The sequence below is a fragment of the Taudactylus pleione genome, unplaced genomic scaffold, assembly GCF_031769625.1.
Source record: "Taudactylus pleione unplaced genomic scaffold, aTauple2 ptg000015l, whole genome shotgun sequence".
NCBI lineage: Eukaryota > Metazoa > Chordata > Amphibia > Anura > Myobatrachidae > Taudactylus > Taudactylus pleione.
This window is the reverse complement of record NW_028284417.1, coordinates 22214433-22502790: the sequence shown is the minus strand read 5'-3', so window position 1 is coordinate 22502790 and position 288358 is coordinate 22214433. Positions and strand designations below refer to the sequence as shown.

At 43.6% G+C, this 288358-nt stretch overlaps 3 protein-coding genes and 1 non-coding gene across 5 annotated transcripts; 2 read left to right on the top strand and 2 right to left on the bottom strand.

The window, feature by feature from the left end:
• The first annotated feature begins 9729 nt into the window (after positions 1 to 9729).
• On the top strand, positions 9730 to 54725 carry SLC35A1 (solute carrier family 35 member A1). The gene is made up of 8 exons (XM_088471938.1): positions 9730 to 9822; positions 21591 to 21768; positions 37953 to 38112; positions 38397 to 38549; positions 47260 to 47326; positions 48477 to 48653; positions 50773 to 50907; positions 53935 to 54725. The coding sequence occupies exons 1-8, from the start codon at positions 9810 to 9812 to the stop codon at positions 54066 to 54068; spliced, it is 1017 nt and encodes a 338-aa protein (XP_088328064.1). The 5' UTR covers positions 9730 to 9809; the 3' UTR covers positions 54069 to 54725.
• Positions 54726 to 73538: 18813 nt separating this feature from the next.
• Positions 73539 to 160281, bottom strand: RARS2 (arginyl-tRNA synthetase 2, mitochondrial). Its single transcript, XM_088471930.1, has 20 exons — positions 159741 to 160281; positions 157147 to 157220; positions 154566 to 154662; positions 152329 to 152412; positions 152148 to 152245; positions 145372 to 145427; positions 144102 to 144185; positions 136287 to 136363; positions 122531 to 122689; positions 116776 to 116882; positions 99096 to 99191; positions 98655 to 98715; positions 98027 to 98103; positions 92788 to 92912; positions 88073 to 88140; positions 77812 to 77921; positions 76731 to 76826; positions 74945 to 75019; positions 73941 to 74004; positions 73539 to 73672 (listed from the first exon to the last, which is right to left on the bottom strand). Exons 1-20 carry the CDS (start codon positions 159774 to 159776, stop codon positions 73586 to 73588), a joined length of 1731 nt encoding a protein of 576 aa, XP_088328056.1. The 5' UTR covers positions 159777 to 160281; the 3' UTR covers positions 73539 to 73585.
• On the bottom strand, positions 111432 to 111536 carry LOC148542164 (U6 spliceosomal RNA). Its single transcript, XR_015878428.1, has one exon. It is a non-coding gene; the product is annotated as a U6 spliceosomal RNA (small nuclear RNA).
• On the top strand, positions 159728 to 271340 carry ORC3 (origin recognition complex subunit 3). Of its 2 annotated transcripts, none has more exons than XM_088471907.1 (21): positions 159728 to 160020; positions 162195 to 162229; positions 164449 to 164503; positions 171019 to 171116; positions 178671 to 178815; positions 193123 to 193227; positions 195205 to 195353; positions 196775 to 196905; positions 213356 to 213515; positions 219453 to 219566; positions 227245 to 227378; positions 229177 to 229240; positions 232439 to 232555; positions 235518 to 235597; positions 237612 to 237745; positions 250666 to 250751; positions 255652 to 255749; positions 262004 to 262145; positions 262306 to 262413; positions 262936 to 263009; positions 270954 to 271340. In XM_088471907.1, the coding sequence occupies exons 2-21, from the start codon at positions 162206 to 162208 to the stop codon at positions 271057 to 271059; spliced, it is 2124 nt and encodes a 707-aa protein (XP_088328033.1). In that variant the 5' UTR covers positions 159728 to 160020; positions 162195 to 162205; the 3' UTR covers positions 271060 to 271340. The 2 variants fall into 2 exon arrangements, with proteins under 2 accessions (XP_088328033.1, XP_088328042.1); XM_088471916.1 differs by lacking the exon at positions 270954 to 271340 and adding an exon at positions 264723 to 265010.
• The last annotated feature ends 17018 nt before the right edge of the window (positions 271341 to 288358 follow it).

Here is a 288358-nt window from a genome sequence, read left to right as displayed (position 1 = left end):
TGTTGTTAATAGGGGCTGTGTCCACTACTTCAAAGTCCATAGGGGCTGGCTGGACTGTGTTGTGCAGTCAGTTGTCCATAGGGGCTGTGTCCACTCCAAAGTCCTGTGCAGTGTCCCAGTCCTAAAGGGGTGCTGTAGTGTTGTCCAGGGGGTGCTCTGTCCATCAGGGGTGCTCCCCCCAAGTGCTAAAAAAATAATATTTTTTTTGTGTTTGTGAATTGTGTGCGCAGTAGCCGCACGTGCATCAACAAAGTAGTGCCAAGCGTGCGCCTGTGTCATAAGTAAAGGGCCGGCTGGCTTGACCGTTAAAGGGTGCTGTAACCCCCAAAGTACACTCCAGTCCAAACCAAAAAAAATTATATTTTCTGTGTTTGTGAATTGTGTGCGCAGTAGCCGCACGTGCATCAACAAAGTAGTGCCAAGCGTGCGCCTGTGTCATAAGTAAAGGGCCGGCTGGCTTGACCGTTAAAGGGTGCTGTAACCCCCAAAGTACACTCCAGTCCAAACCCCCAAAAAAATTATTTTCTGTGTTTGTGAATTGTGTGCGCAGTAGCCGCACGTGCATCAACAAAGTAGTGCCAAGCGTGTGCCTGTGTCATAAGTAAAGGGCTGGCTGGCTTGACTGTTAAAGGGTGCTGTAACCCCCAAAGTACACTCCAGTCCAAACCAAAAAAAAATTATTTTCTGTGTTTGTGAATTGTGTGCGCAGTAGCCGCACGTGCATCAACAAAGTAGTGCCAAGCGTGCGCCTGTGTCATAAGTAAAGGGCCGGCTGGCTTGACCATTAAAGGGTGCTGTAACCCCCAAAGTACACTCCAGTCCAAACCAAAAAAAAATTAATTTCTGTGTTTGTGAATTGTGTGCGCAGTAGCCGCACGTGCATCAACAAAGTAGTGCCAAGCGTGCGCCTGTGTCATAAGTAAAGGGCCGGCTGGCTTGACCGTTAAAGGGTGCTGTAACCCCCAAAGTACACTCCAGTCCAAACCAAAAAAAAAATTATTTCTGTGTTTGTGAATTGTGTGCGCAGTAGCCGCACGTGCATCAACAAAGTAGTGCCAAGCGTGCGCCTGTGTCATAAGTAAAGGGCCGGCTGGCTTGACCGTTAAAGGGTGCTGTAACCCCCAAAGTACACTCCAGTCCAAACCAAAAAAAAAATTATTTTCTGTGTTTGTGAATTGTGTGCGCAGTAGCCGCACGTGCATCAACAAAGTAGTGCCAAGCGTGCGCCTGTGTCATAAGTAAAGGGCCGGCTGGCTTGACCGTTAAAGGGTGCTGTAACCCCCAAAGTACACTCCAGTCCAAACCAAAAAAAAAATTATTTTCTGTGTTTGTGAATTGTGTGCGCAGTAGCCGCACGTGCATCAACAAAGGAGCAGCGCCAAGCGTGCGCCTGTGTCCCATAAGTAAAGAGCCGGCTGGCTCATTTCTTAAAGGCTGGTGTAACCCACAAAGTGCACTACTCTCCAGCAAAAATAAAAAAATATTTTCTGTGTTTAGCCGCACGTATATATCAAATCGATATAACATAAATGGAGGACCAAACTTTCTCCGATAAAAATAAAATAGAGAAAGATCAAGAACCACTTCCTCCTAGTGCTGAAGCTGCTGCCACTAGTCATGACATAGACGATAACATGCCATCAACGTCGTCTGCCAAGGCCGATGCCCAATGTCATAATAGAGGGCACATACAATCCCAAAGTTCAGGAAAATGACCTTGAAAAAAACATTTAAATCAGCTGAAGAGAAACGTAAACTTGCCAATATGCCATTTACGACACGGAGTGGCAAGGAACGGCTAAGGTCGATCCCTAGTATGTTCATGACTAGTGGTTCAGCTTCACATGACGATGGAAGCCCTCCTCCCACTAAAAAAATCAAAAGATTTAAGCTGGCAAAAGCACAGCGAAGAACTGTGCTTTCTAAGAAGATATCACAAATCCCCAAGGAGAGTCCAAGTGTGGTGGTGGTTGCGATGCCTGACCTTCTCAGCACTGGACGGGAAGAGGTGGCTCTTTCCACCATTTGCACGCCCCCTGCAAGTGCTGAAAGGAGCACCCACAGTCCACTTGCTGATATGCCAATTGAAGATGTCACTGTTGAAGTACAACAGGATGAGGATACTGGTGTAGCTGGCGCTGAGGAGGAAGTTGGCGAGGAGGATTCTGATGGTGATGTGGTTTGTTTAAATCAGGCTCCGGGGGAGACAGTTGTTGTCCGTGGGATGAAAAAGCCCATCACGGTCATGCCTGGGCAGAAGACCAAACATTCCACCTCTTTGGTCTGGCAATATTTCTATCCAAATCCGGACAACAACTGTCTTGCCATATGTACCTTATGTAAAGGTGGAATAAGTAGGGGTAGGGACGTTAACCACCTAGGAACATCCTCCCTTATACGGCACCTGCAGCGCGTTCATAATAAGTTACTGTCAAGTTCAGAAACTTTGGCTAAGACCGTAAGCAGTCCAGGGACACCTAAATCCCATTGTCCTGTTGTATCCAAGCGCCTGCAAACCACACCGTCAACTCCCTCCTCGTCAATTTCCTCCTTAGTCAGGATCGGAAGTAGTCCTGCAGGCCATGTCACTGGCATGACTGACTCTCCTATCCCGGATTCCTCCGGAGGATCCTGCATTGCTACGCCTCCTGCTGCCGCTGCTGGGAGTCGTTCATCATCCCAGAGAGGAAGTAGGAACACCACTACTTTTACTAAACAATTGACCCTCCAACAGTCCTTAGCGAGGAGGATGAAGTACGACAGCAGTCATCCTGAAGCAAAACGTATAACTGAGGCCTTGACTGCTATGTTGGTGTTAGACGTGCGTCCGGTATCCGCCATTAGTGCAGTGGGATTTAGACAATTGATGGAGGTAGTGTGTCCCCGGTTCCAAATCCCGTCTAGATTCCACTTCACTAGGCAGGCGATACCGAGACTGTACAGAAACGTCAGAAAAAGTGTCCTCAGTGTCCTGAAAAATGCCGTTGTACCCAATGTCCACTTAACCACGGACATGTGGACAAGTGGAACAGGGCAGACTAAGGACTATATGACTGTGACAGCCCACTGGGTAGATGTATCACCTTACGCAGCAACAGCAGCAGCGTCACCAGTCGCAGCATCTCAGAAACGCCAGCTCGTTCCAAGGCAGGCTACGCTGTGTATCACCGGTTTCAGTAAGAGGCACACCGCCGACAACCTCTTAGAGAAACTGAGGGAAATCATCGCCCAGTGGCTTACCCCACTTAGACTCTCCTGGGGATTTGTGATATCTGACAACGCCACCAATATTGTGCGGGCATTACATCTGGGCAAATTCCAGCACGTCCCATGTTTTGCTCACACAATAAACTTGGTGGTGCAGAATTTTCTGAAAAGCGACAGGGGCGTGCAGGAGACGCTTTGGGTGGCCCGAAAAATTTCAGGCCACTTTCGCCATTCAGCGACTGCGTGCCAAAGACTGGAGCACCAGCAAACACTCTTGAACCTGCCCCGCCATCACCTGAAGCAAGAGGTTGTGACGCGGTGGAACTCAACCCTCTATATGCTTCAGAGGATGGAGGAGCAGCAAAAGGCCATTCAAGCCTATACATCCACCTATGACATAGGAGGGGGTATGCACCTGACTCAAGCGCAGTGGAGAATGATTTCCGTGTTGTGCAAGGTTCTCCAGCCCTTCGAACTTGCCACACGTGAAGTCAGTTCAGACACTGCCAGCTTGAGTCAGGTCATTCCCCTCATCAGGCTTTTGCAGAAGCAGCTGGAGAAAGTGAAGGAGGAGCTAAGACGGAGCGATTCCGCTCGGCATGTGGGACTTGTGGATGAAGCCCTTCATTCGCTTTGCCAGGATTCCAGGGTGGTCAATCTGTTGAAATCAGACCACTACATTTTGGCCACCGTGCTCGATCCTAGGTTTAAAGCCTATGTGGAGTCTCTCTTTCCGGCCGACACAAGCCTGCAGAGGTGCAAAGACCTGCTGGTGAACACACTGTCAGCTGAAGCGGAACGTGACACGTCAACGGCTCCTTCTTCATTTTCTCCCGCAACTGGGGATGCCAGGAAAAAACTTAGGTATCCTAAGCAACCCGCTGGCGGTGATGCAGGGCAGGCAGGACCAAGTTTGGACATCTGGTCCGGACTGAAGGACCTGGCAACAATTTCTGACATGTCTACTGTCACTGCATATGATACTGTCACCATTGACAGAATGGTGGAGGATTACATCGGTGACAGCATCCAAGTAGGCATGTCAGACAGTCCATACCTGTACTGGCAGGAAAAAGAGGCAATTTGGAGGCCCCTGTACAAACTGGCTCTATTTTACCTGAGTTGCCCCCCCTCCAGTGTGTACTCTGAAAGAGTGTTTAGTGCAGCCGGGAACCTTGTCAGCGAAAGGCGTAGGAGGTTGCTTCCACAGAATGTGGAGAAGATGATGTTCATCAAGATGAATTATCAGCTCTTCCAGGGAGACCAGCCTCCAGAACGTACAGAGGGACCTGTGGTGGTGGATTCAAGTGGGGACGAGTTAATACTCTGTGAGGATGAGGATGTACACACTGAAGAGGGTGAGGAATCGGTGGATGAGGATGACATCTTGCCTCCGTAGAGCCAGTTTGTGCAGGGACACATTAATTGCCAGCTTGTATTGTGGGGGCCCAAACGAACCAATCATTTCAGCCACAGTTGTGTGGCAGACCCTGGCGCTGAAATTATTGGTTTGTTAAAGTGTGCATGTCCTGTTTATACAACATAAGGGTGGGTGGGAGGGCCCAAGGACAATTCCATCTTGCACCTCTTTTTTTTCTTTGCATTATGTACAGTTTGGGGCCTAGTTTTTCAAACTGCCATCCTGTCTGCCACTGCAGTGTCACGCCTAGATGGGTCACGTGTTTGTGCCGCCCACTCGTGTTGCTTAGCATAGTCATCCAGCTACCTCGGTGCAACCTTTTGGACATAAAAACACTATTGTGAGGTGTTCAGAATAGACTGGAAATGAGTGGAAATTAAGGTTATTGAGGTTAATAATAGCATAGGAGCAGAAAAACGTACAAATTCTGTGATTTTAGCTGTTTTTATGCTTTTTTTCAAAAAAATACAGATCCAAAACACAAAACCCAGAACCCAAAACACGGAAGGGTGGTTTTGGCAAAACCAATCCAGATCCAAAACACGAAGAAAGATCCAGATCCAAAACACGAAAAGTGGCCGGTGCACACCCCTAACTTTGACACATATACATCTACCTCCTGGAGAGTATTCTTGATTTGGCCAACTGTTGTGAAGGGGTTTTTCTTCACCAGGGAAATAATTATTTTGTCATCCACCACAGTTGTTTTCCGTGGTCTTCCAGGTCTTTTGGTGTTGCTGAGCTCTCCGGTGCGTTCTTTCTTTTTAAGAATGTTCCAAACAGTTGATTTGGCCACACCTAATGTTTTTGCTATCTCTCTGATGGGTTTGTTTTGATTTTTCAGCCTAATGATGGCTTGCTTCACTGATAGTGACAGCTCTTTGGATCTCATATTGAGAGTCGACAGCAACTGATTCCAAATGCAAATGTCACATCTAGAATCAACTCCAGACCTTTTACCTGCTTAATTGATAATGAAATAACGAGGGAATAGCCCACACCTGTCCATGAAATAGCTTTTGAGTTGATAGTCCCATTACTTTTGGCCCCTTAAAAAGTGGGAGGCACATATTGAAACTGTTGTAATTCCTACACCGTTTACCCGATTTGGATGTAATTACCCTGAAATGAAATCTGAAAGTCTGCAGTTAAAGCACATCTTGTTTGTTTCATTTCAAAGCCATTGTGGTGGTGAATAGAGGCCAAAATCTGGAAATTCTGTCAATGTCCCAATATTTATGGACCTGACTGTATATTGTTCTTTGACATCATGGTCCCTGTTGGACACACGGAGCATGACAAAAACATGAACCTGTTCCTCAAGGTCCCAGATGTTGTGGCAGCAGCTGCTACCCCCAAGAAGACTGTGGAGATCACCAAAGAATCTATATAATAATTCTCTAAGACAGAGGGCCTGATTCAGAGCCAGACGCTCTGACAGAGCGCTTGCTCTGAATCAGGGCCGGCCTTCTTGTTTTTTAGAGCGGCCTCCTGGCCGCTCGCATAGCTGTGGGTGACCACCCACAGCTATAGCGAGCGGCCAGGAAGATGGTCGCGATGGTCAAGACCATCGGGCTTGCGACGAGACCCTTGTGGTAGGGTCTCGTTGCCGCAAGCCCCAGAGAGATTTCGGCTCAAACAGAGCCGAAATCTCTCCCACTGACATCACTCGTGATGTCAGTGGGGCCACCCCCAAACGGAGGCGTTCTCATGGGAACGCCTCCGTCTGGGCAGCCACCTCCCCGGCCCACCCACAAAAGGGGGCGTGCTGTCACTCCCAGCACGCTCCCTTTGGTACAGCGCGCTCCCTTTGGTACGAAACCCGGAGCGACGGTTTGCCCGTCGCTAAACGGGTCTCGCGCATGACGGAGCCGGCTCCGTCGTGCGCATGCGCACTGGGCCACCATCAACCCGCTTGTGAGCACATAGCGCTCGCGAACGGGTCTGAATCAGGCCCAGAGTTTCCCCAACTCTGCCATTACAGTTCAGGTTTGTAGGATATTTGTGCTTGAGCACAGGTGACTTAATTAGTACCTAGTACAATTTGATTTCTGGACTCAAGCCTGGATATCCTTAAAAACTGGACTGTAATGGTGGAGTTTGGGAAACTGTGCTCTAGGGTATGTCCCGTCTCCTACATGCATGCACAGTGGCAGCCAGGACGCGTGACTCAGGAGTCAAATGGTTCCCACTGCTCAGGAGATGGGACAGACCTAGCAGGAGAGGAGGACCCGCCAGGCTGACGGAAATGAGGTATGGAGGTGGGACAGCAGCAGAGAGGGGGGAGGAGTGGGAAAGAGCAGCAGTCAGAGCGGCGGATAGAGGACAGACCAAAGTGTAAATTGTATCAGTGGCGCTTCCAGAGTATCCTAAAATGTGTACCTGTATGTATACTTATACACAACCCAAATGCACATTAGATCAGTATAAAAACACTATGAATTGCTGCTGTTCAAATATCAGGTAACTGCCTGATGTAATCCAACAGATACAAGTAAAACAATGGAACAGTGCAGTAGATAGACTCGTAATTAATAAAAAAATGAATAAGGTAAAATACAAAATAAGGAATAGATTGCTATACTGAGTGATGTGATACACTACTGTGCTGTTCCATTGCTTTACTTGTGTCTGATGGACCAAGGTGACCCAACATATACAAAGTTCCTTTACTACGGTAGTAGTAATAAAGTTATCGTGAAGTTCAGCCTTGTAAATTCGTCATCAATGCTATCATGCAATATACAATGTTGCATATGACGATCCCGGCCCCCTTCCCAAAAATAAAAAACTTTGCAGACTACTTGCCCCGGCCTATTCTGTTTTCCAAGACAAATTCATCCTATGCCATTTTCTGTCTACTTCTTTCTTCTGTATGTCTGGCAGTAAGAGACGAGGAACGGCAATAGTAAGGATGGTGAGGTTAATCTGCCGTTACCCAACCATCTTGTGCCAACCATTAACTGAGAGGAGACTATGTAATTTTCTGCAAATAAATCGTTCACAGCTTTATTTCAACATAACACCACTACAACTAATAGTAAGGAAAAGACAGTGGTGTGCAAGGCTCTCATGATGTTATTCCACTTGGAAGCTCTCATGATGTTATTCCACTTGGAGTGTGTGCGGCCCAACCTCGTAGGCATGCAACCTCGCCCCCTACCACCTTTCTCCACTGGTGGCGTGCCTGGCCCAACCTCGTAGGCACGCAACCTCGCCCCCTACCACCTTTCTCCACTGGTGGCGTGCCTGGCCCAACCTCGTAGGCACGAAACCACGCCCCCTACCTTTGGGACCAGCTACCATGCGCATAACACCCTTACTCGCTGCCCGTATATCCCATGCTGCATTTTGCTGGCACCAGGTGTGCGGCCTACTAATTGGTGAATATACGAGGCATTCTAACAATCCCCCACTTACTTGTGTACTGCTCTTTCCCCGCGTACATACTGTGACAACAAAATACAAATTCACATCTGCTTACGGGAAAAAAAAAATTTTCTTTTGGAACAATGGCCCTGATTCAGAGCCGGACGCTCTGACCAGAGCGCTTGCTCTGAATCAGGGCCCACCTCCATTAATATGGAGCGTCCTCCTGGACGCTCGTATAGCTGTGGGTCACCACCCACAGCATATACGAGCGTGCAAAATGATGGTCGCGATGGTCTTGACCATCGCAACTGTGAGTGAAACCCTGCGGTTGGGTTTCTCAACCGCAAGGCCAGGAGTGATTTTGGCTCTATCAGAGCCAAAATCACTCTCAATGACATCACTAGTGATGTCAGTGGGGCCGGCTTCAGACGGCAGGCGTTCCCTTGGGAATGCCTCCGTCTGGCAGGCACGCCCCCGGCACGCCCACCAAAGGGGGCGTGCTGTCAGTCACCATCGACAGCCTGCCCCCTTTGATGAGACACTCCGAGCGAAGGAAAGTCCTTCGCTCGTTGGGTCTCGCGCATGCGCACGACGGAGCTCCCTCCGTCGCGCGCATGCGCAGTGGGGAACATCGACCCACTTGCGAGCGTACTGCCGCTCGCGAGTGGGTCTGAATGACCCCCAATGCACACAAAACACTCTTGAACAAGAATATATTCCATGACATACATAAAACAGACCATCAAGCACCCGCCTGTAAGTCACTTGGCAGTGCCCTTTTTTTTTTTTCCCATGTACTGTATCTACCTCTATGAAACAATGTATGCACCCTTGACCCATACTCACTTAAACCCCCCCCTTCTCTCACTAGGATGTGTGTCCTGAAAGTGGGAGAGATGTAAAAGTGATCTCTCCCTTATAACTGCTCTTTTTAACTCCCTGTTGTCCCCCTTCCCTAAAGCCAGCCCCGCTGTCTACCACTGGCCAGCGGGGCTAGCAAGATGCTAAAAAAAGGGACAGGTCTGCTCGTCGGCACCTCACCCGTACCCCGTTATTTGCGACGTTGGTCCGGGGATCGCCTTGCACCCCTCCCACTTATCCAGCTGCAGCGGTCGTTTCCCAGTGCCTTTGTGCCTGGTAGTGGAAGAGGGTTTGGTGGGAGGGGTAGATCATACACAAGCATGGCAGCCAACTTTTGTAAATATTTGAGGGTACCCCTCCATGTGACTGAAACATTTCATGCATAGACATGGATAGTGACAGCATCAATATATTGGGGACGCGAGGCTCAATCACCCACAGAGCTGGCTATGGACACAGGGCAGAAGCCGGTGACAGGGCCTGGAGGACAAAAGGAGGATACTGAGTTAGACACAGGGAGGTGGGGTATTGGAGATTGCGCCAGAGACTAGAGTAGTGAATAGTCATATCAATGAGTAGACTATATGACATATATGATATGTGTATCTTCCACTAAGGTCTGTAAGTAGGCAACTACCTAGTATAGGCTGCTTCAAATGCAATGTCTAATAGCTGCATCACTATTATCAGACTATCGGGGAAGTTAGCTGTGGGTGTATCTCGCCTTCTCCTACTACAGTGTGTGTGTGCGGGTCTCTGTCGCCTCCTGATGCTGCTCTCCTAGTCCTAGAGATGTGGGCACTGTGGGCAGATCAGGAGAGAGGTGGGGAGCGGAGCGCGATGTTGTGACGTTAGATCCGGCAGTGTCAGTACGGTACAGCAGCAGCAGAGTGTTAGGTACACTGTACACAGCAACAGGGGGACTGAGAGCAGCTGACGTACAGGCACCATGGCAGCCCGAGGTGAGTGCACACATCACTGGGAACTAGAGACATGGGAGAACTTTGGCGGCATGGTTGTAATCTGCTCGCTTTAAATCAATACGCATTTAGGACAGAAACATATAGGAAATGCTTACTGTATTTAGAAACATGGCAATTACATGTATGGAACAGGAGAACTGAACAGATAAAGCAAGATATGTATGTGGTATGTTGGTGGCGGTGTAGATGTAACATGGGTGCACATAACAACATATTTACTGGCTGGGGAACAGACTGGATGCTACAATATAGTTAACTCGGTTGCATTATAAATTGAAAACCACTGTGTGATGATGAGCCAGATCTCCAGATGACTGCCTAACTGTTATATGTGCCTGCGGCATCTCACATACCTTACACCTACATGGTATGTATAGATCCTCTACAGTATTTGTACCTGGAAGTGACGTATGCCAGTTCCATACCTTAGACAGACTTACATGCTGGCTACTGGATGTATATGTGTCGTGTGTGTCAGGATCAAAGTATACTGACACAGGATGGATCCTCCTACATGACTCCTTCCTCCAGGCACACAATACTCTGCTCCTGAACATCCCACTTCTTTAGGCAGGTATTTGCAATAGCAGAAGAAGTGAGGAAATTGGAAGAAAAGCACTTTGTACTGATATGGAAGGGTTTCTATTATGGTGTGCACTACACCAGACACAAATGGTATGTAGTCATAATGTTGACACCATCAAAATGTTGTCAATTAATGATATATATATATTCAGTGGCATCTTTTGGGCGATATCCAATTAGCCCCAATATTTTATCGCCAGTTTTTTTTTCACCCTATCCTATTTATTTTGGGTGAAAAATAGCATAGTTCGCCCAAAAACATAAGTTCACAGACCTATGTGTTTTCGCCAAGCACTGGAGAAAAAACTGCACTTTTCAGGGATAATTTTTTCGGGTCACGTCAAAAAAATCCCAGATAAGTGCTGGCGTTGGGCCGGACTTTGGGGCTAATTGGATAGCCTGGGGGTTCTATTAGCACCTCGGACAATGTTCTAAGCTAATTAGTAATCGCCCTTAAAGTTCCTACCGGCTCATAGATTTGATCAAAGGGCTCCTGAATTCTATATATTATTATTATTATTATTATTATTATACATTATTTTTGTCATATTGTACATAACTTTTCATATTGTACATGATGTGGTCATTTATATATACACTGTTATAAATAATAGTTTTGATGTCATTACTCCAGTGCATTATAATAAAGGAGACATTAATACATAATTACATATATGAAAAGCTAACTTGATTTTTTTTTTGATACAATGGTGGTTGCTCAATCAAATTATTGACCCATCACAGGTGTATGTAACTTGAGTTCTTTCCATACAGCCACATGTTTTTATATGGTCACAGAACTCTCGCCTGGACTTTGAATATATAAACAATTTACAGTACAAAGTGCATTATCCCAAATATGTAGACCTAATTAATCCCACACTGTGTAATATATTTTTAACATTTTATATGGCCATGGAACAACTAGGCAACTTCTTTTAATCTTCTATTTCAGGGAAAATGTGGGGGCAATTCAATTAAATGCGATGTTGAATAGCGCCGGGAATAACCCCCCGGAGCTATTCGATTGTCCCCATCGCACCCGAGTCAGGAGATGCAGTTTATTACATCCAATCTCAGGAGGTTGCAAACAGAAATTCTCTAGTCGTGGGTTAACAGCACTGACAACTGAATAGCTTCCTGGAACTCATTCCACGCGCTATTCAACATTGCATTTATTTGAATTGCACCCATTCATTGAATAATACACGAGTAGTAGTTTTAATACAAATTAATGAGAGCATTATAGCTTTTTAAGTAGCATTGTATTAATTATGTTTACATATACTTAGTGTTTTTTTTGTAAGCTTATGTATATTTGTAGTTGTTACAGTGCTTTATATTGTTAGGTGATTCTATCTGGTTGGGTATGGGTTGCCGGCAGTCGGGATCCCGGCGGTCAGAATAACGACCCCGGGATCCCGACAGGGTTAACATACCGACACTTGTTGATCGGTATGCTAACCCGCCCTTTTTGGTGCCTAAACCTAACCTACCTCTCCCCGCACGCTAAACCTAACCTTCTCCCTAGTGCCTTACACCTAACCCCCGATACTTACTTTCGGGATTCTGGAGCCAGGATTCCGGCACCGGTATTTCGACCATCGGCATCCCGCACGCAGGGATGCTGACTGCAACTCGATTCTATCTTGTATCAGGATTGCGCATTGAAGATAGCCATTGTCAGTATGCAATACTTATGCCGTCTGTTTTTGAGCAGAGTGATATCTGATTCAGAAGTGCAACCGTGACTAAAACTTAGTTATTATGAAAATAAGCAGTAATTACTTAAAATGTAAATTATTTATTTGGAATGACAACCTATGGAATGTGTATCTGATGTCATTGACTCATGTGCAGATGCAAACTGCTGGTTATTGGCCTCCCTTATCTGTATGCAGTTCCTCTTTGAGGTTCAAACAGCCAGTGTGGTCCTGTGCTGCATGGGCCTGTAATGCTGCCCATCCACTATTAGATGCGGGGACGACGGCACGATTACGACATCAAAATCGCGCCGACATCCCCCTAGGGGTGAAGTGCATACACTGAACGTTCAAACATTTAACCAACTTGAACAACCTTGTTTCGTCTTTTCTGGTGTATGGGAGCAAATTGCTGATTGTGATTTGCTTCCACACATTACCGGATTTTCATTCCAACCAACTAGATGGATTGGTGGAGGAAAGTTGGTTTGGTGTATGGCCGCATGTTGAATACCCCTGCACCACAGTAAAAGGATATTGGGTGTCAATGTCTGGCAGTGCTAAAGGCTTCCTTCAGGGTCTGAAAGTCCTGAAGCACTCCAACGAGCCAGTTTTTTAGGTATTCCTCTTCTTAGAAAATGAAGCTATAGAAGCTTTGCAAACTCCAGAAATCTCTGAATTAATTTAACACATTGCATGAGACCATTCCAAAATGGCTTTGATATATCAACAATAGAATCGGTATGTAATGCCGGCTGTCGGGATGCCTACTATCAAAATACAGACAGTGGCATCCCGATGGTTGGTATCCCGACGGGTCGGGTAAGTATACTTCCCCTTCTCCCCCTAACCCTCCCTTCTTGTAATCTAACCCTCCCTGTTAGTGCTTGAACCTAACCGTCCCCTTTAGTACCTAACTATAATCCTCCCCTTAGGGGTGCTTACTCTAACGATAACCCCGCTATGCTACATAAACCTAACCCCTCCCTCCCCCGCAGCTAAGGGCGCCCCAGACTTACCTCGTTCGAGCTGGCGTCCTTCTGGATTCCAGCGTCTGGTTTAAGATAGGCGCCGGTATTGCCTATCTTAAGTCCCTTGTCGGGCTTCCTCCGTCGGGATTTAGACCAGCGGCATCTTGGCTGCCAGTCTCCTACCTACGTCCCATCAACAATATTCATGAACATGAAATAATCTTCTATAATGAGATAAAGCGTGTCTAGTGCAAGTCAAGAAGAGAGCTGGAGGTAGACCATGTCCCCTCCCTCACCTCACAGCTCTCACAGTACTGCTTGCAGGACACCGCCCACCTCCATCCTGCCAGAGGGAGAATGTCTGTCTGGAGGACAGCAATGCAGCTATACACACAGGATGACACTGTACCATAACAAAGAGGGGATCTTGGCCACCTGTCCCTGAGATTTTATTTCTACATCAGGGTCCATAGGATATCCACAGGATACCTTGGGGTATAGGCGATGGTGGCAGGCATCCAGGCACCACAGAGTTAAAAACTTCTCCATCCTCCCAGGATGCACTGGGGTCCCTCTCCTATACCCCGCCCCCGAGCCTCAGGCACTCAGTTTTTCAGTTTTCGTCGGTGCCTGGCCGAAGTCGGATGCACCGTACAGAGTGGGGGTCTGCAGGCACCTGAAGTTCTTCAATGCAGCTGTGGCTGCACATCTAACGAGCAGACAACATGGACAGTCTGTAGTGACGTCCATGTCGTCGCTCCTACACCCCGCTGGTACCAGAACGCCGGTACTGATCCGGGGATGCTGGTGGGTGACTGGGGTCACAGCTAGCGTTGGCCCCGGTTGCCCGGACTGTGGCCGGATTAACGGGGGTTCAGGTAAGCGGCAAGGTCCCGCGGTGGGTCCAGCCGAATAGCACAGTCCTTAGTCCCCAGGCAGGGGGCTCCCTGGGGTCTGGTTGCAGTGTGGAACCAGACTACTGATCTCTGCGCTTTCCGCTACCCCCTGGGACTGAGGACTGGACAGAAACAGTAAATGTCCAGCGTCCCAGGGGTTAAATGCATGCCAGGGGAGCGCGCTTTCCCTGCTAAGCAGCCTGCGCCTCCCCCGCTGCACACGGCCTCTCCACAAGGTGGTTAGACATCTGCATGCGCTCCGCCCCCGGACCAGCCCTCCCTCTGCTCCTCGGTGCTCGGTGGCCATTTTAATACATGTGGCAAACACTGCTGGAAGCTGTTAACGCGGGCATCGTGGTCTGGGTCCCCCTGCATACCTCTCCTCCGGTGCAAGGTCAGTGTATGCAGCGCTGTTTCCTACCAGGCTGAGGTCTGGTTAGTTGATGAAGCGCAGATACTGCAGGGTTTTCAATATTCTGCATTGTATGTGACTTTGGGCTAGCGCTGCTGTCTGTTACTTTCACTTTCACATACTGTCAGCTATTTTCCCTAACCCTGTTTTTCTTCTCTGCTAACAAGCCCTTGCGGTGCGGTGTTGCAAGGGGGATTTATACCTCACTATACAGTGAGCATGATTTCCCCATTCCGCCTAAGTGTACTGTATGCAAGGTACCATTGGCAGAGGGTGATGGTAACTCTGATGGATTATGTAAGGCGTGCCTGCGGTGGAACGGCCAATTTCTGTCACTACACCTGTGCAGGAGCTACCATGGGCTTGTTTTGCTGCGGCACTTACTATCCTGGTGGGCCAGTTAACGACAACCCCTGCGTGTCCCCAGATGCGGGTCTCACAGCAGTCTATGGTGTCGTCCCCTATGCAGGGGTTTCCTAAACAATTAATCGTACCTCAGAGTTTCCCGTTGCCGCCCCCTCAGGTCATCCATGAACCTGCGTGGTCTAATTCACTGTCTACCTCAGTATAACAGCTGTCAGAGGTGTTACAGGGCTAGTCATCTGTGCGGGCGCAGACGCGTCTGCTGCAACCTCATCAAGATCAGGATGCTGTGACGACAGATGATGGCTCATACGTGCGGTGCGCACGGCCTTGGTTATTGAGCATGGTGCTCCTCCTGTAGCTAAATCAAAATATGCCTTTTTCAAGGATATTAAAAGTGATACTACAGTGTTTCCCCTATCTGATCAGCTAGTGGATCATTTAGAGGAGGCGTGGAAAATACCGGGTAAGCGTTACCAGCCCCCTAGATGGTTTGCGGTGGCATACCCTTTTGCAGATAATTATTTTGCAAAATGTAATAACCCGCCACAAGTGGATTTACACGTCTAGTAAAGAGTGCTACGTTGCCCATGCCCTCTATGTCCTCCTTAAAGGATCCAACGGATCGCAGGGTAGAAATATTCCCTTGCAGGAGGCGTGTCCAGGCCGGCTTTGGCCGTGTGCTGGGTGGCAAGAGCTATGGAGCACTGGGCTGATACCTTTTAGGCATCCCTGGACCCAGACTCGTCACCTGAACAGGTGGAGTTGGTGGGTATTTTAAGGGACTCAGCTACCTACATTAATGAGGCAGCTTTAGATATGGGCCTCATGGCGACCAAGATCTCCTTGGCAGCAGTGGCGGCTCGTCGTATCCTGTGGCTGCGTTCTTGAAAGGCGGATGCTGATTCCAAAAAGGGCCTATAGAACGCAGAACAGACCCAGGGTACAGTCCTTTCCTAGGAGGACTGCCGCCATGAAACCTGCAAAGCCCAGGATGCAGGCCTGGAGTACCAGACGTCCCACTCCCAAGTCCGATGACAAACCTTCGGCCTGACGGGACGGGCCTCTCTTTGGGGGACCTCAAAGTGGGAGGCATACTTCTGAAATTCGCCCAAAACGCTGGTGTCTGACCACTTCAGACACATGTGTCGGAGAAGTGGTCTCTCAGGGGTACGCCCTCTCCTTCCGCAGGAGGCCTCCCCGCCGATTTTTCACCACGGCCTTCCGTCCAATCAGGACAAGGCCCAGGAACTCAAGAAGGTAATGCACTCGATGCTCCAGAATGGAGTTATAGTGCCAGTTCCTTTGTCTCAGAAGGGATTGGGCTATTACTCCAATCTTTTTCTTGTGCAGAAACCCAATGGGTCCTACTGGCCAATACTCAACCTCAAATCCCTCAACAAATTTCTGAGGTTTCCTTGGTTCAGGATGGAGACCCTGCGTTCCATTATTTTAGCAGTGGAACCTGGGGATTTCATGGTGTAGCTCTATATTTAGGATGCTTACCTGCATATCCCTATTGTCCCAGCAAACCAGTGCTTCCTCAGATTTGCAGTGGTCAAGGACCACTTCCAGTTTCAGGTTCTGCCCTTCGGTTTGGCTACAGCACCTCAGGTGTTCACCAAAGTTATGGCCGTTATGGCAGCTCACCTGCGGTTGCAGGGAGTCCGCCTGTTACCTTATCTGGACGATCTCCTGTTACTGGCGGAGTCGTCAGAGAAACTTCAGCGCCATCTGCAACTAACAGTCTCTGTATTGCAGTCTCGCGGCTGGCTGATAAATTGGAAGAAGTACTCCCTGGTACCATCTCAGAGGATGCTCCATCTAGGAGCTCTGTTGGATTCCCAACATCAGAGGACCTTGGTGACGGGAGAAAAGATCTCTGCGTTACAGGCAAAGGCCCGTCTTTGCCTGCAGAGTCGCCAGGTGTCTATTCACTCGGCAATTAGGTTACTGGGACCCATGGTATCCATGTTCGACATGGTGGAGGTTGCCCAGTTTTACTCAAGACCTCTGCAGAAGCTGATCCTCTCCAGATGGAATGGGTCGCCCTAAAGGATAAAGACACAGACTATGGTGCTTTCCCCCGAGGTGCGATTATCTCTGGCCTGGTGGCTACAGACGGTTCACCTGAACAAGGGGCGCCCCTTTTGGATCGCAGACTGGGCCCTTCTGACGACGAATGCCAGTCTCCGGGGTGGGGGAGCGGTGATGGGTCCACACTTCTTTCAGGGAAGGTGGACATCGGTAGAAGCTGCTCTTCCAATAAACATATTGGAACTGCGGGCAGTATTCAAGGCTCTCCAGCAAGCAAGACAGGTCTTGCACGGAAAACCTTTGCAGGTACAGTCGGACAACGCCACCACGGTGGCATACATAAACCGCCAAGGAGGGACTCGCAGTCAGGCGGCTCTGACAGAGGTGTCCCGCATTCTAGTATGGGCGGAAAAGCATCTCACCGCAATATCAGCAGTGTTCATACCAGGAGTTCTCCACTGGGAAGCAGACTTTCCCAGCAGTCAAGACGTGCATCCAGGAGATTGGTCTCTTCACCAGGAAGTGTGTCAGTTACTGGTGAACCAGTGAGGCCTTCCAGAGATAGATCTCCATGGCCTCACGACAGGACAACAAACTGCCGATGTTCGGGTCAAGAACAAGAGACGCAAAGGCTTGTCTAGTGGCTGCTCTGGCGGTCAAGTGGACCTTCCAGTATGCGTACCTCTTCCCTCTGTTCTCCCTTCTTCCTCGAGTGATACGCAAATTCATGCAAGAAGGCGGCATGCTACTGCTGATTGATCCAGCGTGGCCCAGGCGGTACTGGTACACGGATCTTCAGGGTCTCTCAGTGGACACTCCGCTGTTGTTGCCTCAACGTCAGGACCTGCTGTCTCAGGGTCCTTGCCTTCATCCGAACCTAAGTCGGCTGTCTTTGACGGCGGGGCTATTGAGACTGCCCTCTTGAGGTCCAGAAGTTTCTCCAGCTCTGTGGTCAACACCATGCTGAGAGCTTGGAAGCCTTCATCTGCCAACATCTACCATAGAGTGTGGCGGGCTTTCTTCTAGTGGTGTCGCACTAGAGGTTATGCTCCTCAGGTGTTCAGATTGTCCAGGGTTCTGGCCTTCCTACAGGTGGGTTTAGACCAGGGTCTTTGCCTAGCTTCCCTGAAGGTACAGGTGTCTGCACTTTCAGTGTGGTTTCATCGTAGGATTGTCCGAACCTTTATGCAAGGGGTGCTTCTTATTCAGCCTCCCTTTGTTCCACCTGTGGCACCATGGGATCTGGCTGTGCTCTTGAAGACTCTTCAAGGACCGCCATTTGAACCACTGGACTCAGTGGATTTGAAATGGCTACCCATTCAGACTGTATTCCTTCTGCCTATTGCTTCGGCCAGAAGGGTTTCAGAATTGGAAGCTCTCTCATGCAGACCTCCATTTCTAATTTTTCATAGACACGGGGCTGTGCTGCGCACTCGTCCTGGGTTTCTTCCAAAGGTGGTATCTAGTTTCCATATCAAGGAGGAAATTATTGTACCATAGTTTACTTCACTGGACCTTTCGGTTGGTGAGGCCACCTTGGCTGTGGTGCAGGCTTTGAAAATCTATGTGGACCGCACTTCTGTCTATAGGAAGTCAGACTCTTTGTTTGTCCTTTATGGCTTCCATCAAAGAGGTTGGCCTGCCACTAAACAAACATTGGCAGGTTGGATTCGACTGGCTATCTCTGAAGCTTTTGCTCACGAGGGCCTTCCTGTTCCATCTTCTGTTAAGGCTCATTCCACTAGGTCTGTGGGTCCTTCGTGGGCAGCTCGATGTGGCGCCTCAGCTGTTCAGCTTTGCAAGGCGGCCACGTGATCATCTGTCCATACTTTCGTACGGTATTATGCTTTTGATACCTACGCCTCTCAGGATGCTTCCTTCGGGCGATGGATTCTCCTCTCAGCACAGGAGCATCCCCACCCTTGAAGGATACTGCCTTGGGACATCCCCAAGGTATCCTGTGGATACCCTATGGACCCTGATGTAGAAAATAGGAGATATGGTAAGAACTTACCTTTGGTATCTCTATTTCTACGAAGTCCATAGGGTTCCACAGGACTCCCGCCCTGTCGCACTTGTACTGCAGATGGGCTGTGGTTCTGGTCACCGGTTTTTCCATCTCCCTGTGGTGAGAATGTGATTCTTGTGTGTTCCAGACTTTCTTCTCTCTCTCTTTATCCTCCTCCGGCCTATGGCTTGTGACGAAACTGAGTGCCTGAGGTTCGGGGGCGGGGTATAGGAGAGGGACCCCAGTGCATCCTGCGAGGATGGAGAAGTTTTTAACTCTGTGGTGCCTGGATGTCTGCCGCCATCGCCTATACCCCAAGGTATCCTGTGGAACCCTATGGACTTCGTAGAAATAGCGATAACAAAGGTAAGTTCTTACCATATCTCATATTTTCCTCCATATTACACTGATGTTATGCAATACAGATACTGTGCTTCTCTGTCTTGCACCTCGAACTGAGCTCATACAGTACAACAGGAAGTGCTGAGGCTGAGCAGTAATTCCTACGGTGCGCACACAACACAACAGGTATAATCTATTTATCTGTTTTCAGGCTGTATTTTTTTTATAATAGAGATGTACATACAGGGGGCATTTTATACCCACCTACAATCTTTTAATTCTTTATGTAGGCTTACATACAGGGGAAAGATCAGAGGAAGATGAGAGGAAAGGGGAAAGAACAGGGGGAGATAGGAGGAAAGAGGTGTGAACATTGGGGAGAAATGATGATGAACTTGGGGAGAGGAGGAACAGGGAGGTGAGAAGAAAGATGATGAACAGAAAAAAAAAATTGGGTAGATGGGAGGAATTTGGGGGACGGACTGGTGGAACATTGGAAGAGAAAGTAAAAAATAATCTCAGCATTATAGCAGTATATAGACTGTATTATAGATGGTAATAGTATTTTCACAAACATTCCTACATTAAGTTTGTGTCAGTCAAATATTGTGGAAGAACCACAAAATAATTAAGAATCGGACTGGTCTTATTGTTTCAAAGAAAACATCTATAAACTACGTTTCCATGGGTACTGTGGTCCAGTTAGGATTCAGAGTATTTTACCAAACATGATTGGTACATCTAGAGAAACTACCGGCTCCCAGAATCTGTATATTTGGTGGATGTGTCCAATCTCCAACTGCTTTTAACTGGTATTAATAATCTATTGTCTACGGTTACTGGCATAATGGTCTATCTAATTTTTCTATCCCACAAACTATATTGTATAGTATTCTGCTCTTATCAAATCACAGACTTCCCTAAACACTCATATAAATGAATCGGACTCTTTTGTTCGCGCTACTACAAATCATACAGTATTCTGGAAAAACAATTGTTTCCCTACCTTGGTAGTGATGATGTGCAAACTTATGTGGCAAACGAGCCAAATGGCATACATAACTAGGATCTTGTGTAACTCTTATGTGACCATAAAGATTGGGCTCCCTGCATTTCCTTCCAATAGCAGTCCTTACTTTGGAAGACTTCCTAGGAATCTTTCCAGTCACCTGTATTATTAGTTCATCCTTAGGAATTGCCCATTTGGGTTCTCCTCCTTCCCATCCTCCTCGACTCGCATGCCCCATCATTTCTGCCCTTTCACCCCCTCTCCCTTTTTATTTCTTCTCCCACTCTCCCTGGATCTATTACTCATCTCTTATATAGATTGTAAGATTGCGGACAGGGTCTTCTTACCTCGTCTGCCATTGCCCAGTCTTGTTTTTTATTTTTAATTACGATTGAAAAGCACAATGCAATATGGTGGCAGTATATAAATAAATGTTAATAACCCTTTTATAAAATAATAATAATTAAAACTTGTTGCTTATTTATTTGACATCATTTTTTAAAAATGTAGAATGGGCAATCTTGGGAATTATTCACCCAGGTCTGCAAATGACTTGGAAAGCAAGAAACTCTTATTAGTTTTAAGTGCCGCAGGCAAGAAAACAATATTACAAGGTTGGTTGTATAGCACCCCACCCCAAATGCCCCTTTCTGTTCAGGATGGAATGGGTGGAAACACTCCTACACAAAATAAGACAGGTTAGCGTTCCTGCTAGGCTGTTTCAGCGCCCCTCTAAAACAGCCTGCGGGTTCTGTCCTCCACCTACGGGCTACAGTGTCCCGCGGGTGGGGAAAACGGCAGAGCAGCGGTCACCGCGGTGCTTGGGGGCTGCCCGGCATGTCTGTAAGTGCTGGGCAAGCCCCCAAGAGTGATGAAAAGGGGACGCATTATAAAGACACGCCCCCTTTTCATTGGCCACACCCTTTTCGGGCGCTACAGGTGGACCCTTTTTTACACTGTGGGAATCTACATTGGCAGCCTCCCACTAACAACTAGACAACAGATCCACCATAGTCTTATAAATACAACTTGGTAGTACTACAAGATTGGCAGTACAAGACCCGCCTATCTCCTTAAACGATTAATTATGATTTGTCTGGCGTCCCCCTCCAGAGCTCATAAAACCATGTTAAATATCATGCAGCCAAATTTACCAGAAATTATTCTATATCCATATGTAGAGTTCTTCTAAGTGAAAGCAAATGTACGTGTGATAACTATTTTGTTTGTTTGATGTTTGTACACTTTTCTATGTCAGCCGTTTACACAATTATGCAATTCGTATATATTACCTGTATTCTTTAAAAGACTACAATGATATGTAACTGTTTATTATGTTGACCTGTAATGCCTTAATAAAAGAAAATTTATAAAAAGAAGTTATTTCTCATCATCCATTTTTTATTTTTTTTCCTCCCCAGAGAATGTCAGTTTACTTTTCAAGCTCTATTGTTTGCTGGTAATGACTTTGGTGGCTGCTGCATACACTGTAGCATTGCGATATACAAGGACGTTAAAAACGGATATGTACTTTTCTACAACAGCTGTTTGCGTGACTGAAATTATAAAGTTACTACTGAGTTTGCTTATCTTGGCAAAGTAAGTATCATGTTGGGAACAGTAAGTACCATGGTGAAATATATATATTTTATCCCCTGCCTTACAATTCACTAAATATGCTGGTATGCATGAATGCCACTGTCTAGTGTTCATTCTAGCACCCTGCACCTGTTAAAACCCATGTAGTTCCTCTTTCCTGCCTGGCGTGTCGCTCTCTGCTCTGGTGATTCTAGCATACAAACAGCTTAATCTCAGCAGTTTGTTGCATCAGCTGAGTGTGCTAGAAGCACCAGAGCAGAGAGCGACACCCCTGGCAAGATAGAGGAACTGCACGGGTTGTGACAGGTGCAGGGTGCTAGAATGAAGACTAACTGTCTGATGATGGACATTATTGTTGATGGCTTTTTGTGGCAGTGTCTTTCTATCTGTACGTAGTAAATGATAATGGCAAACATGCAGAACATCAGGACTTCATTGGGAAGTGGATTCAGGAATGTGTTAAAGTTGTGCTCTGGGATTCTAGTCAGCGCTGACTCCAGTACCCCGTAATGTCCCCTAATTATTACAAATTAGCTGGTGGATGACTTCTATTATATGTAGTTTGTGCTATTTCATTCCACAGATGCTTTATTAGAATGAGGTCTGCCACTGTATTAAGTTGAATTCACTGTTACTTATCGGGAATCCTTCCGGATCAAAGACATGCATGAAGCATTATATTACGGAATAAAGCCCATTTATATATGGGTACACTGTTGCCATGAAGGGATGTAAAAAAGGAAAAACTGCTTGAAGAGCTGTGTTTGTTCTTTATGGGCCTGTTGAATAATATCAGCTCAACAATCGTGGGATCTGCACTTAGCTAAACAATCGTGGGATCTGCACAAGCTAAAACCCAAATAAGAAACGCTGTCTGCAACAGGGTGGAGTCAGTATGTCTTTACAATATATACTAAAATAAAAAAGCATAATAATATGACATCATATTATTGATTGATGGCAACTATTTTGGAGTTTGTAAGTCTTGTAAATGCTGATGGATATGATAACAATCATGCATTGAGCAGTTCATGGCATTAATTGGCTGGACGCTATGTGACAGGAACATGATTAGAGACAAATCTTCCAAAGTGGATTTCGAGACCTAAATCCCTCCAAGAAAAACTGTCCGTTCCTGAATATAAATGTAGTTTTGTTACCATAAACGTGAGTTGCTCCTTAGTTCTTAGATCACTTGCTGGTGTTGGTAAAGCAGCGTTGTACTTCCCTGTGAGGGTGAATGACTGCCCGCTGTAAGTTGCCTGCCTGTTCACGTTGAGTCGGGGGCGCTGTATGTTCGGCCAGTAACACCCAGGGAGCTGCTGTGGATGAGGAGCATCTAAAGATATCATAAGTCACATGTATTGCTCCGGGCCAGTGGTAAGAGCTGATCAGTGGAATATGCCAGGTGTCGTGAAGGGATGTACCGGTTTTGTAGCAATTTTTGGTTTTGTTGATAGGAGACACTTTACATCTAATGTGGCTACAGAAGATACTCCGCACAATCAAACCACCACAATAAGACTGTTCCATATGTCCGTGGACTCAGCATTTTCTTATCTTAACACCAGCACAGGTGTGTGTGCCCCTCACAGGGTCACGTGTGTGTTCTACGTTGTGCCCAGTTCACATGTGCATGCCATTAAGTGCCCCTCCCACAGATTATGTTGTGTGCTACGCAGTGACCACTCCCAGTTTACTACATTGTGTGCCCCTACACCCCCTAGTTTACGTTGTGTGTTGAATGTCAGGTGATCAGGGTTAACTACTCACCAAGCTATAGTGGACTGGGAAAATTCATAGTAGCATCATTGCATTTTACATTATATAACTCTACAAGTGTGAATGAAACAATAAAAAAATCTTACTTATTTCTATTGCAGTGGTGAAACTTGAAGGGGAAGCTCATTGCAGTCAGGTCAAGTTCCCTGGGTGCCGAGTGTGTGTAGTAGCAGGAGTGTCAAAGGGGTTGGATTGCACATTAAGCACCCTAGGTGGCCCGCCAGTATTCTGTATTGGGGTGCTGCTAGAGTCAGTGCAGGCACGACTGCTACACAGACAGCAGCAAGTGAGGTCCCAGCAGCTCAGACTCGCTGAGCCAATCACATGAGATTCAGCTCAAGGGATCAGAGGAGCTTCTCTGACAGCATGGAGATCAGCAACTGCATGGGAACGATCTCATTAGAGGTGGTCTGCTGCAGATCCAACATAGCCCTACCAAAATCCCCATAAAATGTCAATATAGAGAGGTAAGGTGATAAAAGAGGACAGAGAAACCCCAGTGCTGAATATGGAACATTATTGTCACTCATATAAAGTGAACTGATGCCAGTAAAAAAAAAAATGTTCACTAGTCCTATAGCTCAAAAAAGATTTTATTTTTAAGACACAATATAAAATAAAAATATAGTCCTATGTGCTAGACGAAAGACTCCTATTTCATAGAATAAGGTTACATTCAACAGCTTTGTCATTCATTTTAGAATGGATAAATAATGATATGAACTGGAGACGTAATAAATTCTAAATTACATGTCATTTAAAAACCGATGAGACCACTTCAGTAAACCTAATAAAGACATTGTACCAGTGTGCCGATAATCCTCTTGACCACTGGCATCTCTATGCCACATTGCCTCTCTTACTCCCTCCTACTGAGATTTATCCCCAATATAGGGGCATATCCAATTAGGTACGAGTTTACCAAAAACCTCACACCTGCAGGGTTTTTCCACAAGTGTGAGATTTTTGGTGTTCAGTTGTGTATGGGTTTTGATTATCCAGAGCAGATCCAAATTTTCCTAAAATCCATATTTTAAGCAAAAATTAGCACCACTTGTTTTGGAACCCTTTGGATATGCCCTATAGATAGAGGTATGCAGCTGCTAATTGGGCACATTTTAAATGTGGCTAATTGTGTTATAGCCAATAATACCCCTTTCAGACATACTGAGATTCCCGGGATTTTGGCCTGCCTCGGCCAAAATTCCCGGGTCTCATGTCTGTGTGAAAGGTACCTACCCGGGAACACGTTCCCGGGTAGCCGCCCCTGCAATCGACCAGGGTATTTCCCGGGACTTAAGTCCCGGGAAGACTACCCTGCTCTAGTGTGAATGGTGCAACTCCCGGGCTGCACTAGGCAGTTTCTGATTGGCCCTGGCTCCGACTGAGCCACCGGGGAGGCGGCACCAGCGGCGGTAACAGCGCCCGCACCCCTTCCCATACTCAGCGCTGACGTACTAGTGGTGTCAGGCCGGGGTACAGAGATCATTGTCCTTCTTCCTGATACCTGGCGGTGTGGAGAGCACAGGTGCCGGTAAGTGGGCAGACGCGACTCGTTCAGTGACTTTCACGCGCAAAGCCAGCTCTCGTTGTCAGGGAGACGCGACCCCTGCCAGGCCAGTCACGTGTCGCCGCAGGGTCCTAGCACCGGCGCTGTTGTCAGCAGGGATTGAGAGTGACTAAACTCTGACAGCCCTCACGGGAGATCAGCAGCAACCTGAGAGACGTGATTTGCAGCACTTTGAAAACTGATGAGAAAAGAAGGCCACCTATCATTGTCCGTATGAGTCCCCAGGGCATGCTCCGCTGGGTCATTAACATTGATCATACACACATCTATCTATCATATTAGAAAATGGAGTCCTGGCATTATTTTATTGGTTAAACAATATACCTCAACAACATGGATAAGAGTGCTGCCAGTGTTAATAATATGCATGGTGCTGCACAGCCCTATAGAGTCCCAAAGTTCTTGCTGTGGATGGTACTTCTGCTTGTCACTTTCCCCACCTGTCACTTTCCCCACCTGTCCCTCTGTCACTTTCCCCACCTGTCCCTCTGCGCCTTACCGTCCACTTTAATAACTGTCTAAAACACTCAAAAACCCTGCTCTTGTCTGAAAGGGGTCTACCCGGGAATTTCCCGGGTAGACAGTGTAGTGTGAAAGGGGGGTCTAGACTAAATACCCGGGATTTTTCACAGGAGAAATTCCCGGGTCTGATCAGGAAATTTCACGGGTTGTATGTCTGAAAGGGGTATAATTGGAAAAACTCAGAACCACCTTCATTTTTTGTTCTGCACAATTCTATCTAGATCATGTACCATCTAGAATACATCACCAGCAAGTTGCAAGATCTCTAATACCCCTTTTACACTAGAGCTAAAACCCGGGTTATTGCAGGGTTAACCTGGGTAGCTCCTTGGTGTAAAAGGAGACAGTGTTGGATTCCTGGGTCGAGTGACCCGGCAATCCAACCCAGGTAACTTGCAGGGTTTAACACGGGAATCACCTGTGAAACCCTGCAGTGTAAAACCCTGCAAGTTACCTGGGTTGGATTGCCGGGTCACTCAAACCGGGAATACAACCCTGTCCCAGGGTTGCCTACCTTTAATATTCTCTTCCCGGGAGAAGCCCGGGTAAGAGAAGCAGCAGGGGGCCGACGGGGGCGGGGCTTGACGATTCGCGTCATTAAGCCCCGCCCCCTCGCTGTAAAATTGCTGCGATGGGGCGGAATTTACATAGGGGGTGGGGCCAAATGCTGTGATTCATGCCGAATCACAGCTTAAGCCCCGCCCCCTTTACGGAGACCCGCGATTGCCGCGGGTATTCTCCTAATTCTGCCCACTTCAGTAGGAAGTGGGCAGAATGCGGGAGAATTGCCTACCCTTCCGGGGGTGCGGGGGGTTACCCGAAAAATCGGCAGCCTCCCGCGAAAACCGGGAGGGTAGGCATGTATGCCCTGTCCCCTTTTACACCAAGGAGCTATCCGGGTTAACCCTGCAATAGGAGTACTACATTTCTTCAGGCAGATCTACAAGCCTCAGCCTGCTTCTTCAGGGAGTGCTGGAGAACCATATGTTGCCTAAAGCTGATCACGTGATCTCCAGCATCCAAGTCACCATTAGGCTATTGGATCATTATCAGGCATGGGGGACATTGTACATAGGAAAGGACTGCTACAGGTCAGTATGTGCAATCATCTGATTGCATTAGTAAGATGCATGTGTGGTCAAATTAAACTCTGATCCTCCTTGATTGACGACAGAATTAGTTCATGTGTATTTGCCCATGTTAAACCTGATATGTGCAGTGTTGTTGTCTTGTGAGCTCTGATAGGAGGAATTGTTGCTATGGAAAAATTGTAACTTCACTTTGAGTGCTATTCTAATCTCTCCACTCCATTGGACTACTTTATATTAGGGAAATATCTTTTGTGTTCCTGCTTTCCCAGTACTTCCCCTTTTTTCCACCCAAAACTTTAACAGTAATTTAAACTCTGGAATTCAATTTAACAGGATAAAGTAGTGGTCTTTAAAACTTTTACCCTTCATGTACATGTTTTTTTTTTGCTTCCACAAATTTTACGTAACATGGATGTTACTTTTTTGCTGCTCTTAAATTTATCACCTTTAAGTTCTGTGCTCATTTGTATAAACCATGTAAAGATCTGGGTGAACCAGGAGTTCCAGGTCATTTTCTGGATCATGCATTCTCCTTACAGAAAAATACAAGCAATGGAAATTCTTAATGTTTTATTATGTGTTGTACAAAATATCTTCTTCTCTATAGTACAGTAAGAGTTTTATATACTAGACAGGCAAATTAAATGGTGATCCTGTTACTTTATGTACAGTTGGATGTACCTTTTGGATTTCTTTTGATCTGCTTGGAAATTTAAAACCATGCAGCTCTCATGCAAGACGCAGCTCTCACTGTATGAATAGGATGTGGTACAGTTCTCCCTCCTTATACTGTTTGCTAAGTACACAGTAAAAAACTAGCATTACAGGAAGGATCACGTAATAAATAGATGAAATGTGTATAGGATAACTCACCCCACCTTGTGATATGTAAGGCAAATAGAAGTCACTGAGGAGTGACCATATACAAACTTAAAACTGCAGGACAAATGCTTTGTATACAGACTCTAGAATGTTGGAGTGACAATCAAAACCAATATTTTTGACTAGCGTGAGGAGCTTATTGCACTTTCAATTTTGACACTGAAACTTGGGCATCTTCACCTCAAAACCCAATACTGCCATCAGTTCTTTGTGAGTCCCAAACAAGGGGGTGCTCTGTAGTTCTGGCAACTGCGCAGCTAGCAGGATTGAGTGTGATCTGGGGTGCCAGTTATACTAGTAGGTGCGATGGTGGTCGCATGGAAGTATCCCCTCATTTACTTGTTTCCTCTGAATGTTCTAAAAAAGGTAAAAATTGAGGGAACCCAGGTAATCCTGATAGGCCCAGAAGGTCTTGGTACTCAGATCTGCAGAGTTTTTTTGTAGACGTTCCTCCGTGGTGTCTTCCTCAAACACCAGACCTATTGACTCAAGATTTTTCAACATATAGGGGTCTATTCACTAATCCTTGGAGAGAGAGAAAGTGGACGGAGATAAATGACACTGATTGGTTGGTACTTTATCTTCGTTCTGCTTTATCTCTCTCCAAGGCTTAGTGAATAGACGACCTAGGATTGTTTCAACTGACTCACTACATTGTGTTGCTCGTGAGTCTGGTTGCCATAGTAATCGCATTACACTGGATAATCTAGAGACTTATCAAACATTGGTAGCAGTATGGAGCCCCAAGCAAAATTTTTTAGATAATCACTAAACTGCGGGGTCTATTTACTAAGCCTTGGATGGAGATAAAGTACCAGCCATTCAGCTCCTAACTGCCATCTCACAGGCTGTGTTTGAAAAATGACAGTTAGGAGCTGGTTGACTGGTACTTTATCTTTGTCCACTTTATCGCCATCCAAGGCTTAGTAAATAGACCCCTGCCTCTTATAGCCTGCCACAGACTCAAACACATGGCATTAATGGTTTAAGTAGAATGTATTACTTTTATTACATTTTATTGTCATTATCACGACCTGTCATTACTAAATACCAAAACTTTAAGTTTTAGGGGTTTTTTTGCCTTGTAAGTTGTAATACATACTATGCAATATGTGTTCCTCTGCTTGTTTTTGTAGCTTGATTCTACTATAGTTGATATTATATAGCTGTGACTTATATATTCGATTACTGTATCAAAGCTCATTGTCTTTACATAATTGGAAATATTACAATCTCCAAAAGTACTGTTTTCTTGCCTGTATCAGTTTGGTGGCATTGCATGACTATGGGGTCTATTTACTAAAGCAGTGTTAGGAGACAGAGTGAAAAGTGATAAGGTGCCAGCCAATCATCTCCAAACTGCCATCTCACAGGCTGTGTTTGAAAAATGACAGTTGGGAGCTGATTGGCTGGCACCTTATCACTTTTTACTTATGTTGCTAGAAGAGATTTAATATAATTTTCTATGACTTATTGACATTGTAGATTTCAGAGAGACTTCCTTTGTGTGTCATTAAAGACAAACTTATACCCATTTCTAAAATGCTGCTTTCCATTCAAGAAGCCAAATCCGTTGGTCTGACGCCCTACCCTCCCTATGATAATGATCAGTTCTATTATTCCCACACCTTTGCGTAAAGAGCTCTGATTGAACTGGTGCCAATTAATAGGTGCTTTCAGTCACACACAAAAAAAAACAAAACACTTCCTGAATCGCACTCTTTCTGTGTACAGAAATTCTGACGACTGATCAAGCCCAAGAGATTGGGTACAGATTAGGGATGTGCAGGCTCGGATAGGTTCGAGTTTGCACGTGGAGTTCGGATTTTTCCCTCCAAAAAAACGGAACTCAGAACGAGGCAAAACGTCATCTTACATGGACGAACATCATCATTCCTGGACAAAAGTCCAGGAATGATGATGTTCGTCCATGTAAGATGACGTTTTGCCTCGTTCTGAGTTCCGTTTTTTTGGAGGGAAAAATCCGAACTCCACGTGCAAACTCGAACCTCCAGGAATGATGATGTTCGTCCATGTAAGATGACGTTTTGCCTCGTTCTGAGTTCCGTTTTTTTGGAGGGAAAAATCCGAACTCCACGTGCAAACTCTAACCTATCCGAGCCTGCACATCCCTAGTACAGATGTGTCCTCACTCGTCTTTGCTATAGTTGCGCCAAACAGCCCCCAGCCCTCTTGGCGCGCCTGGTCCCGTGAGACTACTAGCGTTGGGTGTCTTTTTTTTTTTGCCAAAAATACATCTGTCTCAATATGATGCAACTAGGACGCACCAGGAGACTGTGCTGCTTAATTTGATATGTGACACTTGTATATCTGTGTGTGAGTCTCTGAATCAGCATGTGAAGTGCTACGATACAGGACCTGATGGCATATAACACTGCATGACGTATTGAGGCTAGGTTTGAGAGAACACCTCTGTACCTCTCCAATGCAGGCAATACACTAATGCCTGGGTTCTGTTATATTTGAGGCTTGGGGAGTGAGAATGAGGATATTACAGCATAAGTTTAGTACTCAGTGTTAATATTTCTAAACATTACTTTCTTTACATAATATACATTTACTGTAGAATCCATTTCAATTTATATCCAGGTCTTTGTTCAGTTTTGCCAGCATAATGTTGATTTCTACATTGTGAATAAACAGTAAGTAATCTAGTTGACGAGTGCTATGGTTCACTTGCCACTACTGAAAGACGCCAGTAAGCTATGATTATAGCCCTGCAGGATTAGTTTAGTAAAGTTCATTTTATTTAGACTTATTTCTACATGGTATTCTGTCCTTCGCTTTTTTTCAGCCAATCCTCCTGTGTACATTACAGTACATTGGACAATGCCACATGTGAATCATTTATTAAAATTATATTATTGCATGCCACAAATTCCTTTTTTTGTGTGCTTCTTTTGATGTTTAATTTTATAAAATGTACAGTAGGTGACTAATTCCCATTTAAATCAATGTTACTTTGTGAAACCAGTGATACTTTTGGCCGGTAATTGTGGCCTGAAATACAAACTTTAGCTCTTTCAGGATTATCTAGATCTTTCTACTTCAGGGTCCATAGGGTATCCACAGGATACCTTGGGGTATAGGTGTGACGTCAGTCGCAGGGCACCAAAGAGTTAAGCTTTCAGCCTCCCAGGATGCACTAGGTCCCCCTCCTATACCCCGCCCCCGGGCCAAGGCACCTCAGTTTAGTTTGGTGCCCGGCCGGCGTCGGGTGCACCTGTCGGAGTGGGGGCTAGAAGAGCCCCTGAAGCTTTCTTCAGTGCAGCTGTGGCTGCACATCTGGATTTACAGCATGGACAGTCAGTCCTGACGTCCATGCTGTCTTCCCTACACCCCCGCCGGTACCAGAACGCCGGTACCGATCCGGGGATGCTGGTGAGCATCTGGGGTCACAGATAGCGGTGACCCCAGATGTTCCGGACCATGGCCGGATCCAAGGGGGACAAAGGTAAGCAGCGGGGTCCCGCGGTGGGTCCCCGCTGGTCACATGGTCCTAAGTCCCCAGGCAGGGGGCTCCCTGGGGACTGGCTGCAGCGTGGAGCCAGGTACTGAACCTGCGCTTTCCACTACCCCCTGGGACAGCGGACCGCAGCGGAGCGGTAGCGCTGCGGCGTCCCAGGGGTTAAATGCATGCCAGGGGAGCGCGCCTTCCCTGTCTCACAGCCGGCGCCTCCCCCGCTGCACACAGCCCTCTCTGCACTGTGCTGACTGGTCCTGTGTCAGCGCTCCTCCCCCAGGCCAGCTTCTCTCTGCTCCTCGGCGGCCATCTTCTCTGCAACGCATGGTGAACGCTGCTGGAAGTCTGGAAGGAAGCATCGTGGTCTGGGTCCCCCCGCATACCTCTCCTCCGCTGTGGCTCAGGTCTGTGTATGCAGCGCTGTGTCCTACCAGGCCCTGTGTCTGTGTAGTTGAGTGATCAGCGCTGTTAGTGCAGGAATTGTTATTTCTCTGCATTGTATGTGACTGTGCTAGCGCTGCCTGTAACTTTTCTTCTCTAAACTGTCAGCTTTATTACTGTCCCTGTTCTTCTGCTAAAGCCCTTGCGGTGCGGTGCTGCAGGGTGGTCTCTCGCCTATTTAATACTTAATTGGTGAGAGAGGTCACATACGTGGTGCCATCATGTCTGAAAGTGATTTTCCCCTCCGGCTACAGTGTACCACGTGCAAAGTACCGTTAGCGGAGGGGGAGGGTAGCGCGGAGGGCCTTTGCCGGCAGTGTTTGTCCATGGCGCGGCCTATTACGGTTACAGCACCGGTACAGGAGCCGCCCTGGGCTTGTTTTGCTCAGGCGTTAACAGCTTTAGTGGGCCAGTTAGCTCCGCAGCCCGCGTTTACTCCGATGGGTTTGTCCCAGCAGTCTGTGGTGTCGTCACCCATGCAGGGGTTCCCACGACAATTGGTGGTACCCCACAGTCTCCCTATTTCCCCGCTCCCGGGTTCTCAGGAGCCAGCGTGGGTTAACTCCCTGACGAGTTCTGTACAGCACTTGTCGGATGTGTTGCAAGGGGAGTCTGTGATGCGGCCTCATAAAAGGCCGGTGGCGTCTCTGTCCGCTCCTTATGAGGATGACGAAGGGACGTCTGATGATGGGGAGATTCTGGATCCTTACGATCAGGAACCTCTCCATACTAAGGACGCTGATGCTAAGTCCAAAGTATATATTCCTGGACTTATTCGGGCGGTCCGCACAGCCTTGGTGATTGAGGACGAAGTTCCCCCAGCGGCTAAATCTAAGTATGCCTTTTTCAAAGATGTGAAGGGCGATGCCACAGTCTTTCCTCTTTCGGGTCAGTTGGTGGACCATTTAGAGGAGGCGTGGAAACAACCTGGCAAAAGATACCAGCCGCAGAGACGCCTGGCGGTGGCTTATCCGTTCGCGGATAATTATTTTGCTAAGTGGGAATCCCCTCCACAGGTGGGTTCTCACGTGACCCGTCTTGTCCGTAGTGCCACATTGCCGATGCCATCCATGTCCTCCCTTAAGGATGCTACGGACCGCAAGGTAGAAATCTGCCTGAAGTCCGCTTACCCCTTGCAGGGGGGGCAGCACGGCCGGCTATGGCCATTTGCTGGGTTGCCAGAGCGATGGAGCGCTGGGCGGATTCATTAGAGGCTTCTTTTGAATCCGACTGTCCGGCCGAACAGGCGGAGTTGATTGGCAATCTCCGTGATTCGGCCACCTACATCAACGAGGCGGCTCTAGACATTAGTACTCTGGTGTCTAGAATTTCTTCAGCAGCGGTAGCTGCTCGTCGCACCTTGTGGCTGCGATCCTGGAAGGCGGACGCAGATTCCAAGAAAGGTCTGGAAGCGTTGCCGTTTACCGGAGAAGTTCTCTTCGGTCCGGATCTGGATAAGATTGTGGCCACGCTGGCGGCAGCCAAATCTGCTTGTCTCCCGTCGGCCGCTGCTCCTTCTGGTTCTGGACCATCTAGGGCCCAGGGCAGGCCCAAACCACAGTCGTTTCCTCGACAGGCTGGCCCTAAGAAATCGGTCAAGCCCCGGAAACAGGCATGGAGTACCAGACGTCCGGCCCCCAAGCCAGATGACAAGCCTGCAGCCTGACGGTCCGGGTCTCCCCTTGGGGGATCCCAGGGTGGGAGGCCGCCTGCTGCAGTTCTCCCGGTGTTGGTCGTTCACTACGACAGACACTTGGGTTCTGGAGGTGGTCTCCCACGGGTACGCCCTCTCCTTCCGGCACAGACCCCCGGCTCGATTCTTCACCACGGGTCTACCATCAGACCGGAACAAGGCTACGGAGCTGCGGAAGGTATTGCACACTATGCTCCAGGCTGGAGTTATAGTGCCTGTTCCATTCTCCCAGAGGGGCCAGGGTTTCTATTCAAATCTATTTTTGGTACAGAAACCCAATGGGTCATATCGTCCGATTCTCAACCTCAAAGCACTCAACAAGTCTTTGCGGGTCCCGAAGTTTCGGATGGAGACCCTACGGTCCATCATTCTAGCGCTGGAACCTGGGGACTACATGGTGTCATTGGACATACAGGACGCTATGGCGGTCATGGCGGCTTCTCTGCGGCTGCAAGGAGTCCGCATGTTGCCGTACTTGGACGACCTGTTATTGGTGGCAGGATCTCCAGAGCTCCTGTTACACCACTTGGACCTGACCATTGCACTGCTGCAACGGCACGGCTGGCTAATCAACTGTCAGAAGTCCACTCTAATCCCGTCTCGGAGGATTCTGCATCTTGGAGCCTTATTGGACTCGGGACAGCAAAGGATCTTCGTGACGGAGGACAAGATCTCTGCTTTACAGTCAAGGGTGCGCAGTTGTCTGCACAGCCGCCGGGTGTCCTTACACTCGGCAATGAGGTTACTGGGCTCCATGGTGTCGGTGTTCGACATGGTGGAATACGCCGAGTTTCACTCCAGGCCTCTGCAGCACCTGATCCTGTCCAAGTGGAACGGGCTGCCTCAGTCTCTGAAGTCCCAGACGATTGTGCTCACCCCGGAGGTTCGCCTGTCCCTTGCGTGGTGGTTACAGACGACCCACCTCAACAAGGGACGTCCGTTCTTGGTTCCAAATTGGGTCCTGTTGACAACGGACGCCAGTCTTCGGGGCTGGGGAGCAGTTTCGGGTCCACTCTTGTTCCAGGGCAGGTGGACACCGACAGAAGCGGAGCTTCCAATAAATATCTTGGAACTCCGTGCGGTCTTCAATGCTCTCCAGCAGGCACAGCGGTTTCTCCAGGGTCACCCGGTGCAGGTCCAGTCGGACAACGCTACCACCGTGGCCTACATAAACAGGCAAGGAGGAACTCGCAGTCGGGTGGCTCTCGTAGAGGTCTCTTGGATCCTGGTTTGGGCGGAGCGCAATCTTCCGGCCATTTCAGTGGTCTTCATCCCGGGAGTGCTAAATTGGGAGGCGGACTTTCTAAGTCGCCAGGACGTTCATCCGGGGGAATGGTCCCTGCACCCGGACGTTTTTCAACTACTGGTGGACAGGTGGGGTCTTCCAGAAATCGACCTCATGGCGTCCCGGCACAACAACAAGTTGCCGGTGTACGGGTCTCGCACAAGAGACGAAGGGGCGTCTCTAGTGGATGCTCTGTCCGTCCGGTGGACGTTCCGGTTCGCATACCTGTTCCCTCCGGTCTCCCTTCTTCCACGGGTAATCCGGAAATTCAAACAGGAAGGAGGGACGCTCCTGTTGATAGCTCCCGCGTGGCCCAGACGGCACTGGTTCTCAGACCTTCAGGGTCTGTCCGTGGACAGTCCTCTGCGGTTGCCGCTACGACCGGACCTTCTGTCTCAGGGTCCTTGCCTTCACCCGGACCTGACTCGGCTGTCTTTGACGGCGTGGCTGTTGAGACGGCCATGCTGAGGTCCCGGGGGTTTTCCAGCTCTGTGGTGCGTACCATGTTACGAGCTCGGAAACCGTCTTCCGCGAGGATATACCATCGCGTGTGGCATACGTTCTTCCAGTGGTGTCGACCGAGAGGTTATGCACCGCGGGAGTTTCGTCTGTCTCGGATTCTCGCCTTCCTGCAAGCGGGACTAGATCTTGGGCTTCGCCTTGCTTCTTTGAAGGTACAGGTTTCGGCCCTATCTGTCTGGTTTCACCGTAGGATTGCTACAATCCCGGATGTGCGCACCTTTATGCAAGGTGTTCTCCCTATTCCGCCGCCCTTTGTTCCACCTGTGGCGCCTTGGGATTTGGCTGTGGTCCTGAGGGCTCTCCAAGGACCGCCGTTTGAACCACTGGGCTCAGTGGATATTAAATGGCTAACAGCTAAGACTGTTTTCCTTCTGGCCATTGCTTCGGCCAGACGTGTTTCTGAGTTAGGGGCTCTTTCTTGTAGACCCCCTTTCTTGGTTTTTCATGGGAACAGGGCAGTGCTCCGCACTCGGCCCGAGTTTCTTCCCAAAGTTGTTTCCCAGTTTCATGTTAACGAGGAAATAGTTGTTCCGGCCTTTAACTCACCGGGTCTTTCCGTGGGTGAGGCCTCTTTGGATGTTGTGCGGGCCTTAAGGACTTATGTTGACCGCACTTCTTCGTTTAGGAAGTCGGACGCTTTGTTTGTCCTCTATGGCTTCCGTAAAAAGGGTTGGCCTGCTTCAAAGCAAACTTTGGCAGCCTGGATCCGTATGGCTATTTCTGAAGCTTATCTTCATGAAGGCCTACCGGTCCCTCCTTCTCTGAAGGCTCATTCCACTAGGTCTGTGGCTCCTTCGTGGGCAGCTCGACGTGGTGCCTCGGCAGTTCAGATCTGCAAGGCTGCTACGTGGTCTTCTGTCCATACCTTCGTGAGGTATTACAGGTTTGACACCTTCGCCTCTCAGGATGCTTCCTTCGGGCGGCGGATTCTCCTTTCTGCACAGGAGCGTCCCCACCCTTAAAGGATACTACTTTGGGACATCCCCAAGGTATCCTGTGGATACCCTATGGACCCTGAAGTAGAAAATATGAGATATGGTAAGAACTTACCCTTGTTATCTCTATTTCTACGAAGTCCATAGGGTTCCACAGGACTCCCGCCCTGTCGCACCTGTGCTGCAGATGGGCTTTGCTCTGGTCACCGGTTTTCCGTCTCCCTCTGGTGAGAATGTGATTCTTGTATGTGTCCAGATCTTTGTTCTCTCTCTTCCTTCTCCTCCTCCGGCCTATGGCTTGGTAACTAACTGAGGTGCCTTGGCCCGGGGGCGGGGTATAGGAGGGGGACCTAGTGCATCCTGGGAGGCTGAAAGCTTAACTCTTTGGTGCCCTGCGACTGACGTCACACCTATACCCCAAGGTATCCTGTGGAACCCTATGGACTTCGTAGAAATAGAGATAACAAGGGTAAGTTCTTACCATATCTCATATTTTTTCAGATTGATCAATATCCATGAAAATGCTGAAGTTCTCTAGGGACCAGAGCTATATAATATATATATATATATATATATATATATACACAATGGAGTGTCTTCTTGATGTCACTGGTTCATAGGGAATTGTACAGCCTGCATAATGGCTGCTTCCACTGTGTTGTTCAAAAACTTGTTATATAATGTTTCCTAGTTCTATAGTAGCTATTATCCTATACACTGTTTGAATCCTGGCGTTAATGTATACCTTAAGTTTTCAATAGGATAAGGAGTTTCCACTTTTGAAGTGTTTGAGCTTATTTCCATGTATATATTCTTTTTAATGCTTTTAAAAACAAATGTTAAAAATTTCCACTTAACTATTACAATATCATTGCATCTTTCGGGGCATTTAAAAGTGCTTCAGCGGGGTGGTTGGTCATTTTCTAGATTCTGTAAAGGTCAGGTCTGCAATGTAGAAATGCAAGTCAGAGCTCAGAGCTACCTTCTGGTACATTTACTGTTACCATGACTCTGGGGTACTCTATGAGGCTGAAAACACAATACAGTACATAAGTAGTGTGAATAAGTTGTCCATTTTATAAAAACAAAGTAACATACTGTAGGTCAAAATGTGATGTTCCCTCAAAATGTGTTACATTTTATAGAACACTTGCTTGCAAATTGGAGATTGTTACAACTGAAAGATAAGTGGTGTTATTGGTTTTACAATGTGGAGGGCTTTCAACACAATATCAAGCACTTCTTACCTACAGCATTGCTTCATGTACTGTATATATTTGTGTCTTTGTTGCTACACATTATACCAGGGATATCAGTGGTGAAGACTATGCAGTTTGCTGCTATTTAACCAATTTTTGACTGTGTGCAACATTAAAACAGCATTAATGGATGGTTAACCTAACACTGCCATTTCAAAGTTGGGGGAATCCATAGAAAGTGACAGGATCTCTTTCAAAGTAAATGCTATGTGCTGATTCCCAGGCCCGAATGCCATTATCAACATTACCTGTTAAATTGATTAGCTAAAAACTTGCGGCTGAGCGAATTAAGAAACAAGTTGACTTAATCTGGTTCTCAATGGGATTTTGTTCACGGCCCTTGAGCAGGTGAATGTAAGGGAAAATACCTATTTTAGGGTAAAATGGTGTTTCAGAACATCTGGAACAGCCCCCTTGTGATTAATAATGCACTTATAAGTTTTTAAATAGCATCATTTTGCCAATAATGACATGCCATTTTTAGGGTGATCTTATGCAAAGCATGAATAATGGGATAAATGATGTGGGACAGGTATATGGGAAGGTGTTTGTAAGCTTGCAGATAGGAGTTGCATAACAATTTTTTGAAAGTGACCTAAAATTACAAAAATCTATATCTGGGCATTTTTATGCACCCCAAATTCATCTAGATTCTTTCATTGTGACTTTGATATATATAATGTCTCTGAAATATGTTTTCTCTATTCTTGTTACATAGAGAAACTGGTAGTCCTAGTAGGTTGTTTAGCTCTTTGAAGGAGAATGTGATAGAAAGTCCAATGGAGATGCTTAAGCTGTCCGTGCCGTCCCTGGTGTATGCCTTGCAGAACAACATGGCTTTTGTGGCACTGAGTAATCTTGACGCAGCCGTTTATCAGGTAAGCTACAATGACTTTGTTAGGGAGACATGGACAGTAATGTCTCTTCTTCCCTCAGCCCAGCAGTTCTCTAAATATTCTCTATATGTAGTTTCTTATACTCTGCCATACCAGGTAACGTTATTTTGCTAAACCTCATATTTGAGTTTTTTGTTTTGGTTCTTCTTTAATCACAAGAAAAAAAAAAAAAAAAATATAATATATATATATAATTTTTTAAATGCTTTCAATAGTAAAACACTTTTGCAATTAACAATCCATTGCCTGTTTCCTCCTCTTTGTAGGTGACATACCAGCTAAAAATCCCATGTACTGCCTTATGTACTGTACTGATGCTAAACCGCTCACTCAGCAAACTTCAATGGTTCTCCGTCTTCATATTGTGTGGAGGGGTGACACTTGTGCAGTATAGCCCAGCCGAGACCACAAGAGTTCAGGTTAGTTCTTCAGTTGTTGTTTTTTGATGTTGGTGTTTTTTTACTGTAACTATTGAATACTTTTAATAGTTTGTTTCAAGCCTGTACCTCTTGCACTTTTTATTGAAAACATTACATTTTAAAAACGTTCCACAACTGTTTTTATTTCCAGACATTATCACCAATGTACTAAGCCTTGTGGAGAGAGATAAAGTAGATGGAGATTAAGTGCCAACCAATCAGCTTCTGTCATTTTTCAAACACAACCTGTAAAGTGGCAGTGAGGAGCTGATTGGTTGGTACTTTATCAGTCGTCAAGGCTTAGTACATAGACCCCAATGTTGTGGGGTGCTCATTTACACACGACTAATATGAGCTTGTTTGACAATGGCCCATGTAATTGATGAAGATAGTCTTCAATTGGAATTACACACTTCTAGTACTTGCTCTTCGTACTGCACACGATATATTGGGGCTTATATACAGTAATAAAATAGTGCAAGGTCATCATCTGCTGTAACCAATTGTTATTTTCTCTTCCCAAATAGATGATTGGTTTCTATGGGTCATATATTATCTTTGCTGTAGGGATGTCTGCCTTTTATTTAACTGACGATTAAAAATAAATAAAAGGACGCTCAAATTGTAGGGGTTTTTTTTGTTTATTTTAAATTTAATAAAGCTTTAAAAGTATTTTTAAGGACAATACAAATGAGACTATCTGCGCAAGACCTTTTGGGGTAAGCAGTTAAATGATCAGTAGCCGTTTAAGCAACCTGGGTCCCTTCCCAGTTAACAGGATAAGAGTTAGAAAAAGCTAAAGTCTAAACTATAGCCATGCTTATGGCGGTAAAACATTTTAAGATTAGAAGGAAGGAAGAGGGTTAAAACAAAGATAGTATAAGGAAGAAAAGTATAAAGAATGAGAGAATTCCCGCTCTGATTAAATGGCAAAAAAATATATGTATTTATTCTATAGCAAAGTATTCATAACATTGTTTCACAAATAACAATAAATACCAGGTACCTGGAGAAGTATAAACAACAATTTATAATAAGAAGCAGAATTGCAATCAGTTATAAAAATATATATTCACACAACACACAATGTGCATCTGCTTGTGATGCAAAGAATTAAGCCTAACCAGCTTAGATAATGTCCAGGGACCTGTAATCCTTTTAAAACAAAAAATAGCATATATAAAAACTTCTGTCTCCTGCTACAATGTTACCCATTAGCCAAATGGCTGAAGTATGTTCCATAAATAATAGGATCGGTTATTCCATTTAAACGTGATGTTGGTCCGTCTCCTGTAATACGGAGTGAGGTGGAAAGACCTTAACACTGACTGGTGTTACCTGGTCTTTTCTTTTTCTAGCGGAGGTCAGATTCCCCGTTTCTTCGTCGCCACCTGTGCTTTGGTGTGTAGCACCTCGGCGTCCTTATGCTGCACTCTCTGCGCCGCCTGTGCTCTGGTGTGTAGCACCTCGGCGTCCTTATGCTGCACTCTCTGCGCCGCCTGTGCTCTGGTGTGTAGCACCTCGGCGTCCTTATGCTGCACTCTCTGCGCCGCCTGTGCTCTGGTGTGTAGCACCTCGGCGTCCTTATGCTGCACTCTCTGCACCGCCTGTGCTCTGGTGTGTAGCACCTCGGCGTCCTTATGCTGCACTCTCTGCACCGCCTGTGCTCTGGTGTGTAGCACCTCGGCGTCCTTATGATGCACTCTCTGCGCCCCCTGTGCTCTGGTGTGTAGCACCTCGGCGTCCTTACGCTGCACTCTCTGCACCGCCTGTGCTCTGGTGTGTAGCACCTCGGCGTCCTTATGCTGCACTCTCTGCACCGCCTGTGCTCTGGTGTGTAGCACCTCGGCGCCCTTATGCTGCACTCTCTGCACCGCCTGTGCTCTGGTGTGTAGCACCTCGGCGTCCTTACGCTGCACTCTCTGCACCGCCTGTGCTCTGGTGTGTAGCACCTCGGCGTTCTTACGCTGCACTCTCTGCACCGCCTGTGCTCTGGTGTGTAGCACCTCGGCGTTCTTACGCTGCACTCTCTGCACCGCCTGTGCTCTGGTGTGTAGCACCTCGGCGTCCTTACGCTGCACTCTCTGCACCGCCTGTGCTCTGGTGTGTAGCACCTCGGCGTCCTTACGCTGCACTCTCTGCACCGCCTGTGCTCTGGTGTGTAGCACCTCGGCGTCCTTATGCTGCACTCTCTGCACCGCCTGTGCTCTGGTGTGTAGCACCTCGGCGTCCTTATGCTGCACTCTCTGCACCACCTGTGCTCTGGTGTGTAGCACCTCAGTGTCCTTACGCTGCACTCTCTGCACCTCCTGTGCTCTGGTGTGTAGCACCTCGGCGTCCTTATGCTGCACTCTCTGCACCGCCTGTGCTCTGGTGTGTAGCACCTCGGCGCCCTTATGCTGCACTCTCTGCACCACCTGTGCTCTGGTGTGTAGCACCTCAGTGTCCTTACGCTGCACCTCCTGTGCTCTGGTGTGTAGCACCTCTGCGTCCTTATGCTGCACTCTCTGCACCTCCTGTGCTCTGGTGTGTAGCACCTCAGCGTCCTTATGATGCACTCTCTGCACCTGGTGTCTCCGCACTGTCCCGACTGCTTAGATGTCCGTGGAGCAAATAGAGGCAGTTTCCGGTCTGGCTTGTGCAGCCAATTTAAGTGCAGGGGTTCTCTGCTTTCTCCTTAGTGAGCACACAGTGTCACAGTATCCAACTGGTTTCACCCAACTGGGCTTCGTCAGACACACAGACACATTATATACTATTTTTATAACTGATTGCAATTGTGCTTTTTATTATAAATTGTTGTTTATACTTCTCCAGGTACCTGGTATTTATTGTTGTTTGTGAAACAATGTTATGAATACTTTGCTATAGAATAAATATATATATTTTTTTAGCCATTTAATCAGAGCGGGAATTCTCTCATTCTTTATACTTTTCTTCCTTATACTATCTTTGTTTTAACTCTCTTCCTTCCTTCTAATCTTAAAATGTTTTAGCGCCATAAGCATGGCTATAGTTTAGACTTTAGCTTTTTCTAGCTCTAAAAGTATTTTTAAGATTATAGTAAAATATTTTATTTTAAAAATTATATTTATAGGTGGTGTTTTGCACCTCCCCAGGTCTATAGGCTCCCATTCTAAAATAAATTCCTGCCCCCCTCATTGGCACTAGACCCCTGGTGGTCATAGTAATCTTATTAAGATTGATTCCCCACACCCCCTAGACCCATTTTATAAAACAGCCCCCCCCCCCTGTAAAAAGCCTGTTTTTTTGCCCCCCCAATGACCAGTTTAATATTATAATATTATTTTATCTACCTCCCTCATCCCCACTTATCTCAGATCCCTCCCACCCCAGGGTGGTTACCCTCCCACAGGAAAAATGGTTGAGAATTGCTCTGGGACTCCTGCGGCACCCCCTCTAATGACTAATTAAGCAATTGGAAGTTTCCAATTCGCTTAATTAGTCAGTAATAACTCTCCTTCCGATGTGGTGTCTTCTTCATCCAGCATCGGGATCCGGTCTTTTGCAGCAGTGGTGTATGTATGTATGTATGTATGTATGTATGTGTGTATGTATGTATGTATGTATGTATGTATGTGTGTGTATGCATGTGTGTCAGCCCCTTCCCCAGTGCAAATATGGAGTGGAGAAAATCAGACCAGTGAGTATTATTTATTTTTTCTTCCCCTCTAAGCAGAAAACCCTGTGTGCGTTTTTATTTTTAATTGGATACAGCAGGTATTAAGAATTTTGCATATCCGCGGTAATCCAAAATTGTCTGCAAAGCTTTTTGCGGTGAAAACCCTGCGCCCAATTGAATACCTCCCTAAGGGACAAATGTGTCAAGCCTTGGAGAGAGACAAAGTGGGAAGAGATTAAGTACCAACCAATCGGCTCCTAACTGTCAGTTTCCAAATTAAGGGGTCTATGTACTAAGCCTTGGAGAGAGATGCAATGGAAAGAGATAAAGTACCAATCAGCTCATAACTTTCATTTTACAGACTGTTTGAAAAATGACTGTTAGTAGCTGAGTGGTTGGTACTTTATCTCTTGCCACTTTATCGCTCTCCAGGGCTAGATACATCTAGCCCTAAACCATTTTCTACTAAATAACTTGTTTGTGGAAGTAGCTGTAGCCAGGGGAGCCCGATAGTGGTTAATGAGTGATTAACAGTAACCTGCATTTCCATGTAATAGTATAAAAGAACAACTTCTCAGACATTCGGGGAGATTGGATGCTATGGGTGACTTTTCCATGCAGCTTCTGAGGCGGTGTTCAATTGTTTTCGCGGTCCGGATCTCCCGTCTAAAGTGACGGGAGATCGCGGGCCGCTATTCAATTATTTGGGCTTTTCACGCTGGTCGCGCCCAAAGTGGTCGGGTTTAGCTGCGTAAATTGGTTTCCCCCGACCAAAGTGCTGAGTGAGATCGTAAAAAGTGCCGTTTGGGCGCCCGAACAGGTCACTTTTTGCCCATTTTAGTTTGCACCCCCCTGGAGCGCTGGTAGCTGATCGCGCCCGACAGGAGCAACAATTGAATAGCTCCATCAGGCGTGAAGGGGGCTGGAAACAATTGAATTCCGCCCTGTCTTATTTAGCCTAGTCTATAAAATTACACACATATTTGGTTGCTAGGGGCAACTTCTCCACTTTATCTCTCTAAAGTTTGATACAGCGCCCATCAAGTGTTGTGATTTTTGCTTACCTATGGATAAATGAACGGGAGCGCCCTGTTGGGGCTACATTTAATCTTGTGTTGAGCATACATTGTTTATTAGAATAGCAGTCATTTTGATTTCCCATACAGCGTGAAGAGTACTTTACTATTGTCTTTGGAAGCTCTGTAATTTGCATATGGGCAGTACTGCTACATTGTAGCACTTCTTACACAGATTCAATCTCCTTCGCACACAGATGTATAAGTGTCGCACATGAAATTGATCAGGGCAGTCTAGCTAAGTAGTTTTGTCACTTCCAATTTTATGTATGTGAATAAGACACACATTTTGAGCAAAAAAGACACTCTGTGTGGCCGAGTCGCCTGTGACCTGGTGTGGAGAGACGGGCTATTTGCCATAACTTGAGCAACCGTGTATGAGGACACATCTGTACTTTGTTTTTCTCTATGTATGTGCTTAGTTTTAGTTTGCTAAGATTGAATTATTGAAACCTAAAAAGTCTATTATTCCCACTTTCATTCCATTGTAAATCCACACAAATCTCTTATGGAAGGGATTTAAGCATGCATAGGGATTATTAATCCTTATGCTATATGCTCTAACTGACACTTTGCCGGACCGTCCATGGTCCTAATCTGAGCATAGTAGTATGACGCACTCATTTGATGATAAACACAACCGTTTTTATTAATCGCTGTGGGATAATGATTGTCCCATTCATGTGGGTTTGTGTGATTAAGATCACTAACCAGAAATCTTACATGTGGAACCTGTCATTGCTCAGTTAGGGCCCGATTGTGAATTGGATGTAAAGTGGCTGGAATTGTGTGAAGCCTATTTACTACCTTTATAGTAATTCTTCACTGTACACGTGCCTCAGGATAGCACGGAACACAAGCTGCATGTCCCAACTGATGGATCTCTTGTAAATGCAACATTGACGCCCATTTTGCGCAAAGGAGAGATCCAGCCATGCTTACATTTGTCTATGCACATGTGTGGCTAACTTAAACTCTCTATTTGCAGCCGTGTACAGAGATCTGACTCCGAATCTGTACTTTATTACATAAATTGTCTATACAATATACAATGAGGATAAAGAATTTTACCCACATTCAATATGATTTGATTTTCAGCGCGTTTGAGCTGCTTAACAAGGCAATATACCCCTGAGTCAGCTGTAAATGTTAATGAACAGCTTAATTGAGGGTCAGGTCTAGTACAATACTATGTGGTTATATATTCTGCCTGTGAAGGGTGTGGTATCCCTTCCCTTGTGTCCATTGTCTATATGGCAGGAACCGGTTTATAGAACTTAAAGCCTTTCTTCATATGCATTCTGACAGTTACTTTCCACGTGGCAGCTAATTGACCTTGTACCAGTTCATTCTGTTTGTAACATAAATGTCTTATGTATTCAGCACACTCCCATTACAGTCAGACTGAGAAAATAAATATGCTCAGTACAGAAGTAAAGCTGAGGTCTGCATGGTGACGTGTCATTATTAGCCATTACACAGTATTCATCTTTAGAGGAGAACATAACTGGTGTAGTCAGACTAAGATCAGGTACTCTGGGATGGGTGGTTGCTCTGAAGACGCATCTTCTAATTATTTCCACAGTAGTCACTGAAATGATGAATCATGGCATTAATAGTAAGGGATATGAAAACATTTTAAAAATGTCAAGATCAGCAGTATTTTTTGCTGGATGTGAGAACAATTTGAGGTTTGTATTACACAATGCAGACCTGACTCCTAGACTGGGCTTAATGAAGCCAAAGTAATCACTTCACCTATTACTTGTATTTCCTCTCAAACGGGTGTGTTATGTCTACAGTCACAATGTAGACATAGCATGTTGCACTATTTTAGCCTGACCCGAAACCGAAATGTCGCATTTAAGTTCTATGACCCTGCACCAGTGAAGATTAACCCACTAATGTGTTTTTGGACTATATATGCAACCACAGGGAGGACATACAAACTCCATACAGTGTCCTAGTTGCATAGTACATATTTATGATTACCCTTCTAAACAAAATGCAAGCAATGACCGACTTAGGGCCTTATTCAATTAGTTTCGCACCCGCGATACTTTTCCGCCTGCCGCACTTTTCGCCTTCTCGTGTGATTTGTACACGAAAACTTTGTGTGCACGCTCCCGCTACTCGCCGTATTCAATTCCAAAGGACGTGAAAACGCGTCCCGGCGAAACTCAAACAGGCAAAAAGTGCTGTCAAAGATGGGGAAATCAGCCTGACACCCCCCAAAAGATGCACTAACATTGGGGATCAGTATAGTTGTCCCCGAATAGCCCTCCTGAAGCTATTTGGGTTACTTAAGTGCTTTCAATTGCCTCTATATAGTGTCTTTGAACAAGTGGTGAAGAATAGCATTAAGCAGTATTTTTTTTGTGAAAATAAGTAGTCCTGTCAAATTTGGGGTACTTGAAAATGGGTGCTAGCATGGTTTAAATTCGCTAAAGTGAAGTTTTAAGTGACATCAAAAATGCATCCCCAGCAAGCACCTGATGTGTGATTTGTAATACATTAAGTGGAAAGCCGACCATGGCTCCACTTTGTACCTCTCTCGTTTTTCTCCGCTACATTGTAAATGCGGAAGATCACATATACTATATGTAATGATTGCAGTGTAACCGTTTGATTGTCTTGGTGATCGGACGTGTGATCAATAGTGTAAAGCCGACTAGGACTTAATTTCCCTTTTCCCTCTGCTAGATTGTAATTCATGCCATGTGAAATAATAAAATTATAACTGGCTGTATAAATAAAGATTCTCTCCAGCAGCATAATATAGAGAGACGGATACAGGCAATTAATGTTGCAATATTCATCTTGCTACAAACTCCTTGTTACATGAGTAACAAATTATAACATAGGAGGATACATCTAAATAAAACAGCAGAGCACGACATTGCAGATACGTGCTGATAGTGAGGGATAGACCTTATTGGATTTATAACCATACGTAGTGGAATGTGTATTTGTTAAGAGCAGAGCTCGAGAGTCTTTATAGTATACACTATGAGTGGTCTCCTGATAATAAGAAATACATAAGGTCTTTGCAAAAGGGGAGATAAAAGTATAAACTGAGAGAGTCATTTATACTATAAGTTTATTATAGATAGACAGTGGTAGTTGGATAACATTTTAATTCACTTTATTTTCATTTATTGATAGCATTCACTAAGTATTGTCTATATTCTTTCTTTAAGAATTCTTCTACTATTTTAATTCATATTTTGCCGTATTGGTGTCCCTATTAAGCAAGTTTTAGTTTGATATAAATAAAGAAGAATTATTTAAAGAGCTACAGATTATCACACAATTTGTGAAATATATGAGTGATTAACGATGGACAGATATGTCTGCAGACCTATATGTCCATCGGCTGTACAGCACAGATAATGCGATATGTCTGTGACCGACGTGGTTCACAGACATATAGTCTGTGCACACTGGGCGACGGCCAGCAGATATATTGGCCGATCAATTGATCGGCCAGTGTGTACCCAGCATATGTCATGTCGTTGATATACCAAGAAATGCTGTGTATAACTTTTGTTTAACAAAAATATTATCAAAAATAAAGTATATTTAAGGTATATTTAATGTTTTAAAAGAAAAGTTATTTTAGTAAAATACTGCTTTCATTATACAGTAAATATTCTTCTTATGTTTCTGTTGGTTAGTCTGTGCTATTATCAGCAGTGACTCTTGCATCTGCTGTCTGAATAGTGTTCGGGTGCTATCTCTTCACCTATAGTTTCTGTATATACTGAAGCTTAGAACAATCAAATGCTAATTAATGTACTATACAACCAATCTCTCCATGGGTTACTATGGCAAGTGCTGAAATCTGCATTTGAACTTTTTATATTCAGATGCACTTACAGTAGACATATGATTGTTAATACTGACTGATATGACCTACTTAATGATTATTAATTGGAAATTACCATGCATTTCCAGCATCAGTGATTATGTACATTTTATCACTTCACAGATTGAACAAAATCATTTGGTGGGATTTGGTGCTGTGGCTGTGGCTGTGCTGTGCTCTGGATTTGCTGGTATATGCCATTTGAAATTTCTTTTGAATTGTGTTATAAGGTTCAATCTAAAAACAAAAGTAAAGTTATATATGGACTGATCAATTTTATAGTACAAGTAATTTGTTCCATAAACATTATTTTTCATTGTGTAATGGAGGGTGAACTTTTTTCTTTCATTTCATTGGCCTCCTGGCCGCTCGCATAGCTGTGGGTGACCCCAGAGAGCTTCTGGCTCTAATAGAGCCGGAAGCTCTCCCACTGACATCACTGGTGATGTCAGTGGGGCCGCCCACAAACAGCAGGCATTCGCATGGGAACGCCTCCGTTTGTGAAGCCACCTCCCCTGCCACGCCTACAAAACGGGGCGAACTGTCGATCAACAGCTGCCCCGTTTGTAGTGAGCCACGGAGCGAGACAATTTCTCTCTCGCTCCGGGGCATGCGCAAGCTGCGCGTGCGTACAGCACACCATCGACACGCTCGCGAGCAGGTCTGAATCAGACCCTCTGTTCCTTAAGACCTAAACTAATACCCCTTTTACACCAGAGCTAAAACCTGGGTTATTGCAGGGTTAACCCGGGTAGTTCCTTGGTGTAAAAGGGGAGAGGGTTGGATCGCTGGGTCAAGTGACCCGGTAATCCAACCCAGTTAACTTGCAGGGTTTAACACGGGAGTAACCCGTGAAACCCTGCATTGTGAATGGCGCACTCCAGGTCACGATGACCTGGACCGCGCCGCATGTCGGCCAATTTGTCCGGCTTCAGTGGCGCTTGGAGATGACGCCATCTCCAAGTGTCCACTTCAACGCCGGAAAAGCCGGGTCTATGCAGACCCGGTTCCGGTGTGAATGGCGCCGACTGGGGAGTATCCTGGGTCAGCGCCGGCTAAATTCCGGGTCTGATCCGGATTGGAACCCTGTCCATCTCTGGGTCAGACCTGGAATTTAGGTGTAAAAGTGGTATTAATCACTGTACCAGGTATCATGATGGCTGCTAAGTTTGTGGCACAGATTTATGTTGTGTGTTACTCACTAATAACATACATCCATTCATGTCTTTGAAAGTTCTCATTTTTGTGTGTGTATTTGCACTGTAATATAGAGCTGTCGGGATAATTGCTGCAGGCATTTCAGCATATGGTCTCTAACTATACCTCTTGACATTTTCCAGGTGTGTATTTTGAGAAGGTCTTGAAGAGCTCGGACACTTCCCTGTGGGTGAGGAACATCCAGATGTACATCTCTGGCATCATAGTGACATTAGCTGGGGTCTGTCTTTCTGATGGAGAAGGTGTTCTTGAAAAGGGATTTTTCTATGGCTACAATTACCTTGTCTGGTTTGTAATTTGTGAGTACTGTCTGATAAATTACCCTTATCTATGAAATACAAAGCTTTGTATTCCTTCATAGTCACAGAAATCTGTAATGAGTTCTAACCGTGTATACCGTCGCAGATCACCAGCATACAGCGTTCATGCCCAGGGAAAAGTGGAGACCTGTGTTGGAGTCAGGCCTGTATAATAAGCAGAAAAAAGGAAAGGAGGGTTGGGATTCACATCCTAATTTAAACACAATATGAGGTTCTACCTTGCTGAGATCTGTAGTTCTACAGCAGAAATAAAAGGAGGGAAAAGCAGATGCACACTCTAAGCACTAAGAACACATAGGGGTATTCAATATGGGTGCGATAACATAGTTTTTTGCATTAATATCGCACTTTTTACCGTTTTTGCGTTAATATCACTTGTTTTAGTTTTACACCGTATTCAATTTCAAAGACTTATCGCAGTTTTGAAAAGTCTTTGATAAAAAACGGTGATAACTTTTCACCATTGAATAGGTGTCGAAAAAAAGGGCAGAATTGGGGTTTAGGGGTGCAGGCTTAAAAAAAATAGCCTGCACCCCTGAGATTGACATTTAAAAAAGAACTGTGTCAAAAAAAAAAAAAATAGGGACACCCCAAAAAATTTATTTAAAAATTGGGGTGCAAAAAAAAAAATGGGAAAAAATTGTTAAACAATAGGCAAATAGGTTCAGGGCTATTCTGCAAGTATGCGGCAGGTGTATTCTAGAATAGAATTATAGCGGCAGGTGCACAAATGCAGAATCTTTAAAAAATTACTTTAGGGACACCAAAATATGATAGTACCCATTTTCATGTACCCCAAATTTGATGGGACCACTTAAAAAACGAAAAAAATAACCTAAGTGCTCTTCTGCATCACTTCTTCAATGTCGGGAAAAAAGCACCTGCTGCGGCTATTTAAATCCCCGACTTTCAATTAAAGGCTAAAACGGGGGTACCCATAGTGTTCCCCCATGTTTTTACAACTTTAGGGGGGGGTCTTACAATTATTTTAAGGAAAAATTTGTAACTTTACGCAAATCCAACTTCGGAGTTTCCCGTTCCTCCTTTTATTTCTGCTGTAGAACTACAGATCTCAGCAAGGTAGCACCTCATATTGTGTTTAGGATGTGCAGCCCAACCCCCTTTCCTTTTTTTCTGTGTATGTGTGTATTTAAGGTACACTTGTTGGTGCTAACACTAACAGGTGATTTTATGGGTCCTGTGCATTGCAGTACACACATATAATGGGCACTATTACAGGTAAGTCCTAGATACATTTATACAATGTGTCAGTATTAGGGATGTTAGGGGACCACCTGATGAGGTTCACCTTGATGCGGTAGGTGGGCATACATCTTTGGCCAAATATGTACTAAGAACCTCAATTTAAAACCATATTTATTGACAGTTTATTATATACTGTATTTTGTGATATTCAGTGTCCTTGGTGCTTAGAGTGTGCATCTGCTTTTTCCTCCTGTATAATAAGCAGTCAGTGATCAGTGTCCTTGGTGCTTAGAGTGTGCATCTGCTTTTTCCTCCTGTATAATAAGCAGTCAGTGATCAGTGTCCTTGGTGCTTAGAGTGTGCATCTGCTTTTTCCTCCTGTATAATAAGCAGTCAGTGATCAGTGTCCTTGGTGCTTAGTGTGCACCTGCTTTTTCCTCCTGTATAATAAGCAGTCAGTGATCACTGTCCTTGGTGCTTAGAGTGTGCATCTGCTTTTTCCTCCTGTATAATAAGCAGTCAGTGATCAGTGTCCTTGGTGCTTAGAGTGTGCATCTGCTTTTTCCTCCTGTATAATAAGCAGTCAGTGATCACTGTCCTTGGTGCTTAGAGTGTGCATCTGCTTTTTCCTCCTGTATAATAAGCAGTCAGTGACCAGTGGCCTGAAAATGTAGACTACATAAACTAAAAACAGTTTCCCCCACCCTTCAGTCAGGTGCGGTTTTGTGATGCTGCCATGGTTTGTGAGCAACATCTATATTATTGGATGACTTTGGCCATTATTTCTTTTTTCACCACTTCACATCATTGGACATTTGTTTTTGTCCAATAATGATCCACAAGTAAAAGAGCAGTATATTATTTATGCCTGATTTCTTTTTGTACCGCACAGTGCTGGCTAGTGTTGGCGGCCTCTACACATCAGTTGTAGTGAAATACACGGATAATATTATGAAAGGCTTCTCAGCAGCTGCAGCCATCGTCATCTCAACCATTGCATCAGTGGTGCTCTTTGGATTACAGATAAGTATGTAATATGACAACTCTGTTTACAATACTCATATCAAGTTTCTTCATTAAATTCCTGCTTTCAGTGTTTCGTTATGTGCTCGTTGTTTCCCCAATAGGATGGACAACTGACTTTATTTTTCATTTGGATTTGTGGCGATTGTATTTGGTTGGGGATGGGTACGGGATGCTGGTGCTCGGGATCTCAAACGGTTAGAATTCCAATGCCGGCATCCTGACAGAGTTAGAATACTGACACTTGTCGGTCAGTATTCCAACCCTCCCCCTCTCGCTTACGCTCCCTCTCCTAGTGCCTGACCCTAATCTCCCCCCCGCTACTTACCTTCAGGATTCCGGCGATCGGGATGCCGCGCCGGGATTCTGACAAGTGTCAGGATATTGACCGCATCCTATTTGGTTGTGGGAGTCAGGTCCTCATAGTTTTATATAATGTAGGGGGCGCCTAGATGCCAGATGCAGTTTTGCATTGCAGATGCGAGTCGGCAGTGACACAGACCAGAACTTCATCTCCTCCCTTACAGCTGCACAGTAGGACACGGAGATCCCTTCTCATTTAGATCAGCACAGGCACTAAAGTTGCAAATACAGAGATGTTTTCTCTCACTGAGTACACCGTGTCACCTACCTGTAATACTTAGGCTAGCAGACACTAGATAAACACAAAACAAGCTACACTTTTCACGGTGAGGAAGCTAAACAGGAAGACTAGGAAATACAGGGTACATTGTGCAAATAGGACATTGCTCATCTCCATGTTCGGCAGCTGGGGAGGGGTGTGCATGGAGGCTGCGGAAATATGCACCGGTGCCCCAGCCCGGGGACATGCTGCTGATAATGCTTATGGTAGCTGCAATACAAATATCTCATCCATGATCCTCCTGCCCTTCCCAGCACATCCCAGTGGCCGGGCCCCAACCAGCTGCAGGGCAATAGCAAGGAGGGTTGTGGTGAGATGCAGGGGACTGTGGTAAAAACCAGTGCCAGAAGCAAGAAGCAGGGGCCTGTGGTGAGATACTAGGGGACTGTGGTAAAAACCAGTGCCAGAAGCAAGAAGCAGGGCCTGTGGTGAGATACTAGGGGCTGTGGTGAAATATAGGATGTTGTTGTGAATGCAGGGGGTAGGAGTGAGCTTCAGGGGGCTTTGACAAGATTAAATTGCTCCCGTGCGAAGCCGTGGCAGGACACTACAGTTGTAATTGTGAAATTATTTAGTTTGATATGGTATATAGATGTGTCCACTTGTGCGGAAAATGTGTGCATTGCACCGCGCGCCTTGCTGCGCATGCAAGCGCCGCGCGCCTTGCTGCGCATGCAAGCGCCTTGCTGCGCATGCATGCGCCGCGCGCCTTGCTGCGCATGCATGCGCCGCGCGCCTTGCTGCGCATGCATGCGCCGCGCGCCTTGCTGCGCATGCATGCGCCGCGCGCCTTGCTGCGCATGCATGCGCCGCGCGCCTTGCTGCGCATGCATGCGCCACGCCTGTGTTCACAACATGCAATCCTATGGATCGCGGGTACGAACGCAGCACTTGTACCCCGTCACGGGCGCGCCATTCTTGTCGTGATTTGCCGCACAAGTGGCAAAGATACAAGAGGACACATGTAATTGGAAATTAAATGTACGGAGATGGAAAAGAGGAAATGCTAAGAAAAATCTATGGCATAATTAAAATAAATGGGAGGAGACTCTAGTTGAGGCCACTGGTAGTCAGAATTGGAGTTTAAATGCAGATTGTGAAATATCCACATGACGCCTGTATTCTGGCTAGAATTTAAATATTAGTGGTAACATTTATAGAGATCATCAGAACATTAATATGATATAATAGGTCTTGTATACATTTCTAGACACGTGGTAATCCTCTTCCCTTGGATCATTTGTAAACCCAAGGGTTGCTGAATGTACATATGGGGGCTTGTTTTAAGAGTAATAAAGCATATTTTAAGGGAAAACCTCTTTCATCATTATTTCTCAGTGGCCACAGTGTGAGCAGCATTCCGGTGAGGATGATATGAGTTTATTCTCTGTACAAACTTTAAACCAATCTTATAAACCATATGTAGAAAGTTTAATGATTATTCATCTCCAGGGTCGGACTGGCTACAGGGGGTACAGGGGAAATCCCTAGTGGGCCCCACTCCCTCCTTTAATGTCAGGTTCCAGATCATGCACTCAAATTATACATTGTTACTCTATTAGAGGGTCAGTTATCTGGTGGAGCAAGACCACTGATGAACATGGGTGCTTGATTACTGACATAGAAACTACACCAATATTTGCCATCCTGCCAATAAAAATTAGCTGTTGGGATAACAGATCTAGGGGGTCTATACACTAAACTAAGCTGTGGAGAGAGATAAAGTACCAACCAATCAGCTCCTAACTGCCATGTTATAGGCTGTTTGAAAAAATGACAGGAGCTGATTGGTTGGTACTTTATCTCTCCAAGGCTATATCTATTGTATATAATATGAGTGCAAGGTGGTGCGGAGGAATTCCAATAGATGCCAAAACACAGGATTGCTCCAACGTCTTACCATTGTCCTCAGGGATCTATGCCGGGAAAGGGGGAGTTTTAATGAAATAATTTGTTATACTGTCTGTCTATATTTTTAATACTTGGGTGGGCATGCCACAATTGGGGCATGTCTATAGTGAAGGAATGAGAGGCTCTTCTCACATCACTACAGAGAAGATGCACTTTTCCTTTACACTTCTGTTTCTTCCAAAAGGTTTTCTGTGTGTTTCAGGCTGAATATTCGGCAGCATGCAATATGAAATGTAATTGTGCTATTTAAGTGGATTGGTCTCTTTTGAATTAGGTGTTGCTTTTTCAGTTACAGATATAGCATGACATATTGGTGGTTAGTGCTAACAGCCTATTCCAGACATGTTTCATTATTATTATTATTTTTATCGTGGCATTACTATTAAGGATGTTGCTGCTACTTACTCTTAAAAATACCATTGTGTCCTACAACAAAGCCGAACTACATTAACACTGATGTTTTATTTATTTTTCTAGCATTAACATTTGCTGGTGGAGCACTGCTTGTCTGCATATCCATATACACATACGGTTTACCCAGAAAAGACACGACCAAGATTGAACTGAAGGAACCAAGCACCAATTCAAGTGAAAAACTAATAAATGTGTGATGGGCAGCATATAGATATATTCATGTCTTCTAATGCTTACATCCACAAAATCAAGTGACCACTGCAGTATTGGTATAACTCCGCTTAGGAAAGCACAGTTACAAATGACTACCAGATATACAGTACCATTTTACCTGGAGGTCACATCAGTGGCTCTTCAAACCTAATATTACAATGTACATAGAGAATTATGAAGTCCGCATATGTTCTTATGGATTTGTTGATATCTATCAACTTGCTGTTGGAATGAGCAGCATGAAAAAAACTACATCAGCAAAGAAATCGAGAACTGGTGCAAAAGTCATGACAGGGCCCATATGATGGAACTATTAGTCTACAAGGACTTTTATAGACGCTGCACAGGGGACTGTTGTAACTCCTGCCTAAAGACTCAACTTCCCTCTTCATACTGCTCTCATGTCCAGTGACACAGCAGTACCACACCAGTGATTTATTTTGAACTTTAGTTTTTTTTTTTTTTTTCTGAAACTGGTAAACCTGTTAGAAGATTTTTTTTTTTAATTAAAAAAAGATTTTAATAAACTATTTTTTTTTTTTTTTTATATATATATTTATTAATTCTTGTAGGAAAAATATCCATAATGGATATAATTTATTCAGCTCTGATTTTAATTAAACACCACTGTTTATTACTTTCTCAAATTGTATTCATACACTGATGTAAGATAAATAAAATACTATTCTGAGGGCATGTTCAGGGAAATTCTAATCACAAGAAGGTGTATAGGGAAAGGGGCAGTGTAGAGAATTTTTTTTTTTAATCACCCTTTGTATCAGGAATGTGAGTTGTTACAGACTAATACTAAAGCTGGCCACAGACATACTGATGTGCTCACGATCAGCCGATGTGTACGATTTCCCTTGAATCGCTCCTCGGCAGCTCTGCACACGATTTGGTGTCCAATCTTCATACGATCTCTCCTGCATCCAGACTTTCACAGTGCATCGCCTCCTAGATTGTCAGATCTGCCCTACTGCACGGCAGATCTGACGATGCGATGTGCGACCAGCGGGGATGCGCATCGTGATCGTGAGTGGGGACTTACGATTTACTCAGGATTTGGCCATATTTTACATGATCTGTCGTTCCAGTGTGTGGGAATCGGCCAGATTGGGTAAAATATCGCTATGTGTGTGGCCAGCATCAGACATGTACCTTTAGCAGTTTCTCTGTAGCTAGACATCCCCTTTTTTTTTTTTTATGTGATCTGCAAGTTATTGATGATAAACTATGGCTCATAATGCTCATATGCAGGCTCCACAGCATTCTTAAAATAGCTGCTGCTGCCGGGAAAATGTAAGACACCGCTAGACCACCAGGGACCATTTGTCGATAGTTCGAGTTGATAAATGATTCATGTAGACCAGTGGTCTCCAACCTTGATTGCGGTGGGAGCTACTTGAGGAAAATGAGACGTCTTGAAGAGCCACATTTTATTTTTGAAAGCCAAAATCTGGCTAATAACCCAAATTTTCATTGAAAAACAACACCTGTATTAATATAGTAATAAAGGTGTCTATTTACTAAGCTTTGGATGGAGATAAAGTGCCAGCCACTGTGACATGGCAGTTGGGAGCTGGTTGGCAGGGACTTTACCTCCATTCAAAGCTTAGTAAATAGGCTCCATATAAGATGGAATCTCGCATACCATTTTGATGTGCTCAGTTGTGATGTTTGTGGAGAGTGGTCAGTGGGGAGCAGGGTGCTGCTGGATTATTTGTCCATGCAGAACACAGTGGATTGCCAGGTCCCACACCACCTTTCAAAGTGCCCGATCTCTGTTGTGATGTTCGTGGTCAGCAGGGTGCTGCTGGATGTATTATGCAGGTGGGACAGTGGATAGCCTGGTCCCACACCCCCTTTTCAAAGTGCCCAATCTGTACCTGTTGGGAGCAGGGTGCTGCTCGATGTATTATGGCTGCAAGTGGGACAGTGGATGGCATGGTCCCACACAACAAGTGACCGGTCAGCGGTGAGCCCCGTCATGCACTGCCACCACACCGCGTATAACATCCTATGCGTGGCTTGCTTGCTGTGAGCTCAGTGCAGTCAGGCACGCCACTCGGATTGCGGCCACGAGCCACTGATAGCTTGCGAACGGCGGGTTGGCAACCACGGATGTAGACCAATCGTACACAACATGTTTAGAAACCCATTCGCAAATCCAGCTTCAGGGTGTACATTTTGCACCTGGCTAATCCATGTTGCAATGCAGGATGTACATAGTACGTAATTTTTTGCATACAAAGAAAATACTATTGCATTCTGAAACTCTGGTTTTAGAGCTCAACTAGAAAATGCTACCCTAACTCTAAATTTGTCCACACATTTATATTTGGATTAGATTTCTAGTAAGCTGATTGACCACGCCAGGCAAGTGGTTAATCTTCCTGCAGTCTGAGTTCAGGGAGCCAGGGTAGCTGTTGCCCCACACTTCTCACAGGCCACAGTCACCACTGCTCACTGAGTGACTGGTGATCCTAACAGGATAGACTACGAGCCTGGGGTGACTGCAACCCAGTCTTCACCTTCCAGTCAGCAGTGATAGGCTATTCTTAAGTATGCCCACCCCCTGCAGGGCCGTGAAGTCCTGCAAGAGGAGTAAGGAAGAATTTATTCTTTGGTCTATACAGTAAAAACAAATCTAAATGAAAACTTTATGGTGTTAACTATAGATATACATTTGAACCTAAAAATTTTTTTAGTTAAACAAAAAAAAAAGTTTACTATTTCCAAAAATATCCTCAAAATTGATTTTTAAACAAATTATGTAAAAAAAATGGCTATTTAGACCTAATTTCGTATAACTTGATTGATAAATCTGCAGATTGTTAAATAAAATGACACTGATTCAGGTTTGAATAGCTATTAAAAATATATTTCCAAAAATGTCCCTAATTCAGTGAATAAAGAGGTAAAAACATTCTAGAAAAGTATGTAATTGACTCCTCCTGTCCCTGGTATTTTTGAGAAACTTCAGAAACTGTTCCTTTTAAACAAACCGATAATATTGGGTTGCCACAGAACAAGGAAATAAGACAATAACAATTCTCTGAATTTCTAAAACAAATGGGACATGACCAAGCAAAACGTGAAAAGGAGGGTCGGCTCAAGCATAACCAATACAGGCAGTGCCAAGTGATTTTTCAGATTTTACAAAGGAGTAAACATTGGATGGATCTGAGATCTGCTTAGATAATCTGCTATGTCATTATTTCTGCCCTCATTGTCAGAATGTGAGCATGCAGCTGCTTTTTGCTCTGTGGCCATGTTAGCAGTTCCATATATGCCAACTTGCCCATGGAAGCCAGAGGGAGACTGTTTTCTTAATAGCAGCTATGCGAACTACTAGCATCTTGGAGATGTGGTACCTGATCAAAGGGTCGACAATAACCATGTTGACAGTCATAATGTTGAAATTAGAACGTCGATATGGTTTAAAGAATGGCACCATGTCGACATGAACTGTCGCCATGTGAAATATGTTTGGAGGGGTGGTTAGGGCTTAGGAGTAGGGAAAATACCGGAACGCTGCAACTAAGACCTTGCAGCTGGAATTTATCCTCTCCTGTTCGCCGGGATCCGGAGCATGATGATGCTGGGACAAGGTAAGACACCGCTAGGCCACCAGAGACTGTTTGTTGACAGTTCATCATGTCGACATATCATCCATGTAGATGGTGACTGTCAACATGAATGTTGACAGTTATTTTGACATTCATCATGTCGACATGGTCAGTCGAACAATCACACCCAACCCGGAGATGTAGGAAGGCAAAACTAAAGATAAGCATACTGTAGATTTATGGAAGTTTTGCTTAAGGGAGTAGAGAATGGAATTCAAACTTATAAGTTACAAGTGTTACCTCTGCATAATATGAAATTATGACACCCAAATCATATCTAGGGAAGCTTCGCACAATCCATTTTTCATAGTCGTGTATATGGTTCATTTTCTCCCGTACATCCTTTATGCACGGTATCCAAGGACTTTTTAGTACAGTACCTGTGGAATAATAAAGTTACTTGAAATAGCTTGATATTTTTCTATTGTTAGGATTTTTTTTTAATGAGAAGTCACTCTTTAATGATGTGGCCCTGGCTTAAAGCCCGAGGGGCGGTCCAAGTCCAGGACCTTCTCGACCGAACCCTGGAGGAAATAGATATTGTCCTCCGGAGGAAATAAAGACTGGTGTCAAAGATCACTCTCAGGAACAGCATGTGCGGACAGAGCACCAGATGGGATTTCTTGAAGTTCCTTCAAAACTTCATCTTTGCTGTTGGGATGACTCCGCAGCAAGAAAGCAGAGTCCGCCTGGACTAGGTCATCCAAGAAGGCCAAAATTGTAATTCCTTCCTTAACAGGGACGCTATCACTGTCATTAGTTTTGTAAAAACTTGCGGTGCTGTGGCAAAACCAAAGGAAGGAGCTTTGAACCTATCGTGTATTTGAATAGAAGGAGCGAATGATCTCCCCCCAGATAGGGTCATGGAGAAAGACACTCTGTCTATGAAGGACAACAATTTGTTGACCTCAAAGCTGCATATTGCCGATTTCCATCTAGAACCGAATGACCCAAAGGCTTGTGAGCTCGAGCAGAATTGCCTGAAACGTCCTGAACGGCTTTTGGACCAGGAAGAGATTGGAATAAAACTATCTGGTCCGATGATCCACAGGAACAATCACCTCTGAGAGAAGAAAAGCAATGAACTGATCTAAAGCTGCCCTGTGCACTTCCGTTTATTGATTCCTACCTACCTATACACTCTAAAATAATTGTCGCTGTTAGCTGTATGAGTTGCACAAGAAATAATTGCTTTCGGACTTTGATTGTGGTTCAAAAGCACAAAAAGTTATTATTCAATATAAAAACAGATAGTTACACGCTGTGATCTAAATACAATTAGCGCAAATAAATCATACAGACCCAAGGTACAGTCATTACATACGCACACGCTCTGGACCCAGATCCCGGCATCAAAGTAGAAACCTCCGTCAACAGCAAAGCAAGCAGACTGCGCATCTGGGTTCAGAGAGCCCACATATATACTCTTACATGGATAGGCAATACAATAGAACAAGTTTGGCATGATTCCATTGGTTCCTCTTCCTGGTTCTTCTGTTACAGTATAGTTCATAGGTCAGTTCATATGGACACAATCCAGCCTCCAACAGCCCTTTGTGTCCTTTTTCCCGCTGCACAATAAATCTAAGCTGGTTACATTACAGAGTACATTTTAATGTTTAACTCTCTATGGTCCATAAGGCCTGATTCAGAGCCGCTTGCTCTGACCAGAGCGCTCGCTCTGAATCAGGGCCCTCCTACCTAAAAATGGAGCGGCCCCCATGGCAGCTCGCATAGCTGTGGGTGACCATCCACAGCTTATGCGAGCGGCCAAAAAGATGGTCAAGACCATCGCGACCATCGGGCTTGTGACGAGACCCTGCGGTAGGGTCTCGCTGCCGCAAGCCCAGGAGTGCTTTTGGCTCTATCAGACACATGTTGCGATCTTCTCACCGATGATACCGGAAATCTGCAAAGATACCGTGGATCAGTACAACACCAAACACGGGGGGTCATTCAGACCCGCTCGCGAGCGGTAGGACGCTCGCAAGCGGGTCGATGTTCCCCACTGCGCATGCGCACGACGGAGGGAGCTCCGTCGTGCGCATGCGCGAGACCCGGCAAGCGACAGGCTCACCATCGCTCCGGGTCTCGCACCAAAGGGGGCGTGCTGTCGATGTTGATTGACAGCACGCCCCCTTTGGTTGGCGTGCCTGCCAGACGGAGGCGTTCCCATGGGAACGCCTACCGTCTCAAGCCGGTCCCACTGACATCACTAGTGATGTTAGTGGGAGTGATTTTGGCTCTGATAGAGCCAAAATCACTCCAGGGCTTGCGGCAGCGAGACCCTACCGCAGGGTCTCCGTCGCAAGCCCGATGGTCAACCATCATCATGGACGCTCGCTATAGCTGTGGGTGGTAACCCACAGCTATGCGAGCGTCCATGAGGACGCTCCAAGTTGAGGGAGGAGGGCCCTGATTCAGAGCGAGCGCTCTGGTCAGAGCGTTCAGCTCTGAATCAGGCCCACGGTCTGCTTACCATGTACTAAACCTTAGATATCAAATAACATTTATTTCACAACATTACTAATACTAAATAAACCTTGAATATTACACTTTAATGTTAGGGAACCTTTTATGTAAGTGTGCAGTGTGTAAGCGTTGTCCGACTACGTGTTTATGGAGTACACCATGGTATGTGTTTGGCAGGGTTGATCATTTTATATGTTTTAGTGACTGTATTTAAATGATGAGGTCTTTTAACATGTTTCTATTGCGTGGGAATCGCACAACGCTAAATAATAGCATCAGGCAATTTCACTTCCCACCTGCCATCAAAAAGTGCCCCCCCAGTGTAAAAAGTTCCCCAACAATACCAACCCACGCCCCCCTTGTGATAATAGGACCCCATGGCAGAGCCCCCACCCTCACACCCAGGAACAATGGGTCCCCAGTTTAGTCCCCCCTCCCTCCCCATGTGTTACTATATATGTGCGGGAAGTGGATGTAAGATTAGTGGAGTTAGTATGTGCGGGGAGCAGGTGCAATGTTAGTGGTGGTATACAGTCCGGTGCATAAATATTGGGACATTGACAGAATTTTTATATTTTGGCCTCTATTCACCACCACAATGGCTTTGCAATGAAACAAACAAAATGTGCTTTAACTGCAGACTTTCAGATTTCATTTGAGGGTAATTACATCCAAATCGGGTGAACGGTGTAGGAATTACAACGGTTTCTATATGTGCCTCCCACTTTTTAAGGGGCCAAAAGTAATGGGATTATCAACTCAAAAGATATGTCATGGACAGGTGTGGGCTTTTCCCTCGTTATTTCATTATCAATTAAGCAGGTAAAAGGTCTGGAGTTGATTCTAGGTGTGACATTTGCATTTGGAATCAGTCGTTGAAAATTCTGAAAATTCTGTCAATGTCCCAATATTTATGCACCTGACTATATTTTTATTTGAACATCCTGGCGCATGTGCCAGAGTCCTACTCCACATACGTCTAGAATTGTAATTTTTAATTTTTTATGGGGTAAAACTAATGGTGTAGGACTAGCCTGCTGAGCACTTGAGCGCCAATTATACCCCTTTTACACCAGAGCAAAAACCTGGGTTTTTGTTGGGTCTACCTGGCTCGCAGCTCAGTGTAAAAGGGTCCCTGAAAAATAACCTGGGTCAAGTGACCCTGCAATCCAACCCAGGTAGCTACCAGGGTTGGACCCAGGTAATGGTGCAGTGTAAATGGTGCAACCCGGGTTATCCGACCTTGGTCATGCCTAAAATGAGCTGATTGGTGGTTGTGGAGCATTCACCTCCCACTTTTTATGACCTCACAGGTTTAGCAGGGCAGACCTGAGTTCAGTGTGAACAGGGCTGACCTGGGAGTAACCCAGATCAAAGGTGCAGTGTAAATGGGTCTGACCAGGGTTGGAACCATGTCCAAAAACCCAGGTCGGACCTGGGTTTTTGGTGGAAAAGAGGTATTAGTGTATCCACAATTTTTCAATATCAGTGTAGCCTAATCATGTTACATACTGCAAAGAATCCTATTCAGATAAGCACATTTCACATCAGACACTACAAAAAGTTAATGTTATCTCCCGCATTGATTATTCTTACTGGTCTTCCCTTAAACAGACTTTCACCCCTACAATCTATTTTGAATGCAGCAACTAGGCTGATCATCTTCACAACATTCTTCTGCTACTCCACCCTGTCAGTCCCTTCATTGGTTCCTGTGTTTTACTGAATTCAATATAAAGTACTTCTGCATACATATATGGCTATTAAACTACACCAATAAAAATCTCTTGGCTTTTCTCAAAATATCTCCTAATTCGCCTACTCTGCTCTACTCAAGATCTGCGTCACTCATCCACACATTACCCGCTCCCATTCAGGGTTTAAAAAATATGTGAGGAAGACATTCACAATTTCAGTGTTAAATGATGTTATTTCCGATGACTCACTGTCAGATAAGTCAATGGTTTCAGTGACCTCCTAAAGAGACCAGGCCTATCATCATCTAGACCCACACTTATGTGTGTTCTGCCTCTCTTCGGCTTTTTCATAGCATATAAATATTCCTTTGCAGGGTTCAATGATGGACACTTTTGTCACACACTTTTTAGGAGGCCAAGCAGTGGCCTTTTTAAGATGAAGAACACAATCTACTGTACACATAATTCTCAGGCAAAGGCTGGTTACATGCTCCACAAACATAGTCATAAGACTTTCTGCTGTTTTTTTCCCCTTCAAACCATTCTATAGACTAATGGAAAGGAAGAATAACTGGCTAATGCAGAGGTTCCCAAACGCGGTCCTCAAGGCTCCCCAACAGTTCAGGTTTTAGAGATATTCATGGTTGAGAACAGATAATTTAATTAGTACCTCAGTCAATTTGATTTAACCACCTGTGCTCAACCATGGATATCTCTAAAACCTGAACGGTTGGGGAGCCTTGAGGATTGCGTTTGGGAACCTCTGGGCTAATTAATATTTTAGAAGAACCAATAAAAGGTAGGGGCTTGTCTAGAATGGCTGCTCTTAGGGGATAGGCATAGGCTCCATGGCAGTAGTATATTCCACAGTGTGATCCTAGAGGGTCCAGAGAACAGCAGAAAACGGGTTGGGTATGATATCCCGATGGTCACAATACCGAAAGCAGCACTGTGCTTCCTCCGTGAACAAGCCTGATCAGCGAAATGCGCGTCGGCAGGACGGGTGCCTGTGTCTGCGCAGCACGGGACACCCCAGCTACCAGTTTGTACCTATTTATATAGTGTTTTATTGACATGCATAGCATACCAGATACTTTCAAAGTAAGTACTATGCTGACTATGTGACATTACGCCCTTGTGATATATATATATATATATATACTTGACAATCACCTACCAGAACATTTGAATGTCAGCATTCTTTGCTGTTTATGCGAGTCTATGCCCTCTGGTTCATATGTCAATGCATAAGGATTATATTGTCAAAGTTAGATTAGACGCTTGTGGCTATATAAACAATCGCATACCAGACCATTTTAAATGTTAGCATTATGCTATTAAATGTAATAGATGGAAATCTGGTTTACATATTTGGAGTAAGACACAAGTAGACCTTTAAACAGACAATCACAATATTGATGTATACCTATGGATGTAAAGCCGTCTGTACCCACTTCTTCATAGTGTCATTACAAAATAGTAAAGGCATATGATAAAATTGTGTGTGTGATAATCTGTCTCCATTCATTGAAACCCTTATCTTTTTTATCTGCTGCTAATTAAGGATTACCGTTATTAGCACTGTTTAAGGTTATATAACGCATATGATGATAGAGTTGGTATATTTGTCCACCTTTTGGGTTCTCTTTTCACAGCTTGTACAGACAGCTGAGTGATACATGAGCTCGGTGTATTGAATCATTTGAATCCACGTGTATCACATGAATCATATGCCCTAATCATAAACTAATAGGCTACATGTACGCAATGTTACGGTTCCCGTTTGAATTGACAAACACTTGCATTAATTCCTTTTTGTCTGCTGTTATTTAGGTCTGTTTGAATCATATGCTTTTTGGTCTATTGGCATTACATGTTCATTGCTTAGATTTATGTTTATGTTTAGGTACCTTGTACAGTACGTTAAATGAGTAGGATTTGACATGTACTACTTTTGTTATATCTTTCCTATCTACTCTATTAACTGATGACTATCTCAATTAGATTAATTCTCTCGTTGAGGGTCTTACATACAGCATTGAAGTGAAAAATTGAGAAACGTTGCAGTTAAACTGATGTTTCTAGGGGAAAAAAATGCTCTCAAGTAATCTCTCACTCCTCATTGATGGCCTACGGCTACAGTAAGTGAGGAGTAGTAGAATTAAGAGTAACAGTGACTTTACCCTGACCATCCTGGTATTTCATCTGAGTAAGGATGCAATAGGTATAAACTGGTACAACTTTGAATTATGCTATTGAGGCTACACATGAGAATTAATGTTATTTAAATATTTTGCCTTATTAATAATTTGAACAAGGAGGCATTGATACTTCCTACCTGCCCAATTGTTTGACTCCTACTTTCCAGCAGGGACTATTAACATTACTATTAATATTATAGAAGTCCTAAACATTGAATTAACTCAGATTTGTACTAATATAGCCATTTGTAATAAAAGATACAATTTGGACATCAATCCTAATTGCCAAAGAAGAAGAGGTATATACACCTTGCATCTCTCCTTACATTTTAATTATATACATTTATTTTATTACTCGAGCTGGGATTAATAACTATGTAAGCGTTTATGACATACTTAGGCCAGGTATTTATGTTTTATGTTGTATGTCTGTCATTTGTCAAGTATACATTATGCTCTTTATTTACTTATAAGTTATAATAAAAGTTATATTTTATAAAAATTCAATATTTCAAGAGTGCTCACAAAACAGTTTCTTTTCTCTTCATTGTATTCTACTCTAGTGAGCACCGCCGCAGCCAGATACTAATTGATTACTGTAATAGTAATATTATGAGAAGGGAATAGCGGCCACGTTATAATAAACAATCAGTAACAATAACAATTGCCAGTGCGTCGATCACCCCATCCCCTTTTCCTATAGTTGATATACATCCCCAGAAAACAAAGGTCTCCATGCTGTTTTCAGGTCTCAAACCCAGCCTCTACACTCTGAGTCTGAAGTTGTATCATGCACATGCATACAGCCTAGGAAAGGCCAAAAAGCTAGTCCTTATGCTTGCTACATCAAAACAACTAATTTCCCCAGGGAGCCACGATTGCTCTTGCCTGCACTCCGGGAGGTACATCACAATGACCCTCTGGAAGCTCAGAGGAAAAAGGTAAGCCAGCAAGTGAGGAAAAGCCCCCACCCCCCAAAAATACAAACTACTACACACTTAGGGCCGTATTCAATTAGAAGCGAAAAGTCAGAATCTGCTGAAAAGTATCGCAGATGACGTCATTTCGCCAGGCGAAAACTTATCCCCGTATTCAATTCCAAAGACTTTTTGCACACGCGAAAATTAATGCAATGTAACTGGCGGAAAAGTTTCTCCTTTGAATAGCAAGTGGAAAAAAGTGCAGAATTGGGGTTCAATCTTCGGGAAACCACCCTGCCCCCTTAGGACAGTCCCCCAAAGATAAACGGTGTAAAAAAACAAACAAAAAAAACTATAGAACTCACTAAAACAGTACTTTCATTTTGGGGGCGAAAGTGCAAAGGGGGACAAACTTAAAAACTAGCGAAATAGACTTCTGGGTGGGGCCGAAAGTTTGGGGCAGGTATTTTTTTTATTGCAGGTGTTTGCGGCAGGTGGATTTTTCAAATAGTTTAAAACTTCACTTTAGGGGGGTGTGGCCTAACTGAGCACCAGAGCAGACGTGCCTTTCTCTGGCTCCGTCTGGCCGGCAACAAAAGCGGTATATTTCTTAGCCCGTCTGCTGCTGGTTCTCCCCAGGGGGCTCTTACACCCTAATGGCTCCCAGAGACCCTGCTGAGCCGATCAAGGATCCCTGGCAGACCGACCACCGCTGCGGTCTACTCCGGCGGTGAAGCCGCGGCCTCGATTTCGGCCCGGTCGCGACTCTGCCGGCGGTACCGTGGTCGTTAGCTACTGCTTCCCTCAGGTGGCCTCCCCATATGCCATTGGACCCCGTGCTGATATCCACCAGTGGCGGACACCTCCCCGTGCTAAATAAATAAAGTAAGTGCACACACTGCACATATATCCGGCCGCCATCTTGGACATCAGGATCCAGACATCCAGCTATATACTATAAAGGACTGTGGACCTGATTCAGAGCCGGACGCTCTGACAGAGCGCTCGCTCTGAATCAGGGCCGTCCCTTCTCCTTTTTGGAGCGGCCTCCTGGCCGCTCGCATAGCTGTGAGTTACCACCCACAGCTATAGCGAGCGGCCAAAATGATGGTCACGACGGTCAAGACAATCGCGACCATCGGGCTTGCCCTCCTCCCTCAACTTGGAGCGTCCTCATGGACGCTCGCATAGCTGTGGGTTACCACCCACAGCTATAGCGAGCGTCCATGATGATGGTTGACCATCGGGCTTTCGACGGAGACCCTGCGGTAGGGTCTTGCTGCCGCAAGCGCTGGAGTACTTTTGGCTCTATCAGAGCCAAAAGCACTCCCACTGACATCACTAGTGATGTCAGTGGGGCCGGCCCCAGACGGTAGGCGTTCCCATGGGAACGCCTCTGTCTGGGCAGCCACGCCCACCAAAGGGGGCGTGCTGTCAATCACCATCGACGGCACGCCCCCTTTAGTGCGAGACCCATAACGACGGCTTGGCCGTGCGCACTTGGGCACACGCGCACTTGGGCACCATCGACCCGCTTGTGAGCAGGTCAGAATCAGGCCCTATGTACACCTGTTGCTAAATATTACCTGCTGCCTACCCCCATGCATGCACAGCTTGTTATATTATACCAGAATCCTCACTACAGCTTAGATAATTTGCATCCAGCAATTTAATATATCTTGCTCTACTTTCACATTATTGGCAGATTTTAGCAGTTGTGAGAGATGCTGTGTGGATAGACAACTGACTCTATATTATATCCTTTATGGCTGGACAAATAACTTTTTTTCATATTCCCACTACTGTTACATGAGCTCTCCCTCTATTTCTCAGCTGCTATGGGAGCTATCACCAACTTATCTCGTCCCTTTCATAGGTTTGAGAGTGTAATGTAAACCATGGTTTATTAACCTATAGATGTGGCTTTTCCTCATTCATCTGTCTCACAGCAACACCAACTCCTTTCACCTCCGGCTACTACATTCTCTATGAAAAAAAACTCTAGTGAGTTACTCCATGACCCCTACCGGCTCTACTTCAGCGCAACGAGAGGACACTTCACACTATAATTCCTCAGAATCTAATTGCTCCACCTCCCGTTCTACCTCTCAAAGTAGATGTAAAACAACCGCAATCCCCAAAGCAAAAAAAATTAAACTGTCCGATATTGCTACAGTGCTCAGCCATCTCTTAGATGAAAAATTGGCTGGTCTAAAGGAGGCCATTGATTCCACCCTAAACCTGTTGAACCAGCATTCCAAACGCTTTGATGATGTGGAACAACTGGTCTCCTCCCTGGAAGATGACTTGCGTTCAGCCAATCAAGTCATTGAGGATCAACGCAAAGAACTATCTGGTTTTGCTGACAAACTTGATGACTTAGAAAATCGTAGTAGGAGAATTAACCTACGTGTGGTGGGCATTCCTGAGTCAGTAAGGGGTCACGTATTACTGGATCTTTCTACCTGGATACCAGAACAGTTGGCTATGGATCTGAAAGGTACACCTCTGGCTATTAAGAGGGCGCATAGAGTACGACCGGATCGACAAAAAGATTCTGACTGCCCTCGCCCTGTCATCATGAAAATGTTTAATTATGCTGATAAAACTACATTTCTCGACCACTACAGGAGAACCGCTAATCTAACTCATAATGGTGAACGTCTCCTCATCTTTCAAAATTTTTCCAGCCAAGTGCAGAGAATTTGCTCCTGTCTGCAAGCAGCTCTTTGAAAACAAGATCAAATTTCCACTATTATATCCAGCTCGATTGAGAATTGTTAAAGATGGAAAACCGCTTTTTTTTTGATGATCCTACAGCGGCCAGGAATTATATTTCACGCCAAGATACTTGACTATACCATAATAGTAATTATCTGCCTTTCATATTCTAATCTTTTTTTTGGAATGAGGTAGAAGCCACGAAATAATTGCTGAAGACGCTCCTCATGTTTACAGGATGGCTCTTTAGCAGTATGTTTTTGCCTACCATTGACTGATCTTTTAATTGTTTTTGCTTTTGTTATATACCCAGACCCCGAGACTCCATCTGCCAAAGGTTTCCCTACCCTCACTGGGATGAGGAGAGGCCCTACATTGTCATTTATCTTTCTACACTGCTTATTCCTTCTACTGGAATTGGATAGTCGACCACCTTCACCTCCCTCTTCTTCATCCACCTCAGGAAGAACTCAATTGGCCTCTTTTACTATTGTATCCTGGAATGTTGAGGGACTTAATCATCCAATAAAGCAAAAAAAAAGTTATCTTCACCTCTGTCCGCATATTGTTTTTCTCCAAGAAACTCACTGGACTGCCGATATTAGAAATACCCTTCGTGCCCCCTGGATCGGAGAATGTATATCTGCCCCATCCTCCAATAAAACTAAGGGGACTGACATTCTTTTTCATCGGAATCTGATATATACAATACGTAAGAACTTCCTGGATCCAGATGGACGGTTCATACTGCTTGATGAACTTCTTGATAATGTTGAATATACATTGCTTAATCTACAGTATATTCCCCAAATTTACCTAACCAGTCTTATTTTGCAGTGCTGTTCCAAAAACTTCTGGAGTGGGGAGGACATAACCTCATTGTGGGCGGAGTCTTCAACACGGTTGCGGGTCCATCCATGAACAGATCTGGAGTACTCGGAAACCTACTCCTCACTATGATAACATCTCTTCTTTCTGCACACATCTCAATCTACTAGATCCATGGCGACTTCATCACCCTTTACAAAAGATTATTCTTTTTATTCCCACCCTCACTCTACCCACTCTCATACTGATTTCCTGCGCTCTCAACATTTTTTTTCTACAATCACCCATACATCTATCAAAGATATAATTATATCTGATTATTTTTGTCTATTCAGCTAAACCAGCCTCAATATTACTCTAAATGTTGGCGTTTTCCAGCATACTTACGCCATTCCGATGATTTTAATTTACATCTTAAAAATACTTGGCTTAATTATATCAATGACAACCTAGGCCAAACTGATAATTCACCGATATTTTGGGGGGCCTCCAAAGCTGTCCTTAGAGGACATATTTTATCATATACTCACTCCAAACGTAAGTTATTCACAACTAAACTTCAGGAACTTAGTAGTACCCTCACAGCCACCTATCATACATTTAAAACACCTACTCACAAGACTACATACCTACAAGCAAAATAAGTATATGATACTTCCTCACAGAACAGGCCCAAAAGAACTATGATTATCAAAGGAATACATTCCATAGATGGGGGAATAAATCAAGAAAACTCCTTGCAATTATAATCGAAAGGTCCCCAGACCTGGGTTCATACCATAAATACATCTGATAAGATTATCTCTGACCCCACTGCTATCTGTGAAGAATTTATGCACTTCTATAAATCTTTATAAACTGCAGGCCCCGATAATCCAGATGAGGGTTCTAATTTTTTAGAGGAAGCTTGTCTTCCTACACTCTCCCTAAAGGAAAGAGAATTTCTTGATGAACCTATATCTGATGAGGAGGTTCTTAAAGTTATTAAATCCTTACCTAATGGTAAAAGCCCAGGCCCAGAAGGTTTTGGTGCCGAGTTTTACAAAATGTTTGGACCTGAATTAACACAGACTTTAAAACAAAACTCTATAAGCACATTAATACTTCTGGAGAGATCCCACTTCTATTTAATGAGGCTAAAATAATAGTGTTAGTTAAACCAGACAAGGATCCATCTCTAGTCGGGTCATACTGCCCAATCTCACTCCTTAACCAGGATTTCAAAATTGATAGCAAATAGAAACTTTTCTGCCTCGCATAATCTCGTCTGCTCAACTTGGTTTAGTTCGGAATAGACAGTCTGTACAGGAACTCCGTGCGGCTATTGCAGCCATTTCACATTCTCATCAACATAAAGGGAGATATAATATCCTTATTAATCTAGATGCAGAAAAGGCATTTGACAAGATCGCATGGCCCCAACTTTCTAGGATACTCCATTCCCAACAGTTTGGCCCTGTTTCCGTTCCCTTGTACACACTCTTTATACTACACCTATGGCACAGGTTATGGTTAATAATGTTACCTTTTACTTAGAACGAGGCACCAGACAAGGCTGCCCCCTTTCCCCCCTCCTTTTTAATTTGGCAGTCGAGCCTTTTTTATGATATCTGATGAATCTCCATGGATACCAGGGCATAGAGATAGGGAATAGGGAACTTCATGTTACAGCTTTTGCTGATGATATGCTCCTTCTCACATCACACCCTAGGAGCTCAGACCCCTTACTAATCACAACCATCCAGCGATTCTCTTCGTTTGCTGGATTTTCTATTAACTATGATAAATCTGAAGCCCTTGCTATGTTCGAATGAGTGAGATCAGGTTGGAATAATAGTTTTTCCCTTTCAATGGGCACATACCCATATTACATATTTGGGAATTGCATTACCTTCCCATCTTTATACATATAATATACGTCCCATTATTCCTAAAATTCGGTTGGAGCTCAGTCTTTGGCAGAACCTTCATCTTAATTTTTTGGGACGTTGCAATTTGGTAAAAATGGCCAGTTTCCCAAAACTTTTATATGTATTACAGATGACCCCCTCTTCTTCTCACACGACAGGATTTATCTCACCTTAATGGGCTTATTTCCAGATGTTTGTGGAACAATAAAAAACCTAGAATTAGTTTCCGTAAATTAACTCAGGAGCCGCAAAGAGGAGGGGTTAATTTACGTGATATTAAGCAATACAATCTGTCCTGTCTCCTCCGCTTTGCCATTGCCTGGATTCGAGAATGTAACATTTATACAGATGTTGCACTAGAATCACAACTATGCTCCCCTCTCTCGCTTTACTACGTCTTACATGCACGCCTCTCTACAATCAAGTGACTCCATTTAGATAATATATTATTAACTTCCACTCTCCAAGCTTGGAAATTGGTTAGGAAAACACAATCTTAATTACACAAATTCCTTGTTTCTTCCTTTGGTAGGAAATATGGAATTTCAAGATGGAACTGCATCCTTACCTTTTACAACTTGGCCCTTTTTGGGTACGTCCACTCTTAGACAATTACTGGGTTCCTCCACTACGCCACTTACTTTTCCTGAAGCTCTGGAAAAGTACAATCTTAGGCCTCAACATAGGTTTCCTTACTTTCAAGCTGTACATTACTTGAAATCCATTCTCCCACGGTTAAATCCACAAGACTTAGTAAACTTTTTTTTGATGCTCTTGTTCAATTTGGCTCATACTCAATCTCCACTATATATGCTCGAATGAGAATCGAACTTGATCCAGAAAGCGAGCTGCCAGGGATTAGCATATGGCTACTCAGTTACCATCCCTCTCTCCCACTGATATTCTCAATACTTTTTATTTGAACCTTAAACTCATTATAAAATATTACATAGAGCATACAGTATATATCACCTAAAAGACGACATCTGGTTTATCTGATGATGCCAATTGCCCCAAATGCTTAGCTCTGGAGTCAGATCTTAAACTTTTGGGACTGCCAATACATCCAACAATTCTGGAAAGACTTGACTCATTATGGTAATACCACTTTAGGTATATAATTCTGGTGCACAGCACCTTGGGCAATATTTGGCTATTTAGCTGACCAACCTGGTATCCCCCTGGCTGATAAAAAATGACTACTACTTCTAGCGGAAGTTGGCAGAAAAGCTATCCTTCTACAATGAATCCATGACTCTGTACCCACTTTAGCCATGGTCACTTCTAGACTCATCTTTTTATTTACCATGGGCTGGCTGGAAATAACTGTAAAATAATTTAGACGTTAGTGTCTCTTTATTCAATGTTGGAGCAAATATATTCAGACGCTCCCATTGTCTATTAAACTAGCTATCCGGAGTTGCTTCCAGTATACCTCCTAGTTCTCTTATTAGTATTGGCTGATCAAAACCCCATTACTCTTTAGCTCTTCTTTATACTATCTTTCTTGTATTTTGTATTTTTGTTTTCTACACATATCATTTGACTATCCTCTTCCCTACTATTTATCCTTTTATTTTTGGTTTGTCCCATGGATGGATTGGCGACTTGTGGGCCTCGGGTAAGCACCTGTTGTGCTGGTTATTTGTAATTTTGATTTGATGTTCAATTTCTTCCTTGATATATTGAATTTGTACTGTATATCCCAGCTAAGATAGTTATGTAACTTTCTCTGTTCACAAATATATTAATCTATATTGTTTTCACAAAAACAAAAAAAATATTTGGCTTTGCTATAGGGGTTATCTCCCTTCATTTATCCCTGTCACTAATTTGTCTTGCTTATACAATATTGACTATTATATATGTATACTTATTGTACTATACAAAGCATTAATAATATATTTTGGGGGAAAAAAAAACCCTCACTTTAGCAACTTAAGGATATACTAGCACACATTTTCCAGTACCCCAAATTTGATGGGAGTAATTAATTTCACATAAAACAACTGCTTTATGCTATTCTTCGCCGCTAATTGGCACCAATTGACACAACTTAAGTACCCCAAATACCTTCATTAGGGCTAATAGGGGGGCATCTATAGTGATCCCCAATGTTAGTGCATCATTTGGGGGGTGTCGGGCTGAGTTTCCCATTTTTGACAGGACTTTTTGCCTGTTTTAGTTTCGCCAGGTACCATTTTCGCGTCCTTTCTAATTGAATGCGGCAAATAGTGGGAACGCGCCTGTAACTTTTCCGCATACAAAACCAGCGATGTAGGCAAAAACCTCGCCATGCGAAAAAGTTTTGCTGGTGCGAAACTAATTGAATACAGCCCTTAGTTGTGATACAAGGAGGAACCACACTGTATACCTTCCGAAAGTGTTTATTTTACCTGTCCTTTCGCGACTGACTACGATGTTATTTGTTATGGCTGCTATGATATTTAGCCAGATACCCTTCTGTGGTCCTTTTCGTTGGTTTCTATATGGTCCTTTGATGTTCTGTGACTAATTCTTAATCTTCAGTTATATGATTATTACAGTGTACACTTGGCTGTTGTGAAAATGTGACTCTGATTTACTCCCCTACACACACTTATGCTTTTCTCCAGGCCTTTTACAATATTGACCAAGCTAAAATGTAAACGTTGCTAGCATTTAGTTCTTAAGCCGGGTACACAATGAGCATTGTGTACCGTTCCGATATGTTAGCCCGACAGGCCAATATATCGTACTGCGGGTACACATTAGAACGAGGTAATGAATGACGGCTGCATGCGATATCGACCGGTTGCACGTGCAGCACGGCCAACCAAACAATACCGATGGAGCGCACATATTGGCTGTACACACTGAGCGATGCGGCCATTATGTAGTTCAGATTCCGCAGGAAACTACATATCGTGTCTCAGTGTGTACCCAGTTTTAGACTGGAATCCAGAAATTAGATTAGTGCTGGTGCACACTGACCCAGAGTTGTTTCCTGTTGTAACACATATTGAACATGTTAGATTATTTGTTTTAGGTAGTATACCATGGGTAATTATTTGTAAGAAGGAGATGTCTCGTTAGATAAAGTTTTATTAAACATTTGATACATTCTATTGTGTATTCTAGTTACATTTTATCAACAGGTGTAATCCCGAGAAGTTTCATTCCATTGGCTAGAACTATCCGTATGCTGTTGAAAAAATGAAGTCGAGCCTGTAGAAACAACAAGTGTTATATTACTAATACTACAGTTTTTGAAGTCAAGACGGACTGAATCTCAAAAAAAATCTGAATGTAAACAATCATAAAGAAAAACTACCTTTCATGGCGTTTGTAATGCCCCATTTGATATATTCTGATGTAGACCGAACACGTGAATTGTTACTTATACTGAACACCAAACAGCATCATCTCCAATAAAATTCTGGTACAAGCAATAAATGTAAATATATATGAAAACTGATGGGAGATGTAGACTTACATGTGTGACCTCTGGAGTGCTTCCTTTAACATGGAGCGACTGATGTGCAACATTAGCTAAATGGCTGAAAAATAAGAAAAAGGCAATTATACTAAACAAACTATCCAAATAGTAATTTGAATAAAATGGAAAACTTATTGTATAAAATTCCTGCAAAACTGAAATCCTGCTGCAAGGGACAACCTCAGATGATATACATTGGAGTGTTATTCACAAAGTACTGTACAGTAGGTCAGGGAGGAAACTAACTTAGCGGCGTGGCTGAAATTGTGGCGTTATTGCATCACTGGTACGATTTACTCATTTCAAAAGTGCTTTTGGGGTGTGGGCTTTTCTAACCTGTACCATTAATAAATAACCCCCCTATATGTATATTTCAGAATACGGGTACTTCAATACTGGTTGTACATATATGAAGCCAAGAATAATACTGTTAAAAAAAGTAGATAAATTATAGGGTATGGTTATAAAATAGCCCTAGAATCAGAGCTGGATTAACAGGTCAGCTGAGATGCTCGCCCAGGGCTCCCAAACATAGCTACATCACCAGTGAGGGTGGCATATGTGCACTGGAATTTCTATGTGGCATATTGTGAAGTTGGGACACTACAGTGTGTTTAATACATTTGCAGTGCGGGAGCATTTACACTTTATACATTTTAAGAACATCGCCAGCATCTCTCATTGACAATTTTATTGGTAGGGGCCCCCACGAGTTAGTTGCCCTGGGGCCCCCATAAACCTTAATCCGACCAGGTCTAGAATATTCATGTGATTCAAGGTCCACACAAGTGTTTTATGGCTACTACTAACTAATGATACTATAATAAATATACATTTTAACAGGTCTTCAGCCAACCAAGAGCAGAAGTAAGCAATCAATGTATTGTACTCTCTGATAGTGGTGTACTGCCGATCATCTGAAGGAGGGATACAGGCAGAAATACACGTGTAATTAGTTTAATTAATGAGACGATTTAGTGTGGATTAGTGTCGATATTTACCCAAGGCCCAGAAGGTAAGCAACCAAATATCTTGGTTGAAATTCTTTTAATGACTTGAATATTACTTCATCATATCTGTAAAAAATTTAAACATAACATTTAGACAAGAATGCAAAATGGCATCACAGATGAGATATTTGTGTAAATACTCGGCACTACAAGCCATTAGAAGCCTAATTTATAAATGAAAACCAAAACCAGTTTTCCTCTGACTGCAAGATTGGTTTTTCTACTTTGCTAAGAGAAAGAAAATAAAGCTGCTAGAATGGCCCAGTCAATAACCTGACTTGAATCCAATTGAAAATCTATGGAAGGAACTAAAAATCAGAGGGCCTGATTCAGACCCACTTGCGAGCGCTGAGCGCTTGCAAGTGGGTCGATGTTGCCCAAGTGCGCATGACGGAGGCGGCTCCGTCGTGCACATGCGCGAGACCCGAATAATGACGGCCAAGCCGTCGTTATGGGTCTTGCACCAAAGGGGGCGTGCTGTCCATGGTGATTGACAGCACGCCCCCTTTGGTGAGCGTGCCTGGGGCGTGGCTGCCCAGACGGAGGCGTTCCCATGGGAACGCCTACCGTCTGGGGCCGGCCCCACTGACATCACTAGTGATGTCAGTGGGAGTGCTTTTGGCTCTGATAGAGACAAAAGCATTCCAGGGCTTGCGGCAACGAGACCCTACCGCAAGGGTCTCGTCGCAAGCCCGATGGTCGCGATGGTCTTGACCATCGCGACAATCATTTTGGCCGCTCGCTATAGCTGTGGGTGGTCACCGGCAGCTATGCGAGCGGCCAGGAGGCCGCTCCAAACACTAAGAGGGACGGCCCCGATTCAGAGCGAGCGCTCTGTCAGAGCGTCCGGCTCTGAATCAGGGCCAGAGTTCATAGAAGAGGCCCACAGAACCTTCAAGATTTGAAGACTATTTGTATGAAAGAATGGGCCAAAATCACGCACTAAGCAATGCATGCGACTAGTTTCTCAATACAAAGTATTAAATAAATTTTAGTAAGTGTGTTCTATACTTTTTCTCTGCGTCATTTCACATTATTACACATAACAATTTATGGACATCTATGGTTTGATTTCTTTGCATGTGTAGATTGCAAGGGTTGTTGCTGACATTTGATGAAAATTTCATTACTATATAATTTACTGAGAAAAATGTTGATGTGTTCAGTACTTATTTTACCCGTATTTACCCTGTATATATTATCTCACATATGCATGATTACAGAAATCCACAAAACATGACCTGTTGGTGGTACTTGAGGACTGAATTTGAGAACCACTGATATAGAGGATGTACAGTTCTCACTGAGTCAAAGAGAATAACATAGACCAGAGGTTCCCAAACCCCGCCATTACAGTTCACGTTTTAAGGGTATCCATGCTTCAGCATAGGTGACTTAATTAGTACCTCAGTCAACTTAATTTAACCATCTGGACTGAAGCAGGGATATCCTTTAAATCTGAATAGTAATGGCAGATTTTGGTTACTTCTGGAATAGACCAACCGGCCTGTTAGAATACTTCTGTTGCAAAGAACTCCGCTATATCTGAACAAATTACATTATTGCTTTCAAATGACAAAATGTACTTGTGACACTTTTGAAAATGGATTTAAAAAATAAATGTTATTTTCGTTTTTCACGACTAGTCTGATTAATTAGCTGTTATAAGCCACACCCCCTTTTCCACCAATTTGCATAAAGGTTCTCCACTGTGTGGCTGTCATGCATAAAGATCAGCTTATTGTTCTGCATTATACTGCAGATTGTAAGAAATTACCTGATAAGATGCTGCAAAGTGGAAATAACAGAAGGGTCCTGCAAACAGGCCACGTTGAACTCTTCTTGCTCTCTTGTATTCCACAAAGCAAGTAAGCTGTAAACAAATAACGTAAATCATGTATTAATTCCCAGATGTGCTGCTGTATCCATACTTAGCAGTTTTCCACAATAAGAAGTGCTAGTAATGCCTGGCTTCAGCATATGTTAGTTTTCACTCACTTTAACATACATGTGGAAGGAGGAAAATAGCAAATCAACCCTACAAAAAGTGTTAAAGAATTGGTCCACTTATTGTACAAGTACAGAGTTAAAATACTAAGGTAATACCAGATTAATGTATGACTCCACTGGTCAAAAGAGAAGTAGACCGATTTTTGCAGTGATAACCAGTTGTGGTATCTTCTGCATATGTGTAACCGTACATTGCCAGATTATACATGTGCACTGCCCTAAAAGCACTAGTGGGTTCCCAGGTGCAGTTTTAATGAAAATTAATAAATAAAAAAAAAATACATATTTTTTTTTTTTGTTAAAAGAAAATGCTCTATTTTAGCTATTAAACATGTTTTTCCTTTCACGGACTCACTATCGCCATCCTGAGATTGTAGAGCAGCAGTGCTTGTACCACCGCTATTCTTGTGATAGCAAACGTAACCATGCAAAACAGGACCTAATGAAATTGAGTTATTTTATCCATTTTATAGATTGAGTGTTGTAATATTCTTGCCAAAACCACCATACTAATATTAATTTACTTAAAGCAGTCACAGTTTCCTAATCACACATATTATGCATTTTATTCCAGCTAAACTGAATCTGGTGCCGATAAGGCTCTTAGGTGTCTATTTACTAAGCAGTGTTAGGAGTCATAGTGAAAAGTGATAAATCAGTGATAAGGTGCCAGCCAATCAGCTCCCAACTGTCATCTCACAGGCTGTGTTTTAAAAATGACCGTTGGGTGCTGATTGGCTGGCATCTTATCACAGAGTGAAAAGTGAGAAGTCAGTCTCCTAACACTGCTTAGTAAATGGACCCCTCAGAATACTAGCTATCATTATAAAACAAATATATATTATCACCTGTGCAATCGTGCGTGTGTATACTGCAAAAAGACACCAGTATCACCGCAACTCTGGAGAGCTTGGTCCCAATGAAAGCGGTAATCCGACACAAGTGGACCCTTAAAATCCTGAAATGGAAACAAGTAAATGAGTACGATGTAACTGGTGCAAGTCAGTTGGTAGAGCACATATTGTTGCACTGTGCATGTTCCAGAACCAAGCTTACACAGCTGCAGGCAATGCAGAGCTGTACGCATATCACTCGCAAGCGGAGGGGCGTAACTGGACTGTAACTAGGCATTTTTACATAGGCCAAATTCAGAGAGGCCGTGGTAACTGAATTGTACGTATGTTTAAACATGCCTAATTTCAGACTGATATTTTGTATCAGGTATAGGGCTGGTCCAAGTGTGCACTGATAATGATGACAGTTGAGAGACAAAGTGTTATGATGGGACAGTACGGCCGCAGCAGTGAATACAACTCAGGGCAGGGGTGAATATATGCATTTAGGGCCGGATTCAGTGCCGGACGCTCTGAAAGAACGCTCGTTCTGAATCAGGGCGTTTTTTTTTTTTTTGTTGTTTAGGAGCGGCCTCCAGGCCTCTCGCATAGCTGTGGGTGACCACCCGCAGCAATAGCGAGCGGCCATGATGATGGTCGCGATGGTCAAGACCATCAGGCTTGCGACGAGACCCTTGTGGTAGGGTTTCGTGGCCGCAAGCCCCAGAGAGATTTCGGCTCTAACAGAGCCGGAATCTCTCCACTGACATCACTCGTGATATCAGTGGGGCCGCCCCCAAACGGCAAGTGTTCCCTCGGGAACGCCTCCGTTTGGACAGCCACCCCCCTGCCCGCCCACCAAAGGGGGCAAGCTGTCACTCAACATCGACAGCTCGCCCCCTTTGGTGCAAGACCCGGAGCGACAGAGTGACCGTTGCTAGCCGGGTCTCGCGCATGCGCACGACGGAGCAGACTCCGTCGTGCGCATGCGCTGTGGGCCACCATCGACCCGGTTGCGAGCGCTCAGCGCTTGCGACTGGGTCTGAATCAGGCCCTTAGTTTGATGCGCACAACTCTGCAAATTTCCTATGTTTACAATAAAATAGAAAACCGCTAAAGTATGATATCCAACAAAGCTGTGCGTTTCTGGATAGAAATGTGCAAATTAGGGCTACAGAAAGGAAAGAAATACAGGTAATACAGATCTCAAGTATCTGTACAGCATTTTCTTAAAACTCGTGATAGACTAAAACTAGATATGTAAATTATTTGCATGGTACGGTAAGTTGCATGTAGTATATTTAACAAACAAAAGATCACAACAGTGGTGGATTCAAAGTGCACCCAATTGTTCTTTGTTACCAAATCCTCATACAACACTAATGTCTGTTACAATACACCAGGAACGTCAGACTGAGAATGGTAGTCAGGCTACTCTGAGCAGGGAAACTACAAGGATCTTGTAACTACTGGAATGCCCAAACACACTTACCGTCTGTCATTAATGTGACTTTATGGTGGCATGACTAGGTGGGGACAGTTCAACCTCTTTGGTGGGTGACCGTACTGAAGTCAGAAAGGATTGTTTATACCATGGGGCCCCGTTTTCTTTACATCTTAGACTTCTCCCCAGTACCCGGTATGAGTTACCTTATTTTTATTTGGACTGTCTACTGTTTTTATGTTGTAAATAAAGGTATTTCTGCTTTGTGAACCCTTTTGGCACTTGTCTGTCCTTTTATGATTAATGTGGTTATCCACACTGGAGGACTACGGGCCATTAAAAAACGCTGTTTTGCAAATAGTTTTTGCACGTCGAACTTTGCGGAGAAAAAGGTTTATTGTGCAATCCTATTGTCAAAGTTTTTACACGTGCAAAATCTCCATAGACAAAAACTGGCGAAAAGTTTTCACTATCTCGGTGAAAAGTTGTGCAAAATCCCTATTTTTGGCTAAAAATGTGGGGACTTGGTTCAGAACCCATTGGGACACCCCCCTAACGACAAATTAGGTAAAAAATTTTAATTTGCTTAATTTGTCCAATAATGGCATGTAATTTTTTGGGTGAAAAAATTAATAGTTGGAAAATGGGTCATGTGTTTTAAACATTGCAGGTGGCTGCACCTAGTGTATTTACATTTTTTTTTTTTTTTAAAGTGCACTTTTAGAACTAATATTCTTGCAATACATTTTGTCCCAAAAAATTAGCTTTTAATCATTTTTCCAATGTTATACAAATATGCATACAACAGCCATTTGACACAATTTAAGAACCCATAATACTGTTATTAGAGCCACTAATACACTTCTATATTGCTTTCTTATGTCAGTTATCCTTTTTATATGGTACGGACAGATTTCACCAAATTCACCTGTACGAACAGTGTTCGTGCAAATTCATATTAATAGGATAGTGCGAAAAACCAGTGATGTTTGGTGAGGTAAATGGCTGGGAAGGCACTGGCTAGGATCAGAGCCACATTTACACATACATATATGAACCTGAGGGTTCATGTGGGCATTATACATAGGTGCAGCAGTATATCGTGCTGGACATTTGGTGTGTTTTGATCAGGGATGTGCGGAAAAGGTAGACAGGGGAGGCAGTGCCTCACCTGCCATACACTTTTTATTCCCGAGTTTTGACTATAAAGATAATTAATACAAAAAAGATATTTATAATATTTTCTTTACATTTTTCTTATTTTTTTATATATCAAATAACTGGAGTATACCGAAGTATGACAGGAAAGGCTCTGCCTCACCTGCCCGCACATCACTGCGAAAAACGGGAGCGTGCATAGACAAAAGACGCAAAAATATCGCACCAAAACACAGATGTTAAGTTTTCGCTTTATCATGTGTAACTGAATTCCCCCCTACGTCTCCAATAAAAAGGGGAAAAGAAGGTCAATCTCCAACAAAAGGAGAGAAAGGCAAACAAACTGTGCCTGTCTCACAACTGTCATACTATATCGATGGTGAATGTGAAATCGTCAGAAGAAAGATTTACTTGACACACTTGCTTATCCACCCATAATGTGTGAGTGGAATGCTTAGGGGGCATCCCTACCAAATCTTTTTTTATAAACATACAAAACCTCACATGGTGTTATTTTACTGCTGACCCATTTCAAAAAACTGTATCACGCGAGGACATGTTGAGTTTTTTCTCTCTTTTATATATACTTGACAACTGAGATTGGAGTGGATTCTCTCCCTAAAGAAGTGTAAGGAAGTGTGGTTAATATTTTTAATGTCATTTTGTGAGCTATTTGATATTACGGTTTTTGTCTTGGGGAAAATAGGTGGGGTCCCTCTATTCATGCAACACATATAGGACCTCATTCAGAGTCGCTCGCAAAATGCGAGCGCTCGCTATGAATGAGGGCGGCCGCTTCTATGTTCAGAGCCGGCCTCCTGGCCGCTCGCTAGGCTGTGGGTGACCACCCACAACTTTACCGAGTGGCCAGGTTGATGTTCGCGATGGTCAATACCATCGCGACCATCGGGGCTTGCGAGGAGACTCTTGTGGTAGGGTCTTGTCTACCGCAAGCCCCAGTGAGCTTTCGGCTCTATTAGAGCCGGAAGCTCACCACTGACATCACGAGTGATGTCAGTGGGGCCGCCCCCAAAGGGCAGGCATTCCGTTGGGAACGCCTCAATTTGGCCAGCCACCCTCCCACCCCACCTACAAAACGGTGCAAGCTGTCGATCACTATCGACAGCCGCCCCTGTTGTAGTGAGCCCCGGAGTGAGAGAATTTCTCTCTCGCTCCGAGGCTTGCGCGTGCGCAGGGCCTCAACATCGACCAGCTTGTGAGTGCATAGGCGCTTGCGAGCGGGTCTGAATGAGGCCCATAGGCTGCTCATTGTGCAAATAGGGAAGTACCATTTGTTTTTTATAAACTTTGAATAAAAAGTGGTGCAGGGTTCTTTATGACAAAATGTTATTACAAATTTGAAAAACATTAATACTTTATGATATACAATAGAGCATCCATATGGTTATGAACCTTTTGTTAAATTCTTTATTCCAGTTCACCTGAAGCTTCAAAAAATAATAATAAAAATAAATAAAAAGATCAACTAATACCCCTTTTCCAAAAAAATCCTGGGTCTGACCCGGGATTTGGAACACAGGGCCCTAATCAAACCCGCTTGCTAGGCTGCGTTCGCACGCAGCAAGCCAATTTTTGCAATCTGCGCATGCATATGCATCTCAGTGCGCAAACTAGTCCGTGAGATCGGGAAACGTTCGACCGCTGTGCATAGACAGCTCGCAAGCTAGAGTGACAGGACAAGCCGTTTGAGGGTGCTGACAGGGGATGGTCCATAAAAACGGGGGAGTGGTGGTGCGAACCCAGGCGTGCCCGAGTGTCTCAACGCCGTTTCAGAGGCGTGCATAATTAAGACACAGCATCATAGTACACGCCACATGACTGAAACTCACACAGAAGCACTCGTAGTGCTTGCGGTAGGGTATGGTCAGCCACACGTGCTGTGATCGCTTCCAATGGTACTCGATCTTACCGATGGTTGCATACACTTCCTGGACACGACGTGGGAAAGTGTGCATTAAGACAGGCTGGTGGGTATCTGCATACACAGAGCGATCGCACGCTAAAGACACAGTGGGCGTGCTATTGCCTTGTCTTGTGATCGCGGATTTGCATACTTTCATTGCGTGATAAAAATGTTGCTTGGTTTTATATCCATGTGCACCAGACACATGGTGTGAATGTACTTGAATCGAGCCCACGGTTCCAAGCCGGGTCAGACCGGGATTTACCCCATTCCCACTGCGGCGCACACTGTTCACACTGCACACGGGTGCAGTGCTGGTGTTTGGAGATGATGTAATCACCAAACGCTGGAAACTCCAGCTCTACCCTGAATGCCAGACCAGAGGAGGGGGTCTTTTGGGAGGCTGTCTGATGGCACAGCTGTCTCCGGGGACATGGGGAAGGAGAGATTACAGTCTCCCTGTATGAAGTGGGGATGAGGTACAAACCTGAATGGTCCAGACCATACGGGGAGGCTGTAATTTCTCCCTCCCCGATGACAGCTGTCACAGACAGCATCTGATTTCATGCAATCACCATGCTGTAAACGAGTCCCGGGTCGGACCCGGGTTACCAGTTTACACTGATCGTGACCCGGGTTTTACCAGTGTAAAACCATGCTCGAGACCCGGGAAAAAATGTCGGGTCTGCCGACCCGGGATTTTTTCCTAGGAGCCATTTCTAGCAAGCCGCAACCCAGGTTGACACGGCAATAACCTGTGTTTTTGCGGCAGTGGAAAAGGGGAATCAACTTTGGGTTTTTACAGACAATTTTTGAGGGGAGACCTTTGCTGGAAGATATGAGGTGGACACAAGATGTAATGATTTTTAGAAAAGTTTAATACACTCTACAAATGTATTAAAAATTTAAAAATGTGAACGATAAGAAATTTTCGCAATTCATAAATGAAAAATGATTTATGTTCTTGCCTGGTTAAATCGTTTTCTTCCAGATCCACAGGGAACGCCGGAATTACGATAGGGTATAGGCTGTGCAGATGAGATTGGGCACAAAACAGTTTAAGTCTTTGACTGGCAGCCCAGGCTCCTTCTCCCCTATACCCCAGCAGGCCAGTTAAGGTAGTAAACCCAAGGCAGTAGTGAGAAGGAGAAGGAAGACCGGCACAGACACAGATCCAAACACACCGAAGTAAAGGACAAAGGAACCAGAGACAGAACAAACCCCCGCAAGCCAGGTGCATCAGGGTGGGCACCTTGTTCCCTATGGATCTCGAAGAAAAGGATTTAACCAGGTAAGAACATAGGTCTCCTTGTCTTTCCCTCTCTATTGGGGATACAGGGATTATGCTTGGATGTCCCAAAGCAGTTCCCCTAAGGGAGGGGGCACTCCTGAGCTGCTCTGGGAACTCTCTACCCAAAGGCATACACGGGGTAGATGGTCAAAAGGAGCCATCGGGTCAAGGTCTGCTTCATAGCCGGCCAGCCCCATTTTTGAAAGCCATAGAGTACAAAAAGGGAATCTGACTAATGGATATCCCTAGTGCAGTCTACGAAGATCTGGAAGGTCCACACCACATCCAAAGAGGCCTCCTCTGGCAAAAAAATCAGGTGACTGAAAGACCGGAACCACAATCTCCTGGTTGATATGAAACCAACAAACTACCTTCGGAATGTAGCCTAACCATGTCTAAAAAAGTCTGATTGAAAGACCAGAAATGGAGAGCGACATGACAGCACGCTAAAGTCTGACACAATGGGCAGAAGGAATACAGTCTTCCACAAGAGCCAGCGAATTTCCACAGACTCTAAGAAAGACTGAAGAGCCTGAAGCAATAAAGACAAGTTCTATGGAGCCACCGGAGGAACAAAAGGGGGCTGCATGTGGAGGACTCCCTGAAAGAAAGTTCTGACATCATGCAACAATGCAATCCATCTCTGAGAGAGTACAGATAGGGCTGGAACCTGAAGCTTCAAGGATGAAAGGCGCAGACTCAAATCCAGACCGATTTGCAGGAAGGAGAGAAGAAAATCTTTCAAACCCAAATCCTAGCCGAAGTGAGTTTACGGGCATTTAGCATGGTACAGATAACCGACCTGGATAAGCTTTTGGACCTCAGGACGGATGTCTCAAGAGCCACCCCATTAAAGCGAGACAGACCAGGTCCAATTAGAAGCACGGGCACTGAGACAGTAGATCCATCTGCAGCGGAAGATGCACATCGATGGAGAGGCCTTGAAGATCCACGTACCAAGCTCCTCATGGCCAAACGGAAGTTACGGCGAATCAGGCTACCACTTTCTAGTTTTAATTTGCGGATAAGCATCGTAATGCGCAAGATCGGAGGGAATATGTAAATGAGACGGAAGACCCACCGAACTGCTAATGCACCCACCAGAAGAGCTCCTGGATCCCTGGTGCAAGAACAGTACCTTGGCAACTCAAGTTGATGTCCGGTAGGCCCCATCAATGAACTAGTAGCTGAAAGTCGTCCAAATGCAGAGCTCACTTGCCCAAGTGAACGTCCTGGCGGCTTGGGAAGTCCATTTTGGACACCTGGAATGAATACTGCCGACTGAGCTGGTAGATGACACTCTGCCCAGCTGAGAATGCGACTCATCTCCTTCATGGTGTCGAGTGTTGCCCTGATGGTTGATGTACGCAATGGCAGTCGCATTGACAAGGAGTCTGTAAGACCGCTCAGAGATTCAAAATGTTGATTGGAAGGCGACTCTCTTGAACCATCCACTGACCCTGAAAGAACTGCTGGCATCCGCGCAGACTGGCGTCAGTGGTGAGTTGAACCCAATCCTGGATCCAATTGAGGTGGCTCTTGTTCAAGTGGGACTCCTAAAGCCACCACAAGAGAGTGAGCTGGAGCTCCCGAGAGAGAGAGTGATTGTCTGCGTCTTGATCTGTTCATGGGATTTGTTCCATCGGGTTAGAACTTCCATCTGAAGCGGCCGGGATTGAAACTGCGAATACTCCAACATGTCGAAGGTGGAGACCAGTGAGCTCAGGATCCGAATGCAGGAGTGAATAGACACTCGGCAGTGATGCAAAATAACTTGCAAATCTTGTCCAGGAAAGTCCCAAAGTTTGTCCATCGGAAGGAAGACTCTCTGAACTTTGGACTCCAGCAAGGCCCCCAGGTAGAGCATCTCTTGAGACGGAGTTAAAGAAGATTTTCTCCAAACTGGTGATCCACCCGTGAGATTGGAGAAGATTTATCGCCAGACATAGGTGTTCCTTGAGGACATCCGGAGACTGGGCCAGGATAAGAACATTGTTCAGGTAAGGAAGAATCCCGACACCTCTGTGCCACCAATGAGCTGCCATAACATTTGTGAAGGCACGAGGAGGTGGAAAGACTAAATGGAAATGCCCGAAATTAGTAATGGTCCTCTCGGACCGCAAACCAGTGCAAGTGCTGGTGACTGAGCCGGATAGGAACATGTGTGTAGGCATCCTGGATGTCCAAGGAGGCCATGAAATCCCCCGATTCCAGCATCAGAATGATGGAACACAGAGATTCCAGGCAGAACTTGGGTACCCTTAATAAGCGGTTGAGAGACTTCAGGGTGAGGATTGGCTGAAAGAAACCGTTCAGCTTCTGAACCAAGAAGAGGTTGGCATAGAAACCCGTGCCTCTCTGAGCCCCGGGGTACTGGAATAATTTGAATCGAAGCTAGAAGGGAGTGAATGGACTCCAGCAGTGCTTCTGCTTTTTCTGGATCCACTGGAAGGCCTGTGGTAAAAACTGGTCTGGTGGACGCTTTTGGAAGGTTACAGTCTAGCTCTGGGAAACTGCACTGCATATCCGGGCATCCAACGTGGACGCCATCCAGGTCTCGGAGAAAAAGCAGAAGCCGGCCTCCCACGCTGGGGTCCTCCAGATGGAGGCCCGTCCTGTCAGGTGGCTTGAATGCTGGTGAGGTGTCTGGCAGCACAGAGTTGTTTGCTTCGGGGCTTGGAGACCTTGGAAAAAGAACCCCGGAGAAAGAGTGGCCCTTAGCTTTTCCTTGCAGACGGAAGGAGCAAATATTAGACGCCCGTAACCTAGGGGCCACCCCAGTAGGTAGAAACGCTGTCTTAGATGCCGCCACCGTGGCAAGAGAATATCCCCAGAATAAGAAAGAGCCTCAAGAGCCTTCTTACAATCTGTGTGGACCTGGAGTGAAGCCGATGGAAGTAGCTGACACTTTAGAGCAGTGATTCCCAACCTCGGTCCTCAAGGCACACTAACAGTCCTGGTTTTAGTGATATCCAAGCTTCAGCACAGATGGTTAAATCAAAATAACTAAGGTACTAATTAAGTCACCTGTCCTCAACTATGGCTATCCTTAAAACCTGGACTGTTAGTGTGCCTTGAGGACTGTGGTTGGGAACCCCTGCTTTAGAGGTAAGGATACCAGCATCAAGGGTCGCCTTGTCCAGATAGACGGCCGCTTCCTTGACATGTGCCACTAGGGATAATAACGGATTCCTGTGAGCACAAGAGGAGAGGCCTTCCAGGACATCTGTCCAACTTCCGATGGCCTTAGCCACCCAAGCAGATGCCAGAGCCAGAAGTGCAATAGCATCTGCATGGGAATAACTAACCTTAAAAATGGTTTCCAACTTCCTATCCGTCAGATCCTTAAGTGAAGCCATATTGGGATAAGAAGGGTAAAGTTCTTAATGAGGCGTGCTATATGTGTGTCAACTGGGGGACGAGACTCTAACTTGTGACGCTCGTCGGCAGGGAGCCAGTAAAAGGCTGCAATGCACTTGGAGACCTGAAAGTGTCTGTTAGGAATGGTCGAAGCCTCCGCTAAGAGGGCCTCAAGATGCGCCGACTTAGGGAATTCTACTGAAACCCACTTCTGCCGCTTGAAAACAGTAACTTTGGACCTGGGGCCGGTTCCTTGTTCTCGATTGCCTGGACAAATTTAACCGCCTTAATTAAGGCCGCTACGTCTACTTGACTCTGCGTAGTCCCTAAAGCTATAATCTCATGAAAATTCACACGATAACACATTTTATGTTTAATATAAATCTGCACGATAAACTAGGGATATTTATCAAAACTTGGAGATAAATACAGTGGAGAGAGTTAAAGTACCAATCAACGCTTCTGTCATTTTTGTAGTACAGCCTGTAAAGTGACAGTTAGCAGCTGCTTGGTTGGTACTTGATCTCTCTCCACAATTTCATAAATCTGCCTCTACATTTGTTAATTGGTGAACTGATAGTTTACATTGATTTTTGTGTTTTATGCTAGGTAGCAACATAATCGATTGTGAATGTATTGACAATATATATATATATATATATATATATATATATATTACACACACACACACATTTATTTATTAGGAGTTTCAGGGCTTCAAAGTGTTTGAGTAACTGTAAATTGAAACACAATTACAGAAGTTATAATTTCACGTTATATTCAGCTTTATAAAAAAAACATTTAAAAGACAAATCTTATAAATAATATTAGGAGTTACAAGGCAAATCCTAATAACAGAAAAGTATTCATTGCATGAAAAAGAATAGGTAGGGATTTACAAATTTGCTCGTTCTGTAATATTTTCAGCAACAGTTAATAAAATTGCTGCTTCCTCTCAGCACTTATGTCCCCAAGACCCAAGCACCTCTTAATATTCCAATTAAGGTTACTGCAAGAAGTACAGACACTGAGATTTATGTCTTTCAATAAAAATCGCCAATAAAATGGTCATTTTAATTTTTCCACTGGTATGTTTTACCTGTATAATAAGAGCTGCAACACCAATTTTTTCAGCAGTAGAAGCAGGGTCCTCAGTGGTTTTGCTTGCTATAAATAGACAAATATGTTAGATTTAGATAAAAATGAATTCCCAGTTACAGTATATTTTATCTAATAAACTGAACCACTAGCGACCAGAATTTCTAAACAAACATAAATTTTAACCTACAGTATCAATTAGAACACTGGGGGAGGTCATTTATTTAAGCTCGATGGCCGCGAAGTGCCTCTGGAATAGTCAGAAGAAGGCACTTTGCGGCCAGTGACATCACTAAATTTCCCTTGCACCCCACAGAGGCACGCAGAAAAAATTAGAGGCATTTGGCTGGACTGGACTTTGGGCCTGATTCAGAGTTGGGAATAGTGTTAGAAAGAGCAAGTAACTGTGTACCTGGACAAACCATGTTACAATAGAAGGGGTGCAAGCTCTTTTTTTTGCTTGTGGGGTAAAAATGGGCTGATTTTGCATGCAGCCCACAAATACTGGGCAGCTGTGTCTTTACACTAATTTATGCTGGGTACACACTAAAAGATGTGTACCCAGCCCGACCTTGCAGTGCAGCATGGTTTTACCAAGATACACAGTTACTTGCTCTTTCTTACTCTATTCCCAACTCTGAATCTGGCCCTTTGTGCGATCAACCATCTCCATAACAACTATTTGGAAAGACATTAATACATGATGTTCTGACTATATCCAGAGAATGAAGAGTGCACTCTTCATCTGGAGACTTATCCTGGTTCACCTGCATTCCAATGGCCAGATTTAAATTGAACCCAAAGATGACTTTAAGCTGAAAATAAAGTTTGGTTCTAATTGCAGCCCTATCAGCATAGAAGATGAGGAAAAGAGACAAACAAGAAAGAGTACCCAGCCCTGAACTCTACTTGCTCAGGAAATAACTAACTGGAAGGCAAACTTCCAGATTTGACCACTGAATCCAGTGGTTCAAAAGGAGTTTGCAGCAAAGCTGTCAGCAACAAGTTCAGTTCCCAATGAACTAATAGGTGGATATATGGAGGAAGTACAAACGACACAACCTGCATGAAAGTCTGCACTTTATGGAAGAGGCAGCGTACACTGAAAGAAAAATGAAAGAGTTGAGAAATCTCCCCTCAGATCATACTGCCGAAACAGCAACAAGCGGTCCAATCGATAAGAAAAGGTTGTAAATCCCCTTGCTTTACACCAAACAATGTAAATATTTCAAACCTTAGCATCCCTCACCACAGGAATACCCATGTTGGGCACCTGCCATCATTCTGACTGCTTGTCTGAGGGCTTGGGAGCTAGTCAACCAGCTGCCTGTCTATGTCTCTATGCAAGGGGGGAGTCTGAGAACTGGCCCATGGAAGTCTGTCTCCTCACATTACTGTAGGGGTTTAAGGAACAAAATTGAGGTTCCTTGGGTCTAGGAACAGGCATGGAGAATAGAATGCCTTTTCCAGTGGCCTAATAATTGTTGTTGTTAGATCAGGGCTGTACGGGACGTCTTCAGAGTGTTGAAGGGACTCAAGAGCTTTCTTAAACTCGTCCACCTCCCAAGTAAAAAAATCAGTGTGCTGAAAATGCTGAGACTGAGACCTTGGCCCATTAGTCCCATGTCACCTAGATATGTGGAGGCGTCTCCGTGATATGCTCCACCAATTACAGCAAGCCCAGACCCTTAAGCTGGCCACACACTAGACCAACTTTCATACAACTAGTTGATTGGTTGAAATGAAAATCTGGTAACGTATGGGAGTAAATGATGATCAGCAATTTGTTCCTAAATGCCAGAAAACAGATGAAAACGGTCGTTCAGACAAGATTGTTAAATGTTTGATCTAAACAATTTGTTCAAACAACAGTTTTTGTCCATTTTCTGGCATTTGGGAGCAAACTGCTGATTGTCATTTGCTTTCATACCTTACCAATCAACTAGTTGGCTGGTTGGATGAAAATTGGTCTAGTGTGTGGCCAGCTTTAGCCTATTGTTCCCACCACCCTTCCACAGCCTTGCTGATCCAAGTCGAAGCTATGCAAAGTCTGAAGGAGGCCCCTGCTGTGTGTAAACCAATTTGCCGAAGTCCTCAATTTTTTTTTATCTATGGGGCAGCGAGTGTTTGGAATCAGAAAAGTGATGTTTTAGATAGGTGAACTGTGGAAGCATCCACCTTAGGTGGAAATTCCCATTTTGCCTTAACCTCGCTAATGAGAGAATACAGGCACTGCATTCTATGGAACCTGAAATCTTCAATTAGAACAGTGGCCCTGATTCAGAGCCGGACGCTCTGACAGAGCGCTCGCTCTGAATCAGGGCCGTCCCTCCTCATTTTGGAGTGGCCTCCTGGCCGCTCGCATAGCTGTGGGTGACCACCCACAGCTATAGCGAGCGCCCAAAATGATGGTCGCGATGGTCAAGACTAGGGGTGAGCGGGTTCGGTTCTACTCGGTTCCGTTCGGATTTAAAAACCGAATCTTATTGGCTATCAGCTATCACAAGTTTTGGATAGCCAATAAGATTCGGTTTTTAAAACCGAACGGAACCGAGTAGAACCGAACTCGCTCACCCCTAGTCAAGACCATCGCGACCATCGGGTTTGCGACGAGACCCTGCGGTAGGGTCTCGCTGCCGCAAGCCCTGGAGTGCTTTTGGCTCTATCAGAGCCAAAAGCACTCCCACTGTCATCACTAGTGATGTCAGTGGGGCCGGCCCCAGACGGTAGGTGTTCCCATGGGAACGCCTCCGTCTGGGCAGCCACGCCCCCGGCACACCCACCAAAGGGGGCGGTGTGCTGTCAATCACCATCGACAGCATGCCCCCTTTGGTGCGAGACCCATCACGATGGTTTGGCAGTTGTTATTCGGGTCTCGCGCATGCGCACGACGGAGCCGCCTCCGTCATGCGCACTTGGGCAACATCGAGCCGCTTGCGAGCGCTCAGCGCATGAGCAGATGAAGAAAAAAAATATATTTTTGTTTTTAAACAGCGAACTGTTCAGATTTTCTAATACCTCATTTTCCTTGATTTCCAGTGTGTGCTGGATAAGGACACTTCCAATCCTCCCCTCCCAGCTTCCTCGAGGAATATCTGTCAGTATATGAGAAAACTCTGGATCAGAGCTCTCTGCCATCTCACCTCCTCTTGAAACTACCAGTCAGTGACAGCAGTTATAACTTTCTAAGGAAAGAACAATTGCAGAACACCCTGTACTAGACATGACATCGTCCGAGATCCAGTCGTGTCATCGGGTACCAACAAAGTGGAGAACCTAATCCCATGACTGCACTGAGAGGTTTTCAGCAGAGAACAGCCCTATTCTCATGATAACTTACATAGGAAGACTTGTAACACAGAGTCGGTGTCGGACTGGGGCATGAAGGGCCCACCGGGGGAATGCAGTGATAGGGGCCCATACTTAGAGGTCTGGGCTCCTTTAAATATATACATATATATAGTAAATACTGCTAGTGAATGCATGATAACGTACCAGATTAATAACAGCCATGTATTGTAGAAAATACACAATAGTCCTGTGCAGTATAATTCAAGTGCACAGTCTGGAACCTGTTTCCTAAAGAAGGGGGTGGGCCCTCAGGCAGTGGGGCCCACCGGGGGTTTCCCCTGTACCCCTGTGGGCCAGTCCAACCCTGCACAGAGTCCTCAAATTCCAACACTCCTGGTTCAACTTCACTGACTCAAGTGGTTCAAAAAGAGGTAGCTGTAAAGCACATAGCACTAAAATCAAATTCCAAGGAACTGAGAGGCAGTAAGAGTGCCAAACTCTTCTGGTTAAAAACAGAGATCTGAAGCTCCAAAAGAACTTTAAACCCTTATCCATACCATTCTGCAAAACCAGGAGAAAAAAAATGTAGTGGTAAGAGATAATTGGCAACTTTCTTATCTCACACCAAGAAACTTAAGTCTTCAACATTATGATCAGTCTTTGCAGAAGCAGGCTCTCTAGCTCTGAGAACGGTTCCAACCATACTGTCAGAGAAAGCCTTGGGAATCACCCACAATCATCAGATGAGAGAGAGAGATATTAGCTGTATGGTCAAATGACAGGGCCATTTTTCCCATTTCATAAGGAGTTTGATCTGGTGAGCTCTTGAATTAAACCATATAACCTCCATGAATTAGAATTATTGTCAGTGAGAAAGGAAAACATTTCCCACCCATCAACTGGCTTATGATATTAGCCACCTCTAGGCTGAATAAGACATTACCTGAAAAAGCTAGCGACTCCAAGGACGAAGCCCCATGGTGGGAGGAGGTACAGATAGTGGTGGGAGGAGGTACCGATAGTGGTGCACTGCAGTTGTCAAAACAGTCCTGCGGTGCTAGTCAATGAATGTATTAAAAAAATAAAAATACAATTAAATGTTCCAAAGAACCTACCGAAGGTAGCCTAACAAAACAGCATCCCATCCTCTGGGCGCTCTAAACCAAAAACCTAACCCCTCCCACCCCCCCTAAATAAAAAAATTAAATAAAAACAAAATAATAATAAAATACATATTTCCCTATGCGGAGAAGAGTTCCCTATGTGGATATAAGAGGGGACGGAACACAAACAGTTTTCTATTTAAAATGCCATGGTCCTATTCGAGGATCTATGACCTCAAGGTCCAGTGTCAGCAATAGGATGAAAAAGAAATTTATGTTTTCCGAAATCTTCATCAGGTTCAGTAGTTGGAGGGAGACTTACTTTCAGCAGTTGTCATATTTTGTAGCATTCTTGACCGAGCTTCATCTAAGGCATCTTCCAGAAAAATCACTTCTCCTCTCCTTGTGCGCATTCCCTGTACTCGCCCAAATGGAACATGTTGACAACTAAAGACAAAGGAACATGAGACAAATAAATAAAGTAAGATAAATTACAAGACACATTTTGACAACTGCATCCACCCATCCAAAATATTAGAATTACTATAACTTAATTTAATTAAAAAATAAATAACCATGTGAGAACAGGCTTGACTGATTTTGTGCAGGACCAATATTTCAGATCTACAATCTGCGCCAGTTCAGTTTGAGGAACTTGCTAACCATTTGATCTCTGCATGCATTTGAAATGATTATGTGCCAAAGCTTCTTGCAAAGTGCAGATACTTAGGGGCCTATGTAGACCCCTTAGTCACCACATGAATATATATTCATTATAGCGTTGACAGAAGAACTAGATGAGGATTCATCAGTTATGAGTCTTGCCAAGCTTGCAAGCAATTGTCCTTCAGAATACAGTATTTGCCCATAGTACTCCAATTGCTGAAGATACAGTAGCTGCAGACCACTTACATCCAGAATGGCAATTGCTTCCAAATGCTTGATCTTGGTTTGCCAGCATATGAATCCTCTAGTGTGAGAATATGTGTACACTAGCCCAGGTTTCTGCCTTGCAGAGCCACTCTATAGGAGTGCTGCTCATTTCGGTTCAAAGCTTTGTTTTTGAGACTGTTCCTTGCCCAGAACTGAAGAGGCTTCACATATTGCGTCCTAGATCCATCTCTTGGATGCTTTGCATCACTTCTTTTGACTTTACAACAATATTAAAACAGATTGTTTTCTTTCCTCCATTCCTTGGTAAGCTCCATCTACGGCAGTTTATATTCCTATCAGATTTAGGGTTTTCACAAAAGGAAGGAATGCGGATACTATTAATACTACCAACTCTATACTGTATATGGGCAAATCTAAGCATTCTTTTTGGTCCACGGAATGCAAGGTCAATTATGCATTCAAATTTGCATCAGCTCCAATGTATTTTGCGGTGTCTATTGATACTTTTAAGAACTGTAGCAGTTAAGAAGGCACTAAATAGCTGTAATGATTATCCAACCAGGAACTTTATCACCTTGTCTGTTCTGTGTCTGGTGACATCCTCAGATTATCCTGTTAGAAGGATGTCATCCAGATGAGGACATACAGTGATTCCTTGTTTTGTGAGCAGCCATAAAATCCACCAGCACTACAGCACTATGGTGAAGGTACTTGGAGAATTGTCCAAATGAGAGACAAGTAAATTGAAAGTGACGTCCAAGCACAAAGAATGTGATAACCTGAAGATGTTGAGCTACAGTAGGAATGTGGAGATATGCTACTTGTTAATCTATTGATGTAAGGAAGATCCCTGGAGAATGGACTGCATGTTGTAAATCAATTGATCAAGAATTGTACTGTAAGCCCCCAGATGCTTTTACCAGGAAAATCTTGGAATAGAAAGGTGCAAAATGTCTTCTTCCTCCAAGAGAGTCTGCAAACTGCTCTGGTAATGAGTCTAGTTCACTGAACTCAGAGTTTCAATAAAATAATCTCTCTGGGTATAGAGTGTCATTCTATCTTGTACCCTTGGTTGATGTTGCAAACCCACTGGTCTTGAGTGGTGAGCATATATGTATGTTTCTGTATACTGTACTATGAAACCCTGTCACCCACAACACTCCGCAGAAGCGGGTCCAGGAGAGAGTAAGTGCATTGCCTTTGGCTCCAGCTTACCTTAAATGAAGGCATGACAATGCTGCTTAAATGTGGTATCACCAACATACCGAAAATACTGCTTCCCTGGCTTGTAGCTTTGTGCTTCTCTGACGTTTTAGTAAGAGGAGAATGTAGGACTTTCTGAATAAATGAGTGCAGAGTTTCCTCAAGCAGAAAGTCTCTCACAAATGGAAATGTTGTTAAACAATTCTTTGACTGTGGGTCTATTACCCGGAATCGGTATGTATGACAGCAGGACATCAGGCCGGCGGTGGAAATCCTGATGCCGGCAGCCCGATGGGTGAAGTTCCCTACAGCAGAGGTAAGTAGACTATCCCTACCCCTTTCCCCCTAACCCTGCCTTAGGGGTGCCTAACCCTAACCTCCCCCAGGGGTTCGTAAACCTAACCCCCCCTCCCCACACACTAAACCTAACCCTCCCGGGGGAGTGCCGAACCCTAACCCCCCTTTCCCCTAGCTTAACCCTAACCATCCCGGGGGGAGTGCCTAACCCTAGACCTCCCGGGAGTCCCTAAACCTAACCCCCCCTACCTAAGAGGTCCCCCCCTACCCCCTAAGAGGTCCCGACGCCCGGCTTACCTTCGTTCGGTATGCCTGGCGCCAAGATTTCGGCGGGTTGATAATGATAGGTGTTGGGATTTTGAGGCCTATCATTAGTCTGTAAGCCGGTTTTTCAGGAATTTCGACCGCCGGATTCTTGACTACATACCCTATTACCCATGGGTATTGCCATACATCACTACTAAAGACTACTCCAAAACCATACTTCTGGATGAGAAAATTAAGCTTCATATAGAAATCAATTCTTTTTTGCATTACTTCAGTGCTATGAAATGGTCTTTGTAGACAAACTGGCAACAGATGTATCAAGATGAGGCACTAAACATCACTTCATCATCCTGAAAGGGGTGCATATGGTCTACTCTCTTGAGATTCAACTGAAGTCTGTCAGTTCCTATACTTATATGTGATATCTTCAATAACCTGTGCACTACAAAATCTATTTCTTTGGTGATCCACATAGAGGTAATCTTAGAGGGAAGCCATGACAGGGGTATCAGCCATCCCAATGGTTCTGTAGAATATTTACAAAATCAAGGTTAAATTACCTTGGCCCCTGGTTTGATCGATCTAAAATTGTATGTATGTTTGACTCTTCCTGCCATAATGTGATTGCAAATTTTGTGTACGTTCATTTTGAAAAAAAAACCAAAAAACTATATATATTACTTACAGAAAAAAATATCTTGGGCCTGCCCTGATCTCTCCTGACTAATTGTTAGATGATGAACAAAGCTCAATAAGAGAACCCAGGCACCCGCTGGCACCTGAGGGACAAGGCTGTACATCACCTACTCTGTAATTTTATTTGATATGTCTTACATGTCTCTTTTGCCCTATATAACAATGAAATCCTCCTTCATGATACACTTATCCTGTACTTATGTCACCACCCAAGAAATTAACTGTTTAATTTAATAAGTAGTCTGAGTTTGGCTTAATATGGGCTGAGGGATATAATCCACACATTAATGCCCTACAAAATCATCAGTTAAAAGGTTCTCACATGCTGCACAAGCACAATAAGAGGTTTTACTGGCTTTCCTCCTTTCAGCAGATCCTGAAAAAGTACTGAGAAAAGGGGTGGGAACATCAGAATAGAATAGAGTCCTTAAACTCCATGTTGTGCAAGTCCAGGATTCAGCAGAGCAGCCTCCCCGGCTGGGCAGCACAGAGGTGCGACCAGGAAAATACATCATATCGGTGCGGGCAACCTTTCTGTGTGCTCAGCAATAGAGAAGAGAGGGTCAAATATTCATCCTCGTGTCTGCTACTTTAAAAGCAGCAACCAGCAACCCCAGAGAAACAAACATGTCCCTGCATGCACTCCCGGAGCTTTGGTGCAAAGACCATCCGGACTTGCCGGTAACAAAACCTTACACCAACACTGCACACACCTGCTTCACTCCACAGAGACAGGAAACTTACACCAAAGGGAAAGAGGAGTTACACTATATACCTCAGGGATTGTCCCTCTTCGCAGCTGACAAAGGCGTTAACCCATATTTGCAGTGAACATGGCGTTGAAAAGAAAATATGCTATTTTTTTAATCCATGTATATTACTAGCACAAGCACCGAAATTAAGCATTCCAATACTGTTTACTCTCGGACAGTTATTCCCAACCACTGTCCTCAAGGCACACTAACAGTCCAGGTTTTAGGGATAGCCATACTTGAGCACAAGTGACTTAATTAGTACCTGAGTTATATTGATTTAACCATCTGTGCACAATCATGGATATCACTAAAACCAGGACTGTTAGTGTGCCTTGAGGACCGAGGTTGGGAATCACTGCTCTAAGATATTCTCAGACAGGGTGCCAATCGCTGAGGAAGGTATATTTAATTATAGGTAACAATCTAAACGCGATGTGTCAATACATCTGTGCAAGCTTAGAATTGGGTGCACTAAAGTGTAGCACAGTATTATATATAATACTTAAACTCTTCACTCTTCAATCCCCCACATGCGCTGTTTAATTCCCTTTAGACCTCCCCACATGCCCCATCAATGGCTTCATAAAACCACCATCAGACCACCTCAAATATCCCTTCAATGTCTCATCTATCATGCCCCTTCAATGCCCATTAGACATCCCCATATGCCATTAAGCCACCTCACATCAATGCCCATCAGAAATTACCCTTCAATGAGTTGGATATCTGAAGGCTCGAACAAGTAGTACGCACTGTTAATGAAAAAACTACTGCTTGGTGATCTGGTTAGTGGGTAGCTCGGAAAGGGGAGGTAGAGAAAAATGATGGCCACCAGGGCATGGAAGCAGCATGTAACCTGCAGACACAGAGAAGCAGTGCGCGTGTTTAAGCAGATCCACCATAGTCTTGAGGTTACCGTTCTGTTAATTTGGCAGTGATTAGCAGAGAAGGCACCCAGGCCAGCCCGATCAGGGTGCAGTTATGATAACAGCGGGGTTATGCAGAGTCCACGGATCTCAGCAGTAGTCAGAGCTACTGTAGATTCTTTAGCTCTGACCAACTGTGGATCTAGAGCCATCTGCGGCCCAGCGGGATCATGGCCACTGTCCACGTGGAACTACTCTCAAGTAGTGCACTCGCAAAGGCGGTGGCGAAGGTACTGGTTCAAAGTGGAAGTATGGGTCTCCAGGGCTGATGGCCTCACCAGCTAAGCTACACCCCTCGCTGTTTGAATTGCAATTACCAATTCATGGCGCTCCTAGATAGGACAGTTCGCATTTCTTAATTTGAAAAATGTGCAGAGTATGGCACCCTGCTCAAACAACCTAGTGGAAACACTATTCAAAGTAAAATAATGCACACGGAAAAAAGGAGGCTGCGCTGCACTGTTTGGTAATGACAGATTGTGAAGAGATTAAAGTAACTAAAGAAATAAAAAACAGTGCTCACCGGTCTGCTTTTTCTTTCCCAAGCATCTTCAAAATTTTGAACAGATCCTGAAAATGCTTTTCCTGGCTTTTGTCTGTCTTCAGAAAAGAGCAAAATACAACATATAAATGTACTCTATTACGATATCTACAGTAATGGTTCACAAACCAAACTCTAAAGGAACACTAGTGGTCCATGATCTGAACCATTATGCTGGACCAGAAGGACTCCATAAACTAACTCCAGAAATAAACGAGAAGTCATTTTGACCACATTCTAGTGTTACTTTATTAACAGGTCACACTGTAATATAACACTACCATTTTTTTGGAAGTTTCAGCATATGTCTGATGTCTGGGACAATGGACTGCCCCGTAAAATACTTGCTTATCCCTCCATCGAACATGGAAACCGCGTAGCTTAAAATTATTTCCTGTATTTAAATAGTATTAGGTACTGTACAGTACTATAATACATTTTCACAAAAGAGCACAGACTAGTAAACTCAGAGATAAAGGTAGGCATGGAAACATGGAACTTGGAAAATGTAAGTGTCGACCAGGTAGTCATGCCACCGGTTGTGCTCCAGAGACCGGGCAAAAGAAAACACAAAAATGTATATAGCAATTAATTTACTGTCTTTGCATACCACATAGACCATTTTGTCAAAGTTGTATTTCTCCATTCGATCAATTGCAGCAGCTATGTCCCTGGAAAGTAAACCGAGGAACAAAGAAATACAATTACATTTGCATTCTCTCTTCAAATTATACATAGCTTAATTTCTGGCAAGCTTACTACTAAAAATATTTTACCCATTTGTTTTTTGTTCCACTCATAGTAATGATATCATTTAATTACCATAAGGATGGTATTTAACAAATTTTAGATGAAAAGGCAATCAAGATTAAACTAAAATTCTATTAGAAATGTGTATACACGAGTGTAAACACTTATTGGTAAATCACTGGAGAACACAGACTAATGAAGGGGTTGCGCTAATCTCTCCCACTCCATATCAATCCCTCTCCCTCGCCATATCTATCTACACACACTCAGAGCTGAAGTGTCCATGAATCAGTATGCACACCTTGTAATGTACAGAGTCGACCCATCACTACGCATCACTGTGGAGTAAGTTGATAAGTCTCCTCCTTCTGAAAGGTCTACTACACCAGTACCCTTGCTGCAAAACAAAGTAATACTATCAGTAGTATTTTTTTTCTTTTACATGAAAGTACATCAATATTGGCTTGTGATATAATTTAATAAAATTGTACATGGATACAGAAAAAATTGATTTTTGTACTCGCTGTAAAATCCCTTCCTCGTAGTCCATCTGGAGGATACTGGTAATTACGTTAGGTAGAGGGGATGGTGCAGGAGTATAGGCACTAATAAGGTTAATGCTCCGACTCCCTCTATCCCCTATAACCCATCCCACCACCACCAGACCTCAGTTTCTGTATAATAAAGCCAAATGGCGAAGAACAACCATAACTATGTCACAAAGAACAAACCAGAACATAGAACAAAACCAAAATCATTGAGGGATTGCAGTGTCCCCCAGATGGACTATGAGAAAGGGATTTTACGGTGGATACAAAAATCCAATTTCCACTAGTACTCATCTGGGGGACACTCTTATGTTGGGACTTCACAAAAGAAGCCTAACAAGGGGGGGCAGCGTCCGGCAAAGCAGTGTTAAAACGTGACACCAAAACCAGCATCACCGGAATCAAATAACCAATAAAATATGGTAAAAGGTATGTACAGAGGAACAGGTCACTGCTCTGCACAACTGCTCAACCAAGGCACCATCGCGAACCACCCAAGAAGCCCCAATTGCACCTGTAGAATGATCCCGGAGGGAAGCCAGAAGAGGCTTATCTGAAGACAAGTACAGTAAGTCTGGTGAATAGTAGAGGAAATCCATTTAGCAATTAAACTCCTGGATACCGGCCAAGCCAAATTTGGTGCATCGGCAAGGACCTAAAAGGGTAAATTGAAGACGTATCAGGAGCTCTCAGGAAGAGATAGTACAATAGCGCTATATAAACATGCCACCTCAGTAATGTATACATCTGTATTTATCTGCAGCCTTCTTCAGCTGCCTTTGTTAGTCCTTCAAGAAGGAGCAATAGTACATCCACAGCATTATCTAACATACTATACATATGATTAGAGTATACCACCTAAGTGATATATAACCCTGTGTAATACATTCTCCTGCAGCACTCGGCTTCTGTCACAGAGGAGGAGCCGACTAGTCCCTGGGGGCAACCCAGCACCACCGGGAATGCTGGGCACACCCCCGGAGGGATTTCCCATGAGGCATCGGCCCCTTTGTTAGGCCACACCCTCTTGTTGGGAGTGCGCGGCTCTGCCACAAGAGGGGGATGTAGAGTGCGTACCTTGTGTCACCAGACCCGGGGACGCCTCTAGGTCGGATGGTTATTATGATGTAGTAACCATCTCCAACATGAAGGGCGTATAACAAAACCAGCAGCAAAGTTGAATATGTTCAAAATTGGCACCAAGTTCAACCATTTAACAGCGGCAAATTTTAAACTTGCAAACCGGGAGCCAGCAGAAAGCTGAGCTTGTTAAAACTGCTCTCCCTGAGAACCAGAGCCTGAGAAGCAGGAGTCTCCTTACCTGCTCTGCCGACTAGTACTGGTTGAGAAGCTGACTCTAGTTTACAGCAGCGGCAGTGCCCACGGTCACCCAGCATCACCGCAGTAGGCTGTTGCGGATGGCTCTGTAAAGGGAGAGAGGGAGGGGAGCACTAGCAGGGCTAGATTCCCCAGCTGGTGCTAAAGTGCTCAAGATGGCGCCTATTTCTAAAATGCCAGCTGCCCTTAGATCCCCAACCCTGTAATCGGCGTCCTCATTACCTGATCCAGTCACATCCTAATTTTTCAAAACAAAAATCCCGAAAAAAATGTAGTTTGATGTCTTATTATCTTTTATGGCTGTCTGTCATTTTTATTTTTTGATTTACCTGTTATCTACCTTTAATAAATAAATAGAAACAAAACCCTTAGCTAATCTACATGCCTTACTCCTAAGGCCCTGAAAAGAACCTGAGGTCTGGAAGTGGTGAAACGGGTTATAGGAAACAGAAGGGGAGCAGAGCATAGATATAACTTTCAGTGCATATACTCCTACACCAGCCCCTCTGCCCAACGTAATTGCCAGTGTCCACCAGATGGATGCAAGAGGAATGTATGAAGACTCTTACAGGTGCTGTTAATATTCTGCACAAGTTGGATCTTCGGAACAATTTACCAATTGTAAATAAACCTAATGAAATGTATAAGTTTTGTGGCTTTCCTAGTTTGAAATATTAGATGTAGTAAAATGTTTTCTCACAGCAGATAAGTGCTAAGGAGGTTTTGTGTGCGTTACATCCTTTTCTCTGACAGATCAAAAGTCACCTGTAGTGGGTAAGCTCCATCCTTTAGGTGACATGATTCTGAAAGATAGGCTGAGCCATCCCACCCACTTGTAGCAAATTTAGCAGTAAAATGCATACACACACACAACGATTTAGTTAATGAACGATTTTAGTAAACGATTTTTTCCCTTGAAAAAATTAACTAAAATCGTTTACTAAAGTTGTTCATTTACTAAATGTAATGAACGATTTTTTAGAACTACGAACAACGATTTTTGCATATTAACTTACAGAAAATCGTTCAGTTGACAAGTCTGACTGAACTACAAGAAAGTGAACGATTTTTACAAAGGATTATCGTTAAACGATATCGTTTAACGATAATCGTTCAAAAAACCGTTGTGTGTGTATGCACCTTAATCATGCAAGGGAAATAAATAAGCAAAAAAGAGCAGCAAGAGGACAGACACACTGAAGTATGGGGGGGGAAGCAAATAAAAGCAATGTTTTTTTTTCTATTTCTGCAGTGTGAATGGCACAAACTGTGGGTTGGCACAATGCCACACATGAATATTTAAGATTAGACATCCTGCTTTGCCTTCCCGACGTATGGTTCAGGAAGGACTGAGTACCTACATTAAATGAGATGTAAACCTCTGGTGTTCCTAGACTAATAGGGGTATTCAATATGGGTGCGATAACAGTTTTTTGCGTTAATATCGCACTTTTTAACGTTTTTGCGTTAATATCACTTGTTTTACTTTTACACCGTATTCAATTTCAAAGACTTATCGCAGTTTTGATAAAAAATGGTGATAACTTTTCACCATTGAATAGGTGTCGAAAAAAAGTGCAGAATTGGGGTTTAGGGGTGCAGGCTTAAAAAAATAGCCTGCACCCCTGAGATTGACATTTAAAAAAGAACTGTGTCAAAAAAAGTAAAAAAAAAAAAATAGGGACACCCCAAAAAATTAATTTAAAAATGGGGTGCAAAAAAAAAAAAAAAATGGGAAAAAATTGTTTAACAATAGGGAAATAGGTTCAGGGCTATTCTGCAAGTATGCGGCAGGTGTATTCTAGAATAGAATTAGAGCGGCAGGTGCACAAATGCAGAATTTTTAAAAACTTACTTTAGGGACATCAAAATATGCTAGTACCCATTTTCATGTACCCCAAATTTGATGGGACCACTTAAAAAACCGAAAAAAATAAGTGCTCTTCTGCATCACTTTTCAATGTTGGGAAAAAAAACACCTGCTGCGGCTATTTAAAGCCCCGATTTTCAATTAAAGGCTAAAACGGGGGTACCCATAGTGTTCCCCCATGTTTTTACAACTTTAGGGGGGTCTTACAATTATTTTAAGGAAAAATCCGTAACTTTACGCAAATCCATCTTCGGAGTTTCCCGTTTTCGTTAATTTGATATTGAATACGGGGATAAGCGGGAGCGCGTACCATACCTTTACGCAGAAAAAAAACTCCAATATGAAACGTTAACTTCGCCAGGGAAGTTAACCTTTCATATTGAATACCCCTCTAAGACTACTATATGATCGCTGTTCTTATCCACCTGGAGATAAACTGTGCGCAAACTCATTTTATTTTCATCAAAAAGTACCAAGTGAGAATTGATATGACAAAGCTCCTAGATAGTAGATATGTATACTGGCAAACAAAAGACCATTTGTAGGGAGTGAAGAACCTACACCTTTGCATTCCTAGGATGGAGGCACAAGAAGGTCCTGGTTAATTTGAAACTCAAAAAACGATCTTTGGTTATAAGGAAAGGGCGGTCCTAAGGATCATGCTATCTTACATTAGGAAAGGCAACCCGAGGGAGCAAACCTGCCTATCAAAATCAATATCAAAGGAATGATCTTAAATAAGGTTTCCTTTTCCCGAATAGATTATTGGCTTATTTCCTCCTCTATAGCAACTTCAGTCATAGACACTGGTCTGGATCCTATTGCAGTCTCTGACCATGCACCAATTTGCATTTGTTTAGCCCCTGCCAGTAATGTGGGCACTCATAAACAATGACGTTTCCCATCTATGTTAACTAATTCCCAGAAATTTCAAGATATGGTCTGTGCTGAATGGGATACTTTTGTTTTTAGTAATGCAGCACATGTTCAGGACCCAATTATATATTGGCAAGCAGCAAAGGCGACTCTACAGGGTGCCATCATATCTTATACACTGTACTGCAAATTTTTTAAAAAAAGATCACCAAAACTGTTTTTTAGAAGCCCAGGCTGATCAAGCTATGCAACATCTCTCATCTCCCACTAATATCCAATATAGAACTGCTAAGATACATTATGATAAAAATTCTAGATCAGATAGGGAACAAAAGGTCTTACAGGAGTAAATTCTTATTTCATAAACATGGAAATAAGACAGGTCTCTTGCTCTCTAATTTGTCGCAGGGCAGCAAACAACAATCTGACATTAAAGCATTCAAGGATATTGATGGCCACTTAAAATATGATGGGGAGGGTATTGTATCTATTTTTCATTAATTTTATACTGACCTTTATTCGCGGGATCCCCCAACATTGAAAATCAAGACAGATTTAGGGAGAACCTTTCTTTACCGCAAATTACTGGACAGCACATGTCTATGTTACTAGATTCTATAAGCCCTTCTGAGGTTGAGGCAGCTATAAAATTACTGAAACCTTTAAAATCTCCAGGTCAAGATGGACTCAAAAGTGAATTCTTCACAATCTTACATTATTCCCACAATTGTAGATTTTTTTTTAATACCCTTATCACAAATAACACTTTGCCTTTATATTTTAATACAGCCCTTATAAAAGGTCCTCCCAAAGCTGGGACGTTCTCCGGAACTTCCTTCCTCTTATCGCCCAATATCGTTGTTAAATACAGACTATAAATTATTTACAAAAATTCTAGATGAAAGGTTGAAATTGGTCCTTCCTACTATTATTGACCCTGACCAGACTGGATTTATATGGGGCAGACAGTCGGTCACTAATATTCGGAAAATACTTATGGCTACACTTCAGAAGCAGGAGTCTCATGGGGGTGGTCCGAACATCTTGCTCTCGTTAGATGCAGAGAAAGCTTTTGATCGAGTGGTCTGGGACCACCTTTATGAGACTCAAACGATTTGGTTTCAGTACACAATATATAGCATTGATTCAGATGATACATTCTAATTCAGCTTCATCAGTTCTTTGTAATGGCTCTCGCTCTCCTCCATCCTCTATCTTCAAGGGTACACGACAGGGATGTCCCTTATCTCCGTTGCTTTTTGCTATAGCCCTTGAACCACTCGCACCCTGTATTAAAAATATTCTCTCTCAATTGGAAAATTGGATCTCCCTCTGTTGTTATTAGGCAGAATTACCCTGATTAAATTAGTTATTTTCCCCAAATTAGGCTACAAAATGCAGATGATACATGTAGCTTTGTCGAAGAAAGATATACAATGATGTACTTCAGCTTTCACTAAATTTATATGGCAAGCAAAAAAAACAAAGATACATAGAAGTCATTTGCTACAAAGTAGGGTGAATGGTGGCCATACTCTTTAGGTATATCTCGGATTGGTTATTGGGCATTTCTAATTATACAAATAAAGGGTTAGAAGAAGCTTTATTTCATCCATATGCACCAGCTGCTTTACCTCAATTACCAAAAACAGATATTCCTGCTAATATTTGTAATCACTTATTTTTTCAGGATACTTTATGCTGCTTGGAGAATTTCTAAAAAAAACTAACTACAGAATATACAGTTACCAAATATATTCCTTTATAGGGCAACCCAGACTTCCCACCACAGCGGCTCCGGCGGCTGTGTGTTTGTGCTGTGTAGCGCTGACCGAACTCCGTCCGGTCAGCGCTACACTTCACTTGAGTATAAGCCAAGGGGGTACTTTTTCAGTACAAAAAATGTGCTGAAAAAGTCGGCTTATACTCGAGTATATACGGTAAGTGCAATCCGATATGTATTTGATCCTGGTGGCTTACTTGTGTCCTTCCAACACCTACAGGAGAAATTCCATCTTGCAGCAAAAACATTTTTTCACGTACTTGCAAGTTCGACACCATGCAAACAGCAAATTTCCTATAAGGCATCAACTCCAAACAACCTCTGTCTAAGTTGATAGAATCTTTGCTACGAATACGTTCTACATCTCCCTACCAAATTTGATATCTGTACCCCATGACAGATTATGGCGTAATCTTCAAGTTTAGATGGTCAAGAGACCTTCCTGAATTAGGAAACATTCAAGAATTGCTTTCTCACTATACTGAAAACATTAGGATCCTCTAGATTACAGGAGGTCCATATCAAATTCATACTGTACATAGAGTATTTTTTCCTCAGAATCAACGGAAATATATGATTTTGGGTTCCACTGGTCAATGTCAGAAGTGTTCTATGGACAATGCATCTTATATTCATGCTTTCTGGTCTTGTTAAGTTTTATTAATCAAACTTTTGCTATTAACCTGCCCTTTTTAGCTATCCCAATGTTATTTGCACATTTCGAAGCATTGAAAGACGAAACACGTATACGGCATATTTTACCACTCTTAGGACCTTATTCAGAGGGGGCCGTACGGTCTACGACCGCACGGCCGCCTCGATGTTTGGCCAGTGCGCATGCGCACAAGGGAGCCGGCTCCCTTGTGCGCATGCGAAAGACCCGCTATGACCGACAGCGCTGGTCGTAGCGGGTCTCTTTCCAAAGGGGGCGAGCTGTCGATGTTGATTGACAGCTCGCCCCATTTGGAAGGCGGGCCAGGGGGTGGCAGCCCAAATGGAGGCGTTCCCATGGGAACACCTACCGTTTGGGGGAGGCCCCACTGACATCACTAGTGATGTCAGTGGAGAGCTTCCGGCTCTGACAGAGCCAGAAGCTCTCCGGGGCTTATGACAAGTGAGACCCTACCCTAGGGTCTCGTCGTAAGCCCCGATGGTCGCGATGGTCTCTGACCATCGCGACCATCACTCGAGCGGTCGTTAGAGCTGTGGGTGTAAACCCACAGCCTAACGACCACAACAGAGGCGGGCGGTCAGGATGCAAGTGGCCGCCCAGTTTCTGAGCGACCGCTTGCATCCTCCGACCGCCTCTGAATGAGGTCCTTAATCCTTATGGTCACGATAGCAAAAAAGCTTATACTTGAAAAATGGATTAAGAGGACAGCCCCTTCCATTGAAGAACTTGAAGCAATGATATTAGAACAGATCTATTTTGATAGACATAATGCTCTTTCTGATATTGGACAAGGTGTGCGGAAATTCTATACTAAATGGGAACCGTACCTTCTCACTCTCCCATTACAATTGCAGACTGGTATAAACAAAGTATTTGAAAATACAAAGTGGTATCTTCTCCAACATGTTGTATGACATAGTGTTATAGCCCTTAACATCTCAATTTGATCCTTTCAATATCCAAACATATCTGAATGGTTTAATAGTATGGGCAATGAATGTCGCTTTTTATTTTTGTTCTTCATTTTCATTTTTACCCCGGTTATTGTTTTTCTTTTTCCCCCTCAGACTGACTTCCCTTTTCCTTTGTTCCTATTTTCAATCTATTTGGTAAGCTCAGCTGATATTATACTGTATTATTTTGGGAACAAGAAAAAAAAAATAAACCATCAAAAATTCACCTTGTTTTGATAATATATATGAAGTTATATCTCTCTCACATTTATTCATATTTATGTGGTCATTAATAACCTTGTAAATTCTTGAGACGTTTCAATAAAATGTAGGAATTAGTTGGGACCAATCAATGGAATCAGAGTGGTGAATCCGGTAATTCTAAATCAGTCTAGAGCAGGCATGTCAAACTCAAAATATTCAAGGTCTAAGTGGGTGTTGGTCGCAAGAAAAAAAATTTATATGCAATTTTAAAAGGTTTATTATTAAGAAAAAACAACAATAAAGTTTAAACATAGAGATGTCAAATATCGGGAAGAAAACATTAACTTTAATGTTTTCTTCCTGATATTTGACATCTTTTTGCGGTCACCAATTTTCCAATTTCAGGACACCTCCAGATACCCCTCAATAATATGCTCCAGAGTCCATACCCCATCCCCACATTACATAATATAATAATATTCTCCAGACACCTCTCCCCAATAATATGCTCCAGACCCATCCCCACATGACATAATATTATAATAATATGCTTCAGACCCCCTTGTAATAATATGCTACACAAACACCAGCCCCACTCCCCCAGTAATAATATGCTCCAGCCCCCTCCCCACAAAATTGGATTTTTGTACTTACCGTTAAATCATTTTCTCTGAATCCATCTGGGGGACACTGGACCATGGGTTGCTTGAGGGTCCGAAGGAGCTGGCATTTAGACTAGTATAACTTTAAGGGAGTAGCTCCTACCCTGAGCTCCTCCCCTCTTCAACCCATGGTCTTCAGTACAACTTCAAAAAGTAGCCTAATCCAAGGGTAAACCACCTAGTGTAACTTACAGATCAACCACAACCCACCCACGAACTAAGAACTGAGCGTAAGGGTGGGAACATAGTGTCCCCCAGATGGATTCAGAGAAAAGGATTTAATGGCAAGTAAAAAAAAATCTGATTTTCTCTTTCATCCGATCCGGAAACTGGACCATGGGGACGTACAAAAGCCACCCCTAGGGGAGGGTATGCTCAGAAAAACCTGAATGGAAGACTTTCCGACTGAAACAAGCATTAATAGATGCGAACACCGGAAAACAAGAAAAGTGGTGAACATGTTGGTGAACAGAGGATGAAACCATCCCCAGCAGAGCAGCTTCCACAGAAAAGACGCTGCTCATTGAGAGGGAGCATATTGGAATCAGAAACAGCCCGTGTGAGTTCTGCCGGGAGCCACATGGCAAGGAATGCATGGCTACTAGACGACAAAGGATTACCCACAGCGGAAGAAACTCAGGGACAACATAATAGTCTAGGCTGCTGTATACCGGCCCTGCACAGGAGTGACCCCACTGCTGATCAACACGGGGCCTACACTTGCTCTGTTCCCAACCCAGGCCAGGTAACCTGTCATACCGAACCTGGTGCTTCTGAGCTCAACCCGAGCCGCCAGCTTGATGCTGAAGTGGATGCTCAATCAGCAGAGCGCAATGGGGGCCAGAACACCTAGACAGTTAACACTGCAACAGTCTGAGCCTCCCACATTACTTGGAGCAGTGACAAAGGCCAGTGTCAGACCACCCCGAAAATATGAGTGAACAGTCTGACAGAAGAAGCTAAAAAAAAAAAAGGGACAATTTGGAGAAGCCGGAATGCAATAGATTACCCCCACCAATCGTAAACTGCCAATTCAATGGCAAGTCCAGGACAGCCTGACCAAGTTTGGATTACCGCCTCAAGGACGAGAATAAAAAAACAAGGAAACTGACGTTAGGCAGACCACTGCGAAGTCTAAGCCAAGTAAGTAAACAGGATCAGGCAGGCGCTTAGAAAAAGCGCTTTGAGAAAACAAAGTCAGGTAGTCCCAAACACAGGGCAGGAAAAAAGCATGCACACCCCATAAGCAAAATTGAAGCCAGGAGGACTCGGACCTAGTTCTAGTACAGCAAAAGCTGATTAAAACACAGCCCTTTAAGGTTTCTGAGTCGCAACAAAAGACAGTCAGACACAAACTCCCTAATTAAACAGGCGGAGAGAAACAAACCCAAACCGTAGGATAGAGACTTCTGGTTCTGTATGCTCCCAATACACTAATGGAGGAACAAGGAGAGCAGTAGAGATTCCCATATGAGAAGCACACGTGTAGTAGAGGATCCGTACCAAGGCAATGTATAGAGCAGCCTCTAGAATCAGAAACACTTGGCAACAATGGACATATGTGACCAGTCTTAGCCATAAAGTGGATCCCACAACAGGGTAGTAACAACTAGCTCATCTAGTGGAGCAACACCAGAAAAACCAAGGCTAGGGTCAATCCAGACTCCGCAGAAGGACAGCTACCAATCCTTGTAGCTGAAGAGAAGCCCCAGAAACCAACCACAGTAAGCACTGTTGAATGTACCGTGTAATACAACAACAAAACAAGATCATAAAACAGATCCCGTCTGCAGAGGAGCTGCTGAATGCACGGCTCCAACATAGCCCAACGGAGAAATGGACAAAGGAATCGACAGACTCTCTGTCCATTCATACTGCGGGAAAAAAACAACAACTGAAAACCCAGATGTAAAAGACATTCTGGGCCCTATAACAGAACCCATGGGCCTAGTGGAACGACCCGACAAAACACAGAGGTGTAGTAAAGCAGGCTGTCCTGAAAGAAGCTTGTAGCTTACCATGACTAGCTCCCCGAAGGGGACCGAACAGGCAATGCCGATGCTGCCGACAAATTCAATCCACTAAAAAGGAAGTATATCGCCACTGACCTCATCACAGTGCCAGGACTTCCACTAAGTAACCCAACCAGTATACAATCGGGAAACCGGCTGCCTTAATACCGGCAGCCGGCTTCCCGACTGTCATATCCCGGCGAGGGTGAAATGCCGGGCGTCTATATCTAGACGCCTGTCATTTCCCCGACGCCGGGCACCGGGGGAGGAGGGTTAGGTTTAGGGCACCAGGGGGGGACTTAGGGTTAGGCGCCCCCCGGGAGGGTTAGGCTAGGGGGAGGGAGGGTAAGGGTTAGGCACCCCCGGGGGGACTTAGGGTTAGGCAGCGGGGAAGGGGGGGGTTAGGCACTTAGAGGGGGGGTTAGGCACAGGGGGGGAGGTTAGGGTTAGGCACCCCTAAGGATGGTTAGGGTTAGGGGGGTTAGGTTAGTAGATACTTACTTTAGGACGATTGGGATTTCCAGCGCTGTCGGGCTTCCGCGGCCGGGCTCTGCTGGTTTGTCGGGCTGCCGCTGTTGGGATTCGAACTCCCGGCCATTCGGCAGCCGGGATTTCATACCTATTCCCTCCAACCCATAGCAGGGATTAAGGTCCTTGAAAAGGTCGAATACCTAGGCCTCATAGACTTACGCACAGACACTCGGAGGGAAGTATTATCTCCACCCGGAGGCACTGCTAGTTCTGACCCCAAAAAAATGCCAACCCTAAGGGAAAAGAATCTAGCCCCCTACACAGCAAGGAGGAAAACCTCCCAAACAAGTTCCGAAAGGACAACAATGGTATCCTACCTGGATCTGGAACAGGGATGTAAAACACCCATAGCCCAGGAACAATGATCACCTAAGAACGATAACAGCAGACATCCCGGCAACGAACCCAGGATATAGATAAGGCTTAAAAACCGACAGCTAGAAGAGAGGCTTATCCTGAAAAGGGAGCCCTTGCCTGTCTAGGGCAGCTCTCACGTCAGTGCTGGCCATGGCAGCAGGACCTGTATAGGCACTATAGTCCGAGAGACACCATCTCAGGGCCACGGGGAAGACAAAGGCAGAAACACCCTAGTGGCTCAAAAGGTCAGGCCTGGGTAAAGATACCTCTCCTGTCAGGGGGCAACTACAGTGGGAGAAGTAGAATCAGCTAAATTAACGCTGAAGCATGACAACAGTTAACCATCCGAAAATGAATGGCACCACTTCAGTGCACTTGAATTCAAGTGCCTGTGACAATCAGGCCCATTGTAGACAAAAAAAAAAATAATAATAATAATTCGGTCATACCCAGATAGACCTGAAGACAAGGAAAAGCCACACAATGTCAGTACTACAAATAGCGGTTTTGAAACCACAGCTGAAACAGAAAAATCACCCAATGCTGGTACTCCCAAACTTGGGACTTGAAACCTCAGGCGTCCAGCTATATTTACATTAATAGGCCAAAGACTGTCGGAACAGTGGGCATATCTACTGCCACTAGAAAAAAAAAAAAACCACCACCAAGGAAGCCTGGTGGAGAGCTACCCAGACAGCTTGACCAGTTCCCTGCTAGCACTGGCTATTGCGGTCGCATGCTAAAAAGGCATGCCCAATGGGTTTGTACAGACATTAGGCACGTCTCACTTGTGCCCAACAGGTTGTCTGCGGGGAGACAAGAAAAGTAAGGCCATTATGGAATGCGTCACGAAGTTGCGTGTCATCCTTGTGCAGGGGTCAAGCTAAGCGTCTCTGTATCGTTCCAATTGTAGTATATGTTCTGCCGAGGCAAGCAGCACTCATACAACTCAGGACATTGTCAGAGACTGCATTACCTGTGAACCACTCAGTAGCATGCAGACCCTTACCCAAAACCAAGGCTACACCCTTCCTACAGAGGAACAACCCAGACTGAAAGTAGACTGGCCATCTATACGAAGTACACGAAGTGTAAAACCAGTAATGAAAGGACTAATGATCACACATGTGTATTCGGTTGTGACAAAAGTTTCCGACACTTGTTATGATGGCAGGAAAATCACACCAGACCAGAGTGACAAAAATGATACTCCCCATCAGGAGTGAATACCAGCATAGAGAACAGTGATGCAGCTGAACCGGTAGAATTCTCATGTGGGTTAGAGGAACCCCATAACATACAGATTTTGTATAACAGACGCAAAACCCAAAGAAAGCAGTGTCGGCGCGCAGATTATGTCATCATACATAACACTGGGGATGACCCGCAATAAAGAATCCTTGGTACAATGCCATAGCAGACAATTGTACATCAGATATAGGACCTTGGAAAAGTAACCGGCTGTATCACCCAATGTAACTGACAGCTCTCTGGGAAATGAACCGGGATCCTGTACTCTGTTGCGTTTATATTAGGGATGTGCAGGCTCGGATAGGTTCGAGTTTGCACGCTGAGTTCGGATTTTTCCCTCCAAAAAAACGCAACTCAGAACGAGGCAAAACGTCATCTTGCATGGACAAACATCATCATTCCTGGACAAAAGTCCAGGAATGATGATGTTTGTCCATGGAAGATGACATTTTGCCTCTTTCTGAGTTCCATTTTTTTGGAGGGAAAAATCCGAACTCAGCGTGCAAACTCGAACCTATCCGAGCCTGCACATCCCTAGTTTATATAACTGCAGTCTGAGTGTCCGCAGTGGACACTGCAAAGGGGAAATAGAGACAGCGCCGGCTATACCGTTATAAGATATTTCACAGATGGCAGGCACCCTAATAAAATACAGTGATGAAGCACTGTATGCACATCAGTACCATGATTACTTGTGTCTGGCTGCAGTGTCCATGCCTTTTGTATAGAAGGAAGAACACAGGCAGTCCAATTAGAGTATGACATACAGACATCCACAGATGCTCGTGAACGTAGAAGGAGAATAGTACAGTCCACTCTCTATGTCCCCTGTACTAGCCCCAAGGGCGGACCCCGATGAACCTTACATAGGGAGAACATGCAGAAGATACAGACTGTCTACAGTATACACGCTAACCCCTGAAGAAGGAACAGGTAAAGCCGCCATGACAACCCCCGTGCTGAAACGGGGGAGCATAATATTCCATGGGCTGAATCTTGGCATTGAGGTGACAATTTCAAGCAAGCACGAGATAATCCACAATCTTCACACATCGTGGTCGGAGTAAGAGCTTAGCTTGCACATAGGCAGCAGCAGACAATGCATACAGCTACTGTAGCTAAAACCAGCCCAGGTAGTGTACCTGATCCCTGTTGGCCAGGAGCCAAGAGTCAGGTTATGTGAAGGATGAAGGGGGGGGGGAGGGGGGGACAGGACTTACAAACAGCCTGGAATAAACCTCAGTTATGCCGATGATCTGTACTGCAATAACCAACACTACTGGTTAACCAACAGTGCATACAGAAAGACCAGCAATTAAGCATACTTAGCGGTCATGTAGAATCTTAGGAGATGGTCCTCCTTTCATGCGACCATTTCCTCGGCAGGGAAAATTGCTTTTACCAGAGGGGGAGTCAGGGTGTGTGGCCAGCTCCTCCCCGGCGCACTTTTCCTCTCCACTAGGCACTGACACGAGTGTACTTCCCTTAACAGGCCCCATCACCAAAACGAGTGATAAATTTCACTGTGTATGATAAATGGTGCTCCAGCCCATCAGCTCCCAACTGTCAACTGTTAGAAAAATGACAGTTGGGAGCTGATTGACTGGAGCTCCATTTATCATACACAGTGAAATTAATCACTCGTTTTGATGATAAAACTCGTTAGTAAATGGGGGCCTTAGTGTAGCCCCAGTCCTCAGGAGTCCTAGGGTGCCTGACCGCATGTGCACTCCTCATCTTTATGAAGAGGGGAGCTGCGGCTTACCCCGCAAGATGGCAGCGCAGAGGAGCTACTCCCTTAAACTTATACTAATCTAAGTGCCAGCTCCTTCGGACCCTCAAGCAACCCATGGTGCAGTGTCCTCCAAATCGTAAGATAGAGAAATTATATACAGTATATGCTCCAGCCCTTCCCACCCCTGCTCACCTCCCGAAACACATGTGCACTGAACAAGACTGTGCTATACAATGCAATGACTGCATCCATGATCTGGCACCCCATCCACTGCTGAAGATGGCTCCCCTTCAGCATCCTCAGAGTTCTACTGCACATGTAAGGGGAGGGCCCGCGGAGAGACGCTGGAAGCCCAGCAACAGCAGCAAATATGAGTGAGTCTGTCATCGCTGGCGCTGCAGGCCTGCGCGGCTGCACACTGACAGTGTTAGTAAGTGGGTGTGGATCCGGGCTGGGCCACATAATATATGTATTTGGGCCCACACTGTCGGGCCACATAAAATGTTTATTTGGGCTGCATGCGGCCCGCGGGCCGCATGTTTGACATGCCTGGTCTAGAGCAATGAACAGCGTTGAAGTCTCTTGTATCCTAACTTTTTACTGAGCTTAGGTGATGGTCACGAACATGTAAACAAAATAGAACACCATAAACCCTAGGCATATCATCCTCCAAACCCTCCTAGATTTGCATTAGTCATTTAAGGCTGGTCATAGATACTGAAACGTTTATATAGAAAAGCCAAAAAGACCTTCCCAAAGTGGTCTTCTGACCCCTAAATGAAAAAGTTAGCGAAGGATGGCAAAAGTAGATATTAGTCCAGAGGTGTAACAGTTAAACTACAGGACGCCCTGACCAATGGTATAGAGAGAAATTAAACAGAGGGCCTGACTCAGAGGTGGACGCCATTGCAGTCGAGACTGCGTCTTATTGCACAGCGCGACTACAACTTTATGCTAATACCGTCGGCTTACAGCTGATGGGCTGCCTACTGAGACGCCCACCAGCTGTGCCTCTAATCCACCGCCGTGTGTAAGAAGTCGCACCATCGAACAGACATCTATGGCTCCGTCGGACATTAGAACAGCCCTATGGACAAAAATTGTCGTTCAGACAAGTTGTTTAATTCAAACAGATATAACCAATATGTCTGAATTACCATTTTCGTCTATATTCCGGCATTTGGGAGCAAATAGCCGATTGTCATTTGCTCCCATACATTACAAGATTTCATTCAAACTAACCAACTAGTTGGATGGTTGGATGAAAGGTGGTCTAGTGTATGGCCAGCATTAGTCCTGCTACTGCACAAAGAGAAATCTATTTTCCCTTCAATATGAAGACATAAATTTATGTAAATATAAAAGACATATATACAGCTGTAGCCTACTCTAGAGATAGAGGGACTGATTTGGAGTTTGATGCAGCCGCGTCCATGTCTGCATCCATTGGCGGTGGCCATTCTGTGGCTTTACGCAAATGCTTCTACAAAGTCCTTCCCTTGTGTGCATCCGAATGTGCAAGGACTGAGAAGTCCACTGTCAGCGTCTGTGGATGCTGAAATACCGATTAGCGCACCATCGCAACTTGCAACCGCCTTATGGCAGGTGCTGTTTTTCCATGTGAGTATGGCCTTTTATGTGAGTGATTGAGGCAACTACTTTCAGCAACACTCCCATAATACAGACCATCTCAGTTTGCAGCTCAGACTCTGTGCAAATGTTATCTGGATGTTGCGTCAGACATGGGCAATATGTATATTTTTCACACAGAAAAGCAATTACCGGGTAATTTTGTTTTCTGTGTGAAACCGGGTATTATTGTCTTCAATAGTTATCACGACAGAGTTTAAATCACTTTTTCCAGCAACATTATTTGCAACAATATATCCAATTAATAGTGTGCAGTTGTTTCTTTCAGGTATAATTTCTAAAGCAAATATTTAATTATCAAGGAGCCTAGTGAAAACTGTGCTTGAACTGTATGGTGAATTGCCAGTTTTAGGCTGTATGCACTGATCTACATAGAGCCACAGTGCTCTGCTTGTGATAAGAGCGGTGCCATATATACATTTTCGTTATCACCTATAATTCAGCTGTGAACAAAAGGAGCAGAGCAGGGTAGTGAGCGATTATGGTACAAAGAAGAGGAGAGGAAGAGGCGCACATGACGTGCTCAGGAGCTCAGGGCCTGATTCAGAGCTGCTCGTAAGCGGCCGCTCGTTCGTTCCGAGCGATGTTTGCACAACTGCGCATGCGTACGGATCGTAATACGCATGCGCGAACCAGTCAGTGCGGCCGAAAATCGTTTGTTCGCTAAATAGCGAATGCCTGCTATTTTGAGTGACAGGAGGAGGCGTATGTGGGTGGTAACGGGAAGGTGCTTGAAAACGGGGAGTGGAGATCAGAACGCAGGCGTGCTTAAAGGTCAAACCGGGCGTTTTATGGGTGTGCATAATTAATACAGCAGCGTCATTGACCACGTCACTGAGTTATTTTATAGTCAGAACTGCTCGCATGATTGCGGTAGGAAAAACCAACCACAAGAATAGCGAGCAGTTCATACGCTGGTCGATGTACTCGATTAATCTAATAAATAGCGGACATGACGTAGGATGCGAGCGGCCAGGGGGCGTCGTTTTCCAAAAAACGACCGCATGTTTTGTTCGCTCGTTCAGACCTAGAGGCGTGAACAGACCGCAAAGAGCGAACGGTTCATTTGAATAGCCACCCCTTTTTTCTGAACGAGCGAGCGCATATAGCGTCCGGCTCTGAATCAGGCCCTCAGACTCCTCCTCCACTGGACATACACGCAGAGCAACCAAGAGGAGGCAAGTATAGCGGAAAGAATAGAAATGTGCTACTGTACCCTTCATATCTGCTATAGTACATTGACCTCAATCCATACTAAACCTACTAACATACAGTATATTATATCATATTTTGCTACTTGGTAATTTTGTGCCACTTCCCAGCAGGCAGCTATTATCATTTAATAAAACATATTTTTAATTGCTCAAATGTAGCTCTTTTAACGTCTATGGTACTGAGGAAAGCAAATAAAGCCACTTTGATATAACTTTGAGAAGTACAGTATCAATGAATCACTCCTTATCTTTCTAATACTGCTCAGTACGACACACGCGTAACACACAAAACTAAAAAAAAACGAGATAAAATTCAAACCTTACTCAGTTGTCTTTAGAATGTCTTTGCTTCTCAAGAGCTTCAGAACATCTTGTGATTTTTCTCTATAAAAGGACTCGCCAGAATAGTCATCAAAATGTACACAGAGACGCTAAAATAGACAAATTACATGGTTTATTATCCCCATTACATTACATTGTAATTACAAAAAATCACTTTTCTCATTCATCCACTTTGGGGGACACTGCTAATCTTGGGGACAATACTGCACCTATGGAAGATTAAGCTGAAACACTTCTTGTGCACAATCTTTCCACCCCAAGCAGGCATCTCTACAAAGACATTAAATCTGTAGAATTTGGTAAAACAGAAGACCAGGTCAATGATGCACCATGCCGAACTGTCCATAGGTATACACTGATCAAGACCTGGAGTAGATAAACTTATAGGATTGTAGCTTATCTCGTCACTGTCTGTTTTATTGCTGCCCATGGCCCTCATTCAGAGCCACTCGCTAGCGGCAGTACGCTCGTTCCGAGCGATGTTCGCACATCTGCGCATGCGTACGGTTTTTAGTACGCATGCGCAAACCAGTCAGTGCGGGCGAAAATCGTTTGTACGCAATATAGCGAGTGCCTGCTATTTTGAGTGACAGAATGAGGCGTATGTGGGTGGTAACAGGGAAAGGTGCTTGAAAACGGGGAGTGGAGATCAGAACGCAGGCGTGCTTAAAGGTCAAAACGGGCGTTTTATGGGTGTGCATAATTAATACAGCAGCGTCATTGACCACGTCACTTGTTTTTTTTAACTCAGAACTGCTCGCAAAATAGCGATTGAAAAAACCAACCACAAGAATAGCGAGCAGTTCATACGCTGTACGATGTACTCGATTAATCTAATAAATAGCGGACATGACGTAGGATGCGAGCGGCCAGGGGGCGTTTTTAACAAATAAACGAGCGTATGTTTTGCTCGCTCGTTCAGACTTAGAGGTGTGAACAGACTGCAATGTGCGAACGGATCATTTGAATAGCCACCCCTTGTTTTTGAACGAACGACCGCAAATAACGAACGGCTCTGAATGAGGGCCCATATTCTCTAGTGCGCTTCATAAAGATCAACCTGAATATCTGTCCTACGAGAAGATGAACACTGTAGATCCTCAAGGCTTTAACTCTATCCAGAAGATGGAGAGATTAATCGCTTTCTAAGGCTAGATAGATCATGTCCCAGAGCAGGGAGACCAATCTCAAGGTTCAAGTACAATTATGACACTACCTCTTGATGCAATGAAGACTTGGGGGTAAATTTACTAAAGTGAGAGTTTTTAGAAGTGAGGGCCTAATTCAGACCCGCTCGTGAGCGCTGAGCGCTCGCAAGCGGGTCGATGGAAGCCCAGTACGCATGTGCACGACGGAGGCGGCTCCGTCGTGCACATGCGCGAGACCCGGATAGCGACGAGCAAGCAGTCGCTATGGCTCTCGCTACAAAGGGGACGTGCTGTCGATGGTGAGTGACAGCACGCCCCCTTTCGTAGGCGTGCCGGGGGCGTGGCTGCCCAGATGGAGGCGTTCCCATGGGAATGCCTACCGTCTGGGGCCGGCCCCACTGACATCACAAGAGATGTCAGTGGGAGTGCTCTCGGCTCTGATAGAGCCGAAAGCACTCCAGGGCTTGCGGCAGACGAGACCCTACCACAAGGGTCTCGTCGCAAACCCGATGGTCGCGTTAGTCTTGACCATCGCAACCATCTTTTTGGTCGCTCGCTATAGCTGTGGGTGGTCACCCTCAGCTATACGAGCGGCCAGGAGGCCACTCTAAAATTCAGAAGCCCGGCCCTGATTCAGAGCGAGCGCTCTGTCAGAGCGTCCGGCTCTGAATCAGGGCCTGGGTTTTAAAAGTGATGTTGCCCATAGCAACCAATCAGATTCTAGCTATTATCTTCTAGGAGGTGCTAGTTAAATGTTAAGTAGAATCTGATTGGTTGCTATGGGCAACATCACTTCTAAAACTCACTTTTAAAAACTCTCACTTTAGTAAACTTACCCCTTGGTGTATAGAATAGCTCTCTTATCTAAAAGACCAAATTGGTGACTTGCAGGAAAAAATAGTCAATTTTGACACTTATCTAAATGAGGCAATAGCCAGCAAAAAGAAAAGAAAGACAACCTTCCAAATTAGGAAGATAAAATCAAAGGACTCAAGGGTCCAAGTAAATGTCCCACAAGATAACCGGCAGAACATGGGGCGGTTCAAAGTTCTGAACCTCAGGAACTATGGGCAATATCCTCTAGATGATCGACAGGGTCAAAGCCTGGACCTTAAGTGAGAGACCAATCAAAAGCAATCATCCAGTCGACAAGAGGCGTGCTAAATTAAAACAGGAAGTGTGAAAATAGGAAGTGTGAACACCTTTTTTTTCTCATTCCAGCCAATGTAGGATTTCCACACTCTCTCTCATAGGAGACTGGTTTCCTGGTCCTGATCATTGTCTGAATAACCCCTTAGCACAAAGAATCATGGCTTCAACAGTCACACCTTTAAAGCCAGTCAAGCAAAGTTTTGGTGGTAAAATGGACCTGGTCTGTGAAGGTCCTATCTTAGAAGCAACCTGCACAGGGAAAGAAGGTTGGTTCTGTAAAGAATGCCAGCATACCCCATTTTTGGTCAGTCCGTCTCAACTAGAATTACTGGTAAACCCTTTTTCTTGGTTTTCTAAAATACCAGGGGGAAACATGGGTGTCGGAGGAAAAAGGCATCCATTAGGAATGCCTTCAAAAATTGTACAGCAACTAGCAACTTAAAGGTTCAGCCAAGAAGCAATCATGGGCAGCACAGACGGTGTAATGGTTAGCGTTACTGCCTCACAGCACTGAGGTCATGGGTTTGATTCCCACTACGGCCCTATCTGTGTGGAGTTTGTATATTCTCCCTGTGCTTGTGTGGGTTTCCTCCGGGTACTCTGGTTTCCTCCCACACTCCAAAAATATACTGGTAGGTTAATTAGCTCCCCACAAAATTGACCATAGTGTGTGTGTGTGTGAGCATGTGGTAGGGAATATATATTGTAAGCTCCACTGGGGCAGGGACAGAAGTGAATGGGCAAATATTCTCTGTAAAGCGCTGCGGAATATGTGTGCGCTATATAAATAACTGGTGATAAATAAATGAATGTCAGTATGCAGTCATTGGGATGACATTCAGAATCTCAGTTGTCAGCTGCTAATGGGTTACAAGAAAAGTTGTGCTGGCTTTTCTCAGGAGGTCATACGGGGACCTCAAAAAGTACTCCCATGACCATCATTTTATTTTTATTATTAGAGCTGGGATTTTTAGGCAATATAATGTTGCAAAATATGTACATAAATATGTAGTGATATCCAGTGAAACATTTAGCAATATATGTAGATAAAGTAAAAGTATATAGTATAAAATATTTATAGTAGTAATCAATAGTTTACTAAATAGCCAGGGAAAACATATGTATTTATATAAAAATTCCAGCACCAATTATTGTCTTTTATTTATAAGGTGTGACAAAGTGCCTGCAGCATTGCACAAGGGGGTAAACATGAAAACATTGCAACGTAACAGAATAACAGTGCATATGTACAATACACAACAGCTAACCATAGCATAAGAACAAAACATTACAACACCTATACAGACCAGGTAGTACACTTCTCTACAGCTTCATGGGCATGGGTTGGAGATGTACCTGTAGCAACCAAGACCTTTCACAACTCCCATCTGTGCTGTCCTTTAAAGCAGGGGTGGGGAAACTTTTTTTCTGCCAAGGGCCATTTTGATATGTATAACATTATTCGCGGGCCCGGTACAGGCCACGCCCCCTCCGTGTGATGTCACACGGGAGCGTGGCCACAATCCACGGTGATTACAGCAATGCATGGAGCATCCACAGAATGCTCCGGGGAGCTGTAAGGGCAGCGGTGTGACTGTCTGAAGCGTCCTAAGGAAGCTCCAGACGGCACTGCTGCATAGATTCTGGCTGCAGGGTGCCATTCTAGGCACCCTGCTAGCCAGATGAGGCTAGCAGAAAAAAGCTCAGAGGGCCAGACCAAATGATTCCGAGAGCCTGATATGGCCCCCGGGCAGGAGGTTCCCCATCCCTGCTTTAAAGGATGTAAAAGGAAATTTAGCAAAACAGGCAATAGCAGTCTCCTCTGTAGATAGGGGTCTCTTATTTTCCTAAGGCATCTTCCAAGAAGGGGTAGTTGAAATGAAATCTCCTTGAAACCTGTAAAATCTTACTGAGTTTCAACCAGGCCTCATCCAAAACTCCCGTCATATTTGGGAGAGGATGGGTAGGAGATATGCGCTTCTCTTTTTCATGAGGAACCCACTGGATTCTAAATATTAAAGGTATGTTGAGCCAGCAGGACTAACTCCTAGATAACCTGCCTGCTGTAGAAGTCATTCTTCTATCCATTGAGGTGCTCATAGTTTGAGTCCCCAGGAATATCACCTTCCCCCACTGAGGGTTGATCAGAATCAGGAGGTGCACCCGAGCAGATCTCCATTGCTTGCAAGAGTTGTTGGATGACTAAGTTTCCAAGAAACTCTCCAGATTGGAAGATACTCTGGAGAAGCTTTCTATTTTCCAGGAAATTGACCAAAAGAGGCTTCTGGATTGCTGCCAGAGTGCCTGGGCCCACTGAGGCAAATGTTGCCGAGAAGGAAAGCCCACTGTTGGGAGATTCCAGGGTAAAGGAATTATTAATCTGTTCATTTACTTCCATAAGACTCCTAGTTAGGTCTGTGATTGAGTGTGCTAAAAGTCTTGATCCAGGCCGGCTCCACCATCTCAAATACGTTCCCCACACAAAAGACATGCACAGGCCTTGGTTCTCAGACTCACCAGCCAAATATTCAGGATCTAGTTCTAAGTATATTGGATAATTTTGCCTAGCATTTTTAACATGTGAATAAGGGGACACTGACTTCTGCAGTGTTTGAAATACCATCAGTACAGTGCTCATCAGAATAGAGAAATAGAAGAGCCCAGACAATCACAATCAAGCAATAGGTAGAAGAACCTATGCAGCAAGTGCAAGCAAATCCCACATTCAGAGCAAGCTTCTGCTCCGCTGAGGAATAGCTGCCTGTGGATTAGCTGCCTGTGGGCTTCCTATTAATCAAAACCCGTCAAGAAGGAGGTGCTTTTATCACAGCTACTATTGGGGAAGTACCTACCCCTGGTAGCTCAGTCCAATCATGGCATTATCCAAGGGAAAACTTCCTATGCCACGACTGTTCCTAGTGCAGTGCTCACTACAATAATGGCGGCCTCGACGGACAACTATAACTGCATCTCAACATTCTATAGGAAGGTAATGAAGCTGCATGTGGGGCTGCCGCAGCGTTGCCCTGCGCACTACAGACCGGCGCTTTGTGTTATGGGCTCCCAGTTTATTATCACCCAAGTTTACCTGGTGACCCCTCCTCTGGAAGTCCTGAGAGTGGTGAATTCTCAAAGTTAACTTCACTACTTAAACAAAGTAAAGAAAATAGAGAAAATAAATTAAACTTACATGCTGACCTCTGCAGCAGAAGAAAAGTGTCTTACTCACTGGCACTGCAAATAAATCGGAGTTCCATTTTGGGTATTGTGGGCAGGAGTACACACAAATTTAGTTTGCATTTAATCCAGCACCAGCGTCCTCTATACACCAAGGTGAGCAACATCCCCATAAGTAGAGTAAGTAGGCATGCCATGGTTGTTGATAAAGGGGAGATATAAAGGTGAACATCCCCTGTGATTGTGAAATGAAAACATACCTTATACACTTTAGCATACTCCTGAATGCTCAGGCCTCTGAAGTGTGTCCACAGTGACAGAGCTTGCTGATTTCCACTCTCAAGCTTTCCCATAAAATCCTGGACAGACAGCTTCATGTCTTCATCTTGTTCTGCAGCTGCATTAGCTTTCACATAAACCTGAGCAATACAGATGCGATATAAATAGCCAACTAAACATAAATAAATAATTGATATAAATGGGTGATCCAGGTACACACTTCTATTTAACTTTTCTACCAAAACAATATAGATATTGTAATACTAGTATGCCCGTGGCGAACATTTTGCCAATTTAAACCCAGAACATACGTACAGAAAATGCTTCGCTAGATAATGGCTAGATCATATGTTAATCTGAGGAATCGGGTAATAAAATTTGTGTGTGAAACATAACTGGCTAAGCCACGGCCCTTTTATGTTTTTGGGGGATTTTTTTATTGTAATATTTTGCCAATTTGTAAGTGTGATAATATATTTGGCCATGGACTCTGAAGCAAAATGGACAGTTTCCAGGAGGTATTGCAAGCTGAGCCCGTATAGATGCAAATGACAATGCACTGTTACTCCGCCTCACTGTCTCCCAGCCTCCCGCCAACCAGCGGCTGTCGGCAGCTCTCGTGGAAAGCAGAAAAAAAAAAAAAAAAAGTATGTTGCTCGCGAAGCGCAAACCCGATATTGATTGGATGGGAGTTGCGAGCCTGGAATTGACGTGTTGGAGAAAGTATGTGAGCGGTCACCCCTAACCCGCTTCCCCCGACTCTGTGTTCTGGTAGTTTTCTTGATATTTTAAGGTTAGCTATACTAAAGCATTTATTACGGTTTTTGTTGATTTTTTTTCATCAAATTTTATACAGTTTTATTCCAAATTCTGTAATTTATTGCTAATTGAAATCAGTCGCAAAAGAATCACATTAATATCTTAATTAGTTTGAGATATTAAAATTCAAAGAAGCAAATTATATATAGAGAATAAGATTTTGGATGGAAAAAACAATATTATGTATAAATATGTTTAACATTATGAAATAAATATGCGTTTTTGTTTTAAAAATCGCACTGTAATGTAATTGGTGTCAAATGAAAAATATATTATAGAGCTTTACAATTCCTCCTAATAAACTCCCTCTAATCTTTTACTATATAGATGGGTCCATATACATCTAGCCTCCTTGCGTGTTAAACAGTACTGCTAGTTGCACCATGCCGTGGTGCGACTGTAGCACTAAACGTCTTTTCATGCAACTTTTTCCCTTCAAATGGGTCTTTTCGCATAGTGATGTGAATAGGCTGCATAAGCAGCTTCTACTAATTAAAATGGTATGCAGCATGCCTCTATTCTATGTGCAACTGCAGGTGTATCTGCATGCGAAACGCTACGTTATAGTGTCAGCGGCTGTGTAAAAGCCACGCCTCTTTTTTCTGACACATCACGCCCCCTACTTGGCAGATCCCATAAGATTTTCGTCCTTTAGAGTAGATCAGGGAATCCAAATGTATGGCCACCCCTGCTATAGAGAATATGGGCCTGATTCATTAAGGATCACTATTGCGATCGCAGCTTTGAAATCATACACAGGTCTGAAAATATGATAATGATTGTTATCGCAATGCCGTCACACTGCCAGCATAGAGACACCCACTACCTCCATCTCACATTTGAAATACCTTGTAAATCTCCATAAACATCGGTAACATCGAGTACCTTCGGCCCCTCAAACAGAATTACAGCAGCACTGACCTTGGAAATTGCTAACCTTGTAGCATACAGAAAGTACTCAAGCTGCGTATGCCGTCATGATGGCTAATTTATGCACGCCCATGCAGAGGTGTTTAAATGGACTGGGACACCTACGTGTTTTCTCCGACCACTCCCCCGTCACCACCCCCAAATGCTCACTGCCTGTCAATCACTCTGCGATTGCTCTCTGTGGTCTGTGTGATCACAATGCGATCGCAGTGGTACCTTCGCACACTGCTAAACATATGCATGCGCCGTACGCAACAATCGCCCATCTGTGTACGCTTTAGCATTAGCTATCCTTAATGAATCAGGCCCTATGTCTATTCAAAAGACATAAAATAAAAGCTATTAAGAACTGCAAAATGTATTTATATTTTACATATTTCAGAACTTATTGCTTTATGATAAATTTCTGGCAAGCCAGTTCAAGGCTGCCTACGAATTGTAACTTACCTCAAAAAGATAAAAAAAGCAGATTCCCCTTGATCAAGACATTAAGGCGAAATGCGCTTCAGACCAGACCACAGGGTGCTCCACTGGTGCGCATAGGACAGCCCTATAACCAGGGTGTATGTGGATTTTGCCTGTATGTCCATAATTTGGTAAGCCTTTTGATTTATAGCCTGTGTTCACAGACAGGCTACTGATGACCTGATTTCACAGCAGTATCTGCCAAACTGACTATTACCGCTTTCACATCAGAAATGGCGGGTCCACCCAGGATTTGTACACTTGTCCATCCCAGGTGCGAGAGGTCCGAGACCCCTTTCTGACCGTGTAGATGACGTCACTCATCACTGCTGAGCCGGCGCTTGGAGATGAGATCTCCAAGCGTCAGCTCTCTCTATGCAGTGAACGGGACCCGGGTCGCCTCAACCCGGGTTACCTGTTCACACCGCAGCGTGAGCCGGGTTGCTCGAGTTCAACCCTGCTCATTACTAGAATTGAAATGCTGGGTCGCTCGTCCCAGGTTATTTCAACTGGTCCCTTTCACACTGCGCAGTAACACGGGTAGCTGCACGTTCATGTGCAATAACCAGAGTTATTTGATGGCAGTGTGAAAGCGCTATAAGTGATTTCTACTTAACGAATGGTGCCATTATTGAACAGCACAGGCACTTGATTACAAGAACTTTTTGATTATAAGCCTCCCTCTGTTGGTCAGCCTAGATTTTATTATGTAAACTCTTCATTATATTACATAGGTGAATTATAAACCATAGAATTCAATTATTACAGATTTAGTACTCAGCACTTTATAGGTATTATGTTGTTTCTCATGCTGCTATTTATTTCAACTGAGTGGTGGCTATTATTTTCAGATAATTTCTCTGACTGTATTTTTATGACAACCAATTATAACCAACTGATTGTGATATGTAAGGAACGCTATTCTGCTTATACGCACGCAACTGCGTTGCCATTATCAGCGGTGCTATTTAAATGTTTGCATTCGCATTGCGGATGCAGCCTGGCATAAGGACGCCCACTTCCTCTTACTCACATCCGTACACTTTCCCAACATAGCGACACAATCGGTAACATCAAACCCAGACGCACAGTTAAGAAAGCCCAGACCTCACTCAGGAATTGCTAACTTCTGCGCACACTATGAGTACTCTGGAGGCGTCTGGTATCGCAGTGCATAATTTATGCACGCCCATGCAACGGCGTTGAAACACACTGGCACGCCTGTGTTCGCTTGGCCACCACCCACAAACGGCACTTCCTGTCAATCACTTGGTCTTTCGTCTGTGTAGCCTCTGCGTTCGCAGTTCTGACCACAGCGTCTGACACATGCGCAGTACGAATCAACCGATTGCGTGCATATACGCAACTGCATTCCTTGCTGAATCAGGACCTTATTTGTTCATAGACTCTCTCTTGATATTTCCTATCAGCTCCCACAAGCAGCCAATTAGTTCTATACCCTAGGGCAGGCATGTCAAACATGCGGCCCAAATAAACATTTTATGCGGCCGGACTGTGTGGGCCCAAATACAAATATCATGTGGCCCAAACCCCTGCCGCGATCGGCGCTCAGCTCTGATCGGGCAGTGTTCACTGTATTTAAAGCTGGAAACGCTGGTCTCTGAAGCTATCAGACTAAAGAAAACTCTGATCACTTCAGAGGCCAGCTTTCCCAGTGATGCAGTTCGCGGGTGACGTCACCCGCGATGAGAGGAGCCTGCACCTGCTAGATCTAGTTAGATCCAGTCAGCGGCAGCGTCTACACGGGAGCCGTGCCCGGCGGCGTGCGTGAAGAGAAGTGAGTGAGAGGTAAGTACTGCAGTGGGGCCTGTTCTACAGTCATGGCCAAAAGTTTTGAGAATGACACAAGTATTGGTTTTCACAAAGTCTGCTGCTTCAGTTTTTATCATGGCAATTTGCATATACTCCAGAATTTCATGAAGAGTGATCAGATGAATTGCAATTAAAAGTCCCTCTTTGCCATGACAGTGAACTTAATCCCAAAAACAACATTTTCAATGCATTTCAGCCCTGCAACAAAAGGACCAGCTGACATCATGTCATTGATTCTCTCATTAACACAGGTGAGAGTGTTGACGAGGACAAAGCTGGAGATCACTCTGTCATGCTGATTGAGATAGAACAACAGACTGGAAGCTTTAAAAGGAGGGTGGAGCTTGAAATCATTGTTATTCCTCTGTTAACCATGGTTACCTGCAAGGAAACATGTGCAGTCATCATTGCTTTGCACAAAAAGGGCTTCACAGGCAAGGATATTGCTGCTAGTAAGATTGCACCTAAATCGGGGGGCGTGGCCACGGCTGCAATGGAGTAGGGAGCTTCCTATCTGAGCTCTCCTGCCATTTATCCGTGCTATACAAATCCTGCTCACTGTGACTGACCTGGTGGAACCAGTCGACTTGACAGCCTTCCGTGCCCCTGCTGACCTACCTGTGAAGACTGTTGGTGTTGCCGTCTGCCCGGGAGCTCTCCCCTTGTCTGCGGCCTCCTTCACAGCCGGCTCGCGGTGTTGTGCCGCCCACGTGCATCCGGGACCAGGGGGAGGCTGTCTCTCCTCGCTGCTGCGGTGGCTGGCGTCCCCTCGGGAGCGGCTCTGCTGTCCTGTGGCCGCAACCGGCGGGCGGCAGGCCCGCGATCTCCTGCAGCGGCTGCTGTCTCCCACGTGCCTCCGGACCTCCTTCGCGGCTGACTCGCGGTGTTGTGCCGCCCGCGCACATCCGGGGCCGGGGGGAGACTGTCTCTCCTCACTGCTGCAGCGGCTGGCATCCCCTCGGAGGCGGCTCTGCTGTCCTGTGGCTGCGTCCGGCGGGCAGTGTGGCCAGCGATCTCCTGCAGCTGCGGCTATCTCCTATGTGTCTCCGGACCTGAAGGGGAACGTATTCCCTCATTATTGCTGCTGATGGGGCTCCCCTGCTGTGGCCTCCTACACTCCTGCCTATATTAACCTCAGCGGCCTGCTGAGGTAGCTGCCGCCCACGTGACTCCAGACTCTGGGGAAGACATTCTCTCCCACCACTGCTGAGCCTGCTGTCATCTCCCCAGGTGAATCCCTCCTGTTGTGAGCTCTCACTCAGCCGCATTTTATACAGCTGGCAACTAGCAGGTGCTGCATAGAAGAACTGCCTCTCCCCACACCACAGCCTACAGGTACATCTCTCTATTACACCCTGTAGAGGACCACACTGCTTGGCAGCCATATTTAATACTGTGTGCCTATCCTTAATACTAGCTTCAGCACTGACAGTGCAATCCAGTTTTTTCCCATATTATGGGTAAAACTGGTCAGGCAGCCGCGGCTGCTAAATTGGAGCGGTTTGCACGCTCCACTACACCGCAACCTCCATCTGCATCCGAAGATGCACCATTAGAGGGCTCTCAAGGTTCTACAGATGCGACACCTCCTGAAGTTACCTTACAACAAGTTTTGGATGCCGTTACAGTAAATGGCAAACATTTATCAGATAAAATTGAAAAGGTGCAATGTGACGTCTCTTTGCTCCGTCAAGATATGCAACGCATCCGTGAGCGTATGGAGGAAGCTGAAACTCGTATCTCTTCACTGGAAGACTCGCATGGCCCTTTACAGGAACGTGTCTCTAATATGTGTCAACAGATGTCCGTTATGCAAAGCAAGCTGTCTGACATGGAAGGAAGACTTCGTCGCAACAATATACGATTCGTTGGGTTACCTGAAAAAGAGGAGGGTTCCTCGTCTGAATCCTTCCTTGAGACGTGGCTTTCAACTACTTATGGCAGGGAGTCCTTTTCTTCTCAATTTGCAGTTGAGAGGGCGCACCGAATTCCATCTAGACCTCTGCCTCCTGGTACTCCACCTCGCACGTTCATCGCTAAATTCCTGCATTATAAGGATCGGGACACTGTACTATGGCTGGCCCGTACTAAAGGTCCGCTAGAACGAAACGGAGTGCGCATTTCAGTATTTCCGGATTTTGCGGTAGAGGTCCAGAAAGATAGGGCTAAATTTCTTCCCATTAAACGCAGACTGCGGGACTTGAACCTCTCATACGCCATGCTATTTCCTTCAAAGTTGCGTGTGGTGGCTGACGGGGAGACCCGCTTCTTTACTTCTCCACGTGAAGCGGCTGTCTGGCTGGATCGCTATACCCCGGGCAATGGACAGCTAGCTCCTGATTGAATTACCTCTGATATAATATCCACTTCGTGTCATTATCTGTAATTTCTTTTCAGATTATAACTATCTGTTTGATTCCAGAGGCGAAAACTATGCTAGTATTTTGTCTATTATTGTATGTTTATCTTGGAGGTCCCCGATTGCCTTGGGGTAGGAGGGTAGTCTATGTAATTTCTTCTATATACAAAAAGTTGAATGCTTTCACTGTCACAGTATCTAATGGAGAGCTCCCATGTATTGGTAGCTATTTTTGTTCATTGCCCCTGTTACTTGTAGGGTATTTAATTGGTTTATGTTATTTAGTTTTAGGCAGTTGCAATTTTGGGATCCAAGTATACCTAGGTTCGAAGGGGTATACAGGGAGGGGGGTTGGCTAGGTTTGTTTAGAATGTTAAGTTTTTTGTTTGTTTTTCATTTATTTATTTTTGCTTTTCTCTGTCTACTATGTATATGCTGGCTGTTAGATCACACACTTTTTATTTTTCGCTTGGAAATTTGCTATATCTCTATTCCCATTTCCTTAGATATTTTCTATTTTTATTATGGTACGACTACTTACGTGGAATGTGAGGGGACTCAATGATAGAATAAAAAGATCCTTAGTGTTGAAAATGCTTTAAACAATATGATCCTGAAATCTCCTGTGTTACTGAGACTCATTTGATTGGAAGCAGGATTTTATCTCTTAAACGTCCCTGGGTGGGGTGGGCATATCACGCCTCACACACTTCGTCCTCAAGGGGGGGTCTCGGTACCGTTTGTATGTAACGCTGTTAAGATTGACCCTTATGGGCGCTATGTCTTTCTTGATTGTAAGGTTCACACTGTCCCTATTTTTTTACTTGCCGTTTATATACCCCCTCCATTCTCATATGAGGTGTTAAAAAAAGCAGCAGAATTTATTGCTTTGTCTCCTGCCACCCACGTGATCTGTTTAGGTGATTTTAACAACTATCTGAATCCCCTTTTAGATAAATGGCGTGAGGTCCATACGACTGGTCTAGTGGGGGGTGAGAGTGGATTTGCTAAATTTGTGGCTGGTTTGGGATGGGTAGATGCCTGGAGGATGAAGCATCCGGGGACGCAACAATATTACTGTTTTTCCTCCTCTTATTGCTCGTTCTCCAGAATTGATTTGGCTCTAGTCTCCCCTAGTTTGATTCCCAAAATATCTGGTGCGGAGTATAAGACAAGGGGTATATCAGATCACTCTCCCCTTATACTGAATGTGGACCTGAATGGTCCAAGAGGGCAGATATTATGGAAGTTACATCCCTCCTGGCTTCTGCAGATGGGGGCAGGTTCGGAACTTGAAGCGGCTTGGAGGAGCTTTTTTATTGATAATGCTGGCTCGGCTCCAATTGACGTAATTTGGGATGCATTTAAGGCCTTTATGCGAGGGACTTTGCTTAAGCGGGTTGCTGACCTTAAAAAGTATTATAGAGAGAAGGAGGTTGAACTTGAGAATACTTGCCGTTCACTGGAGTCTGAATATTTACAAAATAGGCTTGAAGAGACTCGAGTCCGATGGTTGGCGGCTCAGTCTGCTTGGACTACCCATCTTACTGATAGGAATACCCGCCGGCTGTTGTTCCAGTCTCATTCCCACTATATGTCTGCAGATAGGACAGGCAGTTTTTTAGCTCATTTAGTCCATGCTGACCGTCCCTCCACAGCTGTCCATGAAATATTTACTGCAGATGGGTTACTGGTTTCCAACACTTCTGACATTGCTGACACCTTTCTTAACTTTAATAAAAATATTTATAGCTCTGGACTGTCTTGCGCTCCAGCTGATCTGATGTCTTATGTAGCAGCAATTGGTCTCCCACATATGGCTCATGAGGAAAGGTCCTTTTTAGATGCCCCGCTTACACTAGAAGAGGTCGAGATTGCTATCAACTCCTTCCCAGGTGGTAAGTCTCCTGGTTCTGATGGTATCCCCTTGGAGGTTTACAAGAAACATGCTGGTCTATTTATACCGCAACTTTTAGAACTCTTTAATAATCTATATGATAAAGGTGTATTTCCAGCTTCCATGTCAGAAGCCATCATTATTGTGATACCAAAATCTGGGAAGGACCCTAAATTTCCCGATGCATACTGTCCTATTTCATTAATATCCACGGATGCAAAAATACTCGCTAAAATTCTACCAATCCCTCTTAATCAGGTTATTGCTAAGATTGTACATCCGGATCAGACTGGCTTTATGCCGGGACAGTCGACATCTATTAATATCAGGCGTCTTTATTCTCATCTCCAGGCTTCTCATAGTGGAGGGTCCTCCTCTGTAGTAGTCTCTCTAGATGCAGCAAAAGCATTTGATTCAGTGGAGTGGCCCTTCCTGTGGGAGGTCATGAGATGTATGGGTGTGGGTCCAGTATTTCTGAGATGGGTTCAGTTGCTGTATTACAGGCCAACTGCTCGCATCTCTGAATGGTTTCATTTCGCCCTCATTTGCATTGTCCAGAGGTACTAGGCAGGGATGTCCATTGTCTCCGAGCCTATTTGCTTTAGCTATTGAGCCGCTGGCGTGTCTTCTGCGTACACATCCTGATATCGCTGGCCTTACTCTGGGTAACAGGATGGATACAATAGCTTTATATGAAGATGACATGCTATTATTCCTCCAGAACTACGTGACTGCTATGCCCCTGGTTCTGCAGGTGATAGACAGGTTTAGTAATTATTCTGGCCTTGCCATTAATTGGGACAAATCCTCCATTCTCCCCCTTAGAGGACGCCTTCCTGTTAACCCATTAATTTCCCTACCTCTACGTTGGGTTGACTCCTTTAAATATTTGGGTATCTAATATTATGGAGGATTATTCTCGTCTGAATATTTTGCCTCTGTTTTCATATTTGAAAGATAGGATTAAAATCTGGCGCAAACTTCCCCTGACAGTAACAGGACGGGTCAATTTAATTAAAATGATAGTGCAACCTAAGTTTTTATATATTTTTCAACAAGCCCCAATTTATCTTCCTAAATCATTGTTTCGGAAACTGAACAGTATAATTTCTTCCCTGATTTGGTTAGATAAACGGTCTCGAATAAAGTTGGATGTACTTACTAGGTCAAGGACTTCAGGAGGATTAGCACTTCCCCATTTTCAATACTATTATTATGCAGCGCAACTGGCTCATCTGCGGCTGTAGGACAGTTCAGTTGACTCCCTTCCGGCTCTGTTAGTTTCTCAGGTGTCAGCGGGACATACACCCCTACAAGCTCTCCTCAGTGCTTCGCTCACTCGTAACGGTCCCCCTTTAGTTTTGCAGGCTTTGAGAATTTGGCGTGCTGCTCATGCACTAATACAATTTAGCGAGATTGACCCAGACAGCTGTCAGAACTTTCTTCTCTTAATGCCAGAGAGATTTGGGGTAGTAAAGGTATTATTACGATTAATCAGCTGTATCAAGATGGGATTCTTAAATCTTTTATTCAGCTGGTGGACGAATTTAAACTCCCATCTACTTATTTTTTTTTTAGGTATTTACAACTTCGCCATGCACTGAATACTCAATTTGCTAGTAAGACTCTCTCATTGCAACACTCACCCTTAAAATCTTTTCTTGTACATTTAGGCCCTAAACGGACACTCTCCTGTTTATATTCATTTTTGATATCATATCATCATGCTTCTGATTTGTCTCATTTGAAACAGTGTTGGGAATTGGAGTTGGGTGGTCTCACTGATGACGAGTGGAGTGGAGCACTTGCTTGTCCTCGTGTATCTACTGCCTCTATTCGGTTTCAGCAGATTCAGCTATTTCTACTTCATAGAACCTATTTCACACCAGCCCGGTTGGTGAAGTTTGGAGGGAGGGCTTCGGATGTTTGCCCAAAGTGTGGTACAGCCTCTGGTACCTTTTGGCATTTGCTATGGGAATGTCCTAAGGTGCAATTATTTTGGAGTCGGGTCCTCAGTGCGGTATCTGATACCGGTATTCCTCATTCTATTCTTACTCCGAGATTCTGTTGCCTTGGGATTATAGACGATGATATTTTAGATAAATATAAATTGCAATGTGCGATAAATTTATGTGTATTAGCTAAAGTTTGTATAGCAAGACTTTGGATGGCCCCTATTGGTCCTGACTTCCAGGCTTGGGTGTCCTTGGTTGCTCTAACTGTGCAACATAAACGTTATATGTATATAACACGAAATGCAGAATCTAAATATGAAAAGATTTGGGCCGGTTGGCTAGATTCAAGATATGCTTCCCCAAGTTAATCTGTCTGAGTTCTATATAACAGGTCTGGATGGGATAATGTTTCTGGTATATTAATGATATGCAAATCTCCACTTGTTCCATATATTTGATATTATTTCACATATTTTATGTGATTGTGTAGCAATTTGTTTCTTTATGTCATTATTAACTGTATATGTTGCTGGTAATTTTTTTTTATTTATTTATTTATTATTTTTATGTTCTTGTTTTGTATATGCAAAATTTCTTAATAAAAAAATTACTCAACTAAAAAAAAAAAAAAAAAAAGATTGCACCTAAATCAACCATTTATCTGATCATCAAGAACTTCAAGGAGAGAGGTTCAATAGTTGTGAAGAAGGCTTCAGGGCATCCAAGAAAGTCCAGCAAGTGCCAGGACAGTCTCCTAAAATTGATTTAGCTGCGGGATCGGGGAACCACCAGTGCAGAACTTGCTCAGGACTGGCAGCAGGCAGGTGTGAGTGCATCTTCACGCATAGTGAGGCGAAGCCTTTTGGAGGATGGCCTGGTGTCAAGAAGGGCAGCAAAGAAGCCACTTCTCTCCAGGAAAAACATCAGGGACAGACTGATATTCTGCAAAAGGTACAGGGATTGGACTGCTGAGGACTGTGGTAAAGTTATTTTCTCTGATGAATCCCCTTTCAGATTGTTTGGGGCATCTCGAAAAACGCTTGGCCGGAGATGGCATGATACAGGACTGATGGTAGCGCTCACCTTTACAACAATAAAGAATCCTGAGACCATTCATGTGTGGGGTTGCTTCTCAGCCAAGGGAGTGGGCTCACTCACAATTTTGCCTAAGAACACAGCCATGAATAAAGAATGGTACCAAAAAATCCTCCAAGAGCAACTTCTCCCAACCATCCAAGAAGAGTTGGTGACGAGCAATGCCAATTCCAGTATCATGGAGCACCTTGCCATAAGGCAAACATGATAACTAAGTGGCTCGGGGAACAAACTATTGAAATTTTGGGTCCATGGCCATGGAAACTCCCCACACCTTAATCCCATTGAGAACTTGTGGTCAATCCTCAAGAGGCAGGTGGACAAACTCTGACAAACTCCAAGCACTGATTAGGCAAGAATGGGCGGCCATCAGTCAGTATGTGGCCAAGAAGTTGATTGACAGCATGCCAGGGGGTCTTGAAAAAGAAGGGTCAAAACTGCAAATATGGACTCTTTGCATAAACTTAATGTAATTGTCAATAAAAGCCTTTGACATTTCTGAAATACTTGTAATTTTACTTCAGTATACCATAATAACATCCGACAAAAAGGTCTAAAAACACTGAAGCAGCAAACTTTGTGAAAATACTTGTGTCATTCTCAAAGCTTTCGGCCATGACTGTACACTGGGAGAAGGCACAGAATAAGGAGCACAACATAAGGGGCACTACTGAGGGCACTGCATAATGGGGATTACTGAGGGCACTGCATAAGGGGCACTATGGGGGACACTGCATAAGAGGCACTACATAATGGGCACTACTGGAGACACTGTATAATGGGTACTACTAGGGGCACAGCTTAAGGGGCTCTAATACAGGGGGCATTAAATAAAGGGCTCTTATACAGGGGGTATTGCACAATAGGCACAACTACAGTGGCATTGCATAAGGGGATCTAATACAGGGGGCACTGAATAATGGGAACCACAGTGGCATTGCAAAAGGAGCTCTAATACAGGGGGCAATGCATAATGGACACAACTACAGTGGCATTGCATAAGGAGCTCTTATACAGGGGGCATTGCATAATGCGCACAACTACAGTGGCATTGCATAAGGAACTCTTATATATGGGGAATTGCATTAGGAGCTCTTATACAGGGGGCATTGCATAATAGGCACTACTACAGTGGCATTGCATAAGGAGCTCTTATACAGGGAGCATTGCATAATGGGCACAACTACAGTGGTATTGCATAAGGAGCTCTTATACTGGGGGCATTGCATAATGGGCACAACTTCAGGGGGCATTGCATAAGGGGCTCTAATACAGGGGGGCATTGCATTCATTTTTATGAATAATAAACCTTTCAAAATTGCATAGAAGACTTTTTTTTTCTTGCAGCACACACACTCTTATGCTGGGTACACACTGACAGATACATTGGCTGATCAATTGATCGGCTGATATATCTGCTGCCCGTTGGCCAGTGTGTAGCCGCGATATGTCCGTGAATGTCGTTGTTCACCAACATATCACATTGGCTATGCTGTACAGCCGATGGACAGATATGTCTGCAGATATATCTGTCCATCGGCAAGTGTGTAGGGTACACACACAGCGGCAGCCACGAGGAGGAGGGCGGGATACGCCCCCGACATGCCCACCGCCCGCCCCCAGAGGGCACAAGCAGATGATGGCCGTTCAGTGTGTATGAACGACCATCACCTGCAGATATATCTATCAGGTGTGTACCCACCTTTAGACCTTGAATATTCGGCTATCCATGTGATCTATAAGGACATACAGCAATTTTTTGTCATCACTGCTTCTTACCCAAAAAATTATTTACAGCGTCTGAGTAGAATCTGATATTATACCTGGACCCTGGGTTTATTTTATTATGCAATTATTTGTTATATGTGCATTTTATGTGATAGGGTGGTGAAATATAACAAAACAATTACACTAAAGCTGGGTACACATGTAAAGATTTTCTGTCCAACCATCCAACTTGTTGAGTGGTTGGAATGAAAATCTGGTAAGGTATGAAAGCAAATGACAATCAGCAATTTGCTCTCAATCGCCAGAGAATGGCCATTTAGGAGCAAATTGCTGATCATCACTTACTCCCATACGTTACCAGATTTTCATTCCAACCAATCAACTAGATGGGTGATTGGACAGAAAATGTTTAAGTGTGTATGCAGCATAAAGGGGACTTTGGATGTAATCCAATTGTCCCCTTTATTCTCACTTGTCAGCACTAGCACTTTGACCCCCGCCTTCCATGTTGTGTATTGTTGTTTGTGAGTCTATTTTAAATTAATTTTCAGCCTGCAATAAAAGTTATGTTTTAACTGAACAAATTCCAAATTTTGCTATAAGAGTGCTCCCCACTAGAGTCCTTCCTGGTTTTTCCAGACCTTTTTTCTTGTTACCTCAAAAAGGTGTTGTAGAGGATTAGTGTTGAGTTTCTCTTCGCAGCCAAACTTGCTGAATCCAGCACCCAGAAGACCTATAAAATAATGCTGGTTTTTAAAAGGAACACTGGCATATTTATGCATGCTCTGTTCTCTCAGGGCCAAATTCAATGCAGTGCGATGCTGAATAGCCGTGGGAGGAAGCTCCCGCAGCTATTCAATACACCACACTGTTTGGGCGGCTAAAGGATTTCTTCTTGTACCCCGCTGTGATGCGAGGAGAAATCCGACAAAAGTGTCAGGCGCGCAGCTGTTTGCTGGCTTAGCGCAGCGCTAACAGCCTTGTGCCTGACACTTTTGTCATAGAATGCCGGTTACCGCACCTTAACACCCGGGTTAAGTCGTGAGAACCGGCATTCTCTGACTTAACCAATTCCCGACAAGGCAAACAGCGCGGTGTATTGAATAGCTCCTGGAGCTCCCTCCCGCGGGTATTCATCATCGCATTGAATTAAATTCCTCCTTCAGATAGCATTTCCTAATGCTACAGATCCAAGCTCTCTCAATCCATACCAAATTGATTATTGCTTTTTTTCATTTTTATTTATACATTTTCTTTTTACATATACTAACCCAAGTTCAACTGGAAATAATTAAAAACTAATTTTATTGAATCCTTGTCTAAACAAGAGCATTGGCCCTTAACTATATAGGAATGATATATAGGATGCCCTCTCCAGACATAACAGACATATGAGGTGTTCCCAATGTCATAGAAACAGAAAGGAGGGAATTTATTTTTTATTTTTATTTTTTTTTATGTACCCACAGTAAAATCCTTTTTTCGTAATACATCTGGGGAAAAGGGAAGAGAAGACGCTGGGTTAGCTGGTTGAGCTTCAGAAACAGGCACTAAAGTGTTAACTAACTAGACCCTCCGCCCCCACTAACCCTTCCTGCTTCCCTCATACTTCAGTTTATTGTCTATAGCAAAGCTGCATGGAGGAAGCACACCCGACTATCAAACAAGGAGAGATAGAACAAACAGGAAAAGCACCAGAAAGGGAGGGATCACAGTGTCCCCAAGATGGATTATGCTGACACGTCCCAAAGTAAACCGAACAGGGGGGCCTCATCCGGTAGAGACTGCACGCAAAATATTGCGGCCAAAATCACCATTGATTAAACTGAAAGTATGAAAACTGTAAAACTTGGAGAAGGTATACACAGAAGACAAGGTCGCCGCTCTGCACAACTGCTCCACTGAAGCATCATGGAAAAATGCCGAAGAGGCCTCAACCGCACAAGTCAAGTGGGCCCAGAGTGAAATCGGAACTGGTGCATTAGAAGAAAAATATGCCTGAAGAATGGCTGACGTGTCCCATCAAGTAATGGATTGATTGGAGGCAGGCCTGCAATGCTTGGGAGCATCCACAAGGACCAAAAAGCAATCAGTATGGCAAAGCCCCCACAATATTCAGAAGATGGAGTGTAGAGGTAGTAGAGGACCCAGGAAAGGAAGGGAGAAACTGTCCTGGTTCAGATGGAACTTGGAAACCACCTTAGGCAAAAACGAAGGCTTAGTCCGTAACATCACCCTATCGGAATGAAAAATAATTAAGGGAGGCTTACAAGACAGAGCTGCCAATTCCGATACCCTTCTAGCTGAAGCTATGGCTAAGAAGAAAACTATCTTCAGGGTACAATAGGGCAGCTCCACCGGCTCAAGAGGCTCAAAAGGGGGGCATCTGAAGAGCCTCCAGAAACAAATTTAAATCTCACAGAGTGATAGGAGGAATGTTTGGTTGATGGATGTGGAGCACCCATAACACGAAGTGGTGTACCTCCGGAATGAACGCCAGATGCCATTGGAAAAGCACATGAAGAGCGAATACCTGACCTTTCAAGTGAGGAAAGGCGAAGACCCTTTAACAGTTCTTTGTGTAGAAAGGACAAGAGACAAGAGACACGAAAGACATTCGCCGGAAGGCGACACACTCACACCAGAGAATATAAAGGCGCCAGAACAGATGGTAGATCCTGGAGGTGACTGTCTAGTCTGAAGCATGGTAGAGACCACTGGCTTCGAAAATATGTTGGCTTCAAGAGCCAAACTCTGGTAAAGGCACGGCCCTTGGCGAGTTAGATCCTAGCTGAGAGGGAGACGCCACAGAGTGTCGGCCAGAAGACCCTACAGAGGCGAGTACCAAGCTTGATGCGGCCAATTCAGCAAGGCCTTCTTGCCGAACTTTCTGAATCAACGTGGCCAACATGGAAGCAGGTGGGAAGAGATAACCTAACCAGAAGGACCAAGGAACCGAAAGAGCGTGCACCAAGGTTGTCAGAGGGTCCCTAGACCGCGCTCCGTGGACTGCCATGAGGTCTATTTTGGCATTCCCCAAAGATCTGTTATGTCCTGAAAAACTTCTTGATGGAGTTCCCATTCCCCTGGATGAACTGTGTGATGACTAAGAAAGTCCACCCCTCAATTTTCCACCCTGGGAATATGAATGGCCGAGATCACCGGCACCTAGGTCTCCACACAAGAAAAGATGTGAGCAACTTCTGCCAGCACCTGGCGATTGATATTGATATATGCCATGGCGTTGTCCAATTGAGTTTGCACTTGCTTGTTGTGCAGACATACTGAGCCTGAAGGAGAGCCAGTTTGACCACTCTCAGCTCCAGAATGTCGATGGGGATCACTCACTTGGACCTGGACCAGCAGCTCTGTAGATGAAGGCTGAGGGTCACGGCTCCCCCGCCAATCTGCTGGCATGGGTGGTAACCAGGGTCCAGTCTCAAATCAAGAAGGGGGGCTCTTGGTCGGATTCCAAGACTGAATGCACCACTGTAGAAATTGACACATCTTGAGAAGACAGATGGAAAAACTGTTGGTGTAAAAGATGTCCCTTTCAGATCCAATGAGCAAGGATCTGGTTCTGTAAAGGGCAAGGGTGGAACCTGGTATAAGGAATTGCCTTGAATGATGCCACCATCTTTCCCAGGAGTTGCAAGCACCTGAGAACAGAAACCTGTGGGAGATGGCTGAGGATCCTGACCAAAGTCTGAAATTCCCGAACCTGTGTCAGAGAAAGGTAGACCCACTGACTGTGCATGTTGAAAAGAATGCCTAAGAAGATCATCTGCTGGGATGGAATAAGGTTGGACTGTGAATAGTTGAGTAGTCTTGGACTTTGAATAGTTGAGTAGCCTCTAGATGGTCTCGTACCACCTGCAAATGCTGATGCAGAACCGCCTCAGAGTCTGCCTTTACAAATATGGGATAATGGTAATAACCTGTCTTCTGAGCAAAGCAACCTTGAGGACCATCACTTCTGTGAACACTCTGGGAGTCGTAGATAAACCAAACAGTAGATCCCGGAACGGTCTGTCTCCCACCGTAAAGCAGAGCAACCATTGATTACCTTCCAAAATAGGAACGGGAAGATATGCATCCTTGACGTCCAGGGACAACAAGAATTCCTCTTCTAACATGAAACTGATGGTAGAACATATGGTCTCCATCTTGATGTGAGCTAACTGCAGGTGAGGGTTTAGCTGTTTCAAGTTCAGAATTGGACAGAAAGAACAGTTTGGCTTGCTCACCAGAAAGAGATTAGAGTAGAACCCCTGGCCACGTTAGTCTACGGAAACCGGAACAATAACTCCTGAACCTAAAGGAAAAAGAACCGCCATCTTAAAGAAGAGGAGTAACAAAGAAACCTCTGTGATCCACCAAATCCAGATGTAACCACTGTCCAGAACGCCCCGAACCCAACGATTCGGCACTGACTGGATCCAGACATCCCGAAAAAGTAGGCACAGAAACAGACAAATCTCAGGTGCATAACTCCAAATTATGGAGTTATGCACCTGAGATTTGTCTGTTTCTGTGCCTGCAATTAGTCTCACCAGGTAGCACCTCCCATCATATATATAGTCAGGTTGTGCAGGCCAGAAATCTTTCCCATATGCTCCATTTAATGTGCTTTATTGCACTTCAGAGGGAAAAGAGACGCCCTCATTCTGGATTAGCACCCTTCCTTATTGGTTTAAAAGCATGGAGTATGGTAATGTATATGCACACTGTATAAGGCACAATTCTAGATAAGTCCTACAAGTTATAAACTGTAATGCAACTTTGGTTCATTTTTGGGGTGTGGGTCCCCCTGGATTGCGTTGGTTAATCTGTCTCAGGCCACCGCATTAAAACACATTTTCCTTTATAACACATTTTAACCCTTCACTGTGTGTTTAATATATATGTACTTCACTTTTTTATTTTCATTCTTTATATGCAGCTGCGGCTGCTCCTATCTCTTTACACTGCACTTTTCTTACTATGGTGGTGCCCTGGGGTGGCTTGGCTGGGCCAGTTTTGGGGGGTCCTGCGCTCTGGATTTGAACCCTAGTATGTTAGGGACCTACCCGAAAGAGGTTACCTGGATATGGTGGGTAGGCCCATAACTTTGGCCATGATTATGCTAAAAACCTCTATTGATCGCAAAATTTTATTGCATTTATATATATTATTAATAATTTGGACTTGTGCACCTGAGATTTGTCTGTTTCTGTGCCTGCAATTAGTCTCATCAGGTAGCACCTCCCATCATATATATAGTCAGGTTGTGCAGTCCAAAAATCTTTCCCATATCCCGAACAAGTAGTAAGTGGGCCCCTACCATCTGTGGTCAGGACAGAGACCCAAAGAGACGGCTGCCTACTTGTCAACAAATCTAACACTGGGTCAAAGAGTGGTGGAGGCTCCTCTTTCATGAGAAGATCCTCTACAGAAGAAGCTGGACTGACCCCTGAAGGAGTTGAATCTACCACGTCCTGCCATGCAAAAGTGGAGAAAATATGGCAACTTGGACATTGGTGGTAAAACGGGAAAATAAAAGGTTTTTGCCGCCAGTAGCCAGAGAGATAATATTGGTAAGTTCCGGTCCAAAAAGTGTATCCCCTACAAATGGGACAGCCTCCAAGGAATGCTTGGATTTCAGATCTCCCTCCCAAGTTTGGAGCCAAAGCGATCTTCTAGCATCGCCCATATATATCGAGGCCTCACAGATCTGATCCAGCAAGGCAAGAAGGTCCATGGAATCATTAGCTGATTGCAGGCCTGAAGAAAACTGCAATTGCTAAAGCAGGACATAGTGAAGTACCTGTAAAGCAAAATATAGACTTGAGCTCTTCTTATCCGTTTGATCCTCAAGGATGCAGCCTGCATCTTTGGGCTAACCATAGCTTTATAAAGCCTAGCTATAGAATCATCCACTCTATCAGGCTTCAGCCAGGCATCAGTCAGTTTCTGCGAAGCGAGAAAATGGTGGAGAGATGATGGACTGTTTCTTTTTACGCTTAAAAAATTAAGACAAGGTGCCTGCCTTAGAAACCCCGCGTCCTGAATATTGAAGGTTTGACGGACTGCAGCAGTCAAATCCGGAATCCCAAACTGGCTGGAGATTTCTCCTCCCAACCAGTCTTATCCTCCCAATCAGGATCCTGGAGTTCACCCTCCTCCTGGGTAGAAATCAAATCGGATTCCCCTGGAAAGGTGGCTTGATGGGATTTAGGACTCTTACTTTAAGGCTGTCCCGGCGGAAGCGGCTATCTTCTCCATGGAAACTGACATCTTAGAGAGGCATTTCTCTATATTACGTGCATAGAATGGTTGTTGGTCTGAGGAAGCTAGTGGTTCCTGCTGGGATCCTGGGAAAAGAGAATCACTGACCTCTGAATGGCGACCTACCCGTCTAGAAAGGTCCGCAACGGCCTCTGCCATGGATTTAGCCCAATCCGGAATAGTGGACTTTCACGACATGCCCCTGGGCGGCTCGCCATTCACCCCAAGATCACGAATGGTGCAGAGGGCCCCTGGTTACGTGCAACCTTGGAATAATATGGCATCACACTTAGATCATGAATGAAACAGTGTGGATGAGGAGACCTGTTTAGACTTCTCCTCCTTTCCGGCCATGCTGTCTTAGGAAAGATACACGCAAAACAGAGGTGGAGAGTGTAAAAAGCTACCTGAATTCACAGAAAAAGGGTGCAAGTACAAACTCACTATAGTAGTAAGGTATTAACAAGAACCTGCCTAAGTTTACAGTTAGAAAAACAGCAGAAGCGCAATTAAATAAAATGAATGCAGCATCACTATCAGGATTGTACACAAAACTGTCACTAGGGGTCTATGTACTAAGCCTTGGAGTGAGATAAAGTGGACAAAGTTAAAGTACCTACCAGTCAGCTCCTGTCATTTTTCAAATACAGCTTGTAAAGTGACAGTTAGAAGCAGATTAGTTAGTTATTTATCTCAGTCCACTTTATCTCTCTCCAAGGCTTAGAACATAGGGCCTTTTTCAGACCCCATCGCAAGCGATGTGCGCTCGCAACTGTGTCGATGGTGGCCCACAGCGCATGCGCACAACGGAGTCTACCACAAGGGTCTCGTCGCAAGCCCGATGGTCGTGATGGTCTTGACCATCGTGACAATCATCATGGTCGCTCGCTATAGCTGTGGGTGGTCATCCACAGCTATGCGAGCGGCCAAGAGGCCGCTCCAAATAAATAAAAAAAAGCCCGGCCCTGATTCAGAGCGAGCGGCTCTGAATCAGGTCCAGAGACCCATAAGGGCATAATTTTTCAACAAGTTTTATCATTCGCAACGAGTGATCAAACACGTTGCATATGATAAATGGTGCTCAAGCCAATCAGCTCCCAACTGTCATTTTTCAAACAGATGACAGTTGGGAGCTGATTGGCTGGAGCACCATTATATAAGCAATAAGTTGCATCACTCGTTGTGAATTATAAAACTCGTTGATAAATGATGCCCCAAGTCTTTATTACATGTGTGCGAACAGTTACAAGAGTTATACTTAACTATCTAATAGCACTTAGCCTATGTCCCCTAACAGTTATATGTGTATAGTACAGAGAGCCTAAAATGGAACACCCTGAGACTAACAAACAATCCCCACAGTATACTAAGTGTGAGCCTAAGAAACAATCCCCCTACAGGAAAACCCGCTTTACCCCGGAGCCAGCAGCAATCTCAAAACGGTTTTCAGGAGTAGATGTAAAGGCTGCAATGAGTTAGCGTCCTGTTCTGGGTAGAAAGACCGCCAAGGAGGGAGAGGGTGAGCTTACCATCACTCAGCCAACTGAAATGGAGCTAATAAGCTCTGCACAGGAGGAGAGGCACCCAAATACAGGACCAGCAGTAAGACGGCGCTGTTGGGACTCAGACTTGGCAGCCCAGTGCTAAGTGGAGGTATGCTTTAGCCACATTCTAGAGGCATTATCCTCAACCCAACTTTCTAAGAGGCCAGATCCCGGAGCCAGCAGTGAGGAACCAGTGATCTGAATGCAGGGCTGCTGCAGGGGAAAGCTGTCAGAGTGGGTGTTATAACTAACTAAAGGGACCCGATCTGAAGCCGCCTGAGCCCTGTAAACAGGAATTAAGGCCAGTGATACAAGAGCAAACAAAGATATTAAATAAAAACTAAGATACATTTAAGACCTAAAGAGAATAGTGCCTAGGGTGCTAAGAAAAAAAAAAGAAGTATGGGGGAAGTGTGAGGGGTTAGTGCGGGACCGAGCCAGATAGTTAACACTTTAGTGCCTGCGCCTGAAACCCAGCCAACTAACCCAGCGTCAACTCTCCCAGTGTCCCCCAGATCGATGTATGAAAAAAGAAAAAAAAAATAATGATATAAAAAAGAATGTGTATAGCTATAATATACTAAGTTATAAGTACTTATCTATTACATAGAAAAGAAAATATTTAGATTACTTGACTACAATCCGCATAACACTACTCACCAAACTGCAGGCCCCAGTCCCCTAGGTAGTTTATTCTTCTAACTTCATTACCAGCTGCTTCCTTCAGATTAGCAATAAAATTTCCTAGTAAATAACAAATAAGTGTACATTAACAAATTAACTATGGGCCTGCTTCAGAGATGTACGCTAATGCCAATGCTGTTGCGAATTTGAACGCAGCGGCTGTGCAAAAATATGCAAATGTCGCAGTCGTCGGGATTTGTATGGAGATGCCCACCGGTGGCTTGGCAAATCCAAGCGACTGCATACAAAGATGCAGCATCGGGCGCAGGTCAGTCAATTATATGGTCGCACAGAATGGCTGCCGGTACTGAGACAACAGCTGGCCATTTTTACCGCATACGGGATCACAGTCGTGGCTGAGACGCACCCTGTAAAAGGTCATGACACATCTGCGTTTGAGTTGCCACCCCCCATTGTCGTCCACAAACGATCACTGCGAATAAATTACTTTGCAAATAAATCCTTACTGCGTGCAACGCCGGTAATGGAACGTGCGGCATGTGCAATACAACTCATGCGCAGATCACCGATAATCTCTCAACTGCGGAAATTAAGCAGCCTTAATTTAAATTTCAAATAAACACAATATTTCACCAATTATCGTAGAGCGCAAACGTCCAACATTAAACTTTTTAGTAATATTGAGTGAACTACAACAGAAAAAAAGCATCGGTATTGCGTCCATTTTTGAATCATGCCCTATATTACAAACAGTAGTACTACTATACATTACAGCTACATTTTTGCCTCCCAGGCGAAACATATCACAATAGGTATAGAAACAAAATCGTAGGCACATTATATTGAACACATTAGTTTATTATAATGTAGGTGAACATCCCTTTCAGAGTATTGCTCCTCCATTAGGTAATTTTATAATATACCTTCCCTACTAGTAAACAATTGTGTACAGTATAATTTGTTCTGGAAATATTGGTACACTTGTAGTACATTACAGATTGTCTGAAATAGCCAAAGTGTGAATGCCACACCTATAGTATGGGTCATATCGCTGTTACAGAGAATAACGATAACTGATCATGTACAACTGCCTAAAATGCATTCTTTACAATTATTTACAAACTAAACAAAAAATAAACATATTAACAATATGTGCCAGTTTTTGGTGTTAATTTTAAAATTTTCATAAAAATGTTGTTACTGAAGATTTTGTTATCAATATCTCTTTATTTTAGGAGATAGGAAAGGTGAAAATTAAGTTCAAAATAAACATGCAATAACTCACCAATTATTGTAGAGCGCAAATGTCCAACGTGAAACTTTTTAGCAATATTAGGTGAACTGCAACAGGAAGCACAAATAACAGGTAAACATTCTGTAATACGAAACGACTATGTAAACTTCTTTCACCCTGTTATGTATTAATTTTTAATGGACATCAGTATAAGTTTTAAAAGGAGAAAAAAAAAATCCTATTTTTTAATTGTGATTATCCTTTATTTACAATCTACAGTCAGAATACTCAGCAGTGTACACTAAAGACTTGTGAAACAAACTACGTAAAATGACATAAAAAGAGAAGGTAAAGACAGTACGTCTTATAGGTACCTACCACTAAAGAATTTGCTAATTAGTGGAAGATGGCTTTAGCACTTCTCCAACCTTTGGGACAATGGCCCTCATTCAGAGCCGTACGCTCTGAGCAGAGCGCACGCTCTGCATGAGGGCCGGGCTCCTTTTTCATGGAGCGTCCTCCTGGACGCTCGTATAGCTGTGGGTCACCACCCACAGGCTATACGAGCGTGCATTTTGATGGCCGCGATGGTCGTGACCATCGCGACCATCGAAATTGCGAGCCGGAGCCTGCGGTTGAGGTTTTCAACCGCAAGCTCCGGAGTGATTTTGGCTCTATCAGAGCCAAAATCACTCCCACTGACATCACTAGTGATGTCAGTGGGCCGGCTTCTGACGGGAGGCGTTCCCGTGGGAACGCCCCCGTCAGGGAGGCACGCCCCCGGCACGCCCACCAAAGGGGGCGTGCTGTCAATCAACATTGACAGCACGCCCCCTTTGATCGGACACAACGAGCGAAGGAAAGTCCTTCGCTCGTCGTGTCTGGCGCATGCGCACGACGGAGCTCCCTCCGTCGTGCGCATGCTCAGTGCAGACCATCGACCCACTTGCGAGCGTACAGCCGCTCGCGAGTGGGTCTGAATCAGGCCCAATGTTTTCCAATATGGATCATTTTACCCAAAAAATAAAAGCTATTAAATCCTGTGCCCTGTGTCACCGTATTCCTTCACTCCACATTATTTGTAAGAATATATTTATATGTATATATTTAAGTTTTGTTGTTGGTGTTGTTCTCTCCAAAATGTTATGTTATAGATGGATGGATTTACATATCTGTTAAATCATTGTCATTTTTAAACCACTTAACTGGCTAATGTTTTTTAAAATGTTAATTGTTTTTTTAGTATCAGATTATGTAATAATAGCTATTTACACCCGATTCAATACAACTTTATCAACAAATTTGCAGGTTTGTCAATAAAATTAAACCAAGTAAGGATTAAATAGCTAATAAACCATTCATTTGATAATTAAAAAAAAAAAAAAAAAAAAAGAAACACAACCTTTACGGTGATTAATATATAATATATACATGCACCAACTCTAAAAAACAGGATTTTTTTTGTACTTACTGTTAAATCCCTTTCTCCGATTCCATCTGGGGGACACTGCCACCATGGGTTGCTTGAGGGATCCAAAGAAGCTGGCACTTAATGTATCTCTTTAAGACACTGGCTCCTCCCTCAGCAACCCCTGGTCGTCAGTACAATCCCTACACCAAGGGAAACAACAAGTGTAACATGCAAACCAGCAAATAACACCCGAGAATTAGCTTAATGCAGTGTGCCCCAGATGGAATCAGAGAGAGGGATTTAACGATAAGTACAAAAAATCCCAATTTCTCATTCTTCCAATCTTGTTGACACTGCTACCGTGGGACATTCAAAAACTTCCCCAGGGGAGGGTACACTAATCCAACCCAAACGCAGTACTTTTCACTCAAAAGAAGCCTCTTTGGATGCAAAAAACTGAAAACAATAAAAACGGGCAAATCTGTAGACAGAGGACCACATGGCCACACAACACAACTGAGCGGTGGAGGCCCTATGCTATGCGGCCCAGAAAGCACTCACTGCGACACCCCAGAGCAGATCGCCCAGAGAGCCTGATTCAGACCCGCTTGCAAGCGGGTCGATGGTGGCCCAGTGCGCATGCGCACGACAGAGCCGGCTCCATCGTGCGCATGCGCAAGACCCGGATAGCGACGGGCAAACCGTCGCTCTGGGTCTCGTACCAAAGGGGGCGTGCTGTCGATGTTGAGTGACAGCACGCCCCCTTTGGTGGGCGGTCCGGGGGCGTGGCTGCCCAGACTGGGGCCAGCCCCACTGACATCACAAGTGATGTCAGTGGGAGTGCGTTCGGCTCTGTTTGAGCCGAAAGCACTCTTGGGCTTGCGGCAACGAGATCCTACCACAAGGGTCTCGTCGCAAGCCCGATGGTCACGATGTCCTTGACCATCACGACCATCATCATGGCCGCTCGCTATAGCTGTGGGTGGTCACCAACAGCTATGCGAGCGGCCAGGAGGCCGTTCTGCAAAACCAGAGGGTCGGCCCTGATTCAGAGCGAGCGCTCTGTCAGAGCGTCCGGCTCTGAATCAGGCCCAGAGTCAGAATAAGCTAAGAGAATGACAGAGTTGATCCACCTCGCAATAGTCTTCTTCCCCGCCAGCCACCCTCGTTTATGAACATCATAAAGCACCAGAAGAGAATCAGTGCACCAAACCAAGGACATTCTCTCCAAATACAGATGTGCAAACTACATCCAAGAGAGCCAAATACGCTTAATCCTCAGGAGGAAGCAGTTGGGCAGAACACAGAAAAAAAAACTATTTCATGATTGATGTGGATGCCGTTACCACTTTAGGCTGGAACAAAGGAGTCATACGCAAAACTGCCCTATCCTCATGGAAGAGGAGATAAAGCATTATACAAGATAAGGCACCAAGCTCAGAGATATGCCGGGCTGAGGTGATGGCAATAAGGAAGACAAGCTTGCAAGTCAGAAACTTCAGCTCAACTGCCTTCAAAGGCTTAAAAGGGGCCTGTTGAAAAGCAAACAAGACCGGGTCCAGATCCTATGGAGCCACTGGGGAGACGAAGGGAGGCTGGATAAGCAGAGCAACCTGCAAAAACATCCAAACCTCTGGAGCCAATCAGCGCTGAAATTAATCCCTTTATTTTCGTGTTCCTGCTGAGAAAATCTGCTTCCCAATTGTCCACCTCATATTGGAGATCACGGGGACTAATGTCTCTGCCCAAGTTAGGATCCGGGCATCCTCCACAAAGCCGTGGCAATGGCCAACTGGACCATGGCGGGTGTGCCTGCCAGGAGCACAAGACAGAGCAAGAAAAATAGCCTGGAGTTCCAGAATATTTGTGAGAAGGGTAGACTCCCGCTGGGACCAAAGACAGTGCAGATGAAGGTGTAAGGCCATCACTCCACAACCCAGTAAGCTGGCATCCGTTATCACAATGACCCATGGAGTAGCCAGGGACCGGCTCTTGCAGAGATTCTCTCTGATCAGCCACCAATGCAGGGGCTGTGGAGTGCTCAAGGAGAGGGTGAGCAACTGATACGGTGAGACGCACGGTAGAACCTGACCAACCCTTCAGGATGTCCGACTGGAATTCCTGAGAGTGAAACAGAGCATAATGTATGGTCTCGAAGATGAAAACCATCTTCCTCATCAATTTCACACACAGCAGGACAGACAGTTGATTCAATATAAAAACCTTCTGGTCCAGACCACCCGAACAGATCTCGATTTACAGAAGGAGTACCCTCTGAAGGCTGGTGTCAAAAATCAACACCAGGAACATCATGCGTTGACAAAGCACTAGAAGGGACTTCTGTAAATTCAGGATTCAGCCATATCCTTGTAACACCTGAACCGTGTGATCGAGAGGGCACTGTAGTAAGGGAGCATAGGCCGCCTTGATAAAGAGCTTGTCCGAGTATGGTATATTGTTATACCCTCCTTCTGCAACAGAGACGCAAATCATTGCCATGAGTTTTGTAAGAGTTGTGCAGTTGTGGCTAAATCGAAGGGAAGCTCCTTGAACTGATAGTGGGCTCTTCCTATGGCGAACCGGAGGATTGACTCATGGCCCTCCTGGACTGGGACATGGAGATATGTATCCTTAATGTATATGGAGGCCAAAACTTGTTGACCTCCATGCTGCAAATCACTGACTGCAGGGACTCCATCTGGAACTGTTCCACCCACAACCTGGAGTTGAGTGTTTTGAGGTTGACAATGAGAAAAAAATTACCCATTCGGCTTATGGACCAAAAAAAGGTTCTAAACGCCCCTTCCGAGCCTGGGATAGCAGTATAGAAAATCTTCTGTACGATCCCCAGCAGTCTGTGGAGAACTACATCCACCAGTCACTGAAAAGGAGGAGGCAATATCCAACTCTGGTGCCTGACAAGTGGGGAGCCACCACTGTAAGCACTACGCCTCTCAGGCACCTTGAGTCTGGTACTTCTACTGGACCAGGCAAATCTGCCATGCTTCTCCAAGCTCAGACATAAAAAACGATTACCTCTAGAGGCCTGCCCACTGGTCGCTGCCTCGCCCTGAAAGGATGGCCAAAAGGAACAAAACTGATACCCTCTAAGTTTTGGTGCTGACACTGGAAGGAAAGTACTTTTGCAGCCTGCACAATAACCTTATTCAGCTCTGGACCAAAAAGAATGCCAGCCTTGAAGTGGAGCACTTCAAGAGAATTCTTGGACTCCGAATCCACCTCGCTGGACACAGCCACAAAGCCCTCCTAGTGGAGCTAGCCATAAGCTGGAACCAAGGTAGCTGCATCCTGCACTGCTTCGCAAACATGTTCTGTAGTACCCCAGAGCTATTTTGCCAAGCATGGACAGCCTGAAGCCCTTCAAGGAGTTGGTCCGACCAACGTTCCATGGCTCTAGATACCCATTGTGTAGCCATCATTGGCCGGATAGAAATCACTGTATCAATGAAAACCGACCAGATACAAACTGCCAGTTTCTTGTCAAGCAGGTCTCTAGAGGATACTGACCCGGGGACTGGAAGAGTAGTCGTCTTGGCCAACCGTGCCACAGGGAGCATCCATTCCCAGTGGACTGTTCTAATTTCTGCACGTGGCCCGTCAGCAGCGAATAGGGAGATGTAATCCACCTGGGAACGGCAAACTTATTATCCACAGTTTTCCAGGATAGATTTGAATATGATGGAAAGGTAACCGTCCTCTTCTGCCTACTTTTAAATGGCCCAGAAGTCTCGGCGGGGGAGTCCAGACCCACTTGGTAGCGCCCCTTCCCGGGCAGCCTGTCTGCACCGCACTGCTCTTCCATGACAGTGGTGAGCCATGGGATAAACATGGAAGATGGCATGGCCATTCTCGGACGGCATGGTCACTGCTACCCTCTAACAGGATGACAGCTCCGGCCAGCCACGGGTCAATACAGTCCCCTGTGCCAAGGACTGGAATAGGAGAGCAGGCAAGTGAACACTTATTCCCTCCCCGGCAATTACAATGGTACAGCAGTGCAGAGGTAGAAGCCTCCGTTCCTCACTGCTCTGCTGCTGCCGGTCTCCCGATGTGTGCTGCGTGTCACAGCACACATCTCCTAGAGTAAAAACAAGGAAAATAATTACAAATAAACTACAGTTTAACACGAAGCCCAGCTCCCTTATAAGATACTGATGACTTCACAGTCCTGCAAAAAGAGCAGCCACAGCAAGGGACGATCCTAAGGATTGCACATGACCACTTGCTAGAAGGGGGAGAGGGCAGGGGGAGCTGAGGCTTCTGCAGTGCAGTCAACAGCCCAGGCTGGTAGGAATCCTATCGCAGTCGCCCCCTGGCAGTGGCTATAGTCGGTGGAGAAGGGAAGCTACAGCTTACTTGAGCCTCCTGAGCTTGACCTGCAGGAAGATTTTCTAATAACTCACTATCTAATAACTCAACAGATATTATTTCTACCAATGACACTATAAAAGAGGTTATCATCAGTGTTTACATTTATTGATGATAATAATTTCAATATGGGATCAAAATTATCATATGCCGCATTGTCTAACCTTTACATTTTACCCTAGCCAAGCCTGCACAGAACATACTGATCTGTGCAGTGCTTCTGTATGGATGGGTTTTTGACGTTGTGTTTGTACTTCTAAATGCCATCGGTTTTGAGTTGAAAGATCATTTTGAACAGAAAAAACTACTGACATTGCCGTTGAGTTTCAATTGAAGCTGAAACCTGAATATTAGCAAATCTAGATTTTGTTTTACATCAAAATCCGTCGATTTTGGTTTCAATTTACCCCCAGGTGTCTGGCTACACACTCCTAAGTCCAGATCAGATAAAATTAGTTAAGGGCCTAAGAAAATGTATACTAGCCTATATAAATATGGGATTTCCAGAAAGCTTGTGACGTGGGGAATTTTAGATAATGGTATAAGCCTCATGTTCAAAATTTAATAAATCCATTTAAAAATGACTCCAGTCTTCTCACAGTGCCACTAGTATTCCCCTCCAAATTAATTTGTATAGGAGAGCTCCTCATAGTAGCTGAATTAAGAAAAGCTTTGTGATCACATCTGTGTGCATGATAAAATCATTAAAGAACACTTTTTTTCTTTTGTCTGAAGTTAATGGAAAATGGGTTTCTGGACAAGATTTCATACATGTATCATATATTGCTGATATTAGAACATTCTGGTAATTAATATAAGTCAGGATGTGATTTCACAGATATATGGCACTCAATACTGAACAACCTTTAAATTTGTTTTTCAGTATAACATTTTCTTAAACATATTATAAACATTAAGAAAATATAGTTCTTTGTACTATTTAATATAAAAAATATTTCGCTTTTATGGGTTCATGTTACTACTCCCAGCAAATAAAAACATGTAAATATATAAACGGTGCACATACCTGTATTCAACCACTGTAAGACCTTTTGGCGAGTCTGACAATAGCTCAGAGTTAAATCCATACCTAGAGCCATCTTGACTTATTTTGTGTAAAACAGACTGAAATATAAAATATACATACACTATTATGACAGTATACTAACAACTTGTATTCTGTATTTTGAACCAATAGGAAAACTCACCTTAACTAATAAATCTCTGTTGATTTTGAATGTGATGGATCCCCGACCAGTGCCTATTTCACTTACTATTGAGTCACAGGTTAGCTGGAATACAAATAAATATATAGCGAAGTAATATATTTCAGTAGTAAGATATGTGCTAGAAGAGGTGGAAGAAACAGGTAACAAAATAAACAACAAAAAGTCCCCCAATGGTACTTACGTCAATGCAGTAGCAAAATAAAATAAAAAAAGTAGGTTGTGACAATATCACTTTAAGGCGGCAACTTCTAGGTATTGGGATCTTTAAAAGGATCAGTATTTTGGGACCCATGCCCACCCGTGGGTGTCTAGTTTCCTGGGGCAAATTGGGATGGAAAACCACACTGGAAAATTTCTGAAAGCAGCCCGAAATAGGGTAACAGGGTCTGTGGAGGGGTGGTGCAGGAGGATGCAGTCCCATTACACGGGACTAAAGATAGGTCTAGACACCTCGGGGGGAGATTAGGGTTAGGCACCCCCAGGTAGGGTTAGGTTACAGGGAGGGGGATTAGGGACACCACCGCCAGGGGGTGGTTAGGGTAAGGCACCCCCCCCCAGTGCAGGAAGGGTGGTTATGGTTAGGCACCACACAGGGGATGTTAGGGTACTCACCGACCCCTGTCGGGATTCTTCACAAATGATGATGCCAGCGTCTGTATTTTGACCGCCGGCATCCAATCCATCGGTGTATCATACAGATTCCGGTGCAGGATATCAGTATGTGCTGTACTATGGACATCATACTGGTCCATATTTGCTAGAATTGGATCATAAGTTTTAAATACTATATGATGTGACCTAATGGTTCCTTTTGACTAGTGGGCACTATATGAAATATTGGATCCTATATGCTGGTAATTATGTGATGTCCTAAATATTTGGTCTGGTCAATATGTGATGTCCTGAGTGTTTGGTCTTGTGATTATGTGATATTCTGACACAAAAACACTACAACAGCACTCTATAGGATCTTATAAACATACGCAATATAGAAGGCAGTATAAAAATGGGCTTGATTCAATTCAGCGCAATGCTGAATAGCCACGGGAGGGAGCTCCCGAAGCTATTCAATTCACTGCGCTGTTTGGTCTGACAGTTGCCAGTTAAGTTGAAGAATGCCGGTTCTCACGACTTATCCTGGGTGTGTAGTAACGAGAACCGGCATCTCCAACTAAACTGCCGGCCGTTCGGCTGTTAGGGCTGCACTAAGCGTGGCTGGCACTTTAATTGGATTTCTCCTCGCACCCTCAGGGGGAATTAATTTGTTTTCTGGCACCCGCAGCTCCCTTCTAAAATGATGGGCGATATTCACTTGTGCCGCTGGGAGCCCATAATGCAGATTAGGGGCATAAAGCGGCTAATGCTGTCGGATTTCTGCTCGTATCCTCTGCGATAAGTAATGGGTCCCCACGGCACTCTCACCCAGTGGCACAAACTAACAAATAGCTCCCGACGAGCTACAGGCACCCAAAAACTACTGAATTCCCCCATATGGACCTATAGTAGAAAACAGACATACTGCATTGAGTCCCCTTACTGAAATACACTTACTACAGCCTATATACACCCACACACAGATCTACATATCACCACAGCCCCTATATACTGACACACAGCCCCTATATAACAGCAGTAACAGTCACCCGCTGTACTCACCCATCAGCTGGTGGCTTAATCCACCCCTGCTAGTGTCCTCCTCGGGCCATTTGCAGTGGGCTGTGGCAATTTAGGGACAACACCAAGCTAATGGTGCTGTAACCCCGTTCTGTGGGTACACTGAGTTCCATAAAGGAGCTGAGAACCCCGAGGAAGATACTAAATAAAATAAAAAAATTACTAGAACCAATTAAAAGCCTTGTGCCACTCCTGCAGGCACTACATTAAAAAACTTAGTAGCAGGTCGGAGACAGGAGGGTTTAAGAGGAAGGGGAGTTCAGCATTAATAGAATTACTATTTAGGGCCTACTCCTCAGCCCAATGTTTCTTCTGTCCCCATATAGGATGAAAGAGAAATATGCGATTTAGGGGATACCTTAAGTGTGGCATAGGTGCGTATTAAATCATGGGCATTGCCACTGAATTTAAATGACCCCTATATTTGAAATTTGCATTATATGTTCTCCAATACTAACACATTTAAAGGTCTATTAATTGACACAGTGAAAAATAAAATAAAATAAAAAAAAAACAATGCACATTTGCGTTTCTTATAATACCTTTTCTGCAACAGCTTGTGCCTTCTCCTTGTGGTCGGCTGTATCACTAGGATCATCTAACACAGAAGTCACATGTAGCTGAAAGTCAGGGGATGCACTAGGTGGAGAAAACAAAAACTGTATGTGTGACAAACTTGTGATACGCTAAAGCAGTGATTTGTAACCTTTTTCAACTCGCGGCACACTGAACAAGATTTTAAAATTGCTAAGGCACATCATCAGTCCCCCACTGGAAAAAAAACACACACATTGGCCCCATGGGAAAAAACACTCACTGATTGGCCCCGCACAAGTAGAATAACAGACATTGGCTACCATAGAAAAACAAACACACACGAATTCCCCCCCCCCCACAAAAAAAACAACACACAATGGCCCCCACAGAACAAAAAATTAAACAAGATGGTCCCCATAGAAAGAAAACAAACACACACACATTGGCCCCCACAGAAAATGCAAGCATATTTGTTTGTTTTTTTTCTGTTGGGGCCAACCAATCACATTACTCCCCACAGGAAAAAAAAATAAAAAATCACATTGGCCTCCACAGAAAAAAAATAAATAACCAGCTGAGAAGGCTCACTGTCGCCCCTGTCCTGTCCCTCATTGGCTGGGGTTGCTCAGTCACACTCAGTGACTGAGCACACAATGCAGACCTGGGAGCAGTGTGCAGGTGGGCGTGCAACATGGCATGCGTGATCTATGTCATGCCATCGCGTCTTAATAGGTCACAACCTGGGCGCGCCTGAGCCTCCTGGAAGAGCCCAAAACTGCCCGGGCCAGCAGTACAAGTAATGTCAACACTGACTTCACGGACCTCACGGCACACTTGACAACCACTCACGGCACAGTAGTTGAAAAATGCTGTGCTAAAGGATACAAAAATATGAATGATTTATCAAAAAAGATCACTAGCAGAAACCTAGATGGGTTATTATAACAATGTCATGGTTTGCTAACAATAACAAGGCTAGCTCTGAGTTCTATGAAATATGGAAGAATATAAAATACAGAAGCTCATGTCACAATCCCAATAGAAAATACTTTTTTTTGTTTGTTTCTCAACTACATAGATCCGACTCATATCAACAAGCTGCAACAGTATATACAAAAGGGAACAATAGGTATTGTGTGAATAATTATGCCACTAGACACACAACTCTACAGAGATCAATCTCTACCTTTCAAGATTTAAAAAAAAAAAAAAAAAAAAACTAACTGTATTACAGTCTTCTGGGGAATGGCCTTGCCCATTACAGGCCTGAATCAGAGGTGGATGCAGTGTCGATGCCGCACACCGTTGGCCGATGTTTTAAGCCTGTGTATGCATCAGAGTTGCACTGCGCATGGGTCCCGATGGTTACCGCCATGCAGAATGATTTGGACACAAGAGCCGTGGATTTCAGTGGGCATTCCTGGGAGGTAATAGGGGGGTGGTTAGACAGGGACGGGCGTGTCGCCGACAGTAACTGCATCTAATGGAGCAGTAGAGCAGAAATTGCATAGGGCTGGTGCAAGTTTCAATGGTGCAGATGCGACAAAAGACGGAAGCTTTTCCCTTCTGATCTGCGGGAGGTTTCTGTCTTCCCTGAGCTCACCTTAAGACATATGCGTTAAAGTTTTGACAGGTGTACCGTCCCAGTCAAACTCCCCACCTGCCACTGTCCCCGAAGCGGGGATACATCTGCCTCCACCTAAGAATCAGCCCCAAGATGTACATTTCTTGCAATACAACAGTTCAGCTCAATTGTATTTTCTGGATTTAGTGATAACAGGTAGCATTGGTATAATAGTATGTGCTTTTGATTCTGTCATATGATATGTTGTAAATGCATAGGTCTAGTGTTCCCGCTAAGTTGTTGTAGTGGGGCGCCGCGCCCTGCCAGATTTTAAAAGGGCAAAATGCGCCCTGCCCTGTTAACGGCGCACCACTAAAACAGCCTGCCCTGAGCCTTCCCCTCCCATGGGCCAAGGGGTGGGAAAAGTTGCGGTGAACGATCACCGCTAGGTGAACAGACGCCATTCGGGGAGAGCCTGGCTCCTCTGTAAGTGCTGGGCACGCCCCCAAGAGTGACAAATTGTAGTTGTGTCAGAAGGACTTGCCTCCTCCCTGGCCAGCCACTCCCCCTTTTCAGGAGCACGCACGTAGAAGCTCTAGTGCCCTGCCTTTCCCGCAGCCTAGCGGGAACACTAAGGGCCTGATTCAGAGCCGGACGCTCTGACCAGAGCGCTCGCTCTGAATCAGGGCCCTCCTCCATTAAAATGGAGCGTCCTCCTGGAAGCTCGTATAGCTGTGGGTCACCACCCACAGCATATACGAGCGTCCAAAAAGATGGTCGCTATGGTCTTGACCATCGCGACCATCGGACTTGCGACGGAGATCCTGCGGTAGCACGACGGAGCTCCCTCCGTCGTGCGCAGTGGGGAACATCGACCCACTTGCGAGCGTACTGCCGCTTGCGAGTGGGTCTGAATGACCCCCTAAGTCTATGGTGACACTCAAATGTACAAATAACAAAGTCAAAGGGTGGTGTAAAGAAAAACTCAATGAATACAATGAAGAAAATAAAAATACATTTACCGTCTCCTCTGAACTGGAATTGCATGAATGCGATGAAGTAATTTTTCTGACGGCACACCCACAACTCGGGAAACCTATAAACAAACAAAAAAAAAAAAACCTATCATTAACAAACATCATACAGTAAATAACACAAGTCACTGTGCGGACTATAAGAGACAGCTTGGTAATTATTTTTCTGTTTAGTTTGTTTCTTCAGACTGCAAATCATTACTGATAGTTATGCAGATCCGAGACTACCATGGCAACCACAGTCATATGACACAGACAGAAGTGAGAAGAGTGGTTTTGTAATGCCCCTCTGAGCTCTGTGACATCTTCCCTATCCATCTACTAGCTATACTTTTACATTTATTACCAGTTATTTATGTAGTGCACACATATTCCGCAGCGCTTTACAGAGAAAATGTGTCCATTCACGTCAGTCCCTGCCCCAGTGGAGCTTACAATCTATGTTCCCTATCACATGCTGACACACATACACACTAGGGTTAATTTTGTGGGGAGCCAATTAACCTACCAGTATATTTTTGAGTACCCGGAGAAAACCCAGGCGCGCACAGAGAGAATATACAAACTCCACACAGGTAGGGCCATAGTGGAAAATGAACCCACAACCTCAGTGCTGTGAGGCAGTAATGCTAACCATTACACCGTCTGTGCTGCCCAAACATGACATGTTGTGAGCCTGTGTACGGCATGCTGACTGTTAATGACAATCAATCAATCAATTTAATTTGCCGTGTAACATCTTCACCCTCCTCTGCCACAACATTATATGTAACCCAGTGGCAGCCATAACTGTTTGTCCTTTAAGAGGAATTGAAAAATAATGTGTATGAGCATAGCTAAGACGTATGACTATCAGCCCCTATACTTGCCCACTTTTTACAAAAGGCCCCCTGGGAGATGCCAATAGGGAAGACTAAGGTGGGAGAAGTGGTGTTGTGAATAGTCATCATAGCTCCGACAACACTATACAAGGAGGGGATGTGCAGCGGGGCCATGATGACGCTAATCATGTCATTGAGTCCCTGGACCGCCCAAGTCCCTGGGAAAGCGAGTAGATGCAGGAGGCCAAGCTACTCTCTCCAGAGACTTGGGACAAGTGGAGAAATTGCCCATAGCAACCAATCAGCCTTTAGTTATCATTTAACCAGTACACTCTATAAAATGATAGCTAGAAAAAGATTGGTTGTTATTGGCAACTTCTCCAACTGTCTTCTTTAGTAGGTTTTATACATTATCCCACACATAAGATTAATGTGACTATTGACGGCTACGCTAGCGATGGACGATGGTTTTAGACCATTGATGGTTTGTGTTTCGCACAAGCACAGTCAGCACCCAAGGAAAACATATTTGTGTTTCACCATCGCGCTCAGCCATTAATATTATACCACTGGTGGCTGGCCATCTATGGTGAAAATACTCCTCATTGGCTTCTGACCATAGATAGTCAACGATCAACCCTACATAAGACACCTGGACATTCCAGGAGAGTAGGTAGATATAGATGTATGCCTAAAAAGAAAAACACACTGTGCTGCTCTCACTGTACGGGGTCAATTCAAATAAATGCGAGTTAGGTTCTATGAGCTGTTTTCACGAAGAACTCACCCTGCTAATTACATTTGCAATTAAATTCCATTAATTTTTCAGAGGAAATTCCCTTTTTTTTTTTTTCTATGCGCACCCCCAATTCTTATATTTTTTAAGGTAAAAATGTCTGGTACACCCCAATGAATAAGCATAAACTTGGAGGGGTTTAAATAGCTTTGACCAATAAAGGCATTAAATGAATTTCTTGAAAAAGCTGAATAATGGGTTAAATGACGTGGGACAGGTACGTGGAGGTGTAAATGACATGGGACAGGTACGTGGAGGTGTAAATGACGTGGGACAGGTACGTGGAGGTGTAAATGACGTGGGACAGGTACGTGGAGGTGTAAATGACGTGGGACAGGTACGTGGAGGTGTAAATGACGTGGGACAGGTACGTGGAGGTGTGTGGAGGTGTAAATGATGTGGGACAGGTACGTGGTGGTGTAAATGATGTGGGACAGGTACGTGGAGGGGTAAATGATGTGGGACAGGTACGTGGAGGGGTAAATGATGTGGGACAGGTCCGTGGAGGGGTAAATGATGTGGGACAGGTATGTGGAGGTATAAATGACGTGGGACAGGTACATGGAGGTGTAAATGATGTGGGACAGTCACACCCTCACGCAACTACCACAAATTGCCAATTCTACTTTAGCTCATTTCCGGAGTGTGCGCATTTACATGATGTATGTGAGTTTTATGGAACAAAATCGCAAACTCGCTCCTAACTGAAATTACTCCTAAATTGTTTACTAGTTTTGTTATTGCTCTTGTATTTTTTTTTTTTATACAAACAAAATGTTTAAACAGCAATTGCAAATACTATATTATGATTTGTTTACTCCGGTTCATCAGCGTTTAATGCTAAAATAAAATCTTCTAAAACAAGTTAAGAAAAACAAGGAAATACGTTTGAGATGCCGGGAAATACACAGCCCCATCCCACGTCTGCTCTCTTATGCTGCAGCTACAAGGACATCCTACAGTACCTGCTCGGCTATGGCTCTCCTGAAGTGACAGGCCATGTCCTCTCTGCAGGGTGCGGGCTATAGGACACAGACTGCTCGCTGTACACTTCCAGCAGCAGGGACACAGGAAGCCGCATGTCACAGTGACACACGTGGGTCTCCGATCACCCGGCCTCCGGAACACGCTCTCCGCCAATCCCGGCCTCCGCTGAGGCTTTGACCTCTCTGGAGGGATGGAGCAACGGCGTCAGACACTGGCGGGAGCACTGGGCACCGGAGAATCCCTACACTGCTGCTGCTGGTGAGCGGTGCTATTGCTTACGTTACCCGTCTCTCGGTTACAGGAGCGGCCTGTGCTGTTAGTTTTTTTTCTAGCTGCCGTCTGTGGTATATACAGACACATTACACGAGTATGCGATAACCTGAGTGTGTTATTGATATATGTAATCTATGATGCTTGGCATTTCTTTCTACTGTAAAGCAGTGGTGGATGTGCCGGTGCACATGCGATTTAGGGATTAGATACTTGTGATAGTGATTGCTGGATGTATTTGCATATCTTCTAATACACAGGTTCTCAAATTCGGTCCTCAGGACCCCAAACAGTGCATGTTTTCCATGTCTCCTCACAGAATCACAAGTGAAATAATTAGCTGCACCTGTAGATCATTTAAAATGTGTCAGTGAGTAATGAATGCACCTGTGCACCTGCTGGGTGACCTGGAATACGGGACCTATGCGGGGTCCTGAGGACCGAGTTTGAGAACCACTGTTCTAATATATATAGAGCTGCTATTATCCAAGCAAGCAGTCTGGGATATAAATATGCAGAGTAGAATGGAAGTTGGCTGTAATTACTCCTGCATTGTGTGCATATATATATTCATGAATGCAGAGTTGTACTCCTCTCTGTGACTGGACCACCCCTATATGTGCGCTTGATTTTAATAGTCAATATAATTATCAGTTCGCTCTTGCAACAGCCCTGTCCCTAGTTTTAAAGATCCTTCTGAAAACAGGTGTACTTAGGTGCATGCACATCTCTCCATAGCCAATTTCTTTGTTAAGTGCAATTTTAGTACATGGAGCCACGTGCTTGAAAAATTACAGAAGCTGATTGGTTGGTACTTTGGGGTCTATTCATGAAGCAGAGAAGAGCCCTGTTTAGCTGAAATCAGGGCTCTTCTCTGCTTCGTGCTATTCATGGAGCTAGTTTACTGTGGAGAAGTGTATTACTTCTCCAGCGGCACCCCCGCTCCATGCCTGCGGTATGCAATCGGGAAGCCGGCTGACATACTGACAGCTGGCTTCCTGACTGTCATATCCCGGCGAGGGTTAAATGACCGGCGTCTAGATGTAGACAAAGGAACGGAAGCTCAGCTTTCCATTCATCTCCTGCGATACAGATTCGCCTTCTGTGAACTGTTTCGCCATCTGAGGATGACGTTATCTGTACCGCAAGCCAGACAAAGTAGGTTAGTTGCATACTTCCCTGCTGTCCACCCGGCGCTGGCACTGCCCCCTTTTCCCAGCGTCCATTGCAGCAGGTCTCATCTGACCTGCTGCTCTCGGACGCCGGAGCATGCGCAGTGAGAATACAGATATATCGGGCTCCCGATATATCTGTATTCTCACTGCGTCCAGGGCTCGCGGAAGAGCCGGACAGGTAAGTGTACATGAGTGGTTACTAAACATCACTATATATAGCATCGATGTGATGCGATATATAGTGATGTTCATAGTGAGCCACTTCATGTTCTTTATGAACCCTTTTATCTCTCTCCAAGGTTTGGTAAATCTCCCTTTTGGAGAGCAATAAATTGGAGAAGTTGCCCAAAGAAACCAATCAGCTTAAACTGTGCTAGATGCATGATGTATAGGCCCCATAACAGTCATCTATCTATTGGGCCAGTTCCCTGTGCTGATGCTTGGGTCGTGTGTTCGGCAAAAAACAACATGTTGGACAGTCTCGATTCGCAGATTCCATCCTCGGATTAGCATGGAGACGGGGAAAGTGTCTCTGCACAGGTAGTACATCCTCGCATAGGCAGGGATTTGCCCGCCAAATGTAAGGCCTGCATTAGAGGCTGATTGGTTGCTTTGAGCAAATTCTCAACGTTCTCTCTCCAAGGCTTGATACATATCCCCCAAGGCCACCTAAGAGGTCTTTAAAAGAGCAGTTGATTGAGAATTTCAATAAAAGAGCCTAGTAACAGATGTACAAAGTTATACAGGGACAAGAGTCAGAGAAAAAGAAACAAAATACATTCAGTATTAAAGTAGGAAAAATTACATGTTACCCATAATACAATAATCAGCCTATAGCTATCATTTATCAAATACAATGTATAAAATGATAGCTTAAACTTATTGGTTGCTATGGGCAACTTATCCTATTGTCCTATTAAGTAGGTGTGATACTTCTCTCCCTGGAGATCCTAGACTTCATTTTATGTCTCCCTTTTTATTTTCCAGTGTCTAACAACATGGCCACATCGTCAGTTTCCAAGGTAATACATTTCATTCAATACAACAATGTGGTCTTTCATATTTGCATATAAATGCTTTTTAACAAAAAGTGAGCATTGGGAATGAAAGCATTGGGGACAAGCATATGCATTGCCATATCAGTGTACTGTAGCTCTGCGTACAACCTGACCTCTATGCCATTCATCAAATCCAGCCTTTTAAACATGTGCTCATCTAAAGGAATACAGAGAGAAAACATTCAATAGTAGAATGTTAGAGGGTTGGATCTGATGGCCTCTAGGTTAAATAAAAAGATTCCCTGTTATGGAGGAAGATCCAGAGATGCTCAGGCGACCATAGTAGATACCCTGGCCCTGACAGCATCTTGGTCGTTTCAGCTTGCTCATCTGTTTCCACCAATGCCTCTGTTGCCGAAGGTCCTCCCATGGATCTGGAAAGAGGGAGCACATGCTTCTTGTAGCCACAGATTGGCCGAGAGGGTGTAACATCCCGGTCTGTTGTTCATGCTGAGTCCACCTTTGCGAATACCCATAAGGCAAAATGTGCTCACTCAAGTACTGTTTCGGAACCAAAATTTGCAACATCTGGCACTTGAAACCCAGATCTTGAGATGTATATGGTTCTCAGAGGCGATGGTACAGATTATGATTACGATAGGAAGCAAATTACAGCAGCCATCTGTCATAAGATCTGGTTGTTGTGAGAGCCAGGGATTGCTGGCCTCTCGATTTAAGTTGTATTTTCCTTATTTCTTACAGGCTCTTTTGAAGGGCTAACTTTCTACCTTATCTATTCTTTTATCAGAGGTGATTAGCTTTGCTGTCAGACTTTTATGCATGGGATTGTTAGGATTCAATCTCCTTATGTTCCACCAGTTTCACCATGGGATCTGAATCTGGTTTTGGAGGTGTTACAGCGAGATCCTTTTGAACCTTTTTAGTCGGTAGATTTAAGGTGACTTGTGTGGAAAGTTGTTTATTGTTTACAAGGAGAGTCTCCAAGCTGACCGCTCGCTCTTCTAAATCTGTTTTACATGTTCACACAGATAAAGTGGTTTTGCATACAAGCCCGTAGTTTCACCTAAATCTTGTTTCGAGCTTTCATTACATTTATGAGATTGTTTTGCCGGCATTTTAGCAGTCATATTCTTCACAGGGGAATTCTTTTCTCCATTTCTGTGCCGTGGTCAGGGCATTGTTCATTTATGTGAAGATGACCTCTTTTTTTTCGCAAACGGATACTGTATTAGTTTTGTTTGAAGTTCACAAGGGGGGCTGGCCGACTTCCAAGCAGTCCTTTGTGCAGTGGATTAGATCTATTAGACAGGCGTATTTGTCTGTGAGACAGCTGATTCCGGATCCCATCACGGCACATTCTAAAAGGGCTGAGAGCAGCTCCTAGGCAGTGAGGCAGGGTGCCTCGGTTGAGTAGTTGTGCAGGGTAGATGACCACCCTGGTTTGAAGTTGACCATACCCTGCCGCAAGCACTGCGAGCACTTAAAACAAGCCAGGTGACGTGTACTATGACGCTGTCTTTTAATTATGCACACCTCTAAAATGCCGTTGAGATTCTCAGGCACGCCTGCGTTTGCACCTCCACTCCCCCGTTTTTAATGGCCAGCCCCTGTTATCACCTACAAATGGCTTCCCCTGTCACTCACTCTGCTGGGCTGTCTATGTGCAGCGAGCAAATGCATTGTGAACTTTTGTTAAGGTATGCGCACTGCGATGCATACGCACAATGCATACCATCGGCAGCAGCAAGTGTTTACATATTAGCAAGCGGATCTGAATGAGCTCCAGAGCGCGCACCCGTGGGGTCGTACATCGCACCCCCAGATCTTACTGCAGGTTCAGTCGATCTGGAGATGCAATGTGCGATCCCATACAGCATTATGCGGGTGGGGGAGGGGGGAGCCGGCATAGCGGGCAGTCGGCAACCCGATCGCACCGTGTCTGGGGACCGCCCGATATGTCGGACGTCGGATCCCCCATCGCATCGCACGGTGCGCATCGCACGGTGCATATTGCACCGTGTATGGCCAGCTTTATAGTGGTGACACTTGTTTCTCTTACATTCGAATTGCTGTTGGTATGTTGCCCATCACTGTTTTAGGTCAATTATTAAAGTCAGTTTTTAGCAAGTGGCCATTTTCTTCCTCCAGTTGCTGTTTGAGCAATCCACCACTGTATTATAACTTTTGTTTTCATCAATTGTTTAATGTATATGTAATTTTAGGGCTGTTTTGTGTTCAAGCCAAGTGCAAAGAAGAAAAAGATTTCTCATACAGCAGGTGAGTGTATATTACTGATACACTGATTTCATGTTCACATGGAATTAATATTTCAAAATGTATTGTGACACAGTTAGGTTAGGGGGTCCCTCTCCTGGGTAGAGGACTCCTTCCTTACACACACACACAGCAGCAGGGAAGCAGCACACCAGTCTGGATGCAAGTACAAGCTGGTCGGCGCCAGTCTTTATTGTACAATGTCAGAAATAACACAAAGAAAACATAAACGTAAATCCTAGCTCTGTCGGGGCACTAACTTCACAGGTAGTTCCCTCACTACCAGAACCTGGCAGGGCCTAATGCCCTCGCCAGCAACAAAGCACAGCACAGTACTCACAGATAGGTTTTCCAAGTGTCTCTGAGCAAACTCCCTGTCTGCTCTCCCAGGTGAGACAATCAGCCCTCAACACACTAGGCTTATATTGGCCACTCTCAGGTGGAAACCCTAACAACTTGTTACCAGGCTGCGAGAATCAAAACCTGCAGTGGCCGTGGGTGGAGCCCCCCCTCTCCTCTCACCCACAACCCCCAGGTCCCAAACCGGCTTTTCAAAAAGCCGGAACTCAAGCCTGCTACACTGCAGACTTTCTCCTGGGGATTTTAAACACATTGGACAGGAATCTGGGATAAATGTCCCTGCCACAGACCACTTTACCGGTGATCCTATCACACATCCCCCCCCCTTTGTTTCGACCTATGGGGCGGAACAACTGAAGCCCCCAAACAATGAACGCGTGACAACGCGTGTGCTTTAAACAACAGGCCCCCTGGCCTGTGTTCCACCGAAAATTTTAAAGTTTGTAACGCCCACTTTATGGCCAACGCCTCCTTCTCCACTGTGGCACCGGGTAGGCATCGAATTTTGGAACACTGTTCAACTTTCGGAAGTCATTGCAGAAACGCACACTCCCGTCGGGCTTTGGAATCAACACAATGGGACTTGACCATTCACTATGTGATACTTCAATAACCCCTAACTCTAGCATATTTTTAATTTCTTTCGACACCGATGCTCTTGGTGCTTCTGGTAACCTATAGGGCTTTAGATTAACTTTAACCCCTGGGTCAGTGATGATGTCATGTTTAACGACCGAGGTTTTCCCAGGTACGTCAGAGAACAGCACCCTATTTCTAACCAGAAACTCCTTGACCTCTCGTTGTTGAATTGCCGACAGGGTTTTTGCCACTGTCACTTCGGGAACTAAGGGCCCTGGACTTACTGGAGGGGCTCGGACGGCCGACAGTACCGTTCTATCTTTCCAGGGCTTTAACAGATTTATACGGTATATCTGTTCCGGCTTTCTTTTCCCCGGCTGGTAAACTTTGTAATTGACCTATCCCACTCTTTCTAAGATTTCAAAGGGCCCTTGCCATTTAGCCAAAAGTTTATTTTCCACAATGGGAACCAACACTAACACTCTGTCCCCAGGAGCAAAGCTGCGTAACCGAGCATTGCAGTTGTATACCCTCTGCTGTGCCTGTTGAGCCTGTTTCAGGTGCGCTCTCACTATTGGCACCTCTATAATAGGCAATTCAACTAGTGGTCCCTTAAAACGTGGTCTGGGAGCATGATACTGACACTCAGGGCAGGATGCGCAAAAGTCAGATACCTCTTTATGAAGCCCGGGCCAGAAAAACCTCTGCATTATTCGCTCAGTGGTTTTCTCTACCCCTAGATGACCTGCCGTTATATGACCATGGGCCAGATCCAACACTGTTCTTCTGTAGGCTTTGGGAACTATTAGTTGTTCCACAACATCTTCCCCCTTCTTAGTCACCTGATATAACAAATCCTGACACATTACCATGTGGGGATAGGACAAAGGACTATCAGGGTCTACGGGTTTACCATCAACTACTTTTACATTCTCCCTGGCTTTTACCAAAGTAGGGTCATTCAACTGCTCCCCGGCAAAGACCTCTCTTCTGACCTCTAAAATCAGGCAGATGATCCACTGGCCCAACAACACTTCCCACCTCAATGGGAGGCACATCAGTTGGCGGGCCACCGTCACGCTCCGCATTCTCTAGTTCGCCAACCATAGTAGGAAAAGGGAATAACTCTGACTCAGAAGAAACTCCCTCCTCCACTATATCGACAACCTTCTCAAGTGGACCGGGGTTGTTCACTTCTGGAACAAAACGGCTTTCCCACAATTTCCAGAAGTGAGCAAAGTCTCTCCCCAATATTGCATCGTACATCAGACCATGCACCAAACCCACAGAAACTATAGCAGAGCCACATGGTGTCTCGATGTTCACCTCGGCAGTAACATAATATCAATTATCCCCATGTATGCAGGTCACACCAACAGTTTTCCCCTTATGCCTCAAGGGGTTCACCAGCTCAGCTTTTATAAGTGTCACCAAGCTACCAGAGTCTAACAGTGCCTCTACTCGGTTGCCATCTACAGTAAGTACACACATGTGCTTATCAGTCTCAGCCTGCCGATCAGCCGTACAGGCTGTCTGTGCAAAGAAAGACCCCCTGCGGTAGACATGAGCAGTATCACATTGCATAGGTTCAGTTGTAAGTGAACAATTAGCGGAAATATGGCCGAAGTCACCACACCGGAAACACTGAATCATATTTCAGGTTGAGTCTCCCATATCCAAAATGCTCGGGACCAGGGGTATTTTGGATATCGGATTATTCCGTATTTTGGAATATTTGCATACTATAATGAAATATCTTGGGTATAGGACCCAAAACTAAACACAGAATGCATTTATGTTCTATATACACCTTATACACACAGCCTGCAGCTCATTTTATACAATATTTTTTATAATTTTGAGCATCAAAAAAAGTTTGTGTACATACATGAAATTCATTTATGTTTCATATACACATTATACACACAGCCTGAAGGTTATTGTATACTGTATTTTAATGAATTTGTGCTTTAAAACAAGTTTGTGTACATTGAACCATCAGAAAGCAAAGGTTTCACATTCTCAGTCATACTAAAAATATTCCGTAATTCGGAATATTCCGTATTTCGGAATATTTGGATATGGGAGACTCAACCTGTAATGTCTAGTCGTTTACGGGGCAAGAACCTTCCTGGCCTGGCAGGCCTGTCTCCAGGTTCTACACCCTCAGTCTTAGGTACATTCCACCGCCCAGCACCCTTCTCCCCTGGAACAGTCTTACCAGTGTCTGTGGGAGTTCGCCGGTGCGCCATCGGGGCTTGGTGGGGCATACTCCTCAGCTCCTCAGCCGCCACGTACCTCTCCACTAGCTCGACCAACTGGTCCGCGGACTTAGGGTCTGCATGGCTCACCCACTTGCGCAGAGTCGCGGGTAATGATCGCAGGTACCGGTCCATCACGACCCTTTCCACGATCTGTGGTCCCGTTAGCGTCTCGGGCTGTAGCCATTTTGAGGACAGATGGACGAGGTCATGCATCTGTGAACGTGGAGGCTTGTTCATATGGAACTCCCAGCGGTGGACCCGTTGGGCATGAACAAATGTGGTGACTCCCAAGCGAGTTAGGATCTCCTGTTTTAGTTTTTTATAGTCATTGGCATCAGCCAGGCATAAGTCGAAATATGCTTTTTGTGGCTCCCCAGACAAAAAAGGTGCCACCAGACTTGCCCACTGCTCCTGGGGCCAACTCTCCCTTTCGGCCGTTCTTTCAAATGCGGCGAGATAGGCCTCCACATCATCGCCCGAAGTCATCTTTTGGAGAAAGTGACTGGCTCGTATGGAGTGAGTGGTGGTGGGAGGACCAGTATTAACATCTCTGGGCCGGGCGACCAGGTGCTGTACCACCTCTTTTATGGCCTGGCTGTTTTCCGCTAAGGCCTGGCGGGTTTCCTCGATGGCGACCTGTTGTTGCCTGGCGGATTCCTGCTAAAGTTTGTTAGTCTCCTGCTGAGCTGCTGTTGCTTCCTGCAGAGCCCTGGTAGATTCCTGCTGAGCTGCTGTAGCTTGGAGCAAGGCCTTAATAATATCCTCCATTTTGTCCTGGGGTGTAGGTTGGAAGCTGAACCTTGCCTCTCTGAGCATTGGCTGACGCCTCCTCTATGGGACTCCAAGGACACAGTGTTATTTCCACACTCACAAATTGGGTGTCTGTCCCTTTAATTTTTAAACGGAAAGTTTTCCTCTCGCTGCAACTTCAGTGTGTGTGGGTGCCCGCATTCTCCACCATATTGTGACACAGTTAGGTTAGGGGGTCCCTCTCCTGGGTAGACACACACACACGTCTGGATGCAAGTACAAGCTGGTCGGCGCCAGTCTTTATTGTACAATGTCAGAAATAACACAAAGAAAACATAAACGTAAATCCTAGCCCTGTCGGGGCACTAACTTCACAGGTAGTTCCCTCACTACCAGAACCTGGCAGGGCCTAATGCCCTCGCCAGCAGCAAAGCACAGCACAGCACAGTACTCACAGATAGGTTTTCCAAGTATCTCTGAGCAAACTCCCTGTCTGCTCTCCCAGGTGAGACAATCAGCCCTCAACACACTAGGCTTATATTGGCCACTCTCAGGTGGAAACCCTAACAACCTGTTACCAGGCTGCGAGAACCAAAACCTGGAGTGGCCGTGGGTGGAGCCCTCCCTCTCCTCTCGCCCACAACCCCCAGGTCCCAAACTGGCTATTCAAAAAGCCGGAACTCAAGCCTGCTACACTGCAGACTTTCTCCTGGGGATTTTAAACACATAGGACAGGAATCTGGGATAAATGTCCCTGCCACAGACCACTTTACCAGTGATCCTATCACAGTATCCTAATTATAACAAGGTTTATCTTGATTTTATTTGCCTCTTTCAGTAAAACATAAGCAAGGTTGCTTGGGTATACTATACAAAAAAATTTGTTATCCTTGTCTTTACACATGATATAATATAAGCTGAAAAGCTGGGTACACACCTAAAAGCTATATCTGCAGATCGACTGATCTGCATATGATGGTTATTCATAAACACTGAACAACCATCATCAGGCCGCGGGTCCTGCTGGCCAGGGGTCACGTCGCGCCCCCCTCCCCGTGGCCGTTGCAGCAAGTGTATGAGCGTACGGCTGACCGACTGTACACACAGCACGGTGTGTAGATGTATCATCTGTACACACTGGCCGCCGCAAATACGAGAATTTCGGCCTGGGCGCTGCACCCAGACATATCATCTGTACACACTGGCCACCGCACCCACGATATATCGCCCAAGTGTGTAACCACAATAACTGAATTAAGTTATTTAAAAAGTAAGCCACACATATAAGTATAAAGCTGCATACACACACAACGATTTTGTTACCAACGATTTTATGAACGATTTTTATGAACGATTTTCTGTCAGATTATTTGTCAGATTTTTTAAAGTGTAATGAACGATTTTTATGAACTACAAACGATTTTTGCATATTCCCTTAATGATAATCGTTCAGTTGACAAGTCTGACTGAACTACAAACGTGAACGCGCATGAACGATAATCGTTAATCATTTGACTCAGAAAGTGAACGTTTTTTTCAAACGATTATCGTTAAATTATATCGTTTAACGATTATCGGTCAAAAAATCGTTGTGTGTGTATGCAGCTTTAGAATTTAAATAACACTAGGGACCTGATCCAAATAGCCGCTGAAATAGCTTCCGGCGGCTTTGCGCGTTATTTCACGGTCGGGCTGTTTCTGCTCACAGCCTATAGATGTACAAGCAGAATCTGTATAGATGAAGAGAAGGTGCGTACACACTGGGCAATTAAAGTGGACGACTTAACGATATCCTTATCGTTCTGTCCTCCACTATATCGTCCATTTTTAACAAAAACGATGAACGATAACATCGCGCGTTCCCGCGGATTGTTCGTCATTATCGTTCATCGGGTTAACATGCTGGCCAACCTGGCGATGTCGTCAGGTTGCTGCATGTTATGGAATGGGGGAGAGAGTAGTGATATCGTTCAGCGGGTGTGCTCAATGTCATGAACAACATTAAGCACAGCCTGCCGGGGACACACTAGACGATATCGCTCAGGGAGCATATCGTCTAGTGCAGTGATTCCCAACCTCGGTCCTCAAGGCACACTAACAGTCCTGGTTTTAGTGATATCCATGCTTAAGCACAGATGGTTAAATCAAAATAACTGAGGTACTAATTAAGTCACCTGTGCTCCAATATGGCTATCCTTAAAACCTGGACTGTTAGTGTGCCTTGAGGACCGTGGTTGGGAACCCCTTGTCTAGTGTGTATGCTCCTAAAGTCTAATTGAATTTGACCCTAGAGGTATGATGTCACAGTAAGTTTTGCAGCAGCACCCTGCACGTATGCCTGCAAGAGGTTTGTTCACATTCTCAATAATACAGTACTTGCACATATGTAGCTAAAAGGATTTTTAAGCTGTCGATGCTCTTCACATATTGTATTTGGATACATATTGTTCTACAATATCACATAGTATTTGCCTAAATTCACACGACAAACAGTTCCACTGTCTGAGATGTAACTTTTCACTTATTTAAGTATTGAAATATAATTGCCTTTTCTTTTTCTTCCAGCTAACTATTTTAATGAAGGTCTTAAGGATCCAGAAGATGGCAAAGAGCGTTTTGAGAGCTGCCAGTTGCTATGGCAGCAGATGAAATCCCAGACAGAGGTCAGTGAGTTCCATTATCACTTATAGGGTATTAAGAGTGTTCTTGGTAAACCTTTCACTTTCCCTCAACCTTTCTGAATGCAAAGAAGAAGCTGCCCCTAATCAGAATGTGACAAGCAGCATGCTTTCTGTCAATTTTAAACTTACCCTAAATTACAGCTTTAGTAACTTTATAATTTACCTAATGTAAACATTTCCAAGCAGCCCTCATTGAACGTATCGAGAAGAAAAAAAATCTGAAAGATGCAGTTTCATGAGCAACAAGGACAGTATGCAGTATGCAGAATACATTTAACTTGTTCCAGCTAATGTCTAATTTGTTAGATTGGGGCAATTATAACTAGTGTATCCATGTGAAGACTGCATGCTCTGTCCCTTATAGCTTGGGGCAATTATAACTAGTGTACCCATGTGAAGACTGCATGCCCCGTCCCTAATAGCTTGGGGCAATTATAACTAGTGTACCCATGTGAAGACTGCACCCCCAGTCCCTAATAGCTTAGATTTAGGCAAATATAACTAGTGTTCTCATGTGCGGTAAGTGCCTAATAGGTTAGGTTGGGTCAATTATAACTAATGGACCCTTGTGAATATTGTACACCCAGGGCCTGATTCAGAGCCGCCCGCTCTGAATCAGGGTGTTTTTTTTTCCCAGCCCGCTCGCAAAGCAGTGGGTGACCACCCACAGCTTGTGCGAGCGACCAGGAGTCCGTCGCGGTTATCGCGACCATCAGGCTTGCGACGAGACCCTCTGGTAGGGTCTCTGCTCCCGTAAGCCTGAGTGGACTTCCTGCTCTAATAGACGCCTGCACAAACGCCCCCCCTCCCCGCCTACAAAACGGGGCGAGCTGTCACTCACCATCGACAGCTACCCCGTCTTGTAGCGACTGAGCTGCAGTCGCAGGACGGCTCTCGCGCATGCACATGCCGGAGGCGGCGCATGCGCAGTGGGGAACCATTTACCCGCTTGCAAGCGGGTCTGAATCAGGCCCCCGGTCAGTAATAGGTTAGTGCCATCATAACTAGTATATCCATGTGAAGACTGCACTCCCAGTCTCTATTAGGTTAGATTGGGGCACTTATCACTACTATACCCATGTGAATACTGCACACCCAGGGCCATATTTATCAATATTATTTTTACAAAGTTTTTTTGAAAAATGGTGTTTTCACAGCCTTTTCACATTATTTTAGTATCACATAAATGTATTACAGGGCAATTAGAGTAGTTTTCATGAAAAGCTAGACTATGCCCTTTAACTTGCATTTATTTAGTATGTACTGTAGATCGCATTTCCCACTACAAGTATAGGAACTGCAATCTGCCTGAGATTAACTAAAAATATATTGTGAAAAAATACCAGGGGAAGCCCTGTGATAAAAACGTCACCTGGAGATGGTGTTATCCATTGTTTCCCATGGTTCCTGCTCTGCTCTAACAGGCAGAGCAGAGCCGGGAGCCGGCCCCCTGTGATCAGCTGTGACAAGCTGATCACTGGAAAAAAAATAGTTACAAAAAAAAACCCACTTACCTGCATCCAGAGACCGGTGATCGGTGTTTCGGTGATGTCCTCTGGGGCTCCGGTCAGCTGGTCTCCCGGCTCCTGCAATGTGACCCCGGTCAGCTGCTGCATAGAGGAACACAGTGCAGGAGACCAGTTAACCGGAGCATCGATCACTGAGGTAAGTGTAAGTGAAGGGGTCATGGGGGGGATTGGCGAGTGGGCGTTGCATGCATGGACACCTTCTCGATTTATTTTTTGCGAAAAATACAGTAAGAAGACTTAGGAGGGGATTCGCAGGGACAGAGCTTTACCGCAAGGGATATTTGATAAATTCCTTTAAAATTTCCTAAATTATCAAAATGCTAAAAATTCACACCACAGCCACATTTAAAATACAGATCGTAGTAAATAGGGCCCCCATTCCCTTATAGGTTAGGGTGGGAAATTATAACTAATGTACCCATTGAAGACTGCACACCTGATGCCTAATAATAGGTGAGGGCAGTGGTTCCCAAACTGTGCGCTGTGGCACTCTGGGGTGCCTCCGGACACTTGCAGGGGTGCCTCAGGTTGGTGGTCCAGCACCAAATCAAATTATTATAGCCAATGTAATATAAATATGTGGACAAACAGAAGTGTAAACCTGTCCTCCACCACATAACTGAACCTATGGATGACACGTAAGCACAATTTACTTAGCTTTACTACTTTACTTATTTTTGTCTGACTTTCTCAATAACAAACTTAAACTTAGGGGTGCCGTGAAAACTATGCTGATATTCTAGGGCGCCGTGAGTCAAAAAAGTTTGGGTACCACTGGGTTAGGGCAAGAGTGGCAACTAGTATATATGCTCTTCCCAGCCAAATGTTGGCGATTCTCTTCTGATATGATTCTGTTCAAAATGGCTGTGCATGCAGTGTTCCTGGATGTTACATATTATTTTGAAAAATGTTGTCACCTCTTCCCCAAGTTATCATACTTTTAAATCCATGTTGTCTGTCCTTTACCCCATAACCGAGAGGTTCTCAAACTCGCTCCTCAAGGCACAAACAGTCCATGTTTTAAGGTATCCATGCTTGACCACAGGTGACTTAAGTAGTACCTTGTTGGGTTTTTTTTTTTTTTTTTTGTTCCTTGCTTTTATTTGTACATGCAGTTTCCTGATTTAATCTCATATGTCTGAAGCAAATATTCTATTTTGATAATTTAATAGCATATTATAATATATGAACTCGCAAAGTGTTACCCAGAATTATATACCTTTTAATCATTAGGACAATTTCATTTCAATAAAACATTGCACACCCGATGTACTAAAGTAAACGTGTATTTATATAATCAAATCAATGCTCATAAAGCCCACATACATAAAGTATATCATAAAACAGTATTTAAACTTCACAATATTAGTCAGAATACAATATAAGATAAACATAGATGATGAGAGAGAGAGCTAATTGGGGGATGGGATGTGTGGGGGATGGGATGGCACATGTGCTATATCCAAACCGGGATGTAGTCAGGAAGCCAACGGTCTAAATCCCGACTGCCAGCTTCCCGACTGTCAAATCCCAGCAAGGTACTAAAGACAGGCGCTGAAAACTCGACGCCTGTAATTAGACCTACGCCGGAAGACCGACGCCCTGCATACCGAACAAAGGCAAACTGGGTGCGGACAGCCGCGGGGAGGAGAGTTAGGTTTTAGGGCTCACAGGGGGAATTAGGGCTATGCACCCCCCCCCCCAGGAGGGTTAGGTTTAGGCTAGGGGAAGGGGGGGTTAGGGTTAGAGGCACCCCCCCCCCCCCCCCCCGGAGACTTAGGGTTAGGCTGCGGGGATGGGGAGGTTAGGGGGTAGAATAGGGTTAGTCAATACTTACCTTTTGATGATCAGGATTTTCACCCCTGCTGGGCTGCCGATGTCGGGATTTGAACCGCCGACCGGCGGCAATATCTACTACACACATCCAATCCTCGTGGCACAAAGATAAACTCCCATGATGCTATAGCTCTGTAATACCAACGTAATGCATCCAGTAATTCACATATCTATCCATCCACCTCCTTCATTACACCACATAATCAGACATTTCTAGCAATACTATTATAAATATGCAAACTGGATATTGTATGCCGATTGTTAACAAAACATGATATTTGGGAAAATAAACTTCAATGCTCTTTCGCAATACGATACCTATTAGTGAGATGTGGAGCTCACCTCACCTTTAAGCTATTTTTGGTAAAAGGGACACCATTCTCACACACCACAACTGTATGATATTTGCAGGCAAACATGGCATTATATAGTATTCCAATATCTAATACAGCCAGCTATCATTAGGCCGGGCTGTTGTTTAGTACATGGTTAAATGGGCGGAGGGGGAGAGAAGCACATGAGATTCCTTTGTTTAAACCACATGGAATCGGCCATTTTAAGAAACTACCAACGCCATTCCAAATTCATCTCTAACGATAACAAACCTATTTGAACTATGCAATCGCATCCATCCCTAGTATCACATTATACACACAACCATTATTGTATCAAGTACATGGTTCAAAGCCTTACACCAAAGGGAAGAGCACATGGAATCTATTGTTTAAACCACATGTGGGCATGCCATTTTAACAATATACAGCAAACAGTATATAGTGCTTATGGGCCTATTACAATATCTGTGTATATGAACAAAGATTCTACTATAAATTAATTTCCTGCATTAGTATGCAAATGTGATATTAATGTACACACTCTATAACATACCTCAATCAATTTAATTTAACCACCTGTGCTCAATATGAATATCTGTAAAACCAGAACTGTGGGAGTGTCTTGAGGACTGCATTTGGGAACCTCTGCTATAACCTTTTCGTTAATGACTGTTAGAGACTAGCAAGTTTTATGAACAATGATTATAATATTGCTTAAGGGCTAATGCATATTCTAATGTATTCTTTCCTTCTCCTGTTGTACCTTTTTTCTCATAACAATATAGGCCAGAAAACTCAACAGATAATGTTTTCCACTGATGGCAGCCATAAAAATGCACAGACATTAGTTTTCTTACAGGATTTTTAAAAATCCAGATATATGTAGTCAAGAGGGTAAATTTACTAACGTGAAAGTTTTTAGAAGTGGAGATGTTGCCCACAGCAACCAATCAGATTCTAGCTATTATCTTATAGAAGGTGCTAGTTAAATGTTAAGTAGAATCTGATTGGTTGCTATGGGCAAAAACTCATCTTCTATAAGCTTTCACTTTAGTAAATTTACACCTAGCTCTTTTTTTTTTTTTTTTTTTTATTTAAATGAAATCTGAGGATGAGTCTATATATACAGGTTGAATCTCCCATATCCAAAATGCTTGGGACCAGGGGTATTTTAGATAACGGAATATTCCGTATTGCATACCATAATGAAATATCTTGGGAATGGGACCCCAATATACACACAGAATGCATTTATGTGTTATAGACACCTAATACACACAGCCTGCAGGTAATTTTATACAATATTTTCAATAATTTTGTGGCTCAAGCAAAGTTTGTGTACAGAAATAAAATTCATTTATGTTTCATATACACCTTATACACACAGCCTGAAGGTAATTTTATACAATATTTTTAATAATTTGTGCCTTAGTCAATATTTGTGTACATTGAACCATCAAAAATCAAAGGTTTCATTATCTCAGTCATGGCAAGATTATTCAGTATTTTGGAATATTCCCTATTTTGGAATATTTGGATATGGGAGACTCAACCTGTATATGCATAATATGCAATTTCAATCTGTAGTTAGCAAGTGGTTTCAATTGAGAAAACAAAACATGATTAATAAACTTTTTGTACTATTTATTATGGGACCACATCTTAAGGCCCCCATACACGGGGCGATTTTTCACACGATTTGGCTGTTTGACTTATCGTAACGACCAATCGTGTGAAAAGTAGTGTTTTCAGACATGATTACGATGCAATGCAAGTCCCCGCAGTCGGGTATAGGTATCGTAGATCTGATGGTTTTGTACAAAGATTTCAAAGGAACAGTGCAATGTGACACATCTTAATACATCGGATCGTATGGTCGTTTGTACAATCGTACCTTTTCTAAATACAAATCGTACAGAGGGCCTAATTCAGACCCGCTCGCGAGCGCTGAGCGCTCGCAAGCGGGTCGATGGTGCCCTAATGCGCATGCGCACGACGGAGGGAGCTCCGTCGTGCGCATGCGCGAGACCCGCATAGCGACAGCCAAGCTGTCGCTATGGGTCTCGCACCAAAGGGGGCGTGCTGATAGAGCCAAAAGCACTCCTGGGCTTGCGGCAGCGAGACCTTACCACAGGGTCTCGTCGTAAGCCCAATGGTCGCGACCATCTTTTTGGCCGTTCGCATAAGCTGTGGGTGGTCACCCACAGCTATGCGAGCGGCCAGTAGGCCGCTCCATTTTTAGGTAGGAGGGCCCTGATTCAGAGCGAGCGCTCTGGTCAGAGCGTCCGGCTCTGAATCAGGCCCAGAATGTGAAGGGAAGAATTTTCAAGGGAATCATATGCGAGATCGGATCTGATACAAATAGCCCTGTGTATGGGCACCTTTTACAGGGGCTGAATTAAATGCAGAGTCTGTCATCCTTCCTATTTGGTTTCTCTTTGAAACAGCTTGTCCAATCTCTGACTTTAAAATCATCCAGTAACCTCATGACTCCTTGCTACTTTGTTTACTTCATGACAGAAACATTGTTTGAGCTGCAGATTCGGTCAGCTACAATCAAAGTTACCAAATCAGCCTTTTAAACGTGAAATGAAATATATATTTGTAGCCGCTACTGCATCCACTGTAAATTTATTGCCATATCTTCTATTCTACTCCTGCATTGACTGTATAAACCTAATAATCACCATGACAAATACCATGCCACAGCCACTGTAAATCCATAAACCACCCTCTGCATTATTTATTTATCTGTTCTGTAGCCAATACTGTATTCGCTATATACATATCCACTGTATGCCTCTGAACACTTATATAAACACTATTGCATATTAAACTATTTCTTTACATGTCTAAGTCAAAGGGGTATATTTACTAAGGTGCGGGTTTTTAGAAGTGGTTTTGTTGCCCATAGCAACAAATAAGATTCTACTTAACATTTATCTAGCACCTTCTAGAAGGTAATAGATAGAATCTGATTGGTTGCTATGGGCAACAAAACCACTTCTAAAAACCCACACCTTAGTAAATATACTCCAAAGTAGCATTATTATTTTTACTGGAAGATTTTATCTGCACATTTTTGCTTCATATACTCTGGTTTTGTCAATATGTTGCTTGTTCCCTCAGAAAAACACAGAAAATAATGTTTGGAATGTTCTATGTAGTAACATTATTCAGTTTAATGGGAAATGGAATCAGAAATCAGTATGATTAGGGCTCATTAGAGTTTAGAAACTTTTTTTTTTTGCTTTAACTCTCCTGTTCACCAGGTGGAAAAAATCAACATGACGAACTATGTGGGGTATTTCACACCCAATGCTATACTTCACCATAAGTATACTAATTTAGTACAATAGTAATTCCGACTGTCATAACATCGATTCTTCTTGTGAAATCATTGACATCTTCACTAAAAATATTATCTACCTGATTCCAGTGATTAATACTGTATCCAGTAGTAGGCAACCTGTGGGACACCAGATGCTGTGGAACTACACATACCAGCAGGGCATGCTGGTATGTGTGGCTCCACAGCATCTGGAGTACCACAGTTTGCCTAACCAGATATAATAAAACGCCATGTATGTGTCACAACGAAGGAACCTTCAAGTAGTTGTGCTATGCATTTACTTTGTCAAAAATTTTTTTGTTCATAGTGATAGTAAGATATGCAGACACTAACATAGGGCCTTACAGGAATATTAGTTGTACTGTCATCCTGGCACAGGAGATGTGCTCATTATCGTCACCTAATGAGCTTTAATATCTTCCACACAACACTTGTTAATTGATATTATTGTGCCCTTACAACATTTTTTTTTGTCTACTTTCAGCAACTGCAAGAAGAACTGAACAAAAAGCTTTTTGACAATCTAGAATGCTTTTTAAAAAAATCTCACTCAGATTTTCATGACAAAAAGAACGACTGGAGTTGCAGAGTAAGGTCTAGTGAAATCCCTACGGCAGCTCTTCTTCTTGGTAAGTTTCAGATATCCTATATTCATGTTTTAAATTATATATTCCTCAAGTTAAAAGCACATTTTGCACATTGGTAAACACACCATTAAAAAAGGAACTCTACTCAAAATCATTTTTCTTTCTAGACAAACTAATCTGGGTTGAAGTCTGGTGGGGATCCTTTTCCTGATACCCTGGGGGTCCTTTTCCTGATACCCTGTGTATATCTTACAATTGCTGCTTGAACTAAATCAGGAGACAAATCTGCCCCCTACTGAAAACTCCATAATATGCCTCTATTGGGACAGATGAGATAACCTCATTATTGGATACTTGCAGGGTTTATTTTACATATTGACATTATCAAATGATTCAAGCTTTAGGCCCTGATTCAGAGCCGGACGCTCTGACCAGAGCGCTCGCTCTGAATCAGGGCCCACCTCCATTAAAATGGAGCGTCCTCCTGGACGCTTGTATAACTGTGGGTCACCACCCACAGCATATACGAGCGTGCAAAAAGATGGTCGCGATGGTCTTAACCATCGCGACCATCGGAACTGCGAGTGAAAGCCTGTGGTTGGGTTTCCCAACCGCAAGGCCAGGAGTGATTTTGGCTCTATCAGAGCCAAAATCACTCCCACTGACATCACTAGTGATGTCAGTGGGGCTGGCTTCAGACAGTAGGCGGTTCCTTGGGAACGCCTCCGTCTGGCAGGCACGCCCACCAAAGGGGGCGTGCTGTCAGTCACCATCGACAGCATGCCCCCTTTGATGAGACACTCCGAGCGAAGGAAAGTCCTTCGCTCGCCGGGTCTCGCGTATGCGCACGACGGAGCTCCCTCCGTCGTGCGCATGCGCAGTGGGGAACATCGACCCACTTGCGAGCGTACTGCCGCTCGCGAGTGGGTCTGAATGACCCCCTTAGTTTCCTCCTGAATGTCTGTATAAATGTAACAGTTCCAGCATGCATTATTAGATTACTTTGGCAGTACTAGGACCTGTGCTTTACTGCTGGAGATACTCTATGTACTGCATGAATGCCCTTAGCTGGACTAATACTTTAAAATTGTGCTAATGTCCTCAGGGTTTGGTTTGTTATAAATGTGACTGTTTAAATATTTAAAGATTTCCAGTGATAAACTTTAAGCTGGGCACCCACTATACAATTTTCTGTCAGATATCTGTCCAATCTGGCTGGTTGGAATGAAAACCTGGTAATGTATGGGAGCAAATGACAGTCGATCATATGGTTTTAAACACTGAGAATAGGACAAAAAAATTGTTCAAATTGGTTAAATTTGTGTGTTTTAACCACTTTTGTCTGAACAACCATTTTTGGCTATTTTCCAGTATTTGTGAGCAAATGGACAATTGTCATTTTCTCCGATACAATACCAGGTTTTCATTCCAACCAGCCAGATTGGACAGATATCTGACAGAAAATTGTATAGTGGATGCCCAGCTTAAAGCTTTTTCTTGTATATTGAGTCTTTACATCTTACATGCTAGTACGATTTGCTTATGTAGCGTCTGGTCTAGATGATCAGATCCAGGATACTGAAGACTGGGCATAGAATAATTATATGTGGTCTTCACAAACAACAAACACTGCATGTGTAAAGACTTCCCCTGGTTTTTTAATATGAACATACAATGTTTAAATTCACTAGTATGATTGAGAACAGGAAATTCCAGTCAGATATACGTCAAACATTACATAGGCCCATGTACACTTTCTGTATAGAGCAAAAACTTTGATTAAAGAAAAAAAATAAAATATCACAATTGCTACATTATAGTGTTTTCTAATAAACTTATCATTAATAAATACCTTGTATCTAATTAGTGTGTAAAGTGCTGCAAAGCTGATGTACATTTATAAAATGCATGGATATTCATAGTGTCTTTATGTTGCAGTTACAGCTTGTTAATAAAAGCATTGTTTCCATTCTTGTTTTATTGTTATAAATTAGTGCTGTATATATGACTGCAACTAGCTGAATTAAATAACCCTTCTATTTGACCTATTTTATACACTCACTAGACTTTAACTCATTTTGTGGCATAGCTTGGATGCTCCGCACAGCTTAACTGCTGTCTACCTGCAAAAGCCTTGCCACCCTGCCTTTCGTGGCGAACCTGTCACCAGAACTGTCACTTCACCAAACAGACCCCCGAGACCTAGGTGCTCGGCCTCTCCTTTGATCCCACCATAGTGGTGCCAGAAATCATGGCCTTCGCGGCAACACGTTTGGCTCCTGTCACCTAGAGAACAGTGACAACTTTGCCTCCCCTGCTTTAAATCGGCTCCAGCCCTCGGCTCATACGGAGATACTACAGGCCAGAGTTCCGCTGGGCCCTCATCTTATCATACTTACTTCTCACCTTCAACACCCTACTACCTTAGTCACGCAAGTTATAGATACTGTTATTGATCCCATTCTAGTGTGCAACCATACTCCCATATGGCTATCTAATCTGACTCTTAGTACCTCCGGCTCATGGAAATATAGAATTTGACGGCAGATAAGAGCCACTTGGCCCATCTAGTCTGTCTCTTTTTAACTTACTTTCTACTTCAGGGTCCATAGGGGTCCACAGGGTGACCTTGGGGTATAGCTGGATCCTGGATCCTCGGGCACCACGGAGTTAAAGCTTTTAGCTGCTCCCAGGATGCACTTGGGTCCAACCTCCCCTATACCCCGCCCCCGAGCCACAGGCACCTCAGTTTTAGATGGTGCCCGGCCGGAGTCGGGTCACCCTGCGGGGTGGGCTGCAGGAGCAGCCCCCTAAAGCTTTTAATTTTTTATTTAACTTAGTTAAATTTATTTATTTTTTACTATTAGTTTTTTCTCTAGAGCAGCAGCGCTGGGCTGTCTGTACAGACGCCCACGCTGCCGCTCCTTCTCCCTGCTGGCGCCGCGACGCCAGCACTGAACTGGGGATCGCGGCGGGGGAAGCCAGAGTCTGTACTAGCCGGACTCTGGCTTCCCCCGGGACTGCTGCCGGAAGACGCCGGGGAGATCAGGTAAGCCGCGCACCGCTGATTAGCGGCGGTGCGCGGGTTCCTTTTAAATGCAGTCCCATGCCCCCGGTCTAGGGGACAGACCGGGGGCGCTAGCGGTGGCGGCGGGCCCCCCCTCCAGCGGAGGCATACCCCGCCAGACCACTAGACCACCAGGGTTAATATCGTGGCAAGCGGGATGCCGGCAACCCGGGGGTTAATATGCTAGCCAGGGGAGGAAGCCTTCCCTGTCAGCGGCTCCTCCCCTCAGCTCAGCGCGCCTTTCAGCTCGGAGTCTGGCGTCGCTGAGCTGCAGCTACTCGGCCACTCCTCCTCTGAGGTCTCCAGCGGCCATTTTCCTACTGGCAGCGTGGATACTCTCAGGGAGCACGCGGACCGGTCCCCCTGTGTACCTCTCCCCCGACAAGGACAGTGTACACAGCGCTATAGCCCTCCCAGACACTGAATCTGGGAGGTTGATTGTAGTGGAAAGGTGCAGTGAGTATATCTTCCTGCATGGTATGTGACTTTTGCTAGTGCTGCCTGTCTGTGTCTTTTTTCTACTTACTGTCAGCCTGTACCTATCCCTTTCCTTCTCCTACAAGCCCTACAGGTGTGCGGGGGAAGGGTGTTTCTACTGACCTCACCTATATAGATCACGTATTTGTGAGGTCCGTCACATACAGTTGTGTGCTACACGGTGCCATATTGTGGGCTGTTGTTCAGCACACTGGTGAGTGCGCACGTTTTCTTCCTAAGTCATGTCTGAGGAGGAGATTGAGCACTCCGGGGCTCCGGTATTGTTCTCCTGCAGGCGCTGTTCTGCAGGAGTGGATAGGGAGGATTTGTCACAGGATGGCCTGTGCGGACGGTGCCAGGCGGTCCCTGGTACGTCTAAACCTCCCATTTCGCAGGAGCCACCATGGGCGATGTTTTCCCAGGTGCTGGTGTCCATCGCGGACCGTCTGTCGGTCCCGACTGCCGCCCCTACTAGGGCGTTGCCCCAGCCTGCCATCCCCCATTCCCCGGGTGTCCCACAATTATTGCAGACTCCCCCGGGGTCTCAGCCTGTTGGTCCCTATGCGGGGTTGCCAATGTATATTCAGTCCACCCCTGTGGCACAGCCGGCTGTGGTGCCGTTTCAGGCTCCTGTGACAGCTCCTCCACCCTGGGTGGATGCGCTTTCCCACACTGTCCAAGATTTGGCGGCAGCATCTTCGGCTTTTCAGTCGATGTTGCGCAGTGACGTGCCCTCCAGGGCGTCTAAACGCTCAGTCATGGCACAGGCTGCGCATCTTTCGGATTCTGAGGGGTTCTCGGATGATGGTGAGGTACAGGATGACTCAGCCTCAGATGCCTCAGTCCAGGAGGTAGACACTAAGTCTTCCATCAATGTGCGGGCTCTGGTTAAGGCGGTGCGGGCTATTCTTCTGATTGAGGATGAGGCACCCGCTCCCAAGTCAAGGTATCCTAGTTTTAAAAAGGCTAAGGTTACTTCTACAGCGTTCCCCTTGTCTGATCAGTTGACTGATCACATGGCGGTGGCCTGGCAGACGCCCAGTAAGCGTTTCCTGCCACAGAAACGCTTGGCGTCCAATTATCCATTCCCGGAAGCGCATTGTAAGAAATGGGAAACTCCGCCTGCAGTCGATTCCCATGTAACACGCCTCATCAGGAGTGCTACTTTGCCATTGCCATCTATATCCTCGCTGAAGGATCCTACGGACAGGAAGGTGGAGACTTGTCTAAAGTCTATTTATTCTCTCTCAGGGGCTGTAGCCCGGCCGTCCATGGCCATCTCCTGGGTGGCCAAGGCCATTGAGGGGTGGGCCAACGCCTTGGAGGACACGTTTACGGATGAATCTCCGGACGTCCAGAGGGCGTTGTTAGGACAGATGAGAGATGCCGCCTCCTACATTGGAGAAGCATCTTTGGATGCTAGCCTGTTGACCTCTAGGGTTTCGTCGGCAGCAGTGTCTGCTCGTAGATCCTTGTGGTTGCGGTCTTGGAGAGCAGACGCGGATTCAAAGAAAGGCTTGGAGGCCTTACCTTTTAATGGGGAATTACTATTTGGTCCGGACCTGGACAAAATAGTAGATACCCTGGCAAAATCCAAGTCAGCCTTCCTCCCTTCAGCTACTACACCTGCTAAGGTCCGGAGCTCGGCGTTTCGTTCCTTTCGGGTTCAGGGCAAGGCAAAGGGTCAGTCCTTCCCGAGGCAGTCCGCACCCAAGACCGCCTCAAAGCCAAAGAAGCAAGCCTGGAGTGCTAGGCGCCCTTCTTCCAAGCCAGAAGATAAGCCTTCTGCGTGATGGGACGGGCCTCCCTCTGGGGGACCCCAGAGTGGGAGGCCGACTTCTTCAATTCGCCCAGTGCTGGCACAATACCACCACGGATGCCTGGGTGCGAGAAGTGGTCTCCCAGGGGTACGCCCTGTCTTTTCGGCACAGGCCGCCTTGCCAGTTTTTTTGCACAAGTCCTTCTCAGGACAAAACCAAGGCCTTGCAGGTTCAGGAAGCCATAGAGGCCTTGCTGACGGCGGGGGTCATTATACCCGTACCACAGTCTCAACGTGGGATGGGGTATTACTCTACGCTGTTTCAGGTGCAGAAACCCAATGGCTCTCATCGCCCCATCCTCAATTTGAAGTCCCTGAACAGGTTTCTCAGGGTTCCCAAATTCAGGATGGAAACTTTGCGTTCCATCATACTGGCGATGGAACCGGGGGATTATATGGTCTCCCTGGATATCCAGGACGCCTACCTCCATGTGCCTATAGCAACATCGCACCAACGGTTTCTGCGCTTTGCTATTCTCCACAACCACTACCAATTCAGGGCTCTACCCTTTGGTCTCTCCACGGCACCAAGGGTATGGCGGTCATGGCGGCTCACCTTCGGAGCCAGGGGATACGGTTGCTACCGTATCTAGACGACCTCCTCTTGCTGGCAAGCTCCCCGGAGGTACTGATCCAGCATCTCCACCTGACGGTCGCTTGTCTACAGGCGCACGGCTGGTTGATCAACTGGAAGAAATCCTCCCTCATCCCATCACAACGGATGGTTCATTTGGGGGCCCTGCTGGACTCTCGTCAGCAACGGATTTTTCTGACTCCAGAGAAGGTCTCCTCCTTACAGCTGCGGATTCACAGTTGTCTGAGCAGTGGCAGAGTGTCGGTGCACTCAGCGATGAGAGTTTTGGGGTCCATGGTGTCGGCATTCGACATGGTGGAGTTTGCCCAGTTCCATTCCAGGCCCCTGCAGGGGCTGATTCTTTCAGAATGGAACGGATTGCCGCACAGGATCCGCTCTCAGATGCTGGTGTTGTCCTCGGAGGTGCGTCTGTCCCTAGCCTGGTGGCTGCAGACAGCGCATCTCCTGGAGGGGCGCCCCTTTTGGATCCCGGGATGGGTTCTGCTCACGACAGATGCCAGTCTCCGGGGTTGGGGGGCGGTGACAGGCTCCTTGTCACTTCAGGGTCGTTGGTCGGGGGAGGAAGCGATTCTTCCCATCAACATCCTGGAACTGCGGGCAGTATACAGAGCCCTGCAGTCGTCCGGCACCGCTCTTCACGGAAGGGCCGTTCAGGTGCAGTCAGACAACGCCACCACGGTGGCGTACATCAATCACCAGGGAGGGACTCGCAGTCGAGCTGCGATGTCGGAGGTGTCCCGCGTCCTGGCTTGGGCGGAGCGCTATCTTCCAGCTCTCTCGGCAGTTTTCATCCCAGGAGTCCTCAATTGGGAGGCAGACTTCCTCAGCCGTTACGATGTGCATCCCGGGGAATGGTCGCTTCATCCAGAGGTATTCCAACTACTCGTGGACAAGTGGGGGCTGCCAGAACTGGACCTGATGGCATCCCGTTACAATCACAAGCTGCCTGTGTACGGGTCAAGGACAAGGGACGCAGGCGCAAGTCTGATAGACGCGCTGTCGGTGAAATGGCTGTTTCAACTGGCTTACTTGTTCCCTCCGATATCTCTGCTGCCTCGGGTCCTGCGCAAGTTCAAACAGGACGGAGGCACACTGATCCTGGTGGCCCCAGCGTGGCCCAGAAGGCCGTGGTACTCCGATCTGCGGAGCCTGTCCATCGACGCTCCGTACCTCCTACCTCAACGGCGGGACCTGTTGTCTCAGGGGCCCTGTCTTCACCCGGATCTGGGTCGACTATCTTTGACGGCGTGGCTCTTGAGACAGCCGTCCTGAGGTCTCGGGGCTTTTCTAGCTCCGTTATTACCACCAGGCTGAGGGCGCGCAAGCCTGCTTCCGCGAGGATCTATCACAGAGTGTGGCACACTTACTTTCAGTGGTGCGAGGCCAGAAACTATGATCCCCAGGTGTTCCGAGTTTCGCGTATTCTGGCTTTCCTTCAGTCCGGTTTGGACTTAGGATTACGTCTTTCTTCACTGAAGGTACACGTGTCTGGTCTGTCGGTGTGGTTCCAGCGCAGGATCGCTGCTATGCCGGACGTACACACCTTTTTCCAGGGTGTTTTGAGAATCCAGCCTCCCTTTGTGCCACCTGTGGCCCCGTGGGATTTGACGGTGGTTCTTAGGGCCTTACAGGTTCCTCCTTTTGAGCCCTTGGAGTCAGTGGAGCTCAAGTGGCTAACTTTTAAAACTGTTTTCCTCTTGGCAATTGCTTCTGCCAGGAGGGTTTCAGATTTGGGGGCGCTTTCTTGTCGTCCCCCTTTTCTGATTTTTCATCAGGACAGAGCGGTGCTTCGCACTCGTCCTGATTTCCTGCCTAAGGTGGTTTCCAGGTTCCACATTAATCAGGAAATTGTTGTACCAGCCTTTCAGTCACCTGATCTTTCGGCTGGGGAGACTTCCTTAGACGTTGTAAGGGCACTCCAGGTTTATGTGGACCGGACTAGTTCTGTGAGGAAGTCGGATTCTTTGTTTATCCTCTTTGGTTTTCACAAGAGGGGTTGGCCTGCCAACAAACAGACTCTAGCCCGTTGGCTTCGTTCTGTTATTATTGAGGCTTATATGCAGGAGGGTTTACCTGTTCCAGCCTCGGTTAAGGCTCATTCCACTCGGTCCGTGGGCCCTTCTTGGGCTGCTAGCCGTGGCGCCTCTGCTGTTCAGCTCTGTAAGGCGGCCACCTGGTCTTCCATTCAGACCTTTTTGAGGTTCTATGCGTTTGACACCTTTGCCTCTCAGGATGCATCCTTTGGGCGCCGGGTTCTCCTATCAGCACAGGAGCGTCCCCGCCCTTAGTTGGACTGCTTTGGGACATCCCCAAGGTCACCCTGTGGACCCCTATGGACCCTGAAGTAGAAAACAAGAGATATGGTAAGAACTTACCTTTGTTATCTCTGTTTCTACGAAGTCCATAGGGTCCACAGGGCACCCGCCCTGACGCACCTGGCTTCATATGGGCTCTGTGACTGGTCACCGGTTTTCCGTCTCCCATTTCTGTGAGTATGGTTCTTGTGTGTTCCAGTCTTCCTTCTCTCTGTTTCGTCTCCTCCTCCGGCCTGGGCTGCTTACCAACTGAGGTGCCTGTGGCTCGGGGGCGGGGTATAGGGGAGGTTGGACCCAAGTGCATCCTGGGAGCAGCTAAAAGCTTTAACTCCGTGGTGCCCGAGGATCCAGGATCCAGCTATACCCCAAGGTCACCCTGTGGACCCTATGGACTTCGTAGAAACAGAGATAACAAAGGTAAGTTCTTACCATATCTCTTGTTTTTAACCTTAAGGTAACCTCAAACCCTATTTGAGCCTTGGTTTTTTGTAAGGATATTCTTTTGTCTAGCCCAAGCATGTTTAAATTGCTCTACTGTCTTAAACTGGGAACAGAATAGACAATGTGTACCCAACGCGACCTTTTGAGTGACGGGACCTGGCGTGGGTGCCGGCATCGACAAGTGCATACACACTTGCCGATGCTGGTAGCAACAGAGCGACAGCAGGGGGTAGCAGGGACCATGCTGCATTAGGCAGCATGGCATCGCTAGAGGCATCCTCAGTTCTTGTACAAAAGATCTGAGAATGCGATGGGCATCGTTCATACATACTGTATGATTTGAGCGATTTGTCGTTCTGATGCGTCTGAATCGGCCAAATCATTCAAGATATCATCTAGTGTGTAGGGGCCTTTAGCTTCTACCAACTCTGATGGAAGGCTATTCCACTTATCTACGACCCTGTCTGTAACGTATTTTTTTCTCAAACTTCTTCTGAACCATCTTCCCTCCAGTTTCACTGCATGTCCTCTTTATGGTCGCTAGAACTAAACAGAGTATTCTAGATGAGGCCGGACCAATGACCTATACAGTGGTATTATTACTTTTTTTTTTTTCTGCTACTGATTCCTCTCCCTATGCAGCTAATCATCTGACTTGACTTTCTGATTGCTTTGTTACATTTCTTACTTACCTTTAAGTCACCTGAAACAGTGACTCCTAGATCCCTTTCCTCCTCAGTAGTGTCCATTATAGTACCATTAGTAGTGCTGTTAATACTATGGAACAATTGAGGTTCCTGATGACCTTAGCCGACTTAACTTCAAAAAAGTTATCGGCGGCCTGGGATGCCTTTGCATTTTCTAATATGTCTCACGCAATAACCCTTTACTGTACTGGCTAGCAGCTAAATTGTCTCCAAAGTACTATGCTTTCCTATACTTCCAAATTGAAAAAAAAAAGATTTTGCTGCTTCCCTTTAAGAGTTTTAGCAAGTTTTAACAGCCTCTTATCAGTCTATGAAATCTACCCCATCCCTTTCCATCCCTTCTTCTATTCAAGCATATAAGGCAGCCAAAAATCACTACAACAATATCAATACTCAGTTGGGAGACAAATATATTTCTAGGGGCAGGTATGTTTCATAAACATGGTAGTAAATCGGTCCGTTTACTTACGAATTTGCTCCGTGATAGTAGATCCTCAGTGGATGTTAAGCCAAAAATCACTACAACAATATCAATACTCAGTTGGGAGACAAATATATTTCTAGGGGCAGGTATGTTTCATAAACATGGTAGTAAATCGGTCCGTTTACTTACGAATTTGCTCCGTGATAGTAGATCCTTAGTGGATGTTAAGACTCTTATAGCTCTCACAGGAACATTGAATTTCAGAGTTGAAGAAATTGTTGATATTTTTAAATGTTTTTTTGCATGTACTTTATACCCAAGACCATCCTGATATGGCCTATAGGGAAGCGTTCTGGAAGGATTTGATTCTACCACAATTGTCTGCATAACAAATTTCTTTGTTGGAACCTATTAGTGTGGAGGAGGTTGACGCAGTGATAAAAAAGGCAAAGCCCCTTAAAGTACCAGGCCCTGATGACCATTCTAAAACCCAAAATGCTGCTCCCCTCAACCTTTTTGTTAATGCTTTCTTTGCTGATGATGTTATACTATTCCACTTTAACAGAGTTACAATAAAGGTACTCCCTAACCTGGCCGTGACCCTGACTTGCCTTTCTCATACCGTCTAAAATCTTTGCTTAATACGGATTGCTATAAGGGGCTTTGCCTTTTTTATCACTGCGTCAACCTCCTCCACAGTAATAGGTTCCAATAAAGAAATTTGTTATGCAGACAATTGTGGTAGAATCAAATCCTTCCAGAACGCTTCCCTATAGGCCATATCAGGATGGTCTTGGGTATAAATTACATGCAAAAAAACATTTAAAAATATCAATAATTTCTTCAACTCTGAAATTCAATGTTTATACAAAAATATTAGCAGAATGCCTCAAATTAATCCTTTCTAGTGTTGTCTAACCAGACCAGTTGTGGTTTATATGAGAGGCACTTCATCACAAACATCCATAAAGTACTGGCAGCCATTTCCTATACTGTGGGGTGGAGGTGATCCCAGCTTTTAGTTGTCGCTTGATGCAGAGAAGTTTGGGTAGTTTGGGATCACCTTTGAGTCCCTCCAGCAGTTTGTATAATTTTAATACATTGTAGAGGGAAACCAAACCGTTTATTCGGCTCCCTGCTTCTTAGATCCTAGTCAAAGGATCCTCTCCCTGTCTCATCCAACGAGAAACCCACAAGAATTTTCCCTTTTACTGTTTGCGTTACATACAGTAGTTATTTTCTTATTTTGTCAAACCTTATTCTCTGGTATACAGATTGGCTTTCCAGGATTAAGTTGTCTATGTATGTACTAAGCCTTGGAGAGAGAGAAACTATCAACCAAACAGTTCCTAACTTTCATTTTTCAAACACAGCCTATAAAAAGACAGGCGCTAATTGGTCAGTACTTTATTTTTCTCCAAAGCTTAGTACATAAACCCTTAGGTCTCCTTATTTGTCGATGATACAACGTTATTGATTTCTAACCCAGCCACCTCACTCCTTGCTATGATGAATTTCATTGCACTCTTTGGTTAATTTGCATGATCCTCCCTTTGACTGTAGACCATTTCTTATATTGCCTATATTATCACAGTTTAATATTATTGTCAATTTTTGAAATACCTTGGGATTCATATCCCAGTTCATTTACTCAACTTATATAAATAAAAGTTTGCACCATATTATTCATAAAGTTTTGTCATAACTGGTTACATCTTCCGCTCTTTCTTCACGGTAGAATAGCTCTACTTAAAAGTGTGTTACTCCTCAGACTTCCCGATTTTGTACATATGCTATGCCTAGCCTAACCCCCCTTTCCCCTGCAGGCCTAATCCTAACCATCCATTTAGTGCCTAACCATAACCCTAATTTTCCCCTTAACCCTATTACTTACCATCGGGATCCTGGTGCCAGGATTCAGACTGCTGTCGGGTTTCCGGCGCTGGCATTCCGACCGCCGGGATGTCGGCTACAGCGCCTTTGGAGGAGGCGCTGTTTTCTCCCTATGCTATGGCTGCATTGTTCCTCTTGAGACAGGCACTTATACTTCCACACACAGAATCATTTATTCTTTATGCTGCCTGGATAGCTATTAACAGGAAATTCCTGGGGCAATCCTGATTTTCCTTTAATGTCTGGTTTCTAGAATGGATGTGAAGGGGTTTGAGGGCCATCTCTGTAATTTTTTTTATTTATTTTGACCATTAGGGTTTTATTCTATCTTTTCAACAACTGGGAGACCAGTTTAATATTCCCCTTTCCCTTAAAAAAACAAGAACAGTTCATATTAAATATATTTACCCACACTTGATAGCTAGGGACCCAAATAAATTATAGCATTCCTTATATTTAGCATGCTTCAAAGATTTGCCTGATTACCCTAGGATCTCTGCTTTGCTTCCTCAAAGTGATAAAGTATTAAAAACTCTGGTTCATCTAAGCTGCACTTAAAGTCCTTCCACAGAGCAAACGTCTCACAAGCACAATAGGTACATACACTAAAGTATCAAAAGTCAGGGGATAGATGCCTAGTATTGCCCGACTAAGGGCCGTATTCAATTGCCGGCAAAAAGTCCCGGACTTTTCGCATGGTGCAGTTTCCGCCGCTGGTTTTGCCTCTGGAAAAGTGCAGAACTCTCCCGAATGCTCCTCGAGCTAAGTCTGGACGACTTGAGGCCCATGACGAGTTGCATTATCCTTTTGGAAAATTCCATAGTTGTTGGGGGTACATAAAGTCCATGAAGGGCTGCAAATGGTCATCAAGCAATGCAACAAAGCGGTAACCGGTCAATTACGTGTTCAGTAGACCCAACCCATGCCAAGTGAACACACTCCCACACCATTATGTAACCACCACTAGACTGAACGGTGCCTTGTTGACAACATGGCCTCATGGGGTCTGCACAATACCCGAACTTTACCATCAGCCGAATTTAACTGGAATCGTAACTAATCGGCCACACCACATGTTGCCAGTCATCCAGGGTCTTATTAGTTATGTTACAAGCCCAGGTGAGGCACTGTGTCGTAGTATTACCCGAGACACTGTGGTGGATCTTCTTCTCCCATATCCCATGCAAGCCTAAGAGCGCTGCTCTGACATGCAGGATATGTGTCTGGTACCTCCTGCATCGAATGTGGATGTGATTTGAGCCAGTGTCGCTTGTCTGTTACCACTGCCAATTCTGGCCAGATGCCACTGGTCAAGATCATTAAGCACCCGTGGTCGGCCACTGCGCTGTCCATGGAGGGTGGTAATGCTTTCCATGAGGTATTCCCTGTACACACATTACACCGTAGCTCGAGGAATGTTGAACGTCTGCACAACTTTAGAAATGGAATGTCCCATTCGTAGGACACCCACTGTCTTGCCCCATTCGAACTTCCACGTCGCCTTCCATGAGCAGCCTAGATGGTGTTTAAACTGACTCACGAGATGTAATGTTACAACTGATGCAGGTCTGGGCATTTCCAAGACATCACAGTATGGCAGCGCCACTTACAATTACCTTTACATACTGCTATACCATGACTTTTGGCATTTCAGTCTATGTTCCCAGGGGGAAATAGTCACTGCTCAAAGTGCCACACCGCATCAGCAGATCTTATTCACAACCTGTGGTCGTGCTCAAAGGTTCTGCGTTTCTGGTACAAAGTTATACAATTCATCAATGACACATTCCATCTTCAGCTCTTTATCTCCTATTTCTTGGTTGTCTGCCTATTTCAGTGTTTGGAACTTGGGGGTCAATCCTATTAGCCGCAATGACCTCACCAGTGCGAGTCATTGCGGCAATGGCCACATGATACGGCAGCCCGGATTTTCTGAATTTTGCTTGCAGCCCTGTAGGGCTCTGAGCAAAATTCAGTGAATTCGTGCTCAGAGCGGGCCGCAAAGGGTGCATGGTGCCAGTCCGTTGCCAGCATTTTAATGCCGTTTCAACGGCAACTCAAATCTTTCGCACATAATAGGATTGACCCCTTGGAGTACAGTGTTGCTCATTTTTTACCCATTCTCACTCTGATGCCGTTACTGTGACATAGAAAACAATTCTGAGTAAATGGATTAAGAAAAGTGTTCCTCTGATTAATGAAATTCGAGTGGAACTTTTAGGGGGCGATTCAATTGTTTTCTGGGTGGCGATAAGTAATGGGCGCCCAGTGTTGCAATTTAATTGGGCTGGGTGCCCATTAATTATCGCTGTCATTGCACTGGACTTAGCCATGTTGCTAAATCGTCTAAAATCCTGGTTAGGGCACTCAAACTGCTACTTTAAAAAAAAGAATTACATTTTCTGGTGTACTTACACATGTGATAAACCTCTCTAGTCTGTGGATCCATAAACTTTCCTCTGTACACATTTTTATCTTTAATTGTTGTTACTAGCTAAAATGCATTGTGCTTAGACTGATATTGTTATGCGTAATATTAACGTAAAGCACAACTGAATATATATGGCGCTAAATAAGTAAATAATATGATGCCATATTTCCTCTTTCCTAGGCGTCAATGTTACTGACCATGAACTAACTTTTAACAGCCTCACAGATGTCCTTAATGATCATGTAACTCCATTTGTAGTCTTATTGCAAGCCAAGGAATGCCCAGGTAGGAACATGTTTTATCCCTTCATTCGTACAATATAATGAAACATGAATGTCTATGTAGTTTCCTAGGAAGTGTCCAGGCTCCTCTATTTTATGAAAAGCCATGGCTAGGATCTGCACTGTCATAATGACATCAGTGCTGGATGATAGTACTAGCACCCACATATGGGTAAATGATCAGAGGTCACAAAGGTGCAGGGCTGCGCCCTTTACAAACTGCAGGGTGCTGTGTGAGCTGCAGTAACAGTAGGGGTAGTGATCCTGACCCTTCTCCAGTTGTTTGGGTTGAAATTTACATACAGCATTATCCATTAAATCCATGTTTTCTTTATTCCATAGGTTTTGTTAATAATTAAATACATGAACTGCATAGATGTAGCCCTACAGCTAAACTGTTTTAGACCATCAAAAGTAGCTGTCATATAGAGACTCCAACTGATTGCAGAACTACCTAACCTATACATTAGTTCCTATAATATGTGGAATATGCATTAGATTTACTAATAGATTCATAAGTGTCTTTACTGTTAAATAGTTACTATCATTGCAGATCTAAGTGAAAAATGTGATTTTATACTTTTAAATTGTTTTCTTTGAAGCCAATGTGATTCACAGAGCATTATGTCCCAGCATTTGTCATGGGTTTTACCAGTTCCTGAGCTTATGTAGATATTTCTATATTGTAGCTGGAGATTTCCTGAATGCACATCGAAAAGAGAAAATCTGCTTATTTGCCCTTCTGAGTGCACGTTTCCTAAGTCTGGCTCTACAGAACATTTGTTGTCTTTGGAAGGCAAATACTTAATTCCTGAAAAATGGAATTTAAAATGCAACCAGCTAGTTATTTTTTGTTCATGAAGAATAATGTTGAATTTTTAGTTTTTCATATAGTTCTGTTTTTAGAATATTTCCTACTGTGACTTTTTAAAGTTCATATCTCTTATTGCCATAATTGGAAGGTTTTACGGGTTTCTCCACAGAACTGTCAACATGAACGTACTTTGTTAAGCATTCTTTACCAGATAGCAACTTATGGTCAGAAGAAAAATGACCAATACCAGAAAGTAATCATTGATTTAAAGTTCCATATGACCTGTCAACAAGCAGTAGTGAAACGTATGACGGGTGATGTCTTTTAGGGTGCTTCCTGTTATTATGGTATTAATGGTAGAGTAGTACCGGCAGCATATACTATAGCAGTGTCATGGTTACGGAGCAGATAATGACTAACTGGCCTCATACCAAGGTAACATCATCCTTTTTATTTTGTTTTTAGATATTGCCATATATGGCAGAATCCAGACATTAGACAGCTGTTTTATTTGCTCAGATATGTCACACGTGTAACAAAGTTGAGTTGTACATGATTGAACAGTACTAATCTGTAATGCTGTGACTGGAGTATGCATTGACATCTTTTAGTACAGAGGTTCCCAAACGTGGTCTTCAAGGCACCCCAACAGTTCAGGTTTTAGAGAGATACTTAGGGGCAGATTCAGTTAGCCGCGGGATTTACCCCATGGCTAATTGCCACGCTGGACCTATTCATTTGGCGGGGACTCCTCGTGCGGGAGTCCTCGGGACCAAGTCCCCGCTGACGGACTTTTAGCTCGCATCTCATGTAGGTGCGAGGTAAAATCCGTGTCCAAACGACTATATTGACCTCGCGCGTGAGGAAAAAAAACACATTGATTCCGCAGTTACGAGTGCCGATTTTACGGCGCGGGAAAAAGGCTATTTAATTGAATAGCTTTTCCCTGCACCGTGGGAATTTAGGCCAGTAATTAGTCGCGGGGTAAATCCTGCCCCATGAATCTGCCCCAATGTTGGGCACACATGGTTAAATCAAATTGACATAGGCACTAATTAAGTCAGCTGTTGTCAAGCATAGATATCTCTAAAACCTGAACTGTTGGGGAGCCTTGAGGACCACGTTTGTGAGCCCTATAGTAGATACAACCTGTCCTCATCTTGCCAGGGATAAAACAGCTGCTTCAGAAGCTCCTCTCAAAGCTTATGGGATGCAGTGTGGACCTTGATGAAGAGGATGACTGTGCTAACATCTCTCAGAGGAAGATGAACTGCTCCATGGCCTCACTGACTGCCTGGTATCATAATGCCACAAAGGTAAATGAGACAATAACCACTTGTAAAATGGATTTTGAGATATATAGAACGTTCTTAGTTGAACTGAGCAGACAGGATGGTCCTAAAGTCCTAGTTGTCAAGGCATTGGAGTATTTTTTTTTTATTTTTTTTTTACTGTTTCTACTATGTGGCTAAATGAATCACAATAAAGTAGGCACTGATTGATTTTGGGGCACTTGCAAATGGCGGCGCTAAGTCAACCACCAATGAGTGGGAAGGGGAAAACAAGCAGACACACATGCACAGACAGAAAAGCTTGCTGTTTTTGCACTTTTGCAATTGATCTTCAGTGTGCTGATTAGACAAATGGGGTATATACAATAAGCTGTGGACTGCAGGCATCGACGAGTTCCGTGCGAGACTGCCTGATGTTTTAAAGTAGCAGTCATTTAGAAGGCAAAATCAACCTGGTTTTGCCTTTTAAATGACTGCTACTTTAAACCATCAGGCAGTCTCGCACGTAACTTGCCGATGCTTGAAGTCCACAGCCTATTACATATACCCCATGGTGCTTTTAATGGGGAGGATAAAACCCTAAAGGTGCGTATCCACTTATAGACATACAAACGAGAGAACGATTACGACTTTGAAATCGTGCTGTCATTTGTATGTCTAGTGATGTTCCTGGACGGAACGTTCACTCGTTCAGTCCAGGCACATCCATCATCCCCGTGCATGCTGAACCTGATGGGATCGTCAAGTTGACCAGCATGTACGGGCGATGATAGTTGGCAAAAACGAGCACCGGGCACGCGCATCACTGGTCGTTTTTGTTATTTACATGCCCGATTTGTGGCCGATTGCACGATAACGGCGCCGTTATCGTGCAGTCGCCTGTCAAAATCGTCTAGTGGATACTCGCCTTTACCTGCTGTCAAATGCAGATTTACAATTTTGATGTATGGCAAGCAAACATCTAGCATATGTAAATCTTTGTAACTCTGAGTGTACAGAGCATTAAATAAATGCATAATAATCTTCATGTCACGGTTGTAAACGTACATTGAAGGAGTGAGAGGGTCTGCGTCACCACCTGCTGGTAAGACATGGTAACTAATTTTGCTTTACATTATTTAGATTTTATATTTGCACAACTTTTCTTGACTTGTGCACTGAGCTTAGAAGTTGGTTGTTGCTGAAGAAGTCTGTACAGTACACTTCAGTAAAATATTGAAGCAAAATGACAAGTTGGCATGAAACCTGGTATGATTTACAAAAACAATGATCTTTAACAATTCCTCTTTCAGATATAGGAGTACCATCCTTAATATTATTAACAACTCTGTAATTATACATAATAAAGCCATCTTTTGTTTCTTATGGATACATTTGAAAATGTATATATATATTTGTCTATACAATAGTGAATCTACTTCTTGGTTTATGTTTTACGTTACAAGAAATCATGTTCTCCAAACAAAAAGAGATCGGCTTCTTCTGGACATTGGCAGGCACCTCCTGTAGTTGTGGCCTTTAAAGATCTGGAAAGTTTCACAGCTGCCGTCCTGCAGGAATTTATTGTCATATGCAGGTATGTTATGTGAAGGTAATTTGCCACCTGCTTTTCTTATAAAAAGGCTATCTTTGTTGCTCAAAGTTAAGATGACATTCCATTGCAGCTCTGTTTAATAAGGAAAGTGTGGGTGGCTGCTGACTAGACTGCCGGTGAGAGCTGAGATGTATTTTAGTAGCTTAATCTGAGGCAAACTGTTATGGCTCACAACTGCCTAGCCAATGCTTAAGGGCCAGATAACTAATCTGGTATGAGTATGACAACACCTGAGCTCAACAAAACGTGTTTTTTCCTGACCAGGGCTCATAGAAATCCCAAAATGGTACTGGCTTAATATTGTTGCATTTGTGGTCTCTGCGCCTGATTCAGAGGTGGACGCTATTTGCGTCACTGCCGCGTCTTCGTACGCAGCGGATCTGAGAAGATATGCATATGTCGGAGTCGCTGTATTTTATACAGAGACGCCCACCGCCAGCTTGTCAGAACCGCTGCTTGCGTACAAAAACGCACCATCTGACAAACATCAGTCGCATCATCGGACCTCTGAACAACCTTGTGGTTGCTTAGAATGTCCGTCGCAACTAAACTGCCGGGACCAGTACAGCTGCGTACAAGGACACAGATGCTGGCTGCGGCACGCCTGCGGTTTTGTAGCCAGATTTAAATTTTATAATTGTTATTCTTGTTTTGTGCATACCAAGTTTTAAATAAAAAGGAACAGTGGTAAAATTATATTATAATGAAATTATATTAGGATACAATGTGTTCCAAAAACCAGCCAAGGAATGTGTGTGTGTATGCATATATGTGTGCGTGCATGTATGTGTATGTGTGTGTATATGTATGTATGTGTATGTGTGTGTATATGTATGTATGTACGTATGTGTGTGTGTATATATATATATAATATAATATAATGCTTGCCATATCATCCCTTTAATTCAGGGCAGGGGAATTACACACATTCTTAGGCTGATTAAAACCAGGTGAAATGTAGACATAGATCAGCCACACAGACCCTGTGTAATTCACATGTGTCTTTAATTAAAGGGATGATATGGCAAGTCTATATATAATTTATTTATACATTTTTTTTTTTTTTGTTTGCTTTATTGTAAGTATTGTAGGAAGTTAACAAAGTTAAGCATGGTTCATTTATCATTCGTTGTTCATCCTTGGGGACTAAACATACTCCGTCTGTCTTTGCAGATATTTTACTTTGTGAAGATCTGCATGATGCCTGTAGACTTCATTACCTTGGTAGAAGTAGTTATACAGTATATTTTTATTCATCTTATTTCATGATCATGAATAGATTTGTTTATCACAGATAAATCTAAAATACTTTAAGATACAAGCATCATGAGTATCTCAAGGGATTACGCCTTTATTCAGATCTCTATTAATGAAGCTTTGATAATACCAATAATTACTCCTAGCTTATTCACAATTTTGTAATGATGCTGGGGTGCTCTAATGAATAGAGGATTATGTTGAAATAAATGACAATTACGATGGGTCAGATAACATGTTATGGTGTGCCTATAAGTCTTGCGTGCAAGGCCAGTGCATACTATTGGCATCTTCAGTTAATAAAGGAGAGAAAACTGTAATGCGAACACTCTTTATTTAGGGATCCAATTTAATTTCTCTATAGAAAACATTGTGTCAAAATGTAACTCATTAAAAAACGTTAGTATGGACCTTCAGTAACAAATCTCATGGGTAGTAGAGAAAATACTCAAACTATACTTTACCTCCCAAATACTATATTCTTCACTATTTAATTTATGGTTTTTGTAGATATTCTTAACTTTTATAGCACAAGTTATATCAAAACAGTTTGGAAAGTTGGAAGGGGAGCTCCTTAAATCTGTAAATATTATACAGCTGTGGTGGAGAAAAGATTTCCCAAAACTGTGTGTTGCCATGGAAATACTACAAGCCCCTGTGCATTCCTATGTGAACACTTTTTTTTTTTTTTTATACCAGTCTGCCATCAGTTACTCAATAATAATAATACATGAAATTAGGTGGTAGGTGAGCTAAATTGATTTAGCCTGCCATAGTATTATACTGTATGCTATTGGAAACACTATAGTTAACACCGTTTTAGATTTGTAGTTGTGACCTGGACATTTAAGTTATTTTATATCTGTTATGTTTCATGGGTATGCAATGCCTGAAGTTCCTCATGTTGCTTCCATTCAATCTAAATACAACTTGTTTTTAATATGCAATCAGGGCCGTGGAGTTGGTACGTCAACCTTTGACTCCAAATCCTCTATTTTACTACTGTCAGACTTCTTATTAAATGGCAAGTGCATATTTTACATGCATTCTATTTAGACTACACTTTGAACCTTCGGGTAATGATATATGCAGTACATTATTTCATTAAGGTTCAAATAGTAGTTTAGGTCATGAGATAACAGAATACATATAAACGATGACAGAAGGCTGGTATAATTTTATCTCAATGTAAAGTATGATAATTGGACGTGGTAACTGGTAACTATTGCAGTGTAGAGGGTACCGGCAGCAGTGTGTGGTAATTATAATGGCATAACAGAACAGAAATTGTCCTTTAAAATTTTGAGAGGAATAATTTAATTCCTCCAAAAAATAATCTAGAGTGGTAATTTCTGCTAACAAGTAATTGATTACTTACTTATTAGTTACTATAGAGTGTATATGATACAAGGTTAATTAAATAAATACCAGTCATGATTTCACTGTAGGCATTCTGAAGTAACTAATGAATAAAGCTGCTATTCCTTGCCTCTGCTCAGAGGCATTTTAAGAGATGAGGAGGCCAATTTGCATGTGTGAGATGGCTATGTATTCAGTAAGATGTTGCATGCACATAAGAGAGCAAAGTGCTATGTGGCATAATATTTCCGAATACATAGCCGGAAAGATGGCTTTTACTGTGTGGCACCATCTTTCCGTATACGTAACCAAAAAGTTGGCCGCTCCATTGTGAGCTAAAAACGGGAGGCAGCCGCACGGACATCGTTGAATCTCTGGGCCCATGTGTACCTTACACTGCCCCTACTGTACCAACATTAGCTTAGTACGCCTCGTCTGTAATGTAACACTGTCACATTATTAGTAGTGTTCCCACTAGGCTGTTTTAGCAGGGTGCCACGCACTGCCCGATTTTAAAGGGGCAAAATGCGCCCTGCCCTTTTAGCAGTGCCCCGCTAAAGCAGCCTGCCCAGTGCGGTTACCGAATGCCGCTGGGTGAATAGATGCCGTGTGCATGCGTAAGGCATCTATTTACAGTGAGGGAAGAGCTTGGGGAAACTCAGCATGCCCCCAAGTGTGACGAATTGGGGGGGTGTCAATGGACACACCCCTTCCCGGTTGACCACACCCCCTTTTCTGGAGCACACGCGCACAATGTCCCTATCCACACCTCTGTCCTGCGGGAACACTAATTAGTATCATATCCTTTTGTTTACTAACACTTACACTGTGCAGTCTGGACAAGGGACACTTCAGCTTCAACAAAGCAACTAGATTTTTTCCTGTTTTTAACAAAACTTGTTTTTGAGAACAGAACAAACACTACTGTGCTGGTCTTTTTAGTTTCTTGGTCAACAAGCATTATTGTCTTTCTCCTTCTGCGTTTAGCTTTTAGTTTCTGCAAGATAATGAGCAGACTTGTGTTCAGAGACGAGTAAGACTGACCAGGAGGAATGCCTGGGAAATGGGGAATGATGAGTCATAGATACCTGCACATGCCTTAAAGTTATCACTGGTATTTATATATTATTATAAGTTTTCGATTTGAGGCTGGTATCTGAGTTGTTACATGTCTACCAATTGCGACTCCACCCAAAATTGATTAGAACTCCACAGCCCTGTAAAAAATGGCAACAAACATACGAGAGGCTTAACGTATTATACTTATAGATGGAGATTGCTTAGAGGAATCCAATAACATATAGGAAAAAAACAGAATTAGATGAATAATGAGTGATAGGCTACATTAAAGTGGGCAAGCAGGGCCTCCAGGGCAATCCGTCTCTGGGGTAAATGTAATAGCCCGCAAGTTCCAGGAGAGTATGCCTGATATTTTAAAGTGGCAATAATTTTAATGGCAATAACAACTTAGGGCAGACTCGCCAGGATTTCGCCAATACCTGCAAGACGCAGACTGTTAAATTTACCCCTCTGGGTTAGCAAGTAAGCTTATGCTGAGGGGGGATTTAGCAAATGCACAATATTAGAACACATCTAATACTAAGTTTATCACACAGGGGAATATTTGCTGCCTATAGCCATTCAAATACTTTGCACCTAGTAATATAACTAAATGCTCATATTTCAGTATCTCACTAGTATATTTTCTAATTCTTGGCGTCCCTGGATCAAAAGCAGACTTTTGAGGTGATCCATAAAAATGATGTACGCATGCTACATGCAGATGAAGGTGTTACTAGATATGTTCATTCTATTTCTGTAATAGGCCCCCTAATGAGAATCAAGGATACATCACTAGATCGGCTTGCTCATGTGCATAATTACGGTTTTTATTTTTTAGTTACAATAATATTTTTTCCTATTTCACTTCATTTAAGATCTGTGTAAATGTACATAATAGCTAATGAATATAGTGGGCATCTGTTATCATGATTATCCTATGTTACCGTATGAAGCATACAATTACGGGTGTGGTAAGTATTACCACTGGACGCATGACCGGCGGTTCAAATCATCCCGGCTGCCCGGCAAGGGTGAAAATCCCGATCGTCCTAAGGTAAGTATCGCTAAACTAATTCCCTACCCTAACTCTCCCTTAGGCGTGCCTAACTCTAACCTCCCCCCAAGTGCCTAAACTTAACTCCCCCTTCCCCGCTGCTTAAACCGAAGTCTCCCGTGGGGGTGCCTAAACCTAACCTCCCCCCGGGCATGCCTAACCCCCCTTCCCCTAGCCTAACCTTCCCGGGGGGGTGCCTAACCCTAAGTCCCCCCAGGAGCCCTAAACCTAACCCCCCGTTCATTCGGTATGCCGGGCGTCGGTCTTCCGGCTTCTGGTTAATGAAAGGCGTCGCCTGTCATTATTACCACGCCGAGATTACAATGTCTGGAAGCCGGCAGTCGGGATTTAGACCGTCGACTTCCGGACTACATCCCTAGAATTACATATGTATAAATTGGCAATCTCACAGAAGTTAATTTATCTATATGCTGTTGTATTTGTATACAAACTAATCACAAAAATAATTTTGTAAGGTAATGTATCAAAAGTAAACTGGTATCAACTCAAAATATTTTCACAGAAGGAAATGCATTGATTGATTCTTTTTTTTTAAAACATATTTTTATTGTAAAACCGCAATAAACAATATAACATATTGATCAGAAAATGACAAGACATCAACAGGACCACAACAGTGATGTGCAATACAATGTATCCATGAGGAACGTAACAATACAGGAATTAAAATGGTGGTTCACCTGAAGACAAGGTTTCTTCATTATACCAGGCTGTAAGTTGAACTGCAGCTCGAAGCGTGTCTTTAACCTGAGGTGTTAATGTGTGAACATATGGGAGCCAAATATTAAAGAACTTCTCTGCTTCCTTGTCTTTATTAAGGGATAGTTCTAACCAATCCATATTAAATAGGTGCGTAATTCTAGGTTGTAAAAGACTGAGTGTTAAAGTGTCAGTGGATATCCATTGAGATAATATTGTTTTTTTCGCAGCTGCTGCAATCTTTGCTAGTAATAGACGGGCACCTCCAGGGGCACAGGATGATCCAGATGATGGTACAATATCCCACATAGCCCACTCGGGTGTTAGTTCAAAGGCAATTCCCAACTTGGTGGAAATATAGGTGTGTACCAAGGACCAGAACCTCTGTACCTCCGCACAGTGCCACATACAATGCATTAGATCCGCATCAGGTTGACCACATTTAAAACAATTTGAGTCTGTGGAAGTACCTGTGATGAGTCTTAATTTGGGGGTGAAATAGGCACGATGCAATAATTTATACTGCATTTCCGCGTATGAAGCCGAAATTAATTTCTTATTGAGTCTAACAAAAGATTTCAAAATGGTGGATAGGGGTATGTTAGGGAATGTGGAATGCCACTTGGCAAATCCCACCGTCTCCACTTCCAAATTTATTTCCCGGCGTATATAGGTGTATAGCATAGAAGTGGAAAATGACATAGAGAGGCAGCGAGACAGCACATCATCCAAACCATTTTTCCCAGGTATAATGGGAATTTTAGGGAGTAAAGTATTGACATAACTACGTATTTGGAAATATATAAATAAAGGGATTTGGATACAGGGAAATTTTTCCTGTATTTGGTTATGAGAGTAAATAGTCATTGTGGAGAGATCCAATAATTGATATATGTAACGCAATCCCTGTGTGTTCCAGGTTTTGAAAGTCTGTGTTAGAAAACCAGCATCAAACCCTGGGTTATGGCCGATAGGAAGGAACAAGGAGACATTGGGAGGGACTCTCATTTGAGTTCTGGCTCGGCGCCAAGCCAAGCATGTAGTATGTAGTAGTAGATTTTGTGCTACGTGAGGTGGAAAGGACAAGGGTCGTGTGTGTAGCAAACTAGCTAATGGCATTTCAACACTAAAAGATTGCTCTATTAGCGTGTCAGCAAATCCATTTGTTCCTCTAATCCAGTCAATTGCGTATCGGTAATTTGACGCAATAGCATAAGATTTTAAGCAAGGGAGATTAATTCCGCCTAAAGCAGGTGGTTGTCTGAGTTTGAATAATGAAATCCTGGGTTTTTTGTTCGCCCAAATGAACTTGCTGATCGCTTTGTTAATCAATTTTAAATCAGATTCTAAAGGAAGCAAGGGGAGCATCTGAAAAAGATATAAAATCCTAGGAAAAGATATCATTTTAATTAATTGACATCTACCGAGATATGAGAGTGGGAGATGTTTCCATTTTTTAAAATCTAAAAGTGTACGTTGTATTAAAGCAGGGAAATTGACTGAGTATAGGGCGGAGGGATGTGCCGGGATATTAAGGCCTAGGTATTTTAGAGTTGTTTTGGCCCATTTAAATGGGAAAGAATTTTTCCAGTTTTTTGTGACGTCCGAGTGTAGGGCCAAGGCCTCTGTTTTGTTATAATTTATCAAAAAAACAGAGATAATATGGAAGTCTTTCAGGATATGAAGGAGTTTAGGTATGGCAGAATGTGGGTTCTCAAAATACAGTAATAAGTCATCCGCATACGCGGAGACTTTCAAAGTATTATTTCCGATATTTATTCCCTGCCATTGTTGACATAGCAAAAAGGTGCGGATAAGAGGATCTATAGCCAAGTTAAATAATAAAGGAGATAGGGGACAACCCTGTCGGGTTCCCCTATGTAGTCTAAGGGATGGAGTATTCAGGCCGTTAACTGTTAGGAATGCTATAGGGGTGTGGTATATTGTTTTGAATAATGTAATAAATTCGGGACCAAAATTTTGTAGCTGGAAGATGCGCAGTAGGTGGTTCCACGACACCCTATCAAAGGCCTTGTCAGCGTCGCAGCTGACAAGGAGCGTTTGGTTATTTCTCATTTGGTGAGATTTAGTTAATCCTGCAATCAAATGTCGGACGTTGATCACTGAGTGTCGTCCTTTCATAAACCCAGTTTGTGCGGTGTGTATGAGATGTGGCAATACTAATTGTAAACGTTGAGCGATAATACCAGTGAGGATTTTGAAATCCTGGTTGAGCAGAGATATTGGCCTATATGATTGGGTCAGCGTAGGGTCTTTCTCAGGTTTCAAGAGAAGGATAATTCGGGCCTGGTTAAAGTCTGGTGGTGTTGAGGTTCCCTTCAATATTGAATTAAATAAGGAAACTAAATGAGGGGTTACAAGTGGATTTAATATTTTGTAGTACTCGGCACTAAGGCCATCTGGGCCGGGTGTCTTTCCGTTGGCCAGGGACTTGATAGTTAGAGCAACCTCCAACTCCGAAACAGGAGTTGTTAGGGAGTCGCGGGCCTCTTCAGAGAGGGAAGGTAGATTAGCCTCTTTCAAAAAGTTCATCCCCAGAACAGGGTTATCATCCTGTGCGGAGTATAAGTCTGTGTAATATTGTAAGAAAGAGGCCGCAATGTCCTCGTTGGTATGTAATGATCCTAGGGGACCTTTAAGAGAAAGAATGGGAGAGGATGTTTTCTGACTTCTCACTATATTAGCTAGCAGTTTGCCCGCTTTATTTCCCCAACGGAAATAGCAATGTTTCTGGAAATCTAGATAATATTGGGCTCTTTCAGTGCACAATGTGTCATATAAATTTTTGTTATTCAAATAATTCCGCCGTGTCTCTGTGTTGTTATTTTGCAGCATAATGGCATACGATTGTGATAGGGCGTTACTCAATTCCGTGAAACGTGTGTTAAGTTTACGGCGTTTATGGGAAACATATCCCATAATATGCCCTCTCACTACTGGTTTAGATGCGGCCCAGAACAATGATATGTCGCCAATATGAGAAGCATTATCATTATTATAATTAAGAAATTGTTGTTCTAAGTATTTTTTGAAGTCTGGAGAAGTGAATAAGTATGAGGGGAATCTCCAATTGAAGGAAGATGTTTTGGGGGTAGATAGTTGTAACGTGAACCATGTAGGCGCATGATCGGAGATGACTATGTTTTCTATATGAGATGTTTGAATCCTATTAATTAATGAGCTTGAGACCAGCCAGAAGTCCAATCTAGCTGAGGAGTGATGGGGGTGGGAGTAAAACGTGTAATCACGTGCTAAGGGGTGGAGGTGTCTCCATGGGTCTACTAGGGCGAGGGATTCAATTAGTAGTTGTAGCGTTGGAGATGTGCTGCCCCGCCACTCACCGGATGCTCCCGTTCTGTCCAGACTAGGAGAAAGAGTAGTGTTGAAGTCTCCTCCTATGACGAGGGCGCCTTCTGCCCAATTCTGGAGTCGGGCGTAGAGATCGGAGAAGAATGCATTGTTGTGACCTGTGGGAGCGTACAAAGTGACAAGCGTGATTAATTCACCTTCTAAATTCAGTTTAAGAAAAAGAAATCTGCCTTCGGTGTCCAGGATCGAGTCTACAACTGTGTATTTTAAAGATTTATGGAAAATCACCAGCACCCCTCTTTTTTTAGATGTGAAAGATGCAGCTGTATAATCTTTTATCCATGAGTCTCTAAGAGTATTAGGGTCACCCTGTCTCCAATGGGTCTCCTGTAGCACTGCTATGTCAGGTTTAAATTTTTTAAGTTGTTGTAGTATTTTACGCCGTTTAATCGGGGTGTTTAAACCCTCTACGTTCCAAGTTAAAAATCTTATGTTTTTTTGTGTTTTAGTGAGATCAGCAATAGAGTGAGACATTGTGTTATCCTATACCTGTTCTGTAGATCAAAAAAATGAACCATCGTAAAGAGACCATCACGCTCTCAGTCCCAGCATGCAGAGAGCGCCTGCAGTAAAACCTTGAAAGTGCCATTACAAAAATACACATAACACAAAAACATGACCTGCCATAATGTATGGAATATAACAAACATAATGCAGTCTTACAATTTTTGAAAATTTTAAGAACCAAAAAATAAGGCTCTACGGGCCTATTTAAACCCAGTGAGGTATAAAAGTATCGATAATTGAAAAAAAGAAATAAAAGAAAATAAAAAAGGGGATATGAAAGAGGAGGAATGGTAAATGTGTAAAAGGAAGGGGAGAAAACAACAAACCAGAGATTATCTTGACAATTCTGCCGTTGACGTTTAGCAGTTGTTAAAATAACCAGAAATCTTGAAAACAAGCATAAGATATATATTTCCAATAACAAACTCTCCATGTTTGCGATAGGAGACGGATTTGTACAATTAAATGTATCTTCTTAAGTCACGATATCATTTTGAGGAGTGATTTGGTCAGTTAGAGAGTCCAGGAAAGTCTTTGCAGACGATGGAGAATCGAAAAAGTGTTGTTTGCCGTTATGTAGGACTTTCAGCTTCGCAGGGTACATTAATGCAAATCTCAGTCCCAGATCAAATAATGCTTTACAAATAGTAGAGTATTCCCTTCTTTTCATTGCTACTTGATACGAGAAGTCCTGAAACAACAACAATTTGTGTCCCTGATAGGTGAGGCCTTCTGATTTGCGGTAGGCGTCCAGTATGCGAGTTTTGTCTAGGTAGTTCAACATTTTCATTATGACAGGCCTAGGTCTTCTCTGGTCAGAAGCACGGTCAGGGCCTATGCGGTGAACTCGTTCTATGATGAGGGTATTGGAAGAAGCCGAGCAATTGAGCTCAGAGGGTAACCATTTAGAGACGAAATCCATGAGATCTCTTTGCTTAACAGATTCCGGTAGGCCTATTAACCTTAAATTGTTGCGGCGATTCCTATTCTCTAAGTCTTCCAATTTTTCCTGCATAGCAGAGATCGCTGATTCCTGTGTACGTATTACGCTTTGTGCCTCTGTTAGCTCATCTTCAACATTGGAGATACGTTGTTCTGCTTCCGTAAAGCGTCGACCATGTTCCTTAAGTTGCGAAACTGCTGATTCTATAGCTTCTTTGAGGCCGGACAGTTTTTTGTCAAGCAAGGGAGAAAGAAGCTCAGATATTTCTTGGGCTTTAGCTATTGAGGCGGTACTAAATTGAGTCGATTTAGAGGTTCCGTCCAGAATATTGTCAGCTGGAGGTGAAGTAGGAGAGTCAGGAGATGATGATGGAGCTACATTTTTGTCTTTCCCTTTAGTAGTTTGACCTTTAGGTGCACGCTGTGGTCTGGCCACAAACTTCTCCATGGTATAGGGATGTGATGTGCGATTTAATCAGGAGCCACTAGGGGGAGCCCCAGGTGTTCAGGATATATATGACACTGGGTCTGTAAATTAAAACTTATAGTATGGCTTGTGAGCACTATCTTTGGACCAGACAAGACAAGATCACAGTATGAGGACCCAGCAACACCACCCTGCTCCCTGGTGTGAGCAGCAAACAGAGAGGATTGTGAAAGGAGGTAAGCGCTTGCTGCAGCAGCTTAATCAGGTCTCAAAAAATGGCGGCCGCGGGTGATGTGTGGCCAGCGGGGAGCTTGTAACTGAGGGACGTCCCTGAAACGGTGTCCAGGCGTCCCGCTTGTTCCTATGGGTCTAATAATAGCTCCGGTGGCTGTTGCTGAAAGTGGGGAGGGGAGAAATTATGCCCGGCCGCGATCCAAGATGGCGGCCACGGGCAGTGCCGCTTTTCCAATGCGGCTGTACTCCGGTGTTGTGGGGCAGTGCGGGGGGCCGGGGCATGCGCCGCTCTTACCCGCGTTATCCTAGAGACCTCAGGGTGGCTTTAGGTGAGGCAGTGAGTCTCTCCGGCGGCGCTATGTCTCGGCTATATGGAGCCGGCTTGGGAGCCCATTAAAAGTGCGGCCAGGTCGTTTGGTCCGCCCACCGGAAGTCGCATTGATTGATTCTTAAACAAACAAAGCAATTTGCAAACCGCCACACATTCAATGTGGTTTTCACATCCATCAGAATATACTATTCTGAGGTTTGGAGGCTGATGTGTTGTGGTTTGCATCTACCCAATGCTGAGTAGCACCGACTCAATGCTGAGTAGTACTGGGACCTTCTTGGCACGCCTGGCCAGTCAGTAGCACAGCAATACTGTCAACAAGAATACATATTTTTGTAACACTAGAAGTGCCAGCATGCACATATGCACCAGTGCATTACTTGCATTTGTAGTGCCACAGTAGTTTGCTTAAAATTATGTCCCATTGAAATAAAATCATTTTTACACAATAGCCTAAAATTGGAAACTTGTGCCTCATTGTATAAAATAAATAGAATTGCCTCATTGTATAAAATAATATATTAATAGCGCTGCAGTAATCCATACATTATGGTCTCAATAATTAAATTAATAAAAAAAATCATGTTCATTTGTTCCAAAGCAAAGATGGATAATCTAATAATTTATATTAGTGAGAAAACCCTATACTGTAGACTTAACAGACTGCTCCCGAGGGGCACTTGACACAAACTGTTTATCTCCAATGAGGCCAGCTACTTGGTAAACTGGGCAGTCAATCAGCAGCTGTCTATTACTGTGATTGGCTCAGTGTTGTAAGAGACTGCTCTTGAGTAAGTATTTATTAGAGAGGCTACAATGGTGGGAACACTACTATTTACTTTCATGCTACTAGGGGAAAAGTTATGTGTTATATTTTCATATAATATTTTATATTTGGGTCACAAATTTTATTTGCTACTGGGTCAACACTTGTGAAGCACTCCCTTATGTCAATAATGCACTGTCACACTTGCATTGCCACAAATAGCACACACTTTACCTAGTTACCCACCGTCTAGGGGCACCAGGAGGGGCCTTGTGACACTAAACTTTAGGGTTTTATATTTTGTCCAGACCCACCCTAGAAGATTGGGACCAATGCTAAGTATGACATGCTGTTTGAGCTATCTCATCTGTCTAAAACAAGTTGTATTTTTTGTACTAATATGCTAAACAGCTGCTTAATAAATTGTCTGATCTGAATATATCCCATTTAATAGAAATCAGGATTGCTGTTTCAGATTGGGCAGTTTTCATTGATGTGCTTTGTTGTGTGGCCTGACCTATAGTTTAAAAACTGCAAATCAAAATGCATTTACCACCTGCAGGTTAGTAAAGCTATGAAGTATTAAGTCGCTATCGAAACATAATCTGTAGCTCAAAAAATATATCCCCAATTACTATGAAATGGGGAATAAAAGAGTAAAGCAAATTCCTAATTGCGATGAATAACTACACTCAAATGCTGTCAATTATTGTGGTATAATAAAAGTGATACATTTGACCCTGTTTTATGTACCATCCAGTACACGGCACCTGTGACTACACAATATAGATGTTCTATAAGGCATCTTTCTAAATGTCTTGTATCAATGACAATTCATAGACTGGGAGTCTCCGTTGTTACAATACATAATATCCCACAGAGAAGTCCATTATACAGTAGCTAATCATTGCGGCTTCTGTTTTTTTGACCACTTGGGCATCCTAAGTCTATTTACAAAGCTGTTAAGTAACACACCATTACAATCGCTATATGGACACAAATGTATCATCCGCTTAACCACATTGTATTCTAATGTCTAAAAACGATTCTATTATGAGCATACGAACAAATCAGTTTATTAACCATTCAAAAGCAGTTACCAGTTATCCAGTAATACAGAGTGGGATGTGTGACGGGGCAGTAAATGTCTGGACCTGCTTCGCCTATTATTGCAGTGAAGCAGGTCCAGACAAAGGGCCTGATTCAGACCCACTCGCGAGCGGCTGTCCGCTCGCAAGTGGGTCGATGTTCTGCACTGAGCATGCGCACGACGGAGGGAGCTCCGTCGTGCGCATGCGCCAGACGCGACGAGCGAAGGATTTTCCTTCGCTCGTAGTGTCTCTTCAAAGGGGGCGTGCTGTCGATGTTGACTGACAGCACGCCCCCTTTGGTGGGCGTGCCGGGGGCGTGCCTCCATGACGGGGGCGTTCCCACGGGAACGCCTCCCGTCAGAAGCCGGCCCACTGACATCACTAGTGATGTCAGTGGGAGTGATTTTGGCTCTGATAGAGCCAAAATCACTCCGAGCCTTGTGGTTGAAAAACTCAACCACAGGCTTTTGTACGCAGTTTCGATGGTCGTGATGGTCACGACCATCGCGGCCATCAAACTGCACGCTCGTATAGGCTGTGGGTGGTGACCCACAGCTATACGAGCGTCCAGGAGGACGCTCCATAGTTATGGAGGACGGCCCTCATTCAGAGCGTGCGCTCTGCTCAGAGCGTACGGCTCTGAATGAGGGCCAAAGCCTGTATGTATTATTACTTAGTTTTACAAAGAGGGAGACTGCTAATTCACATTTTTTGGCATCTGACTGGTGCTTGCAGTAAATCTGCGCATATCAGAAACCCCCAGCAGCACCTGCACCGTTATTGGAAAAAAACAAAACAAAAACAAAATTGTTAATTTTGTTAGCACGGCCCCTGGCTGCATATTTCATCAGGCAGGTAAAGTGCTGTGGTGTGGCAGCTGCAGCTATTGAAATTGATAGCTGCAGTTGTTGGAACAGTCTGTGCCACTGGTGGTTCATACATTGCTACACCAGATCGGCGCCTTATCTACTGTATGTATAGCGCATACCGCCCCTGGCATTACTACATACAGGGAAGCGGTAACTGCAGCACATAACGTGCACAGTTACTAATTTCTCAGCTATCTTCCCAGGGGGGAGATGTTACCATCCTGCTAAAGAATGTTAAATGACTGGACCTGCTTCGCCCATTATCATGGTGAAGCAGGTCCAGACACCACCCGGATGTATTATAACTTGTTTTACCAAAGAGGGAGAGCGTTAACTGACCTGTCGGATGAAGTCCACTCTCCCTCTTGCGGCTGCTTTGCCCAGCGTTGCAGGGTTTCTGCGGATGTGCCGGTCAAAACGTCCCAGTGGCGCCCGCGTGTAATTGAAAAAAAAAAAAAAAATGTTTAAACACCGTCCCTAGCTGCATAGACTGACAGCAAGGGACAACGCCAGGGCCGGACTGGCCAGCTGGCAGTTCTGGCAAATGCAAGATGGGCCGGTCCAGCCAGTGCCGCTGAGGGGAGCCTGGGTGACAGCAGTGTGGATTTGGTGCCGGGCCAACAGCTGGAGGGACACAGGGAGGTGAGTTGCTAGGGGGGCATAATGTGTAATTACTGTGTCTGGCATAATGTGTAACTGGCATTACTGTGTGGCATAATGTATAAGGGGCATTACTTCTGCATGGCATAATGTGTTAGAGAATTGTAAGTTGTCCGCACAGACACTTATAATATAGTTATGTCCTTCCCCAGTTGATTATTAATATGAATAGTCCATGAGTGCCCTTTGTCGGAACACTTTTTCTTCTTTTGGGGCATAATGTGTTATAAGGGGCACTACTATTGTGTGGCATAATATGAATGGGCTCTGGCCCTCATTCAGAGCCGCTCGTTAGCGGCTGCTCGTTCGCTCCGAGCGATGTTTGCACAACTGCGCATGCGTACGGATTTTAATACGCATGCGCAAACCAGTCTGTGCGGCTGAAAATTGTTTGTTCGCTATATAGCGAGTGCTGCTATTTTGAGTGACAGAATGAGGCGTATGTGGGTGGTAAAAGGGGAAGGTGCTTGAAAACGGGGAGTGGAGATCAGAACGCAGGCGTGCTTCAAGGTCAAAGCGGGCGTTTTATGGGTGTGCATAATTAAAACTGGAGCGTCATTGACCACGTCACTTGGTTTTTTTTTACTCAGAACTGCTCGCAAAATAGCGGTTGTAAAAACCAACCACAAGAATAGCGAGCAGTTCATACGCTGTTCGATGTACTCGATTAATCTAATAAATAGCGGACATGACGTATGGTGTGAGCGGCCAGGGGGCGTTTTTGTCAAAATTACAACCGCAAGTTTTGCTCGCTCGTTCAGACTTAGAGGCGTGAACAGACCGCAATGAGCGAACGGATCATTTGAATAGCCACCCCTTGTTTTTGAACGAACGACCGCTAATAGCGAGCGGCTCTGAATGAGGGCCTCTGTGTGGTGTAACTTGAATGGGCTGTACTGTAGCGTACCATGAATAAGGGACACTATTGTGTGGCATAATTTGCCATTGTGTGGTCGCGCCCCTTCCCAGTGAAACCACACCAGCGGCTGACGGTTCACAAGCTCCGATTGGCTTGCAACTGTCTCCAAATTTGAAATGAAAAGCTTGAAAAAGCATGAAAGCTTCTTACATTGCATATTGCATCATATCTATTGTATACAGCAGCATTTTTTCAGATTTCAGTCCAATATAATTTTCTCAATCCTTGTATCCTGTCCTCCCGTGAAACATTCCCAAATCTTGTATCCCATACATTTTCTATAAAGTGGGGAAGTTGGGAAAAAATACAAAGTTTGAGTGGGAAAATAAATGCACTTGCACAGTACATACATTATACAGTATTTTGTTTTGGTATGGATCCCGAGAGTGACATCCTGTCCATTCTCTTAGTTAGGAAAGGAGGGGAGATTATGTAGATTTCTTATAATATCCAGTTTAATTGATTTGCTTCCTTTACTATGAAATTGGTAAATTATTAGGAGAGCACCATTATTGCGAAGAAGCAGATCCAGACAATGCTCGTATATGTTATTACTTGGTTTGCACAAGAGGGAGAGTGCTAATTCCCGTCTCCGGCTAATCGCACTGGACGGACCAAACAGTCCTTTGTTTACTAAGGGTTCAAGTCCAATTATGTAGGTTTTATTTACTAACAGTTTTTTTTAGTTTGCTAAATACGAATACAATTATTAATAAATGGGTACTTATAGAGTGCAATAAATAATAGTGTGCTTCACTCTTTTCCAGTGTGCGTATTTTGCATAAATATTACACTTCTAATGCAATATTATAGGTTTTAGTTTTATGTTTTGTTTTGCTTTCAGCCAGTACACCAATGACTTGCCCCTGGTCCTGGTATTTGGTATTGCCACATCTCCAATGATCATTCACAGACTCCTGTCTCACTCCGTCTCATCCCTCCTGTGCATAGAACTATTCCAGTCCTTATCATGCACAGAGCATTTGGCGACCGTTGTGGATAAGGTATTTCTTCCTACAGTCAGTTTGATTTTTTCATCTATAACCTTATTATTATAATTTTGTTATTGCAATATTTAGATGACATCTTTATCTTTCAATATTTATGGTGAGTATTAATATTTTATTATTGATGCTGAATATTTATATTACTGAATCTTGCCATGTAATATTTATAAGGAACATCAGTATGCCCAATATGGGAATATTTTTGTCTGTTTCTATGTACCTACAGTGCATCCGGAAAGTATTCACAGCGCTTCACTTTTTCCACATTTTGTTATGTTGCAGCCTTATTCCAAAATGGAATAAATTCATTTTTTGTCCTCAAAATTCTACACACAATACCCCATAATGACAACGTGTAAAAAGTTTTTTTGAGATTTTTGCAAATTTAATTGAAAAAAAAAAAAACGAAGAAATCACATGTACATAAGTATTCACAGCCTTTGCTCAATGCTTAGTTGATGCACCTTTGGCAGCAATTACAGCCTCAAGTCTTTTTGAATATGATGCCACAAGCTTGGCACACCTATCTTTGGGCAGTTTCGCCCATTCCTCTTTGCAGCACCTCTCAAGCTCACATCAGGTTGGATGAGAAGCGTCGGTGCACAGCCATTTTCAGATCTCTCCAGAGATGTTCAATCGGATTCAAGTCTGGGCTCTGGCTGGGCCACTCAAGTACTTTTCACAGAGTTGTCCTGAAGCCACTCCTTAGATATCTTGGCTGTGTGCTTAGGGTCATTGTCCTGCTGAAAGATGAACCGTCGCCCCAGTCTGAGGTCAAGAGCGCTCTGGAGCAGGTTTTCATCCTGTATGTCTCTGTACATTGCTGCATTCATCTTTCCCTTTATTCTGACTAGTCTCCCAGTTCCTGTCGCTGAAAAACATCCCCCACAGCATGATGCTGCCACCACCATGCTTCACTGTAGGGATGGTATTGGCCTGGTGACGAGCGGTGCCTGGTTTCCTCCAAACATAATGCCTGGCATTGACGACAAAGAGTTCTATCTTGTCACATCAGACCAGAGAATTTTGTTTCTCATGGTCTGAGAGTCCTTCAGGTGCATTTTGGCAAACTCCAGACGGGCTGCCATGTGCTTTTTAATAAGGAGTGGCTTCCGTTTGGCCACTCTACCATACAGGCCTGATTGGTGGATTGCTGCAAATATGGTTGCCCTTATAGAAGGTTCTCCTCTCTCCACAGAGGAATGCTGTAGCTCTGACAGAGTGACCATCGGGTTCTTTGTCACCTCCCTGACTAGGGCCCTTCTCCGATCGCTCAGTTTAGACCAGTGGTCAGGGAACAGGGGTAAATTACCCCACATGGGTTAAAAATTAAATTCCTGGGGGTAATGGACGGACAGCCGGGCATGCAATATGAATCATTCTATAATTTATAATGATTGATATGCATGTCCAGCTGTGCCGCAGGGATACTCCAAGCTGGACGTTCGCTGAGATGTTATTACCAGCGGGCGCCCGGCTCCTTCCCTGCAGCGCCGCGTTAGCCGGAGGCTGGAGTTCTCTTCTGAACTCCAGCTCCCTCCTCTCTCCATACGCACTATGGGAGAGACGTCATGACGTCTCTCCCATAGTTCCGAGGAGCAGCCGGGCGGACAGGACGTCGGCGGATGCAGGAGCGGGGATTAAGGTGAGGTGGGTTTTCTTTTGTACAAGCGGCACTAGAGGGGCATTATTTAGGGGCATAACTATGGGGGCACTACTACAGGGGCATAACTATGGGGGCATTATATGGGGGCACTACTACAAGGGCATAACTATGGGAGCACTACTATATGATTTCCTTCCTCAAATCAAGGGGGTAACGTCGGCGTATCTAAATATATTTTGGGGTAAAAGGTAAAAAAGTTCCCTAACCCCTGGTTTAGACGGCCGGCCAACTCTAGGAAGAGTCCCGATGGTTCCGAATTTATTCCATTTACGGATGATGGAGGCCTCTGTGCTGCTTTGAAGGTCCCCTTCAAAGCAGCAGATATTTTTCTGTACCCTTCCCCAGATTTGTGTCTCGAGACAATTCCTTTGTCTTCATGCTTTGTTTGTGCTCTGACATATGGTGCATACACACGGTCAGATTTTTCTTCAGATTTGAACGATAACTATTTGTAATCAGTGGATTAAATAGTTAATTTCTAAATAGGCATATAAGTTACAAACACATATACCCCTTGCTAGGCCTCTTGAGGTTTGAACTGACATTGTCTTAATACAGTTGCTGGTTTTCCATAGAATGGTCAAATGACCTTTTGGTGTCAAAGAAGATATAAATTGAGGCCTAGCTCTACCTGTCATTTCTGTTGCAACTAGAAGTATAATGAGCCATTCATAGCTTCTATGTTTTTATCAGTTAGCTACATTCCATTCTAAGATGTGTAGAGATGCTAAGCATTATGGGTAATTAGCAGTGATGTCCAGACTCTATACAAAGGAACCTTGAAATAGAGTTCATCTCCAGACATTAGGATACGTCATTAATGTATGTCTTACTGCTTACGGAGCATGTGCAAGAGAGATACCTAGCACTGTATGTAACTGATATGGGCTTAATATCCGGCAAGCCAACACCCCATACTAGGGTATATAAACTAGAGGTACACAAAGGACCCTTTAGCTAGTGTATGGACCTAAGACTCTGCAGTAGAGGTGCCTGCAATGTAAATTGAATAACCTGGGCGTTGGAAAACGAGGGCTCCCCAGAGAGAAGATAAGATGAAGTACATCTTATGCTGAAGATGATGATTTACCGGTGTCATCTGAATACATAGACAAAAGTTGAGTATACTGTATACTTTGTATGTTGTTTGTTTATTGTTTGTTTGTTACTTGTAAATAAAGTGTGTTCATTTGTACTCACTCATATTGGTCACATGTGTGTACTATTTCATTTCGATCAGAACGAAACCCACCGTTATGCACGATTTAAAAAATCGTTCAATCGTTCATATCTGAAGGAAAATCTGACATGTCTGAATGATGAACGATGCGCGTTCCCTATGGTCAGATAACGTTATCTGATGTGTTTGCAGTCAGATTTGGACTAGGGGTGAGCGGGTTCGGTTCTACTCGGTTCCGTTCAGATTTAAAAACCGAATCTTATTGGCTATCAGCTGTCACGAGTTTTGGATAGCCAATAAGATTCGGTTTTTAAAACCGAACGGAACCGAGTAGAACCGAAACCGCTCACCCCTAATTTGGACGATTCCATACATTTGAATGCAGTAAAAAATCGTTCATCGTTCAAATCGTTGGTCAAATCGTTCATCTGACACATCTGACAAATCTGACCGTGTGTATGCTCCATTACACTGTCAAGTGTGGGACCTTATATAGACAGGTGTATGCCTTTTCAAAATCATGTCCAATCAACTGAATTCACCACAGGTGGACGCCAATTAAGCTGTAGGAACATCTCAAGGATGATCAGTGGAAACAGGATGCACCTGAGCTCAATTTTGAGCTTCATGGCAAAGGCTGTGAATACTTGTATACATGTGATTTCTTAGTTTTTGTTTTTTTTTTATTAAATTTGCTAAAATCTCCCAAAAAATTTTTTACACGTTGTCATTATGGGGTATTGTGTGTACAATTTTGAGGACAAAAATGAATTTATTCCATTCTAGAATACGGCTGTAACATAACAAAATGTGGAAAAAGTGAAGCACTGTGAATACTTTCCGGATGCACTGTATATCCTTAATAATTATATTCTGGTTCGTCATTTTGAATCCAATACATATAGCGATAATTACTTTCCAATATTACTTATAAAAGGGGTTTTTCATCAGCGATATTTTTTTAATTTACTGACTTTTATATTTCTTCCTGCATTTTTTAGTAATAATGGTATTCTTTTACCTTTCATACTCTTCAATTGCTTATATCATCAGACAGATTGCTTGTATTCTTTGCCTTAGGATTTAACATGGTTCTGCTTGTGCTATCTGGACTTGCTGCCGCTATACAGCAAGTTTTTTTATTGTATCAAAGCAACAAAAATAAACAAGTCTGTCTCCCTTCAATAGCGACATCGCTACTAAGCATAGAAGGAAGCTCGAAAGTGAAAACAGTGTATTCGGTAAAGTTCCAGGATAACATGTAGAAGCCTCTAAATTAAAGCCATCTGAAAGTAGTTCTCCATTTTGCATTTGTTTTTTAATAAACTATTTTATTTTTATTTAACATTTTTATTGTAAATATATGCTATATTTGTTTCTCTTCTTGTATTGAATATATAGTATTCTTGTGAGCCTACTGAAAGTTATCCACCCCTTTGAACAAAATGAATAGCAATTTTAGGGTATATTAATGCTAGTAATTTAAGTGGTACTGTATACAGCATATTCAATGGTCTATAGTCTTTGGGGTAAATGTAATAAATGAGTTGTAGTGCAACTGGACTCTCATCTATTCGCAGCGAGTTTAACGCAAGTCTATACTTAAATCGTACATAATAGTGTGTGAATTGAAGGGTGGGAGTATGTCAGATTTTGAGTCCATGCAATTTCTTTCTGGGGTATAACTCGTAACTTGTAATGTAAGTTTCATTACAAGTTGCGAGTTTAGCAGAAGCCTACACAGATCAGTGAGATCCGTGCAGGCTTCTGTGAAAAAGCAAAACCAGCATCAGGCTGTGTGAGCCGGTCCTGGTTGTGAAAATACGGGGGGAAAAGACGTAGGTGTCCCCTGTATTTTCATCAACCAGCACCAGGCTCTGTGAGCCAGTTGTGGTAATAAGTGGGACAAAATGAGTAAGGGGTCCCCCATATTATCCACAACCAACACTGGGCTCTAGCTAGTGGGGGTGTAATGCCGCAGCTGGGGGACAAGATCCCCCGACTAAGGCATTCAGCACCCCACACTAGTCAGCTCAGACTGGGGATCCCTGGGGAGGTAGGGATCCCCTCCAATAAAGGGGTTCCCACTCTCCAGCATAGCCCTGACTTTCAGCCCCACCCAGCCTGGGGTATCTCCTGCATTCCTGGCCAGTAGATGTGGGGCTGATTGAGTAAAAAAATAGATATAAATGAATACTGTACCAGCAAGCCTCCGACGCATGCGGGTACTTTGAGAACCACAAATACCTGCATGCATGCGGGGCATGAAGAACCCACTGTAGGCATCCAGGCTCTTGGTAATATAAAAAATTTATTACGCGGAAGACAGTACTTACTCAAAAACGTTCATTTGCTGAGAGAGGCGAGCCCCCGGTGTTCTCAGCCAATATACGCTTCCCCCATAGACTTCGGTGGTGGGAATCGCAAAGTTATTCAGGTTCGTTCCCACCATTGAAGTCCTATGGGGGAAGCGTTTATTGACTGAGAGACCCGGGATATGAGGGTGGGGCCGAGGAGTAGGCACTAAAAAATTTAATTGGCTGAAACTCCCCCTCCCTTATATACCCTCACCTTCCCTTTGCTTCTCAGTTATCTGACTAGCAAAGCCAAAAGGAGAAAATAAGGAAGAAGAGTTGAACATATAAATCCATCACACACATCAGAGAGGGAACTCCTGTTCCCCAGATGGACTCAGAGGAATTGTTTCTACGGTGGGTAACAAGCGACTCCTCTTTTTCTAATGATGTCTCTACTCAGTGGGGATTGGAGCTTCGCAGGATAACATTTAATTGCACAGTGAGATGACCCTGCGTTTATGTGTGCTAACGGAAAAGGTTTTTTCGCATCAAAACAATGCGATTGGAATGATACCTATTGCGCTTTTCTTTATGAATAGAGCCCTAAATGATGCAATGTCACTTTCAGGTGTAAATCATCCCATTGTATAGGTTTGCTCTGTTTTATACACCAAAGATCCCTGCTACAAGTGCAGGCTACGAGCAGAGAGCAACAGTACATAGATGGATAAATCATCTACTACTTGTGTATTTTTAAATATAGACTTAACCGCTATCTATTTTCCTTTCAGCTGCTTCTCTTCAACCAGTTTCCTATCAAGCTCAGTGGCAAAGTGCTGCAGGTCCTCATCACTATATTTTTGTACCACGATTTTTCTGTTCAGAACTTCATCAAAGGTCTTCAGGTAGGGCTAATGTATTTATAGAGGTTATACAGTCATTTGGGCATTTTCTTCTTCAGGGTAAAGCGGAATCCACAGGGATAAAATGTGGTTGGAGAGATCCAGGCACCAAACAGTCAAAGCTTTCAGCTCCCAGGATGCCTCGGGTAATCCTCCATATATACCCCGCCCCCAGCCACAGGCCTTCAGTCGTTCGTTTGGTGCGGCAGGATTCAGACGCACCTTTATAACAGGGGCCTGCTCAGGCAGTCCTAAGCTTTAATTTTATGTTTTTGGGTTGGCAGTACTGAGCGTCTGAATTAAGACACATGTACTGCGACTCCGTCTACTTTCGCCGGGCCGCAACACCAGTAACCGGGCTGGTGATTTAAGCGGGTCTTGGCTGAGCTTGCTAGCAGCGATACTGGGACCCGTACTGCAAGCAGACGCACGTAGATGTCAGGTAAGACGTTTTCTCGCTTACGGGAAATCGCGCATGGCAGTCCTTGCTTGAGGCGCACGAGACACACCGGAAGCTGCTGCAGTCAGGGCCCGTGGTGTCCGCGTCCTCACTAGACCTCTGGGGCCTTATCGTCTGGCACCGGGGATCGGCAGCAGACTCTTCTGCTGCCACAAGGCCAGCATACCCGGCCGGTTGATGCAGCTTAGGGGAGGTAGACGCTCCCCCGGCAGCTCCTCACCCTATCCAGATGCAGTCCCTTCAAAGGTTTTCGCGCTTCTGGGTCAATCACCTCGTGTTTATGAGACGCTCACAGTCCACTATTGGTGCACTGCTGTTGGTCTCAGGAGGTTTTGGGTCAATCTCCCTATATACCTCTTTCATAGGCCAGGTATATAGTGCTCTATCCTCCCAAGCATCATGTTTTGAGTAGTTGATTCAGAGCCCAGTACAACTAAAGTTGCATATGCATTATGTGTGACTGTTTGCTAGCTGCTGTGTTAATACTGCCTTTGATTTCTGACTGTCAGTTATAACTTTCACTGTTTTTCTCCTCATCCCTCTGTTGCAGGTGTGTGGGGTTTTTCTTTATACTTGATTTATTTGTTATTTGTGAAGGCTGTTGCATTACATTGCATTGATATCTCAAAAAGTAAAGTGAATCAAGAGGGGGAGGCCCCTGTGCTGGTTTCATGTAAAGCCTGTTTTGGCGAGCTTGTCCACTCAGGACTTTATAAAAGATGGTTTGTGTGCTGTTTGTTATCAAAAACCACCTCACCAGTCCAGTATACCAGTCCCTGTACAAGAGCCATCTTGGGTATCCTCCTTGTCTCAGGTTATGAAGCAGTTTATGGATCGTATGGCTACTTCCATACTGCCTCCTTGTGTGGGGTACCCACAGCATGCAATGTTTGCACCTCCTATACATCCATCCTGGATGGATGCTTAGGCCCACTCAAGTCAGAGTATGGCTCAGTCAGCTGTTGCAAGCAGACCGATAGTTACTATGGCATCTAAGCGAAAGTTTATTTTTTTATCAGCATATGGATTCAGACGCATCATCAGAGGAATCAGATGATGCGCAGGGTTCTTCTCCAGGATCTAGCTCGGGAGAGGATAACCATCCGTTCACACTGGATGTTGCTGCTTTGGCGAGGGCAGTTAAATCAACCCTAGATATTCAGGATGATGAACCAGCCCCTAGTAAGAAGGCTCCAGTGTTTAAACACCGGAAGGTGGCCAAAACGGAGTTTCCTAAATCCGAGCAGCTCACTGAGCTTATGGAAGAGGCATGGATAAACCGTTTTATGTGAATTAAAGATTAACATTGTTATATCCTTTCCCAGCTTCTGAATGTACTAAGTGTGAGGTACCTCCCACTGTGGATGTTCACGTGATGCACTTAGTCAGAGATGCTACGTTGCCTATTCCGTCAGCATCTTCTCTTAAGGGTTCTACAGACAGGAAAATTTAAACATGTCTTAAGGCAATATTTTCATCATCGGGAGCGGTTACTCTTCCAGCTATGGCTGGAACCTCCGTAGCCAAAGCTGTTGAAGAATGGACGGGGGGCATTGGAAGACTCTCTACCCAGATGCTACCAGAGAACAGATTAAGTATATCTCCAACAATAGGGAAGCGGCCTTCTATTTGGGAGGAGCTGCAATAGATGCTTCGATTTTAGCTTCTAAAGCATCAGCCGCTTCAGTAGTGGCGCGCAGGTTCCTTTGGTTAAGATCCTGGAAAGCTGATACGGGATCTTAGAAGGCTCTTGTAACATTCCCTTTCTATGGAAATATACTTTTTGGAGTTAGATAAGATAATAGCTACTCTGGCGGCTTCAAAGTCTGCAGGTCTGCCATCTACGGGTACAATAAAATCTAGGCAGTTTTCTTTTCGGTCCTTCCTCCAAGCCGTCTTGTTTTCGCAGGACATCCAGACGACAAACTAAGAGGTCTGGGTCGGCCAGATGTCCAGCTTCTAAGCCTGATGACAAACTCTCAGACTGATGTGGTGGGTCTCCTCCTGGGGGTTCCCAGGGTGGGAGGCCGACTTTTTCAATTTGTGGATTACTGGCATCAAACAACAACAGATGCCTGGGTCCGTGAAGTGGTCTCTCAGGGGTATGCCCTCACTTTCCGGAGGCATCTTCCTCAGAAGTTTTTCTGCACAGATCCTCCATCAGATGCGGTCAAGGCCTTGGCCCTTCAGGAGGGCAAGGCCTGCTGCGGCCAGGGGTAATAATCCCAGTTCCTGTGTTGCAACAAGAAAGGAGTTATTATTCCAATCTATTTTTGGTTCAGAAACCAAATGGGTCTTATTGCCCTATTCTAAATCTAAAAACCCTCAACAGGTTTATCCATGTACCCAAGTTCCGTATGGAAACTCTCCAGTCAATTATTTTGGTAATGGAGCTTGGGGATTTTATGGTGTCCCTGGACATTCAGGATGCGTATCTGCATGTTCCTATTATGCCATCCCACCAACAATTTCTATGGTTTGCTGTCCTACAACAACATTACCAATTTCAGACACTACCCTTTGGCCTATCAACCGCCCCCCGGGTATTTACCAAGATAATGGCAGTCATTATGGCCTATCTCAGGCGTCAGGAAATCCGAATACTACCATATCTGGACGATCTTCTGATATTGGCACAAACTCCAGTTGTTTTACGATACCATCTTCAACTGACCATAGCCTGCCTACAAAAGCACGTCTGGATCATCAATTGGAAGAAATCCTCTCTTTCTCCAACATAGCAGATGATACATCTGGGAGCACTTCTGGATTCTCAGGTACAAAGGGTGTTTCTACCAGAGGACAAGATTGCGGCCCTATCATTGCGAGTACACAAACTGTTACGCAAGCGATGGGTATCCATTCTATCAGTGATGCAGGTCCTGGGATCAATGGTATCCACCTTCGACATGGTGGGGTATGCTCTATTTCATTCCAGGCCTCTGAAAAGATTGATTCTCTCCAGGTTGAATGGACCGTATCAGCTAACAAGGTCCCAGAGGATCCTGCTCACTCCAGAGGTTCATCTCTCCCTCTTGTGGTGGCTGAAAAAGGATCATCTAGACAAAGGGCGCTGATTTCAAATTGGGTGCTTCTCACCACGGATGCCAGTCTTCACGGATGGGGGTAGTGACGTGTCATCACACATGTCAGGGAAGATGGACAAATCAGGAAAGTCATCTGCCAATAAACATTCTGAAGCTGCGAGCAGTATACAAAGCACTTTTCATGGCACTGGACCTTCTCCATGGCAGGCCGGTCCAGATCCAGCCCGACAACGCGACTACAGTGGCCTATCCCAATCATCAGGGAGGCACGCAAAGACATGCAGCCATGTAAGAAGTGACACAGGTTCTGATTTAGGCAGAACGTCATCTTCCAGCCATTTCGGCAATATTCATACCGAGTGTCCTCAATTGGGAAGCTGACTTCCTAACTCTCCAGGACATACATGCCGGAGAGTGGTCTCTCCAGCCGGGAGTGTTTCAGCTCTTGGTTTACAAATGGGGTCTACCAGACATAGACCTCATTGCATCATGTCACAACCACAAAGTCCCCAGGTACGGGTCCAGGTCCAGAGACCCATTAGCAGCATTTGTGAATGCACTGGCAGTAAGATGGGACTTCAAGCTGGTGTATCCTCCAATTTCCCTCCTCCCAAGAGTCCTCAGGAAATTCAAGCAGGAAGGCGGAACAGTAATACTAGTGGCTTCAGCTTGGCCCAGGCGTCATTGGTTCATCGACATACATAGGTATCCTCTATGGCAGGATCTGTTAATGCAGGGTCCCTACCAGCATCCGGACTTACCTCATCTGGCTTTGATGGCGTGGGTCTTGAATCTTTAACCTTAAGAGCCAAAGGTTTTCCTGCTCTGTGATTCAAACGATGCTTAGGGCATGAAAGTCTGCCTCTGCCCCGTATCTATTACAGGGTTTGGCATTCTTTTGATCAGTGGTGTTCCCACAGGAAGGTATGATCCTAAGTTGTTTAGGGTTTCCCGGGTACTGGCTTTTCCCCAGGCGGGTTTAGACCTATGTCTTCATCTGGCCACTTTGAAAATGCAGAAACCTGCACTCTCAGTCTGGTTCCAGAGAATGATTGCTTCAATACCAGATGTTAGAATTTTTTTTTCAGGGAGTTCTGTGAGTTCAGCCTCCTTTTGTCCCACCGGTAGCACCATGGAATCTGTCTTTGGTTCTTAAGGGGCTATAAGCTCCCCCATTTGAACCTCTGGACTCTGTAGACTTGAAATCGTTGACAGCAAAGACACTTTTTCTCTTCGCTATCTCTTCTGCACGTAGAGTCTCTGATTAGGCAGTCGCTCCCCATTTTTTATTTTTCACCAGGATAGAGCTGTTCTTCGTACAAGGGAGGGTTACCTCCTAAGGTAGTGTCCCCTTTTCATGTAAATGAAGCATTTGTAGTTCCAGCTTTTCAGGCTCCAAACCTTTCTGTAGGTGAAGCCTCCCTGGGTGTAGTTCGTGCTCTCCGTATTGATGTTTAGCGTACAAACTCTGTTAGAAAATGAGATGCTCTTGTTGTATTATATGGTTCTCACAAACTAGGATGGCCAGCTAACAAGCAGACCCTGGCTCGATGGTTACGTATGGCTATCTCTCAGGTGTATACACTGGCTGATCTCCCTGCCCCAAACACTGTGACAGCACATTCTACTCTGTCTGTAGGGCCATCGTGAGCTTTTAGTCGTGGTGCCTCTGCTGAACAATTGTGCAAGGCAGCCACGTGGTCTTCTGTCCACACTTTTCTTAGGTTCTATGCCTTTGATTCATTTGCCTCTTAGGATACTTCCTTTGGGTGACGAGTTCTCCTTTCTGCTCAGGAGCGTTCCCCACCCTAGGGGAACTGCTTTAGGACATCCCCATGGTGTCACTGTGAAGAAGAAAATAAGAGTTATGGTAGACTTACCTAGATAGCTCCTTTTTCTTCGAGGTCCATAGGGTCCACAGGGCACCCATCCTGACGCACTTGGCTGCATTGGGTATTTTTTGTTTTCGGTCACGGATTCCCTCATCTTGTGTGAGAGTGCTTCTGGTGTACGATTGTTCTTTCTTCTCCTCTTTCCTTCTCCTGCCTTGAGGCTTGTTTACAAAACTGAAGGCCTGTGGCTGGAGGCAGGGTATATATGGAGGAGGACCCGAGGCATCCTGGGAGCTGATGGCTTTGACTGTTTGGTGCCTGGACCTCTCCAACCACCTTACCCCCGTGGTATCCCTATGGACCTCGAAGAAAAAGGCATTATCAATGGTAAGTCTACCATAACTCTTATTTATTTTTATTTTTTTACAACCAGCAAGATGTATAGCTTATTTTGGGTGAAGTGGTTGATGTGTGAAAGGATTGGTGAATGAGACTAAGCATTTACCCATAATATCATATGGTAACGAGAGATTCAGATTTTATGAATTTTCTAGGAATAGCAGAAGCTAAATGGTGAACAGTTTGGCTAAGAAATTATTATATATAGCTTTTCCCCCTTCTTAGTGCACATTTGCTCAAAATTGGTATAACCAGACCACAATGTATGCTGTGATTTTAGTATAGAAAGTGATAACAGGGTAGTTTGCAGACAAACTGCCTCCCAGAGCGAATTTGAAAAAGTGTGTAAACATTGAAGTAGAGACCACTGTAAATGGCAGCAGAATCTCACATTTTCTCTGCAGAGTCTATGTACTTCTCATCTAGCACAGCTTTAAAAATGTGTAGAATAGATATTATCCACAATACTACAAACTCCATAGTTTACAGATGTGTTCTTGCTCATCTAGCCTCAAGATGCTATGCAGCTCAATATGCCTAGCATGAGTAAGCTGCCAGGTCCCACGCAACTCTAGTGTTTGGTGGCTTTTTTTTTTTTTTTTTTTTTCTGAAAATGCATCTAAGTCACATTGCGATGCGACTAGGATGCACACGGAGACTGCTGATTAATTTGATATGCAACTTGTATATCTGTGTTCAACTGAGTCTGTAACCGGAAGTTACAGTTGACCAACTAGGCGTATACCAGAGGCTATTGAATGACACTGCAAAATACTGTGGTAGCCCTTTTAGTTTGTGATACCAATGTGTGTAAGATGCCCACTCCGTGTTTGACAGTTCACAGGTGTTTATTTACTGAGCAATAGCTTGTGAAAGCCGCAGCTTTCCGCTGTGTTCAAGCATGAAATTTAAAAGGGCAATGCTTTTAATAGCAAAACATTGGATATTTTTCTTTTAAAAGTATTGCCCTTTTAAATTTCGGGTTTAAACATTCCAGGAAACGGTGGCTTGTTTAATAAATAGCCATCACACACTGATGAACTGTCCTTTAGCCTTCTGGATGGCGTACAAAAACCATGCATGATGAGCCAAAGATTTTGATTCATTGGTCCGCAAGACCTTCTTCCAGTCTCAATGGTTCAGGCAAGCCTCATTTTCATTGCTGCAGAACATCTATAAGTTATTAACCCATTACTTGTTTCCCCAAAAAGTCCTTCTTTTATAACTCTGAAACTTAAGGTGCCCACACACATAGCAATGTGTTCCCGATTAGCCGATGTACACGATTTCCCCCTGAACTCTCCCCGGGAGCTCCCCGGCAGTCCTGCACACGATTTGGTATGAAAAAGCTGCCAATGTGACACACGATCTATCGTGCATCCTAACTACTCCAGTGCATCCTGACTTGAGATTGTCAGATCTGCCCTACAGCACGGCAGATCTGAAGATGCGATGCGCGACCTGCGGGGACGCGCATCGTGATCGTGAGTGGGGACTCACGATTTCCTCACGATTTTGGCATATTTTGCACGATCTGTCGTTCCAATGCGTCGGAATCGGCCAGATCGGCTAAAATATCGCTATGTGTGTGGGCACAATTATTTTTCAATTTCTGCTAACCTAATTTTTTAAAATGTATATTTAGTTTCTTAACCTCTAGCAGTTTATGCTTACCTTTGTACCATATCAGGTTATTCACCGAACTTGAATTGCTTAAATATCAATAAAAACTGGACAAATGACTGATAGTGTAGATCAGGAAGGGAATATTTTTTTTGTAGAAATATTATTGATTGTTCCTGTAGCTGAGACTTTCAATTGTCTCTTTATTTGATGAAGGTTCACAAACTCCTCCTCCTTATACTATTTACCATGAGCAGTACATTACAGTATGCGATAATGTTACATTGACATGTTTATAAATTATACACTTTTATTTCCAGCTCTCTGTGGTGGAACATTTTTATTCTCAGCCCCTCAGTGTTTTGTGTTGTGGGCTACCAGAGATGAGGAATCGAATAAAGCACTTATCTCATAATCAGTGTGAAAACATTCGTCATTTGACATCCTTTATGAGGTTAGTATGCTCTTCTGTATTCATATACTATATGTGATAAAACTAATGAGGGCATATGATTGGTCTTATTGCATATGGTCACCAGGCGTTGATAAGTATTTGTACTGCATTCCAGTAGTGACATGTGCTTTATATACTATCCAATATAAACATGGCTGTATTCTAATATATGACTTTTTGATGATACAGAACTATGGTGTGCTGGCCTAATTTTTTGATCCTCTATGGGGACCAAGGCATGTATACTTCATTATGTGGTTTCAGCGCCCATCATTATTGATCAACTGTGTGTGGTCCTTCCCCTGGGATTTATATATATATATATATATATATATATATATATACACACGTGTGTGTGTGTGTGTGTGTATATATATATATATATATATATATATATTATATTATATAATGAGGTGACATGGATGTTGATATTTTGCAGGGGCACATCTGGATTGTAATCACGGATGTAGTTAGTAGACCGGCAGACGGGATGCCGCCGGTCTAAATCTTGATGGTGAAAGCCCGTCATAGGATTTAAGATGGGCGTCGAAATACCGCCACCTATTTTAATCCTGATGGAAGAATAAAGACAGGCGCCTTCCCAAATGAGTTTAACCGGGGGCGTCTTAGCTATTAGCCACAGGGAGTGGAGTGTTACGTTTAGGCAGCATAGCGGTGTTAGGGTTAGGTTTTGTGGGGGGTTAAGAGTTAGGCACCGCTGGGGGGTATTATGGTTAGGCACCACTAGGGGGAGGGGAGTGGGTTAGGGTTAGGCACTGGGGAGGGGGGCAGGTTTAGGCATGAAGGGGTGAGACTTGGGTATAGGCGCTAATGGGGAGGGTTAGGGTGCAGTGTGGGGATGGTTAGTGTTAGGCTACAAGAAGTTAGGGTTAGGGGGAGAAAGGGGGAGAGTAAGTATACTTACCCAACCCCTGTTGAGATACCGACCATCGGGATGCCGCTGTTGGTAATTTTGACAGGAGTCATCCCGACTGCCGGCATTATATACCCACTCCGTACTCACTACCTGTAGTTCTATACAGCCGACTACACATCTAGGGATTTTAGAAAAGACTTGGATTGTATGTTGAAGTAGCTGTTCTTGAAAAGTGATATAGGATTCTTACAGATTTAAAAGGCCATTATATTGTTTTCCCGGGACTACAACTTTCATCAGATTTATGGAGTGCTTCAAATACACACTTTAGGTATGATTTTAAACAGAGTTTTCATGATTTCAAACTGTATCCCCCCAGATTTGGTAGTAGTTCATAAGTTTAATTGACCCCATCTTTAATTAACTTCTTATTTCAGGCAACAACCTTCAAAAACTTAGGGAAAACTGCTCTAATTCATATGCAATTTGTGTTAAAAAAAAAAAAAAAATCTGACATGACACCATAATTATTTATTTATTTATTACCAGTTATTTATATAGCGCACACATATTCCGCAGCGCATTACAGAGAATATTTGCCCATTCACATCAGTCCCTGCCCCAGTGGAGCTTACAATCTACATTCCCTATCACATGCACACACCCTTACACACTACGGTTAATTTTTTGTTGGAACCCAATTATCCTACCAGTATATTTTTGGAGTGTGGGAGGAAACCGGAGTACCTGGAGGAAACCCAAGCAAGCACAGGGAGAATATACAAACTCCACACAGTTAGGGCCATAGTGGGAATCGAACCCACGACCTCAGTGCTGTGAGGCAGTAATGGTAACCATGGCTGTAATTTTCCATGAAAGCAGTGGGCCCCGATATCAGTGTATTTATATGTTTCCTTTTAGGTACGTTGAAAGTCAGACACCCGAGGCACAAGTGAAGCTTCTAACCAATGACAATTATTTAAAGGTATTTATGGCATCGGTTAAATGATTCAGCTGTTCTTTATTTGTGTATTTTATCTTTTAAATGTACTTTCTCATATAGGTTGTTTTACTATTTTTGTATTACTTAAATATGTTTCTAACTAAAATGTTCTAGTTTTGGAAAAGCCACTGAGGTCGATTAATAACTGTAGCATTTCATATGAAATAATTATGATATTGCATAATGAAGTATTAGAGCGGATGAAAGTTGTAATTCAAGCTGGTAAAAAATATACATTGCTGGACCTATACAGTGTTTATATATTATGTTTATTTAGTAAGATTTTGGTGGAAAAGATTTGGGGTTCCCATGTTTAATCAAAACCAAGGATGTTTGATTAATAGGTAAGAAATGAAACACGCTACTTTTTGCTTGCTTAACTCCATATAAAATTAAAAAATTAAAAGGAATTAAAAAGACTAAAAAAACCTAAAAATAAAAGCTGACCCAATTTAACAGGCATCTCCTTAGGCCCCAGTACCCCCCTCAATGTTTTGCATTAAAGCTATCCCCCAGTCTCTTGTGGCTTTATGAAAGCTGCTACAGTGCATGTTTAACACACTGGTTAGAATAACTATTCGGTTAGTCTAGTAATTGAGCAAACTACTGTACATTTTGCCCTAGTACTTCAGTGGATTTACTGCCCTGGAACCTTGATTGTTTTCTCATTGCCTATATTTAAGATCAGCGAGAACTTTAGCTCATGTAAACCTTTCAAGAGGAAGGGGAAATCTGACACAATGACTACAAATGACAAGCTGGAATTGGATATGCTTATGGCCCTCCATTCAGCAACTGTTATTTTCTGCTTGGGCGTTAGATCACTTCCTCCCTCCTCTTTTGTATAGTTGCTCTAACAACAAATAACCAGCAGAGGCCGTCACAGATGAAGTACAAATAAAGAATGGAAAGGGTTAAAAAAAATGATGATAATCTGCAAATCTCTTTTAAACTGTTAATAACATCTCAACCAGTTATTATTCTATGACTCCTGCATATTTTGTTTTGGTGCTGCAAGTGTCACTTGCCTTAAAGTGTAGGACATGTTTCTTCAATAGTTAACAGACAAGACATGTAAATGCAGGTGAGCGCTGTTCTGTGCTGCTGCAGGTTTAGACTCAGATAGAGCAGATAATACAGCTGATGAAAGACAAACCGCTGCTTATTAATAGATACATATCTCTTTTCTGAACGCTTCAGTTGTGCTCACAAAAGAGAAAATGACTAATTACATGTTTCAGAGTCTCTGGTGGCATATCAGAAAGTATGGATTTCTTTTCTTCTGTCATTCTCGCTTGATGCTGCGTTTTTCTGCCTTTCAGTTGCTGCTAGTTTTTATCATCTCACAATTGCTTTCCTGGGCTCCCATGAGGGCGCTTCACTCAGCCCCGTTTGTCTTGTTCTTTGGAAGTAATTGACAGTCTATTGATTTTTTTTTTTTTTTGTAAAACATGTATTACTCTTTAACTCTTCCAGCACCAGGTTTGGCAGTGACCTGCTATCTGCAGATTGGTACTGCTATGTTACAGATACAGGGCATTTCTAGAGAGTCTGGCAAGTGCCTTCATATTTATTTGTATATCTTTTGGCCACAATAAGATAAATCATAAATTGAAGTATGAAGTGATCCTCCTCTTTAAGAATGTTTTGTATTCATTGATTTATTCATTGATTTCAGTTATGGAATTCTATTTTAAAATAAGTGATGTCATGCATGTGGCAGTGGACATTTGAGTAAGTATATAGTGACAGAGAGGGTAATGAGAGTATAGGGAACCACAGCGGTTTGTCTTTCATCAGCTGTATTATCTGCTCTATCTGAGTCTAAACCTGCAACAGCACAGAACAGCGCTCACCTGCATTTACATGTCTTGTCTGTTAACTATTGAAGAAACATGACCTACATTTTTTAAGGAAAGTGACACTTGCAGCACCAAAACAAAATATGCAGGAGTCATAGAATAATAATCGGTTGAGATGTTATTAACAGTTTAAAAGAGATTTGCAGATTATCATTGTGTTTTTTTTTAACCCTTTCCTTTCTATATTTGTACTTCATCTGTGAGGACCTCTGCTGGTCAGTTTTGGTAGAGCAACTATACAAAAGAGGAAGGAGGAAGTGATCTAACGCCCTAGCAGAAAATAACGGCGTTGGGAAAGAACTAGGGCGGTGAGTGTGAATGTGTGGGGGGGATATGGGAGATCAGAATGCAGAGTTGCTGTAGACTGGGTGGGAATGGGAACCGGGTGGCATGGCAAAATAAGGGGAGAGCAAGATGTAAAACAACAGTGGCGGCACAATGCACAGATATATAGTAAGGTAAGCAATACAGTATACAGTTGACAAATGGAGGCAAAAAAAGAAAAAGGTGTTGAGAGGCAGAAATCAGAATGACAACTAAATCTGAAAACAGAAGTCAAATAGACAATAAAATGATTGGATGTTAATAAACAGGTGTGAGTTGCAAAGGACTGCAAACACATGAAGTACTTTTTGTATAATGAACTGCTGCCATCCCTGTTTGCTTTTCCACAGCTTTTGCTCACACTTTATCATTCTACGTATCCTTGATTGTTTCTTCTATCCTTTTTTTTATTATTGTTCTTTTTCTTAATATATTCTTAGGATTGTTACAGTTTGTAACTGCTATATTTCTGGAATGGATTGTGGTGAGGTGTGCAAGTTTGGGAAATGTTTGTCCTAGGACCATATAGCATTCACTTTCTAAATACATATGGAAGAATTTCCCTTAAAATAAAACCACAAAAGGTTGTTTATTATTAAATGTCTTCATGGCAGATCAGAACTATGAAGTCGCATAACAAGTGTATATATTTGGCTGCTGGATGGAAATTTCTGGCAGGAAGGATTCAGTATACTATAGGACAATGGTGGGCTACCTGTGGTAACCAAGGGTGTTCTGACTGGCGTCTTTCTGAGGAATTGGTTATACCACTCTCCTTCTCGTATCATAACCCTACATACTGAGCCAGAACATGGTGATATAATCCTCTCTGGGATAACCATGTGATCTTAGAACAATCTACTTGATTTGCTTCATACTGTAACTAAAAATTGAGCCAAATATAGGGAATGATAAAAGTATATTTTATACATATCTGGGAACTTGTTTTCTGTAGTTTTTTTAAATATCTCCAAATGTGTTTTTTGTTTTTCAGGAAATGACCCGAACATTCCTAAAAGACTTGGACTCTTATCATGAGAATTTTATTCCGGTTTTGAAGTGTCTGCATCATTTCACCTGCATTCTTCCTAAGTATCCTCTAGGAAAACAGGTGTGCATAAAGAATCCACGTCATTGGTAACAAGGAGGGAAGACTGCTGGAAACACGGGGAGAGTAGAGTTAGGTCAGATACAAAGTGCCCAAGCCTGTCTGGGGGACGGGCTTGCTAATGTGGTGTAACAAGGCCCCTAAGATAGCATGGTCACTCTCCCATCAGCAACTAATGTGGACAACACAATACATCCCCCACACCCCAGTACCAGTGTCTGACCAAGCTCTATAGAAGAACACATGAAAGTAACCTGGGATAAGTTGCGGCATTACAGGTGGTTGTAGGTACCAGCGGTACAACACTTTATATAACCATCACTCCGATCCAAGTACATTTATTATCTCTTTGTCTGAGTTAGTGCAAATATGTCCCAGTCTTCCTCATTTAGCTGCTAGAAGTGCCCTTTTTTTAGTGCTTCAGTGGAAAGAAAATGAAATTATGTAAGATTCCGTTTAAGAAAATATACTGTACCTTGGTGAGACTCAGGTGCATTATAATTTCAGGCTTGGGGACTGTTCCTGGTTTCTGAATATGTCACAGTGGTTCCCAAACTTTTTTGAATTGCGGCGCTCCTGTGAATCAGAATTTTCATGGCACCCCTAAGCCAAAAGTTTATTGCGAAATTCAGAAAAAAAATGCAGTAAAGTGAAGTAAATTGTGCTTACCTGTCATTCAGTTATATAGTTGGTGACAGGTTTGCACTTCTGTTTGTCCACATATTTACATTACATTGACCATAAATAATTTGACTTTGTGCTGGGCCACCAACCTGAGGCACCCCTGCAAGTATCCCGAGGCACCCCAGGGTGCCGCAGCGCACAGTTTGGAAACCACTGGAATATGAGATACCTGAAAATATAGATCTGTCAGTAGATAGTTGGAAAAAGTGACTTGTTGTATGGTTAGTAATGAGATCCTGTAAATATACATGAGGAATGAGCTGTGAGAGAAGAAAAAAGCACATGTGAGTTTGCTGTGCTGATGGTATAAAATTATACAGCCTTGTCATATAAAACATAGCCTCCTGAGCCGAAACTGGCGGTGAAAGAAAATATAAATGTTTTTGGCTAAATTCTATTGCATTTAAAATAAAGATTAAATTTACAAATAAAATACATTTAAATTACAGATTTTCATTACTAGTTGATGAAATACTGTGAATCTCATTGTAACCATAAGATGGCACTACTAGTAGGGAAAACACTGTGTAAAAGGGCACATCCACTAGCAGACTGTGAAAAGATTGCACGATTACTGTACGAAATTGTAATTGTGCAGTCGTTTCACAGTCTGTGCTGTGCCTACACTGAACGATCAGTCATTCAGTGTAGGCACCCTCCCTCATCCCTGGCCAATCTGTCGTTATCAGTAGATTGACCAGCATGTTCGGGTGGTGATAGATGTCAAAAACGACCAGCGGGAGCGCGCATTGATGGTCGTTTTTGACATTATGCTGCCCGATTAACAGGTGATTGAATGATAACGATGTCGTTGTCGTTCAATCACTCTGTTTAATCGGGTAGTGGATGTGCGCCTTAAGACTCAACTCCAGCTACAATATGGTAGGATCATCCATGTGTCTTTATTATGTATAACCTACTGTATATACTTATGTTTTGTATATTAAGTAAGTTGACCTTCAGTTTAAACTTTCTGCTTGAACAGGAAGATTTCTAATATATATACATAAGACACACATGATCTTATTTTTTAGTTTTAGCTAAGATAAGATTATTTCATTGAGATGCACTGTGTCTTTGTAGCTGATTTCTGCTTGTAGCCTATGGAGGTGCAGACAGGGGGATTGATTCTGAGGTGTGTGAATTCCTGTATTCAAGTACATCTCCGATGGTTTTAGATGTGCGCATATGCCCTCACTGCCCAAATGCAGGTCTTGTCCTACAAACTTCCTTGCAGTGCGCTGGACGACGCAGCCTGAGTCCCTGCGGCTGTGCAATAACGTACAAATCAGAATTAGGCCCTCTGTTATTCAACTCATGTAGCTTCCTTGCCACCATTCCTATGTCTGCATTATGACTCTTTATGAGTGGACAAACCACACAAGATGAACACACATGTATCCCACGGCAAATACTCTGCGCATAAGCCATTCTGCCATCTGATTCAAAATCGAGGAAACATGTTTGTGCATTTATCTCCAGCTCATCCATCTGTCTTATTCTGTTGTATTTTGCTTACTTCAACTGATCCATACTTTACTATCCTGACTTACACAGGTCACTACCTATCACAAACTCTGTACACTTATCAGCCATTTGCTACGAAACACCAGAAAACAGATGAAAGCTGTTGTTCAGAAAAGTTTTTTAAATCAAACCAATTTAACCAACTTGCCTGAACGACCTTTATAGTGTTTTCTGGTGTTTGAGAGCAAATAGCTGATTGTCACTTGCTCCCATGAATTACTGGATTTTCATTCCAACCAACCAACTAGTTGGATGGATGGAGGAAAGTTGGTCTGGTGTATGGCCAGCTTTAAAATACCCTGTGTTGCTGTGAACATTGTGATGATTAGGCTGTTCTTTCTCTTACCACATAAAGCCTGGGGCAATACAGATGAATAGGAGATGAAGAATAAAAAAGCAAATAAATGCCCTGGTCCTAATTATATGCACCTTAAATATAAAATTCTAAGCCCCCTGAAGAACAAACAGCCAGCATAATTAACAGCCAAGATGGAGATCCTCAATGTCTGGTATTAGTGTATACTACTAAATGATACTGCTGTAATTATAACCTGAACCTTGCCAACTAGCAAAAGAGTGCCCTGTTACAGATGATGTTCCTGTGACCATAAAGGGCAATGTATTTTTTGAGCAACCTTAAAATGCACAATTTGCAATCATCTAGTGTCAATTACAGTGTTAGAATAAATAACTATATCATAATTAATTTGGAGAATCAGCTTATTTATTGCCAAATGTTATATTTTGTTTGCAGATTAGAGAACTTTACTGTACTTGTTTGGAAAAGAATGTGTGGGATACAGAAGAGTACAATTCAGCATTACAGCTGCTTAGGTAACTTAATCAACTTTATAACCTTTGTATAACCTCATGTATATTTAGTTCAGTCATAGTTGTGCTCTGGTGCGCACTGGAATCAAATAGAGCATTTACTTGCTCTTTGAGTACCTAAGTAACCAAAATGTATTAGAGTATCATTGGTTAATGTTCTAATTGTTTATGAATGTTCTAGAAAAGTGTCTGTGTAATCCTTGTTTAGAGCTTCTGGCACACATTATGGACCATGATTCCTTCTGTAGGAACAGCATAAACTGTAGCCCATCATTGTACTTACCCTTTAGCAGAGAATATTGAGGTCAGAATGGACAACCAGCTTACTCTAAACTTGCATCCCCAAAAGTTCATTAGTGTGAGTATGCAGACTAGTTAGTCAAAGTCAATCAGTTTGTGTCAGATCCATTTTGGAACAGAACTGACCTATGCAGTGATCAGTAACTGGTGGGTACACGAAAATCACAGCAATGTCAGAAGCCGCATGTTCCTGGTACTTCGGTTTACGTATACCAGGCAGTGCACCTATATCAGACTAGGACCTACACAGAGGCCAGGCAGGTTGTTGGACAGTGTAACAACCTGACAGGTTCATTTGTAAACCGTCACAGCTCAGCAATTGTGAGTGTGGTCCAATATACCACCAGTTAATAAACTGGGACTAATATATAATATTTACTTTGATGACACTTTAATGATGACAAGGAATAAATACAAGAACGTTTACATTACTAATTAAACAAAATGTAAGTTTTTTTGGAATGTATGGCAATTTACACATAGGCTATCTGGCATAATATGCTTTGACGAAGGATCATTCTGGATTCCAAAAGCAGTTTGGAGCAGTGCTCAATTCTTTCTATCACTAAAATGTGTTACATACTGAAGCCTGGCATTTATTTTAGGGAAGTAACTACATTAGAGTTCTGTGAAATGTCCTTTTCTATCATATTGCCACACTTGATATCTGTAACATTGTTGTCAAAATATGTCCTGAGTTACCATGGAATTGCTATGTCGTAACTGCTTCCTGTCAATTTGTTTATGATTCTGAAAATGTACTTACTCTGCTTATCTGTTGTATGCCTATCATTTTCATTGTAATGTTTTTGTGAACATTCTGATACCAGTCAGGAGATGGTCACACTGTGTATGAGGCTGAAAACTACACCTAATTTAACCTTTTCAAAGTTATAGCAGTGTTGATGTAAGTTCTACAAAAACGTTTACATTTTAATGTTGGCTGCACGGTTATGTTTTAATATTACACTTAATGTGTCAGGAGATTATGTTAAAATTAAATAATATAAAAAAAAAGTAATCAAAACACAAATAATATACTCTCGTTGTGTCATTGCGCATACTGAAGTGAAAATAACATCCTTCAAATTAACACACCGCTAAAACCACTGAAAGTTGACACGTCACCTTGAAACATCATGTTACCTTATTTTTCCGATTGCCACTGGCATTGTCTGACATGTTCAGCAGACATTTCAGGTGAAAGGCGGCGCTTCTAGGAGAGGAAAGTAAAGGTCATTCCAAATGTTCCTCCATTTATGTTAATATGCATTCAACTGGACAAGCTCCTAATTCTGATTTGAGTACCAAGTTTGGCTTTATGTTTAATTAATTGGCTGGATCAGTTTTTAACACTTACTACCCTGTGGATTTGCTATTTTGGTAGCATATGTTGATCTATGTGAATGCACTTAAAGGTGCATACTGCTATCAGCATTTTTTTGCTCTTTTATGTCTTTTTACACCATGCACCTTTAATCTAGGAATCCATCATCCCTTTTCTTCCCCGTATAAATGAGAGCTTTATTATTATTGCTTTGTTAATGTGCTGTTTTCTCCATGTTGCCCAATTAATGTTACACAGAAATAGCATATTAGATGATTACCAGGGGTTGTGATGGAATATATATAATATAATATATTTTTTAGATACAATATATTTCCAAAATTTTGGAAAATCTTAAATGATTGATGACTTTCTTATTTGTATTTCCAGGATGTTGGCAAAGGATGAGCTTGTGGCCACACTTCAGAAATGTGTGGAAGTTTTAAAACCGTATTCTGGAAGACAGCTTGGCAAAGCATTAAAAAAGCTGGAAGAGTTCCTGGTTCTTTTCCAATGTCTTGAAGGTAATTGTGTAGCAATGCGGCCCACACTGCTGGCAGGGGATAGAGACAAACACATGGCAAACAAGGAAGGTTTAGCCAGTGTCCACCCACCTGTATATACACTAATAATCCCTTTTCTTCTCAGCCATCTGGAATTTAGATACTGGTTCACTTCACTAAGGAATTGTTACTGTTGCAATTTTATATATGATAGATATCTATAATATATATTCATATATAAATACATCTATGTGTAAGTGTGTATGTATATATATATATATATATATATATTACGTGTGTGTATATGTGTGTATTTATATGTGTGTGTCTGTGTGTGTGTATGTATATATATATATATATATATATATATCTCCTGATGAAAATCATAAAGATTGAAACGTTGAAATTGATTTGTGTACTTGTACCCTGCTTGGACAATGCTCTGAGTGCCATACCTCTGGATCTATGTTTGGCTATACTGCATAGTGGAGGCACCGAGTGAAGTACCAGTGTTTATGTGAGTGCCAGATCATTCATTGACTATTATATATGTATGCATCTTTGTGTGTGTACATATGTACAGTCAGGTGCATAAATATTGGGACATTGACAGAATTTTCATATTTTGACCTCTATTCACCACCACAATGGCTTTGAAATTAAACAAACAAGATGTGCTTTAACTGCAGACTTTCAGATTTAATTTGAGGGTAATTACATCGAAATCAGGTGAACGGTGCAGGAATTACAACGGTTTCTATATGTGCCTCCCACTTTTTAAGGGGCCAAAAGTAATGGGACACACTAAACAATCCTAAATCTAACTTTCACTTTTTAATACTTTGTTGCAAATCCTTTGCAGGCAATTACAGCCTGAAGTCTGGAATGCATACACATCACCAGACGCTGGGTTTCATCCCTGGAGATGCTCTGCCAGGCCTCTACTGCAAATGTCTTCAGTTCCTGCTTGTACTTGGGGCATTTTCCCTTCAGTTTTGTCTTCTTCAAGTGAAATGCATGTTCAATCAGATTCAGGTCAGGGGATTGACATGGCTATAGCATAACATTCCACTTTTTAGCCTTAAAAAAACTCTTTGGTTGCTTTTGCAGTATGCTTCGGGTCATTGTACTTCTGCACTGTGAAGCGCCGTCCAATGAGTCCTGAAGCATTTGACTGAATATGAGCATATAATATTGCCCGAAACACTTCAGACTTCATTCTGCTGCTTTTTTCAGCAGTCACATAATCAATATATACAAGGGAACCAGTCCATTGGGAGCCATACATGCCCACGCAATGACACTACCACCACCATGCTTCACTGATGAGGTGGTATGTTTTGGATCATGAGCAGTTCCTTTCCTTCTCCATACTCTTCTCTTCCCATCACTCTGGTACAAGTTGATCTTTGTCTCATCTGTCCATAGGATGTTGTTCCAGAACTGTAATGGCTTTTTTAGATGTTGTTTGGCAAACTCTAATCTGGTCTTCCTGTTTTTGTGGCTCACCAATGGTTTACATCTTGTGGTGAACCCTCTATATTCACTCTTGTGAAGTCTTCTCTTGATGGTTGACTTTGACACATATATACACCTACCTCCTGGAGAGTGTTCTTAATTTGCCCAACTATTGTGAAGGGGTTTTCTTCACCAGGGAAATAATTCTTCTGTCATCCACCACAGTTGTTTTCCGTGGTCTTACGGGTCTTTTGGTGTTGCTGAGCTCTCCGGTGCGTTCTTTCTTTTTAAGAATGTTCCAAACAGTTGATTTGGCCACACCTAATGTTTTTGCTATCTCTCTGATGGGTTTGTTTTGATTTTTCAGCCTAATGATGGCTTGCTTCACTGATAGTGACAGCTCTTTGGATCTCATATTGAGAGTCGACAGCAACTGATTCCAAATGCAATTGTGACACCTAGAATCAGCTCCAGACCTTTTACCTGCTTAATTGATAATGAAATAACGAGGGAATAGCCCACACCTGTCCATGAAATAGCTTTTGGGTTGATAGTCCCATTACTTTTGGCCCCTTAAAAAGTGGGAGGCACATATAGAAACCATTGTAATTCCTTCACCGTTCACCTGATTTGAATGTAATTACCCTCAAATTAAATCTGAAAGTCTGCAGTTAAAGCACATGTTGTTTGTTTATTTGCAAAGCCATTGTGGTGGTGAATAGAGGCCAAAATCTGAAAATTCTGTCAATATCCCAATATTTATGCACCTGACTGTATATACAAAAATACACTGAAGTGCCAAAAGTCATGGAATAGCAGTTTGTAAAGATAATAATAGGTGGTTCACAGTGCTATAACATCTTGGAAATGCCCAGACCTGCATCAGCTGTAATCTGACATCTCGTGATTCAGTTTGAAAACCGATTAGGCTGCTCATGGCAAGGCGAGGTGAATTATCAGAGTTTGAACGGGGCATGATAGTGGGTGCCTGATGAATGGGACATTCCACTTCTGAAGTTGTGCGGACATTCAACTTTCCTCGATCTACGGTGTCGCTTGTGTACCGGGTATACCCTATGGAAGGCATTACCACCCACGATGGACAGCGCAATGGTCAACCACAGATGCTTAATGATCTTGACCATCGACGTCTGGCCAGAATTGTCCATGGTAGCAGACAAGCGACGCTGGCTCAAATCACATTCACATTCAATGTAGGAGGCACCAGACACATATCCAGCAGGTCAGTGCAGCGTTCTTTAGCGTCCATGGAATATGGGAGTAGAAGACACACCAAAGTGTGCCTGTTAACACTTCGACACCAGACACAGCGCCTCACCTGGGGTCGTATATGTTATTTTGCGTGGCTGGTATGTATACTTAAGTATTACATTTTCTTGGTAGATTATATGGCTTACCAAATCATAAATAAATAGTGAATAATGTATTTTTGCTGTTATCAGCTTGACTCTACCTTGTTAAGTAATTTCAACAAACTTACAATTGGCCTGAAGTACAGCAACACATCTGTTTTTCTCTTGTAAAATGATTAAAATGATGGCAAAAAGGTACAGCATGTACTGGAACAATGCATCAAGAAAGTCATTTTGTTTATTTCAAAAGAAAAGCATGGGTAATAATGGAAAACACTTGAACCATTCATTGATTGAAGTAAAACCAGTCAAGTTCACGTTACAATTGCAGAGAACCTATATTAAAATATGTTGTATAAAACAATAATCCAACAGCCTGATCATCACAGAATAGGGTATAACAGATTTCCTTGTGTTTATTTGCTGAGCTGGGGCGATCTTTTAAACATCAATTTTATCATTTATTTTTAAAAATCAATAAAATTGCTCACTTCAAATATTACTTCATTGTCTTAACTGTAATCTGTTATCCCGCTAGAAAATGTAAATGTATCAGTGTTGTCACATTAATTTTAGTAGCACATTTATTTTAGTAGTGTTTCTAACGTGTGTGCACCATTGGAATAAATAGGCCCTTTAAAATGAATGGGAAAATATCTGAGCTGGATTTGTTTAATGCAGTGCTTCTCAAACTCTGTCCTCAGAACCCCACACAGATCACGTTTCCCAGGTCACCGAGCAGGTGCACAGGTGTATTCATTGCTCACTGACACATTTTAAAAGATCCACAGGTGGAGCTAAGTATGTCACTTGTGATACTGTGAGGAGGCTTGGAAAACATGTACTGTTTGGGGTCCCGAGGACCAAGTTTGAGAACCTGTGGTATAAAGTAATAAACAGGCAGTGTGACATGCAGCCCCTAAATCTTCAACCAGCCAGTGTTCTCAACAGTCTGCCTGGGCTGGCTTCCACAATAATGGAGTGGCCCCCCAGTCCTAGTGCCTGTGTGGTAGAAGTAGGAAGGGACTGAAAAGCTCATCTTGGCACCCCTGGGATGTAGGGAGATTTGTAGTGGAACTGTGGAGTAACAGATTTGCCACCCCAGAGGTCCCAGGCGTAATCCCTAACCCAGTCCTCCAATTCCTTTTTTTTTTTTTTTTAAATGAAGTGTACATTTCTAATATAATGAACAATTAGAGATGCCTGTCTTTTTTTGGTCTAGGACTACTGTAGCGATTTATTTCAGCTTTTCAGCCTTTAACCTCTGTTTCACATTCTAGGCAGGTGTGCGTGTATAGTCTCTTAGTAGATCAATCCTTTAATACATAATAAAAGAACCATGCTGTAACATTTCCACAGTTTGCCTTATAAAAATGAGAGGAAGTCATATATTATTCTCAGCTGTCAAAATGTCTTACCTGTACTGTTCTCATTATCACAGTGTTCTGAATACCTGGCAATCCCCAGCAATTCTTGCCTTCTGAGTCACATGTAGTTACATGTTCTCTAGGATTAGCATTTTATATATAATTAGACCTGAAAAGAGCATTTCAGGAGTTTCACTTTCTGTAGACCCCAAATAGCACATCAAATAAGTTCCCTAGAAAACAATAATTTGTCTCTCTTTAGTAGAGGACATAATACTGGGAGCGAGACTAAGAAGTAAGAGACTATGGGGCTGTTGAACATGTGCAGAATTCTGGAGCATATTTTACTTAGGTAGTTTTCAGCGCGGGCATGTCGACTTCGCTAAGCCGGGTTGTCTTAAATAAATATGCCTGTGTTGAGACGTCTCTTTTGCATCAAGGATAGGGCTGGTACAAGTGCGCCATGATAATGATGAGGAACAGTATCGAACTAAGGGCCTGATTCAGAGTTGGGAATAGAGTGAGATATCTCTCTGAACTGTGAACCTGAACAAACCATATTGCAATGCAAGGGGTGTAAATACATATTTTTTTTTACATATGGGGTAAATACTGGCTGCTTTTGCATGTAGCCCACAAATACTGCACAGCTTTATTATTACTCTACAATTTAGATGTCAGTTTGGAAACACTCCTCACAAATCTAAATCTCTCTGCATATTTTAAATTACCCCACCTGCAGTGCAGCATGGTTTCAACAAGATGATCAGTTGAGAGAGAGATCTCTCTCTATTCCCAACTCTGAATCAGGCCCTAAGTGTGCGGACAGGGGCAGTTCATTGGCAAAGGTGTGTACACTCTGCATTGAACACATTTAGTTGTATGCACACAGCGCAAGTGCATTTACGGTCAACCTGCGTTCAAGTCAGCCCCTATATCTGATTCTTTTAATTAGTTTTTGGCCTTTGCCCCCAGTTAATGCAGATGCCTAGAAGGGAGTTATTTGAAATGTTTTTCTAGCAGTAACTTCTGAATGAACTGTTTACACAGCTGTATTGGAAGAGTTTCTGTAGAGGTCTCCAGTGCTCACCTTATGCATTTATGAACAGCACTGATCACAAAGCAATTTAAATTCAGTGCATCAACATGGAGGGAGCAGTTCAAAGCATATCTTAGTCAGATGTTTAATAAGTCACATGTGTTTCTGATCCTTTCCCACATTGGAGTTTGCTTTTTATTCTTGTGGAAGGGTGTCATGCATAGATATTTGTTCCATGTCTAAGTGTATTCAATTCTTATGTCTGAAGTATCATATAATCTGTAAATTCTACATTGTGTACCGCAATAATTTTGGGGTGAATGTAGAGTTGGGCATAGGCGCATTTTATTTGTGCACAAAACAGTCTTACGCATCCACACCTATGTTGATTCAGACGCATTTTGTGCTTTTGCCGCCTTACACAGAACAAAGAATGGAGGGTGCGCACAGGCATTGGCCAAGTACTGTTCACTGTGTGTGTGTGATGAAGAATCTGTGCAGTGCATTGTATGGTATAGTAGATGATTTTATGATGTTATAGCTCCAGTTTCCTGTTTCTTTCATTGGCCTCAGCTTCGTTTGTCATATGTTTACTGATCTAGAGCTGACTGCATATGTCTGCACAGCAGCTTCAGGGTTCAGCTGTAGTTCAGTAGACAGCTAGCAGGGCAGGCTCTGTGTCAATGCGTCTCATGCATCCTGTAGTGCAGGGAGGGAGTTGGCGCAGTAAAGAATATAAGTAAGAAATGAAAACATTGATCATATTCTGCAGCTGCCAGGAATTTAATAAAGAAATCTGCAAGATGTATGTGCAAACTTGATTACTGCCAGAGTACAAAACTGCTATCACATACCTGTTATTGCCATCAAAGCAGTAGCCCTGGCTCCTCTCCTACACTTAGAACATTTACGACTTGTGGCTATAATTGTTCTAAAACAAGGTTAGTGCAGGAAATGTGTATTGGCTTATGGGCATTGCAAACTAGTGTAAGATCTCTTCTGGTCATTCCGTGGGTAACGCACGTTACAAAATGACAAAGCAAACAATTAGCTATTCCTGTATACAGTTTTTTTTTTTTTTTTTTAATCGTTTTTGTTGAAAGTTTAATACAAAGAAATGGGGATACAGAAGGAAAAAGAAGGGAAAAAGGGTAAGCCAGACATATTGCACATCACAATATAAATCTAATCGATCTTGGTCCTTGTACATATAATTGATATTAAACATTTTAGGACAAGAAAAATGTTTTATTAAACACTTCGCAACATATATCAGACAAAATACTAAATAATCAGTTAATGGAGCTACCCCGGATCTTGGTGAGGTGAACAGAGAACACCGAGATCAACCGGAACATTATAAACGGTGGAATGGCCTTGTTTTTCCCTATATTCTCCCCATTTAAACCATTTTATATGGATGGAATTGACGGAGGAGGAGTATTTCTCACCCGTTGTTTCAAAAACAAAATGCTTATGGATCTTGTTTTCTATAAATCTAATGTTGGGGAGAGAGTCTGTCTTCCACCCCTGAGCAATTGTAGCTTTTGTAGCAATCAGCACATGACCCATAATATATCTCTCGCCACGTGATAATTCCCCAGGATAAAAGTGGAATAAGGCAACTAGAGGCTCTGCCTGAATAGTTACCCCAACTATTTTACTAATCATAAAAAATACTGCATTCCACAAGGGGCGAAGTAGAGGACAGGACCAAAAGACATGAAAGATGTCTCCTACCAAACCACAACCTCTCCAGCAATATTGAGAGACAGAGGGCCAGATCTTATGCAGCCTTTCAGGAGTAAAATATGCTCTCTGAAGTAATTTGTAATACATTTCTGAATGGCTGATACATTTGGATATAGTAAAACTGGAACGAAAAATAATATTCCAGTCCTCATCAGAAAGGTTCAAAGCCAGATCCCTCTCCCATTTAAGCTGACACGGAAGTTTCCCTTTTTTTTTTTTTAACATTATCTGATACTGATACCACCAAGATATACCACCTTTGTGATTAGAGGCTCGTATACGAGTCAGCAGTAGCGATGGGAAGGCAGGTTTTTTAAGTGGAGAAGGGAGGTGGCTGTGCAACCAATGTCTCAGCTGTAAATATTTATGAAAGTCCTGCCTCGTTAAACCAAATTGCGTTTGAAGGGACACAAAAGAAGGCAAATCCTCCCCCGCGAATACATCCCCCAAAGAAGAGAGGCCCGCCCTCGCCCAGGAACCTAAGTACATATCAGGGATCAAATTGGCTATTGATCGGAGAGACAGATTAGGAGAAGGCAGGGAAATCTCTTCATCTAAGGAAACACAGGCATGCCAACATACTATTGTAATCTGGACTGCTTTACAGAAACCCGGTCTGAAGGAGATTTCAGAAGAGGGTAGCCAGAATAGATCAGGAAGGGGAAAGGGACGCATAAGTTCCCTTTCAATAATTACCCAGGGTTTGGGAGAGTCGATTATGAACCAGTCCCTTGCCTGGCTAAGTATACACGCTGAATGGTATCTCTCCAAGTCTGGGAAGGCCACTCCGCCTGTCTCCTTAGAGAGGGAGAGGGTATTTCTTGCTATTCTGGGTTGATTCCCCTTCCAAATATATTTAGTAAGTATTTGGTAAAATTTGTTACATATGGATTTGGATAGGGGTCTAGTAATGGTCCGAAATAAATACATTAGTTTAGGGAGAAGCACCATTTTTGCAGCCGCAATCCTTCCTAGCCAGGACACCTCATGTAGCATCCATTCTTTTGTTAAAGTTTCATAAGCTTTCAAGAGGGGCCCAAAATTACATTCAATAAGATCATGGTCTCTAGCTAAATGCACCCACAGATATTTGAGGGACCTAGATTTCCATGTATATCTATACGTCTCCTGTAGTTTCTCCAAAATTACTGTTGGGATGTTAAGAGGGAGGGCTTCTGTCTTTGCTGTGTTGAGTTTGTAAAAGGACACTGCTGTGTATTGATCCAAGATGGCATGCAATGCTGGAAGGGACTCTTCTGGGTGGAGTAAACACAGTAAAATATCATCTGCGAATAAGTTTATTTTATGGGAGAAGCCTCCGAGCAAGGACCATGTATGGATTTGAGGGTTCTGATCGTCTCCGCCAGAGGCTCAATGGCAAGCGCAAAGATGAGTGGCGAAAGTGGGCACCCCTGACGTGTGCCGTTGGTTATGTCAAATTTGTCAGATAGACAACCGTTTACAAATCTGTATACAGTTTTTAAAGTATGACCTGTCTTTTATTATTTTCTCAGTAAATACAGTAAAATAAATGTCATATAAATTTGCTGTTGATATCCAAGTATATAGTTGCTATGTCACCACTTTGTAACATGAGTTACCATGGAATGACCCTTCTGTTACTAAAAGATAAAGGAGTGGAGAGGGTGCATTTAGGGGGGAAATTCCTATGTTCCAGGTTATTCTCTGCATTTTTCTCCCCACAGAAGAACTTTGATTTTTTTAGATCAAAACCTAGTGCCATCCTATCTTTTCATGTGAAATTTCATGCACCATCCAGTTACACTTTTATTGAATACTGCATTTCTAGGTGGATTTTGACCTGTATAATAAAAGCATTCAGGCACACAAATTAAGTCAGGAAAGTGAGAGAGTTATTTTAAGGCATAAATCAAGCTGAAAGGAGTAGTATTTTAGTAACCACAATAAAATGGTGAAATTGAAGGGCTTGTCCTAACGTGGTAAAAAGTGGTACCACCTTTTTTTTTTTTTTTTTTTTTTCATATCCATCCTTGTCAGGTGGAGCCGCAAATCAGCAAAGGTAGTCTATCCCTCTTTTATGAGGCAGTTCCAAGGACCAAGGTGGGCACGCACCTTAAAATACACCTGGGGAATAGAGAGGCAGCTTTGTATAAATGCAAAGGCAGTGTGCATCCAGATGTGTTGCAGTTTGTAAATGAGCTTTACTGTCCATTTAATGTATAGAAGTAGCCTAATTGTTTCTATAAAGTTGAGCAGTAGTTTTGAAAGGAGGACACCAGTCCACTTAATTGTTTACAGCAAAATCCTCCTTTCTAGAGTGGGACAGGGCCAAAAATGCCTGGGTCCATTGAGATCCCTTATGCTGCGTACACACTTGCCGATGTGTATCCAGACAATATGTTGGGCCGACATATCGTACCGTGGGTACATATTGAGCGATATAATGAAGGATGGAATGAGCCCTCTTTACGTCCTTCATTATGGCGCCGCATGTGATATCGTCCAGTTGGCCATGCAGCCCGGTCTGACGTTATCACATGCAAGCATTTGTGGGGGCATATAGTCTGTGCACACCACGCGATCCACACGACCTATCGTCCCGATCCGCAACGGATCGATAGATCATTTAATGGATCGCATAGTGTGTGCCCAGCTTTAGAAAGTGACAATGGTCTTGTTAGTTGGAGGATAGGGGATGCTGCACCAGGACCCAGATTAAAGAGTTGATATCCATACATGTGTTTAAATTATTTAGACACCTAATCTACTTTTTTTTTTTTTCTTTCCACATGGAAGTACTCATACCCCCTCTTCCAAAAGTGTGATTAGTAAGAAGTGCTGTGAAAGGTTTGCTCATTTATCAGCTGACTTGTACTTCTAGATAAACAGTCTGACATGCCTTTTTATTCTGTATTGGCATCCATTTTTGCATCCTGCAGTAAGGACTAATTGCATCCCCTGTCCCAAAGCACTGGATTATAGGGAGGCTTCATCAGCGTGAGGCAGCATCTTTTGTAGATGCCATTTTTGAACTGGCAGCAATGTTTTGCTCACAGAACTGACTGTTCAGTTAAACTCATTTCAAAGAATCAAACAGATAATTTGCAGTGAGTTAGTCATACTAAATTCTAACATATTTTTACACATTTAAATTTCAAGCTATAAAAGTTATGTCGCCATACTATTTAAGTTTTGGAGCCCATTTTAGGATACATACATAGTATTTAATAAATATTGTTTCAATAAATATAGATGGCATAAAAAATGTATTTACATATAAATGTATTCTAATATTTGTAGATTATAGGTAACATAAGAATCTATCAATTTTTTCATCACAGCCCAGAGGTTATGATCACCTGGCCCAAAGCATTCCTTCTATTTATTTGTTATTCCTCATCTGCCATATCCCAGAACAGGGCCTGATTCAGCGTGGATTGCAACTGCTAAAGCATAGCCGGTTGTTGCCAGACTGCACATGTGTATGTATCACTGTGATCGGTCAGATCATGGAGAGTGATTGACAGGCAGTGTTTGTGGTGGTGATCGGCGAAATGCAAGCTTGCCTGGCCATTTGAACGTCGTTGCATGGGCGTACATAAATTATCCACTGCAATGGCATACACAGCTCAAGTACTCACTGTGTACACGAGGTTAGCAATTTCTGAATAAAGTCAGACCTGCTGTAATTCTGCGTGAGGGGCCGATGTATATGCAGGACTGCAAGGTATTATGAATGTGAGATAGCGGTAGTGGGTGTCTCTATGCTGGCTATTTAGTACAGTAATATGGCAGATACATGCATACATCAGTGAGATCCTTGCATGTATCTTTGTGTAGCACAACCAGCCCCGTACTTTGCATAACCAGCCCTGGTTGTGAAAATACATGGGACAAAATTACCAGCATTGGACTTTCTAGCGGGGGGGTAATGCCACAGCCAGGAGAACCCTTTCACCGGGTCCCCCAGCCATATCATTACCCCCTGATTGCTAGTCAGCCGAGGCCGGGGATCCATGGAGAGTTGTGGACCCCCCCCATTCCCCCAATAAAGGGGTCCCCCTCTCCAGGGCACACCAGGCCTGGGCTGATAGCCTGGGGCTATCCCCGGCACCGCTTGGGTTGTGGGTTCTGGGTTGCTTGTGTAAAATGTGTGTAAAATTAGAAGATAAAACATTGTCTTTAACAGTAGAACTACAGGTCCCAGCAAGCCTCCTCCGCATGCTGGTACTTGGAGAACCACAAGTACCAGCATGCTGGACATTAAAGGCCTGCTGATACATCTAGTTCACCTGTAAAGAAATGTTAAAATAAAGACAAGACACACACCGTGAAAGTATAAGTTTATTTCAAACATACACACACACACATATCTACAATACCCTTAGAAGTGCCGGGGCTGAGCGTTCATTGGCTGACTGAGGTAAGCCTCCGCCTCTCTCAGCCAATGAACGGCTCCCACCATTGACTTCGGGTTGTAGTAGTCATCCCAGGGTGCGGGATGCCGACTGTCTGAATACAGGCACCAAAATCCTGACAGGTCGGGATCCCGGCACCAGTATTCCAACCGCCGGCATCCTGAAGGGAAGTATCGGGGTGTTAGGGGAGATTAAGCATTAGAGGGAGGGTTAAGGTTAGGCATCGGGGAGGGAGTGTTAGGATTAGGGTTGCGGGGAGGGGGTGGTTAGGTTTAGGCATCGGGGAGGGGGTGTTGTGTTTAGGGGAGTGGGAGGTTAGGCTTAGGCACTATGGGGAGGGGACGGGGTTAGGGTAGGGATTAGGAAAATACTTGCATTTGGTTCCTATGAGTGTCGGGATTCTGTCTGTCGGTATTCTGACCAATGGCATATCGACAGCCGGGATTTCATACCCAACCCTTGACTTCAACGGTGAGAACCGTTAGGGTTACTAAAGGTTGAGGTAATTGTCGACATGGTCGACCTTTTAATTGTCTGTCTATAGTCTGGTATCCGCATCAACCCTCTGGATAAGTGTACAGATACAGTTTTAATCTAAAATGATAACACAGATTTCTTCTGGATCTAGATCTAAGAATCAAAAATTGCTCCAAAAAGGTGCAGCTACAGCGTACCTCTAAAGTACGACCTCAAAATAAATACTATATATATGTATAATCTCTGTCTAAATCGCCTTTATACAGATGTGTCCTCAGACATCTAGTCTTGATATACCTCACAGCGTGGGATGCCTGGTGCGTGAGCTGCCAAGTCCCGTACAACTCTACTAGCCTCAAGGCGTCTTTATCCATATCTTTTTTTGCCGAATATGTCCTATGCTAGGTGCACACTAAACGATATGTCAGCCCAATCCGCATATCTGGCACTTCGTGTAGTGTGGACCCACTACGCACCTCCGCTGCCCAATATCAGGGTCGTTTTGCAATCAGCTGCCGACACCGGCAAGTTCAATGGTCCCGATGAATGACCTATCGTACTGGTGGTCGCCAGATCATGCAGTGTGTACTGCCCCCCCCAATATATCGTTCATCGGCACCATCGCCCGTCGGGTAATGTGTACCCAGCTTTAGTCGCAATGAGATGTACTAAGACGCACCAGAATACACTTGTATATCTGTCTACGACTGAGTCTGAATCTGTATAAGAAGTGCCACAATGCAGCGGCCACAGCTTTTTTCCACGCCAAGTTCCGTTGTGCCTTGTATACAAACGACGCATATCAAATTAATCAGCGCAGTCTCCTGGTACATCCCAGTGCATCCTATTGCGACTAAGACGCATTTTCTGCCAAAAAGAAAAGGCCCATGCTAGCAGAATAGGACGGGACCTGGCACGCTGGGTCGGAGCGGTTTGTTGCGACTGCAGCAATGTATGAAGACACATCGTGTACATTCAGCACTTATATGGTTCCACAAATGTTTATCTCAAATTTACAGTAAAATGCAACCAAACAAAATATTTATTTTGTTTGTTTAAAATTCATTATTTTCAGGAAATAGTTTTGAAAATGTGGATGATGAAGAGAGTTTACCACAGAAAGACCTACACAAAAAAACAGACCTTTACCAGCTTCAGAAGGTCAGTAACTGTGCATTGATTATAATAAGTAATTATAGACCGCTGCATCACTCCCAGGGGGCCTGAGGAGGAGGAGGAAATCCATTCTGCACATGTGCAGAATGGATTTCCTCCAGTACACAAGGGGGACACAGCTTGACAGCACTAACGCATGCGATGCAACGTGGTCAGGTAACGCGCTCCTGGCTGCGGTCGTATCTCATGCGTTAGTGCCAGGCAAGTGGTTCATAAAAGTATAGTAAGTTGCAATTAATTTATCTAGTGATTTGTATTACTTTGTATGAGAAATGCCTTAATACTTGCTCTATAAAAAAAAAACATGCAATCCGTGATTATAGATTATCAGACAACCCACATTATCTCTAATCATGTAAATGAATGCATGAAAACCACAAACAATACTTTAATACACAATTTATTCAGCCTTAAGAAACATGTTAAGACCAGGGCCTGTACATTAAGATACGTGTGTTTTTCCGTGTGGCAGACATGAAAATTTACTCACTTACGGCTGTTTTTTCAAGCGGCAACAGACTGTCTTTACAAACACAAATGCAAAGTGCAAATTAAATACAAACATCTTTTTTGCCCTTTAAAAATAATTTTTGAAGGTTTTTTTTTGTTTCATGCTGTATTCCAAATGGACATGTCAGTGAAGTAATCTGAATAGATGGCTGCCCCTTAACATAATATAGCTGTAATGCTAATGAATTAAGTACTATTGTCTGGTGAGGTCAATAAGCAAAACCAAGCTAAGGCTGCTAGAATGTGCTGTTCATAGTCCTCATCATTATTACATGTCACAGTGCCAGCACTTTCAAAGATATGCCACCAAAAAGAGATATCTACAGTATGGAAATGTCCACCCCTAACTGTGTTGCCTTTATGTGAACAAACCCTTACTGTACAAAGCCTGTGCTTGCCCGCTGTTGCTGCTCTATTGATACGCAAGAAACTAATATATAACTAATGTATCTGCTTCCATTTTCATCCATCTGGGGGATACCTTAAATCTGGGTTATGCATAGTGAAGGGTGGAGTCTGACACTAAGTAGTTAAATACTGTCTCCCATCCCCTATATAACCCCTCCCCTTCCACCATAAGCTGTCCTATTTTTAGTTCCTTTGGAGTAAGGCTCTCTGGGTAGGTCCTAGCTTTTAGTTAGATTTAATTTCTTTATTTGGATGTTTTTAATTGGGTGCTTAGTTCCTGGAGACAGGCGACAAGCACTAACAGAGTGGGAGTTAGATAGAGTAGAGGTGTGTGTGTGAACCTGTATCCCACTCTAAGGGGCATATGTATCAAAGCTTGATGTGAGATAAAATTGTGAAATCTATATCACCAACCAATCAGCTCCAAACTATAATTTCTTAAACACAGCCTGCAAAATGTAAGTTGATTAGTTGGTGATATTTATCTCACAATTTTATCTCACATCAAGCTTTGATACATAGGCCCCTAAAGACGGCCCCTGAGAGAGTCGCTAATAGTCCCTGGGTCTCTCTTCATACCAGACACACATCTGAGGGGACCGCAGGCAAAAGTGAAGGTAAGACTTGTTACAAAGTGTAAAGGCCTTATTGCCATTATATACTGCTTCCCGGCACACTGCTTTTGAGCAGATTGGCTGGGCTTGTTATTACTCACAGTGTACTGAGAGCCGACTTGTCTCACACCCCCCGGGTTGCAGCACCACACTGCTTTCAGTCCCCGGTGCTTTCTTCTGGGCCACTGGATGAGTTACAGAGCACCAACATGCTACTACCTTTAAGGAGAGGGGGGCTTACTGTGTTCCAGGTTGCCAGGTGAAGTCATCAGGCGGGGCCACGGGTAGTCTCCGGGGAGCATCGGAGGCTATGGTGAACAGGTGTCCTGAGTAAGCTGGCCACGTCTCCACCCCCAGGTATTTATTAGCTCAAGCTGCTGCAAAGCCACAGCTCTTGAAATCTGTGTGGAATCCTGACCGTCGGCTTCCCGACTGTATAATCTCAGCAAGGGTTAAATGACAGGTGTCGAAATCCCGACGCCTGTCCTATTTCCTACGCCGGGAGCCCGACACCCGGCTTACCGATCGAAGGTAAGCCGGGCGATGGGCGCGGACAGCCGTGGGAGGGGGGGTTAGGTTTAGGGTTCTCGGGGGGGACTTAGGGTTAGCCCCCCCCCCCTCCCCCCAGCGCAGAGTGACAACAGGGCCGCACAACAACGCGCGCAGCCAAAGCCCCCCGCCAGACACCAGCTCCGCCACCAGACAGCCCGCGCCACAACGACCTCACAGGTAACACCCGCCTAGCGCCATGCTGAAATACCCTGGCCGTGACAAATAGACTGGAATTAAGGGAAAATTGATCTGCATTGATTCAGGCTCAATGTTATCTAAAGAATTTACAAAGTACGAATCCAATCAGACAATACCACAGCAGTAGCTTTCATAAACAAGCAGGATGGCACACGCAGCTAGCTAGCAATGAGGGAAGTTTCTTACATCCTTCATTGGGCAGAGAACTGGATTCCAGCTGTTTCAGCAATTTACATTCCGGGGGTGGACAACTGGGAGGCGGACTTCTTAAGTTGCCACAGTGTGCGCCCAGGGGAATGGGAGGTGTTTGCAGAAATAGTTGTCGGATGGGGATCTCCAAACATTGATCTAATGGCTTCTTGTCTCAACAAGTAACTTTCAAGGTATGGATCTCGGTCCCGGGATCCTCAGGCATCTCTGGTGGGAATGGGTATGTAATGCCGGCTGTCTGGATGCCTCCTGTCACAAAACCGACAGCGGCATTCCAATGGCTGGTATCCCGACAGGGGCCGGGTAAGTATACTTGGCCTTCTCCCCCTAACCCTACCTTCATGTAGCATAACCCTTCGCACCCTAAAACTCCTAGTTAGTGCCTAAACCTAAGTTTCCCCCCCTCCGTGCCTAAACCTAACCCTCCCCCCTTAGTGTCTAACCCTAACCCCGCTCCCCAGTGGTGCCTGACCCTAACCCTCCCCCCTAACCTCGCCTCCCCCAAAACCCAACGCTAACCCTGCTAACTTACCTAAACCTAACTCTTGGTTAAGGGTCTGAGATTTTCCTCTCTTAAGGGACATATTTCGGCTTTATCGATCCTGTTTCAAAGGAAATTGCCCACCATTCCAGAAGTTCACACCACCTTGCAGGGGGTTCTTCACATACAGCCTCCTTATGTCCCACCGGTTCCTTCTTGGGACTTGAATTTAGTTTTGGAGGCACACTAAGAGGCACCATTCGAGCCTTTGGAATCTGTAGAATTGCGATATCTCACTCTGAACGTTATTCTTCTTTTGGCCATTGCCTCGGCTGGAAGGGTGTCTGAATTAGCGGCTCTTTCCTGTAAAGCTCTGATTATTATTATTCATATGGATAGAGTAGTGTTACGCACTAAACTTTCCTTTCTACAAAAGGTGGTATCGGCTTTCAACATTAACCAAGACATTGTCCTTCCGGTTTTTCGCCAGAATTCAGTGACTAGTGAAGCTTCTTCCTTAGCACTGTTGGATGTGGTACATGCGTTACACATTTACCTGGACCATACTGCGTCTTTGAGGCATACAGATTCCCTGTTGGTGTTGATTGATGCACCAAAAAGAGGCTGGTCTGCTTCAAAACTGTCCATTGCTAGATGGGTCACTTCCTGCCATTAGACAGGCATATTTGTCCTCAAATGTGATGGTTCTGAACTCAATTTGGGCTCACTCGACTCGGAGCCTCTTTGGCTGTATAACATGGTGCCTCGGTTGAGCAGCTCCGCAAAGCAGCTACCTGGTCATCCGTACACACTTTAACTTTAAAATATTACCGCTTTCATACATTTGGTGCAAGGGATTCCAGTGTTGGGCGGAAAATTCCTAGAGCGTTTCCGACACTCTCCGATTCCCCCTTAATTGGCTTGCATTGGTATATCCCAGATCTAAGGCATCCCCCAGATGGATGAAAAAGGAAATACAATTTTTACTCATCGTAAAATCTCTTCCTTGGAGTCCATCTGGGGGATGCAAAGGACCCTCCATTGTTTGGTTTTCATACTAGATACCTGTCTCTGGTTTTCTCAGTTCTTTCCGTGGGTCTCCTCCGGCTTTGTTAAACATTAGAATGAGCTTAAGGTGGAAGGAGAGGTTTATATATGGGGTGGGAGGCAATTTTCAACTAGTTAGTGTCCGCCTCCACCCTTTACTATGCATAACCCAGATGTAAGGCATCCCCCTGATGTATGAAAAAGGAAGAAATTTTACGGTGAGTAAAAATCTAATTTTTTGATGGGCATGCACAGAATGAAAATAAGAGTCCAGCTCTAAATGAGTACCTAAATATTAATGTTGAATGTACTTACCAAGCATAATGTTTTATGGTAGATGCATCAGGTGTTTTAGAAAATCTAGTTAGGTGTTGCGGCAGTTGGTGAACGGTTTGTGTCACATTATATTGTATGAATAAGAGGTTACACTTATTTGGTGTAATAAAAATGTGCTTTGGAATTTATGGCCTTAACTTTCACTTCCATAGAAAACTTCGGCAGACACTTCTCAACCGCTCTTGTGTATATTAGTGGTGCACTGCCTTAAGTAAGCCACTGGAATACAGCTGTTTCCTCCTGCCTCTTGCTCAGACTTCGTGCATTATACTTTGCAATATACTTTGTGCACTCTCTGAGATAGGGACACATAAAATGTCTGAAGTTGGATAGAGCTCTGTCATACATTTGCACTGAAGGCAAATGTGGACTTAATGTTTTTTTCTTCCATATTCTGCTACATGATCACATTTAAAACATAACAGATTTATTTTTGAGTTCACCAATGGGTCAGAAGAGTGATTGGTTAGGACCTGATATTAAGATGTTAAATATTTTTTTAGGCAGCCTGTATTTCATCCTTTTGTAGACTCTATTAGAAATGAAACAAACAAGAAGAACAAAGAAACTGAATAGGTTTGAATCCCTCCGCCTTGAAATGGTGGACTTTCTCGATGGCTTTTTCAGGTATGTGTTGGTAGTATGGTTTCATATTTTGCCGAAAACTTCTGATCAACGTACCCCTTATGTTACGCATATATGGAGCCTGCCATGTGCTTCTCTGATACAGAGAGATACAATATATTCAAGTTATGACTGTTGATATACCTCATCATCCGATCTGGGGGACACTGCTAAGCTAACACTGTGTTAGGTGGGCTGGGCCACAGGAGGGCGTAGGCACTAGAGAGTTAATATGATTGGCTCCACCCCCCACATAACACCACCCGCTTACCTGAAGCCTGTTTTTTCCTAGTGCCTGTGGAGTGAGCCACTATGTTTTCATCTCTTTTACTTACCTTTTATATCGGATTCCACTTTGCTTATACCTGTCTAAAAGCTTGGCTGGAATGGGAGAGAGCCTCAAAGTCTAAACAGGGCTCTTCCTCTGTACTGTTTTATTCCTGTTTTAAATGTGATGCAAAATTGTCTAAAGGTCGCACAGAGCCAGGGGCCCTTTGCAAGCTCTGTGAGCTTGGCATGTATGGCGAGCCGTCCAGGGGCACGATGCAGGAGTCGGTTGTCCCGGAGTGGGCTAAATCTACGGCAGAGACGATTGCAGATATGATTCAAATAATAGATCATCAGTCTGAGAATAGTGATTCCCCTCTTCCAGGTGGTCAACGGGATCCGTTAGCATCCCCAGAGCAGGAATATTCATGAGTCCATAATATGGAAAGATGCCTTTCTAGAGTGTCAGCCTCCATGGACAAAACTGTAATATAATTATTATGGGGCGATGCGGCTTAGGATGTAGCTTCACTTGGATGTAGTTTAACTGTTGTCAAGGATTTTGGCTCTGGCAGTCTCTGCTAGATGTTCACTCTAGCTCCGATATTGGCAGGCGGATCTGGAGTCCAAACGCGCTCTGGAAGCTGTTCCGTTTGAGGGTGACTGTTTGATCCGGAACGCACAAATTATTTCTCAAGCAATGGGGTGAAAAAGTCAGTATTTCCCAGACTTGCCTCCAAAATCAAAGTCTCCTCATTTCAATTCTTTTCACATGGTGAGGCGTGGTATATTTGATGCATTCAAAGGTCAGTCTACCTCTTTTCACCGTGGCTCCTTTCAAGGCAGAGGCTTCACGACCTCTTGATGTCCAGGGCGGAAAACCTGCTGAGAAGCAGACCACCTGATGGTTTAGGGGCCCCCTCTGGTAGTAGGGACCCATTTACTCCAGTTTCGGGTTCACTTGGCCATACCAGACCAGATTATTGGGTCCGGGGCATATTGGACAAGGGGTTAAATTCTGGATCTGGCGGGTCCCAGTCCAAGTAGTTTCTTTGCTACTCCTCTACCTTAACACCTGGTACATCAAGAGGCCATCAAGATGGCAGTGCTTTCGCTGTTAGAGTCTAGAGTTATTGTGGTGGCTACAATCTCAGAAGTTGTCCAAGGGCAATCACTTCTGGATTTGGGATTGGACCCTCGTCACTACCAACACCAGTTTGGTTGGGGAGCAGTGACTCTCGGCCTCAGCCTCAGGGCCATTTGTCCAGGTCTGAGGTACTGCTCCCAATCAACATTCTGGAACTAAGAGCAGTCGGCTCTTTTACAAGCTCAGGACTTCCTGCACAAGATGCCAGTCCGCATTCAATCGAATAATGCCACCATGTATCAATCACCAGGGAGGCACTTGGAGTGTCCAGGCTATGTTAGAGGTGGCTCAGATCTTTTCTTGGGCAGAGGCCTAGGTACCTGTTATATCAGCCATCCACATTGCCAGGGTGGAGAACTGGTAGGCGGAATTTCTAAGTCGCCACTCAGTGCACTCAGGGAGTTGGTACTCCATCAGGAAGTTTTTCAGGCCACAGTGGACCATTGAGGTATTCCCAATATAGACCTAATGGCTTCTCACCTCAACAAGAAGTTGCCAATCTACAGAGCATGGTCCAGGGACCCTCGAGGGTTCTTGGTGGATGCTCTGTTGGTTGCATAGTCCTTCAGACTGGGATATCTTTATCCACCTCTATCCATGGTGGCCAGAAGGTTCAGCGAGAGGGTCTTCTGGTCATTCTCATTGCCCGGAATTGGCCATGTCGAGCATGATGGTACTCGTCGCTGCAGGGTCTTCTGGTTGATGATCTATAGCGTTTCCCATCCAGATTAGATCTACTTGGACCATGTCTTCACCCCAGTTTATCTCAACTAACTGACAATGTGGCTCTTGAGACCAAGATCTTAACAGTACGGGGGTTTTCGAGACCAATAGTTTCTACTATGCTTCAGACCAGAAATCCAGTTACTTTCAAGATATATCACTGGGTCTGGAGCCTGTATACATTTCCTGGTGTGAACGTCAGTCCAATGTCTTACATCTCTTTCTGCTCTGGTCCTTTTTGCAAGAGGTTCTTCGCCTGTTTTCTTTAATTGGGCAGGTATCCGCCCTTTCTATGCTTTTTCAGAAGCGGTTAGATGTTGTTTTGTAGATGCAGACTTTTCTACAGTGGGTGTTTCACATCCACCCACCTTACATTCCTCTTATCCCTCCTTGGGATTTAAATTTGTTCCTGGGCGCTCTTCAAAACCCACCCTTTAAACCTCTGGAATCAATAGAATTACACTACCTTACCCTGAAGGATGTTTACCTTCTAGCCATCGCTTTGACTAGAAGGGTATAGGAACTGGCAGCTCTGTCTTGTACACCTCCCTTAATTATACTATTGCTGGATGAGTGACAGCAGCTATACATCAGACCTATCTGTCTTCTGATGTTGCCGGTTCCTATTTCGTTCCGGCCCATTTGACGCATGCGGTCGGGGCCTCTTAGGCAAGTCGTCTTGGTCCATCGGTGGAACAGATGTGCAGGGTAACAACCTGGTCTTCTGTGCATACGTTCACCATGAGGCTGGTTTCGGCCACTGTTTGTTGCGTGCGGCCTTGCCGGGCGAAGCTTTCTCATCTGTTAGGCTTGCTTTGGGAAATCCAATCATCGGCTTAACAGTGTCCCCCAGATCAGATGATGAGGAAATTGGATTGTTTATATACTCACCATAAAATCATTTCCTCGTCATCCATCTGGGAGACACTGATCCCTCCCTTTCTAGTCTTTTGCTGCTTTTATACAGTTTATGATTGTTAGAGTGGTGCGACTTTGCTCCTCCTTTGTTAGAGAAGTTATACTTCAGAGAAGCGGGAGGGGTTGTATGGGGTTAACACTCTAGTGCCTACTCCTGTGGCCCAGCCCACCTAACCCAGAGTTAGCTTAGCAGTGTCCTCCAGATGGATGACAAGGAAAGGATTTTACCGTGATTACATAGAAAATCCAACTATGCTGCATCTTAGTGAAAAATAAATTTTTATTTGTTTTAATTTGGTTTTAGAAATTACGTTCATTATGTTTTATTTATAACGCACCACAAGGTTTCCGCATAGCCTTAGCTAGTATAGCTCATACAGCAACATTACATAATACAAGGGTAATCAAACACAGACAAGTTAACTAATTATATATTGCTCATTACAACCCGCACATTATGAAATTATGTAAAAGGATAGCAGGCAATGCACAAAACAAACTTACAGGGGTGATAGGTTTCATTGAAAAGATGAGTTTGAAGGCTAAATGTGAAGGCTGGGAGACTGGATGAGTATCTGATAGTTTGGAAGGACATTCCAGAGATTGGGAGCTGAACTGGAGAAATCCTGGAGGTGGGGTTGGGAGTAGGTAATCAGGAAGGAGATAAGGTGGCAGTCATTGGCAGAGTGGAATGAGTGAGAGGATGTGTGTGAATAAGGCTGGAGATTTAGGATTGAAAAGGCTTTGCAGGCCAGTGAGAGGAGTTTAAAATTCCCTAGTGGGACAGAGAGACCGCGGCTCCAGGCACTGGCTGAGGGAGAAATGAGCTTATAGCAGGCAGCTAGAGTGAGCTTTGAGGTGAGGGGTGGTGCCCACATCTTTCTAATGTGCAACTATGAGACAGAAATAAGGCTGCTTATTTCATAGATATTTTGTACACTTATGGTAGATTTTTTTTATTCCTTAGTACTTCTGAAAGTAAATGCTTAGAACAAAACAAATATACGAAATAGTGGTTGCTCATATGGTCTTTCACAGGTGCTTGTAAAGGGAGGGGTTTACTCTGTACTACAGAAATCGAAAAATAAAAGTTTCCCTCCAGCACACTGCAAAAAAAAAAATTAGCAGAAAGGTTTGAATACTACATGATAATAGAAATCCAGAGATCTTTGCAAATATATGGTAAAGCGCTGGACCACGTCAAGGCTCCTCTAGACCCACTCTGGGTCATATAATTGTATACTGTTGTGCCACATGATAACAGCACATATATAAATATATTTAAGCTGAGAGCCAACTCATCTAGGAGGTATCCCAGAAACCTCCAAATAGCACTACAGGAACCAGCACAGCCTCCCAATGCTGATCCCATCCATGCCTCTCAGAACAGCAATACAAAATAGTGGTTGCTCATGTCAACTTAATGGTCTTTCACAGATGCTTGTAAAGTCTTCTGAACTACAGGAGACGGGAAAAAAGGGTTTCCCTCCAGCACAAAAAGACCCACAAAAACATACACCCAATACTTCTGCATGCTAGGTTTCTTTTTATATCCTGCCGCTCTCCTGCCTGCCCGCGACTGCCAGTGTTAGACAGTGCACCCCTATTACTCGCACTCCTCTTCCCCTCTGGCAGCACTTTCTTCATTTGCTATGGGTTCTTTATTATCGGAATCAGAAGTAGATGTTAATGTGTCACAAATCCATTAGCTTAAATCCTGAACCTCAGCTACCGCCACTGTTATTTCTTAGACAAGCACAGTATGCCTGCTCAGCACTATATACTATATATTTTTGCCATGCTGTGCAGTTATTTAAGACCTGCTATTAGTATTTAGAATCTGCTAACCAATATAGCTACCTAAAGTTAAAATAACCTAAGAGGTTACATAACCATACTACAATCACTAAACAATAACAAATGATTGAACACACATTAGTTTAGTTCTACATATAATTCTGCCCAGCAATGCCTTCTGAACAAATTTAACTAGTTCATAATTGATTAGATGGTTTTTACCAAAGGGTTAACACATTCATTCTTTTTTATTCATATTTTATTAATTTTACAGGTATAGAAAAACCTAAAAACGGGTGTAGTTATAATGTCGACATCACAATGTCGACCATTATGAGGTCAACAAAATGTACTGAATCCCCTGAAACTACTACCCAAAATCTGAGTTATCTAACATCTACCCTAGAACTATAATAACATCCTTAATATAACTAGTTAAGGAAAAAAGTAAGAATCTCTGAACATTATGTTATAATAGTGGGAGAGGATATGGCTAAAGAAAAAAATATATATTCTTTTTTTATGTAATGTAACATTGTAGCAAGGACAAATTGGCTCTGAGAGGAGACCATTAGGGGAATGGCCATATAATTTTAGAATAATGTTAGTCTAGCCGCTGTTCTGAACTGGATATAAGCCACCCTCCCCTGATCGCTCTCACCGGCTACCTAACAAACACCTCTTTTCTCCCCCCAGCGCTGTTTGGGGGATTGGTATGAAATACCGACAATCAGGATCCTGGCAGTCAGAATACTGACACCGGGATCCTGACAGGGTTAACATACCGACACTTGTTGGTCGGTATGCTAACCCTCCCCCTCTCCCTACCCTAACCCTCCCTCTTTGGTACCTAACCCTAACCTCCCCCCTAGTGCCTGAACCTAACCTCCACCTCCCCACTCCTAGTGCCTAACCCCTAAACCTATCCCTCCCCCATCCCCGCTACTTACATTCGGCATCCCGGTGGTCAGGATGCTGGCGCTTGGATTATGACCGGCGCCGGTATTACGGCACCTGTAATGTAAGTCTCAGCATCCCGACCGCATCCCCTGTTTGGATGCACAGAATTGTTCCCTGAGTCCTGTCAGTGCCTGAAGCTGGTGTCACGAAGAGGCAAAATGTTTACTCCATTACATTGTTTTTCACTTTGTAGAAAATGGTCCTTCTGAGATACATGTCCTGTCAATCCCTCTTTGTGAAAGTGTTACTTTCTACTACTTTAACCCATGCTCTGGGGCTCCATCATAATATTAACAATACACAAGCGATCTTCTGTTTATGCAACTGTTTCTGTACATATGTTCACATTTTCTTTAAAAAAATGTTAAGTCATTCCACTTCACATTTATAATAATGCAGTAACTATGCATGACGTTTTGGTTTCTTTGATTTGCTTTTATTTCAGAGATTACTTGGCACCCCCAGAAGTCCAGCTGTTACATGAGGTTGTATATTTTGGTCATGCCAACATCCTACGCAAGCATCTGAATGCTGTGCCCCGTGTCGCACTGCACACTGCTTTGAATAGCCCTTCATCTTACTTAAAGGTACAGAGACTGTTTCATTTTAAAATCAGCTGGTGCATTTATTTTATTTGGGAATTTATTTTATTTGGGAGGATGTGTTTTATAAGACAGGGTTACTTATGAACATATTTATAAATCAACACAGTGCAATATCTGATTAATCATTTTTCTTACTGCTCAGTCATTGGACAATGAAGGAACCTTGTCTAGTGCAGCACCTGATATTTGCATCACATACAAGCTACATCTTGAATGTGGAAGACTGATTAACCTTTACGACTGGTTAGAGGTAAGTGGGAAACATGACAAATAGTACATGGATAGTTCGGTCTTTATTTTGGTCATGCAGTGTCTGTTGCTTATGAGAAGTAGTATTAGACGTCCGTGGTATCTCTTGAGTCCAACAAAATGATTTTCTTAAATTACCTTAGTATCTGATCTGTATCTAGCAAGGTATATATCTAATTCTTAAAACCTATTCATTATTAATCTAATTTTCTGTAAGCAAGACTTGGCATTATTTTTACTTTTGTTTAGTCTCATCAACCAAACAATACTTTGGTTCAAATGTCCCTACTTTAACAAACTATATAAAAAAAGTGCCCCTAAAGCCGGTGTTTTCATAATCTGTTACAATGACACTCGCTCCACTTGGTTCCAAAAAGCAACCAAGAGCTTTTAAGAAGTGTTTTTTATTTATTTTCTATATTTTTTTTTTTTACTAAAAGCTTTTGTTATGGTGTAGTTGTTGCATCATGATGAATGGCAGTAACCAATGTCTTGTCACATTTTATTTTCCGTGTATTTGCAGGCATTTGCAACAGTTGTCAGTGCTGGTGAGGAGAGTGACTCAGATTCCCTGAAGCAAGTGGATGAAATGACTCAGTATCCTTTTATTGTTCCTTTTATTTGTCTGTTTAAAGTAAGTAGAATGTGGAAGCAGCAGCTGAACATTTAGAAATGCAGCACATGCAAAGGCTTGTCCTCTGCCAAAAACTTGGACCTGATTCTGTGTCAGCTTATTAATAATATGAACATACTCAATCTTTAAATCCTCTTTCTCCCAGATCAGCTTTCGCTTCTAATACATCAAGAATAGCCTTGGCTGCACAAGCAGCATATATATTTTTTCAAAGTTGAATTGATATGGGTGAAACTAAAAGAGGATTTACACAATGCTGGATAGATCCCAGGAGTAAGGTAGCCAAGCTTTACTGCTGGAGCCCAACTTTGGGTTAATTCCCAAAGATCTTATTTGGTGACTCCTTAAAATGTCCAGCAGTTTTTACTGTCTGACTTCATTTTGTCCTAACCTGTACCGTACATTTGTTTTCTTTAAATATTATATTAAATTAATATAAAAAGGGGGGGTGGATTCGGCGCCAGTGAATATTAGTGACAAGTGTGAACAATTTTAAATGTTCGTATAAATAATGCGGATAAGCCCAAATAGATATATCTAAAAGGGTGTCAGCTCCATATCAATAAAATGTAGTATTGGTGAAAATACTACTAAAAATTTTTAGAGAAAAAGGGGAGATTGACTTAGGGCGACAATACCGCTATTAACATATATTGAAAACCAACTTATAGTCTAAATAAAGTGCATATTATTGACACATTCACATGTAAAATATTAAATAACTCCAGTTTAAAACCAAACACTAATTTAAAAGCATAAACCCTGCCTTTAATATAGGCTAAATAGCCTTATATCATTCAGTTTAATGGCTAGTGAAAGTGCTTAATGCCTAAAGTGCATAAGTGAAAATAAATATATATACCAATATATAAATAAGAGATAATTTATTCTAAACACAAAAAGTTCATGACAGATGGTTCCCCCATGCACATTGGGGTAAACCTGATAGCATAAATACAATAAAAACAAATACAATAAATTAGTAAAAGATGAGGAGAAAACTGCTTATCTGATTAAAAGATATAGAGATTCTGCATAAGTCCTTGGGGAAAGAGCTAGGATCCCAACGCGTTTCGTCCGCTGACTTCTTCCCACAATTACAAATACACATAATCTACAGACAAATACAAATCACATTATTCAAAATATACAATACACAAAACAATAGACCTCTATTGAGCATATATCTCTACACTAAATTCCACTTCGCTACTTGTGCATAACATGAATTTATGCAATCAATACAAGGGGTAAAAAACCCAGAGCAGTCCAATTAGAATATTGATCCTATAACCGCCACACGACAGTTGAATGTCATGTACTGACTTGCCAGCCGAATATTGTAAAACCGCTGTGTTGACGTAATATTAGTCCGTTGTGCAGGTCAGATAATATAGCGTTGCGGCGAGCAAAAGATTGCCAATTTCTCCAGTGAAATGGGTTAGTGCTATAGCAAATATGGCTAGGCACAAACAATCATATCGTCTCCCTTGGCTCCTGCTGCGCTGATATGTTATCCTCAGCTGTCCTTAATACAGGTCAAGTGGTGCAGCGCCGCTGTATGAAGTAGGAGCCGGTTTCTTTAGTCAAAGTGAGCAGGTGTTGGAGCGGGGGTTTTTGGAATCAGCAGTCACTCAGTCTCCCCTCGTCTCTATTCACTTGACAATACTGCCCAGCCAAAGCAACAATGCCGATGCCCCTCTGTAGTGTCGCCGCGGAGAACAAGGTGCGGCTCCAAATAAACCAGCTGGCGGTACCACTGGAGATCATCCACAAGTAGGAAATGCCGTGTAGTAGGGGGGAATCCTACGGGGGCTTTTTCAAAGAGTGATTGTCAATTGATTTGGATGTGTTTATATAGCCCAGAGCAGGCTTTAATTGGGTCCATAATTCAGATTGCTTATGTTCTCCAGGTGTATTGGACCACAATTCAGGTGGAAGCTCAGATTATGTCCTTTATTATGTAACCCTATCCAAGTTCACTTTTGTTGCTCAATAGAAAAAAGAAAAGTTATTATTTTAAATAAATATCTATATATACATATATTTAACATTTTAAAAACTGATAATATCAGGTAATGTAGGTCTATTTTTGTTCCTACAGTATCATTAGCTTCAATAACATTACCAGTCAATTGTGACCACATCACAGCGTACAACATCGTTTTCAGTTTCCAGTCATATTGGCCAAATGCTGCAGCTTGCTGACTGACTAAACTAAGCTTCAAAAGAGTGGTCTACCAGACAAGAGTGTAATAACCAATTATCATTCCATATATATCACTGCACCCATACCAATAATTTGGTAAGACTATTTGCCAATTTATTATTTGTGGGGAGTGCACCGTGGAATATATTAACAAAGAGTAAGGATAAGATTAGTATTGCAATAACGGGGCACTCAAACAAGCAGTGACTAATAAAATATAACTTATTTGGACATTAAAAGCGAATTATAAAACCCTATAGGGATGTATTATGTAACGTGAGTTATCAGTTAAAAAACAGACACCCTAATGACGGGGTATATTCCCCGGCTTCCTTAATACTGGCACTGAGCTATATGTAGCAATACAATTATCCAAGCTAAACTATGTGACTGAACAGCAGCAAAACACTCGGCAGTTGAAAAAGAATATCGTACATCTAGGACACATAGAGGGGTATTCAATATGGGAGCGAAAAAAGTCCATGCTGGACTTTTCGCTCCACATCGGAGATTTTCTTGGGATAAAGTATCGGGCGCGCGCCCGCTTTATCCCAGTATTCAATATAAAAGCTACGAAAACGGGAAACTGCGAAGTGGGATCTGCGTAAATAAAAAAAAAAAATTTTCCTTGAATAAATTGTAGGACCCCCCTAAAGTTGTAAAAACATGGGGGATCACTATGGGTACCCCTGTTTTAGCCTGCAAATGAAAGTCGGGGATTTAAATAGCCGCAGCAGGTGTTTTTTTCCCGACATTGAAGAAGTGTTGCAGAAGAGCATTTGGGGTACATGAAAATGGGTACTGGAATATTTTTATGTCCCTAAAGTAAGTTTTAAAAAATTCTGCAACTATGCACCTGCCGCTAATAGCCTATTCTAGAATACACCTGCCGCATATTTGCAGAATAGCCCTGAACCTATTTCCCTATTTTTAAACACTTTTTACCCCAATTTTTTTTTTTTCACCCCAATTTTTAAATTCATTTTTTGGGGTGTCCCTATTTTTTTTAAACGTTTTTTGACACAGTTATTTTTAAAATGTAATTCCCAGGGGTGCAGGCTATTTTTTTTAAGCCTGCACCCCTAAACCCCAATTCTGCACTTTTTTTCACCACCTATTCAGTGGTGAAAAGTTATCCCCATTTTTTTTCAAAGACTTTTCGAACCTGCGAAAAGTCTTTGAAATTGAATACAGTGTAAAACCAAAACCAGCGAAAATGACGTCATTTTTGGCGAAATTATCGCAAAAAAGGACTTTTCGCTCCATATTGAATACCCCTGATAGTGGCACTGTTCGATACTATAGAATGTTTTCATTAATCAAGAACTAGATTCGAGGCCAGCATATTTAAATGGAGATGGAGTACTATTTAGTGGAAGGCAAGTAAAGGATTGCTTAATTGATTAGTGTTAATAATTTAACTATAAAAAAGTAAATCTGAGAAATGGAAAGCACTGTTACAAGCATCCAAAATCCCAATGAGGTTGGTTGATTGATTACAAAATACAACTATGAATAAAAAATTTTATAAATTGAATGAACCATTCAAAAATAAGAATTCAAATTTGATTAGTGTTAATAATTTAACTATAAAAAATTAACCTGAGAAATGGAATATAAAACACTACCAAAAACCAAGCATCCTAATGAGATTTATTCAGCATAACAGCCTAGTCAAATTGAATAATTAATAATTATATGATTTGATGATACTAGTCTATATCTGCTGAGAAGCTGCAGGAAATGGGGCCTATACACCTGGATAAGAAATTGGTGATGGATGGCCTTGCAAGATACAAAAGCACATGAACACCACGGTAATATACTGTACACTGCCTGTCCAACACAGACAATATTGGCAAAGCTCATAATGAAAAATTGTGCACGATGGAATTATCCTTGAAGCCCTCCCACCCATCCTTATGTTATGTTGTATATTAAAAAGGACATGCACAGTTTAATCACTTCAGCAACAGGGACTGTCACTTTTATGGCTGAAGTGCTTGCTTTGTTTGGGCCCCCAAAAAACAAGCTACCAATGGGCTTAAGGCAGCAAATAGTGTTGTTAATCATGTCTACATTTGGAAGATGTCATTATCCTGCTCACCCAGTGTTGTTAATATCATCATATTATTAGCTCATCCCCACTGGAATCCACAGTTTCCACTTTGTTGTAGTTGGCGGCAAAGGTCTTCCTCATATAATTTGTATATGAGGAATTTGTAATTAATTTTTACAAAAATCATTTTTTCCACATTTTTAGGAAATAGCCTCCTATGCTGATTGCTCTCAAGGTTCCCGGCGGCGCATATCTCAGGGTATTTTTTGCGAAAGATACCCTGAGAAGTGTAGGGAGAGGATTAATACGGACAGCGCTTTCTCACAAGCTCTGTTCCTGCATGCAATATTTGATACATCCTTGAGATGTATTCAAATATCACATTGTGATTTTGGGCGAATTTGTCACACCCCAATCTGCATCTGCGGATGATGGGAGTCACCACTTTTCCTGTAACTTACACTGGAAGGATAATACATTATACACATTTTTTTGCACTAGTGGCTTTGTTTTTTATACACCGGCACACTGCTAATTGTTTTCAGTCACTTGGAAGAACAAGTCTTTTTGAGAATTAATTTGGGGTGCAGATAATGGGGGGACACTACCGCAACACACATCCTTCCAGTGTAAGCGACTAACACACTATGCAATTTATTTTGCACTGTCTTTGTTTTTTAGACACTGACAACACTAGCAACTGTTTGCATGTACTTGGAGGAACAGGTCTCTGAGAATTGCTTTGGGATGCAGATTAAGGGATACCACCGCATACAGAACAGTAACATATGCTGTATCACTTGTCTCAACAAACAAGTTCTTGAAATACACAATTTAATTTTGAAATTCAATTAGAAAAGACTGCAGTGTTTGTTTGTTTTTTTTAAAATATTTATAACTGGTAAAAACTCAACTTGGAGTGCAGCAGCCTCTAACGCAGTATAGTAATTTTTGGACAGATAAACAATATAGTATACTGCAGTTATAAATTCCTAGAAAAAAAAAAAAAGTGCAGGTTCACTTTAAGAACCCCCCCTCCAATCAATAGCACCGCACAAATAGTAGTCTGTTTGTACATCAGTGTGTGATTGTGCAATTTATGTGACACACACACACACACACATTGACCAGTGAGAATGATGCCTGCAGTCACACTTCCCAGGCACCGGCTCCTGTCTCCAGATCTACCTATTAATCTCTAAACCTAAATGTAACTAACTCCTAATGGCACCCTGATGGCTATCTAATTGCATTTTTTAACACAATTTCTCACAGTGCTCCAGCCCACAGTCCTGCACCCTCTCCTGTTTGAAATGGCGCCCAATCACAAGGGAGAGACTTTTATATGCAATCCAATACACGCGAGATTCCACACGGGAAGATAACGTTTTGGGATACGAACTTTGGCAGTTTCACGGGGTTAGGGTTTTTTTTTTTGGGGGGGGGGGGGTTAGGGTTATGCACCCCTAGGTGAGGGGGTTATGGTCATGCACTACTGGGGGGGGGTTAGGGTTAGGCACGACTTGGGTTCAGGAACTAACGGGGAGGGTTAGGGTGCGGGGTGGGGAGGGTTAGGCACCAAGAAAGGAGGGGGAGGGTTATTATACTTATCCGACCCCTGTTGGGCTACCAACCATCTGTATGCTGCTGTCGGTATTGTGACAGGAGGCATCTCGACAGCCGGCATTACATACCGATTCCAGTTGTATTCCCCGTTTGGCGCTATGTAACCCTTGTGGCACTTTCTGCTGACCGGTTTGTACTGTACAGGCCTGTTTCGAATACAAAATCAATTGAACAAAGATATGACATGATTGGGTACAAATTCAGAAAAAGTATAAATTCTTGGGACAACCATGAGAGATGAGCTGTGATGTTGCCCACATTCAGACAAGACCTCTGGACTAAGAAGCCAGTTTGTCCTCCTGTAACAGTGTCTACTATAAGAGTATTGATTCAAGTATTGTATGACTGATCCATAATGCCTCAAGAAGTAAGGATCTGCTGAGAGTTTGGGACAGGCACGGATTCTGCCTGGGGCATGTTGTTGTTTAATTCTGCTGTCAGATTTGCTTCTCCTTTCCATTTGTGTGTGACACAGTAAGCATGTGGAAATTAAAACCCTTATGGCCGGCTGCCTATGAGGAGAATTGGGATAGCCGATACTTCATTACACATATGGTGCAGAGAGGTGGCTGTAGCAGAGCCGGCACTAGGCCGTGCTGCGCCCAGCGCCGTATTGAGTTGCCGCCCCTTCCCTCCTCCGCTCCCTCCCCCTGAGCTTACATATTACCTCTACCGCCGGGAGGGAGGGTGGGCATTTCCTGCGCCCTCCGGATACAGTGGCGCTCCGGGCGACGGACTGGCTTGCCAGTGCCTGGAGCCGCTACTGGGCTGTAGCAGTATACATTGGTAATAGACTGATTTCTCAATCTATGAGCCATATTCAATTTGAGCCGAGCCGCGATACTTTTTCGCGGCCCGAAACATCCGCCTACTTCGCCTGTTTTGTAGGCGGAAAAGTATCGCAGCTGTCCATGCTTTACCCCGTATTCAATTTTGAAAGTATGCGAAAACGGGACCCGTCAAAACTCGAAAACGCGGAAAGTACTGTCAGATTTAGGGAAATCAGCCTGACTCCCCCCCAAAAGATGCTCTGACATGGGGGTTAGTTATGGTACCCCCTGATTTGGCTTGCTGAAGGTATTTGGGGTTTTTAAATGGGTTTAATAGTCGCTAAATAGCGTTTCATGAAAATAACATCCCATCAAATTTGGGGTACTTGAAAATGGGGGTCAGCATATTTAAAAGTTGCTAAAGTGAAGTTGAGAAAAATCATGAAAAATCATCCTGCCACAAGCACCTGCAATCAAAAAAACACTTGGGGACCCCCCCAGAGTCAAGTTCGCTAGTTTTTGTTTGTACCCCCCAATTTTTTTTCCACCCCCTTTTTCTAAGTAATTTTTTGGGATGTCCTTAAGTGCTTTTTTTACATTTTTGACACAGTTTACCTTTGGGGGACTGTCTGAAGGCTGCAGGCGGGTTCCCGAAACATTGCACCCCAAAACCCCAATTCTGCACTTTTTTCCGCCTCCCATTCATAGGTAAAACTTTTCCGCCTATTACATTGCGTTGACTTTCCGCCTAGGCGGAAAGTCTTTCAAATTGAATACGGGGTAAAAGCCAAACAGGCGAAAATGACATAATCCGTGAAAAGTTTCTGCCAAAAACACACGGAAACTGACTTTCCACCTCAACTTGTGTACGGCCCTATGAGTCTTATATTATTTATGAGCAATATTGAAGGTACAATCATAAAAAAAAAGACTGAAAAAGGGGTGGTGCTACATCAAGGAGTAAGTTATCTAGGGACCCTTTTCTTGGCCATCACAGTCCACAGCTGTGAGTATTTTCCCTTACTAATACATCCATTCTAGAAACATAAGCTTAACAAAATTTCTATACTTTGTCCCTCTTTCTTGAAAGCATGCATTTTAGCATTCCAACAATTGACATTAGAATTGAGCATGTGTTTGCGGGTACTAACAATATTTAAATCAATTTATTTTTTGACAATTTTTTTTTTTTTTTTCAGAAGTTGATCACAAATTAGTCATATTCCTTAACTATGTTTCTCAGTGCACGTTTCATCAGGGCAGTTTCTGAGCTGGAGCTCTTAGGCTTTGTGAAGCCCACAAAGCAGAAGACTGATCATGTGGCTAGACTGACATGGGGTGGATGCTAATGAAAGAGAAACAGTCTTCAAATGCGTGATGAATTTAAAACAAAAAAAAAAGTTTAATAATAAAAAAAATTATAATTTTATTTGTGATTTCATTTAAAATACTGTTAAATGAACACAACATTGTGCTTTTGTGGTTAATATTCCAATATTAAATATTCCCTTGCTGTTTGGTACATATAAGAACACACAGGTTGCTATTGCTGTTACACGCATTTATTTTATTCCTGTACTTGGCAAAACAGTAAATAGTTTTTTCTTCAGGGTGCATAGGGTACACAGGATCTACCTTGGGGTATGTAGTTCGAGTGATCCATTGCACCAAACAGCTTACAGTTTTGAAGCTCCCAGCGTGCACTGGTCCTCCTCCCTAAAATACCCCGCCCCCAGCCACAGGCATTCAGTTTTTTTGTTTGGTGCGCGGCAAGTATCCATATGCCCTGTTTTAACAGAGGGACTGCCTAGGCAGTCGCAGGAGACCCCTCAGCTGCCTTCATAGGCACTCTGGCGGTGAGATGGGACTTAAGGTTGGCATACCTCTTTCCTCCAATCTCCCTCCTCCCAAGGGTTGTCAGAAAGTTCAAGCAGGAGGGTGGCAGGATAATACTTATAGCTCCTGCCTGGCCCAGGAGACATTGGTTCACCGATCTGACATGTCTATCTATAGACAGTCTACTGCCTCTACAAACGGATTTACTAGTGCAGGGTCCCTACTTATATCTGGATTTACCTTAGCTGGCTTTAACGGCATGGCTCTTGAGTCTTCCCTCTTAAAGGCCAAAGGTTTCTCTTATTTCTGTAATCCAGACGATGCTGAGGGCAAGGAAGCCTGCTTCGGCCCGCATTTATCACAGGATTAGGCATTCATTTTTTTCTTTGGTGTTCCCACAGAAAATATGACCCTAAAGTCTCACGAGTGTCTCACGAGTGCTTGCTTTTCTTCAGGCGCGATTAGACTTAGGTCTTCGTCTGGCTACCCCGAAAGTTGAGATTTCTACATTGTCAGTAGAAATCTAGTGCAGAATTGCTCCCCTGCTGGATGTTAGAACATTTTTGCAGGGGGTTCTCCGTCTGCAACAAACATTCGTCCCTCTGGTGGCACTGTGGGATTTATCTTTGGTTCTCAAGGCACTGCAAGCTTCTCATTTTGAGCCTTTGGATAAGGTGGATCTTAGATGTTGACAGCGAAGACACTATTTCTGCTAGCTATTTCCTCAGCTAGCTATTTCCTCAGCTCGCAGAGTTTCAGATTTGGCAGCACTGTCATGAACAGCTGTGCAAGGCGGCCACTTGGTCTTCCATCCATACCTTTATCAAATTTTATGCATTTGATACTTTTGCCTCCCAGGATGCTTTCTTTTGGGCGGGGGATTCTCCTCTCTGCTCAGGAGCGTCCCTACTCCTAATGGAACTGCTTTACGATGTCCCCAAGGTAGATTCTATGGACCTTAAAAAAGAAAATGATAGTTATGGTATAACATACCTCAGTTAACTATTTGTTTTTCTTCAAGGTCCAGAGGGCACCCACTCTCATGCACCTGGCCTCTTTTGGGATATTTTCTTTGCTTTTTTGTATTACTGATTCCCTCTTCGTATTTTGAGTGTGTCTTGGGTACATTGTACTTCCTTGTCCACTTTCCGTCTCTTGCCGTTAGGCTTGTTTACAAACTGACTGCCTGTGGCTGGGGGCGGGGTATATAGGGAGGAGGACCAGTGCATTCTGGGAGCTTCAAAGCTGTAAGCTAGTTGGTGCAATGGATCACTCGAACTACATACCCCAAGGTAGATCGTGTGGACCCTATGGACCTCGAAGAAAAAGAGTTAACTGAGGTATGTTATACTATAACTCTAATTTTCCATTTGTACTTTTTTGGGGTAAAAATCAAAGATGACTTAGTCACAAGAGCAGTCGCTCTGGCCAGTTGTGTTTTCCTACAATTAAAATGAAGCCTTGTTCTATGTATATCAGGATTTTTGTTGTTTTGTGCCTATAGACTAGAGTAGATCTGGGCAATTTTTGTTGAAAACTTCCAAATTGCCTAACAAAACTGACCCATGTTTCTCAACTTATCATAAAAGCAGTCTTTGTGTAATGTGTATGCTTCCTTCATTTGAACAAGGGTGTCCCCATGTGTGTTCAGGCCAGTGTGGGGAGATGGGGCAAAATTTCCCCTCCCACCCCATCTAAGGTAATTTTACTGTAGCACAGTGTGAAATTGTCTGGTAATCACCAGACAATAGCAACTTGGGACCCATATAGATTGAAAGTGGGGAAACAATCTTTGTAAATGTGAGTGCTCCTGGATTTATGGAAGCCAGGTTGTGGGGAGATGCATGCATGCATATAAGCAGATGAAATGAGGATTATTACTGTTCATTTTATTTCCGTGAAATACTCCATGGCAGCCTGAAGCTGTTCCTGAAAAATACAGATGGGAAGATTGGGCTCCAATTGATTATTACAAAGATATGAATTTAACAGCAATAATGATTTCATCTCCTTTATAAACTTTTCTCTCTTTAATGATTGGGATGCACCTAAACAATACATACCAACAAATAGGTTGGACTCATGCATAATCAGCACTGGCAGTACCGAGTGAAAACCTTTTTATTGAATAACTTCCTGAAGGTTATTTATTTTCCCAAAAACTAAGCAGCAATAGAAGATCATTGTGGTAAAGGTGTGAAGTGATAAACACCCTGCTGCGTACACTGAGGCCTGAGTGCCAAGGAGCTTGCCACCATTCTTGTAAGAGTAACCGCTATAAGATGGCAAAAGTAATAATGCTCTAGAATAACATCCCTTATCCATCTTGTAAGAGTATGTATGTATGTATGTATGAATGAATGAATAGTGTGCCCTTGGTTTGAGGTTTTACAGAAAGGACCTGTTTTCCTAAATTCTTACAGTATGTGCTGGAGAACTAAACAAATTGCTCTGACCAGAGCCAGTGTATGTAATGTTTCTTTCTTGTAGTCTGTTGGCTGGCTGGATGGAAGTATGATTTCCTAATTTATATGAAAAGTGGAAACCACCTTAAATAAGAAAGTAGGATTAGATGAGAAAACATAATGGTATGTAGTACTGGTGCTATATTTTAGGATGGTTAGGGGATTGGTAGGATTAATGAATAAACAATATATAAATGTATATCGATTAAAACTTCCCTTGTATAGTAGAAGTCTGCATATTCATAACCCTGTTTTCATCAATATGAAATGAAGTAAACAATCTCATAGCGCACAAAATAAAATCCAATTGGATAATCGTATTTACAGAGAATAGTTGGACATTCACATCAGTCCCTGCCCCAATGGAGTTTACAATCTATATTCCCTAACACACATACACATGCGGGTTAATTTTTTTGCTGGGAGCCAATTAACCTACCAGTATATATTTGGAGTGTGGGAGGAAACCCACACAAGCACAGGGAGAATATACAAACTCCACACAGTTAGGGCCGTGGTGGGAATTGAACCCACAACCTCAGTGTTGTGAGGCAGTAACGCTAACCATTACACCGTCTGTGCTGCCCTACACTGATGGATGGGACATTCCATTTCCGAAATTGTGTGGACATTCAACATTTCTCGATCTATGGTGTTATGTTAACCGGGAATACCTCATGGAAGACATAACCACCCTCTGTGGACAACGTAGTAGCTGACCACGGGTGCTTAATGATCATGAACAGCGGCGTCTTGTCAGAATTGTCTGTGGTTACAGACAAGAGATGCTGGCTGAAATCACATCCACATTCAATGCAGGAGGTACCAGATGTAATCAAGTAGGTCAGTGTAGCGTAGAGCAGAAGACCCACAAGAGTGCCCCCTGTTAACACTACAACACAGTGCCTCACCTGGGCTCGTGATGTCGCTAATTTGACCCTGGAGGACTGGCAACATGTGGTGTGAAATGATGAGTCACGGTTCCAATTGTTTCAGGCTGATAATAGGTTTTGGGTGTAGCACAGACCCCATGAGGCCATGGACCCCAGTTGTTAATACGGTACCATGCAGGCTGGTGGTGGCTCCATCATGGTGTGGAGTGTGTTCACGTGGCATGGTTTGGGTCCGCTGGTCTGCCTGAACACACTGATCAGTAACCGCTGTTTTGCAAAGTCATTGCTTGATGAACATTTCCAGCTCTATATGGACTTCATGTACCCCCATAACAATGGAATATTCCAGCAGGATAATGCTAATGCCATCGGTCCCAAGTTGTCCAGAATTGGTTCGAGGCGCATTCTGGAGAGCTCCATCGAATGGTGTGGTCACCATGTTCACCCGACATGAACCCAATTGAGCATTTATGGGACATGGTGGAAAGGTCCAATCGCACCCAAAATCCTGCACCTACAAATATCAGGTAGCTGTGGAAAGCTATCCAGATGGTCCTCCGTCCACTTGTGGAATCGATGCCACATAGGGGGGAATTAAATTAGCTGTGATAATGTGATAACTTAATGTTATCGCAGCATTCGCAGATTTTTACTGCTTATCGCGGCTATGTGCGTTTTTTGCGCAATCCTATTGCAAAAGTCACGATTCAGCATTTGCACAATAATGTTTTGTGTATTTTGCTGTTATATGTATAGGTAAAAATGGGATAATCTGTCTGTACCCAAATAAAAAAGCCAAACTGATATAGGATGACAATATAAAAGTGTATTAGTGGCTATAATAAAAGTATTTGGGGTTCTTAAAATGTGTCAAATGGCTGTTATATGCATGTTTCTGAAACAATGATATGATTGAAAGCAAATTTTTTGGGCTAAATAAATGTTATTTTAAAATTGGGGGTGTATTAAAATTCCTATAAGTATATATTTGTGTCATTTAAAGACACTTAAAAATCCTTTAAAGTATGCCTCTAAAACTCACCTGAAATCTTAAAAACACCCGTCTCACTTATATAGCACCCCCATATACCTGCTCCACATCAATTAACCTATTTTCCAGCACTTTGTACTTTTTCACCCCAAAAATGAGGTGGTAATTGGCCAAAGTTATTAAGGAGGGTGTCCCTGTGGTTCCGAGCTAAGTCCTGACATTTTTAGCCAAAAATAGGGGCATTACACAACTTTTCACCCACTAAGGAGATGGTGAAAACTTTATGCTGCAAATGGTATAGAGAATTCGCACCAGCGAAAAGTCGTGGCTAATAGGATTGCACGATAAGCTGTTTTCTGCGGAAAAGCAGCTTATCACGGCTAACTGAATGCCTCCTATAGAGTTGCTACATGATACTAGGCATCTATCCCATGACCTTAGACACTTCAGTGTAAATGTATGATTTTATAGATATGTAATGTGTAAAAACTCCCATGCATAGTGTCCACTTAATAAGGTTGTATAACAATATAGTGAATAGTGACACAGCATGAAAAGTAATAACATTTATTTAACAATTCCAGAATGTAAAAACAAGTTTATATAGAATAGCTGGAGTACCTGGCGTTGCCCGGGATTTTAAGAATGTTTGTTTACACATCATCCTCCAACCAACCTCTCCTTAGGCAGGCCTCACGAAAACTGTGACAAACTTCCCCAGCAACAGTCCTAAGGTCTTCGAAGGAAGTAGGACCTGTAAAGGTGTAAAGCAAACTTCGGAGATAGAAGCATTCAAATTTGTAGGATGTACAGTGTAAACACGGCCAAGAGCTTCTGTTGCTCTGATACCAGGATGATCATCTACAGCGACTCCCTGTTTTCTGCGGTACTGTGAGCTGTAATATTTTGGCAGCTCACAGTACAGCAGGGTCCTTGCAAAGTCATCATTTTGACACAGTTGGAAGAAAGAAGTAAATGTTGTTGCATAATTTGGTATAGTCAGAGAGCTGAGAATCCTGGCAAAGCCTGCTAAAGCTCTCTTCGATAATAAACATTAAGATCATGACAAAACATGACAACACAAAACGCTTGCTCCGAGGCCCTACCCATATGCCGTGAGGCCCCACAATGAGCATCCAGAAAAAATTGTGGTTTTAAATGAATTAAAAATTAACAGTAATTAATTTCGATTTAAATTTTTTTTAGTTGCCTCCGCCGTGTTTCAATACGCTTGAATGTAAAATGTCACGATCTTCGCTTGTAAACTGTGGATTTGTATAGAAGGACAAATTTTCGCTTTGATATAGTAGAGAAGATAGAAAATAAAAAATAGTAGATAAGCTAAATCCTTTTGTAACTCCGTACCTGACCTGTAGAGGGCGAATGCTATGCAAAAATTGTGTTTTTTCATTAATTAAACATTAACAGTAATTAATTTTGATTTAAAAAAAATTTTAGTTGCCTCCGCCATGTTTTAATACGCTTGTATGTAAAATTTCACGATTGTGGCTTGTAAGCTGTGGATTTGTATAGAAAGACAGAAGGACACATTTTCGCTTTTATATAGTAGATATCCAATTGAGGGACTTTTACCAGATGGGTGGGCAAAGCAGGCAGGTAGTAAAAAGTCTGATGTTCTGGAAGTCTCTGAATTCTGTGTCATCCACTGCATCTGGAGTCCAAGGAGTAGCTTCCAATGTGTTTCAAGATGTGTAAATATCTTTGGTAGGGCAATATTCAATTTGTATTACTTTTTCATGCTGTGTCAGTGTTCACTGTATTGGTGTACAGACCTTATTAAGTAGACACTATTGAATGCAAGTTTTTTTGCACATCACATATTTATAAAGGCGTTCTTTTACTATTATCCAACTGGATTTTATCTGGTACGCTATGAGATTGTGTTAATTTCTTTCATGTTGATGAAAACTACGGTGAGGAATCCGCAAACGACTTCTACCATATATGGGAAGTTTTAGTCTATGTACATTTATATATTGTTTATTCATTAATCCTACCATTCCCCTACCCACCCTAAAATAAAGTGCCAGTACTACATACTTTTACCTCAGTGCTATTGGACCATATGGGTAGGACCTAGATATTGGCAGTAGGCTGCTTCTCACCTTTGTGAAGCACTACCTAGGATTTCACTATACCTTTCTATTTTATCAGGAAAGTAGGATTAGTTTGTAACACAGCCTTATCTGTACAGATGTTCAGAAATAGTTCCTCACACCATAGGGTATGTAATCCCCCCACTCGTGGGACAGACGTGATTGTTACCAGAAACAAATGTGAGAAACCTCTTGTGAACACTCATACGGACCAGACATTATTGCATAAAGAACAATAGCGAGATCCCATTGTGCCACAAAAGGATAAGTACATATTATCTTTACTGCTTGACAAATAAGATCTTTAGATATTAATTTAATGTACTGAAAAAAAACACTCTGGTCAATTTGATTAGTAACTTGCCATTGCAATGATGTAAACAGCAACAACGGCATATCAACTCGCCCCACATTACGTACCAATCTCGCAGATTTTTGTATATCAGCTCTATGGGACAGTAAAAAACTTTCTGCAATTTTAGGGCTACTGGAAGCGCATGCTTTCTGACGTAGTGAGCCGGCTCACTGCTAATTGAAATGACTGCTGTCTGCAGATTCATGAACTGATAGAGAAAAATGGTAAGGCTCTTCTTCACTCTATCATAAGAACATTATAAATGTAGGATCCTCCACTTTGAAAAAGAATAAATCTGTTTTGCAAGTCCAGTCAAATTTTGAGTTTTGTGATCTATGTTGAAGAATCCATTGTGTTTCAACAGTTCAATCTCTACTAAGATGTGATAGCAAAACTGGTACCTTGTACAGGAAAGCTGACTGCAGTGTTTGAGTCAAAGGCTGTTCTTGCACACTTACCGAGCTATTACCCACTAGACACACAATTTTCGCATTCAGAGCTCACTGTCAAACTCATTTGGGGAGGACTGAGCTTCCAAACAAGAATTTTAGTGGCTTCTTAACTCCTCAGCTCCATAATGTTTAAAGGCAACTGTTTTTTTTTTTGTTTGCTCTGTAGCCATGTGAGTGGATCTTGTTCGAGGTCCTCATATGCCAACATTCCCATGGGAGCCAGAGTATGACTCTTGTTTTCTTAAGCACAACCAGGTGAATTACTAACAAGAAAGTCCTTGGAGATTTACACAGGTCAAACTGAAATATCCTTTAGATTTAAGAAAGTAAAAAAAAGTCTTGCTTCTTTATAGCCTGGAGAATGGGTATGCTCTATGGTAGCCAGAAGCTGTTCCTGAAAAAATGTATGAGAAGATTGGGCTGCCATGGATTATTCCAATTAAATTAACAGCAATAAGTCTTTAATTTCCTTATCAACTCCATGGTAGCTACAATGAATGGAATGTATCCAAGTAATACATAAGAGTTTGGGCTCAAACATTAACAACGTCAGATTCCATATGATCTCACTTCCAATTCTGTCACCCACAAAACCTATTGGGAGTCTGCTATCCAGATCAATAGATCTGTACTTCCTTGAACAGCTGAATAAGGGAAACCTCTAGTTCTGTGAATTGAGACAAGATTGGCTTCAAGTAATCCTTTTATTAAAATTTATTCACAAACAAGTATTTTTAAAAAGTGGAGTGGCCAAACGATTCTTGGTCTAACCATTGGATGCAGCCAGAGAGTTCTCCCATGGACAACAGCTAAAGCTGTACTTCAGGCAGAAAGCATAATCATGTTGAATTAAATTTCACTTAAATCCATCCTTTTCTTGTGACTCAAATTTTTGAGTAATATTGTCTATTAATTTTCTCATATACAAATTTATGCAGTTTAGTGACCATACTCTAAAGCCGCAGCCATTCCAGACTTGATTTTGATACCCAAGGAAAATAACGGATTATACTCACCGTTAATTCTGTTTCTTCGAGAGAATCCATGGCAGCCATAACCTTGGGTATAGGACCTGTTCCCCTCAGCATAGAAAGGAAGTTTTATTTCAGGGAATTATCAGTGAGTATAATCCCTTATTTTCTTCTTTGTTACTCCATGTCAGCCATAACCTTGGGACATACCAAAACAAAATACAGGGAGGGCTAAAATGAACAACCAGAACCTCTGGATTTCTGTGTAACAATATATATTATTTATTTAAGTGCTTCTTAAAGAACTTTAACTCTGAAATGAGCCTCTGACAGATCTGATGCATAATGGCTTGTGAATGTTTGTAAATAAGACCACGCTGCTGCTTTACAGATGTATTTAATTGATGCTTCTGCCTTCTTTGCCCAAGAAGTAGATGCTTTGAGGATCTAAGGCCTTCAATCCTATAGATAAAAATTGTGAGTTATCTTTTCCATCTTGAAATGGTCTGTTTAGTAGGCTCATGACCTTGTCTGATTCCGGTTAGTAAAACAAGTTCTTTGTTTTCCTAAATTGTTTTCACTCTGGGTAGATACATAAAGATTGCTTTCACAAGGTCTAACATATGTTATTCTTTCTCTTTATCAGTTTTCTTTCCTCAACTGAAGAATGATAATGTAATATCTTGATTGAAATGGAAAGTAGAAACTACTTTAGGTACAACTTCTGGATTTGTTCTCAATACAGCCCTATCTGGCATGATTTTTAGGTATGGCTGCTCTGCTCATAAGGCCTGTAGTTTACTCACTCGTCTAGCTGATGTTATTATATTATATTAAATTAAATTTTCCATGTTTAATATTTTAAGGAAGTTCTTGTAGCCATTCAAACGGTGCCACTATAAACACCTTTAAATTTAGGTCCCATGGAGCTACAAAAGAAAAGATTTGTGGGCAAATTCATCTTCCAACACTTTTTTTTATCAAAAAGCACACAGAGCTCATATTTGTACTTTAATAGTTGAGACTGCTAAACCTCTTATGAATTCCTCATGTAAAAACTGCAGTACTTGTGAGGTGTCTGCTCTAAGTGCTTCAATTTCAGCAGTTAGAGATTTCAAAGTCCTATGGTAAACCTCTGAGCATCTTTCTTGCAAAATCTGGACTACTTGTTCAAAAGACCTTTCTCTTTTAACATTTTCTGCTCAATTCCCCAGGCCATTGAATTGAGAACTAATGGAGTTTGATGAACTAATGCAGTGTTTCTCAAACTCGGTCCTCAGGACCCCACACAGTTCACATTTTCCAGATCACCAAGCAGGTGCATTCATTACTCACAGACACATTTTAAAAGATCCACAGGTGGAGCTAATTACTTCACTTGTGTTTCTATGATGAGACCTGGAAAACATGCACTGTTTGGGGTCCTGAGGACCAAGTTTGAGAACCTGTGAACTAATGGACCTTGGATCAATAGGTCTGATCTGACTGGTAGCAGCCACTGTTATTTCTAGTGCCGTTGCAAATCATGTTCTGGGCTAATACCGTGAGAACGCTATTACTTCTTCCCTGATTTTCTTTAGCGTGCAGTATATCAGGAGGAGTAGCAGGACATTGGAAAAATTCCACTTTTGTGCAAGTGTATCTACACCTCATGTCCCTAGTACATGGTGCCATTAAGTCCATTTTTGGACATCCAAACCTTCTTGTAATTGCGTGAAATATGCACATATTCAGTTCCCATTCCCCTGGAATAATTTCTTTCCTGCTTAGAAAGTCTGCTATGACATTCTCCTTGTCTGATATATGAACTCTGACTACAGAGAAAATACTTTTCTGCCTATATAATTGTAACTCTGGTTTAGGGTTTATAGAAGTATAGTACTAATAAAGTATGTTATACTGTAATATGGCAAATGTGTAGGAACTCCTATAAATTTGACATATGTGAAAATGTACAATGAGATATGTTTACATAATTCATGTATGAGGTATTTCTTTCTTTGGCGAGGACATGCCTCAGTGTATAGGATACACATACACTACTAGAAGGGGCAAAGTGATATATCTGAGGGTGATTGGGTTCCTGTCAGAAAAAGAAGTGCTGGGGAGAGAGAGGGGGGGAAAAAAAAGGAGAAGCTGGCAGTAGACTGACAAGGGGGGCTCACCCCCATGTCTTATGAAGCAGCAGAGCTATGGATGGGCTACCAGGCGTACGGGGGAGGTGGAGCCGGAGAGGGAGCTTGTGGGCTCTGCAGCTAGGGCTGACACTTATTGGTGGCAGGGCAGAAAAGTTACCTGTGGCTGCCTAGAGGTGACTAGAGATGGTAGGCAGAGCTCACATCAAGGTGCACAGGACACATAGCCTAGGAGGCTGTGAAGCAGAGGCGGGCTGGCCAAAACAGACGGCAGCAGAAAAGGAGGGAGCATCAGCGGCGGGGCTCCTCAGCATTTAGGAGTGTGCGTCCGGGTGACCAATAGCTTGCTGGCCCAAGTCTACTAAGCCAAGGCACAGCAGCATAGAGGTGGTGAGCAGCAGATCCAACAGGGATTTGCAGCGTAGGGTTTAAGCCCTTATTAGCAATTTCACACTCCTTGAGTATACATAGCTTCCACACCGGAGGATGGACTTCTCCATTAAGAGAGATCAGCATATGTAAATATATGTTTGCACAAACCCTGACTGTAAAGAACTCGCAGAGAATCCTAAACACTAAAGCAACTATATATAATCACCCATTATTGAGGAATTCTCGACTTGGTACTATTTGGCTGTTGGGGGAAGGCGCAATATCCGCCTTATATATTTTCCTGGTTCCCAGTGCCAACAAAACTCTGCAGGCAAGCCGGATGATCAGGGTGCCTATTCCCAGGATGCAGCGCCATTATGTAGCCCTTTGACCTAATCTGGTCGGGTGCATGCAGAGTCCGCAGCCACACAGCCTCCTGGGCCAGCCACATCATCTGGTCTTGCGGCGCAAGCTTACGGCAGCCATACAGATGCCATGGTGCCATCTTGTTCTTTGGCTCCGGCTACAGGTATTAACCTGTCCTGCTCGCTGACCACGAAGCACGGGTATCTCTGCATCCTTATACCAGCACTGCAGTGTACCACCCCACCTTAGACTTTGGCTACAAGGAGGCGCATTGCTGGGCTAACAAAACTGAGGTAAGTCCTGAAGGGGAAAAAAAAAATTAAACTTGCTTATTCTGACCTATACTCCTAGGAGACAGGAAACCAATCAGGGACAAGGTGCGGGGGGTTGTAATTTTGCCTTGCAAAAGTATTCACCCCCCCTTGGCTTTTTACCTTTTTTGTTACATTAAAAAAGTAATTACATTACAATCTGTAATCTGAATTTTATGTGATGGATCTGCACAAGAGTGTCTAATTTGGTGAAGTGAAATGAGAAAAATATATTTAAAAAAAGAATCTTTATAAATAAAATTCTAAAAATTGGCATGTGCTTATGTAATCACCCCCTTTGCTATGAAGCCCCTCAAAAGTTCTGGTGCAACCAATTACCTTCAGAAGTCACATAATTAGTGAAATGAAGTCCAACAGTGTGAAATCTAAGTATCACATGATCTGTCAGTATACAACACACCTTTTCTGAAAGGCCCCAGAGGCTGCAACACCACTAAGCAAGAGGCATCACACCATGAAGACCAAGGAGTTCTCCAAACAAGTCAGTGACAAAGTTGAGAAGTACAATTCTAGGTTGGGTTATAAAAAAAATATCCAAATCTTTGATGATCGCCCGGAGCGCCATCAAATCGTTCATCATGAAATGCAAAGAACATGGTACCACAACAAACCTGCCAAGAGAGGGCCACCCACCAAAAAACTCACAGACCGGGCAAGGAGGGCATTAATCAGAGAGGCAGCACAGAGATCAAAGGTAACCCTGAAGGAGCTACAGAGTTCCATAGCAGAGACTGGTGTATCTGAACATGTGACCACAATAAGCCATACACTCCATAGAGCTGGGCTTTATGGAAGGGTGGGCAGAAAAAAAGCCATGACTTCGTGATAAAAATAAGACACAATTTGAGTTTGCCAAAAGGCATGTGGACAACTCCCCAAATGTATGGAGGAAGGTGCTCTGGTCAGATGAGACTAAAATGGAACTTTTCGGCCACCAAGGAAAAACGCTATTTCTGGCACAAACCTAACACATCTCATCACCCCAAGAACACCATCCCCACAGTGAAACATGGTGGTGGTGGTGGCAGCATCATGCTGTGGGGATGTTTTTCAGTAGCAGGGACTGGGAAACTGATTAGAGTCGGGAAAGATGGTTGGTGCTAAATACAGGGATATTCTTGGGCAAAACCTGTTTGTCTGCCTCCGATTTGAGACTGGGACAGAGGTTCACCTTCCAGCAGGACAATGACCCGAAGCATACTGCTAAAGCAACACTCGAGTGGTTTAAGCAGGGGAAACGTGTTGGAATGGCCTAGTCAAAGCCCAGATCTCAATCCAATTGAGAATCTGTGGTCAGACTTGGATGGTTTCCGCTTTTGAACAGCAATCTTCAACATAAAGGAACTGGAGCAGTTTTGCCTTGAGGAATGGGCAAAAATCCCAGGGGTAAGATGTGGCAAACTCAGAGACTTACCCAAAGTAACTTGCAGCTGTAATTGCCGCAAAAGGTGGCTCGACAAAGTACTGACTTTAGGGGGGGTGAATATTTATGCACGCTGAAGTGTTATGTTGTCCAAAAGGTTGTTTGATTCACAATATAAAAAATCAACTTCACAGCTGTAGGCATGTTCTGTGAATGAAATGATGCACACCTTCAAACAATTCATTTTAATTCCTGGTTGTGAGGCAACAAAAACATGAAAAAATGCAAAGGCGGTGAATACTTTGGCAAGGCACTGTATATATGGAGGGCAACAGGTCCTATACCAAAGGTTATGTTTGCCATGGAGTAACGAAGAAATACCATTTATTGAAACAGCTTTTACATTTTTCTATTCATTGGCTCTTTCACTTTGCCTACCCCTACATTAGAGAATGCAGGTCATCTGTGGCACTCCAGCTGCTGTGGAACTACACATTCCAGCACACACTGCCCCAATATTAGCATGCTTTAACAGCAACACTGTGGCAGAGCATGCTGGGTAGCTTCACAGCTGCTGGAGTGCCACAGGTTCCCTACCTAAGATGACAAAGTAGTTTTCTGGGCTAGGGTGTTAACACATTCATCAATGCTACCATGGAGCCAAGGACAATGTGAATTTCATTGTCTGGCTCTAAGGATCAAATCAGGAAGCAAATGGAATAACTTGAACTGCCTCCTGGTGCACAATATAACATCTATTTTCAAAGTGGAGTAATTCACTTGCCTATGAAAGTTCAATAATTATATTGTCAGCTGGAAAAAAAGTGCAATATCAAAGCAGGTCAGCATTTGTTTTTCAAATTCTAATTATGTTCTCTTTAGAAGAGTTGGTGGGGGAGCTTTCTTAAGGTTCTCTGTTAAGTAGAGGCTTTGAATAGCCTGTACCAAAAACTCCTCAATTTATTCAAGAAGCCCTAAGGCTCTGATAATTAGCATTCCATTCATACTGGCTAGCAACCACTGCCATCACCCTCCTCCAACCATGTGATCTACAGTAGTGAGAAGATGTGCAATATATTAGCATACTTATCACATTGTCCATCTGCCTGCCAAAGTAGGGAAGAGAAAATGGCCATTTGTTTCTGGTTCTGGCTAAACAATACTGTCACAAGGGAGTAACACTGCATTTAGTGTATGTTCACTGCATATCTAGGCACATTTTTGGGTTTAGATCGCTGAGTGTTTTATTAAGTAGGGTAGAAACTGAACTCTGTACAGAAGTGGTACCCAAACTCAGTGATCCAGGCACCCTAACGGTCAAGGTTTTAAGGATATCCATGCTTGAGCACAGGTTACTTAATTAGTACTGCATTAATTTTGCTATAAATCTGTGCTTAGCCCTGAATATCCTTAAAACCTTAGCACCTTGAGGACAGAGTTTGGGAACCACTGCTATACAGGATGTATACTTAGCATGTGCTTAAACTTTAAAAAGGCATTTAACCATGGGCTCCAGATTTGCTCATATCTCCCCACTGCAAACTTCAATATTGCTTTCAGTTGCTACTGTACATACACTATATATTCTGGCCAATCAGGTATGATGTTTTTATTCTGGGTACAACAGATACGGAAAGCCATGCCTGTGCTGCATATCAAGATCTGAAATGCCTTGTGTAAAGCTTTATATTTCCAACTCAGAAACCTACAGAATAATTAATTTTAACCATTTTAAAAAGGCATTTGATTGGTTTATGCAATGCCAATCCATCTGGAATCTTAAAAAGAGGGAGATAGAGATATTATTATATATATATATATATATATATATAAAATTTGAGAAAAAAAAAAAAAGGAGCGTACTCACCAGGCTTTTTCAAATAGTGAAAGGTACACTCAGCGTTCTTATTCTTGCATCAAACGGACATGAATGGTCAACGTTTTCTCGAGACCAACAACCTGCACAGCAACCACACATAATGGAAATGAAGCTCTGCACTAACACCTGCGTGCTCATATATATCCACATCAATAACACACCTGCCGCATGATCCACGACCGGAAGTAACCGCCTCAAAGCCCCAATATTATTACACTAGCATTATAGCTTAATATAGACATCATAACTTATGCATCAGTTCAAATCTAACCCATCTAGATTGAATGGGGCCACATGCTGCACGGATCATCGTGGCATGAACACCACAGCCTCAGCCGAGACTAGCAATCACGAAATCCAGTCCCTGTTGGCATGGAGGTTTGGAATGCATAACCTAGCATCACAGCGTAAGGTTGCGTTCCACCAGCATTAGATTCGATCAAGCACATCGGTCACATGGCCCGCAACCAGAAATAAGCGCATGCAAGTCCCAATATAAGACTCCTAATATTAAGACTTAATACAAACATTAAATATGTTCCACATACCTTGTGCAATCAGCACCGCTATGATCTATCCAAATTAAGTAAATTTACAAATTGCAAAATCCATCGCAGCGTACAATCCGGAACAAACCGGAAGTCAAATCCCAGTTAGCCAGGAGTCTTGGAACGCATAACCTAGCAACAAGCGCTAGCTTGCGTTCCACCACCATAAACCTAACTTGGTCACTCTCCAATGTAACCAAAGTCTAGAACCCACAGGTGTCAGTAATCGCACCAAAGTAGTGCCACTTAATACCTCTAACATACAAATAGATCTTACATATATAAAATACATATGAAAATATATAAAAAAAAAATAAAAAAAATACACTTAACCTGATCAACTGTTAAGAAACAAAAATTGTAATGCCGAACCTTACCATTCTAATTAATACCTGAAATGTTAAGTCCTTAGACAAAAATAGAAAGCGTTCATCTCATTGAGACCTTTAGGGGCTACTGTTGCTAAATAGTGTATCCACCATGATTCTTTCTTTAATAATTTCAAGGTACAGTCACCACCTCTTTGCAACGGTGGTATCCAATCTATCACCATGCAACGTAGTGTTGCCAATTGGTGATTTTATTTTAAGAAATGTATAGCTACAGGCTTATCTGAAGAGCCATTGTTATAGGCCAAACGAATTGAAGATCTATGTTGATTCATTCTTTCACGGAAAGTACGTATCATCTTCCTGATGTAAATAAGGCCGCAAGGCCATTCCAACAGGTATATCACATGGTCCATAAGACAAGTCAGGCGGTACCAGAGATAGATTTTTCTCCCAGTATGTGGGTAGCTGAAATATCTGCCCACTATCATTGCTCGGTAGGTTGTACAGCCAAGACATCTGTAACAACCTTTCCGTTGAGATAACCAGTTATCCTCTCTGCATGTTGCATATTTGGTCTCCATAGGGCATCCTTTAGGTTGGGTCCCCTTTTCACACTTACAAGTGGTAGCAGACCTTGTAACTTCTTAAACGCAGATCCCTGGTTACCAAAGGCCAAATGTCTTTTCACAGTTCTCTGTACTGTTTTCAGGCTAGTATCACAGAGAGTATTAAGAATCATTCTATTTGGAATATTCTTCGCAGACCAACCTTCTTTGGATCTAGTGTAAAATATCCTTTTAGCACTGGTGAGGCAACTTTTTACCACCTTCGGACGATAGCCCCTTTTGATAAATCTGTTTACATTCCTTCAGCTGTATTTCTGCTCTAGAATAGTCAGATTTCTCAATATGCGTAAGAATTGAGAGATTGGTAAATTCGATTTAAGTGAATCTGGGTGGTGACTTGTGGCCCACAGTAGCATATTTCTGTCAGTAGGCTTCCTGTATAACCTGAACTCAAGTGTGCACCCCCTTTTTAGCACTGTAACATCCAGAAAGTTCATGGTTGTTGCGTCATTCGATGCTGTGAACTTTATCGGACTATTTAAGTCGTTCAAAATATTAACCATAGTGTTAAATGATTCAGCATTACTCTTCCATATCAAAAATACGTCATCTATGAATCTACGAAAATAAAGTATACTTTCAGAAAATTGAAGCAAAATATAGCTATTCATGTAA

Excerpts from the sequence above, each read along its gene's own strand:
- SLC35A1 (XM_088471938.1), top strand. Across the intron at positions 47,327-48,476 it reads GCTGTGCTCTGGATTTGCTG|GTGTGTATTTTGAGAAGGTC; the intron begins GTATATGCCATT and ends GACATTTTCCAG. Across the intron at positions 48,654-50,772 it reads CCTTGTCTGGTTTGTAATTT|TGCTGGCTAGTGTTGGCGGC; the intron begins GTGAGTACTGTC and ends TGTACCGCACAG.
- RARS2 (XM_088471930.1), bottom strand. The coding sequence starts at position 159,776 with ATGGCCTGTCACTTCAGGAGAGCCATAGCCGAGCAG. Across the intron at positions 152,246-152,328 it reads ACAGAGATTTATTAGTTAAG|TCTGTTTTACACAAAATAAG; the intron begins GTGAGTTTTCCT and ends TTTATATTTCAG. Across the intron at positions 98,716-99,095 it reads TCGACTCTGTACATTACAAG|GGACATAGCTGCTGCAATTG; the intron begins GTGTGCATACTG and ends TTTACTTTCCAG.
- ORC3 (XM_088471907.1), top strand. The coding sequence starts at position 162,206 with ATGGCCACATCGTCAGTTTCCAAG. Across the intron at positions 219,567-227,244 it reads ACTTCATCAAAGGTCTTCAG|CTCTCTGTGGTGGAACATTT; the intron begins GTAGGGCTAATG and ends TTTTATTTCCAG. Across the intron at positions 263,010-270,953 it reads CAAGTGGATGAAATGACTCA|TGCACGTTTCATCAGGGCAG; the intron begins GTATCCTTTTAT and ends TATGTTTCTCAG.